Genomic DNA, 237,858 nt, shown 5'->3' on the forward strand with positions numbered 1-237,858 from the left:
TATGCGAATTATTGACTACATAACATTTATTAGCAAAACAGTTAGGTGGGCACTAAAAAGATAAAGCAGTTAAAAAACTCATAAAAAAATACAAATTTAAAAGTATTTCATCAAAATCTCAATAATTTGCCCAATATTTCCATACTTGGCATGATTTAGCAACGTTGCAAATCGGCCACATGTAACACAAAAATGGCAACAGCTTCTTCTTCGTAATAACCGTACAGTCGCAAGGCTCACACACCCGTACACCCTTGCCCCATAAATCAGCTACATTATGCACAGAGAGCAAAGGGGGAGTGTCCTCGGGGAAGGTCCCGTTTAGTGCTGGGTCGCATGCAGAGAACGCCACGCGCCCTTGCATCCTTCTGACCCTGACCGCCCGGGCCCGGGACAAAGGAAAAAGGGGAAAATCGAGAGCTGGCGGCGGGGCGATTCAACGGCAACCCGGCCTCGGACCTCGAACAAATAATAACAATAAACCCATAACTGCAATGCAAAAGGGGTTTAGCGCTTTTACGAAATTGTAACGCTCGACCTACTGGTCCAGGCATTGAATCCACTGCACACAATGCGCGCTAAGGTGCCCATCATTACACTGTGGCCCGGGTTGGGAAAGGTCAGTTTGCGCCGAAATTTGTGCGAATATCTGGCCGGTTTAGCGAAAAATTGTCCCACCTCCACCTCTCCCGGTCCGTTTTATCCCACAACACCTCGGGGCGGTTTGCGGACTTTCTCGTCCGGGAAGGATATGTCTCGCTCGGCAAGGATCAACACAGCAATTGTTGGCAGGTATTGAAATCGGGGCTGCGAGGCAAAAGGATTCGAGGATTTTACCTTCAAGAAGCAAAAAAAAAAAGGGGTTATGGGAAAGTGTCCGCTCGATAACACCCACGGATGGACGGAATTGATGCTTAGCTTGGCCGCGCGTTGTTCGTGTGATTCGTGAGGCATAAAGAAAAGGAATGAAAAATGCTTCGCTGGACCGAATAGAAACATGTACCTAATTAACGGCTCATTGTTGGGAGGCTGCTTGAAAAGGGAGCAAAAAATAAAAAGAAGTGGAAAACATATGTGGATGAAAGTGAATGAAGGTCCCTGGTTTCCTGTGGGAGTCGTGGGAGAAGTGGTTTCCGATAGTTTTGAAGGGGCGCGGGAAAAAAAAATCTTCCGGACACGATGAAGATTATTAATGTCCACGAGACAGAATGAGAAGCGTAGAAGGGAAATCTGCAAAACCTGGGAAAAGTGTTCTGGAAGGAGTAATTGCTTTTAAAAGAAAAGGAAAGAAATTGATTGCAAAGAAATTAAAGGGTTTTAATAGATAAAAAGGAACACTTTGGAGTCGAAACAGAAGACTCTGCTATAACTTTACTTCTAAACTCGACATTAAACGTACAAAGAACACTTACCCAACCAGTGTTGATGTCTCAATAAATAGCAACACCTCTAATTTCAATGCGAATTCAATGCAAAACGAATGGCTTGATTCTACGTCCTGCTAATCAGTGAATATACCACAAACAACCATACAAAGCAATCGCTCATTTTAGACGCTTTTAAATCCACAAAACGCTCTACAGAACGCTCTACAAACAAATAAACCCTCCACCCGTTGACTCGTGACGTTTCAACGTACGCACACAACGTGGAACATTTGCTTCTGCTATTACTGCCCCCGAGTAGAACTCACAAGTAGTAGGCCGTTGTTTTGCAAACGGTAACCAGTCCTGTTTACGTTGCACTTCTTCGCTATTTCTTCCTGGGCCGGGGGCTGAAGCGAGCTGCTTGGCCTGCTAAGATCGATTTAAGTGTCTATTTCCGGAAGGTTTTTGGTGATACACCGAGAGCAGGAGAAAGAACGGAAGGATGAAAAGCAGCAGCATTCCCCTCCTGAGCGGTAAAACGTTAAGACTTGTTGAGAGTGGAGAGTGGGTTTTTTTTGCTTCTTCTTTTGGTACACCGAAAGGTACATCGACAAGAAAAGAGCGCTCAAAAAAGCTTCAGCTTCAACAACCTGTAGCCCAATAGCCGAAGAAATCGTCCCATCTTGGTTAATCTCTTCCTCAAACAATTTGCGGACACGCCAGCATACGCCACCGAAAGCACATGCGTCCGGTGCGCACACTCTGCTGCGCAGCCGGGCGGGCCCGTAAAGCGCAAAAGAAAGGAAAATGGAGACACCTTTTGTGCAAGTGCTGCTGCTGCTGCTGCTGCTGCTGCTGCTTCTGCTGTTGCCTGCCTGCTTCGCACCGTGTCCGTAACCGGAAGCGGGGACACGTTTGGTCGCGTGAGCAGTTTGGCCCGCCAGATCGGGTTGATCCGTGTTTCGGGGCCATCTTCGCTTCATTCTGTTCCGTTGTGCGCCCACATTATCCTGCTCTTCAAAATCGCACACTTTGGAAATGGCTTTGTTGTGGACCGCGCGCCCGGTTTTGCCTGGTAATTGCCGTAAATCCTATTAGCTAAAGCGCTTCGCCTTTGTTTCCCCGTTTTGTCCATCCTCTCCGCTGCTTGCTTCCTGTACTGACTGATAAAAAAGCTACAGTGCTGCCTCTGCTGCGCCTTAGTACGATGGCGTGCTTCAACCACCACGGGACGAAATCGGATTTGCAGTGTTTCATTTTTATCCGGTGTGTTGTTTTGTGGCTTTCGGGACATGGCTTACCTCTGCTACTTGCTGCTCTAAAGCCGCCGAGCGTTTTTTTTTTGTTTCTGGCCTTGGGGCCTTTCATAATTTGTGAACAGTTTTATGAATGAACCGCACACCGTCGGTATCTCACGGTGACCATCTTGTTTCCGTTCTTTATCGCACGGATGAGCGTGCCCCGTACGGAAGTAGGGCTCTGGCTTCTGTGTCTTCTAGCCGGGCCTAGAACAAACCCCTCCGAACGGATCGTTCTGCTGGGTGGATTTGAGTCGCTAGCACTTTCCACGTTCCATTGCAAACGCACACAGCAAAGGATTCAGCGGGAGGATTAGACAACCAAAAATATGAATCCCTCGTCGTGTCGATTGTCTTTGATTGAGGTACACATTATTTGGCTGCATACCTTAAGGGGATTTGGCATTACTTTTTGTTTTTGCTTCATTATGTCCAAAGAGTTGGTTGAAAAATGGAAAAATTAAACACATGGTTAAATATTTTGAACGATGGATGTGTCATTAAATGACCGGAGAGGAAGAGGAGTGTTTGGGTACGCCATGGGCACCACCTTCACTACACCAGTTTTACGATCGTTCGAGGTTATTTATAACTTGGCATCGTGCACTCTTTTCCTTTTTTTTCTTGTTCGGCACAAGCACAGATTATGTGTGCCATATGGTTGATCGTGTGTACCTTTGTTGGAGATTTGTGATAGATCTTTTAGATAAATTTCAAAATTTAAATGCAAAAAATAGAGCAAATTGTGTTTTTGTTTCATTGTTGGTGAAAGTAAGCGGGCAATGCTTTCGTTACAGCTTATGTATACACATTGTATGCTGTTTATGTTCATCAGTAATGATAGAAGATACCGAAAACTGTTTAACCTTCTCTTTTAACTATTGAATCAATTTGACCGTTTGGCTAGAGAGTAATGATGGGAAAAAATGAAGTTTTCCTCGGAATCGATTTCGGCTAGCTCCGAAGTTTGCTGGAATCGATTCCGGTTAGTAGATCCGAAAACAGTTTCCGGAATCGGCCTCGGAATTGGTTCCGGAATCGGCTCCAGAATCGGAGTCAGAAATTGAATCAACCTCCAGAATTGAAATCAGTTCTGGAATCGGAATTGGCTCCAAAATCAGAATCAGCTTGGATATCGGAGCTGGTTTCGGCATCTCCATTAGAAGAGGCATTTTGATCCAATGATGCTACGTATTGATAGCCACAAAGAATCAAAATTTACTTGTAAACGATCCATACTCATGGAGATTCCCGGACTGATTTCGCTACTGAAACTTCTTATTTCAATTCAAGAATTGATTATCATTCCGGAGCTAATTCCAATTCTGGAATTAATTCTGAACCCGTTACCGGAGCAAATTGCGATTCCCAGGTGGATTCCGATTCCGGAGCCGATTCTGATTCCAGAACCTAAACCGATTCTGGAATCGATTCCGGATTCAACTACGGAATCGGCTCCGGAGTCAACTACGGAATCGGCTCCGGAGTCAACTCTGGAATCGGCTCCGCAGTCAACTCTGAAATCGGCTCCGGAGTCAACTCCGGAATCGGCTCCGGAGTCAACTCCGGAATCAGCTCCAGAATCGGCTCTGGAATCAGCTCCGGAATCGAGATCGATTCCAGCATCAAAATCAACGCCGGAATTGATTCCAAACTAGGAATCGAAATCGGGTAGGTCCGATTCCGAGCTCCCACCACTACTTGAGAGATATAAGTGATTAATCGAAGATTAAAAACATAGTGTTTGTGCATTGCATTTGTGCAAAGTAGATAATTTCTTTCAGCAGATATTCTCTATGGCAGCGGTCGGCAAAGTCCGGCCCGCGGGCCAAATGCGGCCCGCCACAACATTCAATCCGGCCCGCGAAAGGATATGATTGATTTTGAAAGATGGAAGGAAACTATTCGTACACAAATTACTGAAGATCCTGAATAATAACATTTCATACCATGTTACTGTTTCAACTGTTAAGTATGTTCGAACTCGAGGTCAATATCCCCGGCTGACTGTAGAAAACAAACTAGTAGAGATAATTTCTTTACATTTAAATCAATTGAAAGGTAATTATTTAAGCTTACTTGCACAAATAAATCTAAGACTTTAAGAGTTGCCTTTCGTCAGTTTTCCATGGTCGACGAAATGAATTTTGAATTGAATTTTTGCCATGGTCCACGAAGACATGCATAAATTAAGTTCTACCTTCGATGTTCGTCAATTCCTCTTTTCGCGACAAAATCGTTAGAGTATAGCTTTTGCATCACGTTGGTCCTGAAAAATCGATGGGACACATGGATCGGATGCTGAACCAGTTTGTGGACTAGGATGTCATATCGAAATACTGTCGAAATTCACCTGAAATGATGGCATTCGAGTTTTACCGTCATTGTTTGCCGTTGCGAAGCCAGCGGACGCGATTTCTGCTTCTCTATATATTTGTTCATGTTCCCCAGGTACCATTTCACTGTTTGCCCGGTTGCATTGATCTCCCGGCCAAGCTAACCCAGCAATGTATCCACTTGTCCCTCTGTCTTCATTTTTATTTTGAACTCAAAAATTCAAAAATGAACCAGAGCTTTCTTTCGATGCTTAGATTGTTGCCTAAGGGTGCCAAGATGTTGGCGACCAAAATGCCGAAACGGGCTTATACGACGTCCACAAACTTTGCCACGGAGTCCATTTTAGAGAGCACGAGCTTTTTTCCGCACGGAGTCCATCATGGTTAGAGCTCGAACAATTAACGTTTTGTTAGTGCAGGTGAAGTAAAACCCATGGATTGGATGGATGGACCCATGGATTTACTTGTCCATTTTTTTAATGCAACCGTTATATAATTTTAACATTGTTTTAAACGTCAACAAGACCCTCAAAATGAGGGAAGTCGCATAAGAAATTTTATATAGATAAGATACACTAAAGTATGGTTGCAATAAATTTATTTAAAGTTTTGCATACGATGGCAGAGCATTTGAATTTCGCATTTGCAATACATTCAATACAAAGTCTTAGATATAGTGATATAAGTCCATACATTTTTCTCGCAATAATATATTTTCTGCTATTCTTATTTCTTAATTTCACAAAAATCAGTTCGGAAACCAACCAGTTTTGTTTATTTAAGGGATATTATCGATCGTATTTGAAAGCAAGAACGAACATTTAAAACCCTCTGTTGTTTTAACGAGAATGACGATTCCATACTGTTGCTGTTTACGAGTACAACGATCATCAGAGTACTTTTTCTTAAGGAATCAGTTATCAATTCATCTGACATGACAATACTTGTCCATAAAGCTTTTTGATAATTACTGAATACACATTTCATTCGATAATTTTTCAGCCGTTAAGACTTTTGTACCGTCCCCAGAATATCGCCAATATTTTTTGCGGCGCGGGAGGATGGGGAAATGAATAAGCCTACTCCTGGCCAGCGGCTTTCGATCATTTACTAAGTTTGGCGCTTTGCCTAAAAAGTTTGCCGACCGCTGCTCTATGGCCTAAACTTAACAGATTTTGCAATGGAATACGTTGATTACCTAGTTTCATGAACTTCAAAAATTAATGCAATGTAAATAACGCATGACTAAGGTCTGGGTGTAGGATTATCTTAATGGTATTGACAAGTTTAAGCAGCTATTAACCGCCACAATCGTTGTCACGTTTGGTCCCGTTGTCATGTTTGGTCAACTCACACAACTTAACAACATCCCTGTCGTGTGTTCAAACCCCGTATGAGACCGTCCCCCATACCAAGGACGGACTATGGGCCTGCGTGGTACTGTAATAAGTCTCGATAGGCCTGCATGATCGCGTGACGGGATCGTGACGGCGCAAATAGAAGACATTTTCATGAAAATAAACAAAAAGTTCAAGGATTCCCATTTCATCACATTCTTCTGCTGCCATTTTCTAATAAACAAAGCCTGACTCTCTAACTGCAACCCTCATTTATGCATAACCCACTCATCGGAGTAACCGGCACACGAGCAGAAACAACACTCGAAGGACACACTGCACACACACACACACACACACACACACACACACACACTTTTCCTTTTACCGCTCAAGGACGAGGGCGTGTGTGCGAATAAAACTTGGTCCCCGTTTTTGCATTCCCCACCCAAAACCAACATCACCCGGTTGCAACCGAACCTAACTGTACATGTTGTCACCTTGCCTTTCCGTATTCCGGTACACTTCCCGAACGTACCTGCTGCCGTGGCCGGCAACACTCACAGCCAGCCAGCCTGCCAGCCAGCCAGTCAACCCTTTGTCAAACCCCCGTTTTGCCACTGGCCTTTCCGAAAAAAAAGGCTTGAATCGATTGAATCCATCCGCAGCATTGGCATCACCTTTGTCCGAACCGGGTTCTTGCATTTGTTTGCATTCGCTTGCCTGCACGCGCACACTTATACTACAACCGTAATAAAGATCCTTTTTATGTTGTTGTTTTTCTTCTGCTGCTGCTGCTGCTTTTGCACATTAATATGGCCCCCAGGCAGGAACGGGAACTGGGAGGGCTTGCTAGCCATTCGAAGCCAGTGGCCTGTTGCAAATTTGCCACTCCACTTTGCCGGTGGGCACGGTCGGCACTCGACAGAGCAAAACCCCTTTTTCAAACCCGCCCGAAGGGTTTAATCCCGATCGAATCCCGCAACAGTGGGATCGGTCCACGATCAAATATTTGACGAGAAATGACAGTTTCAGCTTTGGGCTTCCGTTCCGTTTCGTGTGCATTCATCATCATGTCGCGTCCATCCGGGTTGTACCGTAATCTTAGGTCCTTCTGGCGCGGTCCCTCACACAAAAACGCGTCCTCGGCCGGGGCAAATGGGCCATGGGAAAGTGAGATTAACCGTAATGCGAATCGGTGGCTGCAAAACTCCCGTTAGGTGTTCAATCAAACGGGCCTTGGGAAAGGGCCACCTTCTTCACAATGCAATAGAGCAAGCAAGCGGATTAATATCCATTAACTGTCACCCTTGCTCCCGATTTTTTTCTTCTCACTATTGCCAGAAGGTGTGTTTCTTCGTTCGTTCTAAACAATTTCTATTCTAAAGAGTGCCATCAACCACGGAACCTGGCTTTTGGGTGTGATGGCTTTGGGTTGGCTTTTAGCAACTCTTTTTTCTATTGTTGGGAACAAACGGATTGTGGGCGAATTTACGGCGATCAATCTCCGTAAGTACCGTTGATTGATCCTTCAATCTCACTCTTTACTGTAAGGGGCGGAAAGTCGCTAAGAATGAGGCATTTGATGATCTTTTTTGAGATTGTATTTTAGTGAACCAAACTGTTACAATTTAAGAACACATTATAAAGGAACAGCAACCTATTTCAGGGATAAATGAGTGGGTTAACCGTTCATTTTTTAATTTAAATTAAAAAAAAGCAGTTCAAATGGACCCTTCACTCTACAGTCCTTCCAAACAAACAAGTCCACAAACAAATCAAGATGTAATGAGTTTGCTCCAGCGCCAATAGCAGCTGATCACAGCCAGCCAGCCAGCCAGACAGGCCGGACTCGGAGCAAAAAGTAATTAATTACAGCACAACAATTCTTCAAACCTCCTCCTGCAGACAATGTTTAGCCCTTCTTTCCGCCATTGTGCTTGACCCAAAGGAAGAGCTCAAAGAAAAGGGGTTCCAACCGGACAGAGCGTGCGGAAGTGTTTGTTGGATGACAAATTGCTCGATCGTCGATCCATCCATCATTCGCAGAGCGAAGCGTCCACAGCCCGGAAGAAAGTGCAGGAAGAACGGGGCTTTCCCCCACTTTCTCGGAACTGTTGAGTGAAATTGCATCGGTTTGTTTATTGTTTTTGTAAGCTTTTTTTCTGCTGCCTTTGCCCTCACTCAGTTCTATCACTTTGCTGGCAATCCTTACTTGCGGACACACTGGTGTCTGAAGCTTCCTTTAAAGCCCTGTTTTCGTTGCCCCTGCTGTAGGGCGACTTAATATTGTCTGCTAAAGTAAAAGTAGCAAATGTGCCGTTTGAAAACATCTGCATGCGAAAGGAAAGCAATACAACATTGACGTTTTTGGGAGATATCTAGCAACGCCAACGTCGGAGCAAGAAACCATTTTTCATCTTGAATGGGCATTGGGTTGACCGTCGCTTGGCAGTCAGTAGAAAGGGTTTGGAAGTAAATCTCGGAGGGCAATGGCGAGCGCGCGTGCGCGCACGATGGGCGTTTGTTTATTTGATTGAGAAGAAGTTGCTGCAAACAGCAAATAGGGATCGGTTGGAAAGGAAAAAGGACCCGTCGTCGTGTGTGTTGCTCTATACCCGAAGGAGTGCACGATGATTGGAAGAAAAATAAACCATCCAGCCCACCACTTGAGGCGTGGAGAAGATTCGTCGGATCGCTTCATGATTTGGCTCGTGCTGACTGACGCGATTGAAGAAGCCACACACACACAAACGACGGCAAAGGAGGGCACACACAGGGTAAAAGGATACTTTTTCCCCTGTTGTTGCATGGGATATGTATCTGGCTGCTGGGTGATGATGATGATGATGATGATGATGATCATGGGACACGATCACGTGCCCGAATAATTTGGGTAGCAGAGAGCGAGTGAAGGCAGCAATGGAAGTTTATAAATAAACAGCCAAACATTCTAAAATGGAGAAACGAGACGAATGCATACGGTAGGCTGGCGTGGAAGGATTACAAATTTCCACGAAGGTGAAGTTATACACCAACGGCATTTGTTTTGCTCAATGCTAAGCGATGAATTCTGCACCAGATGTGACACATTGGAATCGTTTGCTGCGCTTCTGACCGTATTTAGCTTCGGGTTTGGAGATGCTAGTTCTTCTAGAAATACGAACGGGTAACGAGATAACATACAAATTGTGCCACATCTTGGTAACTATTGTTACCAAATGAGGAATTTACGCGTACAGGATCATGCTCGATCTCACTACAATCGTCAAGAAGTAATGCACCAAAGGTAAGACGCATATTGTGCTATTGGTTTATGATCTCTTCCGCACTTCTTGCTTATTCTCTGCCAACGTCACAATGCCAATGCCGGCGTTAATGGGCAACCATTGCGGGCCTTAAAATTGGCCACTCAACAATCGCAAAAACCCTACGCGCGGTAAGGTAAAACTGGACACCAAGAAGCTTTCTGCATGCAAATGATCAATTATCCGCTTTTGGATGCTCCCTTGCCCATGAGCTAAGACAAAGGTTGTGGTTAATCCGGTTAGATCTTTGCCCTGGTGGTGGTTGCTCAAGTGCCTTCAGGTGGAGTGCAGTTCTTTTACCTTTCAGCAGCGACGTGTTCCGAAGAAGGGCATTGGCGATTTTGCCTTCCCTAGGACAGCGTTGATCTTTCGTTGATCCTGTCGTCCGTCCTTGGTTGGTTGCTGGTGGTTGCATTTGTCAACCTAGTACCGAGCACAAAAACTGACGATCATACAGCCTGAATGCTCGGTATGTTCAGGTTCAGGGCAATAGAGATCAAGATCACAGATCTTTAACCACGGCTTACCGTTACGTTTTGTGTCTTACATAGCCGTTTGTACATGAATTGGAAGATTGAGTTGTCCATTTGCTGTGGTTTATCTTCCGGACCGGCCAACGAGTCTATTCATCGACGCCCGCAAAGCAACCGTGGGAATCAGGGAAGCGTGAATACTTCTTTGAACGGAACAGACGCTTCGTTTCCGAATTGGCAACAATAAAAAAAAACAACCACCAAACTCCGGAAGCATGTACCTGCACCTTACTTGCTACCCTTCGGTGACAATGCATCATGCGTCGAAGGAAGCTGAAAGACCGGTAGCCAGTGAGGCAATGGACACACATTTGCACTGGTTTGCTGGTGCTCGATCGATCAATCATAAGTCGTGTCGCTAACGTTCAACGGCTTCTGATAGTACTGGCCACACATTCCGGACGGAAGTCGCGTAACGAATTACCACCGCCCAACGTCCACTGACCACCCATGAATGGAGGATCACTTTCACCATGCCGCCGGTCGTTAAAGCAACACGCACAGTTCTTTGCAACACTTTCACCCGGTTGGCTAAAGACATCGCTTAAGAACGGGTTAGGTTGCAATTATGCCGCGCGGGACTGACACGATTTGTTGGAACATTAGACCGTTGCATCACACACTGGCCGGGTAGCTAATTAAGGGCGCACAGGTCCCTGTCCCTTTTTGACGATCCGGTTCGTGGTTTATGTAACATTTACGGCGCCCTGCCCTAATTTCCCTGAATTATTTAAATGGCTAACCTGGAACCCGTACGTCGCGCACGTCACGTACGCGCCCGACTTGCCAACACTGTGCAGTGGGATCCGGTTTTCATTGCCGGTTAGCGCTATGTTTCATACACCAATTGGAACACATTTCTATAAATCTTAAGCCTTTTTTGTCTTTGAAAGTGTTCGATGTTCGCAGTTGTAGCACGGTAAAGGTTTGGGGAAGAGGTATATCCAAACAGATGTCAAAACAGAACATAACACGTGTAATTCAATCTAACCTTAGCTCAAGTTAAAACAAAACATCATTAAGGTACAAAATCGATCGTATGCATCGTTTCTTCGTAAAGCGAGACCAATAACATCTCAAATCACAAAACGATACCGATCGCAAAAGACTTAAATGATTGTGAAGAAAGAAGATAAACTCTTGCTGCTTGCCTACTTGGAAGAGATTAACTCAACTCTACCCTGTTTCCTGCGAGAACACCCGCTGGCATGAAGATGCTTCTGCCCAATCGTAACCGTGTTCCAATTTTCTGCTCAGCGTCTGTATGACATTTGCCTAAGATGAGCTCGGCTAACAAAAAAACAAAAAAAAAAAAACAAAAAAAGGGTGTGCAAACAAGCACAATTCCCTAATCGCACTCGCTTCGTTAACGCCCTCTCGTACCTTTGCCGTTGGCCGGTGTACTGAATGTGCATTTGGTGGCTTTGTTTCGTAGAATAAATAAACGGGGTCCCCTTTTTTGCCACGAAACCGAAAGGAGTGAGAAAAAAGAAGAAGCTGCACACACACACACACATTGCACTTGCAAAACAAACAAACATCTTTTATCTTACTGTGGTTCTGAAGAATGGCACAATAAAAGCATCGTTTTTACGTTCATCCTTTCTTAGCTTTATCCTTTTTTATAGGAAGCAACCAGCCAAGAGTTTAATCGTAAGAACGGGTGCACACTGCAGAGCTCGGGTGATGCTAAGCCGCAAGAGTTGACCAAAATTTGCGCATCTGTGCTGGTTGCGATCCTCAGAATATCGATCCTATGGGGGATTTGTTGGTACAGAAGGTTCAGAGAGAAAACTTTGGTGTGTTTTTTTCTGGAAGCATCTCACGCTACTCCCTTTCTTTTGGTGGTTTGTAAAGAAAACAGTGCAAAAATCAATAAAGGATGCCTGCCAGTTGGTCATTGAGTTAAATGATATCTTTTAAACAGTGACAAACGTTAGGAAGGGCGTTGTGTATTGAAAGGTCTTGAAAAGATGTTCTAATTCCATCCGATAAAGATCTCTTTGCAAAAGGAATTAGCCGCTGAAGATGTATTATTAATACATTATAGCATATCTGCTAACCAGCAAAAGCGCAGCGTAGGCCAACATTTAACAGTTAAAAACAGTATATTAAAACCCAAAACAGGAACTTAGTGGCAACAACCATCGTTCTTGTCAACTATATAAACGGAACTACCTTGGTGAAAATAATAACTTTCAAACACACAACCCGTCAGACCAAACGTAAGAAACCCACAACTCACGATAAGCCATAAATAAAACCCCCACCGATCATGGCAAGTCAGAATCGTTCGGACTGTCAGGATAGGACAATTCGCTTCCCTTCCCTTCCTAAAAGTCTATTCATCATCTCAATTGAAGTGCTTGGAAAGCCCCCCTGGTCCAAGGTGTAGCCTCTTAGCTCAAACACTTTCAGTGAGTGAAGCCTCTTATAGGTTCCCATGATCGCCTGGACGATCAATTGCAGGGTTACACCAGTCCGCGCAACAAAATGTCAGCAAAAACCCCCTTTCTGCCGACCCCTTTCTCAAATGGTGTTCAAAGGCCACCAGGACCAGCGCGCATTCGATCACAGTACAACCTAACTCTTTGCTTCGTCTGGGGAAGTCTCCTTCTTCGAAGAATCATTCAGTGTCTTCTACTGCATCCTAAACCTCAAACTTGATACCGAAAACCTGTTATTAAACACAAAACCACAATGTGTTCGTGTATCGAATCTTGAAGCTCTGTTCGATTATGAATGGATCAAAAACTATGCAATATCCAGCGAATACAAGAATTACAGTGGAAAACAAGACAAGCTTTATTTAAGCAATCTTTTCCGAAAAAACGGTAAACACATCTTATGACAGACAAAACATATATTTCCAATGCAGTTGCTCTTGTTTCTTTAAGCGACCGTTTGTTTGATCTGTGCTGCTCTATCCACAAAATCCCTAACCCAAACACCAATTAAACCGTCTTTCTTGCTGCGCAGATTAGATTCTAATCTGCTCGTTATTGCTTTTGACATAACGTAACGCACCTTGCCTGCCAGAGCAAAGCATCGATGAGTGAGTGAGTGAGTGAGGAGGAGAACAAGTTCGCCTCTCAACAGTGCGCTTACAACGGTGTAGGCAAGAAGGCAACAAACAGAGCAAGAGCAACCTCAAAAACGTTGACCATTCAATTGACGGGATTTTGTCTGCCTTTTGTCTGTTTGTTGGCAACATTCCGTTTTGCTTCAAGAAGCCACAAAGTTACGCACGGGTAAAGGTAATAGAAAGGTGCACACAGCATTGCAAGGAAAGGAAAGATGCAAAGTAAACCCCTAACCCTAGCAAAAAATGGCATAATCCACCTTCTTTTCCCTGCCGCCGGTAGATGCAACACTTCGAGGTAGAACAACACTTCGGAACAGGACGATTGTTTGCGGGGACCATACAGTTTCAAGAAAGTGGTTGCTTTTCCAAGGAAATGTGCAAACACACACACACACACACACAGCTCCGTTTGCTTGACCATAGATCGCGGGATTTGTTTGACCCCGGGGTCCGAGTCCCTCCGGAATGAGAAGAAATCGGTAAGGAAAGCATTGCTCTTCCGAGGACAATCCCTGTCCAAATCCGAACACCCCTTTTTCCCTCGATCCCATTCGATGGCCATTCGGGGCCTATGGGGTTAGGCATAGAGCTGGGTAGGTAACTAGGAAAGAGTCATAAATGTTGCGGCAAATTGTTGTCTTCCAGTGCTCTGCGCAGCTTTTCGTAATGATTTGCTAATTTTTGCTCAAACAATTACCATTCTATTGACACACATACACACACACACACACCACCTCACCTTCCCCAGAGATCTTGCACGGTGATCTTCTGCGTAAGGTTATCCCCGTAGCGAAGGTAAGCATTTTCATGCAAATGATGTTCTGCTATTGCCCGGTTGAGGTTTGATGATGTCCGGGCAGCTGGTCGGACCGCTGGGGACGGTACCAGGAAGATTTCAAAGCGCTACTTTCTTTCTTGAACTGCGACCATTGCGACCGTGAGATGGCAACTTTCTTTCATTGGAATTTCCGTCGGTTTCTTTGGTGCGGAGGTGCGTTTGCTCCTTTACCGCACAATGCGCCTTAAAGCTTCTCTTACCTAAACGAAACGAAACAACTCATTGGAGAGTGTTTTAAAGACAATTTTCCTAAAAAAAAATTCTGCAAAAGAAAATCAAACGATCGTCACTGGCTGTACTGGTGTAGTAGTAATGCTATGCCGGATTCATCCCAGGTTTTATTTTACAGCATGGCAGGTAACCTCTTCTTTCCAACGACAGCTTCACGCGAGTAACTAGAGGTCGATCGCCTAACTCGCCTACCACAATCAAAAGCATACTGGCGCCGCGTGCAGCACAACTACTTCTGCTTGATCACGTGCGGCAGATCGTACTTGCCGCGGACGCACTTAATCTTCACGCCGGGCAAATCCTGACAGCGGCCCACGCGCACCAGCACGATGTTATGCTCCTGCAGATTGTGCCCAATGCCGGGTATGTACGCTACCAGCTCCTTGCCGGTCGACAGCCGCACCAGCACACACTTGCGGTTGGCGGAGTTGGGCTTCTTCGGCTTCTTGATCAGCGTCTTCAGCACAACGCCCTTCGCGAACGGTTTCCCGTCCAGTGGTTGGCGGGGCGGTCGCACCTTAAAGTGGGGCCCCGTTCGGTGCATCTGGTTAAGGGTGGCCATGGTGCTGCGCTGCAGAAACGAGGAGATCGCTGTAAGAGAAGAAAGGAAGAAAGGGTTCATTAAAGCATCATGATACGATCGATCCGATTGGTGGCACGGGTGTGTGTGTGCCAGAGGGAGTGCTATAAGAAGCGGAGGTCGCGCGCGTGCGTCGTCTATTTGTGTGCCTTTCGTTCCGGGACTTCGGCAAGGCTTTGTTGTTTGTAGAGCGCGCAGCTGCCTTCCGTTTCAATTTTCTATACGTTTCGATCTATGCCGAATGGGATGCTGCGTGATTAATATCCAACAGCCAATTGGTTCTATTGACAAATAAACTCTTTTGCTGAAGACGATTAAGATGACACCGCAAGTTTGATTTGGAAGATATATCGTTGAAATGAGCCTAACTATGATTATTTGCAATGTCTTAGATGAAGAATACAGCAAGATCTTCATTGCAAACAGACAGAAGATGATGATCCTCGTTGAGAGCTGTTTATAGTAGAGGATCACATGGAAAGGCAAGTTTAAGAAAGATTATATTACAGGGTTACTGTATACTGTAGAATATTTACAAGGTAGATACACATTTACAAGATCAAATTCACATCTCCCATAAATTATGTCCTAATAAACACATCGATCACCCCCGACCCAACCAAGATCGTACCGGCACGATTGTGTTGGCGGCTTGTCAACGGACTGGCTTGTCTTGTAATCACCATGTTCAACCCGTCTCCTCCGAACCGATCAGCTAAATTGCGATGGTAGCGACGAAGGATCGATAAAGGACGACGACAATAAGCGCAACACACCAACGCTCAATGTTTCCTTGCGAGACACCGCCGTTGCTGTGTCTTAACCATCGTCCCTTTTGTTCTTACGCTTTGTTGGCGTTTTTCTTCGTAGTAGTAGTAGTAGGGCTTGCAAACAAAGCAAAACGCTCCGAAGCAACAATGCACACCACACACACTCTTGACAGATCGATCGATTCGGCACCATTCTTCCCTGGCCCCTTATTACTGTTGGACCCATCGCATCGGACCGTTCTCCTCTAGGCCAGTGGTCCGGTTATAATTCGATTTCATTCGATGTGGTCACAAAAGAAAGGACTTGCATAAAAGCGAGAAGAACGGTGCTGCATTATAACCGCACGAGGTGACCAATTTTAGACCACCTCATCCTTTTGTCAAGCCACAATAATAGAGCCATTCTCTACGGGGAAACAAAAGGAATATTATGGATTTACTGTCTTTTGTTTACAATGGAAAGGGTAGGTGCAATATGCAAGAAGGTGTTTGTGATGCATCCACCTCCCATCGATCGATCAATCGAACGCACGAGCGATCAATATTGCAGTGGAAAGTGCGGAGGAGTGTGAGCGCCACTATCTGAGTGGACACGCCTGCAGTTTGCAGGTACTGGCCGCGAAAACGTAAGCATTATCTGAACGTCACTCAACCGGTGCCCTGGGATGGGATTGTGGAATGCGCACTTTGAAGGAGGTTATGCGCCCTAATCCACAGGACAAACCCTCCGGATCCGGATCGAGTCCGGGATGGACACAACAAACCGTCAGCTGGGCGCCGCAGGTAGTCGCGCAAAATCGTGACCCAAGCGAGAGATCGTGATTAAAATCGCTCAAGCCTTCGTCCTTTTTGCCAAATGGACAGAAGAAGAAAAAAAATTAGCAGCCTGACTCGATTGTCCACATTTAGTGTGGCCACGTTCGCCGAGATTCATCTGTCACGTTGAGACGAGAGATCGAGCTTTTGGTTCCTTTTTTTTTTCATCTCCGCTTTTTCATCCTCCAATCCACCTGGCACGTAGTGAAATCAGTAAACCATAACGGGAACTCGCTTGTCAATCGATGCGTGTCCATCGGTGTGTGCCAGCACATCAACGTCCGCAATCTAGAAGGGTTTAAATGCATTCAGCGTCCATCCGTTCCTTTGCAACACGCAGAAGCGCGCGTTCCTACGACGTCGGTCCCTTTTTTTCGCCATTTGTTGCCACTCTTTCGTGGCATTTTCGGTCGGCGAACGTCCTTAATCGTATCCAATACCAACATGCTAACCCTCCGCAACATCATCCTTTCGTGCCTTGACCACCGATTAGCTATCGGTCAGCATGAGCGCAGCGTCGTGACGCAGCTAAATCTTGCACAGGACACGCCGCTCATATTGAGCCATTGAGCCGTCCCGTTCTTCCTTACCCAACAAAGCTACCAAGGAAAGAAGCAGAAAAAGCAAACCATCAGAAATGGCCGGCTGATATATTCGTCCTGCACAGCCGTCGCACTGACTAATCCTTTGGCTGGGCAGAAAGTGCAACATAATGCTCGTTTCTGTTTTGCAGCCTCCAATCAAGAAGGGGCCCCGGTGCACCGTGTGGTCATTACGCTTCCGTGTACGACACAACGTATGTCCGTTGCGATGGCAGATGTTTAGTTCAACCCGTTGCCGGACGTTGACGAGGGATGCTGTTCGAGCAGCCAAACAAATTGCAGAATTGTCCGAAATCGAAGGTAATTGCTTTCAGAGTCACTTTAATTCAATTAAGTACTAAACTTAATTACAGAACTGACGCGTGAAAAATAGATGAAAATAAAGGATTTAACAGTATTCGGAAGACACATTTTGTAACCCAGTTTCACACCCTATCTTCATATCAAAATCCTTGCCGAACATGCAAATTTAAAGCGATAAAAAACACACAAAAGCTCCCAATGTGCTTTCGCAACACAAAACAGTTTTCCCTCGCAGCCACACCTGCTGGAGATGCGCAAATTCCCACCAGGCGTGGCGGCAACAAATGGTCAACCACAGCGATCGTTAAAATCCTTTCAATTTTCACACGTGCACAAGCAATCCCAACCGACGCGCGTTATGCACCATTGACCACTGTGGATTGTCAACTCCACAGGGTCAGCCCAATCAATCGAGACAGAAAGAGGACGAAAACGGCTTTCGTCCAGCTCCGGAGATTAGCCGGTGTGCGAACAATGCAATCCAATCTATATGTAAATGAGTTTTCCGACCGCCAAACATTCCTGCGTTTTCACAGCTTCCTTTTTTGTTGCTGCGTTTTCCAGTTCCAGTTGGATTGTCTTTGCGCGTTTGCTGCAAGCTTTTGCAAGAGATGGGGTAAAGCTTTTGACACATTGCATACAATCGGGTGCGGGTGATGGGTTGTTGTTTGCGATTGGTTACGGTGACGATCAAACGATCCTGTGCGAGTGTGTGTGTGTGTGTGCAGGTGTGCATAATTACACCGAGAAAGGGACATCCCGGGAGAAAGTGATTAAAGCAGAGCCGGGACGGGATAAAAACTGCTCCCAAAATTGACCTATTGATCTGAGTTTGCTCTTTTAGCATTAATTTTTTTCATTTTTGGTGTATATATACTGAACTAGCCGGTCTCATGGTACAGTCGTCAACTCGTACGACTTAACAACATGCCCGTCATGGGTTCAAGCCCCAAATAGACCGTGCCGCCATAAGTAGGACTGACTATCCTGCTATGGGGGGAAATCAATAAGTCACTGAAAGTCAACCCCACAAGTGTGTTGGCAGGCCTTGACCGGCATCGGTTGTTGAGCCAAAGAAGAAGAAGAAGAAGATATACTGAACTAAAAATGGCATTAAAAAACAAACAATCCCCATCGAATAATTCATTAAATACTCAAATCACGCAATCGCAATCGCAAGCACACTCCATTCCGTTTGTTGAATAATTCCAAAGATTAGATACTGCTGTGCAAGATCTCTCCAGTTCAAGTTCAATTTAATTAGCTTAAATACATAAGGATCCCCGGACAATGATAGTCCTTATCAGAATGTGTAGCAAGAATGGCGATAATCGTTGCTGGACAAGTTCAATACATTGCAGCAGCTTTTGTTTCCCGCGAAGACACCGCATGACGTTAGCAAAGGGCGATCTCACAGACACAAACACACACACACACACGCCTCTGTATGGTTTTCTCTGCCGCGAGCGTAGACTGGTGTTGTTTGTGAGAATGGGAGTCGCCCAAACTACACACTAAAATGGGGACAATCAGTTTCGGTTCGATATCTAAATGATGCATTCCAATTTTATGACTGCATGTAAACGGCGGGACGCTTGATTTGCTTATCTTGCCCGCGACATATAGGTTTTAAGTGCCGCACCTGTACGCGAAGCTCGCTCAGTCTCCGTTTCGACGGCTTACAGAATGGTTAAGTGGCATCTTACTGGGTACCGGCGGTGGATTAGTAGTCCGACCGGTTCCGTACTACTGCTAGTGTTATTAGCTCTCGTTGGTGATTACTCCTCTCGTGGTGTATTTGCAGCCAGCCCTCTACCCGACCAAGATGATGTGCTCTACCACGCCGCCAGTGTGTCCTCGATCGCCGCTACGCGGGACGTAGACAGCACTTACTTTCTGCCGAATACAACCGTCCCAACGCACTACTCAATTTCGCTGCGCACCGATATCCACAACGACGTGCGAACGTTTAGCGCAATCACGCGCATCTATCTGACCGTGCTGGCACCTACCGATCTGATCGTAATGCATGTGCAGGAGCTCAACATCGCAAGTGTGGCCCTGTATCGGATTGCTTCTACCGGGGGCAATGAAATCTGGATCGATTCACCGACGTACATGATCGATATCGTCCGGGAGCACGTTACGTTCCGCACTGCCGGCATGCTGCCGCTCGGCAATTACGCGCTAGAGGTCGCGTACACTGGATCGATGCGCAACTACCAGAGCGGTTACCTGGTGTCGCGCTATCGAAACGAGGCGAACGAATGGCGCTCGGTGGGAACGACCCACTTTCAGGCGACGCTTGCCCGCCGCGTCTTTCCGTGCTACGATGAGCCGGCCCTGAAGGCGACCTTCGACCTGAAGATCACCCACCACCGGGCGTACACGGCGATCGCAAACATGCCCCTAGCCAGCACGGACATCGATCCCAACAACAGGGAATATCTAGTCAGCCGGTTCGAACGTACCCCTCTGATGTCCACCTACCTGCTGGCGTTCGCGGTGACAGATTTTAAGACGCTGCGCAACGGCCAGCACGAGATAGTGGTGCGGAGCAATGCGCAGGACGATGCGATGTACGCGCTGACCGTCGGGTCGACGATTCTGGAGCGATTGGGGTCTTATCTAGAGTTGTCGTACTACGACTACATGCCCAAGATGACTTCGATCGCCGTGCCGGACCGTGGGACGGGCGCGATGGAGAACTGGGGCCTGGTGACGTACGGGTAAGTGGTGTCATAGTCAAGCGCGGGATTGGTTTTATTAGAACCGATGCTCATCGATAGCGACTGATATATTGCAGGGAACCGTCGCTGTTGTACAACCCGGCCGTAAATACCTATCGCAATCGTAAACGCGTTACGACCGTCATTGCGCACGAGTACGCGCACCAGTGGTTTGGCGATCTGGTTAGCCCCCGCTCGTGGGACTTCATCTGGCTGAGCGAGGGTTTTGCGACGCTGTACGAGTACCTTGCGACACGGCTGGCCGAACCGGGCGATGAGTACTGGGAGCTGTTCAGTGTGGAAGTCGTGCAGCGAGCGTTCCTTCAGGATGCGAACGAACAGATTCGTCCGATCAATTGGCAGGCGGCGACACAGGCGGAAGTGAGCAGTTTGTTCGATATTATTGCGTACCAGAAAGGTTTGCGTTGGGGAAGAGAATGGGATGCTTGCGATGCTTGGATTGCGATGCGAGTGATTAAAATACTTCTACTTCCAGCCGGCAGTGTGCTGAACATGTTCCGCAATGTGCTAGGGGAAAGCGAGTGGCGCCAGGGTTTGACCCAGTACCTGACCGACCGTGGCTATGATGCTGCAACGGAAGAGAACCTAGCGCTGCACCTGCAGCGTGCCGTCGAGGGGAAGGACATCCTACCGCCAACGGCGAACGTGCGCGATCTGCTTGCCTCCTGGACCGATGCGCCCGGCTTTCCCGTGCTGAACGTGTACCGGCTGTACCGGGACGGCATAATGATCCTCTCCCAGGAGCGCTTCCTCGAGCATAGCGTTCTGCCGACCGGCCACGTGTGGCACATCCCTTTCAACTATGCGTACGAATCGTCCGCAACGTTCTACGACCTCACCACCGCCGGCTGGCTATCGTCCCGGGCGGCCAAGCTGGAAACACCCGTACCGGACGATGAGTGGGTCGTGTTCAACAAACAGCAGACGGGCTACTATCGCGTCAACTACGATCGCCGCAACTGGGACCTGCTGGCGCAGGCACTGATGGCCAACCGTAACGCCATACACCGGGCCAACCGTGCGCAACTGATAGACGATGCGTTCAATCTGGCCCGTGCCGATCTGCTCGATATGGCGGTTGTGTTGCGGCTCATGCGCTATCTGCGCGCCGAGCGCGACTATGCGCCGTGGTACGCGGCGGACAAGGTGCTGACCTACCTGTACGACAAGGTGCGTGCCACCGAGCATGAGCACGCGTTTTTGGTGTACGTAGATGAGCTGATCGAGGAGGTTTATGCCACACTTTCGGTGGATACGGTCGGACAGGGTGAGTCGACGCTGTACAAGTACCTGCGGCAGTTGATCACCGGCTGGGCTTGTCGCATCGGTTACAAGGATTGTTTGGAGCGATCGCGAGCGGCACTCAGAAAGGAGTTGCTGCCCGGCCAGGGAGAGTCCTCCGTAGCCGTACATCCGGATGTGCGGGCCGTGGTGTACTGTTACGGTTTGCAGCAGGACAGTGCGGAGGAGTTCCAGCTCATCTTCCAGCGGCTGATGGCGTCGCGCAATCAGGCCGAACGGACTGATCTTATAGACGCGCTTGGCTGTGCTCGGAATGCGGACAGCATTACCTCACTCCTAGTGACGATCGTGTTCAGTGCCGCACCGGACACAACATTCGTCTACCTGTCGGAGGAACGGAATCGAGTGTTCCAAGCAATCTACTCCGGTGGAAGAGCACCGACGCTTGCGCTCATGAATGTGCTCAGTGATTCCGTCTCGGTGCAGCAACTTTTGGCGTATGTATTTGATCCGTTTGTACAACAAAAAAATGCATTATTAGGAATGTTTTAACTATACCTCATTCTCATTCCGCAGCATTGTTGGGGAAGGAACGATCGCCAATGCCGTCATGAACATTGCTCAGCGCACTAACGGAGCAGAGGAAATGGCCCGTCTCGAAATGATGCTCACGGCAATGAATGGAATCCTTCCGCCAGGTACACTCAATAATGCCAGGGATACGGCAGCTGCACGTCCGCAATGGTTCACTACAGCGGAGGGACTAATCGTGGGCGAGTTTTTGGAGCAATACAATCTTCCCTAGAATGTACGGTTAAGATTTGCTATCGCTCTGGCTGTCAATCTTTAATGTCATCAACTATCAGGCTGTGCCTTCTCCGATTGCCTATCACGTGAAGTCAATCAGCGTCTGACTGATAAGGTTAAATCATAATAAAAGAAGCTAGAGTGTGATTTGTTCATAAGCAAATAAGTTGGATGTACACACTGCCTTATCATTTACATATCCATTGAATCGATCGCGACCATTTTGAGGCCAATATTGAGTAACAGAGTATCAACTGAGACAACGCTATTGTGTAACCGATGATGTCTCGTCAATCATTCTTCCGATTAGCATATCTTCCACAAGGTATCAGTATGGTATAAAACGTGGTCAATCCTTCGTGGTGCACCTCAGTGTCTCGCTCCTGTTGAGATGGTGTTACATTTGAGAAAGAACATTGTGCTGCTCTTGCTGGTGGTGTCCAGCTCGACGCTTGCCGTCTTTGGACAGCGATCAGCTGCCCATCCGGAATGGAACAATCGTGAATTTGCACCAGCGCCGGATACTTCTAGCCCTCGGGATGAATTGATCGATCAGAGCTACCGTCTACCGACCGATACCGTCCCAACGCACTACACGATCCGTCTCCACACGGATCTGCACACCGGAAGCCGCGCATTCAGTGGTATCGTGGATATTGAATTCGACGTCATTGTGCCGACTGATGCGATCGTTGTGCATAACCGTGATCTGTTGATCGCATCGGCTGCTCTCTACGCCAAGGATCAAGATGGACTGCTGGTTGAGTTTGGATTCCCGCACCACGAGTTTGACCAACGCACCGAGCAGCTTACGTTCCACCCGGGTCAGGTGCTACCGATCGGCAGCTATGTGCTGACCGTTGAGTACAGTGGTTTGCTTCAAACGTCCTCCAATAGTGGCTTCTTCCTGAAGTCGTACGTCAACGATGACGGTGTGCGTCGGTACGTCGGTACCACGCAGTTCGAGTCGACCAACGCCCGCATGGCCTTCCCGTGTTATGACGAGCCACTGTTGAAGGCTGGCTTTACCCTGTGGATCACACACATTGCCGAATATAACGCCGTGTCGAACATGCCTGTCGAAGAGGTTGTACCGTCTGAGGAGCACGAAGGATACGTCACGACCAAGTTTGGACCAACGCCCAAGATGTCTTCTTATCTGCTTGCATTTGGTGTTTCCGATTTCGTTGCTCTTGAAGATGGCAACCAGCAGTTGTACGCCCGTCCGAATGCAATGGATGAGGCCGAGTTTGGATTGGAAGCGGGTGTCAAGATATTGGATGCGCTGAGCGAATACACTTATGTGAACTACTATGACTACATGCCGAAATTGTCCCAGATGGCTATTCCCGACCGTGGCGGTGGCGCGATGGAGAACTGGGGACTAGTCAAGTACGCTGAACCGGGACTGCTGTTCGACCCGGCACGTAATACGTACCGCACGCGCAAGGGAATCGCAGTGGTAGTTGCTCACGAGTTGGCGCATCAGTGGTTTGGTGATCTGGTTGGACCGCAGTGGTGGAGCTATATCTGGTTAAACGAAGGCTTTGCCAACCTGTACGGGTACATTGGAGCTGATCTAGCCTACCCATCGGAGCGCTACTGGGATCTGTACGCGGTAGAGAACGTCCAAAATGCATTCGGACCCGATGCGACAGACTCTACTAGGCCGATGACTCAAGATGCTACGACACCGTCCGCCATTTCGGGACTGTTTGATTCTATCGCTTACGACAAATGTGAGTAGTTTTCATACAATTACATTCTTATCGTACTCAAGGGGAACTCCTTCATCCTTTTCTGAATTTTACATTCCAGCTGGAAGCGTACTGAACATGTTCCGCATGGTACTTGGTGATGATAACTTCCGCGCTGGATTGAAGGTTTATTTGTTGAACCGCCAACTGGACGGTGCTGTTGCTGACGATCTCTACGCTGGTCTGCAGGCTGCCATCGACGATAAGGATGTGCTCCCGGACGGATACACCGTCAAGCAGTTGATGGATAGCTGGACCACGGAGCCCGGCTACCCGGTGCTGACTGTGCGCCGTAACTACAACGACGGATCAGTGATCCTTTCTCAGGAGCGGTTCTACACTGACAAACGTTCCCCGAACGCCAACGTCTGGTACATTCCGTACTCTTTCGCCAGTGCTTCCAACCCAGACTTTGAGGACCTTTCCGACTTCCAGTGGCTGTCGACCAAGGCCGAACGTATTGAAACCGGCGTCTCTGCCGACGAGTGGATCATTTTCAACAAACAGCAGACGGGATACTATCGCGTCAACTACGACGCACACAACTGGCTGATGATTGCGAACGCTCTGCGCGAGGATCCTTCTGCTATCCATCGTTTCAACCGGGCACAGCTGATCAACGACGCATTCAATCTTGCACGGGCTGGCCGTCACGACTTGGCCCTCACGTTGGACCTGCTGCGATATCTCTCCAACGAGCACGAATACGCCCCGTGGGCTGCGGCCAACGGTGTCCTGAACTACTTCTACAACAAGCTCCGTGGAACGGCCAACTATCACGACTTCATCGTGTACGTCGATGCTCTCATTGGCCCAGTCTTTGACAGCTTCGGTGACATCGCTACTGTGCCCGAGGACGAAACGCTACTCGACAAGTACCTCAAGCAACTCATCTCGACCTGGGCCTGCCGGGTTGGGTACACCGAGTGTCTTCGCCAAACGGCCGATGCTTTGCATACGGCCGTCGAAACAAACACTCCAGTCCATCCGGACGTGTCGTACGTGGTGTATTGCTATGGTCTCAAGGGTGCTACCGATAACGAGTACCGTTGGTTATTCGATCAGATGATCAACTCCAACAACGAAGCCGAGCGACAGCTGCTGATCGATGCGCTGGGCTGTGCTCAGGACCAATCTCAACTCATCTCGCTGCTTACCGTTGCCATTGGAAGCAATTCCGAGCTGAACAGCTTGCTGAACGGTGAGCGATCCCGCATCGTTTCCTCGATCTACTCGGCCGGTCGGTTTGGTGTGGAGGCGATGATTGAGGCCCTTTCTGATCCCTTGTTGGCTCAGGAGTTTGTTGGTCGCTTCGGACAGGGAACACTCAACAACGTCGTTTCGAATGTGGCCTCGCGTACCAACAACGACGGAGAGCTGGAACAGCTGGAGCAGTTCTTGGCCGCTCTGGGTGATTTGATCAGCCCCGAAACGGCTGCCGCTGCGGTACGTACCGTTAAGACAAACGCCGCTTGGTTCGACACGTACGAAGGAGTCCTCTCTACGACGTACTTTTCTGACTTTACCAACTAACTTGAACGACACGAATTGGAACAGAGTATGGGTGTTTTTTTAAAAATTGCAAATAAAAATATACATTGATTCCTTCATGTAAATGACATGGTGTACATGTGATTACATGCAGAAAATGTGAGTTCTACAACGTAAGATTACTACAATCTTTGCTGTATAGGTCCGAATGAACAAAGTAAAGTATTTAAAATATCTCGTTCATTTAATGCATTCTGATATCTAAAGACCTTTTTCTCCACTGTCCTTTCAAACCATTGAGCCAATCAAAGTACCTCAACTTTTGAAGCTGATTTGAGGTTGATTTAAAAATGGTAGCTTACCGTATTGCATTGAGCATTGCTATCGACTGATTTATGTCCCATTAATGATATGGTAGCTGTTCGTTTGCAGTAGTGACTACAGCGAAAGAACGAATCATCGAGATTACAAATGAGGAATATAATCATTTCGATTGACATCTACTATGTCAATAAAAGTTCCGCTTTCACATACCACAACATACCAACACATACCACAACATACTCCATTGGTTCACAATAAAAGATAACTACGGCACATATGATCTTCTTCTTTTTGACACAACAACCATTGTCGGTCAAGGCCTGCCTGCCAGCACCACAAGTGGGCCTGGCTTGGCTTTCAGTGACTTACTGATTACACCTAGCAGGATAGTTAGTCCTATGTATGGGGGGGCTCGGTCCTTTCGGGGCTTAAACATATGACGAGCATGTTGTTAAGTCGTGCGAGTTGATGAATGTACCACGAGACCGGCCCAACCCATGGAGCATGATAAGCTAATGAAGTTCCTCATAGACTTCTAACCTTATCTCATACTTCCAACGGAACCATCGAACATGTCGGGATGAAATTGAGCTCCGATTGAGACAACGCTATTGTGTAATTCAGTGGCTCTTGTATATTGTCAATCATTCATCCGATTAGCATATCTTGCAAAACATTTGATTGAACGATACGGTATAAAACATGAACAGTTCTTCAACGCACACCTCAGTGTCTCGCTCCTGTTGAGATGGTGTTACATTTGAGAAAGAACATTGTGCTGCTCTTGCTGGTGGTGTCCAGCTCGACGCTTGCCGTCTTTGGACAGCGATCAGCTGCCCATCCGGAATGGAACAATCGTGAATTTGCACCAGCGCCGGATACTTCTAGCCCTCGGGATGAATTGATCGATCAGAGCTACCGTCTACCGACCGATACCGTCCCAACGCACTACACGATCCGTCTCCACACGGATCTGCACACCGGAAGCCGCGCATTCAGTGGTATCGTGGATATTGAATTCGACGTCATTGTGCCGACTGATGCGATCGTTGTGCATAACCGTGATCTGCTGATCGCATCGGCTGCTCTCTACGCCAAGGATCAAGATGGACTGCTGGTTGAGTTTGGATTCCCGCACCACGAGTTTGACCAACGCACCGAGCAGCTTACGTTCCACCCGGGTCAGGTGCTACCGATCGGCAGCTATGTGCTGACCGTTGAGTACAGTGGTTTGCTTCAAACGTCCTCCAATAGTGGCTTCTTCCTGAAGTCGTACGTCAACGATGACGGTGTGCGTCGGTACGTCGGTACCACGCAGTTCGAGTCGACCAACGCCCGCATGGCCTTCCCGTGTTATGACGAGCCACTGCTGAAGGCTGGCTTTACCCTGTGGATCACACACATTGCCGAATATAACGCCGTGTCGAACATGCCTGTCGAAGAGGTTGTACCGTCGGAGGAGCACGAAGGATACGTCACGACCAAGTTTGGACCAACACCCAAGATGTCTTCTTATCTGCTCGCATTTGGTGTTTCCGATTTCGTGTCAATTGAGGATGGCACCCAGCAGGTGTACGCCCGCCCGAATGCAATTGATGAGGCCGAGTTTGGTTTGAAAGCGGGTGTCAAGATATTGGATGCGCTGAACGAATACACTGATGTGAATTATTATGACTATCTGCCCAAGCTGACACAGATGGCTATTCCCGACCGTGGCGGTGGCGCAATGGAAAACTGGGGACTAGTCAAGTACGGTGAAACGGCTCTGCTGTTCAACCCAAATCGAAACACCTACCGTGTGCGTAAATCGGTTGCGGTGGTCATTTCGCACGAGTATTCTCATCTATGGTTTGGTGACCTCGTCGGACCGCATTGGTGGAGCTATGTCTGGCTGAAAGAGGGCTTTGCTGAACTATTCGGATACATTGGATCGGACCTCGCCTATCCATCGGAGCGCTACTGGGATCTGTTCGCGATTGAAAATATACACAATGCCTTCGGACCCGATGCAACTGATTCCACTCGACCGATGACTCAAGATGCTACGACACCGTCCGGAATCGCGGGGCTATTTGATATCATTGCATACGACAAGTGTAAGATTTTTTGCAATGTACTTGGTTCTTATCTTGATCCACTTCATAACCTTATTATTTTTCTATTCCAGCTGGAAGCGTACTGAACATGTTCCGCATGGCACTTGGTGACGATAACTTCCGCGCTGGATTGAAGGTTTATTTGTTGAACCGCCAACTGGACGGTGCTGTTGCTGACGATCTCTACGCTGGTCTGCAGGCCGCCATCGACGATAAGGATGTGCTCCCGGACGGATACACCGTCAAGCAGTTGATGGATAGCTGGACCACGGAGCCCGGCTACCCAGTGCTGACTGTGCGTCGTAACTACAACGACGGATCAGTGATCCTTTCTCAGGAGCGGTTCTACGCTGACAAACGTTCCCCGAACGCCAACGTCTGGTACATTCCGTACTCTTTCGCCAGTGCTTCCAACCCAGACTTTGAGGACCTTTCCGACTTCCAGTGGCTGTCGACCAAGGCCGAACGTATTGAAACCGGCGTCTCTGCCGACGAGTGGATCATTTTCAACAAACAGCAGACGGGATACTATCGCGTCAACTACGACGCACACAACTGGCTGATGATTGCGAACGCATTGCGCGAGGATCCTTCCGCTATCCATCGTTTCAACCGGGCACAGCTGATCAACGACGCATTCAATCTTGCGCGGGCTGGCCGTCACGACTTGGCCCTCACGTTGGACCTGCTGCGATATCTCTCCAACGAGCACGAATACGCCCCGTGGGCTGCGGCCAACGGTGTCCTGAACTACTTCTACAACAAGCTCCGTGGAACGGCCAGCTATCACGACTTCATCGTGTACGTCGATGCTCTCATTGGCCCAGTCTTTGACAGCTTCGGTGACATCGCTACTGTGCCCGAGGACGAAACGCTACTCGACAAGTACCTCAAGCAACTCATCTCGACCTGGGCCTGCCGGGTTGGGTACACCGAGTGTCTTCGCCAAACGGCCGATGCTTTGCATACGGCCGTCGAAACAAACACTCCAGTCCATCCGGACGTGTCGTACGTGGTGTATTGCTATGGTCTCAAGGGTGCTACCGATGACGAGTACCGTTGGTTATTCGATCAGATGATCAACTCCAACAACGAAGCCGAGCGACAGCTGCTGATCGATGCGCTGGGCTGTGCTCAGGACCAATCTCAACTCATCTCGCTGCTTACCGTTGCCATTGGAAGCAATTCCGAGCTGAACAGCTTGCTGAACGGTGAGCGATCCCGCATCGTTTCCTCGATCTACTCGGCCGGTCGGTTTGGTGTGGAGGCGATGATTGAGGCCCTTTCTGATCCCTTGTTGGCTCAGGAGTTTGTTGGTCGCTTCGGACAGGGAACACTCAACAACGTCGTTTCGAATGTGGCCTCGCGTACCAACAACGACGGAGAGCTGGAACAGCTGGAGCAGTTCTTGGCCGCTCTGGGTGATTTGATCAGCCCCGAAACGGCTGCCGCTGCGGTACGTACCGTTAAGACAAACGCCGCTTGGTTCGACACGTACGAAGGAGTCCTCTCTACGACGTACTTTTCTGACTTTACCAACTAACTTGAACAACACTGACTAGGACAGAGTTTGATTTTGTGTAATGCAATAAAAATACAACTTGATTCAAAAATAGTACAATAGTACTTGTAGCGGCTAAAATCATGAGCTTTTTCAAGCCTAGATTTTTCCGAGGATGGAATCAATGGTTCGTTTGCCAAACATCTATTGATTGTCCTTCGATAGACACGGTAGCACAGAACAAACATTACACATGACAAGTGTTTCTGCTGCTCTTATCAGGAGCATTATACAACGATACAAAATTATGCGAACAATTCATTCATAATAGCACAGCAATCGATTAAAAGTCGCTTACTTATGAAACAAACAATACAAGCGCCACGACGGCCACCAGTGGGTCGAAGACGGTTTTCGTAATCACTTCTTATCTCGCTACTCAATAAAAGTAGCATCATTCGATAACAAGCGGCTTAAGACAATTGCTTTTCGTTTGTAACTGCCACAAGCATAGCCCAACACATTGTACCAAGCTACTGAAGCTTGTGCAATTAAAATTAAATAGCTATGCATTACATTTACCTTCAAACGGTAGGATGATAAATGGAAATTGTTTGCGTGACGTTTGCATGGACAACACGGGCAGCGTTCTGTTTATATGCCTATCTCTATCCGGAGATCGTCCATCATCCTGTATCTCTCTCGCGCGCTATCTTATCTTTACGATGCACCCGGTACAAGCAATACAATAGTCATACATCGATAGTACAACTGCGACGCGCTATCTACAACCCCAAAACAAGCATATATACTAGGCTACGATCGACCTCCGATTGTTCAGTTAGTGTTAATCCCGCCAAAGGGATTGATCGAATTGAAAAGTTTGCTTTAGTAGTGTCTAGCCCACCACCGGCCACGGCAAGGCAGCAGGATGGTGGCCCGAACCGTACTGATCACCGTGCTTTGCCTATTGGCCAGCCCTACCACATTCGCCACACGGCCTGCCTGGAAGTGGCTCAGTGAACCTTCCGATTTTACGCTTTCCTTCGAGCCAGAGCCGAGTGACCTGTCGGGTTCGCTACCGGTTCCCAGCCGTCGTCAGGCGGTCGATGAATCCTACCGTCTTCCAAACAATACCTCACCCATCCACTATCATCTCGCGCTTCGGACGGCAATCCACGAAAACAGTCGCCAGTTCAGTGGCACGGTTAAGATTTTGTTCGAAGTGCTCGAACCAACGACAGTGGTGACGCTACACAACCGCCGCCTTACGGTACAGCGAGCGTTTCTGCACGAAGAAGCGGCCGGTGGTGGGGCCGGTGCGCAGATCGAACAGGTGGCCCACAGTACCGCTCCCGACACGGAACATCTAACGCTTACCGTGTCGCAGCTGCTGCCGGCTGGATCGCGCTACTACCTTCGCGTCGAGTTTGAGGGTGCGCTACAGAACAACAACAATATGGGATTCTTCGCCTCGTCCTATCTGGACAACAACGGAAACAGGCGCTATCTGGCCTCGAGCAAGTTCGAGCCAACGCACGCCCGTTCCGCCTTTCCGTGCTACGACGAGCCGCTCCTGAAGGCAACGTTCGAGCTGGAGCTAACGCACTACAAAGAGTATAACGCGGTTGCCAACATGCCAAGGGCCGGTGCGCCCACACCCGATCCGGACAACGCGGACTACGTGACGAGCCGGTTCGAGGTTACGCCGCTAATGTCCACCTATCTGCTGGCGTTCGCCGTGAGCGACTTTACGATCCGTACCGCCGACCGGCAGACGGTTTACGCGCGCCCCAACGTGTTTGAGGAGACGGCCTATCCGCTCGAGGCGGGCAACCGGATACTGGACGCGCTGAGCGATTATATGGACATTTCGTACTACGACTATATGCCGAAGATGACGCAAATTGCCATCCCCGATCGTGGCACCGGTGCGATGGAAAACTGGGGTCTGGTCGCGTATGGGTAAGTGTTGTCCTGGGAAAAAGTAAATAGTGATAGTCATTTTACGATATGCTGTAAACAGGGTATGTGTGCTACTGATATACCTTCACATTCATGGGCAATGTTGCTTTTCCGCGTGGTTGATTCTCCAACTGGCAACTCATTGCGATTTGAAGGTGCGCCAGCAGGATACCGAACTGATATGTCCGCATGCTCTATATGTGCCAGGGGGGGGGGGGAGTTGGGGGACCAATGCTCCAGCGGCGCGTGCAATTGGTGCTTATCTGGTCGTTAACAATCGCATTATTGTTGTACAATCAGCCCATCATCCACTACAAGTGCTTCTCAATCGTTCGTTTCTCTGCTTCCATTTTGCCTTTCCAGTGAGCCCGTCCTGCTGTTCAACCCGGCCATAAACACGTATCGCAACAGGAAAAGCGTTACGACCATCATCGCCCACGAGTACGCGCACCAGTGGTTCGGCAATCTGGTCAGCCCGCACTGGTGGGAGTACATCTGGCTGAACGAAGGGTTCGCCACGCTGTACGAGTACTATGCCGCCCAGCTAGCGTACCCGGAGGGCGAGTACTGGGAGCTGTTCACGGTCGAGGTCATCCACAGCGCGTTCGGTGCGGATGCGAGCGAAACCGTCCGCCCGATGAACTGGAACGCGGCCACGCCGAGCGAAATTGCCGCCCTGTTCGATACGGTCGCGTACGACAAGTCGGGCAGCGTGCTGAACATGTTCCGTGCGGTGCTGGGCGACCCGGTCTGGCGCTACGGCCTGAAGACGTACATGTCCGCCCGCCAGCTCGATGGTGCGACGGCGGACCATCTGTACGGCGGTTTGCAGGAGGCGCTGGTTTCGCTGGCACCCACGCTGCTGCCGGCCACCGTCACCGTGCGCCAGCTGATGGACTCGTGGACGTCCGAGCCGGGCTTCCCGGTGTTGACAGTGTACCGCACGTACGGCGAGCAGCAGGAAGCGATCCTCTCCCAGGAGCGGTTCCTCTCGAGCAAGCGGCTCCCGAGCGGGCACGTGTACTACGTGCCGTACGATTTTACCGGCGGTCATGCGCCCGATTTCGAACCGACCCCGGCAGGGTACCGTTGGCTGGCCGCGAAGGCGGACAAGATCGCCACCGGCGTACCGAACGATCAGTGGATCATCTTCAACCGCCAGCAGAACGGTTACTATCGCGTTAACTACGATGCCCACAATTGGGAGCTGCTGATCGAAGCGCTACACAACGATCCGGCCCAGATCCACCACCGTAACCGGGCGCAGCTCGTGAACGATGCCTACAATTTGGCCCGCGCGGAGTGGCTTGATTTTGCCGTGCCGCTCCGGCTGATGAGCTATCTGCGCAGGGAAACGCAATACGCACCGTGGACAGCGGCGGGCAGTGCGCTTACCTATCTGTACAACAAGCTGCGCGGTACGGCACACTACCCCCACTTCCAGGTGTACGCCAATCATCTCCTGCTCGACATCTATCCTACGCTGGCGATCGATAGTGTTGCTGCGCAAGAGACGCTGCTGCAGCTCTATCTCAAGCAGTTCATCACCACCTGGGCCTGTCGCGTCGGGCACGGTGATTGTCTGGCGAAAACGAAGCAAGCGCTCGCCGCGGCCTACCAGGCCAGGACGCCGGTGCATCCCGACATTGCGACCGCCGTGTACTGTAACGGGCTGGTCGACGCCTCCGACGAAATCTTCGTCTGGGTGTACGAGCAGTTTAAGAGCTCGCGCAACCAAGCGCACCGCACCGTGCTGATCGATGCGCTGGCATGCTCGCGCCAGCCCGCCCAGCTCGAATCCTTCCTCACGACGGCACTCGGCAGTGGGGCCGAATTTGACGCGCTGCTCGCCACGGAGCGCACGCGTATCGTATCCGCCGTGTACGGTGCAAGCCGCGAAGGTGTCGATGCGGTGCTCGACTTCCTCATGGTACCGTCGCGGGTGACGGAGTTTGTGCAGCGGTTGGGCCAGTCGGCACTGAACAGTGCGGTGTCCAACATTGCCTCCCGGACGAACAATCAGCCGGAGCTGGACCGTTTGAATGCGCTGCTGGTCAGCCTGGGTTCGCAGATCCCTGAATCGGTCGCCACCAGTGCCCGCAGTACGGTGCAGAACAATTTCAACTGGTTCAACACTCTGGAGGGTTTGGTAGTGGTAGAGTTCTTGGAGCAGATGGCCACCACCCCCCAGGAGCAGTGAAGCACGGATTTTATTTAAAAACATGAACACTTTTTCCTAAGCAATAAAAAAGCCTCTTGCCAAAACCCATTTGTGCCTTTTTCTTTATCGCATATATATTCTCACCACACTTGTATTCACCACAAACGCACTAGCGCCATCTGTCATGCAATAGCGTAAGCTCATTCGTAATGTTTGCATCCTTTTGAGCGTTTGGATTCGTGGCTGAATTCCATCGATTACAAAGCTATCATTGGGGCCCTTCACAATTCTAGTCAGCTTTTTGTATGGAGATTGACAGTCGGAGGCGGAAATCATATAAACACTCCACACAAAACCACAAATAAAACTTGCCTGCAATTTCAGGCTATAGCCTAAAAGCTAGAATTAGATTGGAGTACCTGCTCGAAAAATTGCAAAACAAGTTGGTGTTTTCATTTATCCCAAAGTGGATTAAAGAGATCTGGTGATGGAATATAGAATCAAAGTGCATGTAGTCCGGTCTCGTAGTACAGTCGTCAACTCGTACAACATGCCCGTCATGGGTTCAAGCCCCAAATGGACCGTGCCGCCATACGTAGGACTGACTATCCTACTATGGGGGGATCAATAAGTCACTGAAAGCCAAACCCACAAGTGGTGCAGGCAGGCCTTGACCGGCAACGGTTGTTGAGCCAAAAGAAGAAGAAGAAGAAGAAGAAGTGCATGTAGTCCAGGTGGTCTCATAGCATGTTTTTTATAACCCAATTTGAGCATCTCTTTTTGACAGAACGGGTAAAAATCTCAAACAGGCTTTCTGGAGGCTTGGCGTATACACAAACACTCTTAAAATCTTTATCAAGAAGCAGAAGCGATAAAAATCAGCCATCTAAATTCATACACCTTGGGATAAGCTCACCTGTATATTATACCCCCTTAGATAGCTGCTCGAAAACTGCTATACAATGGAAACAGTTGACAGGCTTAATTTTCAGCTTACGAACTTAAAACGGAAAGGGCCCCACTATTGTTCATTTATTTCGATTTAAAAATAAACTCTAACCGCTGTTGGGGTCAGTAGCAATAAATAGGTTAAAAAAATGTTTAAATTCATCCAAAGGTAGCAAATGTAGTCCTTATTCCGAAGCAATTGTCGTAATTCCATGGTACAGAATAGTATCCCTGATCGGAACAGATGATTCTTTCTAGGTAAATTAGCAGAATCAGAAATTGACAGAATTATTTACATCGTTAATACACAATAAGTCAAAGTACCAAATAAAACCTTTTCTTTGCAGTTTTCATCCCCACTTTTCGGTGGGGGAGTGCATTTATTTGCTTGTGTTTTTCGACATTCTATTCTCAACATAAATCACGTTTTCATTTGACCACTTTTGTGCACTTACACAATACACACACACACGCACGACAAGCGGGCTTGCCTCGTTCACACATTTCATATGCACTCAAAATATCATTCACACATACTCACACATACATCTACACACACACACACTCACAGAATTATTATTCCTGCCTCATTCCACCTAATTTCTGGTCTAATTATCGTCTAGTGTTTAATAAAGAGTGTGAATAAAGTACTTGCCAAACAGGCAACGGAAAAGTTGCTCCGCTATTCGTCGGTGTTACGAGCATTAGGCAAACTCGGTAACGGTTTGCCGGATAGCGAAAAACGGAAGAACACACTCTCGCCGCGGATGACTAATGATTCGCCTGGTTTGCTCTTTTCCATTCCTCTGCGTAACTTATCACACAAACGCTAAAGAAAGGCCGCCCTTTGTTCTATCGATTGAAGTTTAAACTAAATCTAATCCAAAATAACAACGCGCACAAAGCATTATATGATCAGGTTTGTTTTTAGAGGCGGGTTTCAAGGGCTTAGGAGCGGTTTGTTTAGTACTCTGTGTAAGGCAAGCAAGCGCGATAGTTGTATGAGTAGTGGATTTTCCTGCGACGGAATTGTTTTAGAAGCAATGGGAGAGAGGGGGGCGGTCTTCAAGATATGAAAATTATATGCAAATTTTCATCTATCGATGTATTCAATTTCAGTTTCTTTATGGCTAGGTAAGAATAACTAAAACAAATCCTATTTAATTCTGTCGCGGCGTTTGAGAATTCCATATACAACGTTTTTAATTCCCATACGCTCTTAAACCTATACTCTGCGCGTCTTCCACTCCTTCTGATTCGTCTCGTGCCCAGATACAGGTTGTGAATTGTAGCATTTTTAGCGTAAATACTTTTGGCTTATGTTATATCTCTCCCATACACACTCCCACACTCGAGACGCACGTATAGAGCAAACTGTAATTAAATCACAAACGGTGTCGAGTGTTGCGCTTGTTATCGAAGCATCCAGATGGCTTATCAAATGTTGGACGTTTTCAAAGCAAACATCTTTTCTCTCTCTCTCTCTCTCTCTCTCTCTCTCTCTCTCTCTCTCTCTCTCTCTCTCTCTCTCCCTCTCTTTCTCTTTTGCTTTGGATTCCTTTCGCTCCTTAAACCAAAATTGTAAGTACTTCCCGATAGCCCGTGTGAGCGCCGAATTTCCCTACCGAAGGACCGAAGACAATCAGTGAACGTTGCGTGGCGGGAAGTCTGCGCGATTATGAGAAGGTGGACAAGCGCAAACGCCACCAAGAATGGACTGAGTCGCCTGGTAGTAACGCAGCTAGCAGGATGGGAACGGATTTCGCTGACCAAAACCCATTCCGAGATCAAACATTCGTATTAGTCGTTACAAAGCAACGGTACAAAGTATAACGTACATCATACACACACACAACAGAAAACAAAACACATACACACAAACGGGCGATGGATACGCAGCTGGCGGGCGGGGAGAAATGCTATCCATTTGCCAGTAGTTCTCACAAAACACATCTGCTCCCTAGCGGTGCCAGTGTATCGGGGGCATCTTGCAGACGCCCTCAATAGCTGGTGGTGCTAGTCGACTCCCCGCCCGCTAACTATTCGATACCATGAGCAAATATCATCACCAGTCCCGGCTCCACCATCACGTCCTCGTTCATGTGCGTGTTGTCGCACTGCAGGACCAGCACCGCCTGTTTGCCTAAAATGAAAAAAATGAATGCAACCAACGCACCCGTCAGTAACGCTGCCTTTGCGGTGGACACGACTGTCGATTCTCCAATAGACATTTACCCGGCACTCTCCGGCAGATGTAGTTTTCGTATATCCGTCGATTGTTTTGGCGTGTTTCGAGCGAGCTGAGACCGCGGGGCCACCGACGTTCGTGGCAGTTTTCCATCAGATCGTCCAGTATGTGCGGTGGGCAGCCGGACTCCGAAAGCGCCCGCTTAATCATGAGCTGCAGATGAAAAAACAAAACCAAACCGTTTAGAGCAAGAAGCAAATCTCGTATCGTACACGCGGCACTGCCCATTTACCTGCAGTGCATCGTCCGGGGTAGAGATCATGCCGCCCCAGCGCGTCACGCGGGCCCTTGCCAGCCCGTTGCACCATCGCATCACCTCGTCCCGCTCCATCTGATCCGCAATGGCACGCATGGCAGGGTTTGAGACGCGCATCGCTCGCATAAAGTCCTTCACCAGGTTCAGCTCCCGCTTCAGCTCGTTTATCACCAGATTTTGATCGTTGATTTCGTTCTTCAGCTCGCCCATCTTCTGCTGCTGGCTGTGCACGAGCGACCGCAGCTCCCGGAAGCAGTTGTGGTCCTTGTACTCGTCCTTCGGTATGACGAACCCGCAGCCCTTCTCGCACGGCAGCGGTCGCTTCGGATTGTGCTCGCACTCCTCGATGTGGGCCGCCAGCGTGTCCAGCTTGAGCACCAGCGTGCAGCCGTACATCGCGTTCTCGCACGTGATGTTTAGCCGGGAGAGCAAATTCCGCAGTATTCTTGGCACGGCGCGCAGGTTGTTGTTGGTGATGGGGTTGCGATCGACCGGGCAGGTCGGCTGCCGCGACAGCCATTCAGTGATGCAGCCGCGACAAAATGCATGCTCGCAGGCAACGGCCTGAAAGGGGAAAGAGAAACACATAATTAGTGTACAAGGACATTATTTTGAATTCAAAAATACCGGTGTGACCGCAGCGGACTGTTTAGGAATCGTAGCGCCGGGTAAATGCTCTCACAAAGATTTTCGCACAACAACTGTTTTATAATTCTTGTTGGAAAAATGACGGAACGACATTGTTTGACTATTAGATTAAGGGCTTATCGCTAACGATAAAAAACCAGTACGTTATGCTAGCCATAAAAAAACAACAGTAGTGGTAGGCTTCTGATGTACAGCTGTGCAGTTAATCACCACAAAATGCTATTGCTTCTTTCTTATCTCAATCAACAAGAAACTCTTATCAGCCCTACATAAAACGATAAATAAAATCTGACTTTAATTGTGACTGTTGCTCTAGTGTGATGCCATACACGTAAAGCGTACGGAAAAAGAATCAATTCAAAAGTAAATATTAAAGAGACGGAAAAACATAACAAACTAACTTACTTTCAATACCCTTTTGCTAGGCGGCGTATGCTTCTATTTTATGCCAAATTTCCCAACAAACGCGAAGCTAAAGGCAGCAGTGTTGGGTTTTACCCTAAAAAGCATCCGGCCTATGGGTATGGGTATGCCCGATGTTGATGATCAAACAATCGTGTAAGGCGGGCTTTGACCACAACACCACAGCAACCACCACACGCTAGGAAATTACCGAAAATTGCATTCACTTTCTCTTCCGCAAGCAACAACGAACCACCGCCGGTTTTGCGATCGAAGATGATGAATGCAATAGAAACACACACACAGCAGAGTAAAACTAAAAAAAAACCACAGCACATAATAATACATTGTGGCAGTGGGAACAACCATCACCATAGGAGAGCATTTCCTTGTAGTCGCTGATCCCCAATTCCGCACACACACACACGCGCGCGATAACGCGATCAGTTCGGGAACACTCACCTGCAGCGGTTCCTCCAGCACGCCGGAGCATATGGGACAGATCAGTTCTTCGTCGACATCACCCTGAAAGCGGGCCAGATCGTAACCCATCACGCTGGCTGCACACGATTGGTCGTCACTCACACACTCACACACACACGCGCGCAGAGACGAACCGGAAAGATGCGTTTGCTGTATGTGGCCACAGCCGTCAGAGGCTGACGTCTCTGGCCACACAAACGGAGCCCGCCCTCGTGCTTAAGCGGTTCCCCGGGTGGGGGAGGGCAAGTGGAAGAGGCCGGAAGCGAATCACTCTTGTTTGCAAATCACCTTCACTTGCTGCTGTTGTAATTGAGCACTGGGCACTTCACTCGTAACACCATAGCAGGACCGGTGTGGGGGGGGGGGGGGGTGGGGGGGAGAGCGGAAGACACGATCGTTGCAGCACTTCACTACGATCACACACACAGAGACAGATGATCACACAGACCGCACACCAATCCGAAGAAGGCTCACACTATCTGCACAACCGGAAGCAAGAGAAGCAAGGGTACAATAGGGGAAAAGGGCACTACCATAACCGAAGAGAAGCAAACGGTCATCAATTGCAACAAAACCACTTTGGACACATGATACGATTCATTTCTGTTCCTGGTGCACCAAGCTCAAGGGTCTGTTTTGCTTCGAATCTCTAAAAAGTGGTTGCAATTGATGATGTTTATTCACAGTTTTTTTTAATTTGTTTTTTTCTGTATCCCCGACCAGACCAGCATCAAACGAACGCACTGCATTGAATAGCAGCTCATCTCATCGATTGGAGATGAAAATTAACTGCCACCCCCATCCCCCATTGTTTCGCCAATTGCAAGACACGCTGCACTTCCGTTAGAAAGAAAGCAGGGGCAGCACTCGCGCAACCCGACCATGCCCGACCGACCGGACGCACGCACACTGATCGGCCAATGATCATCGGCAACAACAGCAGTGGGTTGTGATGATTTCGCGTTGTGCCAGCGGTTCCTCACCTTTACTCGCGACGGAAGAAGAGCACCCGTCCGAGAACAAGATCTCCCGCCGGGGCACCCTCTCTCTTTCTCTTTCTTTCTCTCTGTCTCTCTCTCTCTCTCTCTTTTCTTCTCCCGTAGCTCCAGTTTGATGTCGATCAAAGCTCCTCCCGGGAGGCTTGGTAAGATCTCTCTCGCTACGCCATGATGATGTGAAGCAGGACCTGAAGGTGGTCGTCGGTGCGGCGGTGGTTGTGGCTCCCGAAAGGGGGTTTTGCTGCTGCTGCCGCTCATGCTCGCAGTGTGTGTGTGTGTGTGTCTGTTGGGCTGTTCCGCTTCACTCCATTTTCGCACGTTCGCACCGCTGTGCACTGCCAGCTGGATTGGGCTGGGGAAGGGGGGAGTGGGCCTTCTTGCGGTCTTCCAGAGTTCATTTGCAATGCGTCCACCACCATCATCACCACCGCTTTCCTTTCCCTCTGGTCGGAAGGAGGTCGGATGAGGACGGGACGGGACCTTCGCGTGCAGCAAAACTCCGCCGAGAGAGCGGCGCGAGCAGCGTTGGTTGATTTATATGCTTTTCCTCTTTTATTCTGTCTTCCTTTTCGGCAGGTTTATACGGGCAAGAAGTAGCAGCAGCAGCAGCAGCAACTGTAAGAGATGGACAGACAGCGAGGGGAAATCTGCTGCCCCGGGAGCGTGATCCCGCTAGTGGCGATTGCACCCGATGGCGATGTTGCCCGACCGGATCAGATCCTCTCTCTCGCTCTCGCCATCTTCCTCATTCTCTGGCCGCATCTCTTCCTTGTTTCATCATACTCAAATCGATCCAAGCACACACACACACACACACGCATCCAGTGTGCTGCCAGCGACCAGAAGGGGGTCGGGGAGTTCCTCTCTTTCGACTTCATTTTTTGCCCGTTGGCAAATTTCTGCCCGGATGCCCCTTCGCGCGGCATCACCAGCTACTCACGTGTGCTCCTCCCTCCACCACTTCCACCTCACCCGAGGTTGATGCTTGCTGGGTACAACAGCATATTCGCCTCCTCCTTCGGTACGCAGAATAGGCGCGGGGAGTGGCGCGGCAACGGAGGAACGCAGGTTGGTTGATCAGCTCTTGCTCAGTGTTTCTTTGCCGTTTTTACCGGTTCGATTTCACGGCGTTTCAGAGTGCGATTCAGAGCACACACGCTCGCTTGCCACCTTTTCTTCACCGCCGCACCAGGCCGGCCGGCGCTACTTGCCAAACCCTTCCAGCAACTGTCGATATGATGAACTAGTGGGTCGCTCGGCATACGTACACATATGCCGTACGAGAGGTCGCACACGGTTTCCCGCTCGAGTCGGCGGCCGCAGCTCCGCCAGAGAAGAGTAAAAAGCATCGAAATGCATTAATGAGCAGCGCGGTCTCTTCTTTTCCCTTTCCATGACTGCTTCCCACATCCCTCGATCACTGTAGGAGTGTGTACGTGTGTATGTGTGTGTGTTTATGCATGCATCAATGTGTGCGTTTATGTGTCGTTCCCCATCGTCCCCAAAGTGGGGCGACAAGACGAAAAAAAAACCAGAGGGACGGCTCACTGCCCTGGCCCGTGTAGAGCAAAATGGGCTTTTTGTGTTGTTGTGTGCACGCGTTCGGGACGACTTCCAGTGCCAATCTTCCACAACCCGAGGAAAGGATCCCACACACACACACACACAGACGATGGCGGGGAGAGGCCAAGAAGAGCCAAGATCAAGTTTCCTATTCCTAGTGAGGCGGGGGAAGAGGGGGAAAGCGGCTAAAGAGAAAATGACTAAAGAGACGGCGAGATGCACAGGTGGAAGGAGAGAGGCATTTACGTCTTACGAATCGGTCAGATGGGAGTTTGCACAAATTTGCACACATTCGCACCCTGCCATCTTTCTCGCCCGACCCACGAGTTCGTTCAGGCGGGGTGAAGGGGAGCAGCCCCGCTCTATGAGGGGTAAAAGTTCTCGATTCAAACCAATTCACACAGGCCAGCAGCACACAGTGTATTCGGCGTTGTCGGCCGTTTCGATTGCATCCTTTTTTTGCCAGCACCACCACCACTACTACTACTACACCAAAACGCCGAGCTGGTTCGACACTTGTCACAGAGCGTGTCGCGCACTGTGTCCCGTCGCCGTCGACCAAAACGAACGTTGTTTTTTTTTATTGTTTCGTTCCAAAAGCGAAACGGTTACGAGTCCGGCGGCGACAGCGGATGCACATTCACTCACGTTCGTTCCCTTCGCCGCAGCAGACGGACCGACCCCGGCGGGAGCTGGAGGAGATAGGGTTGCGCCGTTCGGGCAGGGTTGGTTGGAAGGAAGGGGGTTGAAATTTAGCAACGGCACATTTACACGCGGTTTTGAGGGTTAAGGGGTTAACGAGACCCCACGCCGATGTTTCGGCATCGGCATTTTCTACTGTTTCAACGTTCCCACCGCCAGTTTCTTATCATTTTGGAAACGACTTTTTTTGTTGTTGTTGTCTCCACTGTTCTTCGCTTGTGCCCCGCTCCAGTGCACAACACATACGACGCGGGGAAAATGAGGGGGGAGGGGGTTGAACAAATTATAATTTAAAAAACAGTCCTTCCTGTTCTGATCTTTTACTACACCATCGTGCGCCAAAATGTCGTCGCATAAACGAAGCTTCGGCTGTCGACAGATGTGACCTGGTTTTTTATGCAACTTGCAGCAAACAGCAAAACGTACTACCCATGGCCATTAAACCCACCTAGAAAATATGCAAGGCGTATGGTCTCTGTGCCTCTAGCAAGCCGCGTTTATCAAGTCAACAAGTGGACAGCTCTTGTTTTGAGCGAGGGTTAGGATTTTCGTAGGGGAAAAAGAATTAAAAAAAATTATCAAGCGAATGAGGCGAAAAAAGCCCTTTTAACTGCCGACAATTGCTAGTGCAATGTATGCTTATTGAGCGAGAAAAGCTAATTGAAGCTAATATCCATCGGTGCAGCTGGTTTACTGCCATGCATCAATGGACAAAACATGTACACTGCTCGCACAACACAACAATGGTGCAAAAAAAAAGAAAAAGAAAAGTATCCTGAGATCTTGTCTATACCTCTAAATAAAAGCCATTTTCAAACTCTCAAGCGCCATTGCAAGTTACTTCCAAAATAAAAATTCTTCAATTATTAAAACAAAATAACGATATCAACGAGCAAGCGAATGGTGGAGTATAATATAAACTTTACCATGCTTGTTAAGTGGTTTCATTTGTTTTATATGTTCCACTGCCTTTCAAACCACACACACTTGCGTACATAATTCGCGCTCCATTGATCACGAAAGCAAGCAACCACAATTTAGTACAAAAGAAGGCAGTAAAAGAAACTAAAGGAGAGAGAGAGAGATAGCTAGAGAGAGATGAAAAAAAACTGGTAACATTCAGCTAACAGCCCGGCGTTCGCGATCTCAATCTGCAACCCGCAACAGTGACCACATCTATCTGTGCACCCGTGGCCTCCTCCTTTTCTCTCTCTTCTCTCTCTCTCTCTCTCTCTCTCTCTCTCTCTCTCTATCTTTCTCTCTCACTCCTTGGGCCATCACCATTTCCTTCGCACACGACCGTCCCACACAAATGTGCGCGCGCGCGTGTGTGGTGTTGGTAATAACTTCTTCAAAGTATACTCCACTAAAAGGGAGTGGACAGGGGGCCCCGCGACAAAACAAACCCCCAACAAACGAAAGAAAGCAACAACAACAAAAAACCTACCCCAAAAGCACGATCATCGTACTGGCTCGATTGCGAACAATTTGTGACGAGCAAACGCTCCCTCTACCTTTGCCTTTTCACACGCAACGCAGCATATCCACCCCAAGGGATGCTCAAAAGCACACAAAACGCAACCGTTCGCTCGCTGATCGTACAAGAGAGAGAAAGAAAGAGATAAAAAGAGAGAGAGTGGATCAAAGAGGACATTATTCCCTCTGCAATTCCTTCTGGTAGCGCGCAGCGGGCCGACGAACCTTTGCGTGTGCACCAGGGCAGGTTGCAGGCACGACGATCGAAACGATCAAACCGAATCAAACCATCAAAAGACGAACGTGCTTTGGCAAATAATAACCTTTCTCCATTTGATTGCACCCTTTCGGTACCGTTTCGGTTTAGTTCTGTTCTACGTTCCTAGGCCGAATTTCTCGCACGTCTCGCACAACAATGACAAAAGGGGATGTCGAAATGAACCAATCACTAAAAGTGTGATTTACATTATCAGCTAATGGCTGAGGTAGTTAAATGATCGAAAGTGGATGTAGCATCATGCCAACAGGATCACTCCATCACGTCACTTAGGTGATCTCTATTTCAAGATGCAAATACAAAAAACGCAAGATGCCAAAAAATGGCACAAGAAAAAGGAAACGCAACCGAACCATCAGCATCGCTATGCACCGCCCGCCAACCCGCTTGGGCACTTTCTCTCTTCCTTCCTACTGCTGCTACTCCTCCTGTGACTTCTCTGCGCAGAGGTCTTTCCGATATTCGATTCCCCCCGGGGGGGTGCGTGTGTGCGTTGGCCTCATTTCGCATTACATGCTGGTTTTGCAGTTCCTACCGATGAAGGACGGTTAAAGGGGGAGGTGGGAGATCAGCAGCGCGTCGTGATACCCTTTTGCAATTTGCAACATTTTGCCGGGCGACAGTTTGCGCAGCATCAGCGGTCGGAATAATGTATTCTGTTGCTTCGTCCATTGGCGTTCGCTGCCGGCGAGCCTAACGGGATCGGACATTGTGCAGCGAAAAGGAGGCGGAGGAGCTGTTATTTTGGATGACGGACTGCTTGCATCCTTTTAATTGTAACTGGCGCATATGTTTCTGTCCTTAAAAGGATTTGCGCTCTCGTGGGGGGAGGGCTTCTGTTTTCCTTTTCCTTCTTCGCTGTATACGACGATACGTGCCAGGGTATAGGATCGACGCTTGTTTCCCATCGAATATTGATCCCTAAAAAGCAATCATAATTAATACGGCCGAGAGGAGCACCGCGGTGAACGATACTAAATGATACTGAAGGGCCGGCAAGTACATATTGCGACAATTGTTGCAGGTTCAGTGTGGCCGTCAGGTTTCCTTTTTTCACCATTGGCATCGGTGGTGTGTTCGGTGGTTTGCACACTTGCACACCTGTTTGAATGCACAGTTTAGCTACAGCGCTCCCCTACCGTTGCACGCATACCCTCGGCGTCGACGATGTTTCGAACTTTCGGCACGTTTTCGTGCTTCTTTGCTTCGTGTATCGCAATTATCGGGTATTCCTTCTTTCGGGTTGTGGTGTGATGCGTTCAAATTCACGACGGGAAGACTGACTATGGCGTTGATCCACCTTAGACTATGCAGAGGCCACCTTCGTGCCGTACGACTGGGTGTGCTGTGTCATTGATATTTGATGCGTTTTCCCACCCCATCTCGTATGCTTGTGGGGGTAAGATAAGGTGCCGGTTCGATGAAGATTATGGTGACTCGCGTTGCCTTGGTGCCTGAAACCATCCTACCTTCACGCACGCACACGCGGGAGAGAGAGACACAAACACAGAGAGAGACAGAGAGTTAGACAGAAATGCACACCCGGATGGTGTTTAGAGGGAAAACAAAGCAACGTCGGTGACATTCACGAATGGGATCTGGTTGTGTGTATTCCCAATAAAAAGGGATTGTCAGCCCTAGACACATACACACACAAACACACGTACATGACCCGAGACACACTTTACGCAAGACGGCACGATACGGAGTTGCTTCATAAGCACATCTTCACAGGGTTGTACGGTGCCTTCAAGGAACATTCACAATAGAAAACAAACACATTTGTGGCTGCTTATTCGGAACTGTTCAAGTGGCAAGACACGCCGCACGGATTTACACTGCCCGCACACAACGCATACACTCTTCCTCCTTCTCGTGCTGTTGGTGTGTATAGCGGTGTGGTTGCAGAAACCGCAGGCACGCCACCCATCACCACAGTCGCATTTTTCAACCAGCACCATGGGCTATGCTTTTCCCAGAAACGGAAAACCTTGTGTGCAAACCTTGAACATCATCTAGGGCGCACACACTGCACAGCAACAACAACTCTTCTGCACACACACACGCGCCCCCGCTAGGGCTTAGGTGAGGATGCGTTGATGCAATTGCACGGTCACACAGTAGAGCAGAACCACGCTACATTCAAGTGCAGCCAAAGCACCATTTTACGTACACCACGCACACGGGAGATTCACACTCGTTACGTACAGTCGACCGTTTTGCGATAAACTTCCTTCTCCATGTATCTCACCACACAGCAGAAGGACGGCAAAAATATGAGCCTCTTCTTGTTTTGTGCTTTCGGGCAGACACTTTCTTTCCGTACTTCAAAACGGTTTCGATCGCGCCCAGGTGACAGCTGGTTCCACCATTTGACAACGAGCTATTAACAAGACGTTAATAAGGTCTATTTTGGAAACCGTTTGAACGTGTATGGTTGTTTTCGAAAGGTAAAATGAACAACTTTGCAGTAGTTGAACCAAAACAGATCAGAGTACTTCAATTTACCTTCCAATACATACAATATTTGAACGAAAATGTTTCCTTATTGCATTCGCTGTTTTGGGCTTGCCGTTTGTAGCGCCTGGGTATTTTACTGTTTTGTTGTTTTTTTTTACTTCACTGACATTCAGGAAACTGTCAGTTGCAGCGCGCACATTTCACGAACGCGTGGATGACATGTTTGCTTTCGGAAAAGAACTACAATCGTTTGCTACGGGCTTAGCTTTTGTTTTAAATGCGGATTATGCTTAATAGTTAAGCAAAATTAAATACATGAAGAAATACACCGACTTACTTAATGATCTTGCAACGCTAACAACTTCACTTCATATTGCGAAAGCAGCAAATAATCACTGCGGAAGATGGTATACCGTATCAACGTATCAATTTCCACTAGTATGAGAAGATGCTGTATCAGTAACGATGTATCGATTGAGATTCATGATCTACGAGGTCGATACCTTGTAACCTTTTCCACAATAATGATTACACCGGAATCAATTGTTTCACAAGGAAAAAGCATTGACATAATAATCACTCGCGTTCGCTATCATCAATAAAATCATCATGTCTGACATATTCGCAGCATCCGGCATCGAATACACACATGCGGAATGTAGATATAATAGCAAAGTGCCGGTAGGTCCATTGTTACACAATCTTCGATGCGCCACCAATGCTTATTCGCTATCACTTACCTTCGCCGGCGATAGACTTTGTCAGATTGAATGTTTGCCGCAGAAAATTCATTGTTCTGAAAGGATAACCAAACAAACCATTAGAATACCGTCCCACTCATGCTCCGGTAGGTCACAGTACCGTCCTAGATTAATGGTTTCAGTCAGCGAGGCGGATAAATTTCACCTGTTTTTCTCACATGCACCTACCGCAAACACACTCTTTTGTTTTGATAAATATGGCCAAGAAATCAACTCGCCAACCGGGGTAATAGACGCAGACAGCTCGATGTTCGAAATCGACAAAAAATAATTTCGAATCAAAAAGCCCGAAATGAGGAAGCGCTCTAGAAATGGAATTTGATTTCTACAGACCGGGGATAATTTTTGCTTTTTTGATGACCATGACCGTTTTCAAGCGATAATACTACAATATCGTCAACCGTACTACGTGGTTGTCGATGCGAATTGACAACTCAATTAACTTCATCAAAATGTTTTCCCGTTTTGCACAAAGCTATTGAAAAATTGTCATAAATCATAATCATGAACCATCATCATCATAAAAGTCTATAGAGACACAAAATTGTTTTATCGGAAGCTTAGTTTAACAAAATTTAAGAATACGTTGGTTTGATGTAGTAATACTTTCATACTTGCGATGCAGAAGATAATTATAAAATTAAGATGAAACTAATTGAAATCAATTGTACTCATAAATCAAATTATCATCAAAGAGTGAACGTAGATAAGAAAACATAAAAAATCATTAATGAATGGTAGAATGTTTCGCATTTTTTTTTGGGATTAGAATGATTAAAAAGCACAAAAGGATATTTGCACCTAGCGCTGAGATATGCTCTCACGCATGATCAATCGAACCAAGAACCGAATCCTTGTTTGAAGCGATAGGAGTAAATAGTGTATTACAAAAAAGGTTCAATTGCTACCTCTTTTGCGCAGACGATAGGATATCTTCGTCCTGACACGAACCTTTTACGAAGGGGATTGCGTTGTAGAGCTCGCGACACTCGCAGGATCCGCGGACGCCCTGCATGTCCCGCTCGTACGTGCGCAAGGATATGTGGCGGATAAAAGAGAAAACCCTATATGCGCACCGACGTACCGACGAGAAACTGCCAAGTGGAATCACGAACCCTCGAACTCGAAGGTGCAGCGCAACCCGGCAGGCCAGCTTCTGCTCAATTGTATTTCGGCAGTCCTCCGTGTGCGTGGTGTGCGTCGCTCGCTCGCTCTTGGCTCTTTTTTTCTATCGGTCAACCACTACCACCATCCCCATACTACGCCGCATCACACATCCGTGCGCGCATCCGTATTGATTGCGCAAATAGCGAGGTTTGTAAAACCGTGAGCAGCAAGAGTGAAAGAGAACGGAGTACAAGGTAAAGTGTACTCCCGCAATACACACGCCACACATACATACACGTAAATACACACACACACACACATACACACAGTGAGCGATTGTGTACGAATAGTTTGTAGCGTGTGTGCATAGCGCGGCAGTTTGCAGCAGCAGCATAGAATTGGTCATCTCGTTTGTGTAGGTTTAACGAAGGCATAATTCACCCGTACACCGCACGCGTGTGCAGCAACGGGGCTTTAAAGCGTTTGCGTTTGTTGGAGCAAAGTGACGTTTGTGATCTAATCGTGATCAGAAAAACGAATAATTTCTCGCTACAAAGTATCGCTTGACTTAGAGCATCAAAGCGCATAGGGGCAAATAGGCAGCACCAAGCAGTACCAACACACCATCAGCAGCAAAGTACGTGTAAGAGTGTGCGTTACGTGTGTGTGTGTGTATCGTGTGTGAAGTAATAGCTGATCGTAGTGTTGGTGCGCTTGGGAATAGTGCGTGCAGTTGACGCGTGTGTCGCGCGAGTATAGAAGAGCGAGAAGCACAGCGAATGTGTGTGAGCTCTCGCTCGTCGGAAGGAAGTGAATGTTCTAATCCCATTTGGCAAAGCGAATAGGCAAGATAGCAGAAGTGTGGCACAGAGCGAACGAGAGAGGCAGATAGCAAGCATCCGTTGCCGCGTTTGTGTGTTGGTTTTTCCTCCTCTCTGGCAGCAGCCATTTTTTTTACCACCCTACTACTCTACCCTACAGGGCAGCCAGAAGCAGCAGCAGCAGCAGCAGCAGCAGCAGACATCGAAACACGCTCGAAGGGGGGTGAGAAAAGTTGTGTTCTGTCAGCTTGAGCATTCTTCACTGCCATCACACACATTTGTTCCGTGCGTTCGGCGCTGGCAGTACCCCGTGTCCCGTGTGTTTGTGTCCCGGTCATCGGTCGGTGTCTGTCCGTCCTGCGTGTGTACAAAGTGCAAAAACCGCCCCAAAAACAGTGAAATAGTGTGTCACCGAACTGAAGCGGTGCGAATTAGTGGTGAAGTGTTTTCTCTTTTCCCGTGAGGGCCATCACCAAAGAACACGCGCGTGTCGTCTTCTAAACACCGTCGTCGTGTCGCTCTCTCTTTCACACATACACATACAGACACGACGTATCGTACAAACGCACAGCTCGGCTAGGCCAACAAACCTTCTAAGGAGGTGTGTAACGGGTTTTTTTAACGCTAATCTCGCTCTCTCTGGTCTGTTAGCCCACACCCAACACTCACACCCCCCTGGTTAGCTCCCGTGCGCTTGGCCGCGGGACCACTTGAAACAGCCTCAAAATTACGACCGTAAACATGACGAACAAGGTGCTGGCGGCGGTTCAGGACCTCCAGAAGCAGCAGCAGCAACAGCAGCAGCAACAACAGCAGCAGCAGCAGCAGCAACAGCAGCAACAGCAGCAGCAGCAGCAGAATGGCGCAAACGGTGGCGGTGGTGGTGGTGGTGGTGAAGCAGGCCAAACGGTGGCCGGCGGTGCGGCGGGCGGCGGTGGCCAAAGCTCGGACAACAACTCGCGCACCAACCTGATCGTGAACTATCTGCCACAGACAATGACGGAGGAAGAGATCCGGTCGCTGTTCTCGAGCGTCGGCGAGGTGGAAAGCGTGAAGCTGGTGCGCGACAAGAACGTCATCTACCCGGGGCAACCGAAGGGGCAGAGCCTCGGGTACGGCTTCGTCAACTACCACCGGCCGCAGGATGCCGAGCAGGCGGTGAACGTGCTGAACGGGCTGCGGTTACAGAACAAGGTGCTGAAGGTGTCGTTCGCCCGGCCCAGCTCGGAGGGCATCAAGGGTGCGAACCTGTACATCTCCGGCCTGCCGAAGACGATCACGCAGGAGGAGCTGGAGACGATCTTCCGGCCGTACGGCGAGATCATCACATCGCGCGTCCTCATCCAGGACGGCAACGACAAGCCGAAGGGCGTCGGCTTTATTCGGTTCGACCAGCGCAAGGAGGCGGAGCGGGCGATCCAGGCGCTGAACGGTACCACGCCGAAGGGGCTGACCGATCCGATCACGGTCAAGTTCTCGAACACGCCGGGCCAGAATGCGGCGGCCAAAGTGGTGCAGCCGGCCCTGCCCGCCTTCCTGAACCCGCAGCTGACTCGCCGGCTCGGCGCGATTCACCATCCGATCAACAAGGGGCTGGCCCGGTTTTCGCCCATGGGCGGGGAGGTGCTGGACATGATGCTGCCCGCCGCACCCGCCAACGGCTTGAACGTGGCCCCGTCCGGTGGCTGGAGCATATTCATCTACAATCTCGCACCGGAGACGGAGGAAAACACGCTGTGGCAGCTGTTCGGCCCGTTCGGTGCGGTGCAGAACGTGAAGGTCATCAAGGATGCGGCCACGAACCAGTGCAAGGGGTACGGGTTCGTGACGATGACCAACTACGAGGAGGCGATGCTGGCCATCCGGTCCCTCAACGGCTACACGCTCGGTCAGCGCGTCCTGCAAGTCAGCTTCAAGACCAACAAGTCAAAGTAAATTGATTCTCCTTTTTCTCTCTCTCTATTCGTTACATTTCAACAAACAAGCGAAAAATACTCCATTCTCCTTCCCCATGCACCTTTCCCGCTACGCCTCTTTGGTCCGAAAGGGCAATTTAATCCGTACGACACCCACAATTGTGCACTGAATAATTCAGCTGCTTGTTGCCGTCTGACGAAAGGCCGTGGTACGCCGAGCCTTTTTACCCACCTGCTCGCTCTTTCTAGCTCAAGTCTATGCCGCTCCACCGCTCCACTTATTTCCCGCTTTTGCTAACTCCTATTTGCACTTGCTCCTGAGCTGAACAGCAAAAAAAACTAGAACCTTTTATAGTGTCGCTTGCTTGGATCCATCCATAACTGTCAGATTGACATGATATTAAACTGGCCGTTCGGTGGCAGCAATGTTCGCCCAATTGCTCCTTTTTATTGGGAGAAAGCAAAAAAAAAAAGTTCAAAAGAGAGCATTACATTCGGTTCAATCTTATCGGGGCGATCGACACCAGGCGCTTCTGCTACTTACTGCTGGGCGTTTGATTCTGTCATCAATATTTCCCTGCATCTTTTACTACTCCACAGCTCCGCTTTACTGTCCCCGCTGCTTCTAGTCCTCTTCCACCCAATCGGACACAACCTCACACATACACAAAAACGCTTCTCGCTCGGCGTCCCATTCAATTTCATCTAATTTAGTGCAATTTCGCCCACCCTCCCTCGGGTGGCACAGCAGCACACCGTGCTCTTTGGCTCGCTCCGAGCGAGTGCTCTTGCTATTACCCCCGAGCCCCACCCCGCTGCTGCCCCATCGAGTGTGAATCCGTGTCATGTAAATATAATAAATCCAACGTTCCTTCCTTGCTTGCTCCACGATCAATTTCAGCGGCGGCCATATGGGTGAAAACTAAAACGGGGGACACAGCCGTTGAAGAAACGAACACCCAGAAGCCATATACTCTCTCACATCCCTCTTACCCTACAACAACAACAACTACTACTACTACGCACAGACACGGTACAGTACAAGAAGGTGTACAGGCAAAGGATGCTGCAGGGTGACCACAAAATGATGGAGAAGAATGCAGCGCAAAGGAAGGAGCTAAAGCGTGAGTTGTGCGAAACGCGGACGAGCGATGCCTCTATGTCTGAACACATTGGCACAAATGAGCGGTGACGGTTATACATTTCCTGCATAACGAGGGTTGTGGTATATTTCCCACTACTTCTTTTCCGTATATCCTCGCCGGAGATTTGTTGGCTGAAAATGCTGGGCCCTGTAGAACACTTTCTCTTCAGGCTCCTCCTAAACCCGACAGTCAATAGCGTAAAAGAAAGTACACAACAGCGTGTTGTTCGCTGTTGTCCTTTCAACTTACCAACTGATTTTTGCTATTAGTATCTGTTGTCTAACACATTTTTAGCCCAAATATCACTAATCTGTCTAAATCCAAGTAGAATTTATAGTTCCCAGTCTTCTCGATTCTTCTACATTTGTAACCCCTAACAATGTAATGCTCTCTTTTGTCTCTATATCGCGCTCTCCTTGTAGTTCGGGCAGAGTGTAATAGTACGTAACTGTTGAATGCAAATGACATTAACAGCACTTAATAACAGAGCGTGCTTATCAAACGTCCATTGAAGGAGTTCGCCAGTATTTTTCTAATCAAATTCACTTATCAACAACAATGCCATTTTCTTCTAACCCCACGCTAAATGATAAATTTTCTTTCTCTCTTCAATCCCCTCCCTTCCCCATTTAGTATGCAACATTAAAGGATGGCAAACTGTTGGGCGCAAAAAACAGGCAAAAAATCACTGAAACTGTAATAAAACAAACAATCTAAAACCACACACTATTAGCCGAACAGTAGAGAGCGATTGGTGAGTGCGCGGGTGACGAAGGTCTGGAGTGAAAACCCGTGAACCGCAGGTGTCCCAAGCAGCACCAGCACCAGCAGCAGCAGCAGCAGCAGGTAAACCCCATTAAACTAGCATTTCGTCGATATGTTCGAAGCTGTACGCTCGAAGAAGAGAAGGGAAAAATAGCAAACACTGATCAATCCCGCCACGCGTTTAAAAGCTTCAAACAGTACAGTCCTCACCCTCTAATCACAATGCAAAATGCAAGTCAGAGCACCGTTGCAAGTGTTTTGAATTGGCGGTTAAGAATCGGACCTACTTTCAACAGGATGGCAATTAACATCGGTGCATCTGTACAAGGAAAGCAACACCTACACACAAGTGCTGCAGCGAGAGAAAGAGAGAGAGAGAGAGAGGGTAGTGTGCAGGTAAACTTAAATCTAGTCAAAAGTCCAGCAATGGAAAGAAGCAACACGAATGCGTCAGGTGACCTAATATTGGAGACAATTTAGAAGGAATAATTATCCCCCGGCAGAAAGAGAGAGGGAGAGAGAGAGCAAGTGGCATGCAGAGATGAAACATGCAAGATATGTTTTTTGCCTATATTTTATAAACTCTAGGTTTTTTTTTTATATATAAAAATATTATTAGTATACTGTACACAGGAAAACATGTGCATTTTTCTAAACGTTTGCTACCAAAAAAAAAAAAAACAGATGGGTAAATGGTAATGATAAACGAAAAACATACACACCAGCCGACCACTCGAGGACAGCAGCATATACTACAAGGAGGTAGTACATCACAAATGAGCCGATTTATATTGATATCGTTGCAATAGTGGTGAAGGAATAATTTGAAGAAAAAAAAAACAATCCTTCACCGGCACATGCAATATATACATATATTATTACCTTTCGTTTATTTAGGAAAATGCTTTGAAAAACAAAGTGTGGATACACTGTTTGTTCGGCAGTGCAACCCCGTGAACTCGATTGTCGAAATAGTCTATTCAGTTTAGAGCTATGGCCCTGGTGGACGATAAAAGTATATATACATATATGTATATCGCTATAAACAGATTGCAGGGGAGGGAATGCTGGAATTAGGAGAATTTTATTTATTTGCTTAACTTATTTATTTGGGATAACTTGTAGGAAAAGCAAGAGGCGCATAGACAAATGCATCACGTGTGCGTGGAAAGGGTTTTAGAGGAATTAAAGGGCTTGTCACGACACAACATCCACTATTAGTTTGCTGCTGCGTAGGCGAAAGTACGATCACTGGCGATCGCGAACCCGCAGCAGGGGTTCACATGGAAATGGAAAGAGTAAATGTGCTGTGTGTCTGATTTTAATTCATCACCGGACGAAATCAAACAGTAAAACGAGCCTAAGAAAATGTCCCTCTGGCTAACAAAAAAAGAGGAACACTATGGCATACAAAACACGATTCAAATCACATAGCGGGATAAGTAGTGTACAACAGCAGCGTGTGCAGTATATACAGGGTTATCCAGGAGTTCTTATAGCTGTGGGACACTTTATTGACTCTTTCTTGCGTGAAATGAACTTAATGTAATGGGAATTGGACTCTATAGCACCCTTGTTGGTCAAATTCAATAGGAATTTCCTAGGAGCCTGTCCAAAAAGGGTGCTTGGAATCCAATTGGCAGCATATGAAGTTCACTTCACGTAAGAAAGATTCAAGGAAGCGTCCCACAACTATGAGAACCCCTGGAAAGCCATGTACTGATTACACCTAGTTCGTTTTCTTTGAACGGCATATTATGAATGCAGCACCACTGCTGAGCACATTTACACGCTGACAGACATGGGCATGGGCGCATATATTACACACTCTCTCTATGAAATTAGTATGAGCATATTGCATACCACAGCGTATGGACACCATCACACCACACATTTAAGCTGATCTCAAACAGACGCTAGTATAAAATGATGTCAGCGTAAACGGTAGAAACTAATGAAGGAGAGGGCTTGTAATGCATCGGCTAGAAAAAGGAGGCCGTTATTATATATGAAGCGCAGAACCCTTAAATCCGAAGTAGTGCGCACGAGGTGCGCTATGAGATGAAAGCAGACAAGCAAAAGCAAAAAAAAAAACAAAACAAACGAAAACTAAACAGAACGTACTTAAGTCAACAAACACGTACTAAAAAGCAAAGGATTCCGCTGGTGAAGCGCTGGTGGCAAAAACTTACTGTTCTTCCCCGTTAGGACAGAGAGAGAGAGAGAGAGCAATGGAAAAACTAGAATCACACATTTAACCGTGTTCGCCAATATGTTTGCGGTGAAAGCGGTGATCTTCTACTCCTCTCGATTTGTCCATCCATTCAATTTTTGATCTCAACCAGAACGCAAGAGTCTCGAGAATGTTTAAACAAACAAGTGGAAACGATAGAAACATTATACTTTTAGTGTTATGAAAACGGGAAATGGCACAAACAGCTTTCTTCCCCTTCCTGAAGCACATTACTCAAATCTAGTCGAATGCTGATGAAAGGGCAAGAATTTAGGCGAAAGAACAAAGATGAGCGTGTATGGATGAAAGCGATAAAGAAAGCGGGAGAGAGAGAGGGAAAGCATGAGGGACAATGGATCGTAAGCATTCTAGTGTAATCTACTTATATTGACCCCTTCGGACTGCTCGTGCTACTTTGAATGTTGAATCGCAGTGAGTAAAACCCACCACCACGTTTTGAAACATTATTTGAGATGCGACGACACATACAAAGTCTCGTCACGAGCAGGGAAAGTTGTGTATAAAATTCCACGTTTTACTTGATGATGGATAAAAAAGGCAAACTTAGTAAAACCACGTACACATACATACACACACACACACAACACGAACGCTGCAATGCAAAGGGAGATAATATCGATCTTAGTTGTGAAATGAGCCGATCTGGTCCCTTCCGACAGCATCTCTATGTTTAGTTTTACTTTTATTATCGCTCTCTTTCCCTCTCTTTTTGCGCTTCTTTGCACGCAAAACCAGACAAGCAATCAATCGACATTCGCGGCCAAACCACGTGGTCACAGAGTAGTTTACTTATACACGACTCAATCTTCTAATAACGTACCACTCCACTCTCTAGCAAGGAACTTGAAGCAGCTTGAAGCATTTTGGGCTGGGGGAAACTGCATCTTTTTTTGTCTCTGCAGCTGTGTTCTACTGGCTAAGCCTTGGGACAGGACACTCTGAACCTTGGGCCCACTTTTTTCTTCTTTTTTTTTCCTTTTAGTTCGATACCAAAAGTGGGAAAAAGCAGCAGCAGCTACAAACAAACAAACAAAACACTCACACATACCAGCCACAGTGTGTGTGTAACGCAGGCAACAAACCACAACAAAAATGGGTGTTGAACATGAATGAATATCGCACAGTAATTTTTAAGCAAAGTGTTGAAACAAACCGAATCCCTCCCTCCGCAGCGCATTTTGTGGGCGAAAGGCGGAAGGGAGAGGCAGTGAGGGAAAATGTTATATATGGTATATAATTATTATTCTACATGCATATTATATACATGCTCCTTTCTCTCCCCCGACACCCGTTTGGAGGGGAGGGAAGCAGTTGTTTGGGAGGGGCGGCAAACGTATAGTCAAAGTGTGTGTGCTTGCGTGAGAAGGAAGGAAACAGGAAAGCATGAAAACCATGAAGTGAAAATACTCTTTCTTAGTGAAAAAAAAAAACAACAACATCCAAACCGCAGAACAAGCAGCAAATGTAACGTAAAAAAAACATAGTTTTGACGATTATTAAATCAACAATGGTCCTGAAAAGGGTTAGGAAAAAATAATAGAGAGAAGGAAAAATCCTTGAAAATAATGGTATTATCCCCCCCCCCTACCCCTTTCTTCCCCCCTTCGTAGCATAGACGTACTAATTAGTATTGAGAGCAGATGGGAATCGGTGGCACGAGCACCATACATGGATGAGGATGTGTTTGCTGCTTCGGTTTTTTTGGAAAACCGGAAAGGGCTAACTAATGTAAGGGCAAACTGTGTTTAGATATAAATTATACACATAAACACATCCACACACACACACAAAAGCACCCACTGCAGGAGGGGGTATAGAGTTGACATTTGATACCCGAATTAATTAAGCATACATTACGAACAAAAGCAAATAAATCATGATTATATGTACAGTAAAAACACGCAAACGCAATGAGCCAAACACAACTCACATACAACCACACACATGCAAGGTCAGTTACGGCCAGAACCCCCAGGAGCGATATGCGGTGAAAATGGGTAGCTTGTTTACTCTCTAGCAGCACAATAGCCAAATGTCCTGTTTGAGTTCCTTTTTCCTCTTTGAGTTATCAAGCAAACGAGTGAGCGAGAGAGAGATAGAGAGAGAGAGAGAGAGAGAGAGAGAGAGAGAGAGAGAGAGAGAGAGAGAGAGAGAGAGAGAGAGAGAAAGGAAGACATTCTACCTTTGTTGTTTCTTTTGTTTTCGGAATGGGATTGAAAATATTACATTTTTTAAACAATTGTTTCCAATTGTTTCTATTTTTCGGTTGTCGTGCGTGCTTTATTACACATTTGCCACATTTGTGACAAAAAATTCACCACACAACAACGCCGATTGTTGTTTGCTCCAACAATACACCAACAATGGAAGTAGCGAACATCGAAATATGCTCCCGACTTCTTCCGCTATGCCCTATGGCCCTATTGTATGCATACAGTGCACGAGAGTTTGTCAGTTAAAGTTATGATTGACTGAAACCTTCAAACGATTCCATTCAAAGCTGTGATACGAAAACTCTTCTTTTTAAGCCACCTCCATCCTCCCCCAACCAAATTGTATCCTCCGCTCGTACAAACATGCGGATGTTTCCAGCTCACAGTGTTCCGTTTTCCCGTGGATGACTGGGGCAGACTCATCATCAATCCTGCCCACCGGTTCCACTCACAGACCAGTGTTTTGTTCTGGTGCAACGTTATTTTCATCATTTTTTGTTTGTTTATGATTTGCTTTATTTTGTTTAACTCTCTGGGGTAACTTTTTTCTCTCCCAAAATTATCCCTTTCATCTCACCTGGCTTATGCTTTTACACCTTTTTTATACTTTTGTCAAACCTTTGTTTTATGTTGCCCCATTCTCTCTCTAACACTTATAAGTGGTGGTGTTTCAAAAAAAAAAAAAAAAACTACAACAACAACATTGGTACTTTTGTTTAGCTTTTCGTTTGTTTTGTTTTTTTTTTTACTTTCTTATGAGTTCATTTTCTTTTATCTTTTGCGACCAAAACTACTAAAATGTGACATCATATTACTTTAGTGCATTGGGTTTGTAACGAGGAAGGAATGTTAAGATTTTATTAGACAGCCCAAAGAATGAATCGAACCACATGGTCAAAAAAGCACGGACAGACGCTACTACTACAAAGCAACTTGGAGAAACAGGAAAAAAAGAGTGGTGTAAACAAATGAACAAGTGAAGAAGAATAAGAAGCAAACACACAAGAAACGATTGCTCGAAACAGTAAATGACCAGTTACAGATACCAAAAACAGCAACAACAACCACAACAAAAAGCAGGAATCAGAAGAAAGAAAGAAAAAACTACAAAACGCATTATGCAAAGGAAGATAGACTGTCGTCCTAGGCAGGACCGTTGTGGCGCGCGATGTTCAATTCACATTCGATTTGTACACAACACTTACGATATGCTCGTAATATTACCCGTGCCCTCTCTTTAGTTAATGATTTTTAGTTTGTAAAACAAAACTATTTTGTTTATTTAGCGTGAAAATCAATGTCTAATCCTATTCGTGTGTATTAACGTTTTCATGAGTTTCGTTTGCAATTATGGTTAAGGGGATTTATCATCGAGTTTTATGATTTTATTTTTTCTTTACACATTACGATGCGTGTCAGTCTATCCTTTTTACAGATATATTATTTTTTTCCAACTATGATGGTACCCACTGTCTGTGCTATGGGGGTTTAAGATTTCTTAGTGCATAAATGGGGGAGTGATAGAAGAGGCCCACCAGCGTGTGTTGGCGACACAGGATGGAGCACTTATATAGCAAGTAATGATAGAGGAAGAAGAACGAGAGGTGTGTGCAATAGAATGTTCTTTAGTTTCCGTCATATACACTGCTACTATTACTACTACTAGTATACTACTACTACTATTACTACTGCAAACAACTACCTATTCTGCCGCTTTTAATCTTATCCAGCTAATTATTTATCGATACCATCTGTGTAGTATAAGGCATTAGTGTTTATTTTGCTCTCCTCATCGTTTCGAAGCCGAACACATTGCGCTTTCCATTGGGAACATTGTTCTGAGGATTGGCGCGACTGTGGAGAAGAAGAAATGTGCGTGCGTGTGTGTGCACGAGCGCGCGCGATAGAGTAACATTGATTGGTTTGATTTTTGTTTGTGTTTAATTTTCTTTTCTTTCTTTCTTTTCTCACTAATTACAAGATGCTAGAGAGTGTGTGAATATTTATAGTAAAAAATATTATTATTTTTATTGCAAAATAAATCGATATATTTTATCCGGCAGCCTGTTTGCGTGCGCTGGGTTTGCAAGATGTTTGCAAGAATTTCTTTTATTATTATTTATAGCCCTAAATACACAAAACACACACACACAAACACACTGAAGTGTCCAATCTGGGACGTGCAGTAGTAACAAGCAATAGTGAAAAATAGATCGAGAGCGAGAGCAGATGAGTGAGATTCGTGCAAGAAGAAGCAGCAAGAGGCATTACTAACTGATTCCTTACTAATAATATTTTGTAATTTTTGCAAGCAAAAGCCCAAGTATCACAACTGTGTACACAAGTGAGCTGCGGGGGGCAAACCGTCCCCCGCACCACACTTCCAGCACAATAGAAGTCACGAATTTAAAATGAGTGTGAACATGTTCAAAATAGCACTGGAAATACATGGGTCAGAAATATGCAGTGAAGGAAGTTTGCAACGAACCACACACCACCGTCGTATTTGGAGCGGTTCATACAGAAGAGAGAGGGAGAGAGATTTTGGTTTGGTTTTTGTACAATTTTCTTCTCAAAATCCGTTTCCGTTCCATTTTTTTCAACCCGATGTTCTTCTACTGTGTAAATAATTATAAATTATTATAAACCCAACAACCCAACAATCCAAATAGCTCGATGGCGGGGGAGGGGGGAGAATAATCAAACTCTAAGCTGGTAAAAAAGGCAAACATAGAACATACAACCCACACAGCCACAGCAAACAAGAAAAAAATACAGCAACACACAAGGGAAAAGAAATAATACACCTTCATATATATATCATAATAGAGCAGCAAAAAAAAAAACAGAAACAAAGAGAAAAATAGAGCGAATAGGTGTCGCGGAGGGGTCCCTGATAATCTGGCAAGAGAAGCAGCCGATTCAAGAAGAGGAAAAAAGGGGAGAAAAGCAAACAACAGAACAAAAATAAAAATCTTATTATTTAAGTACGTATTCGTTTTTGATTTCCTTTCTTATCATCAAACGTTTTCGGTTTGTTCTTGGTCCTGATTCGGTTTTCTCTCTTCGGTTTTTCGTCTGTTGTGGTATTTAAAATTTTTACACACACACACACACACACTCACTAAACATTACATACATATATTAGACACACACACACACACACACACACATAGCACACATTGTTTGTATTGGTAGTTTTTCAAACAACTAGTACAATGTACAAGCAAAGACATTCCTTTTACGATCATCAACACTCGATCATCGACATGAACGATCGCTCCACATTTGGTAGGACGAAATGAAGGATGAGGGCCAGGTGCTGTTGTCTATCGGTTAAAAATTAGGACACGCACAACCGTACAACCCAAACCAGTTACACTAACACAGATTCCAATCCAATAGATACGTGCAGGCAGCGACATTCAAAGGACATAAACGACACACCGACACTAAACAAGCAGAAGGTGTATACTAACAGACCAAAACGCCCTCTCTTCTAGTGTTTCTTGTTTTACCATTGTTGGCACCCAGTTTGGTTTTTGTTTTTGGTTTGATGAGTCGTACTTGAAACTAAACAGCACCGATCCGTGTGTGTGTGTGTGTGTGCGTGTCCGTCTTTCAATGTTTTGTGAACGTTTGGCATACACACACAGCTCCAAACTGCTCTGGGGCCAGCAACTCCAACCACTTGTGTGCACTGCAATGTGTGTTCGTGTGTGTTTGTGTGCGTGTGTGTGTGTGTGACAGAGAGTGTGAGTTTCCTTCTTATGTTTGGGCAACCATAACTGCAACAATTAACTGCGAGCAACCTTCCCACTTGGGCTCTCTTTCCTATCATCACACGCGCGCGAACATTTCACATGATTTTCCGTTCGATTGTTTCCATTGTTTCGCTCACATTCTCTGCGCTGCTAATATGCTTTGAGACTATTGTTTCACCTGTTTCACCCCATGGTTTTCTTTTTGCCTTCTTATCTCGAATCGTGTGTGTGTGTGTGTCCTCTATTGGGGTGCCATTTGGGTGCCTCTATTGAGTCCAAGCGTGTCTTATGTTTCTTCGGTTCACTCACAAACAAACACATACACACACGCTACCCGAACTACCCCCTGGTCCCTGGTCGGCTGGTTAGTCTGTCTTCAAATTGATCTGAACTGCCATCACCACCAAAAATGTAAATTTAACAAAAAAAAAAACCTATAAATTTCCATCTCCGTCCCCACTATGCCAACCAACAATCCGCGCCATGTTGTTTCCGGTACAGAGTTATTCGTTCGTTCGTACGTTCGTTCCTTCGATTTGCGCTCTCATTTCATTTGGTCTTTTGGGTTCCATTTGTTGTGTCTGTTTCGGTTGTATTTGTGGGTAAGTAAGTACTGTTATTCTTTCTCTTACTTTCAATTCCATTTTATTCTGCTTTTCAAAATATGTATGATATTCATGATTGTATGTGTTGTTTTTTTATGAAGCATATCAAATATATATATTGTTTTATTGATTGTATTTTGTAAAAGTATAAACAAAAAACACCACCTTCAAACCTAGCACCAACATAAAGTCTCTCTCTCACACACACACACACACACACACACACACACACACACACACACACACCCCCCTCCTCCCCCCCCCCCCCCCAGATACGACAGATAACAAGTGAATAGGGAAAAAGAGAAGATTATACTAGGACTAGAAAATGACACCACACAATGTGAAAACTCGCCATCATTCTCACATACATGCATACATAATCAACAAGGCACTAAAGCGAAACACTACCATGAAAAACAAGCAAACAAACAAACAAACTCACAATGTAATCAAGCAAGTAGTAAATTTCGTTTTTTCGAACAATAGAACAAGAGCAAACAACGCATTTTCACAACATCACTACTTTTCCACACAGAACACCATCCCTGCTTGTTTGGTATCGTACCAGAGCTAGTTTTAGTAAAATCTTTACTGTACTTTGTTTGTATTTTAAAAAACTGTATTGTTTAGTGCAAATTGTATGATTTTTTGTTTCGGTTTATCGCTACTTTGAAAGCAGAGAGCACTATTTTGTGGACCCATCCACTAATGTTTTGGTTTTTGTTCGTAGTTTATAATCGCTTGATTGTGTATCGTATTTGTTAGTACTTTCTATTATTGCTCAAAACATTATCCCGAGCATCATATTTTATCAAAACCTCAATCATTTGTTACCCATTTCCTTCTCTTCACTTACGACATGCCGAAAGTAACGCATGCCGCGCCCAAGTTCAATCCCTCGACAAAATCATTCCATCCATCCCAAAAGAGCAACATTTTGCATCTTGCAACTTGCCTTGGTCAATGTGTTTCAGTGCAGCTATGTGTTATTAGTTTCAATCAAGTAACGCCTCACCTAACTCTTTCTTCCTTTTTACACTCGGCGTGGGTATGCGTGAGAGGAGTATGTGTGCGTGTGAGAGTTGTTCGTTTGTTTTTCATGTTCACACTACTTAGTTTCACTGTCATTTACTTCTTCTGTCATTTCTGTTCACGTTTACTATTTACACCATTCTAATAGTCACAATTATTGTTACTCTTACTTACTGTATTGCTCTTTCAGTTACAATTATGGTCATACGTTGTTAGCTGTGTACTTATTGTTGTCATTATTGTTCCATATATCTCTATATTATGTTTCTCTACATCGACTGGAAGCCACAGTATAGCAGTACAGCCCTACATGCTTGCCGTTGCTGCTGCTCTCTATTATCTTCTTTTCAGTTCAGTTTTTTGCTGCGAAAGTTATTTGATTTTAGCAGTTTCTTTGTTTTTTTTTTTTGCAAGTGCAGTTTTATACCACTCCAAGTGTATCTCATTTTCAAAATCAGATAATTTGTTTGTTTGTTTGTTTGTTGTTGTTGTTGTTTTTTTCACTTTATTTTCAGCAGCCAGTTCTCAGCCGTTCAAGCGATTTTGTGAAAAGGAGTTGTTCAAAACAGACAGTACACGGCTTGTGTACATACCAAAGAAAATAGGATGTTGTGCAGTCAAAATGTGGAGGATTGTGGAGCATCATGTATGCATTTAAGCTAGCTGGGCATAGTTTGTACGCTAAATTATTGCAACTTCCAAAACACTTTTCCATTCGTTAGTTGTTCCAAATTTTGAAGTGAAAAAAGAAGTGTTCTTGTACCAGACTTGTTAAACAGTTTTGCCAGCATATTTAGTAAAGGAAAAAAGCGGTGCTATTGTTACAGATTTTCAAAGTTAGGAGGCAAAGTTGTGTACAAAATGTGTTACACCTTTATCTAAATCTCTTTGCCTGGTTGTAGACAATTGGTTGTGTTTTTTTTATGTTTGATTGTTTCTATAGTGATTGTTACACCTTCTATCGATCAACAGTGAGCCCTACTTTTGGTTTGCTGTAGTTTTCCTCATTGTCCAGTGGCTGTGAAAAAGTCGTCAGAAGAGTTAGTTTTCGTTTGTAACACATACGACAGTTTGTTTTGCAAGCGAACAATGCCAAACGATTGAAAAGCAGGCTGCTGCACCCTTTTTCGACGTCCATAAAAAGGCCAGCCAAATGTTTGAAAAACCAAAGACTGATTACCAATATATGATAGCCGCGTATCTAGATAGCTAAAAGCAACTGTAGCGGCACGAAAGTGCTGCCACGGGCACGTGAGAATCATTATACATAGAGACAAAAGGACGTAAACCATATCTCACCGATAGTACAAACGTACAACAGAAATGGGGGGAAAAAATCGTGTTTATCGTGAAGACGAGAGCAAAAACCGTAATGCCAAAACTCTGTATCATAGCAAGTAAAAAAAAGAAGTATGAAATATGAACGTTTTGTAGTCGTTTGTTTTATTGTGGTGCGACAAACAGCCAACAAGTAACGTTGAGTAGAAAGAAAATTCTAACATACACACTACCAAACTGAGCCATTATTTGTGGCAATGAGGAAAGAAATACTGTGTAAAAGCAGGGATTCGTTTAACCGGCGGCACCAGAAGCACCAGATTGTGGAAATGTGAAATAAATATCAATCAAACATCAACACCGCACGCAATCTTTACCGCTTCAAATTGACTTTTCCTCCTATAAATAGCTTTTCCGGCGTGGTTTCATACCCGGCCCGGCCCAACAAAGGCAACGCATAAGACGAGCAAAGCAGCAAAAGCAGCAACAACAAAAACGACGTCGTCCTCGCTCCTTTGGGTGTGGCTGGCTCTGGTCCTGATGCCTATCTACCACACACACACACACACACACACACACACACAAATACAAGGAAGCAGCTCTTGCACCCACACACATACTAGTTTTGTGTTTGTGTGTGTGTGTGAGTACTGCGAGAAGTAGCTAGAAAATCGAAATTTTCCAATTTCCCGGGCTTGGCAAAAGCAGCGCCAGCACCGAAAAGGACCTCGCGCGAGGACACACACTGCGCATGAACAACCCGGGCAAACGGGCCCTCCTTGTCGTGTTGCGCGTAGTAGTGTGTGTGTGTGTGTGCACACGGCTTGCCGGCAAACGTCGGCACTCCTTGGAGGGCGTGGGCGAATGGACGGGAGTCGGAAAATCGATATTCACGCGGCCGCCTTGCGACCGGTTTCTGCAAGGAGATTTTTGTGGAAAGCCCTGGCGATTCATTCCGCACAAAATGGCAGAATCCGAGGCATCATGATGATGCCGATGTCGAGATAAAACGCTGCACGAAGGGAAATGGGATGCTTATAGTCGCTTTCAGCGAACCATCCTAGCCATTGCAACTACCATTTGATAATTATTTATTTATTAATTTATTAATAAATAAAATTCAATTATTAATAATTATGGAAAATACTAAATTGCTATTGGATATTTCTTTAAATGACATTTCATTAAAGACAAGTAGTAGTGATAATACTACTCTGACAGAAATATGCCGTAAAACCTAAGTTCCCAGTAGCGGCGAGAAGCAACTATGCGAACAGAGGAAATATTGAATATAATTTACTGTTTTATACAATTTATCTGACGTTTTCCACAAAACGTGCAGCTTTGCACGTTATTGTGTGTAACCAATACACAGTACAGTTCCTCAGAGAAAGCAGCATCTGTACGATGCTATTGTGCGATGATTATTTGTTTTCTTTAAAGCCGTTTTTTTCTCCCCCAAAAATTAAAAGGATCATGAACAGCAACAGCAGCCAGGATGTGGCCTCTGGCCGCGTTCAGATAGGTCGCGCCCGAAAACGGGTTTCAATTCAGCGAACACGAACAAAACACTACTAAAAGCAATCGTGCCCCAGTGGGCAGCCTCTCAAACGAACCAGGATAATGCGAGCCTGGGCTAAAATTGAAGCATTAAAAAAAATGAACACAAAATCTAATTAGTAACAGGCGCATGCGCCCAACTGTGTGCTGTGTGCCTGCCCTGAACAGAAGCACGACACGGTGCCATTTAAAATAAAAAGCGGGATCGTACACGATCCCCGAGAGGTTTCATCCATTTATTTTAGTTTTTTTTTTTTGCTGCAACCACGCATCTGTTCCCGTCGATCGAAGGCACACACAGCCACACGCACAGCTCTACAAACACCGAGCGGCCTCTGGATCGCCGATCCGTGCGTGTGCACGTGTGGCACGGCAAAGAGAGAGAGAGAGCAAGGATATGGTTCTGTGCCCTGTGTTCTGGTAGCAGAGCCGCTTCCGAGGCGAGGGGGTTTGTGCGTTCAACGAACCCTTGAGCGCTTCCGCCAGGGACATCCGCCGGTCCCGAGCCGACGGGGAAACCTGTTCGCTTAGAACAGAGGGAAGAAAGAAAGTACGAGGGGGCTGAGGACGATAGGACAGACAGAAACACGCCGGGGGGAAGAATAAGGACATTGCGAGGGGCTGAACCGAACATGACGAGATGAAACAATAACCCTCTAACAGCGTAAGGACGAAACAACTTCCCCCGCTGGTGTGTCCAAGCGAGTCGAATGATGCAAGGAGGAAGATACTGAGGTTGTATGAATTTTGGAAGAATTTCTAGAAAAAAAGAGTTCAATTCCCCAGTTCATGGTAGATTGCAGAAAAAAGGCGGATAATCTGATTCTGACAAGGGATTAGATATCCCACACAAACAACCACACACAAAAAAAAAAGAAAATCTTTGTCCGAAACGTTCATTACAACATATCAGCAAATTAAGGTAGAAATGAGGACTAGGACCTTAGAGCAATATAATAATTCTAACTTACTTTTTAATTCATTTTCCTAATTAATTCTATTAAATTGAATATCTACCCTTCATGTGCAAAGTTTCAGGAGGATGTGTCCGAACTGAACCTTTACCATTCAAACCACATCAAAGCTCATTCTCAGCACCATCCAAGGGTTAATGAGCTACATTTAAAAGAACGAGCGAAGAACTCATCCATCCCGGGGCGGCGGCGAGGAAAAACGTATAGAATTAAAAGAACAAACTAAGGCATACGACAACAAAAAACAGCCCCGAAACGGGAAAGGGTTGCGTGCTGCTGGTTTCCTTCTGCTATTTCAACCCCGCGGGAAAACAAAAAACAATTTCCCAAAACTTGCTCCTGCTGCACCGGTAGCAGAAAATGGGACCTAAAACATTCACCAGACCCGGTGGTGCGGGGTTCCCTACTTCAATATGCCACCCGGGGAGGGAAAAGCGAGGAGTAGAAAAGAATGCTGCTATCGAGCAGCATTAATATATACATATGCACATATGCAAACGCGTGCACACTGGCAGTGGCTGGGAGATAGAGGGGGATGGAACATAAAAATATGCAAGTGAAAATTTCGTTTTTGTTTTACACATCCATTTCGATTCCGCCTGTAACTGTTATTACAGCTGACTCGCTGACGATGCCGCCGCGCTGTGGACTGGCCGAATTCCATTTGCATTTCCACTGGACCGTGTGCTGGGTAGTCATTAAAGCGGACCCTTGCTGTCCGTCTATCCTTATCGTGCCGCGACGACAACAAAAAGGAAGGGTGGAAATAGAGTGAAACCAAACCAACTAAATCGAAACGGGTAGGCCATTTAATTTTTGCTCTCCTCATAGAGGTCCTGCGAGACACACACACACACATGCACCATGTGCCTTTTAGACCTTATGGGGTCTGTTTTTTTTTTTTTTTTGGCACGGCACAGCATTGTGTGGTGCGCACAGATATAACACCTTTTTCTCCTCGTGCATATCATCATGCAAGAACAATATAATGCACCAACGGAACCGGCGGAACCGGGCCTTTCAGCAGAAGGCTTGAGCGGGATTGAGCACTCCAGCACGTACCGGGCTGTGCCGCTGGCAAAGAGCTAGAAATAGGAGCTATTGTTTTTTTTTTAAAGAGTGCCTCGTACGATGCACTTAAGATGGCATAAACAATGTAAACTGAAATGGAACTCAGAGCAGCTACTTTCTAGTGTGAAATTCGAGTGCTTCACAAATAGAGTAGTGTATGCTGCTGCTGCTGCTGCCTTCTCAGTTCAAGTAGACACCATCCTCCAGCGGCGTAGTCAAATGTGAGGGGGCTTTGCGTTTGTGTTTCCTCCCCATTCTAGGTCCTTAGAGCGTGGTTGTTCTGCGCTAGCACACACGACTTCATCACACATCTTCCTGCTGCAGGGGTGGACGAAGGCTTTGCAAATCACGTTCTGACGTTTTTTTTATAGTGTGCGTGTGCTAACTAGTGTGCTTCCTTTTTGCTTTTGATAAGGATAATGTTGTGCGCACGCGCAGCACTGACAAGGGAACGCAAACACACACACACACACACACACACACACACACACTGGTACTGGGGTGTGGGATACTCGTTCTTCAATGGTTCTTCCGTTTTCTTGTTCTTCTGAAGCGAAATGTACGCACCTAAGATCGAAAAAGGAGGTTCGCAAACTCAGCTCTGATCTGGTTGTATTCTCTTCGGCCTGGGAACATTCTAAGGGTTTTTTTTTTGGTTTGAAAGGCTTGGTTAGATCAATAAAATTATCATACCAATTTTGTTTCTTTTTTTTTAGTGTAATAGAAACTCGTCTCGTACAGTCAAACTCAAACCTTAACGAGATGGCGAAGAGTTTCCTGCTGATCAATCGAGTAAAGCAAAAGGGTTGGAGTAAAAGGATGTGGCCCGGTTCATCAGCTCCGGAAAACAGAGTGCACATTGCACACGCCCGGGGGAGAGATACTTGCTAGACAAAGAGAGGGAGTAAACCGTTTGGGCTAAGCGTGTTCCATTCACCCGGCAGGAAATAGGATACGGGTTTCCGTGCCACGCTCTGTGTGCGCTCTCTATTGTTGTGAGCGTTGCATGCTGATTGCATCGCTACGCCAGTTTGAATGCATATACCGGATGGACCGCAGGCACACCAGAGCGCGGGCACATGCCAGGATTGTGTGCACACACTAATCAACAGGATGCAAGTGACGAACCGTTTCGAAAGAGCGTGTGAAGGAAGCGCATCGCTCAATGGTTTTGCAGATATCGGTTACAAAGCGCACTCATGAGATAGTTATGCTTGATATGACTAGTAGCGCTGGGGGAAACGGTCTAACACAATTTTAAATTTTACGGTTCTGTATGGATAAACAGAAGTTATGAGTAGTAGTTCTAAGAAGGATCTTCTTTCCTTAAATGGTTGAACTACAATTTATTCGATTGGAGTTCGAAACAGTGGATATTCTCTGCCTTTCTCTGGTTCAGTTCATCGAACAGGTTGGAAGGACTTATTGTCTCCGTATCACGCTCTCTATTCTTAGAATCTGTGAACTGTCTGGATGGATTCAATAGCAACAGTGCACTGATGGTACATCTCCAAACACTGGTAGTTTAAGAAAAAAATAAACAAAATTAAGTTGAACAAAAAGAAAACAAATAAATCTCTTCCAAAATGGCTTCTGTCCCTATAATACAGGGTTTCTAAGTCACTTTCGAATGTGCACATCATTATTCACCGCCTGCAAGAAGCTCTTTCAACAGCTGCCAAATGGAGTATTTTCATCATAATAAACTTTCAGTTCTTACATATGATTTTCAACACACCACAAAGAACTGTCAAACTTCAAAATCCAGTCCAATGAATCCAAAATCCAATGAAAAATTACTGTAAGACATTACCAGCACCCGTTCCCTTTCCAGGAAGATGGGACCCAACGTCAAACATAAGTCTGTAAAGAGTGTTAATTACTCATCGCGTGCTGTATAAGTACACAGTTTTCAACCCAAAAAATGTAAAATATAATTAAAAATTCAACTCTGCTAATAACATCATGCTAACGTTTGCATAAAAAAAAATGGGCGAAAATGGCCGATTTTTCATGAATTTATCTTCACCCGCACTAACGCAACGTTAATTACACTTTCAACAATAGTATGCCACGAGTCAGCAGACCAAATTCGACACCTCGATCAGTCGAACTCTAACGGTGATGGCCAAAAAAGTGAAGCAACTTCGTTTAGAAGCGTGCGCGATCAAAGAACGAACACCCGCAGGGACTAAAACGAACACCGCGCGGCAGGTTGTGGACGTCGTATAAGTCTGCTCTGGCATCTACAACATACTGGCACTACTAGACAACAATCAGTGCATCGAATGAAAGCCCAGTTCCGAATGGCGGACGTCCCTGAGCGACAAGAACCTCCAAGGGATGCTGAAAATGGAATCCGATGGACAAGTCGCTACATAGCTGCGTTCACTTGCTCAGGAGATCGATGCAACCGGCCAAACAGTGAAATAGTACATGGGAAACATGAACAAACATATCAGGAAGCAGAAATCGCGTTCACTGGCTTCGCCGCGGCGAAAACTCAATGCGACGCATTAAAAGTGAATTTCTGAGGAATTTTCAAATGACACCCTAGTCCGCGATCAGGTTCAACATCCCCTTACTGTTGACTCTGGATAAATATGATGCAAAAGCTCTACTTCAATAATTTTGTTGCGAAAATTTAGAAGGAATTGATAACAGTCGAAGGAAGGCCTTAAAGCATGCCTACACCCATGTTTTTGTCCGAAAAGATTAAAGTTCCTGATAACGGACGAAAGGCCGCTTGCATGGTTGTGGAATTATTTTTTCAAGTAAGCTTAATACCTTTCAAAAGAGAGGTTAATTGAAAGAAATTATCTCGCTTAGTTTGGTTGTTCTACAACCAGCCGAGAGAAAAGTCTTTGTTTACGCAAACGTTAATTCTGCACACACCCTAAAACCTCTGCGCCCATTCTAATAGTAAACCAACAAAAACACATTTAAAGCGAATTGATTCACTGTGCTAAATGAGGATATTTCGTCCACAAAGTGCACGAAACCGGGGGCCCCGATCGGTAGGCCCCTGTCATCCTGCCGCGCCGCCTTGACATGTGCAGACGGAAAACTGTAAAACATTACATTGCGCCCGTTGCGGATAACAATCTCGTTTGAACAGCGTTTTATTTTTTATTTTTTTGTTCATTCGCTACTCCATTTTACTTGCACTCTGCGAGACCGAGACGTGAGTGTCCTTTTAATAGGCAGCCCAGAGGATAGGGTGGAGATTGTTTCCCGAGGGTGTGTGTGTATGGAATGGAGTGGAATGTGACGCGCGTGGCTACGTCCAACCACGCCGTCCTAATCAACATTTTAGCAGCAGTACACACGTACACACACACATACACCGATACACACAGTATGGCACAGGAGCAAAGGATCACCCTCGGGCACCCTCGCCGGCTGGCGGTTTGCAAGCGTGTGCAAGGGAAAACACACGTTTGCCTGTATGCGCGGCTGTATGACGGAGCACAATTGATTAAATGGCAAAATGTACAACCGAAGGGAGGGAAAGGGGAAAGCGAATGGACAGGGTACATGGTTGCAAAGCATGATTTTGATTTTTATATACACGAGCAAATGCAACGCGGAACGTTCCACGGGTGTAGGTGATATGTGTTTTTGTGTGTGTCTGTTTGAGCATATGTTAGGATCTTTTAGTCCATTTTTGGAAGTAACCGTTTAGCTCATATAACACCTAGTGTCAAATGCTATAAAAGAGGAAGTCATTGCACTGCTGGATGTAGCAAATTTCCCAAAATATGTTTAATTTCGAAACAAAATGGAACTTCAACGTCTGCTCTGTGTAGAAACAAACAAATTACATAAACTCCCTCTCAACGGTGCAATACATCTAACACACAGAATGTCTCCGAACGATGCAATTGCATTTTTAGAATACTTTTGGAAATTGCTGGAAATTGCAACCATCAAGCTGGGGGGAAGTACTGTGAAAGGACACCGTTGCCACGGTAACCAACAACTAAGCCAGCGCCGCCCAACAACTCGTGCAACGCGCACGCTTCCTTACAAGCGCTTTCCATTCGCACTGGAAATTGCGTGTTTGCATGCATGGCTCTTGTGGTGTTTCAAGTCGTGACGAACTAAGGGGGTAGCTGGTAGCTGGAAAGCTGGTAGGATACAGCACACCACGACACTACAGCAAACGGTGCCAAAGCATGCAACGGGGCCGCCAAAGCGTGTTAAAAATTTGGGAAAATGTCAAGCCTGCCACCACACTACGGGAACTACTTCAATTATTCGCCCTACGCCCAAAACAGTACAGCAGTAGGGGGGGGGGGGGGAGGGCGGTGGAATGGGTGGAATGAAATTTTTGAATTTTAAATTAACGAACTACAGCACAGAAAAAGCAACAACAAAAAAGGGAAAAGAAACCCATAAGTGCACCATCGCGTTGATTAGTTTGAGTAGTCGCTTTGAAATGAGGCTTGACGTGGCTTGACGGCGTATAAAGTTTCCCAATTTCAGTTTTCCATCAGCTAGCGTCAATCTCCTTGCTGCTGTTGTTGCTTGTCTTTGCTGAACAACGACACAACTCCGAAGGACACGGACACAGACACACACCCGACCCGGGGGCATATTTAGTTACGCACGTTACGCTGGCTGGCCATTTCATCATGCATTAGAGAGTTTCGCTCTTTCCCTCTAATCTCTGATGGTGCACCACTAAAACAAGCTGGGGTACGAGGGGTTAGCCCACCAACAATGTGGTTCATGCATGCAAAGGATACGCGCGCGCGTGTGCTGATCTGCGTGCGTTCTGTGTATCTCGTTAGAATAAAAAGGCCACTAATCATACTGGCGGCACAAGCCGGCTGGAGTGTGCTCTAGACTTTTTTGATGTCGAACACACAACCGCGCCACGGTTGACCACGAGCCACCACCAGGGGCCACTGGACAACTTCACATTCAGCGCGGGGACTCCCCGGAAGCACGCAAGAAAAGCTGCCTCGCATTATACACGATAAGCTTTGTTTGGGTGGAAAGCGGGAAATTTGCATGTACAATTTATGGCAGTGTCCGTTTTGCATGGAGGCAAAAGTAAAGTGGCCAAGACACAGCAGGGGTTAAAACACTCTAATTATTACCGTTTGCTTTGGACAATGGAAGAGAAATATTGTTAGCGGTCGTTGGTGGCATGGTACATTATATGCTATGTGTAATACGTAAAGGGAATTGGAAAATATTAGTTACATATATGTAAGAGGTACTGATCCTTTAAGGCTACATACAACATTCAGTACAAAACAGTCTCTTTTGAACAATAGTTTCACAAAAATTATAGAAATAAAAGTCAAAGATAACTAAAGAAAAATTGTCTTGAGTCTCGGGCCATATAACGGTCCAATTTGTCGACAGGTTTAACTTGTGGACAAAAAGATGTAGGGAATTAATATTATGAAATCTAATTCACACTTAAACACCTATTTTGAATCAAGCTACTCTTTCAATTACAAAAACAAAAACAAGATAAATATCCTAAAAAGAATAAAGTCGTTCTAACAACCTAAATTTTCACAAAACAAAGCTATCTCACACTACAAATCCTCTGCAGTGCTATCAATTTAGAGAGCCAATAATGTGGGTGCTAAAGTATATACATTTTTAGGAGCAATCACTAATCAATCGTATAACATTTAATAATTATTTAATCAGTCGTAAAAAAACAGCGACGAAAGAGTCCACTAGGACCAAAGTCATTATAAAGTATCAGCCAGCCAGCCAGCTAGCTGGAAATAGCAAGAAAATTAGAACATTATTATAATTTAATTAATCATTCGAAGAATATTGCAATACAAAATGACGGCAAAAGTAAATCAACCAACGCTGCAACTGTAGAATCGTCGTAGAAAAAAGCGTCTATAGTTTACCCTTTTTTCGCCGTGCTATCATATAGTGCAAGCAACAACCACAAAAAAAAAATTGCCATCGCACAGAGGACCTCGTTCTAGCTGTCGACACATCATTATTCGAAGTAAAAGCACGTTCATTTCCAATCGAACCCATCGCACCCGGCTTCACAGGCAGGAAGAATGCAAATAGGAATCCTATTTCTCGCCCCAAGAGTCAACGCGATGATACACAGCCGAAACGATGGCACTATTCAACCAAAAACCCCTGATTCGCACAAACAACGCGAATTCGTATCCGTACCGTAGGGTGAAAGGATGGCTTCCCGCGCTCTCCCTTTTCCTCACCTTTCCGCAGAAAGGTACGCGATTGAATGAATGGAATGGAAAAAATGAATTTTGATCCTGGCCATAAACCAGCGTATTAATGAGATACGTCCGCGCGCGCGATGGGTTTTAAAAAGACGAACCGGCGGCAATCGCAAACACAGCACGGGACGGAAGGCTACAAATAATGACGATAAGGTACGAAAGGAACGGAGGGCAACAGCAACGAAAACGTACATACCAAATCCAACCAAAACTACGCAACGAAAGCGAGAGGGTGCATAGCAAAACCATTACGCTTGCATAAGGAGATTAAGTTTTATGATTTTTTTTTGTCTGTTGCTGCTGCACCATTGCTTCATCCCCCGAACGACGAGCAGCAGGTATGGCAGGGATGCACAGGACGTAACAGACAGGCTTTGTGGATGTAAATCCGGGGCGCATCCAAGCAGGCAGAGCACACACACACACGGAGAGCATAGACTCGAGCGACATCGAATTGGCGTGGTTAATGTTCGATTCCGTAGCGTGTATCCTTTTTGTTGTTGCAGGGATCGTTCGCCGTCTAGCAACAACAATCGCACAGCAACAAACCCCTTCCAATCGCTCACCGATGCAGCAGTGGCGCACATGTGGTGGCGCTGCTGCACCCTCTGCTGTCTCTTGCATTATAACATTCGATGCGCCGATGACGACGAAAAGGACGAAATCGTTGCGTTGTGGGGTGCGGGATTGCGCGCAGCATCGACCGAGGGTGAGATTATGATCGGCGGTGCGTGTGCATAAAACAAACGCACACACACACACACACACACACACACACACACACACACACACACACTGTCGGCGCTGCCGCGCGATGAAATTGAGAATGATCCATAGCAGAGCGCACGGTGATGAGGATCGGGCACGTTTGTTGTTGACGGTCGTTGTGACGTAGAACCAAAAAAGGGCGAAATATTTCGTACCGGGAACGGGCCCGGGCACATGGCACCGGAAGAGGTCAATGCTCTCGCGGGCAGGAATGGTGAACCGCACCGTAAAAAGGACGAGGGTGACGATATGGCTGGCTCGGGCTTTTCGGGAGATAAAATGTGTGCAATAGCATCCTCTCGCTCGCAAAAGGGAAGGGACACAGCAGAGCCTACACGCACACAACGAACACGAACACGTACGTGCCGTGCGGGAAGGATATTTGTCGGCGAACGTCGGTCGCAGTTACCCTCGCCCTTTGTAGCTGTGTGGCAGACCCGGGATTTTCCTGCTGCGAACACATGCGCAAACACACACACACACAAATGCAGGCAAGTAAGTTAAAGGATGGGAGGGGGAAAACTCGTCACGATGAAACAAGTGCCAAGTGTGGTGAAGTTTGATCAATACTGCACACGTTCATCAATTTGTAAAGTTTTCCCATACTTTGCTATTGTTTAGTAAAGCAATACTTTCATGGTTGAGCAGAAAATGTAATAAAAAGACTATTGTGTTAAGCCACACCAGAGTCTGTTTTCACATCGCGCAAGTAATTCTCCTTTACGAATACTAGCGCCATCTATACGACAAAAATGCAACTACAATTAATCGTACTGTTATACAGGTCGCGCAATGTACAGGTCCTTCGAGCAGATAAAAAGTGTAATACAGTTACTATTTCATGTAAACTATTGTTAAATAATTAACTCTTCTCCAGCACCTATCGCCCCACAACCGATTAGCCCGTAGTTCGGATATTATAAACCAATTTTAAAATGCAGACTCACCGCCAGATTCTCCATCGCACGTTATCTTCGGCATAGCACCACAACAATCCAACTTTCTCCACCATGCAGGAACAAAAAAAGTACACTATCACGCGTGGTAAATAAATAATTCATTCTTCTACTCGTTCATTTTTCGAAATTGTTGCACCACCGTTGACGAGACTGTTTGTGATCGGATGAATTTGTTGTGTTTTTTGTTGCTGTTGTTTTCCCTTCTTTCAATGACTTCACTTCGGTCCCAGCATGTTCTCCGGTCGGACCCATTCGGCAAACTGTTGCTCGGTCAGGTAGCCCAGCTTGAGGGCGGACTGCTTCAGCGTGGTGCCTTCCTTGTGTGCCGTCTTGGCAATCTTGGCCGCCTTGTCGTAGCCGATGTGCGGATTCAGTGCCGTGACCAGCATCAGCGACTCGTTCATGATTTTGTCAATGTTGGCCCGGTTGGCCTCGATGCCCACCACACAGTTCTTCGTGAAGGTACGGGCGCTGTCCGCTAGAAAAGCCAGAAAGACAAGCAATGAATGAACACCCTTTCCCTCAATTTCCTTTGCCCGATGCCAGCCAGTTTACTTACAGAGCAGCCGGATCGATCGCAGCACGTTCGAGACGACCAGGGGCTTGAACACGTTCAGCTCAAAGTGGCCATTCGATCCACCCACCGTAACGGCCACATTGTTTCCCATCACCTGCGCGCACACCATGGTCATCGCTTCGCACTGCGTTGGATTCACCTTGCCCGGCATGATCGAGCTGCCCGGTTCGTTCTCCGGCAGGCTCAGCTCACCGAGTCCGCAGCGCGGTCCGGAACCGAGGAAGCGAATGTCATTCGCAATCTTCATGCAGCTGACGGCGATCGTGTTCAAACAGCCGGACACTTCCACCATCGCGTCGCGCGCCGCCAGCGCTTCGAATTTGTTCGGCGCCGACACGAACGGCAACCCCGTCAGCTCGCCGATCTTGGCCGCCACCTTCTCGGCGAACCCGACGCGCGTGTTCAGTCCCGTACCGACCGCGGTGCCACCGATGGCGAGCATGTACACGCGCGGCAGCACCGCCTCGATGCGATCCAGCGCGAAGGCCATCTGCTGCACGTACCCGCTGAACTCCTGGCCGAGCGTCAGCGGCACCGCGTCCTGCGTGTGCGTGCGGCCAATCTTAATAATGTCCTTGAACTCGTCCGACTTGGCCTTGAGCGCGTCGTGCAGCGTTTGGATGGCGGGGCGCAGATTGCCCGTCAGCTCGCGGGCCACCGACACGTGGATCGCCGTCGGGAAGGTGTCGTTCGACGACTGTGACTTGTTGACGTGATCGTTCGGGTGGACGGGCGTCTTCGAGCCGAGCTGGCCGCCGAGCAGCTCGATCGCCCGGTTGCTGATCACCTCGTTCACGTTCATGTTCGTCTGCGTGCCCGAGCCCGTCTGCCAGATCACGAGCGGGAAGTGGTCGTCGTACAGCTTGCCGGAGATCACGTCGTCCGCGGCCAGCGCGATCGCGTCGGCAATCTTCGGATCCAGCCCGTACTCCTTGTTCACCAGGGCGGCCGCCTTCTTCAGGATGCCCATGGCAGTGATGACGGGCTGGGGCATCCGTTCGGTCGGTCCACCGATCGGGAAGTTCATCGTGGAGCGTACGGTCTGAGCACCGTAGTATTTATCGTTCGGCACCTTCAGCTCGCCGAACGTGTCCGACTCCGTGCGGAAGCCTACATCTTTGCTTGCCTACCACACGGCAGAAGAAAAAGAAAAGAAACAAACGTAAGAAAAGCAATCAGAGTCAGTTGGGGATCTTATCAACGCGTACGGCAAACGTAAACGCCACTATTCCAACGCAACCATCCCTCGTTATCAACTTGCTCGATTTATGTTTTGCTGCTTATTTTACGCTCAGAAAATGAGAATTCGGATTTAGAATTCGCAGGGAATATTTGTTTCCCGCTCGCGGTTCATGGTGCTTGGCTTTGATCTAAAAGAAAACAATAATTTATTCGCCCAACACACACACATAGCAACAGCACTGATTTGCCTTCCATTCCTCGATGACGCTTCTTTGCCCTTCTATCAAATGGGCAAATCACAAAACATCGCTCCGTATCGAACGACGATCGTTGGGTGTATACATCTCCATGCTGCTTGGTAACACGCTTTTGCACCGATCCGCGGGGAGCTGATGTATGTTTTTGCATTTTGCATTTGCATATTTACCATCTTCTACCTGTGACGCGGTTGCCTTTTATCGCAGTCAAAACTTGTACAATTCACTTGCTAAATGTGCTGGCGTCGTCCGAGTGATCGTTTGCAATCAAAACAAGGGACAACTTTATACTCCGGTCGCTTGCTCTGTTGCTCCGTTGCCACGAGTAACTTCCAGAAAGCTACGCAGTACGCGACTCGATTGCGTCTTTCGTTGCGAGCACTTCTTTGCCGACTGAATGGTCCAGTGCCGTGTGGCTGAGAAGCTGGCAAGGCGACGCGTAGCGTTGATGCTGGACCGATCGCGATTTCAGAGCAATTGTATCCACGACAACGAGCGTGAAACGGGGGCTGGAGGAGATTGCCTTTGTAGTGGTGATTTTGGGTCGGCGTTTTCTTCTTCTGTTTTTTAAAGCGATTTTCGTACCATTTCAACTGTTGCTGCCATCGAACCGGTCTTTCGAGTGTTTGGAGTGTAAAGGGTCGCAAAGGGTCGCCAACCGGTGAAAGTGTGTATGTGCTTTTTGGTGTTTAACAGTTCAGCTAAGGAGCACGTTTGATGCGCTCAACACAACGGAATGCTTTACTATCGTATCGGTGCTATTCTGCACTTTATATTGGGCTTGAAGAGCTAAGAAAGTGAAAATAAGGCAACCGCAACCAAAAACCACTTCCACTAACGCTAACATGTGGAACATATAAATTAACCAATTAATAAAGCAATTACAGAGTTGTACCAACAGTGCCAGATCCTTCACTACGAAGCCATTCCGGATTCCACCGTCTAACCTCAAAACAAGATATCACCTTATCATATTCAACCTACTTAATTGCAACATGCCACCCACTAGACAACTAACCATTTTCTTCCTCTTGATCTCAGGTTCCTCCATTCGCGGTTAACCTTATGGATGTGATAATTTTTCGATCCCAATTACGTGCTAACACGATAAACCGAGCTTCCTCTGGCGCAGCTGACAAATGGACCTCAAATACAGTCGAAGCATTTCGCCGGGTCGGTGGGGGAAGAATGCACCGAACGGTGTAGAATAAGAAGCCAATAGAATGGATGTGAAAATTCTCACTTTCATCGCCGAACAAACTCGTTACACCTTTCGCGTACACATGTCCATTTTGTCGAGTTTTTTAACCGTTCATTTGCCAAATATCTCGCCAAGCGAAATGATAGATCCACAAAGTTATGTAATTTTCCCACGTTTACGTTTTCCTCCGTTCGCAAATGGATGCGGGGGGGCTTTTCAGCCCAAAACTTACCGCGCGCCCGGTACTAATGTGGCGGCTGGACTGGAGAGCGGCTAGCCTGGCGCAAACCTTCACGTGCGCTTGGCCACGGACAACGAGACGGGACACGAGGAACATCCTGCGGGTGTGAACGTCCTTTTCTCGGCAGCTATCCACAAAAATTACGGCACCGCAGTGTGATACGACTTTGTTTTCTTCTCCGAATGCGATCAGAGATCTGCATTTACGAGAAAATTGTACTCACACAAACACACAGGCAGGCAGAAGAAGAGGAAAAAAAATCATGGCCTGCTGTCACAACATTTCCCTGCCAGTGCTGCCAGTTGACCCGCCGCTACCGGCGCAATTGACAGCTGCAGGTAATTTTTGGCACCGCCGTACGAGCAGCAGCGTTTGTTTACATTTCAAAAAATGAGCCAAGACGAAACGGATCAACATCCCGGTGCTAATGGGCAAGATATTGCGGAAGAAGAACAGGATGCGCCAAACTCTATCGAGCAAGATGTACCAATGCAGACCGAGGAACCGGATGCGGATGCTGAGTGCAGTCCAGTGACGGAAGCACATTTCTTCAAAGACGCTGCCTGCATAGAGGTGGCCCGCTGCTCGTGGGATCGCCCGGTACGACAGAACTATCTGCAAGGCTGCCGCTGGTCGCCGGACGGCACGTGCGTCCTGACCGCGGTCAACAACGATGGAATGCACATCGTCGAACTGCCGACCGATCTGTACCGCAAGGAAAGTGTCCCCGAGGAGCGCCCCGTCGATCTGCTGACCTCGGTTGTGCACGTGAAGGAGGGCGGCCTCGTGTACGATTACGCCTGGTATCCGGGTATGAACAGTGGGCGGCCGGAAACGTGCTGCTGGATCGCGTCCCGCCAGCACGAACCCATACAGCTGTGGGACGCATTTACGGGCGGTCTGCGCTGTTCGTACAAGGGCTACGACCAGTTCGACGAGGTGGAGGCAGCCCTCAGCCTCGCCTTCGCACCGGCCGATGGGGCCACAATCTACGGTGGATACAAGAAATCGATCAAGTGCTTCGACATTAACGTACCGGGGCGGGAGACGGGCTCGTGGCGAACGAAATCCACCGCCTCCTGTATGGCGATCGCATCGTCCATGCCGGACACGATCCTGTTCGGCTCGTGGAACCGTAGCATCTCCGCGCTGGATGTGCGGTCCGGCGAATGTTTGCCGGTCGGGAACTATGCCCCCGAGAACAGCCACACGGCGGGTGTAACGTGGATAGGCTTTGCGCCCGACACGGAGGAGCGGTTCGTTACTGGCGCCCGCAAGGATCCGAAAGTGCTGTTCTGGGATGTGCGGAAGCTGACGCACCCGGTCCAAACGCTGGTCCGAACCTGCGGCACCAATCAGCGCATACACCTGGACTTTTCCCCTGGTGGACGGTGGCTGATCAGTGGCGATACTCGAGGCATTCTTCACGCGTGGAACCTGCACGAGACGGACGAAGCGGGCCGGCCGAAGGAGTTGCTGTTCCCGCTGCACTGGGACTGCCTGAACGGTGTTTCGTTTCATCCGCACGGACCCATCATGGCAACAACGAGTGGGCAGTACCATTTTCCACACTCCGCGGCGAACCTGGACGCTGAGGACGGTGAACCCAGCGCAAGTGAACCGGCGGCCAAGGAACCGACCAAGGTGGAAAACTCTCTCACACTGTGGTGGATCGGCAAGGGTGTGTTTTCGGAAGAATAAACGCAATGGAAATGTGCTCCCAATACACTGGATACGATGTTTAATTTTTCATCTGTTATTGTTTGCAGTCGTTTCGCTTTTGCACTGACTTCGTTCTCCCGTCCCTATACCCCTTCCCGCTCTCAACGGCTCTCTCATCGGTATCTATGAACCATTTTACGATTAAATATTTTTCTGATATTAATTCATATTTACAACAAATTGAAATAACAAATTGGGATTAATAAAGAAACACCCGAGCGCGAATACATATCTCTCGTCTGTGGGTTTCTGTGTCTGTGTGTGTGCCTTTCTGTCCACCTTCACGTTTCCTTTGCATCCTGTGGATCGGTCCCGCCAATGCGCAACGTTGGTGCGTAAAGCCTTGCCGCTGCGCACCAATCACCGATCACCAATGGTCCATGTTTCATGGCCTTCTGTTCTGTCACGCTTGCCGCAAATATGTAACGCACTCCAGTATGCCTCCATCTAGAGCTCGCGTGGCTCGTTTCTTGTGCGCAGTTACTGCGCAACTCTTTATACACGATACAACGCTGATTTTAAACTGTTTCCCTTTACCGGATGCGCGCTAACTCACTGTTCTGTCTTATTTGTCCTTTTGTTTTTGCAATGATTGTTCCCCAAATGATTCAATTGTCTATTACCTTCACAAACTGTTCGCCCCCTTTCACCCCGTTCGTTCTTACGCTACTAATGCCAGGGCACCGAGTGTTGACCACACCCGCGTCGATTGCTTTTGTTAGAAGGATTCTACAACATAACGGATCTACACTCTTTGTATGCAAACGTAATTGCACCGTATAACACGCACGCGCAGTAGATCGCCTTTTCTATCGAACATTGCTTATTAATGGTTACGGGGAGGTATGATTTAGATCCTACAATGAAAACAATTCTATGCAGCAATATTTCGACGTGCCCGTTGCATATCACGCCTTTGACACTGATGCCATTATACGATAGTTTGATCCGATAACAAAAATACAATCCGATAAAATGACTAAATACGTCCACCTCCCCCTAATCGAAAGTGCAGTGCGCTTCCGTGCGAGAATAATACGAGCTGCAGCAATCTCGAAACGGCTCGATGGCTCGCACAATACGGAAACATCGCCCGCCCCGTCGTGGGTTTTTTTTTCCTACACATTAGAAGAGGTAAACATGGATGTGTTGTTGGTTTCGGAAAGGATGGAGAAGGGTGTGAAAACGGTCTGAAAACGCTCAGCTATCGAACCTTTTTTTAATAACAGTGTGTAGCTTTACTCTATGATCTACTCTTTCTTTCCCCTAACCCTAGTGTGTGTGTACGATTAATACAGATAATCCTGCTAAATTTTGAAACGAATCTTCAACTAAAAATCAACAACTTCCGATTGTATTACTATGTACATTTTATACGTTTCTACTTGCTGGCTCCATTACAGTTCATTGCGTGCGATAAATATGATTTTCTCTCCTTTTCTTTTTTTTCTTTCCCTCCAAATGCCAATTACGATAACGAACGACGTTTTCAGTGAATCGTTCACCCTTTTTATACTGCGTTCGAAGTAAATTTAGGTTTGCTATTTATGTTAAGTAGATTTTAGTAGCGATACTGTGTTGCCTTTTAGTTAGATACATTTAATTACTGCTTTTAAACGTTTGTTTTTCTGCTACTGTTTGCTTATCCTTTGATATGATTTGATGCTTTTCTTTGCCGCTCATATATGTATCCTTTTATCCAGGAATTTTTGTGTCGATTTTAGTTCTTTCCGCCATTCCGGGTAATATATCGCCTGTATAACGCTCCTAAGTTTTAAAGGGTGATTGCTGTGTGTGTTTTTATGTTTTGTGTTTGTGTGTCTGTGTGCATAATGCATATTTAAATCACTTTTACCAGTTTCACCCGTCCGCGCGCTTCGGGTGCTCGATCGTTCAATCGGTAATGTACTACTTCAAACGTAATAATTGAGCTTAACAATCACGTGTCGATTTGCTTCTCCTCTTCGCATTGATGTTCAACAGCCACATGCGTGTGTGTTATGAGTGCATCTGAATGCTAATGTGCATCGTGACGTTCGTCTGCGCGTAAATACTGTTTTTGCATCCGGATATGCAGTTCTGCGCTGTTTGGCAGCATCAGGCAAGCGTTCTGCAAATGAGATCGTGACAGTTTTAGTACAAGACGTTAGGGAAAGAAAGCAGTACAGCCATAAACACTCACGCACCTACATCCGTCATCCCGCTGGAAGTTTGGATCGTTTCCCTCAGTGACCGGAGGGCGAATTTTACTGCCGATGAGGCGGTTGCTGTTGTGTGGCACCTTGCTGCTGCTGCTGCTGCTGCCGCAGTTCACTTTGATAGATTTTGGGCACATTCAGGAACGGTATCGGCTGCGGAAACTCGGTCACCTTGTGGAAGTAGAACGCATACTTCGCCTCCAGGTCGATCTCTGGCAGGGGCATCTTACTACTGGTCGCCGCCGCCGACGAACTGCTGCTGACCGACGTTAGCGATGTGTCCTTCCGGTGCAAACTGCCGCCACCACCACCAGCTGATGTGGAGGTGCTCGTGATAATGACGGTGCTGCTTTGACTATGATGACTCTGATTGTGACTGCTGCTGCTGGTGACGCTGCCGACAGTGGGTACCGCTGGTAAGCTGCCGCCGCTACCGGCCGAATTGCGGATCGACGAAATGCGTTGTGGTGGTACGGGCGCTTCACCCGAGTTCTGCAAGTGAACGGCAAAAAAAAAAAACACACAAAAACACACACGTACAATTGTTGTTAGATACAGTAGGTACTACGCACGAGACTGACTAGCACATTTAATTTAGATGTCGGTGCGAAATGTGGTCGACCATGGCCACACTCTTCACCATGCTTATCTTATCGCTTATCTACAAAAGGTAGGAGCGGGCCTTAAGCTTCACAACTGCATATACCATGCGCTATTCTGTTCACTTAAAATAATAAAAAAAAATCTAGACATGGAATTTCATGACCAATCATTTTCAGGGGAATTTACTTTAGGTGAAAGTTACAACATAGAGAGTTTTTCAGGGGTTCTCATAGCTGTGGGATACTTTTTTTACTCTTTCGTATGGGAAATGAACTTTACATGAAGGAATTGGACTCCATGAGTCCCTTTTAGACGGACTCATTGGATTTTGGAAACCTTTGGAAATTCCTATTAGATTTTTTTTCTACCAAAAAGAGTCCAATTCCATTCATATTGAGTTCATTTTGTGTAAGAAAGTGTCATGAAAATATCCCACAAGTATAAGAACCCCGGAAAAACTCTATAATAGAACATAATACAAAAATGAAAGGAAACGCATACAATTCCCTCGTGACAATTGGCAAAACATGACTTATTATAAATCACTGTATTGATGAAAAGGAAATAAAATGATCCACCAACACTCACCAGCGTCGATGCCGGGACTGGTGGAGGTGGTGCGGGGCTGGTCCGATGCGGTGGTAGCGGTGGGGCGGCAGTCGTTTTCAAGCTGCCACCTTTCGTCAGCGTGCTACCACCACCGAGCACGCTCAAGTTGCCGGTCGAAATGGAGTTGGCCGACGAGCCCGCAACCGACAGGTTCACGTTCGACACCTTCGCTCGCAGCTCGTCCGCCAGCGTAAGCGAGGACACGTTGTTGACCGAGCCGAAGGTGGTCGGTTCGGTTGCCGGTGAGCTGGTTCCGCCGGTGTTGTCCTGCGACGACGGTGCCAGACTGAGCGAGGGAGGCAGGTGCGTTAGGTTCGTATTGCTGACGCTCCGCACCGGCGGCGGTGGCGGTGGTTTCATCGTGGGAGGCTTTGGCGGTGGTGCGGATGGTCGACCTGCGGAAGAAATCGTAGTCGTTATATAGATAAAGCACACGATCTAATCGCCCTTGTACAGTGGTGGGACGGAAGGGCCACATACCCGTTACTTCCCGCACAGGTCGTACAATCGATTCCGACGATTGGAACATGGCCGCTGACGAGGGTGGTCCACGCATCGTACCGAAGTGATTGGCAGGGAACGCTGGTGCGGTTTGCGAAACCGGTGGCGACCTAAAACAAAACGAACCGTTCGATTAATGCAACGGGCAAAGCTTTACTTTTCGTTACGCGCATTACGTTTCACGATGAGCCCAGGGGTTCATCTTTTTTTATCTTATTTTATTGAAGCTAACCCGCAATCCAATGCAACAAATAGAACACGCTAAACCCACTCGTTTACTCACATCACCAAACAAAACAAAACAAAAAGTGGTAAATTTACTGCAACTACTGTACAGTAGGAGATAGGATTGTGCTATTACGTCTCTTCGCAATCGACTAATCAAATCAATCATAGCAAGGATCGGTGCCCTATCGGTGCCCCTACCTTGGACTTCGCATGCTCTGATGCCGACTCACGGTTGGTCGTGTCCCGCTGCCACCGTCTGTGGCCGTCCCACCCAGCTGCATGCCCGGGGGCTTCGGTGCTAGATTTGGTTTGCCATAATTGGGTACCGGTTTCGGTGCTACCGGAACTGCGCCCACCGTTGGCACGCTACCATTACCCATGGCGCTGCTGCTGTTAGCCGTCGTTGGGACCGTCGTCGTCGTGGTACCGCCAAACAGGGCAGATCGGTTCGGGATCGGAGCGCTGCCGCCGGTTGCATTGATGGTGGGACTAGTAGAGGCAGCGGCAGCAGCACTGCTGTGAATAGCGGACATTGGTCCGTTCGTGGCTGACGATGGTTTCGATCCGGCCAGTTTCAGGTGGTTGGGTGTTGCAGGTGCTTGGCTACTTACCAGAACGGTTGGCACGATGATGCACAACAGCCGTGTGGTGACCGATCCCCAAAAGCATTCAAAGGAACAGGAACGGGAGGGCATACGGTATATGAACACATTATGATACACGGGATATGCAATACAGCAGGATGATGATGGTGATGATTTTTTTGTTTGTAGTTGTCAGGAAACAACAGAAAATAATGAAAAGGGAATGAGATAGGGGGTAAAAAACGCAGGATATTAGCCAACAAAAATAAATACAAAAACGTTGCGGTGGCTTCAAAATTATGATACTTTACAGTAAAACTCTAAATCCGGGCTAGATCACTTTAAACACTCAACTGAAATCTATACAAAGCAGCACACACGCACACGAAAGCACAAGCTTCAGAAACCATTTAAGCTAAACAAGCAAATAAACTAAATAAAATCATATGCTTAAACATAGCAAATCAATACAGAACATCAGAGATTGTACAGCATTTTCCGCCAATTCGCCAAAAAAAAGAAAAGAAAATTTTAACATCGCACTATCGAGGAATTCTTCATCGGAAAATAGTATTACCATGTAGAGCACATGAACACTCAGCGCGCAGAGTCCACCAGAATCGCGTGGATGCGGTAAAAATAGCTCATGTAAACATAAACGCCGCCATTACTGTCTTACTTGCGTTACGGCGAACCGATCGGCTCGCCGGGAATAAAGAGTGCGAAGTTTCCAATGCGAATTAAAAATAAACTCACTTCTCGCTCCGAGAGATCTCCTCTCTCTGTCGTTGCCTATCGGCCGAGGAGGCGCAAATATGCGCACCTACATCACCTCAACCAAGAACGAACACCAACAACGAAATCACATACTATTTCAACTCATTCTGCGCGCGATAAAGGATGCGGAAATTGAAAATAAGGTACTTGGAAAATAAAAATCGCAAACACAACTGAAACACATGTGTGTGTGGAGAGTGTGGCACCGGGGAGCGGGATTTGGCGCCCGATTGAGTATCACCACCGTCACCGTCACGGAAATACGCACCTTTTCTGACTGGAGGAGGGCGGTGCCGGTGCGGTCTTTGACGCCGAATTGTCTCCGGATGGCTGGAAAGAGAAAAAAAGGTTATATCGTTGCATTACACTGCACGATGCAGTCCAGAGCCTGTTTGTTCTTACCCGTTGGATCGATGTTGGGGGTTGCGGTGGTGGTCCTCGGTTCAGTCGCAGGTTCGCTTCGTTCGGCACGGTTGGAGGAGGGTTCATGGCGGGGGGTACGCTACCACTACTGCTGCTGCTGCTGCTGCTGATGCTCCCCTGCTGTTTCTGTTTTTTGAGCGTTAACTTTTGCGCGAGCTCGTCGGAGAAGTCTAGCGGGGCGGCGGCGGAACCGCCACCATTCCCCAGCCGTCCATTGTTAATCGGCGACCCTTTCGAGGCGTCCGGGGAGGGCGTTTTGTTCTGCTGATACCCAGATGCTGCCGAAGGTGCGTTTCCTGCGGGAGGAGCGTAACACCAACGTGGGCGATATGCGTTAATCGTTGCGGTACGTGTGTTTCGGTGTAGAATATCAGCTTCCACCCAAAGCACAACAAAAGGAACGATGATCTTGAACTGTATTGCATCAACCCTTTCCACTGGAGAGCGCACTGGGAAAGCGCAAGGGAAGGCACACGGACGAGGAGCTTCAAACACAAACGTCACGCCGACCTTCACCAAATCCCCAAACCAGTCCACATAATCTCGCGGTCGGGCGACTCATATTACCACCACCACCACCACCACCACCGGAGCAGCAGATCTTTTTCCCTCAACTGCCACACAGATCCTGCATACGCCCGGGAGTTCCCAGCCCGCTTCTTTACCTGTGCCAGCTCCCGTTCTGCTGCCGACCGGTTTCAATTTCGGCATCGATGACAGCCCCTCGAACAGGCCGCCCAGCTTCGGCTGGCCGCCGCCGATTGTCGGCCCAGCTGCCACCGGTGCACCATCGTCGCCGGTTGGCCGGCCAGGTGCCCGATTGTTCGCCCGCGTCGCTCCTCCATCGGAAGTAACCTGAAAACAACAGCAAAACCAAGGTAAGCAACACTGTAACAGCGGGCAGGAAGAGGAGTAGCTATAGCAACAGCAGCAGGCATGGCTTACCTTGCCCTGAATGGCCGGTGCGCTCTTGTCGACCGTAACCGTCTTTTTGAGCTTCGCACCCTTCTGGATGGAAAGGAGCAGAGCGTTCCGCCCGTCTGCCGACGGTGCACCGCCACCGAGCTTCAGGGCCGGCGGGGGCGGCGGCCCTGGAGGTGGTGGCGGTCCAGGCGGCGGCGGCGGAGGCATTTTTCAGGAAGCTGGCAGGAGGAAAAAGAAAAAAAAGGAAATCGGAACGATTAGACAAAAACTGTAGATTGGGCTTTGCAAGGAAGCAAAGTAGGCGATGACTGTTAAACTATGTTGTGGTTTTAGATGATTATCTGCGACTTGTGAGGATTGTGAAACCTTTTCACTTCAGTCCTTTTCATCTAGCCGGAAAACACGTACAATTTTCTTTTTGGTGTGGTGGCCACGCGGTGAAAATTACTCATCGAAAGTTACGATCGAAAGCCGACAGCCTTTCAGTCATTCCGGTGCCGTGAGTTCATGGTAGCTCTTTTGCGTGCATGTATAGGTAAAAGTGTAGGGCACACACACACACAACCCGGGTACAGGAGATTAGATTGTGAGACGCTGCGCTTTATCAAATATCCTCCCCAACAAAGAAAAAGCAAGAGCAAGTTAGCGGAGCAATAAAGGCGACCGCAGCGGAACAAGAAAGGCGACGAGCACGTTTTGCGGGCCAATGCTGGGCCCCATTTTTAGTCAGTCCACGCGGCAAGAGCTTCAACGCGTATCGCGTGTGCAGCAATGCGGCGCGCGTTTGCGGAAAACTTCCTTCGTGCCGGAATTGCATAAGTGCGAAATATGGGCTGTACAGTTAAACTGTCGGTATGGGTACGCAAGACAGCAGCCAGGGCGCTCATAGAAGCTTGCCAAAAGATTATTGGGATCTGTCCAACCAAGTTACACACACACACACACTGTTCGGCCGATCGATCGACGGGGTCACGATCTTATTAAAGCGACGGCCAAAAACGTGACAGATCTGAAAAGAATCAGGCGGGTGGAGTATGAAGTAAAACACGGCACACGCACGCGTTCTTACTCCAAAAATTGGGATGCCTTCGCTCATTGGGTCCTATTTATTACCAGGAGAAGAGAGAAAAAAAACTCCTGCAGCCTACTTGGGAAAAATGATCGTTTCCGACAAAGAAGAATCGTTTCCGAATGCACACCACCACCAATCATACGAACATTACAACTGCAAATGCAAATCAAACGACCATCGTCCCCATTCTTCCAACGTTGGTTGCTAACGGCCACGTTTATATGGGCAGCAATTCTTTGCCTCTTTTTTACGACCCACCATTTTTTTGGACAGTTCATTTCCCTTTTCGACATTTGACAATCAAGCGAGATTCCAACAACGTATTGCCACAAAATGCTCCAATCCCATATTCGAATGAATGCGCCTACCGCACACCCCAACACATACTCCCGCCAGTTGTTGTTGTGTGATCGCTCATTCTATGCTACATCATCATCACCAGCAGAAGCAGCATCAGCCGCGCGCCGGGTCGTTTTGCTGGCTGCCTGTCGGTGTGTAATCGGAGGAATTCCGGATGTCGGCAATCGGCAAAATGCAAAATAAACATGTGACACACATTCGGCCCTTCGGGCGGCGCGACGAGCAACACGATTGGCCGCGATGATGACGAGGGACAGCGACAGCCTCCCCCCTAACCCGGCCTCCTCACCCGCACCCGGGTTCTGAGCAAAACAGGCCAAAGCATTATTCACCCGGCACTGGAACGGACCCGGACCCCGACGGCGTGACGGAAATGATTCAAATGCAGTTTTCGCCAATCGAGTGTAACGATACTACTAGTGGCAATGAGCAGAGTTCGTGTAATCTATTGCATGTGTACATACATACATACATATAGATTCTGGAATCGGGTGCACACCACACCAAGTATTGGGAAGCCATTTTTTTCCTCGAAACTTTGTGTAGACAATTAATCATAGTGTACAGCAATTATCCGCAGTACGCGATACTCGATATACGCGAATTCGCAGTACGCGATTCCTCTAAATTTGACAGCTCCATGTGTTTTTCGCAAATATTTTAATTTTTTGAAATATGTTATGCTCTTTTTGAATTTCTTTAATGTTCTTAATGCATTTTGGATTAAATTTGTGCAAAAGATACCTATTGTATAACAAAAAACTTTAATGCAAAACTCTGAGGCGATATATTTCAACCCTCGAACCGGTAGTGTAAACTATTTTTCCATAGGAATCCGCTATACGCGAAAACTCGAGATACGCTATTGCGCTCGGTCCCGTACGATAGCGTATATCGGATAATGACTGTATAATAAAATAAAAATAAGGCAGAACGTCGTACAAGCAGAAGTTGTTGTTCGGCCGTTTCTTTGATTTTGAAAAGAAACTGAAGGCATTTAGACAGTCAAAATGTTTTTTTTTAAAGCCGGCAATCAATAAAAAGGATTCAAATGCCCTCAAAATACAAATGTAAGTACTCAGGGAGCATTCTTAAGTGGTTCTAAACGTTTCTAGCTGCTTCTTCTTCTTCTTCTTCTTCTTCTTTTTTGGCACAACAACCGTTGTCGGTTAAGACCACTTTGGCACTTTGTAGCACTAGTGGGAGTAGTCGCTGCCACTTAATTTTGGCTCTAAGGCACATATTTTTGTCTGTAAGGCATCAATTTTTGTCTCTAACGCACCTATACCTTTGTCTGTAAGTCATCAATTTTTGACTCTTGTAGGAATCATGATAATTTTTAAGGTATTTGAGCAGATGTTTGCCAATTGTAATTTTAAATCATATAAACAATACAAAACCCGTGTAATGTGATTGTTGTTTTTTTTAAGAAAAAATAATCAATTTTTTTTAATTTCTTCAGCCATTGTTTACATCTGAAAACAATAAAAATTGCCATCATAATTGTTTATTTTAAATTCGCTTAATGAAATTATTCACTACTTTACTTAGTTTCAATAATTTCGGAACACGGAAAATTTTCTAAATACGGTGATTAGTATAAGGCGAAATAGGTGCCTTGGAGACAAAAAATAGGTGAGTTAGAGTCTAAATTTAGCGGCAACGACTGTATTGACAAGTGATGGGAAAAATGAAGTTTTTTTCGGAATCGATTCCGGCTAGCGCCGAAGTTTTCTGGAATCGATTCCGAACAGTAGGTCCAAAATCCAAAGTTTCCAAAATCGATTCTGGAATCGGAATCGGCTTCGAAGCATTGTCGGTTTCGGCGTCTCCATAAGCATAGGCATTTGGGTCCAACAATGATGATCCGCATGGTCCGTGAGGGTCCGTATTGATAGCCGCAAGGAATCAAAATTTACTTGCTAACGATCCATTCTCATGAAGATTCCCGGACTGACTTCGCTTCTGAAATTTCTTATTTCAATTCAAGAACTGTTTTTCATTCCGGACCCAATTCCATTTCTGCAGTCAATCTTCATTCTTTTCCTTCCGAACACGGAATCGGAATCGTGTAGGTCCGATACCGAGCGCTCCGATCATTTTTATTGACACCCCATAGCAAGATAGTCAGTCCTACGTATGAAAGCATGGTCCATTCAAGGTTTCAACTAATGACGGGCATGTTGTTAAGTCGTAAGTCGTCGTTTATTATTATTATTATTATTATTTATTTTATCTCTAACGGGCCGTATGGCCTAATTGAGATGTAACAGTTATAGTTAGTTTTTGATACATTTTAATATATAAGCTTCCACCAGAAGAATCATCTGCAGGCATCACAATTCCAAAGTAAATTAAAGGTTAGTCCTCAAAGAGTGGAGCAGCCTGGAGCAGTGGGAGAATGCATCCACACTACTTTAATAAAGATTCGATCATACTCGAAGTCGTGGAGATTCTCTAATAAATAACTTCACCTAAAAATACTATAAACACAGACATGTGTTTTTTCCACTCTTCCTTCTATCGCCTCTGTCTTGCTCAATTTACTGCCAGTTTATAACGCATTTTACAGTTGGGTTAGTACTGTACCAATAAAAGTGTTCACTCGCTGATAAACACCCAACAATTGGTTGATTGACACTTAGCGCCATCGAAAAGGCGGTACGATACAGGGGTAAAACGATGCCGTGGGGCCATCGGACCATCAATCCCATGTGAAGAAAGTGGTGCTTCCAAAACGGTGACCAAACGCGGTTTTCGCTTCTCGATCGATCGTGCGTACTTGACCCCACCCCACCCCCTAGTGGCGATCACATGGCGGGTGGCGCGCGTCATATCAAAGCCGATTGAAAAGAAATCGAAAAGCTCTCCCTCCCCGCCCCGCCCCGACGGTGGGGACACTTGCTGCAGCACCGTAAACGACCAGAATGTGTAAGGGAGCGAAAGAGATATATGCGCCGAGTGAAGGACAAGTTTCCCAATTGAGCAAACAACTATATCCTGTGAGTGCTGCGGGGAGGGGATGCGACGATCGCTTATCTTGGAGTACCAGGGCTACCAGGGGCCCCCGAGAGCACCTTGAGAGTGCGAGATAAGATTTCCAAACCCAGATAATACTTTCTCTGACCGTGCACACACCTTTTTAGAGCGGTCTTTTGGAGCCAATGACTTGGGCAAGGATTCATTCAATCAAACAAATAAATAATTGCGATCGACTTCAATCTCTGCTTAAATACAGCTTTGGTCACGGTTACATTCTGTACATTTACTATTTCTACTCGTAACAGTAGTAGAAGAAGCATCAGTAACATTATACGAACAGTTTCGAGCGAAAACTTCCTTATACCCGCGTGTGACTAGCGCAAAAACCGTTCCCATATCACACTCACAGGACCGTTTTGTTTATCTTATCAAATGTAGTGTAGAGCTAACAAATAGAAGCAACAGAAACGGCCAGACATTAATCGCGTACCAGCACCGTGTTATCGTCGCCAGTACCACACCGTTAAAGAAGAAGGGTAAAGCGAGCGTTGCCAAACCGTTGGCGATAATTACGTACAGTCTGCACTGTGTCTGTATGTGTAGGGGAAGCTAGGTAAAGACGGACACTACGGCCACAGATGGACACTTCGCATAAATACATTTATAAATGTATTTATTCAGAATAAAAGTAGCACCCAACACATTTGAGAACATTTTTGGCGTAATATCTGCAGAAGTGGTTAAACTCATGAACAAAACCGCTTTTCATCAATCGTACGCAAAACTTCGGAACTAGCCCGAATCGATTCCGACAAAAACTTCATTCTTCCCATCGCTAAATGTGACTACTACGGGTTTTCAGCACTGTAGCATTGTTCAGCATTGTTTACATTCTCGTCTGTTTTATTACATGAATTAGTTGTCGAGATTATTAAGCTAAAGCCTGGTGAAATATGAAAGCAACAAAAAAACAATCTTCTTTCATTTGCTGGTGGTTAAGAATCCCGACATCAAAGTGGAAAAGACGGACACTCTGTCGTAGGGAAAGATGAACACCAATATTTTCTTATTTTTTTTTTTTTACTTCTGATATCAATTGGCGATGAACAGATGGCATCAAATACCTTAAGTAAGGTTATTTACATGCAAACCAAAATCTTGCCATGACTTGGACCACTTGCCTTTGTGTTTAAACAACAACAACCAGAGGTTTTGATATGACATCCTTCAGTAATGGATAACAGGTCTTAGTGGAATTTCAAAGATCATAAAGTTACTCATCATAACTTAAAAGTAGTGAAAAAAAAGCCCTGAAGGGCATATTTAATAACAAATCCATCAAACTTGCTGGGTAATATTAAAATACAGTAAACCACTTCAATTTTCATCGTTTTCTACAGGTGTCCTTCTTACACTGCATAGGCATCCATCTTTGCCATATCAGGTGTCCGCCTTATCCGAACATTCCAAAACTGCTCTAAAAAGCTACTTTAATTGATGAGAAAAACATTGGTGAGTTTGATAGAATCATAAAAATTTCAACACATTTGCTAATCAATAATGAGTGTATAACATAAGTTCTGCACATTTCCATGGTTTTAGCATTGTTCCTTCATGTGTCCGACTTTACCCACCTTCCCCTATACGTTCCAAATGCAGTTAATCCTTATCGAGCTGGACGTTTTTTTTTGGGGAGGGGGGGGGGGGTTTGCTTAGGTTGCAAACGTGTAGGCAACAACAACAACAAAAATCCAAAATCCAACAACGATCCAATCCAACCCCATCCCCCATTGGCGCATCGATTGGCCTTTGCTGTAAAGGTGCGTGTAACAACCAGCGGCTGTGGCACAACAAAAAGCATCGGCACACACAAAAACACCTGTAGTATGGGCAAACCCTGAACAGTATCTAAAAAATGATTACTACCACAGGTTATGGGAGAATTCGAAGGGTGTATGCGGGAGGGAGGCACTTGGTGCAAGACCGTCAAGGGCGGGGGGAAGGGTTACGTGGTGCAACCTCGACCATATCTCTAATGCCCGGAGTAGCCGGTGGCGGGTGTGATGAGTAACATCAACTCATTAGTGTTGCAAATTTGAAATATTAACCGTACCTTACGCCCCACTCGACCTTAACTTCGCATAACTGGCAAGCTTTGGCACTGGAGTCACTAAAGAAACACACTGGACACTGTTGCATTGGATCGGTTTTTTGAGGGACAACAGTGCACACTCAATATAAGGATTCCAACAGTGGCGTACGCCATCATTTCCTGGGTTTATTTACGAATCAAAACATGTTACTACCATCCCAAAGAGACATTAAAATACGGACACCTTTTCTTTGCTAGAAGTTGGTTTACGACTTTTCCTCTGTCCATCGACTTACAATCACACTAAAACTACGCCCAAAGTTGTAATGTCGCCCTAATCCGACGAAACGTGGCGACAGTTAAGGTGAGCACGGGGCAGCACCACGCACGGTAACACACACACACACACACACACACACACACACACACACACACACACACACACACACACACACACACACACACACACACACACACACATGAGATATGTGCATGCAAAGGCGAGAAACAAAAACAATAAAATTATTACACCCCACACCAAACCCCTGGCTTCTTGTCCCCTGGCTTGGCCACCCCCCCCCCCCCCCCCAAATGTTCCTCCTTTGGTTGATCAATAATCGTTGCTGGTGGCTTTATCATTGCTCGGCGCGACGACTACTACTGAAATGGCGCGACACAGCACAGCATGCGCAACCGGAAGCGGTCGATTGCGTGGCGGGGTTGCTTAGTGATAATGGTTCCACCAGCACACCCCCATCCCTTCCAGGCGCATGAGTCAATGCGCATATGGGTGTGCCCTTCTCAGGGGGATACCAGCGGATCATTATTACCTTCCACCAACACATGTGTGAAAAGATGTCCTCATCCACGAGAGTGACTAATCGGCGTTGAATCCATTCACAGTGGCGACCTGTTTACTGGCAATGCCCAGAGGTTTTCAATAAAAAGAACATAAAAAATCGATACAAATACCATCACCATCGTGCGAAATCATGCGTTCTGACTTATACTCAAGGGGAATTGTTTTTTGGCGGGAAAGACACATGCTTATCAATAATGAAGTACCAATATATCTAACCATAGGATAGCGCTCTATTTTCCCTAATGTACAAAGCATGTAGCCAGCAGATGCAACTAGTCCAGATACGAATTCCGGATCGGCTGTTTAGCACACGAGCGCCATAAAGGATAGGAGAAAGCTCTTTTAAAACAAAACGAGCCCAATTTAGGAAGATTCAACCTCAGATCAAGACCGAAGGATCAATGGAATGGGGCGGAAATTTGCATTTCAAATTTCGCTACATGAGGCTGTGTTTTCGCTGCATAGCAGCCGCGTGACCGCTAATCCTATTCCAATGCTCCACTGCTTTGCAAGAGCCTGAGAGCGCAACCAACCTCCCCCCGTAGAGGATCGGGCAAACACAACAAAGCTTCCATTAGGTATCTCAATCTGTGATGTCTCTTTTGGTAAATCTGCTGTCTTAGGCGTTCCATCATCTGTTCGATCCTTTCCTCGTACTCTCTGTATGTAGCAACATTGTGTTGCTCGTAGATCGCAAACACCAGAGAAGGATCAAATCCAAATTCGCCCGCTGAATCTAAGCACACTGTGAGTTATAGAAAACAAGTGGCTTACTGCCTTCACTCTTTTAGTAGCAAATTTCGTACAACACCTAAGCCTACTTTGCGCTCTCCAGCATTCGTCATCATTTGCTTTATGCTGCGCATCCCGCATCCACCCGTGCGTACAGTGGGCAGCGTGCGCGCGTGGCCTTCGATCAATGTGGGCGCGACCACGACAACTACGCGCGACACCATCATCGTCGTCGTCGTTGTTGTCATCGTCGCCTCGCGATGGCAAACGCCTTGGAGGATGCGCGTACGCACACACACACACACGCACGCTAGGTGGGTGGGTGCCCGTGGGCGCCGGGCGCAGCGTCCGTAGGTAGGGGGCAGTGCCCGTTGCGGGGATGGGGGGTATTACTCACCGCCTGGTTTGGCCTTGCTCCTCGCTGGCACCGCAGGCACCACGCTGGTTGCCGCCGTCGTGCTGGTGGTTTCCGTCGCTCGCCGCAACACGAACCGTCCCGGTTCGGTTTGAACGGTCTCAACGAAGCGGCTGCGCGGCGCCGTCAGCTTTGCGGTGTCGGACAACAAATCGCTACTACCTCCTTCTGCTACCTGCCACCTGGCCGGGCCGTGCCAAATGACGCACAGAACAGAACGGTTGACGGGCGGGACCGAGTGAATCCTTTGCGCTAGCGCCTCTGGACTTGGTTCTCTTGGCACTACTACCACTACTGCTACTACTACAAACCACTGCACACTACAGCACACACTACGCTTAAGCTGCTTGGAAGACCGGACTGTACCGAAAACAACACTTTTCGGCGGATGCTGCGAGCGGTTGCATTCCTAGTTAAACGCACTATTTCCAACTCGGGGATGATGCAGAGAATCACAATTGTTTTTACGGATTTTCTGATCACTCTCGTTACCACACACACAGAGACACGTCGACCACTAACAAGCTCTCCCTTTTTGATAAGCTACTCTTCGGAGTTACTCTTGATCGCTTATCGCTCGTACTGCATATCAGCACTATAGATACCACACTTTTCTCTCTCTCACACACACACACACCGATCAGCCTTTTTTACTTCTTTTTGCACACATTATTGAACCTGTGAAAAATAAAAAAAACCACGGCAAATCTTACATAAATATCTGCAAACTTATACTGCTTTTCAAACTTCCACTACAGGACGAACTACCACACTACTGCTCGCCATGATGGATTGCTAATGGCAACAAACCCTTTCTCGGGCGAAACAATTGCCTACTACGTAACCTGATCCCGTTGGAATTATGAAGGTTCCGGACGAGCCCTAAAAAAAGCACCACAAAGCTGGAAAAATTGGAAAAGATTGGACTCGTCAAGCAAAGGGAGAGAGAGCGAGGGGTAAAGTGACTTTTTGCTTATCAGTTGCAAATCACGGTCCCCTACACCGGAGCGATACGTCCACCAAACACGATGGACCATTTGTGTGTGTGTGTGTGTGTGTATGGCTGTGGTCGCTCAATCGTCGTTATCAGCACACAGGGACAGGGCAGGGCAAATGTATCCCTCCCCAAGCAGCCCCATCACCCCATCAGTTCCCTTCACTGCGAACTTATTTTATAGCATCAGAAGTCCTTTTTAGCCTCGAGAACCATGCACAACACTTCTTGGAGATTCTGTTCATCCATCCAACAATATTTCGCTCAACGTGAAACAAAGAACCATTTGGCACGGCAAAGACGACGACCACGACGACGACGACGGGTGACTCATGATTCGGGTCCGTCGAAAGGCACACATCCGGAATTCCCTTTCGCGCGCGGGGAATGCTCAACAAACGGACTCGAAGCTCTTTAAGCCACAAACCCCCCACCCCCCCCCCACCCCTTCGGGCACCTTCTTATCGTAATGGAAACGGTTGTCTTCGGGCAGCAGGATGGACGAGTAGTGTTTTCTCTCTAGCTCGAAATTAACACGATTTGACAGCATATGCCGTGTGGTGTCGATATTTTTTTATCATTTGCTTGCTTGCTTGCTTGCTGTCCCCCCGTGTGTTGCTTCATATGATTTCTTTTCTCTTCTCGCCTCTCTTTCGCACCGTCTTCACTGCGCCCGCGAGACATGACGGATGACGTTTTCTACTCGGATGAAATCTGCTGCTGATGCTGCTACCATTGTTATTGTTGTCATTATTGTTACACTACTGAGACACACACACACACACCGACATATCGGCACACAATCAGTGGCACGGCTTCATATGGGAGAAATGACGTCGGATGGGACACTTTTTTCTCCTGCCTAAGCCTTCCAGGCATGATGTTTGCTTACGACCGCCGTGTGTGACCACACAAGTACGCATACTTGGATCACCACAGCACCTACAACACGCACACGCGAGAACACCGAGGCCATGATTTGTGGGTTGGCACTGAGTTTGGCCAGTCTATCCAAAGGCACGGAATGTTTTCATCTTTCGAGGTCACCAGACCAGCGGGGTTTGGTGCAGTGGGAGAGCGAAGAAAGGCAAGCAATCTCGATGCTTTTTAGTTGCACAAAGTGTACACTCGCGAAATTTGCAACCCTCTTACACCCCACTTCTCCTTCCCCCAACCCCTTCACACCAAATAAACGCACACACATACACACTTCGGTTGGGCCGTCGTTTCGCGCGCGCGTGTGTGTGTGTTTGTGTGTGCTCCAAATATTTCGCCTTTTTTGCACACATTCGTATGTTTTCTTTTTGCTCACATTTCTTCCTTTGCCTGCCTCTTTCGCACAACGTCACAGCGCGCTGCACAAAATCTCACACCCCACACGGTACAATGTTTCGGGAACACAGGAAGCCAGATACACACGCGCACGCACACACATACACACACACAACCACGAGATAGGCAGTGTGGTTTCTGTTTGGTTTTAGGTTTTACTGGCCTCACTCATCTCGCTCGGGCCATGGCATATTCAACACGCACCATAGTAGACACCACCTCCCCCTGGGGCCTGCCAGCCCCTGCCTGGGCCCCAAATTACGGTGCACGGACGGAACAGGTGCGCGCTCGAGACGAGTGGGGAGGAGAGATTTTCCGTCCGCCCGAACGACACGACACCCTTTCGAGACAGATTTGCCGTTTCCGCCTACCCTTTCACGGCAGCCACACACTTGCACGCGTGTCACCCTTTTTTCGGTACGCACAAACACAAGGGGATTCGCGAAATTATTTACCCCACGAAGCGATGCGTATGTTGACGGTGTTGACGACAGAAAGTTGCTGGGGCCAGCGCTTGTGCAGGCTGTGTGTGGAGATTTTTTACCCCCCGTGCCGTACAAGTTGGTGGTCGCATTCGTTGTATGATTGCTTCCCATGCGAGCTGGCCCATCTGCCTCTCTTTCGCTTGGTGCGCTTGGTGTCTCGCTCTAGCTTATTGTTTTTGGCATATCGCAACACACACACACATATACACATGCCCACACGAACATACCCATACATGTGCGCACGTACACGCAACAGCGAGACGTCTGGTTCGCACGCAAATGACAGCAACGGGTTTGACAGTTCATGTCGGATGGGGGTATAGTGCTGTGTTCAATACTCGCCGTTGCGTGCGTTGGTCGTCACGGCGGGAGGTGTGGAGTTTTTCTTTACGATATTCTATGCTGGAGAAGAGCTCTAAAAATAGAGCAGAACAACCTCCAAATGGTTGTTTCGGCTTTTCTGTGCCGGAATATTTGCTTTCAAATTTCCTTTATTTCATAATCGTGCAATTGGTTGAAAATATTTCTCATCATAAACAATCACAATTACGTGGACTAGTGCTCAAAAGATGGTAGAGTGTAGATATTAGTTCGGAATGTTTCTTAAAATCATATTTTTCCTAACACTTGCAATAAAATAACGTCACAACGCAATAAAAAAAATAGAACACACTGCAACGAAGCTGCTGTAAGTGATGATACATGCTTTGTTTTCGACAAGGGGAGAGAGATTCACTTCTCTCGGCTGGTTTTGTACGCGATTTCTAATGCAGTCGTGATGACATTCATATCGTTTTCGATCGTTTTTGCCCAGTTTTCCACGTCTCCTATTTCCTACAATTTCGGAAACCGATTCGGTATGATGAGAAACAACATCGAAAAGAGAATGGCATTGGATTGAGGGCGGATACCTTTAACGATCCGTTGAAATTTTCAATCAGCGCAAGCCACTGAGACGTCTGTTTGGCAAAGTTGGTGGCCCCGACGTGCAGCTGTTTGGCTTCCGCATCCAGCCGCTTCTGATTAAGGTACGCTTGGGCAACACTGAAAAAAAAAAACGTTGAGTGTAGTCGAGCAACCTCCTCGAACGGGTGGCATTGCATCCATTACCCAACATTCAGATGGTCGACTAGGTTTTGCGTAAGCTCATTCGCAGACATGATTGCTTCCTTTCGGCGGCGCTCTAGACGGGAAGAAACAAAGGAATGAAAGCCAAACACTGTTCACATCCTGCCACCATATGTCCCACCAATCCTACCTTGATCTTCCTTTTTGGCCGCCTGCTTGGCCTGATGATCTTTTATCATTGCCGACAGCATCGTTTCGTTTCAGACCTTTGTAAAACTAGAAACCTCACCAAATCTCTTGCCTTCCCGTGAGCAGGACGAGAGGAACGCTGAGCATTTGTTTGTTTACAAATCGGTTTTTTCGCCCGTACTACCAAACGTCAGCTGTCGTTTCGCCCGACCTTTATGTCATCGTTCGCGCGCGGCCGTTTCTTTCCAATTTTAAAAATAAAATCCCCCTCGTTTTCCTTGCTTTTTCATAAATAAACTTATTTTCTTATTCTGCGAAGTAGACATTGCTTATCATACTTTCATTCGGTGTTCATGTTGAGGGCATTGGTTTGTTGTCGTTCTGTTTGCTTGATTTTTTCTTCTTTTGTCACACAATTTAGACAACAACGGTCACGATTTCGACGGTTCTTTCCTACAAAAAGGTTAACTAAATGTTCCACTACAGTTCAACTATCCGCTCACGATTCTTGTTCCACCAGCCGCAGGCACACACTCACTTTAATTTACTAGTTTTTTAATGGATTCGCTGCGGATTCCCTACAACTGTCCTAAACTTAGCTGTATAAGAAAACTATCTGTACGCAAATTTTGTCTAGCTCGCTTTGCTTTTTGTTTTTGTCCTATATACCTTGCATATAGCGATCGGCGATCAATTGTAATTTTGTTCGATTTTCATCCATCACACTGCTTCCGTAATTTCCAATATCTGTGTGCATTATTATTATTATTATACTACTAACAGCAGCCTGATGCTTTGCGAAAGCGTATTCGATACACGCGGTGGCATACAATGAGCAAAGGGGGATGATGGTAATTCTTGTTATATTAATATCAAGTACGTTTGTTCCTGTTGTTTCACACGTGTCTGATCGGTTTTGTTCTTCCGGGCAACTGTTCATATTTAAATGGAATTTAAATCATATACTGTGCCAGATGCCTGCCCGTTCCTGGCTGGTAATTAACATACTAACTTTAAATCGCGTACTAAAATCAAATAAAATAGGATGGGGATGTACGGTAAATAACTGGCAATTGGTCTACAAAAGTAATAGTCTCAGTATCACACTCTCGCTCTCTCTCCCACACACACACAAACAACAAAAGCATCATTCGTACAATACGGTTGCACTCGTATGATACGCATCGTCTCGTATCACTCCCTCGCATACCTGCCATACACACGGTTTGAACTTTCAATCATACAAACGCAAAATAGGATCCATACGTTACAATTCTCTCACTAGCAGAAGGCGCCCATCGCCCGGTCTAGGGGACTACTTCACGTACGGATACTTGGGTAGCTCCACGATTTCGATCTTATCGTTCACCTTGAACGACGGAAACAGGCCCACCTGATTGGTGCGCAGGTTCTTGCCCTTCGAGTAGCCGTTCCAGTGGTTGCCGGCAACGCCGACCAGATCGCCCGGCCGTATCTGAATCTCGTCGTGATTTTTCGGCTCGTGCGGCAGCACCACCTCGCGGTTGTGCGAGTTCTGCCCGCCGTAGTAGTAGATGTCGTCCAGCGACCGGAACCGACCGGATGCGTCCGGGTACATGCTTTGCATGATTTCGTACGCCACCCGGCACACCTGCGAGCTGAACGTGCACACGAGATAATCGCTGAGCGACAGCAGATGTATATCCAGTATGATGCCATTCAGCGACGAATCGGTGTACCGCGTCGAAACGGCTGCCATCTTGGCCACGTTCGGATCGCCGATGACCTCGTATTGAGGGTATTTGGTTTTCGTTTCCTCAATCACCTACAGCGAAGGAAGGCGAGTCGTGATTAGTCGTGTTGGTTCCACGAAATAACAGTGGAGCTTACCTTCGGGTCGTCGCTTGCTACGAACACGCGCCGTTTGTCGACCTTTTCTGTCAGCTCCAGCTGGTCGTAGTAGTCGTCGACCGCCGTCATGTACTCCTCGATACCGTGGAAGGCCGCTTCCGTGCCTACTTTATCCGTCCGCCGTACGTGCACGCTGCAAAAGTGAAGCAACAAACGCAACAAAGAAATTAATGGCAATCCCAACACCACGCCGTCACGCGCATTTCTAATTACCCAACGATTGGTTTTTTGAACCCAAGCCGTTCGATGCCATTTTCCAGCATCTGTTGCGTCTCGCCGGTCGGCTTCAGCAGGTACTTGAGAAACTGGCCGATCCACCACACGATCGGATCGCCGTGCAGCTTCATCAGCCGCGGTGCCAGATCGGCCGGTATCGCCAGCGGCAGATAGGGTGGGCGCGGGTTCAGCGAATCAATGATCGGCAGCGTTAGCACCTGCGTGTTCGCCTGACCCGGCCAGCTCGCGTGAGACGCACCGTTCGAGTCCAGGCACGTGTCCGAGATGGGCTGAAACACCTCCTCCCAGCCCGCCTTGTGGTACCGCCAGCCCTTCGACTTCAGGATCAGCGTGCGCTCGGTCGCGTACGCCATAATGAAGCAGTACACGACGTGATGCAGCTGGCACCCGTACCCGCAGCCCTTGTTTAACCGACACAGCAGCTTTCTTGCCGTTGAGCAGTTTTCCGGGTTCTGGAGACGTGTCAGCCGCTTCTGCACCAGCTCGCTCAGGTCGGCCGCTTCCCGGTGGCGCCACGCTTCGTACCCGTCGGCCGCCCGCATTCGCTCGATATCGGTCAGCAGCGAGCGTTTGTGGTCGGCGGCGAGCGACAGGAATGCATTCAGCGGTTTCGCCAGTTCCGGCTCGGATCGTAGCGCCTGCTTCTGCACCTTCGTCACCTCGGACTGCAGGAAGTTCCACAGTTCCTGGGTGTTTGTTTCGACGCGCCGCCGCAGCCGTTCGTACTCGAGCGACGGTCCGTTACGGGGCCGGCCAACCGCAAACCATCCCGCGCTGCCGGCCGCGTCCTGCTCCAGCTTGCTGCCCAGCTCGTCGATAAAGTGCTGCTTCCGGTCGGCCGACGTGCCGGCATCGGCCAGATATTCGTCTACCAGCAGGCGCAGCTCTTGGTCGACCTGCTTGGAGCGTTCCAGCTGCTGGACGGCACGTTCGAGCCGCTTGAGCGAATCGTCCCCGCCGTCGGAGGAGCTGCTGGACGCGGCGGACGTGTTCAGCTTCGAGTAGAATATCAACACAAACAGCACCCACACGAACAGGAACGGGACGAGCACGCGGGCCCACGGATTCAGGCCCATCAGTTGCCGGACGATCATGGTTGCGCTGTGTTTGGGAGTGGAGGGAGTGTAGCTCGTTTCTGTTGCGAACTGGTTACGACGCGTTTCTATGTTTTACTTGCGATCGAGCACATTTGATCTTTGCTGCACTGCCTGCCTCGATTTGTCTCGGCCTGCGGCTCGACCTGAGAGCGCACGGCTGTGCTACAAGCGATAATCCACTTCTAATCAATCGATGGTGACGTGGAGCATTGGTGTTAGTTGTTCTATTCTTTTTCTCTCTCTCTCTCTCTCTCTCTCTCTCTCTCTTCGTCTATCGCCTATAGACCCCAACCACCGTGGTATTCAACCCACTTTTTCGAACCAGTGCCAGACTAGGTCTGCGAGTCGGAAAACCCAAATCTACCCGACAAACTTGTTTTCCGCACTGAATTGAGGGTGAGCAGCATAATTAGCTTCGAAGCAAAACACACACAATCGACGCGTTGCGGGTGAGCGACACTTTCAAATGGTTCTGCTGCTGCTAATCTCGTTCCCACCACATTCGCACCACTTATGCATACGCCTGCTCTTCTCCACAGTGCCCCTACCTTCCCTCTGTTTCACGGCACGATGAACACTGGGGCAGCTGCTCTCCCCCACAAAATAAACCGAACACCGACCGACACCGGATGCCGGAGATGCGCTTTAATTCATTGATGCCTGACCGGATCCTGATGCTGGAGCACACTTTTGTCACGCAAATAAATTGCCGTCCGACACCATTTGTTTTGCACACGGAAGGCTGGCAGGTGGTAGATAGGCCGCCCACTTCCCACGCACACCCACACCTGCACAGCGCTCAGCACTCGTTGGTGTTGTTTTGGTAAACCAGCAGCGGCGGTACAGCAGCCGTGCAGACCGCCTGTATACGAACAAAATCGATGATGCTTTGCTTTGTTCGCTTCCAATCAAGCAAATTGTTTGTTTGTGCGTAAACGGAGCAATCTTATGCTGCCCCAAAACCTTTCAGCAAAGTCTCCAGCGAAACACCCAGCAACACACACGCACAATTGTTCTCCAGGTTCGGATGCACGGACAGCGTTTGACGTACCGTAGCGAACCGCCACGCAGAGTGACCAGAAATACAAATTTATCTACCAATTTCTGATATGCTTACCAATTCAAAGATCAGCACCGTAAAGCCGCTGCCAGACACACCGAAAACCCACCGTAACGAAAAAAATAACGGATGAAATATAACGCATTGTAACGTTCCTTTTTTCGGTCGACCGATTTCAGTCCATCCGTCGGCGAGCGAAATCCTAATAAAATTGATGTTAGCATGCTTCTGCAAAGCCAAAAATCAATTTAACACAAATTAAACTTAAGTATCCCTGTCAGTGTTGTTAATTGTCGACATTTTTTTTTTGATATTCTCAGTAAGCGGGTGTACCCGCTCAGATAAATACAGATAAACCGGTATTTCTGGTCACTCTGCCGCCACGAGCGTGTTTACAGCGGCGGATCAAATGGTTTTGGATTTGGTAAACTGGCAGCGGTGGAGCCAACACTTGAGCACCACTGGCGCTATGCGTTACGCCAATCCGTTACGCCAAGGGCTACGCTGCAGGTTTGATGTTCTTTCGCAGTTTTTGTTGTTGATAATTTATCTATTCTGATAACTGTTCTATTATTTTAATACTGTTACCTCACTTCAAATTCAAAATGATGTAAATTCGTAAATCGTATGCTATCGATGAACTGCCCAAACTTTCTTTTAAAACGAGCAATAACTAGACAAAAAATAACATTCGTAATTGGCAATAAATAACAGATTTATTCGTCCCTCGTGGTTGTGGTTACCGACTTGCCTTCAGTCGAGATTCGTAGCACTTCCCATCAATACCCCCCCCCCCCTCCCCCAATCCCCTGGCTACCTCACTTGCCGCAGCAACCGCCGGACTTTTCCTTGCATCCACCGCTTGCGCAGGCACACTTGCAATCCGTCGCACAGGACTGGCCACTGCCACATCCGCTGGTGCATTTGCAATCTGTCGAACGAATATTTAGCACCAGTTAGCACATGACTCTCTGAACTGAAAAAGGGGAGGAGGAGTGAGGCTTATGCTTACCATTTCCACAGCACTTGCAGGGCATCTTTAGGTGCAGTTTTCTATCGGTGCTTCGCAGCGTACAGGAAAAAAAGAGGACCCTAAATACCTTGAGCACGTAGTAGTCGTGGTATACTTTCACCCGTTGCTCGTGACAACGCTTGCTTTAAACTAATCACACGGTTTGCAAAATCACTTTCTCGTCGTACCGGTGGTTGCTCTCTCGCTACTGCATACCGGTGTTCGCACGTGCATTCTTTTATATGGCGCGCCTGCTCCGACCAATCTCAATTGTAGCAATTGAGCGCCGTTTGAAAGCATGGTCGCGTGCACTTCCGTAAACCCCGACCGCGCTAGGCGCGAGAGTGTCGTGTGCAAACCATATGATGTGTTTGTGCGCGGTATCGACGAGATCGGTTTCCACTTTACCGGTGGTGTGTGCCCTATTTTTTTTTCTTATTTGCTGCATCATGCCATTTCAAACTATTTGACTCTCCCCCCCCCCCCCCCCCTCATCACCAAGCTGCTGATGCAATTCGTCGCAATAGTAATACGCGAAAAAGAAACCAAAACAAAACACGTGACGTAGGCATCTCGTGTTTTTCCGTTGTTGAACGTTTTGGTCGTCGAATCGAAAAGCCCTGATTATGCAGTTCTATGCTATACAGTCGGCTACAATTGTTTTTGCCGCATAGGTAGGCGTAGAAATTCAATCCCCACCACTACCGACATACGTATGTGTGTGTGGGGAGGCATGTTTCAATTCCGTCCCCGAACCCCTTCCCCCCCCCCCTGATGTCTAATCAAGCAGACAAACAAATAATAATCATCGGTCAACGACGCCAACAGCAGACACCACCTTTGCACGTCGCCGATGCTTTGCACACAACACCAACATTAGTATGACGCGTACCAGCTAGTGGGGCACGCAACGAGAGGCCCCTTTGTTCGGTTCGGCATGTAGCCCCACACTCTGAGGCTCGCATGTGTGTTGCACACGGAAACTAGCAGGAGCAGCAGCAGCGGTAGTAGCTGCGAGCTGCACAACCACCACCAATATAAGAGGGCCGGTGCAACGGTTCGAGTCAAGTCACTAATCAGTTCCTAGCCGAGCGACGACATCGTGCAATATTCCAAGCAATACTTTACGAGGTGTATTACAATACCAAACCAAACAAAACCAGCTGCAAGATGCCGTGCAAAACCTGCGTTGCCGGTAAGTAGTATCCGCCAATAGCGGATCTTTCAGTTGTGCTGTGACTGGGATTTTAACTAACCGAGGGAGCCTGTCTTTCATCACCACAGACTGTAAATGCACCAGCCCGAACTGTAGTGCCGGATGTGGCTGCGAGTCACGCTGCACCTGTCCGTGCAAAAATGGCGCTAAGGAAGGCTGCTGCAAGTAAATGCTAACCCACAGCACGAACCCCAGTACTAACCCAGCCGTTAAGCGCCGCCGGATTTCGGATCCTGGACAAAGTACGATCAAATTCAAACAGTATTAAGCCACGTAGCGGTTTTTTTCTTCTTCTTTTAAGTACACTTTTCATTCCCACCGATTCCCTGGTACGCCTGCAGCCCCGTGCAGCGCTTTTAAAACTATGTAAACATGTAAACATTGTAAAGTGAGATTCAAAATATACATCTCTACGGTATGTTGGGAGAGTATAACTAAACAAAATGCTCCAAAAAAATGCGTCACGCCTACTGAGATGGAAGCATCTCGTTCTGGGTTCACTGTTGTAGATAATGAGGTTTTAAGATCGCAGATGATCCTCCGAGCAGCGTTTGGAATTATTGGAAAAGTTTCATCGACCGAAATTGTCATTAGAGTTTGCCACGTGTTATGGTAAAGCTTTGTAATACGATTGGCCCCGACGATGTATCGATCAAGTGGGATCACTGCTTTGGCGGTAACGGTGGCTGTACTGGCATCGGTGGCAGCGGTGGCCACTGGATGTCGTTGAAGTTGTACGATGGGTACAGCGGTACGTACGGTTTGGTGCCTATGGCGTTGGTGTCCGTATCGTCGGTGATTACCACGGCCGCTGCATTCATCGCTTCCTCGTACGTTGGGGGAGCTGTAGAGAGGAGAGACAGAGAGAGAGAGAGATAAGACATCTTCTGAACATCTTCAACAACCGACGCTGTACGTGGACTTACGCAAATACTCCGGTGGAAGTGTCTGCTCACGCACCAAACCACTGGCGGAAGGTAGTGAGTTGCCGGGTGAGTTGCCGAAGCTGAAGCCAGCCTCCTGCCCACTACTCACACTCACAGCCGTCGCCTGCGGTACTGCAACCGTTACCGGCTGCTGGAACATCAGCGGAATCGTACCGATAATGAGCGGTATCTCCAGCACCGGATCCGAACCGCAGCCCTGCACCCGCACCGTCATATGCAACCGGTACGCCACCGAGATGAGATTCTGATCGCCGCAGGTCGGTATGACCGTGGGCACCACCAGCCGCTGCTCGTACTGCTTCTGTGCCTCGGGCGCCACCCCGTCCCCGATGTGCTTCACGATCGTGTGCGTCTCGCGGCGCGTCTTGCTCGACGGGTACTCCGCGTGGTACGTTATCTCCTGCAGCAGCTTCATGTTAACGCCCTCGATGATGCGCGACGACTGGTTGTGCAGATCGATCGTGAGCGGTATGGCCTGCCCGGGCACGTACCCCGTGAACGGTACGGTCACCTTCACGAACAGCGGTTTCGTACGCCAGAAGCCACAGCAGAACACGCGCGCATCTTCCATCCGGCTGGGCAGCCGGATCGAGGGCGCCTGCAGGTTCAGATCGCGCGGCTGCACCACGGTAAAGCCGACCTTGTGCGTTAGGTTAAACTTCCACGGCCGGTCCAACACGACCTGGGCCGTGTAGCGGCAGTGCCCGTACGTGCCCTCGAACGAGGTGGGCAGATGGGGCGGCAGCTCGCACGCAAACTCGTAGATGTGCTCCCCGGCCGGCAGTTCTGTGGGCGAGCCTGTGGGGGATGGGGAGAAACGAAAGAGAAGGATTTGTTAATACATATAGTTTTTTCCAATGGGAACTATGGGGTCGCGAAACGAGCAGACCAAAAACAGAGCTACGTTTTCGTACCATTCTGTTGCGCACCAACGAGCACCTTCATCGACGACAGGTGGTCCCGTTTGGCGGTGTAGTAGACCGTACGGCGTTGCCTGCCCTGGCCCCGCTTCTCTGACCACTGCACATTGCTGTAGCCGACTATTCGCAGTGTGATTTCTAGATGAGAGAGAGAGAGAGAGAGAAAAAGAGAGTGAAAGTGAGGAAAGAAAATAAACAAAAATCGGGGTCCACTACAACACTGTACTCTGATCGATCATGATCGTTCTCCAACCAATGTACAAGTTAGTGGTGGGAGCTCGGGATCAGACCTACCCGATTCCGCCTCCGAAATCAATTCCGAAGCTGATTCCGATGCAGGAATCAATTCTGATTCCGTATCCAATTCCGAAGCCAATTCCGGAGTCGATTTCTTAGTCGAAATCGGCTCCGGAATAGGAATAGACCTAGGAATCACAATTAGCTCCGGAAACGGAATCAGAATTGACATTCGAATTGGAATTAGCTCCGGAATGAAGAATCAGTTCTTGAATTTAAATAAGAAGTTTCAGAATCTCCCATGAGTATTGATCGTTTCGATTTCGGAATCGATTTCGATGAAAACTTGATTTTCCCATCACTAGTACAGATCGCGATATCAACATAACATCGCTTCCTTATGGTTGTGCTCTGTTTGTTTTTGCCGTGGACAAGAAGCTTTACAGAAGAAGAAACACATCACACACACACACTTCACCACACCATCGACCAAAAGCGAAATCTGACGTAGAAAAGTAGAAAGGCTACCGCGGACCCTGGGATCGCCCTTGGAAAGAGACGGACCCTCGCCTTCACCACCGCGTATCGTATCGTACCATTGAACTTCTTCGCCTCGGTCAGCTTGATCTGGACGTGGCCCGTCAGTTGCTGCCCGCTAAGGTACGCTCCCTGCGTGCTGTTGGTAAAGCGGATGTCACAGTGCACTTTCATGATGCCGCTGGCCTCTGGTTTGACGGGAGCAGTCTCCCTACTTCCTCCCTCTTCCCCTCTCTCACACGAAACCACAAAAGCACGCACGAAACTCTCACGAAACCCTGGGCAATGGCTAGCTGGCTGGCTACTACCACTACACTGCTCTCTATTATGATGTTCGCTCGTAACTGAACCGGCTCGGTGCGTTGATCGCGCCCTGAAGCTGCTCGGTATGTTTGTTTCAGTGGTGGCGCTTTTTTCTGTTAGGGGTGGTGGGAGCATGATGTCATACAGCCGAAGTGACCTTCTCACGAAGTATCACCACCAGCCGCGGGTTGGCGTTGTTTATACACGCTGATGTCGGGTGCTGTGTTGGTGAAGCCGAGGACCGGTGGCGTATTGGTGAAGCATAAACTGATTTCTCCCTTCGCGGGGCTATCACTGGGACCGTTAGACGGGGAGGGATGAGGAACGGGTGAGTTGCGTTTCATTGCAGGTTGTGGTCTCCCCCCCCCCCCCCCCCTGAAAGAACACACACATGCACACACACACACACACACATACACACGCGCAACATCAATTTGGGGCTAACGCTCTCTTCTCGCGATTAGCAAAACTGCCTTGAAGAATTCCGCTTCACGGAATGTTATAGCGTTCCCCCCCCTCCCCCCTCCAACAGTCCGACCGAGTCGGTTCATGTGGTTCTTTTTTTATTGCCGGGGTAACGATGATAGAGACAAAGCAAAACAGCACACCCTAATTCAGATCGGCTCGCATCGTTCAGTCTCAAGGCCAAGCTTCATCTTCGATGCATTATGTTTCGCGCATCACAGACTTATCATTATCAATCCGAACATTCGCCAATTCGGCATTAAATACCGCTGCTAAAGTTTGATGTTGAGATAAATTGTAAAGATCCTTTCAATGCACACACCAAACCCTTCTACAATGAGTCACCCATAAAGGTTCCTCGCACGGTTGGCAAGGCAAACCTTCATCCGGCCGCTTACGGCTTGTCAACACGCCTCTCCCAAAATCTGCACACGAAAGCTGATTGCTGTTGCAATGTCCGCGGTGGTGGCCTGCGACCTGCACTGATGCACACTGCCCGCCCAAACCCCAAAACACACAGCAGCACCTGATGATGGCGTGTGGCGAAAGGCGTGCAACCAACCATTACCTCGATCGATGTTGACGAAATGTGGGGCTTATCTTATCGAAACATCCATTAACAATTGAAAACAGGCCTCGTGGATGGGAAGCCGTCGCCCACCACCAGTCGCTAGTTAGATAAAGTGTTCCGTAGGGCTCATTCGGTTTCTGATAGGAGTTTCCCAGCGGGACGTTAGACGGGCACACGCTCGTTTCAGTGCGATTAGAATCGTGTAGGAGTGTGGTGTGCAGATACTTTGTGCAGTGCTTTTCAGGGGCACTGGATCCAGTCGTACATTGTCCAAAACCACAGCAATAGCTACAGCATGCCGGAAGCGTCCGAGTGTCAGATACGGTTTGATAATAACCCGTGCGGGGTCTATTTCCCCGGCCAGTCCCTGTCCGGGTACGTGGAGCTGCGCGTACTGGAAGCGTTCAAAGTAAAAGGTAAGGACGGTGGTACTACTGTCTGGAAGTAAAAAAAAAATATACCCAACATGAGTCACACACGCCGTGTACGCGCATTTGCAGGTGTCAGCCTGCAAATCAAAGGATTCGCCGAGGTGAAGTGGCCGGAGAGCAGCGGTACGGGCAAATCCCGCCGCACCGTGCACTACCACGGCCGGCAGGACTACATCAACACGGTCACGTACCTGCAGGGGTCACCGGAGGGCAACCCGTTCGATATTGCGCCCGGTACGCACACGTACCGATTCGGCTGCCTGCTGCCCCCCAATCTGCCCACCTCGTTCGAGGGCCAGCACGGGCATATACGGTACACGGTGCGGGTGGTGCTGCACCGCCCGTGGAAGGTGGATCCGACGTACAAGGTCGGCTTTACCGTGCTACGGCACGTGAATCTTAACGAGAATGCGCTCACGCTCGCGATGCCCTGCAAGCTGGAGCTGCAGAAGGTGTTCTGCTGCGGGCCGTGCGCCTCGGACCCGCTCCACATCTCGGCCCAGCTGCCGATCGGTGGGTACGTGCCCGGGCAAACGATTGCGGTGCGCATCGAGGCCACCAACCGGAGCAAGAAGCGGGTGAGCGAGTTCAGCACCAAGCTGCTGAAGAACGTGTGCTACATCAGCCAGACACCGTACAGCCGGGTGAAGCTCGAGCCGGAGGTGGTGGCGGAGGTGCGCTGTCCGGGGGTGGGGGCCGGCGAGCAGGGCACCTGGGATCAGTATCTGGCCATACCGGCCCTACCCTCGACCAGCAACCAGTGCCAGGTGCTGACGCTTGGGTATGAGGTCGAGGTGGAGGGCAAGATACCCGGCCCGAACATTAATCCGCGCGTCCGCATTCCGATAACGCTCGGCACGGTGCCGTTAGCGGCGCACGCCATCCCCAGGATGGAGATGAACTATCGGCTAGAAGCGCACCCCGTACCGGAGGCAACCGTGCCAGCCCCTGTCCCCGCCGTACAGGACCCATCGGCACCGCCAGTACCGTACGATCAGCTCAAACCCGTCACCCAAGTCACCGGAAGCGTACCCAACGATCAGCTACGTAAGGAGCGGCGCGCACGGTTGCGCATTTGGCAGAAACTGCCACCATGCCCCGCCGTTAGCAAACCGAAATTTAACGCAATCCGATTGTTTATCTATTTTTGGTTTCCGAAATAGCACCACCGACGTACGAGGAGGCGGTAGGATCCACGCCGGCCAACATACTGGAGGAAGGGGAAGAGAACACGGGCAGCAATAATTTCACACCACAGTACATGGTGTACCGTTTCGGCGAGTAAAAGCCCGGTGAAGCGGATGGAGCATGATTCAGCGTTGAAATACTTGAAACACTTACCAATCCACTAGGAAGCAGAACTCCACGCGGAATGAGTTCTTTTGCCGTTGCACAATTAGGATAAGTATCGTCTTTTTTTTCTCTTTTCCCTTAATAAACGTATTGCAATAAGTAAACACTGCTGTGATTGATTGAAAGGCAGCTCGACAACTGATTGGTGCAGCATTCCTTTGTAAGCAATAACACGCCCAGTGCCAAGTCTACTAAGTCTGCCCTAAACGAGGTAATGAGGATGGTGTGCCTACTTTTTTGCGCAAAAAATGTGAAACCCGAAACTGGCAACACTGCCACTACCTGTCAGGACCTAGCATGGCATCCCCGTTTCCGATTGGGCCAAAACTCCATCCGGAGCGATCCCGAACGCGGCGAGCGCGAGAGCAAATGCTCTCAATTTTTCACCCAAAAGAGCCAAACAAACATCGCATCCACCAGTGCTGCTGCTACTGCTGTTTGCGTCAAATGCACGAAACACGACCACGAACACAACACCACCCCGAGGCAGTCATAGCACGCGACGCCCCAAAAATCCAAAACATCCTTGTGCGATTTACGTGAAACGCAGCACACAGGACATACACACACACACACACACATCATCGGTATCGCATTTCCAAAAAACCCCACCCGGTTTTCCGGAGCCACCACCCCGGGTTTGGGCATCGGACGCATATTTGTGGCAAATAGAGATTTAGTGTGTGCGTGTGTTTGGAAAGAAAAGCGTAACCGCACACGATGGCGGCGTCCCAAGGACGAAGGTTCCGCGGTAGCGCCTCAGTTTTGTACAACCTGTTTCAAGTGTTTTAAGCTCGGAGTGTTCGGTGTTTGATAGTGGGTGCGTGAAAAGGCGCACCCGTTGCAAAAAAAAAACCGAAACCCATATCTCAGCAAGTGTCTAGAGGGCGGTTTTTTTGGATTTAGCAAAACGGTGAACAGTTCCTAGTTGTTTTTTTGTTTTACTAGCACGGACGATACAGCTACAGCACTGAGACGTCTCATCTAGCGGTGATGCAAGTGCCGCTGGAGTTGTGAAAGAATTCTAAGCTTCATCTTCATGCCGTGATAGGAATTCGAATTCGATGATTCAATGGTTTGCTAATCGATTCTATCGAAGGCTCCACCCGCCTACTTAGACCATACGAGTGTGACGCATCGAGGCTATGAAGCGCACCGTGTGACACGTGTGGTAAAAAAAAGAAAAAGAAATGCCCGACCCCGAGTGCCACATACGGTTCGATAACAACCCGTACGGCGTGTACCTGGCCGGGCAGACTCTCGCCGGCCAGGTGGAGCTCCGTTTGACAGAAATACTCAGTGTCATTGGTACGTTTTTGGGTGGTTTTACGGGGTATCGTTTCGCCTTGCTGGGCATGCTTGAAACTCCATTTGGATTTTTTTTGTAGGAATCTCTCTGCGGCTGGATGGGCTGACCGAAATCGAATGGTCGGAGGTCATCGAGTCGGGCACCGGCCATCAGCCAAGCGGCAGCCGCAAGACGACCCGCTACCACGGTCAGCAGACGCTGCTCAACTCCACCAGCTTCCTGTGCGGCTCGTCCGTCGGACCGGTGCGGGACCTTGCCATCGGAACGCATACGTATCATTTCTCCTGCGAGCTTCCTGCCCACCTGCCGACCTCGTTCGAGGGCTACCATGCACGGATCCGGTACACGGCGAAGGTGTCGGTGCACCGGACCAAGGCACGGGTCGACTCGATCGGGCAGGCCAGCTTCACCGTGCTGCGGCACCTGAACCTGAACGAGCACGGCGAGGTGCTGCTGCTGCCCGCCAAGAGCGAGCTGACGAAGGTGTTCTGCTGCGGGCCGTGCTCGTCCGAACCACTATACATATCGGCCCAGATAGCCCGCTGCGGCTACATCCCGGGCCAAACGATTGTGATGAAGATAGATGCGGTCAATCGAAGCCGCACGACCGTGACCGAGTTTCGCGTGAAGCTCGTGCAGAAGCTGTGCTACTCGAGCCAACAGCCGGCGGTGGAAACACGCACCGACGCACTGGTCGTGGCCGAGTCGCGCTGTTCCGGCGTTACCTCGGGTGAGGTGGTGAAGCATCAGCAAAATTTGCTTATCCCGGCCGTGCCACCGACCTACACGGACGGTGCGCCCATCTTCAGCGTCAACTACGAGCTGGAGGTGGAGGCACGGGTAACGGGGCCAAACATTAGTCCGCGGCTGGCGATGCCCATCACGATCGGGACGATAGCGCTGGAGCAGGCGGTGCCGAAGGAGAAGCTGAAGCCACTGACGAAACCACCGTGGGATCCGTTCAGTAAGTTTTGGCAGTAGGAAATCGAGTTCCGCAATTGGTGCCGGCATCATCATCCTAATCGTGATTTTTCCCTCCATCCCAGGTTCCCAGCACTACACGGACATCATCGGCACTCGGATACCGATCGGCAACGCCGTCCGCCGTTCGCAGGCAGGCCTGGAGGAACAACTGCCGAACGGTTCGAACAACGTGCGACTCCACTACATAGTGCACCGAAATGGTGGCGAACTTCCGCCATAAAAACTGAGGTTTGAGCAAACCGACACCAGACGACAACCGGCGGCGGCGAGCCGAGAAGAAAGGGAAAGAAGATTGTTGTTAAATTCAGGTTGCTTGCTATTTATACACTCAATTAGGTGTTAATTACGGGTTTTTTTTTTATGTTTGTCAATCGAGGAACGAAACAGAACGAAAAAGAGAGTACAAAGTCAAACGAAACGGCGCAAAAAGCAAAATCAAATGAAAAGAAAAACACGCACATGTCACTGGAGAATTTGCACCCACACTGCCTCTTGCCGCTTTTGGCATGCCTCAGCAAACGCTTACGAAATGATATACAAACAAAAAAACACACACAAATGCACGCACATAAATCGATCAGCACATCTCGTGCGAGGCACGGCGTGTGCCTTGGGTCGATTGCTTTAGGTTTTTAACAGATTAATATCAAACGCGCGCTAATGAATAGCCAAACTATTGCTTATTGTAATGTGGCGCGCACAGGAGCGCTTGCAACTCTCCCGGCAGAATTTCATTGCATCCACTATACCGCGCTCCAATGTATGTATGTATGTATGTATGCTGTTTGTACGCTTTTCCCTGGTGGCTATTATTGTACGTCTTTTTACTACTCGCCCAATTTTAAAACTACTACCGTAACGCTGGGAAGGCGAGCGTGTCTGTGGCGCTAACCTTACGTGCGCGCTTTGCTGTCGAAAACAAAAAAAAAACGAACTCAGAAGCGAATAACCTCCGCTAAACTACCTCAAGTGCCATTGAGATTTGTTGCAAATATACATAATATGCATATGTGAACAACATGCTGCTAGCTCTGGAAGAAACGGTGTTTGCTTAATTATGATCTTCTTGTAAAAAGAATACCGCGTACATCCGAATGTCTGATCAACTTCTCCATCTTTTAGATTGCACTAAAAGACTGTCTAAAACACTAAAAACAATACCAAACTATTGGACATCCTTTTCATATTGTGTAAGCCGTATTTTCTTTTCATAGATCGTTGGGTTCTGTGGGGGAAAACGGTCGGTACACGGATCGAACCACGACCAGACCGATCGGTTGTAAAAAAAAAGGCGGCAGGATTAATTATTCTGGACCATCGAATTGTTCCAATCAATTGGGAAACAAAGGAAGAAAATTATTTCCACGATTATTTTCCATGAAAATCAAATATAAAAAACGTACTAAAGGTAATAAAATTCATCGAATCGATGCATTATTGCCAAGGTTAGCAATTTAAAAACCACTCTATCTGGCAACATTGGACAGGTTGCTGTACCGTTCTCTTACTCACACAACCATACAAAGCAAAATATCTCACACATACGCACACCGGCACATTCGCCGCTCTTCTTGATTGCTCTCATGCGTGCGTTCAGTAAGCGAGAGAGACGGAGAGCGAGAGCAAATCCCCATGTCAATACACGAAGTCACGCAACCGGCGAGCGGTCGGACAGTTTCATCCGCGCTTGTTTGGTATTGCAGTCGGACGGCACCACTCGCCAAATTCGAAAACGGGTTCCGTGCACACAGTCTGTGCGTGTGTGTGTGTGCCTTCTGGCTGGGTCTTTTCTGAATTCCCCGGTGCCGAAACGACGGACCGAACGGGTCACACTGAAGTCATTCTTCCGTTTCTTTTGGCGTATCACCGCAGGGCTGGGCTGCTTTGATTCCCGCTTGGAAACGTGGCAAATACGGTGATTTTTGTGTGTGCAATTAAAGTGACGTCCACAAACCAAGTGTGTGTCCGTGTGTGCGTGTGTGAACATTGCGTAGGTGGTAAATATCTATTCCCTTAGGAAGGAAGCATAAAACGTAAGGACCACCACCGACCACCAACAACACAACGAAAGGATGGGGCTGAAGGATTGCACGATTGAGTTGGATAATCCGTACAACACGTACTATGCCGGCCAGACCGTGAATGGTCGAGTTACGTTTACGTTCGATTCGCCGAAAAAAATACGGGGTAAGTATGCTATGTACACCCTCCTCCACCCGGGGCTGTGATAACAACATATGGTAGTTTCTCGCAGTGGTATAGGTCGGCCGCACGGGGCGGGTTGTCTCCGAGAAAAGCCATCCAAGAGATGATAACCTCCCCGGTTTTCGGCTAAATATGCACGCGGGCATCTACAAATTGCGATGACATCATCTGTCAAAAAATGCTGTCGGCTACGATTAAGGACCACCGCAGTGCAACCAGCAATGGGTGAGGGCAACCCAAAGAAAAGGGACAGAAAGTTGGCTGGCGGACAAATCCATCAACATGCCCGACACACGCTGATGTTTCAATTGCGATTCCTCAGTGACAAACAGTTGGCAATGGGAAATCTAAGCAGGCAAGATTTTACATCACAGACACATGCACACCCTGGGTGACGATGGCTGCTTAATCATGCTCTTAACCCTGCAGTGCAGTGCACAACAGTACCGCCGTACACATCACACAAACACACTCACCCCCCCCCCCCCAATTACTTCAGCGCATTGGAATGCGTACGATCTTTGTGCGTTTGGTTGGGGCGCGATCGCTTATACTTAAACGTTCCGATTGGCCTTTGTTGAACCTAATCATGTGACTTCCAAAAATACTGTACCATGCTATGCTGGAGTAGTGTATGCTTTTTTGTGTATGAGTATCTCCTCTGCTGGGTAGAGTGATCTGGCGCACCCGAAACAGAACTAGCACAGCTCTAGTGCCCGCCACTGAGTATGTACATGTGTGTGGACAGAGCGCGTGTGTAAATGGGCCTCTTTTCTCCCTCCCCTCCCTCTATCAAACTGCTTGTGAAAAGAAGCTGCGGAAAAGCGTGAGCATGTTTATTTTTATATGCGGTTGTATGGGGCCGCTTCCATTGCCTGTCGGATTTTAACGCGTTTCACATGCTCGGCCGCGTGTGGGGTATACTTTCGAATCTTTGGCCGAACCAGAAAAAGGAAGCATAGAGTAGGTATTAAGTTCTGTTTTACAAAAAAAAGAAAAGGAGCAAATGAAGAGGCAAAAAATATTGAATGAAATTACTTTTACACTAACACCCTTTTTCCGCATAATTTTTCACTGCATAATTATTGGAGCGGTTCCGTTATTAATATTACACTTTTTACTGATTCTACCTGAAGTATGCTTACCTTGGGGTACTTCCGTATCGTGTGTTCCGTCAACATGTATTGACGACAGTACTACTGACACTTCCTGATGATGGTTCTATTTCAACTGCATTCCAAACCTTCTGAATGCGAATGGCCACACGGTCGTGGCGGAAGTAGCGTTTGAAATAAAATGAAAATTTCGTTTCCTTATCACATGTCGTTCCATATTGTTTACGAGCTGAATGAAACTGGCACAGTATGAAAACGATAGCAAAGCAATTCGACTAACAGCAACCGTGAAATTGTTTGCGCGCTCCAGAGCCTCCTGAGTTAATTGTTCTCCTCCTTTCCCCCAGCGAAACAAAACAAATACTCAAAGCTAATGTGACCATTTCGTTCGATTGCAGGCATTGTAATAAAGTTCGCCGGCGAAGCGGAAACCAAATGGAGCGAAACGGAGACGAAAACCGATCCGAACGGCAAGCAGTACGAATCGACGACGAACCTGACCGGGCAGGAGGAATACTTCCAGATACAGTACTACCTGCTCGGTGGTAAGAATGCGGCCGAATCGGAACTGCCGGCGGGAATGCACACCTACCCGTTTACCTGTGCCCTGCCGCCAACGCTACCGTCGTCGTTCGAGGGTGAATGGGGTTTCGTGCGCTACACCGTCAAGGTGACGCTCGATCGGCCGTGGAAGTTCGACCAGGACATCAAGATGGCATTCACCGTAATTTCGCCCGTCGATCTGAACTTGAATCCGCGCGTCAAAGACCCGTTCAAGCTGGAGCTGGAGAAAAAATTCTGCTGCTTCTGCTGCGCGTCCGGTCCGCTAAGTTTGATCGTGCACGTACCCGTGACCGGATTCGTTTCCGGCCAGTCCGTCCCGGTGACGATTGAGTGTGACAATGCGAGCAACGTGGGGGTGGAGAAGATCACGATCAATCTGCGCAAGCTGCTGGCCTTCCACGTGCACACGCCGCGGCGCGAAACGAAGCGCAAGAAGGAGCTGGTCACTACTATTTCGATGGGACCGGTCGAGGCAGGCAACAGCCAGACGTGGCAACAGTTTCTGCAGATACCGCCACTACCGCCATCGAATCTGGTCAACTGCGGAATCATTGATGTCGATTACGATATCAAAGTGGTTGCGGAAGCGACCGGCATGCATGCCAACCTGGACGGTAACATACCGATCGTGCTCGGTACGGTACCGCTCGAGTCGTTCCAGGCACCGCCACCCTACACCGATAATCCGCCGGTGTCGAGCGACATCATTGCGACCGAAACGGATCCATCCATGCTGCCGACGCAACCCGTCAGTCCGGCCAGTCCACCGAGCAATGGGGCGGGTGGTGCGCTCGGATGGAACGTGGGCGACAACAAAGCCTACCCGAACATACGTAAGTGTGGGAGAGGGTTTTGCAGAATCGAATCGAATCGAATCGAATCCAACGGTTAACCACGTACGGTATCTCTCATTGGTTTCAGCTCCACCAACGTTCGCCGAAACTTCGTACAAGGCGCCAACCATTTCGGGCAAAAATGACTCCGAGTTCACACGCATCGTTGGCGGGATTGAGTACGCGCCCCGGTATCCGACGTATGCGTTTACACCCTCAGCTCCACCACCACCACCCAATTATTGATAAACCGGGACAATCCAGTGCGGTCCATCATATGGTGCCTCGTTTCTTTTTGCACACCAATTTTCACCCTCGAATAGTTGACATCTTTTGCGTACTCATGAAGAGTACTCAGATGTTTATAATATAAATATTGATTCCGTTCTGAGTTTATATAAAGCACTTTCGATCACAAATATATTGATAAACCGATCGGGAGAGATATTTCCTGCGGGGAATGCACTTTTGTAACTATTTTCCACGTGCGCACAAAATATGCATGCGCTTCTCATTCGCACGCAATCATTTTACACTTCCTGCTGTCTCTTTCATATTATGCTTTACTTACACAAACACTCGCTTTTGGTCGATCGTTAACCATACAGTGTAAGCGTAGTTGTATTGCTACTGTTTTAAACATTAAGCTTGCTGCTTCCTTTTAATTAGCCTATACCGCGCAAGGCCAAAGGCCATTATAATGCAACATGTAGTGTAAGAAATATATAAAAAAGGACATTATAAACTAGTTGGGCAACGTTATAGCTCAGCACACATTAGAACAGTGCAAACTTATTGCACATACTTTTCGGTTTCTATAAACATATTTTGCAAAATGTAATCCTAGTTATTGTGGAAAACTACATCACATATAAGCCCATCTCCTTAGGACACATTCGTCACAATCGTTTTAAGTCAGTTCTAAAGGTTCTTAGTCATTTTGCAAAAGAAAAAAAAACTTTATCTATCTAACAATTACTTCAGTAAACCAGTAAACCAAGAAGAAGATGTAATGTTGAACGGGATTAAAGCGTGGCCGACATATACACAAACCTAGACGTATTAGAATGCAGTTGCCAAAACGAGAACGAGTTCCAGCTACTAAACAGCGAAACAATGAAATACGATACCGTTCACAGCAACAGTGCCTACAAGTTTTATATTAGCTGCGCGTGTGAGCACTCGGGAAGCTCAGGAACCATACAAACAACCTCAACTGAAAAGCATAGGACTGGTACGAAGTAACTACACATGTTTCGGTCTTTCCGAACAAACTGTCACAATCGAAAGACTGGTTGGATTCTGTCTACGCCGTGTGAATTATCCATCTTCCAAACATGTTTTAATGAATTGCCAGAAAGTGTAGGATGCGACAAAGTGGTGTTAAAAACATGGCATCTTTTAAAAGTGCGCCAAACATAATTAACAGGTGCTGGAAGAAGGCGCGACAGCTATTGATAGTGGCTTCTTGAAACGTTTAATGGGGTTGTCTATTTTGAAATTCAATCACAGCTTAAAACAATATTTATGAACGTTTCTGCAAACGAAACATTATTCGATCAAAATCACACTCAGTCGAAAGAAGGAAAAAAAACACTATATGTAACGAATTGTGTGATGTGTAATAAAATGAAATGACCTATAAAACATTCGTTCTCATAGTTTTCTCAATATTTTCTATACCTTATTTTCATTAGCACGTACGTCCCGAGGGCGGATTTTTTCTATCATATTTGCAAGGGTTTATTTACAAATGATGTACTATACAATCTTTCATTGCAGTTGAGAGTGTTGTGTGTGAATTTAAGGTAAACGCATCTCTTGCTTGTCGCTCCTATCTCTATTCTGTACTCGCCCTTTGACTTCGGAGGCACTCTAAATTGGTATGCATTTAGAGTTGCACTATTTTTCCTACATTACAATATGCTTTCTTACGGCGCTAGATTTGTTTTAGCTTTATTTATCTAAACTCTCCAAACCTATACCCGTTTCACGTGGCCTGTTTTTTATCGGGTTTTGATTGCCTGGAAAAGGGGCTGATTTTGTTTGTTTGCGCTGCAGACACACTAAACACTTACAATACGTTTCCAACTAGACACTGTTTTGGGGAGCACACTACACTGCAAACATGCATTGCACTTGGTGTTGTAATTTGAGCCAATTTATTCATATTGCATTGCAATACTTACAAACTTTCTGCCTGAATCCATACGTTTGCTTGCTTCTCTCTCTTTCCCTCGGCGTGTTGTGTATTCTACATCATGCAACATCAATTTCTCAACTCTAAACATCCATATTATGCGGGATTATTGATGGAATTGTTTGATCCGGGTATTTTATACAGCTTCATCTATTATCACTACAATACGTGCATTGGTTTGCTTTTTTATGAAATAGCTGATGGAAAAAACAGCGATCATGTTACAAACAGCAATACTTCTGAATACTGTTGATACTAGGACCAACGAACAAACTCTACATTTAAACCGAATTGTGCGCCTTTACGTGTTAAACTGAAACTGAAAGATGTATTTAGTATTTCAATAATAATGCATGTTGGAATTTGCTCCAAAAAAAAAAAAAACAAACTCAAACCACAAACAGGTGAGGTGGTTATTGCAATCTTTGCCAGGTTTGTATACACACACACTCACACTTTTGCCTACACATTAAACGATCTTCACGGCCGTTACTTGCACTAACATATGGGCTAAGAAAAACACACATTCCCTATCATATTTTTCGCTTTCGATATCTCGCAAGCATGGTTATGCTATTGCATGATGATTGCACTACCAATCATTGGTTGGTAAATTATTGAAATAAAAAAAAATGCAGCATAAAAATCAATGCTATTATTTCAGCTTCGATTCATGAAACCGACCGACAAAGCTGTCAACTTTAGGAAACTTAGGCCACTTTTGTAATTTTGGGAAGGTTTAAAAATGGTTAGATACTAAAAACCGGGGGTCGTATACCTGACACTCTAATCACCGATGACACACAACCTACCTAGCTTTAGTGTATCTAGCTAGCAATTTTGCCGTGTAAAAGGTTCGCTTTTTACGTCTTTCGATTTCCGTCACAGTGCTCAGGTGCATGCATGAACTAGTCCTAAAGTCCCATGGCCTATCGACGATAAATGTAATGCGTTCTTGTAGTATCTAGACTTTATCCCTTCTATTGTTAGCTTAATTCATAAACACAGTTAAATGTAGTAAATGACCATCCACAAGGGATGCTGGTTTGCATGAGGAGCACAGAGCGAGGACTTTTACAAAATAATACATAACTGAACGGACACAACAGCACGCGTAAACACACGCCTGTGTGTATGTGTACGTCCACAAATGCATGGTTGCTGTTGTTATTGTTGTTGTTGTTGTGCACATGTTAATCACTTAAACAGCAGAATTGTTAAAACTTAAAAATAGTCTTTGGTTTCATTTCGAAATGTTGATTTCTTCACCTTCACTACCCCGATGTGTGTGTGTGTTTGTTTGCTCCTATATTCCAGGGATAGAGTGTCAATAGCCCGTCACCAAGGAAAAGCTCGCGAAACCCTGTGCGGCAGGGTTTTACAGTGTCCTTGGATACCAAGAAGCTCTTGACGTTTGCAGGGGGAAAAGAAGAAAGAATACGAGCTTATCACTGTGCCTCTGATGACTGTTGCTGCTGCTGCTGCTGCTGTTGGGAGGCTGGTTGTTTCCGCTTGTCAACTAGCTTAATATCGTGTAGCTGCAGGTCGTTCTTTGAGATGGATGCAAACTTGATCATCGACTGGGTGGAAACCTGCGGCACGTGACTGAGATCAAGCCGCGTCAGGGCATCACACTTTGCCAGATGGTCAAGCGATAGCTCAGTGATCAGCTTGCAGCAGCTCAGGTCTAACTCGACCAGCGTTTTGATGGCCGCTGGCGACGTACCGATCTGTGCGATTGCCGCATCCGTAATGCGCTGGCACGAGCTCAGATCGAGATGCGTGAGGTTCGGCAGCCCTTGGGTGATGTAGCGCAGCGCCACATCCGAGATGTCCGCCCCGGCCACCTTTAGCATTTTCAGGTTGCGCAGCCTGGACTTCGAATCGGCCAGCCCGGGGCGCGAATCTTTCGGCGGGGAGAGAATCTCCCGGATGGCGAAATCGTTCAGCCCAGCAATAAAGCTCAGATCCAGCACCTGAAGCGGCGGGCACATACAGGTGTGCAGCCCCAGCACGGCCTGTATGTGTGTGCCCTGCAGGGAGAGATTCTTAAGACCGGGAATGCGCGATATTAGCCACGTAACCTGCCGCTTGCCCAGCCCTATCCAATCCATGATCAAATGTTCGGGCTGGCGGCGCACTATCGCCGACAGCAGGTTCGGCGACAGCTTGTACTCTGCGCAGTTCATCCGCTTCCAGAGCGATGGATCCACGGCTATGTTAGCCCACGTCTTGCACACCATCGTACAGGTCACGAGCGTTTCCGGGGGTAGGTAGCGAAACACAGCCAACAAACAGGGAGCGTCCAGCGCGTAGTTCCCGGACAAAGACATCGTCGGTGTGTGCGCCACCGAAGCCGGCCGGATCGGGTACAGCGGCTTCTTCATCGGTTTCGTCGACGTGCTGTGTATCTGATGCGCCAGCTGCATTCGCTGGGAGGACTTTTTCCTCGGCAGCGAACCACCGTGACTGTTCTTCGCTTCATTGCCATCCGGAGCACCTGTACCGGTTCCACCGCTATGGTGGTGTGTGTTTATGACACCGCCTTCATCACTCTTTCTTCGCTTCACCGCAACACCGTCCGCTCCCGCCGCACACGACGATGCCAGTTGCTCGCGCTGCATCTCACGACCATCTTTAATGACGCTGGTCGCATGGTGATTCGCCGAATAGCCATGATTCGGATGATGGTCCAATGGTTCGTCCTTTACCTCCACCTTCATCGAGCCGCCGCCCATCGCCGTGCCTGTACCCGGGGAGGAGTTCAGCGAATGGTGCATTTTCTTGCCCACCCCGGAAGCGTCATATTCCGACCCGCTGGACAGATCTTCGTCCTTAATCTTGGGTTTTCGCTCGAACAGGATGTTGCCACCTTTACTCCCTACAATTACCGCACTGCCAGACACCGCAAAATCGTACAGCATATCGTCCTGGAAGCGGGGTGCCCTCGGAGCGGAAACGTTCGCTCCCGCCATCATACCATCACCCGTACTGTTCATCGAACCTTCGCCACCACTTCCCGCCCCACCATGCCCACTACCACCTATCCGACCGAACTCGGCATTGTGGGCTGAGGATGCGTCGCTGCTGCACGACATGCGCCGTATGTCGGAAGATTTTTGTCGCGCTCGGAAGTGTCGAGGCTAAAATGAAAAAAAAAAAAAAGATTAACAAATATCCTTGCAATTCATTAGATCCTCATTGTGTCACGATCTGTCTTACCCGGTAGTCCGTATTTTTGCCTGACTTACAGCACGACGGACACTCCCAGCTGTTCGGCAGATCGTCATTCACGATGCCCTGCGCCTCCGGGGCAGCACGCTGCGCGCAGTCGGGGTGCGAAATCTCGTAACACACCGAGCACTCCATCAGCGCGGACGGGCCCTCCTGCATCTGGGCCTGCAGTTTCGCTTGCGCCGGCGCCATTATCGGCGCCTGGCGCCATCCGTCCAGATTGCAGTGAATGCACTGCGCCGTCACTGGCAGCATCGGCTGCAGACACTGGCGCATCATGCACGTTTGCTTCGCCCGCCCCGGCCCGCCAAACTTCACCATATCGAGGCAGAAACTACACTCCCCGCAATCGGACCGCTGACAGGCTTCGCAGTTTTTGCATCGTGTCCGGCGCCTGCGCGGTCCGTTACCACCCCCGTCCCGTTTCTCACCACCGTGCCCACTGTTGCCGGTGCCGTGCTTTTTGTACGGTCCGCGGCCCACCCCACTCGACGGTAGACGGTTGCCGCTGGTTGGCTGCGGCGACACAAAGTTCCGATCGTCACCGTTGCCCTGATGATGGTTGTTGTACCTTGCCGGCGGTCCCATCGTGGTACCCCCGTTGGAGCTACCGATCGGCGAACGCGAAGTGCCGTTTGCATCACCGTCGGCCGTCTCACCGGACAGCTCCTTACTACGCGGCACCGCATGACTGTGACGACTTTGGGAATGATTTTGCTGCTGATCCTGCTGCTGCTGCTGCTGCTGCTGCTGCTGCTGCTCTACAATGACCTGCCGAAGTGGCTGTTGTGCGTGTTGAGATTGTAAATGTGCTTCCGCTACACTTTCACTACCATTCCCCATTCGGTTGTCACCATTTTTGTTTCTCTCCTGCTGCTCCACCTCCTGCAACCGTTGCCGCTCATGGTCCGCATTTCTTCGACGGATTTCTGCCTCTTCAACGCCCTCCTCGTCTTCCTCCTCGTCCTCATCGCGGTCCCGTCGGTTATCGCGCGGTCCCTCGTTGTCAGTCGTACGGTTTCCTCCACCGTCGCCCGAATAATACTCATAGTGCTCCCGGATGTACGAATTGTTGCTGACGTTCAGGTCAGGATGCAGCACCGGCACACCGGTCACAGCCAGCTCCGGAATGTCCTTACAGTGCCGCTCGACCAGCGTCCGCACGTCCTTGATCAGTGCCACCGGGTCCTTGATTAGCTCTGGCACGTTTTTCTTCTGCGCGGGCAGATCGTACAGGTACATCACGATATCCTTCAGCCCGAACAGCTCGTAGTGCGTCAGATGCACGTGCGGCTTACCGACCAGCTCGTGCTCCCGGCCCGGTTCGCCCTCCAGATGCGAATGGCCGAGCAGCGTGTACACGTACTTCGCCAGCACGTACCAGAGCATCTCGGTGAAGAAGGGATAGCGAAACTTTTGCGGCACCTTCGTATTATCCTCGACCTGCGTAATCTTTAGCTGCTTCACGATACCGAACGAGTGCAGAAAATTCCCGCCGAACACGAGCGAATCCGTCGGCGTGTACACGGCGTGTATCCACCCGGTCGGTATGAAGAACGTGTTGCCGGCGGTCAGGTACACCCGGGCACACTTCTCCACCGTGTCGCCGAAGAACACGTCCGACTGCTTGCCGGACAGTACCCACTTCTCGTACAGCTGCAGGTTCTTGTCGGTGGGCGGTATCAGCCAGAAGACCTTGCTGCCGCGCAGTATGTGGTACCAGACGGACGTACCGCCAAAGTCGACGTGAAAGTCGGTGTAGCAGTTCTTCACCGACATCAGGCAGTACTTCTGCACTTTCGGGTACATCATGTCGTTCAGCAGGTTGGTCGACTCGACCTGCGATTCCTTCAGCTGCTTCGGCCACACCACATCCACCCAGTCGATCTGGCGCACGATCGCCGGACTCTGCACGTAGTTTTCCAGCTTGGTGTGGGAAAACTCGAGCGAAATCACGTTCAGCAGCTTCTTCTTCACCGGGTCCTCGTAGTACTTCTCCCACTCCTTCATCGTCATCTCGACGTTCTTCTGCGTGTTGACGTCCATCACGTCCAGCACGCGGCGCGACCCGACGCACATCCGGACGTCGCTGATGGAGAAATTGGCCGTCGGCACCTGCAGCCCGAGACCGGTTTTCTCCTTGAACAGTAGCGGAATGTTGAAGCCATTATGTTGCAAAAACCTGAAGGCAAAACGGGAGCATAAAAAAAATAATCATAAGAGTAATGTTCTATTGTAAGCATGCAAAAACATTTCACAACAAACAGTACAATCATTTAGCCAGCTACCAGGGAGGAACTTATCGAACAAAAATGCACTTAGTTTCACCACCGACATACTCCTACTGCAATCTCACCTTCTTAGGCGCACGGCGCAACTCGTTTCTAATTCGATTAATTTGCCTAAACAAGCGCGGTCGAACCGGCACAAGCCCCAGCCGGGATTTAAACAGGTCAACAATAAATAATAGGACACCGTTCTGTTGACCGCACATCATGAGCCAATCTGTGCATCTTCGTCGACCCACAGAGAGGAGTCTTGACCCGATTCAGATTTTTTCCAAAAGCACGAACCACACAACCTAAATGCATTATCGCGTGCAGCTATGGTTTCAAATTGGGCAGCATTATTTGGTGGTTTGTTTTCCTTGCAAAAACAAACAAAAAACTTGTCCACAAAAAAGGTGACGCCCGCCCGCAAATTCCACAACGAAACAAAAACAAAAAAGCGCAACCCAAAGTTGTCATAAAATTGAAAATGTATAGAGGTCATGTTTTTCTTGCCTCTTTCTCTCGCCTGCTCCATTCCGTTTCGTCCGAGGAACGGTTTGGAAAAGGATGAACGATTTTTTTTGCACCGTGCCCACAGTTACGCCTGACGGCACGCCGCTTTCTGGCAAAACACGTGCTGGCGGCGGTACACGGGCTGGAAGGAAGGAAGGATATAAGTGAGTGGAAGGTTTTTGACAAATCGTTCACACAGATTGCGGCCGGTTTGTTGGACATGCTGTGCTGACAAGCGCGCGCGAGAGAGAAGCATGTTAGTGCGCGGTACGTTATCGATTTTCATTAATTCAATTTTACTAACAATTTAATCACTAATAATTACATTCACGACCCGCGCAGAGTCCGCGCGGGGAGTTTAATTGATGCGAATAACTTAATCAAGCCATTGCTCTTTGGCGCAGAAGATGGTTTCTCGCAAACAGTACCGGCAAGAACGTCGGTGTTATTAGATTCGTATATTAATTCAGCTTTTTATTCAGCTCAACTTTTCTGTGAGGGCTTTTGGAACATTTTTCAAATTGGCGGCCATTTTCAAATGTATCATGTTCGTTTCAGTTCCTTCCTTCGCAAGCCAGCCTCGTGATTCAACACCGCAAGCTTCTCTTCGTAGATTAGGTAAGTTTGAAAACCCACTTATGGAACCACTTTCGCCCTCCAAGTAGACAGTTAGAGAAGGGCAACATATAAGCGTGGCAAAAAATAAGAAGAATAAGGATGAGAGAGCGACCATACAACACCATCTTCGTCCGACAGTTATCCCATTTTCGTGGAATTGCCATGAAACGAGAACGGCGAGCGTTCAGGAAAAACCTTGAAAGGAGGAAGTAACCGAATAGATGGGTAACCTTTCTAGAGAAAACCCGACACACGGGTACGGAGAAGAAATCATGGTTGGTTTCACATTAAGAAACAAGAAAAAATGCATACGTAAGCTTTGCACTGCATCTCTTGGCAAGAATTGATAAAGCTATCTAAGGAGAAATTAAAATAGGAAATCTGAAGTTGGGTGATTGCTGCAGCAGCACACACTTGTCAGTTACAATCACACCGAACCAAATTCGGGGCACGTTTCAGCTGCCTCGTGGTGGACAGTTCACGTGTATACCGGTGTACACTACTACTACTACAAAACGTCTTTAGCCTTCGAAAGACACCAACCATAACGTAATTTTCGCATACAACCGTACCACCACCACCACCACCACTTCAGCCGCAGCGAATGGAAACGCAAAGGCCATTAGACCGGAAAAAAAGATCAACCGGCTACCACCCCCGCACACCCTACTACTACTTACCCTACGGTTAGATTTTCGCCTTTCATCTCGCGCACCATGCCGGACTGGGCGAATCGTGGCGATTCCAGCTTTTCCGCCACGCTGAATCCCCGCGCTCCCTCGTAATCATCGTCGCCAAGCGTCCAGTCGTCCGAGTACAGCTTCTTCTGTTTGCGTTCGCGCTGTGGATAAAAAGGGACAAGAAAAAGGGAAAACAAAATCAATGCAAACTGTCTGCTGTCCACTAGATGGTTCGGGGCTTTTCCAACCACATTGTTGTTGTTCCTTCACTCTCTCCTAAAAAGTGTCGCCTGACAGTTTTGACGTATTAATAGTACCTTTTCCTGGGTACACGAGAGGGGGCACAACCAACGCCTACTGTAAGCGACATTAAAACGGATGCTTTTTTTAAGGGCAGAGAAAACTCAACAAGCTAAACAACACACGCGGCAAAGGGGAATGTAACTGTGATTACAAGCAAGCACATGGGTATTTGCTACTGCTGCCCTTCGATCATCTACGTCATGGCCTCCTCCGTTTTACTTCTTCTTCTCACATGGTCGGGGCGGTTTGTGTACCCCCCCCCCACCTCCCCTCACCCTCCTGCCGGGCAGACGGCGGACGAGCCAGTGGTGCAATTCGTGTCTTAATCCCGCCACAGTGCGCCGTTCGTGCGCCGGACGGGCAGGCAATTTTATGACCGTGAAAAGTGAAAGTCATTCCTCAGCTGTTTCTTGTTCAATTGACGGTCGGTGGCGTTTTTCATACTTGGCGCAAGAAAACTCCCCCGTCACTACTACAACACACGTGTTGCTGCGGCAGTGAAGACGAGTATCAAGTGCGAAACACCGTTTAAATCATTACCGTTTGATACATAAAATGGGCTTTCACTGGTAGTGTTTGTTAGCTTCTGATATCGTACTAACCAAAAATGGGCATTTCTATATTAAACAATCTTACAATCATTTTAGAGCCGATTCCGTGGTACAATGTATTGAAGTTATTAACAGATCTACATGTTTCGAAACAAAAACGCATCCAACACTACTCACTCCCAGAAGTGATTCGATCAATGCTTTCAAAAAAAAGGAATATCCAACATTAAAAAAATATATTTAAAAAAACTCCCAACAGGCACACAGATAAAGTACGTCTATAAAAGACGAGATCGTCGTGCGAGGATATATCGAAGGTTCCAAAATTGCGAACCTCCAAAAACCTGAACCTGAACAAACCGGTTTCGTAAGCCTGTTTTAGGGCATATGTTGGTTGGCGGCAACAGGCGTTGGCTTTAAATAAAACCTCTCGCGCGTAGCCAATGTTCTAGCGGCAGTGCACGACATTACGCGCCGCCTTTGGAAGCGCATCTGACTGCACATAATACTGTGTGTGGCACACCTACTACACTCTACCTGTTACTGAATAAAGCATTAAAAGGCAGTAACAAAAAGGGATGATGCTGCCCTTCCAGGCTGATGATGATTATGCTCACACACACGCACACAGGCAGAGACATTTGGTATTTTTAGATTTTTGCTGCATTTTCCCATTACACTGAAATCGATAAAACCCTTAGTAAAGAGATTTCCCCCCACGGTACCTACAACAAACATCGATCGGGATGATGTTGGGTTGGGTTGTATCTTTCTTGACCGTGCTGGAACTTGTTACACTGCGGGGAAATGGGCGCTGGTTTTACGCGTCGAAAAGTAAACAAAAGCGAATGGGGGGGGGGGTTCGGGGGAGGGGGGGGGGGGTTAGTAGCGCACACGGTGCAAAGGAAGCACATACCGGGAACCGGGGGCCCACTTGAGCCCTTCGGCGAAACACGAAAGCGATGGGCCTGTATATCTCGAGTTCGAGTTCTCGTGTATTGGTGCGATGTGCCGGGGGTTTGGATGTGTGTTGGTAAGTGTTTGCCAGCGTTCGTGTGATGTGATCGAGTTCTAGATACGGGGTGAAGCTAATCTTATCGCACGCGGATTTCACGGATACTGATTTAACAAAGTATTTACAAGGGGAAATTTAAAACGGTTCAAACATCACCGAATTCAACGTGATTCTTCTGATGAAAATGCATAAAAAAGCGTCACCTACCAGCGATAATGGCGCCCCAACCGATTTGCTCACCAAAGTGTCGACGAGTCGGCATTATTATCAATCGATAATTAAGATACGCTTTGCCGATATAGGGTTGTACGAAAAAGCTGTGGAGTGTCACCATGACATCCAATTTATTTTTGTCCAGCCTTTTGACGCTTTTTGTATTGCTCACAGACGGAGGGCACAGTAAAGTTGGTCGGGGAACAGCTTTGCAACCAGTTTACTTTTCCAACCGGCGGCTGAGAGAGAGTGTGATTTTCGTGAAACGTCATTTAACGCTGACATGTGACTCTTGCAGGTTTACCGATTTTTCCACAATAACATCACACAATAATAACAATAGCAGCTCTATGCTACACAGCACACGTATGCGTTTATCTGAGACATACAAGCAAAAGGTAAAATGAAAAACCTATCACCATTACGTGTTACGTGCAGATCAACATGCATAGTAAACATTACATAAGTTTTGCTAAATTTTCCTAAAGTCATAATTCATCGTAATATTTTAGCAAGAAATTAGTGTAACTTGTTCGTAACAGAACGTTAGAGCAGTTAAAGTGCTTTTAAGCAGTCTGCAAACAATCATGACCTATCTCCTACTATCTATCTAGTTCCTGTCAATTTCATTTGCACTCGGTAAAATTGCTTCCATTCTTTCCACCGTTCAAGGGTGTGTGTGTGTGTGTGTACCGAAAACAACGTATGAAATATTCATTTCCATCTCGAGAGAAGGAAAAAAGACTAGGACTAAAGGCGATTTCATTCTTTCCGTTTTCTGTTTCTATTACACATCCTCGTCATCATCCTTGTTGGGGTGCGCAGCCGAGGGAATGATCAATACCTGTTCCGGGAGGGGGGGGGGGGGCATGGGCTAGGAAATCATTCCATCTTAGCAGCCGGCCGGTCTCCCCTACTCGTCTGTGTGCCTGTGTGCGAACGAACGAGCAAACGGAGAAGCTCTAGAACAAGGGCAAAAAACAACCCGCAAACCGAACTGCCCAAAGGAAGCTGCTGCGTTCGAAGACACACCGTACCCGCTCTGGAGCCGGCGGGAGGGGGAAGGTACATTTCGTTAAATTCAAACCCATCGAAAGAATGCGCAGCGCCTCCCCAGACCGGCCATAGCAAACAAAAAAAAGCAGGCCAAAATGCTTCGCTCACCCACATTCGCACGCTCACGGCACAAAAGAGACAGAGTTTGTGTGTGTGAGAGAGAAAGAGAACGAGAGACAGGGGAGAATACACGCGTGCGCTGTCCGTTTCGCGTTTATTCGCGCGGGTTTTGACTCACGCGAAACGCACCTATTGGCATCCTTTTCATGCCGCTTGCCGAATTGCAAACATTGCCCCGAATGAAGGGCTGCTCCTGTCTTTATCCTTTTTTCTGTTTCCTTCACTCGTAGAACGGAATGCGCTACCCCGCAAGAGAGAGAGAGAGAGAGAGAGAGAGAGCAAGGGAGAGAGATATAATCTAAAACACTCCACGAAGAAGCAGGTTGAATGCCGCCGATCCAAACGAAACAAGAAGCGATAGTTGATCGGCGCGCATCCAGCAAATGGTATGAAATCATCCCCACAAACACACACACATACACAGACACGTGCGCGCTCTTGACCATATTTTTCGCGTCATCAGCAGGATATGTGTTTACAGGGACAGCGGGACGCTCCCAGGGGGAGTTTTGCGAGGATAGAATTTAGGGAATGACTAACCAAGCTGTTTCGAGCGCGTCATCATGCGCTTATTGTCGCTCCGTTTCATGTGAGCTTTTCGTTGTTGCAAACATTACAAACACACACACACAGCGCCACACTTAGCACACGCTTTTCTACGCTTTTGCCGTGTGCTTCTACTAGCGCAAAATAACACAATTCCGTTCGCAGCAAGTGTTTTTCCCTCCAATTCTTCGCCAAAAACTTACGCAGAGCATTGGTGTATCGCTCCATGCGGGTTTAGACGTTTGGAGGGCAGAATTCAAACGGAAAGTGGAACACTTTTTAAACAGTTGCGACCCACCGGAGCCACGCTGCATTAGTGCGCGGTTACTGATTCAGCAATATAGCCACTAAACCTCCTTTTACTTTTGCGTCTCCCGTCCACCTTTAGCTCGGCTGATCGCGAGAAGTCGATCAAGCAAGGTAAAAAGAGATCTTTCCTTCCCTGCTAGCCTCCCCGAGTAGAGTAAAGGACTGAAGTACTTGCCCTAACACATCACCACTCTGCCGGCGCGTGTCCCCCACCCTTGGAGAAGTTTTTACCAAAAAAGAACGAACCATGATGCGGTAGGTTTTCATGTTATCTCACGTTTTCACCTCATTCAAGACGCAGGAGAAGTCTCTCTTGCTGACGACTTTCCAAAGGCGCGTACTTAACACGCCAAACCAGTGGTCTGACATGAATGGAAGAGCAAGGGATAAAAATTTGCCTATCGTTCCCTTTCCCCGGACATCGTTCGACCCGGAAAGAGAGAGAGAAGAGAGAGAGAGAGAGAGAGAGAGAGAGAGAGAAGGAGAGAGAGAGGGGCAAGATGATGTTGTAGTTTGATTTCCTTCGTGTTCCTTCGGTACGATCCGAAAATAAACCACATGCCATGCCGGCGGCGGCAGCGGTGGCCCACCACCGTGTGGATTGCGTACGCGGAAAGGGTTTGCAATAGTAGATGACTGTCTAATCCGCCACCCTCCTGATGCGTATTAGACAGTCACTATGTCGATACAATTTAGCGATAACAAACATATTGCCACACACACACGTGTGACAAGAATGCCATGATGGGGAAAGATTATTTTCATTTTAGACTTTCATACTTTTTTGCCACATCCAAGCAAGCAAAGTCAAGCACACCACACAACACACGGCCAACTTTGGCGAGCGCAAGACAAACTAGAACGCTTGGCGGCAGCTATTTCTGGAACCTGTGATCGGAACAACTTTTCCGCCAGGTGTGTTCGGAGCAGCGCGTCTTGAGCGTGTGCCTGTGTATGTGCAAATGTCGCCGTATGCTGCATCGACCACATCCGGCGGGAAAGATGATGTCTTATCGTGTAATGTTGATCTGCGCCAAACGGAGCGCGTGTATTTTCCATTCCGCAGAGCGATTGCATCATTTAGCAGGATCGCGCCGCAGGAATTCAAAAAGGACTGGTCCTGGTTTTCTATCGGGTCGCTCCAGCACACCTTTTTGCACGCCAACGTCACTTCCGCCAGGGAAAAGGAGCTAAAACCTTACTTTGCTCATATTCACTGACTCAAGCTATTCATACATTTTTGCGTTTGCGATAACCCCGTTCTCTACCCAATTTGTATTGGTCGTGATGTGTGCGTTTTCCCTCCCCGCTAACTCACCAGTTGTCTGCGACTTTTCGATGGCGATATCGGCGGCACCTTATCGGATGACATCGTGCCGCACGTTTTTTACGTACGCTACACCGCTCAACCAAACGAAGCCAACGTGCTGATGTGTTGCCGTGGTTTGTTAATGATGGCAATGATGATAACGATGACGATGGTTGCTTATCTGAGCCCTTTTTTTTGTAACCCGTAGTTCTTGACGCTTCAGTACACGCCACGCTATCGCCGCTTTTCGGTTACACGATGCACACAGACACCCTTGCACTGAATTTGCCACACGGTAGTTAATTAATTTCACTTATTTTCCACCGACTAACGCTAGCCTGGTGCTGGACTGGACACTATTGCAGCAGCTGTGTAGGGGCAAAGGTGCCGAGCGCCATCCTGGCATATGTTGTTACTTTGCTGCTGACGTCACACATGCACACGCACACACAACCGCTGTGACGGTTCACAACAAAACACGAACACGGTGACATTTACGTTTCACGCACTTGCTCTTCACGCTCTTTTGTCTCTTTAACAACAACACAATGCACGTACACACACACACACACAAACATACACGCACACCTGCTGATTTTTCCCGTCCGTTTTCTTCCTCGTGCTCGCTTCTTCGCGTGCGTGTGCACTCTTTTTATCACTTTGCTCCAGTTACATGCCTCCGCCGCTCTTGTTTCACCCCACTTCCTTCAACCACTTTATGGCAACGCGGCACACTGTGATGACGGATGATGATTGTTTATGCTTTCTTTCTGCACACGGTGGGTCGCGCCGATACCGACTATAGCTTCACCGAGAACGACGCATCACACCACATACACACACACAAACACTCACGCACGGTAGAACCACCTAGAGATGCAAGGGAAAAGGGAAGAGAAAGAACCGAAAGGAATGAGGAAAATGCTGTGAATGCGTAAGCCCTGCGAAAGAGAAGACCACCGACAACAAGGAAAGAGACGTAGGCCGAGGAAAAAGGCAAACGCAGCACAGCCCCGAATATACGTGTAAACGTGCATTCCAATAAACTGCACCCTTGACACTTTCTGCTTTTTCTTCTTCTGCTCTCACTTCCCTCTCGCTGTGGTGGTGGTAAACGATACCAAACGGAGGAAAAAAATACACGACACACACACACACACACACACACACACACACACACACACACACACACACACACACACGCACACACATGCAGGCGTATGATTTTCTGAGCTATCGTTCTCTTTCGCTCGCCTTTCTTCCGCGTTGCTTCTTTTGCGTTGCTCCCCACCGTTGTTGCTTTTGCTCTTCACGCTTTGCTTCTCACTCTTGCTCGATTCACTTGTCACGGTTGCTGATGATGATGATGCGGTTGCGTTTCGGTATGGTGGGCCAGAGCCCTCCACTCCCCTCCCCCGCCCTCTAACACTATTTTCCGTGCCTGTTTTCTTCCCTAATTATGAGCTCCCCATTGACACATGGGGAAAAAGGTGGGGCAAAGGTAGTTCCTTCTAGGAGCGGGGACACACACACAAACACTCACACACGCACACACGCGTAATGAAAGATAACACGACACAGAAGCGGCGACAGCGATTAAAACGTAACAACAGATGAAAATCTATTCCATTTTCCGCCCAATCGTATCACATTAGCTCCACACACACACACACACACACACACACACACACACACACATACACACTCCCCGTTCAGCTTTCGACACAACTGTGGACAGCACACACAGGCTTGAGTGAGCTCTAGAAGGCTACAGACCAGTGTGCCTGCAAAGTGGTGCGCTGGCTGGCTGGCTAGCTGGCTGGCTGCTGGTGACCGGAAGCCCTAGCCCGACCGCAACCTAAACCCAATCACTCTGCGGCGAGGAGATATGTCGAAAGACAACCACCGCCACGAGTCTAAAACGCGCATTCACTTTCAACACGCTCCGTGCGGTGCGCGGTGCACTGTTGATTGCGTTTTGCTGCCCCGACAAGTGAGACCAGACCTACCACTGCGATGTATAAATGGCGGCCGATTCTGCTGCTGCTGCTGCTGCTGCTGAAAAACCGCACCACAGAACGCGTCCCAGATGAGCCGTCGCCTTCCTTAAACTGGCACGCACACGCCCGTACTGAACGGAACCGTTTCGACCGGGAAGACCTCGAGCTGCGCTGCGAGCGAGTTTCGATGCGTTCGGATACCGCGAAGATGACGTCATCGGGGACGGTGGTACGGTGGTGCGTGCGCATCACACGCGGTGGTCAAAAGTTTTGATACCGTGCTTTACCGAATCGGACAACCGCTTGCCTAAAGTAAGTGGATATTTACGTGTAAAATCGTACGTCCCTTTTTTAAACGTGCAAATGGACAAAATGCGTTCCATTTTCTAATCACAATATTAACGCAATCCAACGGCATCTAATAATGTATCCGCTCGCAAGCTGATGCACGCTCCCACTGTGCCGTTTGTTCGGGGTTTGTTTCGTCGTTTTCGGACTACCCGCGCCGCGCGTTTCCCTCCGTAGGATGAAAAGAAGCGCAGGCACGATTTGCGGGCGGTACGTGCAGGCGCAAGACAGAAAGAGAGATACACATTCACTTTTCTGCCACTTCTCGAAACCACACAACGCACAGCGCGCGACGCTGATGTTGATGAGGCTTGATGTTACGGCGGGTGGAGGAAGGCTACGGTGCGGTGCGACGAGAGCACACTATTCACAGCACAATCACCATCGCCGCTGCTGCCTCCTCTGCAACCACCACCACCACCACCACCAACTTCCCTACTGGCGCCGCTTCAACCTTCCATCATTCATGAACACGCCGCACTCATCGCTTGAATATTCTGCCGTCGTCGCCGTGGTCCCAGTTGGCCATTTGCAGGCTGATGCTGCTACACCACTTATTGCTGCTGCTGCTGCTGCTGTTTTTATTTTGTGTTGTGGCTGCCTTTTTCACTCACGCACTTTTTGCCACACACCGAACCATGGGTGTGTGTGTGTGTGTGTACGTGTGCCCGCGTGATAAATAATAAAACTAATTACGTTTTCCCTTTGTTTAACGACTACACACACACACACGCCTACCTACCCACCCGTACGGGGTCACATTTTCATCGAACCACCAGCTATTAATCGTAAACACGCTGCCTGAAACACCGCACAGAGCACAAAAAAGGTATGCACCCGAACGCCCGCAAGCCGGGGGAACAGAGCACTGAAAACGGGAAAAAATCTGCAGCTATGTCGTCGAAATTGCACCGACGCAGCGTACGGTTTCACGTGTGTCCGCCCGGATTCACCGAAATCGACTGAGAGCGAAAAAACGATCGCCTTCTCTTTTGCGGGTAATTTTTACCCCCATCGAACGACAAGCGATACTCTCGGCGAATATTTCTCTCTCGCTCTCGCTCTCTTACTGATTTGTCGCTCCCGGTTTGCGGTGTTTCGAAGTGTTTTTTCTTTCTTCCAAAAGCGGTGAATTTACGTTCGGTTCTGGCGGATAAATAAGTTATACAAAATTAGCAGTGAAACGCCAAACGAAGATAATTTCAAAAAATCAGTCACAAACATTCAAGAAGCATTTAAATTTATTCCTTACTGGCTTACGGACCCTATCGAAAGGACAACATTGTAAAAAGAAAATGAAGAAACAAGACACCGCTTATTTTCCTTACATTAGTTTTCCTTCGCGCAAATCACGTTAGAGCACGCCAAAAACTGTACAGCATGATTATTTAGGATTGTTACATGACAAAGAGAAGCTCGCCTTTGCATCCTTCTAAAAGCTACATTTCCACGTCCATCGTGGCCGGATCCGGCGCTGATCCCTGCGGCCAACCCGCGCCGCTCCCGTCCGGCTCAAAATCCAAATCCTCGTCGTAATCGGGCAGATCCGGCAGTGGTTCGTCACTGATGGCCATCGAGTCCGGCGCAGCTTCGCTGTTGTTGTTATTTTTCATCGCTTTCCGCTCCTCACGCTCCCGTTCCTCCAACTGTTGGGCAACCTTCGAGAGCACGGACTGCACGCGCTCCTGGGGCGGCTGCCAGATCATCAGCGCAGTGCACGGCTTTTCGATGCGCTGCAGCAACGCTTTGGGCAAGATTTCGCCCCGGCCGTCCAACCGGCGCACCTCCTCGCAGATTGCGATGCGCTGTGCTTTCTTTAACCGTTCCTCCAGCTCCTGCGGCGACATGCACACGTGGTACGCGTCCGCGTCGTCCGAAACGTTGCCCGCATCGCCCAGCAGCATGTCCTCTTCTCGGCTGGAGTGGGCACGAGGGTCAGCTGTCGATGCCTGCGTACGGATGTCGTGGGCGGTGTATTCGGTGGAAAGGTGCAGATTGTTGAAATGCGATGACATTACTTCCTCGGTGAGAAATTGCTTCGATGGACTGGTGGAGAATGGTAGTAGGGAAAAAAGCGTCACTCGGCTGCTCTGCACACTCTTCAGACGAACGTGCAATACTTACATTGGGATGACGTCGGGATCGGGCTTTCGTTTTCTGAGTTCCGGCAGGAAGGAGACCGGCGCGGGTCCAAATGATGGTGGGCTGCTACCGGATGGCATCTGGGGGATGGGCGAGGGTGGTCCCGTGATGGGGCTTGGTCGGATAACTGCATTGAATTCCATCACTTGCCCCGGTTTCATCCCGTACGACCAGGGCATTTCGGCAAAGTTGAACGGTGCACCCGTAGGCGACGGCATTATTTGTGATGGCAGTATGCTTGGATTTCTAAAATGTATTCAGTGGGTAAATAGAGAACCGAAAAATGCTGCACAAAACAGTCAACGGACGCTGTACTGATCGTACCTGATCTTGAGGGGAGAGATCCGCTTGGTTCCCTGGTAGAAACTAGAATGGGATGCCATCTCGGTGCGTCGCCGAGCGATAGTGTGTCCTTGTGTGTGTGCGTAGTTGTGGAAATCCAACCCCGTGGAAGGTGCTCGCACGTTCCAGAACTTTCCCGCAACTACCCGAACTAGTGTACGGCGCTTTTCTTTATTGCAAACATAAATAAACACAGTAAAATTCCACAAATTGTTCGGAGCACGCAAAAAAGTATGGATTTTTCTTTGCCTTTTTTGTTTTGCTGTTTTTTTTTTGACGTGCTGCAGCAATGGTAAATATTGTGAGACCAGTGTGGCCAGATTATTTTGGCAGATTTCGGTAGGAGCACCAACATTTTATCTTTTCATTTTATCAATCCAAAATAGTTTTCGGTAGGTTAAAACTAGAAACTCAGTTAAAAAGAAGTGTTCAGTGGACGGGTGGGGGGGGGGGTTCAGATGCGCAAAATCAAAGTTCCATCTCACGAGAATATGCATCCTTTATCTAGGATATTTATTAGGCTATGGATTAGATTTGGTTCAGCGGTCACACAAATGGAGGTCTTTCTGAAGTGTCGATCTGAAAATTGTACTAGGAATTCTAAGCCAAAGAAGGACTAAGATGCACATTTTCTTCTCAGTGGTGGCTTCACGCCACTGCAGTGCTCCATCGGATACGATTTTATCGTACGTGCAGTCATTAGATTTTTGCTCGATTATTTAGATTGTTTAGATTATTTGGCTGAGTTTAATAGTACAATGATTTTAAATAAAATTGAAGTTTTTCCTTCAAACCCCACATATATAAATCGGTATTTCTGGTCACTCTGCCCACAGGGCAAGGCGAGATTTCTGGTGACCACATTTCAAAAACCCTCGCTTAAAACGTCAAAAACCGTCGCAACTACTTAAAAAAAACTGTCGACGAGCCCTCCAAATCGGTGTGACTTTCCCTCGCTGGCGACGGTTTTTTTAAGTAGATGTGACGGTTTTTGCCGTTTCGAGCGAGGGCTTTTGAAGAGTGGCCGCCAGAATGCTAGCCTTGCCCTGTGGGAAGAGTGACCAGAGTGAAACGTCAAACGGCGTTTTAATTTCAAAACATTTTCATACAACAGTTCCGCGCTTTCCCATGGCAACTGACGTTTCGCCCAAAAGTACAACGGTCCTCGTAAAACGATGCCCAGTGCAATACAAGCTTTATTGCGTGTTTTCCTTTTAGTGTTATCCTTTTAATGTGTCGATCGGCTGCTGATTTAATGTGTAAAGTGAGATTTTAATTGCGCACAATGGCGGACTCCCCGCGTAGCATACTCGTCCGGCTGGAGCAGCTGAAACAATGGCAGGAGGAGCAACAGCGCGTCCTGCTGGAAAAGCATCTCGCCCAGCAGCAGCTACTGGAACGGGAGCAGCAGAAAATGTACGAAGTGTTGGGACTGCGGCAGCACACGCTCGATAATGCCGGTGATGGCGGTGATGGCGAGGAATCGTACGCGGAAGATGACAGTGAGCCGGAATACGAAGAGACAAATCTACAGGCGCAGCTAGCGACCGAGCGGTTACAGCAGCAAGCGGCGTCCGGCAGGGATGATACGACCGTTTTCGATTCGGAAAATGAGCAACCGACAGCCGAACAGGCGCAGGCTTTGCAAAAGACGAAAAACGTCCCGAAAAAGCGTTTCTTGAAGCGAGGCGAAGGATTGCGTGCCAGGTTTAAAGTAGATCCGGATAAGTTTAAGCTAGAAAATTTACCTAAATACAAATTTGCTAATCATAACAGAGAGAGAAGCAATCGCAAGAGTGAACCTCGGCAGCAGCAAAGTGATGGCGTTAGTTCGTTGGCTCCGAAAGCCTCTCGTGCGTCGGGCAGCAAACAGGGAAAGGTGGAAGTAAAACAACCACCGATCGAGAAAAAACTGCGCAACAAGAGTGACCAAGGCATCGTGCTGGACATTAACCGGGTGCAGGATAAAAAGCTCATTAGTACGCGACGCATGGGTGGATCACTTCCTGCGATCAATGCCGAGGCGACTAAGCAGGACGCGCACACGAACGAGGCCGATCAGCTGTTGGCTGACAGAGTGAAACGGTTTTCAGTTACAGATATGATCGAAAAAATGGTCGAAAAACCACCCGCAAAGCTGAATCTGCCGTGGAAGAAAAGGCTCCTCGATCCAGCGGTCCCACCGAAGGTGTCGAAAGAGCAGCGTGATCTGAACTTTTTTGAACTGCTCGAGAAGAAGGTAGTAGGTAAGAATTTTAGCCCCAACTCGAGTAGTATTCTCCGCTTTATAGCGGCAAACGAGTCAACCGCGAACGAAGAAACGCTTACAAATGACGAAAGTATGTACGAGTCGCCAGGAACCGGTACGGCACTGGTACGCCAGGAGGAAGCTGTTGTGAAGGATCGGCTTTCTCCGCCACCATCACGAGCAGACCTTAAGGAGGGTGACTCCGATGAAAGCGATGATGACCAGGCACACGTTCACTTTGCTGAGGATGGTTCAAAATGTAGCGCGGGAGAGGACACGGACGTTACCGAACACGAGACGTACCACCGCATGCAACGAATTACGTCTAGCAAAATGTCCACACCAAATGATAAAATGATTGCATGCTCTGAATCGCACGAACAAACAGGCCAGGCTAGCGAAAGTGACGAGGAGGAGGAGGAGGATGAGAAGTCGCGGGGGCGGACTAAAGAATGCGCTGAAGACGATGACGACGACGACGCAACGGTGGACAGTGCCAATGGGCAGTCGGAAACCGAGGATACAACGGTGGCGGGTGTAAACGTTGACGATACCCTTCGCAGCGAGATCCTTGCGAAGAGCGAACTGCTGAAGCAACGGCTGACCGAACTGGAACGGGAAATTGACAACTATCGACGCGAAAACGCGGAGCTTATACAGGCCAAGCAGGAGCACGAGCTGGAGCGGCTCAAGCTGCAGCAGGAACGGGAAGAGCTGGAAGAGCACATGAATGATGAGCGCATCAAGATGGAGGTCTACTTTCACGACGAGCGTATGAAGATCGAAACGGAACGCAAGCAAGCGCTGCGCGAAGCGCAGAAACCGAACAAAAAGGACCGGGAGGAAATACTGCGCCTGAATGAGGAGCTGGCCGAGATGCGCAAGCAGCAGAAGGAGCGTGAAGCAAAGCACAGTGCGTCGTTGGCGCGGTTTCGGGCGCAGCTCAAAACGGTAGAGAAAGAGTTGCAGGAAGTGCGGCTGGAGCTCGAGGTGGCGAAGAAGGACAACCGACGACTCGAGACGGAAAATACGCGCCTGAAGCGGCAAAACAACAGTCGGATGTTGGTGGAAATCAATCGCAACATTGCCAAGCTGGCAGCCGGCGGTACCGAGTCCGCCGCCGAACGGCAAGACTCCAAAGAAGTGAATGCAGCCGCTGTGCAGGATAAATCTAAAAGAGGCTTGCAACAGAACCGCCCTAAATCGCAACAAGTTGGTGAGTCAAAGATAAGCAAGGCGTCGGTGCAGGTTGCGAGGGCGAAGGTTATAAGTCATCCGCCGATGCGGGGGAAAGTTACAATGCGTACGAAAGCTGTCCAGATTCAGGAGCAGCAGGAAGGTTTGAGTTCCGCAACCGACGAAAATAATGGAAATAGGTTTTATGCACAACATGATTCTTCTGATGATGATTCCGATCGTCCTGTGAATGGGAATAAGAGCACCGAAGACGAGGGCGATGATGACGATGACGAGGACGATGACGAAGCGATTGGTGAAAATTCCAGCTCGGCGCAGGATAGTTCTGCAGTGCAGTCATCGTACTTCCCTAAGAATCCTGCCGTACGCAAAACGCTCTTTAACGCGGTAAACCTAAACGAAGATACGGCTGTACCACGGCAAGGTTTAGTGCGCAAAGAAAACCCGCTCACCCAGTGTGATCTACTCGACCGGACACCGGAAGCGGCGGAGATGATCAAGAGCATGAAGCGTGAAATAGTGAATGCGGACGGCAGCCGGGACATTTGGTATCCGAATGGCAATTTGAAGAAAATATCCGCGGACGGATTGATCATACGGATGCTGTACTTTAACAAGGACATCAAGGAAACGAATATGACCGAGGGTACCACCAAGTACTACTACTTCGAGACCAATACCTGGCACACGACCTATCTGGATGGGCTGGAAATACTAGAGTTTCCTGAGTAAGTAGCTCACAGTTCGAGTTCTGCATGGTGAAGGACCTTTTTTATTTTCCTACCCCCCTTTTTTAGTGGCCAAACAGAGCACCGTTTTAAAGACGGATCGACGGAGGTTCACTTTCCGAACGGATCTATACGCACAACGAACCCGAACAGTGCAGACATAGCCGAAGAGTGGAAGTATCCAGACGGTACGACGGTAATCATCCGCAAAAACGATGACAAAGAGATAAATCTACCGAACGGGCAGGTTGAGATCCACACCAAGGCCCACAAGAGGCGCATCTATCCAGATGGGACGGTTAAGTTCGTGTATCCCGACGGCAGCCAAGAGTCCCGGTACTCGAATGGACGCATTCGGTTAAAGGATAAAGATGGCCGTTTGATATCCGACACTGGTGGAGGACCCTAAGCATCAACGGGACACACGGGTGACGAGATTTAGACAAGAAAGTGCAAAACCTCCCGCTGGATGGTGGGTTAACGTATTTGATAGGACTAATTTATTCGTTCGTTTCCGGTGTGATTTGTTTTCTGTTTTTGTACAATAAATTACACCACTCTGCTCTGAATGCTGGCGAGATGAAGGCTGGCCACTCAGCAGGAACTGGGAAACACACACCGTTCAATCATTCTTACTGTCGCTTCTCAACCTTACCACTAGCGGAACGGCGTGTTAAATGTTGTGCACAATCCGACAAGGTTAGCGTGAAATTGACCGGTTTCATGTGCAGCTCGGTTCCGAACAGCTGACGCAGACAGTCCCGAGCAGCCTCCTCCACTGCGACCGTCTGGCTCTCTCCGTAGCCCGTGCCCAGTAGCTTGCGGTCGCTGTAAATGCCAACCTGGTGCGCTGCCAGCAGCGTGTTTCTTCCAACGTTGCCGATAAGACGCGGTTCCGGGTCGGCAAGGCCTCGCTCTTTGCAGTACTCCTGCAGCGTGCGAAGCGGATCGGCTATCTCCAGATACTCGTACAGGTCGCGCTGGTTCAGCTGACCGCACAGGAAGTCGCGCACGAACAGGAAGCAACGCTCGTCACCCGAAGAGCGTTGGAGTGCCGCAACTATGGCTTTCAGCGTCGATGCCAGCAGAGCGTCATCGATGGAGAACTCCGCCGCCATGATGATGTCCTTCGTTCCGAGATGGGCCGATACGTGGGCGAGTTGCGCTTCGCTGGTGAGTGCTTCTCTTACGGACGCGATAAATTGACGCGGTAAGCGTGGCAGCGCCGTCAACAGGAAAGCTTCTACGTATTCCGCAACCAACAGTTCGCCTTGCGCAATCAGCTCCCTGTTGTCGCTCACGCCTAGCACCGGTTGCTCAATGCCGACTGCTGCCTGTTTGCGCGTTTCCTGCTCGATGAACGATTGATGCGTAAAGGCTTGCTGTAGCACGTTTGCATCGAACGACTCTTGCAATCTTTTGCCAAAGGCAAAGATTTCTGCACTATAGTTCCAGTCGGAGTGGGACGATCGGGGCAGCGCAGCTTCCGGGCCCATCTTTTCCCGGCGCCGGCGAAGTTCGCGTAACGTTGGTGCCACCCACCGGTGCACATCCCGGTTCCGGTGGATGTCTAATCGTTGGGCCCCTCGAAGCAGCGAGCGTGTAACACTGAACAGCATCATTGTGGAGGAAAAAACACTGCCTTTAATTGCACAAAATCGTAAAACACAGTGTCCGCGTTGTCCCGGCGATCACCGAAACGCAATGTGTTGTTATTTGTTGTTTTTCTGCACTGTCAATGACAGTTGCATAAGCAGCGCGTTTGACAGTGCGGGCATGAACTGTGGTAATATTTTGACTTTACCACAGCTGAACGTCATTGTGGAATTAAACTTTGAATCGGTGCAGGCGGCGGAAACGAATCACGTTAAAGGGAAACGTTGAGCCAGCGAAGAAAATTTACCACTTTCTTGGTCGATAAATAGCATTTTGTCAGTTGCTGGTAAGTGTTTTAACATCGAAGGTATTAGAAAACATAGAAAATAGGAAATTTGCTGCGACGATATCTTTCGGGAATTGCTACAGACATCATAACAAGCAAGGATAGTTACTGCACCAACGGGTCGGAGTCGCTTATGCTTTCTCGCACCTACTCATCAGTCGGGACGACCCAAACTCGCTGCACCCGCTGGTCGGAATGAACCCACCTCGGCCCGACCCGACCCAGTCGGAGTCACTTATGCTTTCTTGCACCTACCGGAGTCGTTGCACTTGTACCTACTTGTACTTTTCGGGTCGCCCCGAACGACTCCGAGTCGCTTACGGATATCTCCGACCCGATAGGTTCCGGTCGACTCGCCCATCACTAATAGTTACCGTTTTATAGAAAAATATAGAAATGTAAATGTATTTCATGCCACATTAAAGAGGATTATGGGATTAATGGCCGTTGTTACAATCTCATGTGCAAAGATTGCAGCGATTGGCATATCATTTCAATATGGCATTGGCATATTTCTTTCACTATCAAACAATTCATGGGTTCAAGTCCCGAATAGACCGTGCCCCCATACGTAGAACTGACTATCCTGCTATGGTAATAATAAGTCACTGAAAGCCAAGCTCACTTCACTAGTGGGTACAGGCAGGCCTTGACCGACAGCGGTTGTTGTGCCAAAGAAGAAGAAGAAAGATCAAACAATTCAAAACGCATATGTCTCCAAAAAAAATTGTCTTTAAAATTTCTAAATGTATTGTATTGAGATGATATTTTGTCGCTTTGGATTAGCTTCTGTTTGCACTAACTTTGAACAAGTAATTCAAGCTTCAACCCCCCCGTAACAATCATGCACAATCCCCCTCCCTTCCCTCCGGTCGAAAGTAAAGCAGTTTGGCACTGGCAGCGGCACCAGAAGAGTTCCCTGATCCTTCAAAATCGATCCCCCCAGAGTCCCTTATACTAGCAAGAGGCCAGCACGCTGCCCACTACCGCCTTACTCCGCGACGGAGTTACTCTGCAGGTACTTCTGGAAGCAGCGATCCGACTCCAGCACCGGATCGGAATCGGCAATGATTTGTACAAGCTTCGGGTTGTCCAGCATCGTGATGTGGTTACCCTCGACGAACTTCAGGCTCACGTTGCCGTCGGTGTACCGGGACAGGTCGTAATCCTCCTCGATGTCCACCACCGACACCTCGGTCGGGCGCACCAGCAGAATGGGCGACTGGACCGGCCGCGGATGGTCGAGGTCGGTTTCGAGCGCGATCTTGATGCGGTTGAACAGTGCCTTCGGCATCATGCGCAGGTACGCCTCGGAGTAGAGGTTCTGATCCTTGGACAGCTCGAGCAGCTTGTCGATGCGCTCGTCGAACGTGGTGCAGGCGGCCAGCAGCGGCAGCACGTCCATGTTTTCCTCCGGGAAGATGGTGTTCACAATGCCGGAGGTCAGCACCACCTGTATGCTGTCGTCGGTGTAGTTCTCCGTCATCTGGTCGATGGCCAGCTTGCGCAGGAACTTGGGCGCCCCGTCGATCAGCAGTATCTGGCCGCGCATGCCCGTCTCCTCGAGGATGCGGGCCAGCTCGAGCGTCACGAACGCACCGAACGAGTACCCGACCAGGTAGAAGTGCTCCGTGCCCTTGAACACGTTCTCGATCAGCTCGGGCGCCAGGAAGCGGCCGATCTCCTCCACCGTCGTCATGTCGATCGTGTGCGTCAGCTGCGTGATGAACGTCGGCAGCGACAGCTGGGCTGCGATGTTGTGCCACGCGTTACCGGCCACCCCCTCGATGCCGGGCGTGAACAGCACGCACGCGTTGTACTTCTTCGAGTCGTTCTCCGACTGCAGGCGCAGTATCGTGTGCTGGCTGTTGAACTCGTCGCCCAGATTGCGGAGCAACATCGCCACGCCCGTGGGCGTTTTCTCGTTGGCCAGCTTCAGCTTGACATTCTCGTCCGCCGCGGCCGCCTTCGCCTCGGTCAGCTCCTGCAGCTTCATGAAGGTGAGCGAGCGCAGGTCCTGCGGCGTCAGGAACAGCTCGTATTCGCGCTCGAGCGTCTGCTTGATTTCGACCGCCATCAGCGAATCCATGCCCAGCTCGGACAGCGTCGTGTCCATCGAGATCGACTTGATGTCGCGGATGCTCATGATGTTCATCACGCTCTCGATGATGTTCTCCTTGCCGCTGGTGCGGACGCGCTTCTCCGCCACCACCATGCTGGCCACGATCGGTTCCGGCGTCGTTAGCAGCGGGTCCAGCTCCTGCAGGCACGAGCTGATGCGCTGCTGCAGCGTGCCGCCAATCTCCATGTCCAGCTTGTCCTCCTGCATGTCGGCCACGAGACCGACCTCTCCGACCGCACCCCACTGGACGGCCTTCGCCGGCAGCCCATCGGCCCAGCGCCGCTCGATGATGCGCTCCATCACCGAGTTCGCCATGCCGTAGTTGCTCTGGCCCGCATTTCCCCGTCCGCACGACACGCTGGAGAAGATGACAAAGTATTCCAGCTGCGGGCAGACGCGACGGCTCACCTCGTCCAGGTACTGCGTGGCGATGGCCTTCGGCGCCATACACTCCCGGAACCGGTCCACCGATTGGTTCTCGAAGATGCCATCCCGCAGCTGCACGGCCAGGTTAAAGATACCTCCAACGGGGCCGAGCTTGTTGGCGGTGCTGATCAACGCCTCGCAACCGGCCCGCGTGGCGATGTCATCCGTGCTGATCACCACCTTCACACCGTACGTCTCCCAAATCCTAGCGAGGGTAGAAAAAACGGGCTCATTATTGCGATCAGATCGCTGAGAACCCAACCCCGGTTCGCCCCAAAGATGCCACTCACTTGATGCGGTACAGCTGGTAGGGTTTGGAAAGACCTCGGCTTGAGCTGATCACCACTTTACGGCAGCCGCGCAGCACCAGCCAGTCGGCCAACTCCAGACCGAAACCGCCCAGCCCGCCGGCAATGATGTACGATCGATCCGGATTGCAGTAGACGCGCGGCAGGTAGCTGATCGGGACCGAGTCCTCATCGTTCGGTGATTCGCGCAGCTTTAGCAACACCTTTCCCACGTGCTTACCGCTGGCCAGGAAGCGGAACGCTTGCTCAATGTCACCGGCAGGGAACACGTTGGTCTTCAGCGGCACGATCACGCCACTCTTAATGTCCTTATCGAGCATGTTGCGCAGTACCTGGAGGAAGACAAAGAGACGATATGGTTGTGGAGCACATTCTCATCATCCAGCAGCTCTCCCAGCCTTACCATCTTCTCCTCCTGCGGTGCCGTGAACAGGAAGTCCACCAGTACGGCCGTAAACGAAAGCGCACGCAGGAATCGGTTCAGTCCGAGCTTGGAGTCGTTCGCCATATCGTACTTGCCGATCTCCAGGAACTTTCCGTACTTGCCCAGGCAGCGTACCGACGCCTGCAGCTTATCGTCCGCGAGCGAGTTCAGCACGTAATCCACACCCTGCCCATTGGTGCGTAGCATAATCATACGCTCGAAGGAGGTGTCGCGCGAGTTGCCAATGTTGTCCGCCTTCAGCTGCGGGAACGTCTGCAGCAGGAAGTCTTTCTTGGCCTCCGTGCCCACGGTTGTGTACACTTCCAGCCCGTACGCGAGACAGACGCGAATGGCGGCCAACCCAATGCCGCCGCTACCGGCATGGATCAGAATCGACTGGCCCTTCTGGATGTGCGCGTTGATGAACAGCGCACAGTACACGGTCACGTACACGACCGGCACGGTTGCAGCCTGCTCGAGCGACCACTTCTCCGGCACGGTCCACGTGAGCGTATCGTCGCACTCCACGTGTGTTGCCATCGCGCCGGTAGTCACCATGCCCATGATGCGGCGCCCAGTCTCGCCGATGCCGGAGTACTCGAAGCCCAGCTCGCACTGCTGCTCGACGCGGGACAGATTGGCAAAGTCGGACGACAGCTTACCGGTCGCGAACATGACGTCGCGGAAGTTGAGCGAGCTGTACACCACCTTCACCAGCTCGCCCTTCGGCCGGCCATGGTTGAACGGACCGCTGAGCCACGTCATCGAGGACAGATCGCCCTTGACCAGTGCGTTCGCGTAGCAGTGGTTGCGTCTCGGCTTGGACTCAATCTTCTGCACCAGTTGGAGATGTCGGAAGCTTCCCCAGCGTCCCTTACGGTACACGTTGATCGCCAGGCCGAGCTTCAGCTGGCCCTTGAACACGGGACTGTCCAGATCGAACGGTGGCGCAGCCGGATCGTCCACAAACACGCAGCTCACCATGCCACCGTCCGGCTCCCTGCGGATGCAGTTGATCAGGCCCACGATGCCCGAGTTGACGTCACCCTGGGCAACCGCAATCACCGGTCCGGCCTTGATCGCGTCCTTCAGCGTACCGATCCACTCGTACCGGTCGTCCAGCGGCGGAATGCGCACGATCGTCGGTACGGCCATAAACTTGCGCTTGATGCGCTGCAGCAGCACCAGCGTCTCGTGGTCGGGCACGGGGAGCACGGCCAGCAGCTGGAAGCCGGCCGGCGGCACAATACTATCCACCACGAGGTTGGCCGCCTCCCGGCTCAGCAGGTAGCCGCTCTCGTGCAGGCTGGCCACCGACTCCTCCACAAACTCCGGCCGGCCGAGACAGTTGGTCGACACGAGGAACAGCGAGTTGGTCTGCGTGGACAGCTTGCCGTCCTCGACGTGCACACCACCGAGCGACAGCTGCTGCCGGCTCAGGAACATCAGGTCCGCCGTTACCAGCGGCAGATCGGCCAGCGCATCGGCAAACAGCGGCGTGATCGGGACGCTCTCGCCAAAGTCCACCTCGACCACCTTCACCTTCGGCACGGGAATGTTTTCCAGCGCCAGCTGCACGCACACCCGGATGGCGTCGCCCTTCGACAGCGTCGGTGCGGGCAGATGGGACACAAACTGGTACGACTCCAGCACCGGAATGCCCGGCGGTTTGCGGCGTGCGACCGTGCTAGCCTGCAGGCCAACGATCTCGATACCGCCGCACCGGATCGTGTTGAGCACGCGCGAGTTCTTGAACTCAAACACCTGGCTGCCCTCCTCCATCGTGTTCGCGATCGCCAGATGCATGCGCGGATCGATGCGCATACGCTCGATGCAGGTGGGGATCATCAGGGTGCGCGTGTCCTTGCCGATGATGCAGCACTGCAGCAGGCAGTCCAGGAACGAGACCCAGTTCAGCTCCCAGTTGATCTTGCCGCACGCACTGTCCGAGCGGGCCTCCAGCACCGAACGGAACGCACCGCTGTAGTGGTAGCCGCGCAGGCGCAACTCCTTGTAGAAGTCGCGCGTCGCCAGCACGGGCATATCGTTCGCCGGCGGGTCGGGAATTTCCGACAGCGTAATGTTCTCCACGTGCCGCACGTACCCGGTGACGACGGCTGCCGTGCCTTCGGTAATTTCGAACCGACCGGTGCCGGGCTGAAGCATCACGGTAAACTCTATCTCCTGATCCTTCGTGATGGAGGTCGCGCGCAGGAACTTGACGTCCTCGAACTCTACCTCCAGATCGAAGTACATTGGGCCCTTTACCATTGCCAGCGTTTCCCAGGCCAGATGCAGGTAGGCCGTGGCGGGGAACAGGACACGCCCGTCAATCACGTGCCCGGCGATGTAGCTGTAATCTTCGTCGTTCAGCTTAATCTTCACCCGCCGTTCGCCGCTCTTGGTCGACTTTTGCATCTCGAACTTGGTCACGAACCAATCTTCCGAATGGTCCCACCGGATCAGGTGCGAAATCATCGGCGTGCCGCGAGACACCGGGAACGCAACCGGCGGATAGAGCCGGGCGACTGGAATGTCCAAACCGTTGATATACAGTCTGAAAGCGAGAAAACAGATATTACAAGCGGAACCCACAAGCGGAACCTAACAGCGCCCCGTTACTCACTTGCCGAGCGCGTTAAACATGTACTGCACATTGTCCTTGTTTCCGCGCTTGGTCAGCCCAATGTGGATGGCGTTGGGCATGGATTTCTTCAGGATCGCCTGCAGCAATCCGTGCGGCGCAATCTCGATCGTGAGCGCATTGTTCGGCAGCAGGGCGGACGTCTCCTCGAACAGCACCGGGCTGAGCAGATTGTTCGTGTGGTAGTGGGCGGACGAGTACTGGCTGTCCGGCTGGTCCCAGCGAATCTTGGGCACCGACGAGCTCAACCACTTGGGCGAGCGCTTCTGCGGCTCGGGAATGACTTCGTTCAGGCGGGCCAGCAGCCTCGGGCCCATCTCCGCGATGTACTTGCTGTGGTAGGGAATGTTCGAGCACGGCACCTCCTTCGCAAAGATGCCCTTCTCGGTGAGCTGCGCCACGAACGCTTCGACGTTCTCCTTCGGGCCCGAAATGGTGCACGAGTCTGGTCCGTTGTGGCAGGCCACCTCAATGCCGGGCGGTAGCATCGTGCGGATCTTGCGGAAGCCCAACCCAACCGCCGCCATCGAACCGAACACGGTCTTCGTCTCCAGACTGGCCATGCCGCGCGAGTACGCGGACAGGATCATCTGCTCAGCGGTGAAGCACCGGTCGGCGTACGCACACCCCAGCTCACCGACCGAATGGCCGATCACAAAGTCCGGCTCGAGGTCGAGCGAGCGCAGCACATCCACGATACCGATCTGTACCGCGGCAATGCCGACGAACGAGTGCAGAATGTTGTCGTACTTGCAGCTCTTCGACGTGAGGATCTCGATCAGGTTGAGGCCGCGCTTCTCCAGCACGCGGTGACAGTGCTCGATCGCCTGCCGGAACACGGGTATCTCCATCAGAGACGTGCCCATCTCGCTCCACTGCGAGCCCATACCGCTGAACACCCACACGAGCGGCCGCTTCAGACCGGTGTAGTGCTGCGTGTCCCGCCCCAGGCAGATCGCATTCTCCGTACCGTCCTTCGCGTACAGCCCATACCCACGGAACACATTGCCGGGAATGGATTCGCTCTGCACGTTGTGCAGCAGTGCGACGTACTCCGCGTCCAGATGGCGGTTGCTCATGTCCGTCAGCACCGCGTCAATGGCTTCCTCCGTACGGCCAGACCACGTGATCAGACGGGGCAAGTTGTCCGTTGGCAGCCCGTGGTTAACCTTCTCCTTCGTGTTGCCGTACAGCAGGGCGTGCGCATTGGCCCCGCCGAACCCGAACGAGTTGACGGCAATCAGCGGACCGTCCAGTGGCTCCGTCTCCGACACCACCTTCAGCCGGCCCTCCACCAGCGACGGAATGTCGCGACGAATCTCGCGGAAGTTAATGTTGGGCGGGATGAGCCGCGCCTCGAGCGCCAGGATGCACTTGATCAGCGAGCAGATGCCCGAGCTCGACTCCGAATGGCCAATGTTCGACTTGACCGAACCGACGGGCAGCGGCTTTTTGCGCCCGGCGCAGAAAATCTTGTCCAGCCCAGCGCACTCCTCCGGATCGCCGACCACCGTACCGGTGCTGTGCGCCTCCACATAGTCGACCGTGGCCGGATCGAGCTGAATCTCGCTGTAAAACTCGGTCAGCAGCTTGCGCTGCATCACGCCCGACGGGTAGGTGATGCCTTCCTCCTTAAACCCGTCGCAGTTTGTCTTCGAGTAGACGACGTTCGCGTACACGCGCTTCGCGTCCTTTGCCTTCTGCAGGTACATCACGCAGACCGCTTCCGAGCGCGTGTAGCCCGATGCGTCCTTATCGAACGGCCGGCAGTAACCGTCCGCCGCCAGCACGCCGAGCCGGGCGAACTGCAGCGTCACGTACGGATGCAGCAGCAGGTTGGAGCCGCCGACGATCGCGGCATCGCACTCGCCGTTGCGGATCGCGTTGAACGCACAGTCGAGCGCGTACATCGAGCTGCTGCACGCGGTATCGAGCAGAAAGGAGGGCCCGTTCAGTCCCATCGTGTACGAGATGCGGTTCGCCATCATCGCACGGGAGCACCCGGTAATGCCGAACCCGCCGGACGAGATCTTCTCGTAGAACCAGGTCTTTTCCGACTCGGCGAAGCACGCGCCGACGAACACGCCCGTGCGCGAGCCTCGCAGCGATTTCGGATTGACGCCCGCATCGATGGCCGCTTCGTACGCGTGCTCGACCAGAATACGACACTGCGGATCCATCGTGTGTGCCTGTGTGGATGGGATGCAAGGGGGAATGGAATCCACATAGAGAAGGTGTTAGGGTGGGTCCCGCTTTCGTTTTGGGCACCAAAAACCTACCTGCTTGAAGTGCACACCGAAGAACGTGGCGTCAAACTTCTCGAGATTGTTCACCTTGCCCATGCGGCGCGGAATCTCCACATTGCTGTGCCGCCAGCGCGTCTCCAGATCGTCCACCATGTCGATCTTGTTGAACAGATTGTACCCGTACTCCTTCACATTGTCCGAGTTGGGAAAGCGGCCGGCAATGCCGGAAATCACAATCTCATCCCCCGGGCAGGGTGGTTTCGCGCGGAACGCCAACGCATCCGTATCCTTCGATTCCATTTTCGGTGGCGGTGGTTGGTCGCAAATGTTCACCGGTCGCTTCTCACAATTAGATCGCAGCAGGCTGTGCTATGCTCGTTTAAATCTTCTTTGGTAACCGGAACGTTCGCTTAAAAATCGTCACGCTTTCAGTCTATTTGGTTCACTTTTATTGCACTCACTGCACACGGGCACTGCCGTTCTGCCACGCACCAAGCACACAGTCCACACACCTTAGTCCTTAGAAGGATTACACCCAAAATTGCACTACACCCCACAGGTAAGACGGAAACAGTCCAACACAAAATTAGGCTGCAGAGTATCAACGCGGAACAAACACCATCCAACCTGGCAGGCCACGGAGCTGCAAGTGAACGGCCGTCCCAGGGTTGGGCGATAGTTTTATAGGTCCTCCGTCCGCGCTCGGGGGGCACCTATCCAGAAATTGTTCGATAGGAGGCACCCGCGGCCAATTAAGCAGCGTACACAACAACAGCAGCAACCGCCGTGATCGCGGGAAAGGGTTTCGTGAACCGGCATTTGCAATTCCGCATTCGATTAAAGCGACTTCCACCATTTCATTAACCACGGTGACACCGCTAGCTAAGGAGCGGGAGCAGGGGCGGCGGGAAGGTTTCCTGGCCCATCCATCCAGAAGGAATTTGTCGTACTTTTAGAATGCGAGAGGGGGAGAGGTTGCATTTTATGTTGGTGCAAAACATGAACGATCGCGATCATACTACATAAACGTTTTGAATATGAATGATCTTTACTTGATCACATGTACACCGCGCTGCTTCTAATTATGCTCTCAGCAAAGTTGTTTTTTTTGCGTTTACCTTTACCCACACATGCAAGCGATTATTCGGATGGAGCTAAGAAATAGCTTACGAAAGTGGCAGTGGCCAATAAAAGTGCGATCGAAACGACCCGGCCGGTCCCTTTGCGCTTTGTGTGGCGGGAACGGTTGGGTTCCGATTTACATAAAACACGTGGTAATAATCAATCGCTCTGGTACAGGTCCCCGTAACTAAGGCGCTCGAATATCGGTAACAGTTTTACACCTTGTGTAACCCATTGACACTGACCTTTAAAAGCGGGCAGCATTGTGGCTGGTAGACGGTAACGGAGATAGTAGACTCGCCCGCTCGACGCCGGTAATGACGCGGGTCCCTTCACAAGCCGGACGCATTATACACACTGTCTATCGACTTGGCTTATCTTCGGTTTCCTAGCAACCTCTAGCCAGCATGATCATAAATGATGGCTCAGAACAGCGGATTCGCCCAACCAATCTTGTGCCGGAAGCATTAGCCATGCTCACCTTTTGCCGGTGATCTCGCACCAAACCTGGTAGGGTCGTGCCTGGGCCTAAACCGAAAACCAAACCTTTCAGTTCCCGCGTTTGACCCCCGAGCACATGCTCTGGGGGTCAGGCCTGTCCTCCGCAGGTCAACGTACGGTGGTGCGGGTTTGGAAAGTTTGTGTGTTTTAATTTGATTACGCGTACGCATACCCCTACCCGCGTCCATACTAATCTATTTTGCATGAACGAAGGTGTTTTTTTTTTTCTTCAGCAAAACCCCCAAAACGCCGCTCAATTGACGGCGCCACACGGTCGCGAGCGATTTGGAAAACAATTGCGCCACCAGTTGCGCAATACCAGCGCGCGCGAAGAAACTTTTGCGGTTGTGTGATAGATAGTAAAAAATCATACCGTAATGAGGTGTTTGTTTGCAAAATGCAGCTTGGATTTGTTTTATTCTATCTAAAAGAAAAATCATTCGTTTTGTTTTTTTCCTCCATCCCCCCGTCGGCTACGTCTTGGGCGGCAACGCGTGCTTGCGCTTGATGCTGGGCACGTGCCGCAGATGGAAGTTGGCAATGTAGTCCGTGTTGATGCGCTGCACGCTGATCGCGAACGGTTCGGTCGGGTGAAAGATAAACGCCACCAGCCGGCGCAGCCCCGGATGGGGCGTGATCTGATGGCCCATCCCGGCGTAGATGCGAAACTTGAGCAGGCCCGAGTCGCGCGCATAGAACCGGATCGGAAACTCGGCGCACGCTTTCGGCCGCTCCATCGCCGACACCCACTTGTCGTCGTAGCTGAACAGGCCGAGGTCGAGGTACGGTGAGCTGGTGTAGCTCTGCGCACTGATCGGCAGCTGGGCGAGGATGCGCTTCGTTGCCTCCACCTCGCTGCCGCCGCGCGCACCAATGATCGTCTGCTTGAAGCGCGTGTGCAGCAACCGGCTGTACAGGTTGTTGCTCGGCGAGCAGGCAAACGGTGTCCGGTGGTTGTGCGACGCGTTCCGAAAGCTGTCGCAAAAGTGTTCGTACAGCTCGAGCAGCTGCGTCGACTGGTTGCTGTACACGGCGACGATCTGCATGTCCCAGATGTGGTACACCACGAACATCGAGTACTGGCTGTTCGGTTCGTGCGCCTTGAGCGTGACCACGTCCTCGTGCGCGTACTTGATCAGCAGCAGATCGTCGTCGAGCAGCTGCATCTTCCACATGCGCAGATCCTTGTACTCGTCGAACCGGCGGTAAAACTTGCGCAGCGCCAGCCCATCCTCCCCGCTGTCGACCTGCGCCTTGGCCTGCCGGAACAGAAACACCAGTATGCGGTGCTTCAGGCTGTTTATCGCCGGCTCGCGGAAGGCGCGGGGCGGCGGCGCACTGCCCCGCTCGGTCAGGAACGCGCTCGTGTAGTACCGCTCGTCCTCGCCGCTGCAAAACCGCCCGATCGTACGCTCGGGAAAGAACGTCCCGTCGGCAATCGAGAAGATGTACATCGACTGGTGGTGTATCGACAGGATCGCGAGCGTACTGTTGTACAGGTAGACGCCCTGGTTGTGCGACAGGATGATCTTGTCCACGCGAAAGTCTCGCGCGTGCGAGATGCGCCCAAAGTGCAGATCGATGATGTAGAGCGTGTAGTCCTCGAGCGGGCAGCCGGCCGTCGGTTTGATGACCTCGTTGTTCGTGTACAGCTCGTAGAAGTGGGGCCGGTTTTCCTCCGGTATGAACGAAGCGGCACCCACGATCACGTACCGGCCGTCGTTCGTGAACAGGCTGCACTCCCGGTTCAGATGCTTCTCGTGGTTCTCCAGATTGACCACGTGCTTCAGCTTGAACAGCTGGTCGAAAATCTTGCCCCGGATGACGCTGCTATGCCCGGGCTCGTAATCCACCATCAGCTCGGTGTCGTCCCAGCTGCTGAGCAGCTCGCCGGCCGCCGCACAGCCCTGATACTCGTAAATCTCCAGCGCCGCCTGGTCGGAGGAAAACGCGATCAGATACTTCCCGTCCGGGCTGAACTTTCGCAGATAGCACGGTGGCCGCTCCACATTGACGACGGTTAGGTTCGGGTACACGTTCTGGTACAGCTCGCGGATCGCGTGCCGCGGGGTACGATGTCGCTGGCCCGTCTCCCTACTCCTCAGCCGATGCACTATGTTTTGTGACCGTAGCCGGCGAAAGCGAATACGCTCGGTGCAAAAAGCGTCCGGTACGTTGTTGTGTACGTTCGGTTCCATGTCGAAGGGGTTCATTGGAAGCGTTCCCACACGCGTGCCAATACGATCGAGTGTGGACGGTGACACGCATCCAGCACGCAACAAAGGCTACCTCATAGATTAATCACACTATGTGGAGGATTTATCTCAACTACGCGAGCGGTACGTTTCGGTGCTATCCGACGTTCTGTTCCTATTTGTTTAGCGAGCCCTTTTTTCTATTTTCCGCCCGTCCGCTAGCACGAAGTAAACAAACAAACAAACCTTCCACATGACAGCTTACGCGCGTTTGACAGCAAAGCAGGCCGGTTTCATTTGTCAACAAACGAAGTTTTTTGCGCGGCAAAGCAAAACGTTCGACTTTTCCACTGTTTTCCTGCATTTCCCCGTGATCGTTCGGGATCGTTTATCTTTTTTTTTGTATTCAATTTTTGTGTGTTACGTGTCGGCAGTCAAGTTCCGTTGCCGGTTTGATTGTGTATTTGTGATGGTTTTTAAAATTGTGCATCGAACACATCTGGCAAACAAATCGAATCCAACGCCATGGAAGCTTACCTAAAGAAGCACTACGCGCAGGAAATCACTGATCTGCTAAATAACTCCGATGACTTGCAGCACGTGTCCATACATGTGAAGTATGAAGCATCTCCACTCGACCATGTACTGCCGTAGAAATGGCCACATCGCTTAATCCTGACCCTTTCATTTCCAGCCTTACGCAGCTGCAGCGCGAACAGCCGCAACTGTTTGCACGCATCTTTGAAGACACGCAGGCAGAACTGGCCCGCTGGAACGAATGTTTGCTCCGTGCGCAAAAGTCGCTCATCGAAGGCAATCTCTTCCTCGATCCGGGCTTCCAAGTCAAGGAAAACTGCCACGTGCGCTTCGTCAATGTGCCGGTGTCGCCGGCCGAGCTGCGGAAGACGGCCTACCCGAACAACGACAGCGTGGGACAGTTTCTGCAGGTAAAGGGCAGCGTGATACGCATGTCCTCGAGCCGGTTTCTGGAGTACAGGCGCGAGTACGCCTGCACGCGCTGCAAGCAGAAGGTGGTGATCGAGGCGGAGTACTGCAAATCGTACGTGTTCGAACCGCCCGGACCGTGCCCGAATGCTCGCGAGGCCGGCTGCCGTGGCCAGCTGCAGCCAGTGTCGGCCCAACCGCAGCCGGACCTGTGCCGTGACTATCAGGAGATCCGCATCCAGGAGATTATGAGCGAACGGAACGTGCCGGCATCGCTGGTGGTGACGCTCGAGGATGATCTCGTGGACAGCTGCCAGCCGGGAGATTGCGTGACCGTGTGCGGTCCGATCGAGCACCGGTGGAAGCCGCCCGCCGTTGGCCGCCGGACCGAGGTGACGATAGCGATGCGGGCGAACAGTGTGGCGCGGGAGGAAAGCAAAGCGAGCTGGGCCAAAGATTTGCCCGAACACTTGCTGTGCGTTCCGGCCGAGTGGCAGGAGGTGCTGCGCGAGATCGGTGAGCTGGCCGCGCGGGATCTGCTGGTGCAATCGATCGCACCCGCCATCCGTGGCATGTATCCGGTAAAGCTGGCCATCGCACTAGCGTTGGCCTCCTGCACGGAAAGGGTGGGCGATGGGGAGCAACAGGCCACGGTACGCGGACACTCCCATCTGTTGCTGGTCGGCGATCCGGGGCTGGCCAAATCGCAGCTGCTCAAGTACGCGTCCGAAATTGCCAGCCGGGCCGTGTACACCACCGGCATGGGCTGCTCCTCGGCGGGCTTAACGGCGGCCGCGGTGAAGGACGAAGGCGAATGGCAGCTGGAGGCCGGTGCGCTCGTTCTGGCCGACGGTGGCATCTGCTGTATCGACGAGTTCAATCTGATGCGCGAAACGGATAAGGCATCGATTCACGAAGCGATGGAGCAGCAAACGATCAGCGTGGCAAAGGCGGGCATGGTTTGCAAGCTCAGCACGCGGTGTGTCGTGCTGGCCGCGACCAATCCTAAAAATCTTTACACCATGTCCGACGGGCTGGGCAAGTCGGCGGAAAACATCGGCATCGGCGGCCCGCTGCTGTCCCGCTTCGATATGGTGATGATCCTGAAGGACATCCGGGCCGCCGATTGGGATGCGGACATTGCAAACCATCTGCTCGCGCAGGCCCTGCTGGACGAGGAGCGGGAGTGTTTCGAGGGAGAGGGCAACCGAACGGATCGGGTCGCACACTGGGAGCTGGAGAAGCTTCAGCTGCACTTTGCTGCCATCAAGGACTTTCATCCGCGCGTATCACCCGAAGCGAACGTGATTCTCGGTGCGTACTATAAAGCGTGTCGGTCGGATCCGTACCGTGATCCTACGCGCACGACCGTTCGGCTGCTGGACAGTTTGTTCCGTTTGGCGCAGGCACACGCGCGGCTGCTGCTGCGCAATGAGGTTACACCGATCGATGCGATCACGATCATTCAACTGATGGAGGCCAGCTGGGGCTTTGGCAAAATCGGTATACCGACGTACGATCTGATTAAGGCACAGCTGCCCCTTGGGCCCGAGCAGGGTACCATCGATCGACTGCTGGATGTGCTAAATCTGCATGGTGTGGTGCAGGATACGGCCACAGTGCGGCCGATCGATCCGAACATACTGCGACGCTATCATCGTGAACTGATCGAAAAGCAAAAGAGGAAGCAGCAATTAGAGCAGCGGGAGCAGAGTACTGATACTGGACGGATAGTTTCGGATGGTGATGATCGAAGTCAGCAAACGGTTTCGTCTACGTTGACCACGGTTGATGATTTTCGGGAGCAGCAGTTGAAAACTGTACCGCAGGTACCGCCGACCAGTTCGAAGTACGCACTCAACCCCAAGGCAAACTTTAAAAAGCTCCGCAAACAGACGACGGCGAAAGCAACATCCGAATCAAACTCGGAAGATTCTACCTCACGAGGAGCTAGAAAACGCAAACGTGCAACGAATGAGGTTGAGGAGGATTTGACGCTGAAGGCTCCGTTAGACGATACAGCACTAGGGAACTTACTTGGTTCGTTGAGAAAAAGTTTCGGTGGCTCCGAAGCGCAAGATCCAGCAGCTTCTGCTACTGAAATGCCAAAGACACAAACGCAAAGTAAAGATCTTTCGTTTAGTGCTCTACTGGATACGAGTCAAATATTTGAGGACGATGATGATGACTTCGAGGAAGCAACTATGAAATCATCTTCCCGTCCCATTCAATCACTGATTGACAAAACGATTGTTATGGAAAGGAACGAACCAAAAGATCATACTCACGATCTTTCGAGCTTCGCCTTATCCAAGCCTGAAAGTAGCAATCAGCGTGTTTCTACGCACCAAACAGAGCGCACAACACCCAATGGAAATGCTTCGTTCAGTGCTCTTTTAGAGCAAGCAAACTCTAGCAGAACGTTAGACGAAACCATTGATTTCGATGATGAGGAGCTGTTCGTTGCGTCAGAGACAACTAAGAGAGTAGCAAATGATCGTGCACCGCTAGACGACACTGTGCCGAACACGATCAGCGCAACGAGCATTAGCAGTAGTAGCTTTGGGACCAGTCGCACACAAGAAGATCTCTCTAACGTCCACTCTTTGTATCAATTAAAACGACCAAGTCAGCGCCAGTTGTCCACAGCCAGCCAGCGAACGACCCATGTGACGCAGCTTACTGAGCAGGATACAGAGGATCTGCTTAACTTCGAAATCGAACCTTCCGGTGAGTTTGCACTGCTGAGCGAATCTGCTGATGTGTCCGATGCGCCTCCGACTCCTTGCGTGCCGGGAGTACGAACACAAGCGCGCCAAAAGCTTCAACAGTTTGAATTTCAACCTAAGCGTGAGGCACGACCGGTGGACGATGACAGTGCGTACGAATCGATGGTTCGTGATAGAACGGTTAGGCAGCAGGAGCGTGGCACCCAGGAGCAGTGTACTACCTCCCAGTACAGTGGGCTAGCCGATGAGGATGTGGAGCTTAATCTATCCGACATTGAACTGTAAAGTAACGATGGGCTGTGATATTTATTGATAAGGTTGTGTTGTGTTTCTATCCACTCCCAGGTTGTATTGATATCGTGTTCTTTTACAATACAATTTACAATTCTATTGCGTTTTTTTGTTTGTTTCATTATGCACTTCGTCTTTCCCTTTAAACACTCTTTTCACGGTTGTCCGGAGAGCAATCGAAGAAGATGTGAAACTAAATTTATTATAAAAAAAAGTTGTTTGAAAAGATAACATGTTGTAATGATAAGTTGATATCTGTAGCATTGAAGGGATTCTTTCTAGAAATCTCTCCCAAAAGTGAGATGAAAATCGTTTTGCAGGAAACGTTAAGAAAATGTGTACTGTAGATTAAAGTAAAAATCTTCATTGAGTGATAGGTCTTCTAAACTCTTTCAACACCACAGAATAAAGAGTAGCTAACCGCTATGCAAAAGTGTTTACCTTGCGCTAATCCATGGTGTGACATTCTCTTAAAAGATGTAAAGAAATCATCCTGTTGCAGTACACAAACCCGACATTCACATGCTCGTACTGCTAACTCTTGCATTCTATGCTGCAGTCCTTAAGTGTTTGTAACAGTTCATTGCGTCTTGTTTTTTTTTAATTAAATCTCTATATTCTTCAACTGACGATCCTCCGCAGAAGCAAAATTCTTAGGTGTACCAAAATAGGTTCAGCCATTCAACCACACCACTAAAATGAACACATAATTTATATCCTGCTTTCCTCAAACCCGTGTTTGTTTGCCCGCGTAAATTCATTTGATCAGTAAACGATTCTATATTACAAAACCTACAAGAGCTTGCTGCTGCCGCCGGGAAAATGTGGTGCAATTGAAGAGTGTGTGTATAATTCCTTCTGCCAAGGTTGTGTTTGCATTTAACGCCCGACTTGGACACGAATTAAAATGGATTGTATGCCCGAGAAGATCGCGGATCTGGCTTTGTATGCCTATGCCTAATTGCTCTGTATGTATATTGAAATATAAAGATGCATCTTTAATAATATGTTCGCCAACTGCTGCTATCGATGTGTTTCCCAAATCGATTGTGATAAAATATCAATTTCACGGACTTAAATGATACACAAACCATGTTGCAATTGATGCAAATTACGAGCAGCGTGTACGCTTTGAGGCCATTATGCGCAAACCCATGCAGATCCAGTATTTCGTTCAAACATGTTCTAGTTAGCTGTTCGAATTATCCTTTCCAGTTTGCATGTACTAATAACTTTCGGTTGGCGTGGGAAATTGTATGCCTGGTGTATTTTGCCGCCTATGAGAGCTGCTGTAGATAGAAACTCGAACAATGGAAAACTCGATATACTCGTGGATGCATTTTATGGTGTCTTTTCCATCCGTAATTAGCTACTAGTGTACTGTAAACCGAACTAATTGTATTGTATACTAAATTTCATACCCTATTGCGCCCTGGATCGAACAACCCGCAAAAGTAGTACCCAGTCCCCTCACGGTGCAATGGAATCGAAAGGAGCCATGATTGAGCTAGAGCTAGAAACACGATCGCGGGAGGTACAGACAGTTCGATCGTGTTGCCTATTTATTAAATGTGGGATATCATTTTGCTATTAGATGCTAAAACCGGAGGACTGATTGTGAATGATGCTACCGTTTCTTTTTCTTTTTTTCATTTTCACCTCGCTTGCCCGGATGTGGGGCGCTTCACCTTTGCTTGAGTATGATAGGAGGACTTTTGAACAATCTGTGCGCATGGTTGCAAGTTGCTGCTATGCATTTCAAGGTGGATCAATTCTACAATTCACAAGTATTTCATTGCATTTCCTTTCCGTTTGATAAATAGTGAATTATAAAAACCGACAGATGCATCGTTGAAAGGCAATACAATCTTTCTCCACTTTTATCACCCTGGCCCAAAAAAGTTTTCCGATTGCATTGTGATGAATAAAATAAAAAGCCTGCATTCCGTTAAGAAGCCATCTGCCCACCGCACGCTATACACTTCCTTGGCTAAAGGAACCTTCCCACCCTGCCTGCCCACCATTACCTTTGTTGCGCGGGAACGTGCTATTGTGATCACTCTGGCCTTCGTACCGACACGAGGTGCATGCAAGATCGGACACTACCATCAAGCTGTTCACGAAACGGTACAGCTGTTCTTTTCGCTCGTGTTTCCATTATCTCGTTCGATCTGGGCAATCAGCAGGGAAAATACATCGGTCACGGACTGTGTAAAATAGAGATGGAACCAGATATTATCAAACGCTACCAACGGGGACACCCCGACGGCGAAGGGTGTTACCTCATTTTGTTTAGCGGAAGTTTCTAGGAACTGTGCTTTCCACGAATCAGCCAGCTTGCGGCCTTCCTCGGTAGGCACGGCCCGCTCCTGATGTAGATCCGTCTTGTTGCCGACCAGCACCACCGGGACGCTGAAAGCAAATACAACGAAAATCATTATTTCGTTCGTTCGCTCATTCGTTCGATCGTTCGTGTACGCACTATGCCTTTCCCATCATGTCCAGCAGCTTGTCGTAGATGATTTTTATCACCTCGAACGATCGCTGGCTGGTGATCGAGTAGACCAACACGTAGCCGTGGAAATCCATGCTATACTGGGCGGGGAAAATGCTGTACTCGTCCTGTCCGGCCGTATCGACTAATCGGATCTCATAGTCCGTCTGGTGGATGCGGGTTTTTTTCGTGAACGCTACAAGCACACGTCAAAATAAAGCAAACATGTAGAAAGATACCACGGGTTACTGGTTGATTGGGAAGTCACTTACTATTTTCTATGGTAGGATCGTACGAGTCGACGAATTGGCCTTCGACAAACTGTATGCTGAGGGAAGATTTTCCTGTAAAAGATACAATTTAGCACATTAATGGTACAATCAAGTATTGCTAGGAGACAATCAATCAATAAAAGATTTTAATTTTGATGAAGAAAAAATAATCAAACCCCAAACACTCAAAGGTCGATGATTCACGTTTCTAAGGGGACCGAATGTAGGTAACTAGATCGGGTTTGCTAGTTTCGTTGCCGCCACCACTGATGACGCACTGCCCACTTTCGCTTGGCTGGCGACAGAAAACCGGCGCTACCAGCGTGAAGGCGCTACCTTCACTATTTAATTACAGCATTGTTTGCACGGTGCCAGAACATACGAACGCTCGCTAACTTCCGCAACAACAATCCTTAGTGGCTGAAGTGAGTCCGATGTGCGGGGGAGGAGGACATGACATGCTGCAGCCGCACACTATTTTATGTTTCTTTGTGTAATTTTATCTTTGGCGCTGTCTCTCTACAATAAAAAAAATCAGCACCATTCGCGTGTGCCTCACCTTGTGTGTGTGTGTGTGTGTTTGTTTGTGTGTGGGTGTGGATGCGGGGAAAATATGGTATTTAGCGAGAAGAGAAAATAAATACTACCTACCTACGGAACGGTACCCCATCATAGCCACATTTCGCTGCTTGTACGTCATATTTGCTGTTTTTCAGCTCGATTCACCTCGATGGCTCTAGAATTGGACGATACACTCCGTTCGCACACCCGCGCACTTGTTCGCACCCTACACGGGGACGATGATCGATATGTCGGGGGGAGGTTGATCTGTAACGCTTGGCAGAAGCGGCACACAAAACACTCTTTTCGCAAAAAGCGACGAATTCGCTTCCGTGTTTCGACCCGGCCCGCGGATGGTAGCAGTCAAAACTTGTTCCCAACAAACGACCTAAAAGATGCAACGCAATAATCGAAAACAGAAAGGCGCATCCAGATCCGTACGGTGGGGGAGGGGTACACGTATAGCTAGCACGGGATTACTAAGGCAATTCTTTTCCCACCGTGTCTCACCACGATGGAACCGTGTCCTGTAAGGCGCTGGGCAAACGTTACGATAATGCGAGGTGGAGGTGGAGATTGATACACGATCAGGTACGAAGCGATTTCCGCAGCCACAGGCTTCTTCACCTTCGATCTTGCTTGCACGGCAATCGCAATTAGCACGCGAGCGGAGGAAACTCCCAGCTGACTTGTTGGTTTTTGTCGATAAGCAGGCACGGCACGGGGATGTTGTACAGCGCTGGTACTTCACTCACAATTCGAAACACGACCAGCCGACCGATGACCGACGACGATGATGCTTCTGCGCGCGTGTTGTACTCTTTTTTTGCGCGGCGTTTCAAGGGAGCAGAATTTATTTGGTGATGAAGATGGCAGATTTATCAGTCAAAAGGCGAACAAATCCGCGACGTACGCCAGAGGTTTGTGTTGGAACAGAATCTACGGATGTACCTGTGTGAGTGAAGGGGCGCAGTGGGTGCGTGTTTTGATTCCAGTGCTGCCAACGCGGATCGTCCGTCATGAGCGCCGTGTCAAACGACTGTCAAATTCAAACGAACCGTTTTGTATTTCAAAATCGTATTGTTCTTTCTTTTTTTTTTCAAAATTTGGCTATTCTTTGTTAATTTGATTTAGACAGTTTGATAATTTAATTGCTTCCGTATAATGTTATACAATCGTTCAATAGATAATAGAAATTCGTATAGATTTATTTTCAGAATCCGAGCGCTGGCAACACTTCTTTTGGCAAACATGAAGAAATTCATATCGGCTAAATAATTACATTACCCGATCAGTAAATGAAATTAAATGAAATCCACAATAACAATGCGGTAAAACTTTTATTTTAATAAGAAAAAAAAAAACAAGAAAATGTCGTCACATTGGGCCAACGTCTAAATGGTCTGATAACCGACCATTGTCACCTGCCAACCGTCGTCGAAATTTTCTAGATCCGTCTGGTTTGACGTTAGTTGAACTCCCCCGTCTCGCATCCTCGTTGGCGCATGTGATTTCTATCTCCGGCCAAAAAAAAAAAAAAGAATCTCAAACTCGATCAGCCGACTGTCGTACTCGGTGCACGCCAGTTCCGAATCGCCCGCCCGCAGCTCAGTCTCGCACGAGTTCTACCCGCAACTGAAAGGTCCGCCGCTGCAAATCGTTCGATAAGATGTTTGCCCGTGCCGTGAAAACTGCCGCCTGCCAGGGTGCGAAAAACTTTTCCACCACCAGCCAGGTAAGCAAGAGTTGGCACAATGCGCGTTTCGGCGTTTTTCATCAACCGATCCACAACCGCGTAGAGTGCTGGAAAATCCTAAGGTCACCTTTCCGCGCCTTGACATAATCGCGACCTTTCCCGAAGGCGTCGCAGGGTGGGACGGGGTTCCGGGGGGTATTCGCGTGGATGTGTGGATGTGTGAGTGGATTGTGCGCGTGAGACAAAATGGGCAAAGAATTTGCCAACATGTTTTAAGCGGCGGGGAAGGCAAATGTGTGTTTACGTAATATCGCAAATGGGGGGGGATTTTTTTCGGGCTAATGAGAAGTTGTTTCCCTTCGCCCACTCGCCTAGGTATTAAACTTATACGCACTTTCCTACCCACCTTCCTGATAAGAGATAAGCGAGATGGATAGTGGTTTAATGTGTTTTTCATACTTTTTTTTTGCAACAGAACAATGTTAAGGTGGCCGTTTGCGGTGCGTCCGGTGGTATCGGACAGCCGCTGTCGCTGCTGCTGAAGAACAGCCCGCTGGTGACGGAACTGTCGCTGTACGACATCGTCCACACGCCCGGTGTGGCCGCCGACCTGTCGCACATCGAAACCCAGTCGAAGGTGACCGGCTACAATGGGCCGGAAAATCTGGAGAAGGCCCTGAAGGGTGCCGACATCGTCATCATTCCGGCCGGTGTGCCCCGCAAGCCCGGCATGACCCGTGACGATCTGTTCAACACGAACGCGTCGATCGTGCGCGACCTGGCGGCCGGCTGCGCCAAGGCCTGCCCGAAAGCGCTGATCGGTATCATCTCGAACCCGGTCAACTCGACCGTACCGATCGCTTGCGACACGCTGCAGAAGGCGGGCGTGCTGGACCCGCGCCGTGTCTTCGGTGTCTCCACGCTGGATATTGTGCGCGCGAACACGTTCGTCGGTGAGGCAGCCGGTGTCGACCCGCAGAAGATGAGCGTTCCCGTCATCGGTGGCCATTCCGGTGTCACTATCATCCCGGTGCTGTCCCAGACGAAGCCGGGCGTGAACTTCCCGCAGGACAAGATCACCGCCCTGACCGAGCGCATCCAGGAGGCCGGTACGGAGGTGGTGAAGGCGAAGGCCGGTGCCGGTTCGGCCACGCTGTCGATGGCTTATGCCGGTGCCCGTTTCGCACTCGCGCTGGCCCGTGCCATGAACGGCGAGCAGAACGTGATCGAATGTGCGTATGTTCGATCGGACGTGACGGAGTCGAAGTACTTCGCGACCCCGCTGCTGCTCGGCAAGAATGGCCTGGAGAAGAACCTGGGACTGCCGAAGCTGAACGCTTACGAGCAGGAGCTGCTCAAGAAGGCCATCCCGGAGCTGAAGAAGAACATCCAGAAGGGAGAGGAGTTTGTTAAGAAGAACTAAGCTTTGAATGATGGAAGCAGACATACCTATTTTTGTTTGAAGGCCACTCGGAGGTGAAGGATAGCTACGTAGATTGGTTCTTGTAGAGCATTTGTCTAGCCTTCAACGCAAATCCATCGCGAACCAAAGTGTTTTCTTATCGGTTTCCCGCCATCAAACTCGTAGCTACAAGCGCCATTCATTCAGCAGCGGAAAACAAACCACAATACCCTCACGAATAACATAACAATAAAACCTGCGGCCAGTGAACAACAAATGCATACCGCGCTTTGAGTCGTGTGTATTTGCAATCAGTCTAGCAAACAACAATCCGGCATCGTGTGTAGACTTCGGCGCGAGACGCACGGGAACGCGTCTAAGCGAAATAAAGCGTAATTTATTTGGTACAAAACTAGCACACTTAATCCAAATGTGATGCGTGTTTTTTGTTGTTCTAGTGCAGCGATCGGAAAGAAAAGGATGATCGTCGGCAGCGTGCGTCATTCATGGCCAGCACGCTGTGGTTCGTGTTTGAGTGGGATATTTGTATAGATGCCAACAGCTGTTTGCGGCCAGTAACTATCGCAACGGCCTTGCCCTAAGGTCATTGCTGGCAATAGTCTCGTATCTCTTGACTAGATCGTGCGACTCAAATATAACGAAGGATGATCGTTTAAATAGGAACTCTCTTGGCAAGAAAGGTAATGTTATCTTGAGTTATCTTTTAATTAATTACGCCTTAACTGTACTTAAAGTTTCTAATAATTGGCTGGATAAGTGTGGTTCTTATCTTAGTCGGAAAACACATGGCAAATGATATAAATAATCTTATTAAATAATAAATCGTAGCATTGAGTAAAAATAGTTCGATTTTTTTATTCGAGCAGCTTGTGTGCCTGCTGGGTGGCGCTGCGGCGGAGAAACTGTGTTTTGCTCGAAAAACTTCAAACAGTCTAAAATAAAAAAAAAACACGTCCAGCTGTCAAAAATTGCTCTCTCGCACACTGCTGCGCAGCGCTACGCTCACACAGTGCGGCTAGAAAGCATCGAGAAGGTTTGAAACAAAATAGTTTGGAATATCGAATTTACGGGCAAAAAGTCACTAGCTTGCATGGCCCAGCTGTAACCGATTTAACTGGCGTGCTTGGCAGTCACCACCTTTCACATCCATATTCCGGTGCAGTGCAAAGCGGCAGAGAAACAGCGTTTGCCAAGCCAGGGCTACGGGGTTCCTCTGCTCTGCGGGCGGAGAAAAATCGTCGCCAAGCCAAGACGAAGAAGTGGAAGACGCCGAGGAACAAGAAGCAGAACAAGTAGCGAGCAATCTCGTTTTCTTCATACACCATAAGCTCACCGTCGCCCGGAAAGTATGGCCACCAACAATTACTTCGGGTTTCCGCACGGAGCCACACAGTATGGGTAAGTCGAATCAGCGGTTGTTGTGCGGGTCTCACCGAGGTAGGGTAAATCGCTTAAATCGTTTACAATTTCGGAGTAGATTCGGTAACAAAAGATGACGCCCACCGATAGAAAGTGCGGGTAAGCAGGCAGCGGAGCCGGCATTTCCATGTTCCCAGAAAGGCACAGTAATCACATGCACATGCCGTGGGAGATCTCCCGGATGAGAGCAAACCTTTTTGCTGCTTCTATCGTGTGCATGCATGTGCGAGTGTGTGTGTGTGTGGGTTGGTTGAATCGCAGTATGCTTAGCTCTCTGTGCACGGTTCGATGCGGTGTGCTGCTTTAGCAGCAAGATTTTTCCAACCAACCAAACATGAGATAAATGTGCAAACAGGTGTAGTGGTGGTGGACGACGGCTGCGGACCGCGTGTATGTGGATGCGGGTCAGTAGAAAATAGAAATTTTGCGGTGTTAGCACGTCGGGCACAAACTCCGAGCATGTTGGTGGGGTGGTGGAGTTATCTGGGACCGTGGAAAATGTCGTGACGAAACATGTTTTTCCTAGTGCCCCAAACTTCACCGCCGTTTTCACTACACGGCGTGAGAGTTGAGTGTGTGTGTGTTTCTGCTCACGAGAAGGTATTTAAAGCGCTTTGTTGCATAATTAAAAACTGTCGGAAGTGTAATGGGGGACAAACGCGTTCGTACTGTTCTGGAACAGTGAAACCCTTCCAATGTGTCTAAGTGCAGTACAGTAAGGTGGTTGGTTGGTTAGTAGCGTGATCCCCCGGCCCTGACGTTGGCTGGTTGGTGATGGTCTCGCGCACATCGCTATAGAACGGTGTGTGGGGAAAGGGTGTAAGCGAGTGAATGGGGAACTGCAGCGGTGGTGGATTGCATCCAGCGCACACAAACACGCACACACGGAGGAGAATTCTCAAGTATCAGAGAACAAGAGCGTCGTTGTCGTCTGGCTGTGGAGCAACTATCGGCTGCGATTCCCCATTGTGCCCACAGAGTCTCCACAGGACGGGGACGAACTTCCGGTGTGAGATAGTCCAGTGTGTGCGCGTGTGAATGTGCGTGTGTGTGTGTGTGTGCGCAAAAATCGATGATAATCGCAAAGCCCTCGAAAGTAGTAGCAGCCCCTCCAAGCAGCGCAGGACGCGGTGGGTTGCTGGGCAATCGCTAAAAAAGGGGAAGAAACCAAACGAAAAGCGTGGACGAGAACAAGAGTTAATGGTACTCATTCCGAAACACACTTCCAACATGGGGTGGGGGAGTTGGATGCACTTTTTGTGCATTCCTGAAGAGAGCGACAAACTTTGCATGGCGTAGAATGGCGTTTTTTTCTTCCTTTCTCTCTCTCTCTCTCTCTCTCTCTCTCTCTCTCTCTCTCTCTCTCTCTCTCTCTCTCTCTCTCTCTCTCTCTCTCTATCTCTCTCTCTGTGTGTTTGTTGCCGATGTCAAGAAAGACACGGCTGCCGGATGCGCTGCTATGCTTTCTAAAGGGCAGATAGTTTCTGCTATCAAGTGCTGGGAACAACAGTGTCCTCTTTGGAATCGTCTTCGCCTTCTCGTCCGTGCTTTCGCCGCAGTGGGGTTCTTTGTCAGCGGAAAAAAGCGAACAACTTCGACACAAACAAGACGCTTCGGTTCCGCACTGAGTGATAGTAACGTTTGCAAACATGTTTTAATCCGCAGCACGACGGCACCTGGGACCGCGTATCCGACGACACAGACGGGATACGCAGTAGCACCAGCGCCGACACCGGCTGCACCTTCTTACGGAACGGCACGTCCAACCGGCTACGACCCGGCGTACCAGCCCGCCGCGACACCAGGAACATACGCAAGTAAGTCGAAAGAAAGAAGAAAAAAATGCCGAAGGTTATAAAATACCCAACGACGGTGTTCCGCTCACTGGGGCAATGTGGTAAATGTGTGTATACTGATTGAACCCCGTTTTATCGTAGCCACGGCAACGGCCGCAACATACGACTACGGGTACGGCCGTACGACGCAGACGTACGATACCTCGAAAACGTACTATCAGCAGGCGGCTGGGGCAACGGCCGGCTACTCGACCCCGACCGGATACGACGCGGGCGGCACTGCGCCAAAGGTCATCGCCGGGTTTCAGCCGGCGCAGGCGACTGCTTACGCACCGCAGCCCGCCCGGGGCTCGCTGCCGCCGGCGAAGGCAGGTCAGCAGTACCAGCAGACGACCCAACATCAGCCAGCGACTGCTCCTCAACCCCAGGCCTACGTGCCGACGCAGCCGACGGGCTACTCGCAGACCGTTACCACGGTCCACACGACACCAAAGTCGGCAGCCGTTGCCGGCACCGTGGTGCCGAATAATTCCGCCACCTATCCCGGCTACGACGCGGCACTGTACGGCGCGACCACGATGTACGTTACGCAGCAGCAGCAGCAGCCGCCGCCGAACACGAAAGCACCGGCGAACGTTCCCGGTGGTGGCGGTGCAATGCCGGGCGCTCCGGGCGGAGCGGCAGTCATTACGAGCGGCCCGGTACCGGCCGGTGGATCGTGGCCAAACTACAAAAGCGGCAAGGGTGGTATGCAGGGCCACGGTCACGGTCACGGCGGTGGTCCGTACAAGGCGCGCAAGCCGGCCCCGAAGCCAATGCTTATTCACTACTGCGATGTGTGCAAAATCAGCTGCGCTGGGCCGCAAACGTATCGCGAGCATCTGGAGGGCCAGAAGCATAAGAAGCGCGAGCTGCTGCTGAAACAGGCCGCCGAACCGGGCGGTACTGCCCCGGCCCGGCCGCCGAACAGTTTGCACTGCGAGCTGTGCGGTGTGACGTGCACGGGTAACGATGCGTATGCAGCGCACGTGCGTGGCGCCAAGCACCAGAAGGTGGTGAAGCTGCACACGAAGCTCGGAAAACCGATTCCGGCGTGCGATCCGACGCCAAACGCGGATGGAGAGAAGAAGGAGAGCGCTGCTGGTGAGTCGTCCGACGCGGCCGGTGGTGGTGGTGCCGCAGCTGGAGCCAACAACGCCGGTGGAGGCGGCGGTGTTGGTGGCGGTGCAGAGTCGTCGGAAGAATCCGTCCGACCGGTGGGAAGCGAATTTATCGAGGAAATCAAGGACGACGATGGCAAGCTGGTTAGCTTCAGCTGCAAGCTATGCGAGTGCAAGTTTAACGACCCGAACGCGAAGGAAATGCACATGAAGGGACGGCGCCACCGGTTGCAGTACAAGAAAAAGGTGCAGCCGGATCTGGTCGTCGACATAAAGCCGACGGTGAAGCAGAAGAAAATCGCGGAAGCCCGTGCCCACCGGCAGGCCATGCAGGAGGAGTTCTGGAACCGTCGCCGCATGGCAGACGCAGAGATGGAGGAAGAGCACGGTATGCGAACGTTTGGGCGGCATCCGTTCTTTGGCATGCTGCCCGGGCGCCGTCCGGAGTCATCCGACGATCGGCACGTGGTAGCGCGTCATGCTGAAATCTACCCGAAGGAGGAGGAACTGCAAACCATCCAGCGTATTGTTTCGCACACAGAGCGAGCCTTGAAGCTGGTGTCCGATGTAATGACTTCCGGGGGCGGCGGTACCACTGGATCTGTCCCCGCTGCCCAATCGGCCCCGGCAGCTACAGCCCCGGTCGCTGCAGGCGCACCGAGCGAGCAGAAAACTGAACCGACTAACGATCAATCCAAGGAGCAGGAAATTCAATCGCAGCAGCCATCGACGACCGCTGGCAATGGTAATGAGAAAGCGAATCAGATGATTTCCTTCCACAAGGAAACGGAGGGAACCACAATCCGTCTGCTGAAGGGTGTGATGCGCGTCGGTTTGCTCGCTAAGGGTAGGTCTCGTCCGAGAGCATTTGATCCGCTTTTGCCGTGTTCATTTAATCGATGGTTTATTCGTTTTTCGTTTCCTCTAGGCCTGCTGCTACACGGCGATAACTGTGTACAGCTCGTGGTGCTGTGTGCCGAGAAACCGACGACGTCGCTGTTGAAACGCGTTGCAACGGAGCTGCCAATACAGCTGAAGAAAATTGCCGAAGACCATCGTTACACGGTGACAATGGCGCCAGTCGAAGGCGCTGTGCTCGTTACCGATGGTACGATTACGGTGAAAATATCTCTCACGTCTCCGCTGCTACGTGAAGGTAAGTTCGTTAATAGCAGCCCCTATAATTGGAACCGTAAAAGCAGGCGTGTTGGTAACTATTTGTTGTTTTCATTCACATTCTTCCTTCATTCTCTCACTCATCGTAATTCTTTTTCGCTCTGAGCTATGAGTGGCTATTCCTATTGGCCGTGTCCTATTGGCTTTTGCGAAGGAGTTGGAATATCAATTCCCTTTTGAAAACACGGTGACAGATTCTTATCATGCCATAAGAATGACTAAAGGTGTTGGTTTTTTGTACTTTGGCACAAATCAGTGTCAGAGACAATAATGTTGCACACACGTAATAGGGCGACATCGGGATGGTTTGAATTTTGGACGAATATTGATGAAATAATCGATGAGACAGTGACTGATTCCTTAAGAAAAGGTTAAATTTTATATTTTTGTTACCTTTCGGTACACTCAATTGCTTGATAATCCTCTGATAGCTAATTTGAATTTGCACTCTTACAGGGGTTCTTACTTCAATTCAATAGGAATTTCAAATGCGCCGGTCCAAATAGGATGCTGTTCTCTTAAGAAAGAGTCAAGAAAGTGTCCCAACATTATGAGAACCCTTGAAACCCTCTGTACAAGCATTATGGTATAGCCTTGTAGCTTATAGATTGTATAAAATTCTGGAACCGATTAATATACGGGTTCTTTATTCCAATTGATACTGAATTTAAATTAGTACATTTCAATCCAACTCGCGTACTGTTAAATTTCATTTAACAAGACTCCATTCATTACCTACATTTCATTAGCTCCCGACGGTATTCAACAATTCATGCAAAAATAATATACTCGGCCGAAGTCAGAGCGATAATGTACAAATTCAACCAAGTGCAGGATGACACTGTAACTTCCTGCGTTTGGTGCAAGCCACTTTCCTTGTCTTTAAATATTTAGTTTTGGCCTTCGTCTATGCCTAAGGACAAAATGTGCATATAAATGTGTGTTGCAATTATTTTCGAAAGCTCATCCTTGATGATTCCAGTACAGATCACGCTCTGTTATTTAAAATCCTTCAAGCTGGGCTTAAAAAATAGTGCATTTTTGTTTGTGTTATTAGCATGTCCCTTTGTTCTCCTTATTGCCGTAAGATCTTAATATATTACTAGCAGAAATATAAGCGTTGCAGCCGAATTGATCAATGTGTCTCAGTAAGACTGGAAATGCGTGAAGCGAATGTTGCCACATTGTTTAATGTCTATTGGTTGCGCAACAAATTATGCCCCATAATGTGCGCGCTTAGTATTTGTTTGGCAAGGATGCTTCACTGTTTTATCCAATGTATTGGGACCCATCTATCTTTCTGGTAGTCTTTTTTTCTTGCAACAAATCCTTGATCTTCCTTAAGCTAAGCTATAGATTCGGAGGTCAAAAGTGAGCAAGAAATTCGCCTTTAAAAGCCTGCGTTAGTTTAGTAGTAGCAAACAATAATTTGGCCGATTGTGGCAGAATCAGACACGACATTATTGTAGCGAGTGGTTGATTGCCAAGGACGCTTCAGGCAGGTTTTTTTTTCGAATGGCTTTGATAAAGAAACTGTGATGTTCTTTGGTGATGTATTTTGGTGGGAATTCGTGTCCTGATGCACAATCATGTCGTTGTTGGTTCGCGTCATCTTCACCTGTGGTGCAACAGTACAGTCAGTGCCAAGATGTGAACAATGCCAGCTTACGGTGGTGTAGAGAAGAATCTAACAGCAAAATAAAGAAAAGTTGAAGAAGAAATAGCAAACCAAACGGCAATGATGCAAAAATACTACCCAAAACAGGATTTTTGACCATCGATCGAGTATTTAGTATACAAGAAAGGAAATGAGATGGTGAGCATCAATACTTGCAGTAGAAGAACTGTAGAATGGTAGCCTCTCTATTTCCTTTCTGTGCCCAGTGAATGCCCAGGTATTATTTCGACCCAAATCAAAGGATGCCCATTAGCGTTGCGGATGTGTACTACGGTGGGACGAGACGTGTCACCTAACCTCTCGAGGCAGCCAAACGTGTCAGAAAACTCCTACACAAACCGTTGCACAGAACAGATCATTCCTTTCAATAGTTTAAAAAAAAATAATCCTTTTTCAACCAGAACCGATAAATACCCAATTTTGGAGTGGCGAAAAAAAAAAAACAGTTTAAAAATAAAGTGTCGTGTTGTTCCTATTTTCAAAGTATCCCTACAAAAAAAAAACAGATACATACTGAGTGGAAAAAAAAATCAAGCAAAGTGGTAGAGAGGGGAGAGGAAGATGGGGGTCATAGACCCGGGAGGAAATAAGACTTTCGGGTCTTATTTCAGCATCTTGGGGGAAACATCAAATAAAAACACCAAAAAAAGAAGAAAAATAAGAGGTGAGCGTATCAATTTAAATTTCAGTGAAACAGTGAAGAATGAAGAGGTTTTTATGGTGGTGGAGAGTAAAACTCCCGGCAAAAGTGTGGCATGCTACAACCCATTCCTGTTCGCAAAGGCAACTGAAATGGCGATTGGATGTAGGCCATTACAAACGTCCATACTTAGAGACGGCAAAATACTGATGCGTGTTAAAAATGAAACCGAAGCCAAAAAACTAAAAAAAATTAATTTAAAACACGGTGATTGTGCTATCGAAGTGGATGTTTACGAACATAAAACTTTAAATCAAAGCAAGGGAATAATCAGAAGTGATGCGTGCAGGTTCTTGAGTGAAGAAGAGCTTCTAGAAGGTCTTCAACCCCAAAATGTATCAGAGGTATACATAATGAAGAGAAAAGGCCAAGATGGGGTTCTCAGAAACACAAGAACCGCCATCATAACTTTCAAATCTACAGTGCTTCCCAGGAATATAGAAATAGGTTACTTCACCGAAAAAGTAGAGTTATTTATTCCAAACCCAATGCGGTGCATGAAATGCATGCTTTTTGGGCATACAAAAAATAATTGCAATAGAGAAAAAATTTGCGCCAAATGTGGAGAAAACTTTCATGAGAATTGCACAAACCCCCTAAAATGCACTCAATGCGGTGAAAACCACTCAGCTTTAGACAAAGATTGTCCAGTATGGAAAGACGAGGTGGAGATAAAAAGAATACAAACAGAAAAAAGAATAACAATAAGAGAAGCAAGAAAAATTCGAAGGGAAACAGTACCAGCCATTCCTAGAATATACATAAGAGAAAATTTTTCATCAATAGTGAGAGGCAATCAAACGCCTATAACGAACGAAAAACGAAAAATAGACGAAACAAGTGAAGACGATAGAAACACGCCTAAATCAATCGAAAACACACTAACAAAAAATAACAGAACAACAAATAATAAGTACCTAGATAATAACACAGAACCCAAAAATAATACGAATTTAACAATAAGTACCAAAGATTCAGAAAACCACACAGAAATCGAAAACACAGAAACTCAAACGAATCCAAACGCAACAAATGAAAATGCCACCAATATCACTTATTTAAGTGATGCTGAAATGTATCTCAATGAAATAGACATTCAAGGAACAATCGAAATAGACTACAATGAAACATCACAGTAAAAATTACAAAAAATTTACTATTTTTACAAACTATTTTTATAGCTAATTACACAAACAGTCTTAATAATACCTAACCTTTTCCCTATAAACAAATAAAACATGGAACAATTAAATATACTACAAACTAACATACAAAGCATTCGGAAAAATAGGGACGAACTAACACACATACTACATGAACAAAAATACCACATAGCTTGCTTACAGGAAACATGGCTGAAAAATGAAAATAAAATAACAATTAAAGGTTTTAACATAATAAGAACAGACAGGGAAGATGGATATGGAGGAAGCTGCATTCTAGTTAAAAAAGGAATTAAATACAAACCAATTAAATTAATAGACGAAAGCGATGAAATTCAAATAACAACAATACTGATACACTCTGGAAATTTCATTATAATATCAAATATATAGCTCCAAATACCACCAAACAGACAATAAAAGACACTTTAGCAAAAATAACACATAACACACAAACTTACACAAACATAATAATAGCTGGCGATTTTAATGCACATCATACATACTGGGGAGATGATAGAATCGATCAGAAAGGAAACACAATAATAGAAGAAATAGACAATTCAAACCTCATCATCCTCAAAAATAACACCTACACTCACGTCCCAACAGATCACAACAAGAGACAGACATCCATTGATTTAACAATCATATCCAAAAAAATCTATAACATAATCAACAAAACTATACTAGAAAAACACATAGGGGCAAGTAACCACAAAATAATAAAAATAACAATTAAAAAACACTCAACAGAACCGATACAACATACTATAATAAACATGAATAAGGTAATTACAAACATTAAACATATGAAAGGGAAAGATATAATAAACATAAAACATTTCACAAAGAAAGTATACAAAATCATTCAAAATAGTAAACAAAAAATCAATTTTACACTAAAATCATGGTGGAATGACGAAATAAAAAAGGCCCTGCAAGACAAAAACATAGCAAGACAAACCTTCAACAGTACAAAACTTATCGAACATGCCATAGAATTCCGCAAAAGAGCAGCAATCTTCAAACTTAAAATAAAACAAGCAAAAGAAAAACAAACTGAGAAGAACATGGAAAAAATAAACAAAGATACAAGCAGTAAAGAACTATGGAATCTATTAGGAAATATTAGCAACATCAACACCACTAATAAAGAATCAAATCTAATTCACAATGAAGAGAACTATGCTAAGGAATTTATGAATTTAAATTTCACTAACAATAAAAAATCCAAATTTAGAACATTTTTCAGCACAAATCTACCGATAGATACAGAACTTCTAAATTCAGATATATGGGCAAACATACTCAAACAAAAAAAAAATACAACACCCGGCTTAGACAAAATTACATACCAAATGCTGAGAAACATAAACGACGAAACACTAACACAAATCATAACAGACGGAAACAAAATGTGGGAGAATGGCAAATTAAACAAAGAATTAAAACAAATAAGAATAATAGCAATTCCTAAACCAAAGAAAAATATAAATGATCCCAACAACTACAGACCTATAGCACTTATACCAACAATTACCAAAGTCCTAAATTCAGCAGTATTATTAAAATTAAATAAATATATTGAAACCAAAAATATACTCCCAGAAAAATCCTTTGGATTCAGAAACAAAAGAACCATAAACCAATGCATTAACTATTTCAACAACCAAATAAATCATAACCAAAGACTAAATAGAATAAGTGGAGCAATATTCATAGACTTGGAAAAAGCATACAATAATGTCTCAACAAAAATCCTTATAGAACAAATGATAAAATCAGATATCCCACCTCAAATCATAAAATGGACCTACTCCTTTCTTAGAAATAGAACCTTAATAATAGAGAGCAACAAAAAAACACACAAAATGCTAGTAACAGATGGACTACCACAAGGAGATGTTATGTCACCAACACTCTTTAATTTATATACCAAAGATATACATAAAGCTATAAACCAAACAAATAACAAAAACACTATAATACAGTACGCGGACGATTTCGTCATTCTCAGCAGTGGAGCAAACGAAAGAGAGCTTCAAAATAACCTACAAAACGCTCTAAATGCTTTTGCCATAGAAACAGAACAATTAAAATTTAACATAAACTCAAACAAGACCAAATTTATGATTTTCGGAAAATCACATCACACTATACAACTCAACATACACAATAATAGCATAGAACACACAAACACATATAAATATCTAGGAACAGTAATAGACCCAAAACTCAATTTCCACAAACACATCGAACAACTACGTAACAAGGCTACAAACAGACTAAATTTCTTGAAAATTATAAGCACGCAAAAAAATAACCTAAACCCCAAAAACAGCCTAAAAATATACCGAGCAACAATTAGAAACACTATGGAAACGGGAGCTTCATACACTCTCAATAGCAACAAAAACAAATACAAAACAATGAACACAACTATCAACCAGGCACTAAGGAAAGCTACAGGTTGCACCAAAACGACCCCCATAAATACTCTGCATGCCATTGCAGCAGAAATACCTTTCAACATCAGAAGTAGATTTATAGTACGTAAGGAAATAGCCAAAGATTTAGTCTACTCACCAATTATAAGACAACAACTACAAATACACCAAAGAACAAAATACAAAAAAAAGAAAAAAACAATACATGAAACAACGTACGAAAAAGACAATAAAATTCTTAAACATTTATACATTGCAAAGAGCAACGATATAACCACACACATAAAAATAAATACAAAAATTAAAGACACGATAGAAACAAAAACAAAAACAAACACTCAAATTTTGAAACAAATCACCATTGAAAACATGAACAATTATGATAATAACAGACCCACTATCTACACTGATGGAAGCATTGCTGGAAATAGAGTAGGCATAGGGATATATATAAAAAACAAACCACAACAATACTACTATAGCTATAGATTAAAAATTTCACCTCCATAACCACCGCAGAACTGATAGCAATCGAAAAGGCATTACTTTTAGCACAAGAAAATAATATAGACAACCCAATAATTTTCACAGACAGTTTAACATCATGTAACATTCTACAAAAGCAATAACAGAAAACAAAATAGAGGAAATTTGTTACAATATTATAAAAACAGCAACAAGTATCAGAGCAGATATAGTATGGATTCCATCGCATGTAGGCATTGATGGAAATGATAGAGCAGATGAACTGGCAAAAAAAGGCACCCTAACAAATTGGTTCTATAAGAACAAAATCAGATACACAGACGCTACCCAATATTTCAAAAAACAAATGGAAGAAGAAACAAAAAAGTGGTACACAGACCTGGGCAGGGATAAAGGGAAAAAGTTTATGCAATTCCAGAAAGTTTTCAAAACTGAACTATGGCACAAACAGGTTAACCTAAACGGAAACGAAATAAAAACAATTAACAAAATACTGGCAGGACATGATCTTTCCGAATACTGGCTTCATAAAATGAAAATAGTCGAAAATGGAACCTGTGAGAAATGTCAAGTCCCAGAAACAGGACGACACAAAATTTTTGAGTGTCAAAAATATAAAAGACATAAAGACATCTCTCTAGACACTTTACACGAAAAATGGATGGAAACAAGTGGAAATACCTGCAAAACAATTTTAGAGTTCATCAAAGAAAACAATATTACGTTATAGCACTTCATCACACACATTTTCAAATAAAAATAAAATTAAATAAAACTTTTTTACACATTCCCTATATATTTGCCTATATAACTCACAACAAAGAGACTGCACTCAACACTTCAGCAAAAAGGATAGCAATAGGACAAGTACTCACCATTTATTTATCTATCTATTATAATTATTACATCTATTGCATTTATTATATTTATTACATTTATTCTATTTATTCTTTCTATTCTATTTATTATATTTATTACATTGTCTGTATAACGAAACGTTATCTCATGTTTTTTTTCCTATTTATTCAATTATTTAAAACTATTTATTCAATTATTTATCTGTACCTTATTTATTTATTTATTTATTTAATTATTTAATTATTTATTCATTGGTTTCTGGTATTACATATATATATACATAAAACATCACCTAACTGAACACTCCAATTTCAAACATCACACCACAAAAATAACAAAAAAAAAAAACCCGACTTCACACGCATCAGGGCCTCCTAAGGTTTGGGTACTCCGTTTGTTCTGGCAAACACGAGAAATCCAAAGACATCCTTTTCTATCACTAGAGGATAGAAACAAGATGCCAAAAGGACCAACTGAAAGGGCCTTGTAACAAAACCAGCACACTCACAGAAAACCCTTTTCAAACTTCACAAAACAAGCCACCTCAAAAAAAAAAACCCTAACACAAGAACAAGAACCTGTACAAAAAAAAAAAATAATAATAATAATAATAAATAAAAAAAAAAAAAAAAACTCATCCTCTCTCAAGAAAAAAAAATACATATAAATACATATACATACAAACACCACAAAGAAAAAAAAAAAATTGAAACCTACTAAACCACAAGCAAACTTAAAGAATGGAACAACACTATCTTTTGAATACAAACTGAAAAGAACACACAAACTATCAAAAAGAAAAAAAAAAACGATAGGTGATTTCACGAAAACCAACACACTGTGCATCAATCAGAAAGATCTCAACCACAACATATAAACATCAAAGAAACAGCAATATAAACATCAAAGGAGAATGGATGATTTCCCCTCCAAAAACTGGTAGTTAAACCTCTGATTATACCTTCAAAAAACGGATCGTATAGGAGGCCTCAACCTACCAACTCTATTAAGAAGAAGAAGAAGAAGAAGCCAAACGTGTGTCTGCTATCTTTTGCTCTTCACGCTTGTCCGTGGGGAGCGGGTTGCATCGCAAGAAGCAATGCTGATGGATGCCATCCTTTCTGTTTCGTGCAAACGAAATTCTCGAAAACTAGCAGTGTAACAATAAATATCGTCGTCTTGATCTGAAATGTACCTACTAAATGCGATGATGTTGAAACGGAATGGTCAAACACCCTGTCTAAAATAATTCTTTTCTCTTTTCTTCATTTTATATGTTAAAACGAAACCGAAACTACTACTACTCCTACCTACTACTATTACTACTACTACTACTACTACTACCGCTACTGCTACTACTGCTCCGTGCGCATTGTTGTAATGCATAATGTAAACGAAAACAAAAAACGAATCGAATGCAAAAAACATCCAACATCCGCGCCCCCTCCGCCACCATCTACATCTGGTTTTTGCACTCGAACGTGTTTTGTCGTCGAACAAAAACAAAACAAAAACCAACAAAAACGAAAATAATCGAATCCCCAAACCACCCTGGGGGACAACACAAACAAACATAATAATGGGATAAAAATAACACAAACTTATCAACCAAAAAAAAAAATCAACGTACAAAACGAAAAAAAACGACAAACGCGCGGTATCGTTCCTGTGCCTTTTGGCATATTGCAATACTGGAATTGTCTGCATATGAAACATATGCATGTGCAAACCATATAAAAAAAAAACAACAACAAAATGTCTGAACAACCAAAAATAACAAAAATGAACATGAAGCTAATGCACCTTCAGCGGAGCAGGCTGCTCAGAATACCGAAGATCTGCTGCCACGCGAGCCCTGCCTGCAGGCGCTAGCCGCACTGCGTCATGCAAAATGGTTCCAGGTTTGTGTATTTTTTACTCCAAAATTTTCCTTATTTTTTTGTTTACTTAATATCTTTTCTTTACTATCAACGCATACTACCGTAATTACTACATCGATTTAGCCTTTGAATTTCCTCTTTGTTTTAAAATAAGTCACTCCAAACTGGGGTGGCAGCTGGTAGCCTCCACTCGACAGAAGTGCAGGGCAGCGCCACTCACCCGCCGATGTGTACGATTCTGTTTTGTTTTTTTTCTCTCTCTCTCTCTCTCTCTCTATCTATACAACGTAAAGAAAAGTATCCCGGTTTGGTGGCGAGTGGTTTTTGTTTTACTTAAAATTATAATGTAGCATTACGTAGTGCCCACCTCGAAGCTAAAAACGGTGGTGTAGCTGTGAAAGAGCGTAGGGGAGAGGAAGCGGTTTCGCCCAGTTAGATATTTTCCGCATTGAAGGATTTTACGTGTAAAGCAAGTTAACAGTTTTGCAAAGATTCAAGATGCTTAATGATATTAAAACGTGAACAGCAGCAGCCAAAACAACGGCATATTGCAGCGTCTGCCAAGGATAGAGATTCAAATCCAAGTAGTAGTAACGAAAGTGTATAAATATGTTCTTTTTTGTTTGTTTGTTTGGTAGGGTTGCAGTTACCTTGCTTTGATGGCATTCGGAAGAACTAAACTAAAACGAAACAAAACAAAATTAAAAAAAAAAAGATTTCTAAAGCACGAAAGATGCTGGATGATTGCATTTATGTTGTCCAAATTGATTATTATTAGCTCATGCCGAATGCCCTCAAGCGGTGTAACATCAAAATATAGGAACTAAATCGATTGCACAGTGTTAGTAGTCTTGTACTTCACGTTTCGCGTAGATGTGAATGTGTTTTTGAATGTTGTATTACGATGCTGTACGATAACCTTATCATGTCGTACAATCGGCTCTATTCGCTCTAACGGAAGCAGAGAGTACAATGAAATTGTTATAAGTATAAGTAAGTTTTAGTAGATATTATTGTTTATGATTTCTTCGGGGGAAATTCGCCAAGATATATTGTTAAAATGATTCGTTAAAAAGCTAAAAAAAACCCGAACCAGCGTCATTGAAGTGTGATGAAGACATGTTCCGAGAAACGTTGAGTAAGTTTTGCTTTCTTTTTCTTCCCCACTATCGCCGGAAATCAATTTGCTGCTGCTGCTGTCGTCTGGTACAGGCTAGAGCGACAGGGCTCCAATCCTGCGTAATGATAATGCGCATTATGCGCGATCTGTGCCAACGGATACCCATCTGGAGCCACATTAGTCAATGGGTAAGTTTAGGGTAGCTATATCAGTATTTGAGTGGATGATTAATATGCCTTACCCTGTTTCATTCGATCACCTTCGAGGCGATGGAGCTGTTGCTGGAAAAGATCATCTCGTCCGCGGGCGAAGTACTCACGCCGGGCGAATGCTTGCGCCGCGTCATGGAAGCGATCTCATCCGCTATTCTTATCAACGGTCCCGGGCTGCTGGATCCGTGCGAAAAGGAACCGGAAGATACGCTGGCCGGTCTGAGCAAGCAGCAGCGCGAGGACATTACCGTCTCGGCGCAGATGTTTCTGCGCTGCATCGCCTTCCGGCAGATCTACAAGGTGCTCGGCATCGAACCGCTACCGCCACCGAAGTTTGCCGGCAGCCGCAACTGGCGCTTCAACCGCAAACGTCGCCGCTCTGGTACGGAGGGCAACGACAGTGAAGGTAAGTTATTGGACGGAAGTTGGGAAGGGAACAAGCTCGATTGTCTATACTAACAACGTCGTGTGCCTTGTGTACTTGTGAATAGCTGATGGAAGCAAGATGTTAAAGAAGGACGAATCAGGTGCTTCTTCTGCTTCATCTGGAGCTGTATCGGCGACTGGAACCAACAATGCCACGGCGGGAAAAATGGAAACATCCCAGTAAGGAACCGGTCAAAAGAAGAAACGAATGAATTTCTTTTCCTGTGTAAACCTCATCTCGTTAGTATAGAGTGGGTATCAATTTTATGAAAAAAAAAAACCATCCTCATCCTACTGCTTTGTGCGAGTATTCAGTCTGTCTGTCCCGATTATGTTACACCGCTACTAGGGCTCGGTAGGCAAACGTGTGCAGGCTTAGTTTTTATATTCTATGTACCGCTAAGGTCGGTCCTTTCATTACGACTATTTTAAATATGTCTTATACTATCCGCACTTCCTGCTACCTTTTAACGTTCAACAATGGGCATCGATAAAATTGGGTAGTTGTAATGAGGGGAGAATGCAATGCCTGCCACTATTATAATCTAGCGCCTTCTCGGTGAACGGGAAGGACGTATGTTCAAGTTTGAACCGTACCGATAAAACAAACAACAACAACTACTAGGGTACTAGGTTGGAATGCAGAAATCTCCAGCTCAAAACTCACTAACACACACACACACATGAAACTATGAGAGCAACGTAAAAGTATTCCAAAACAAAATCATGAAGAAATCCATGTTAACTAACTAATTACATATTGGCGATGCAAAAAGGCGTGGATGATAGGTCAGGGAAGTGTAGTAATGTGGGGAGTGTGTGGGCAGATGTTGCGTAGTAATACAGCTAAACCAACTACTCAGGCACAGTCACGAGGCGCGATGCGAAGAATAGGTTGCTGGATTGTATGGTGAATTTTATTAGAAATATTAATGAATTATCCCGTGTTCGACGTGTTGTTAGTCAATAGGTTTAACAAGGTACTTTCCATCTAACCGTTCTGCTAGAAGAAAGAGCAAAAAGAAGGAGATGGATAGAAAACGTTTCGTGAACGAATATTTCAGTTCCTTTCAATCACTACGATTTTTCGTGAATTTTATCCTTGGATTTTGGATATGGTTTGCCAGCAATTGAATGCCGCAATTCAGTTTCATCAATTATTGTAAAGTGGTTGAGACGTTAAATACAGGAACTAGAGTCAGAAATCGTAGCAGGACAGTTAGTGTTTATTTATCTCGTTCATACTTCACACAGCAGTGTGTGTCATTCTTTCGAATATTAACGACGAGTTGGTGTCAGTTAACAAAAAAAAAACAAAAAACAAAATTGCATACCGGCATATTAGTTCCTCGTCCAATAGAGCGTACAAGTTAGAGTGTATAGAAACAAATTGAAACGTTAGATATGTTTCTAGTTTGAACGGATTGGTTGACGGAAGAGGTAGTTTAGTATTTCCCGTGGGGTTTCCCTCACCTTGACCGTTTCCGATGCTAATACGATAGAAAGGTTGTAGAAATTAAGAAAACACTCTAATCAATAGGAACTAACGTGTAGCTCAACACCCCACTGTTGCGCCAGAGGAAAAGGTGCGAGGATAACACCGGAATGTGGCTGTCGTCCTCGGCGTCCTGTTTAGCTAGGAAGGATAGGAGTGAGTTTATGATGCGCGATGATGGCACCTCTGCTTGCAGAAGGTAACATTAGTAGATGGGCAGTGCTCCCTTCACAACTCACAACGGACGGAGTACTTCAGCATAATCTAGGCTATGTATGGACTCCATAAATACAAGAATTTTATCGACTATATCATAAGGCAACTAATAGAGAAAGACACCACATACCAACCACAAGTGCGAGAGGCAACATAATACACACACACACACTTATACTCACACTCACACAGCAAAAGCAAACCAACAGGCAAGCTTAAGGAAAGGGATTTGGGACATTAGAGAGACTTAGTGTCACGTAATTAATAACCTTCAAGTCAAAATTTGAATTTTGAAATAAAATGCATCGATTACTTTATCTAGCGAGCCAATAGAAAGTGTCTCAAAAACAAATCTGATTCTGGTTGTAGTGTTTGGAAAAAAGATTCTTTAGTATGTGTATTTTGCAGACCCTAATTAATTTCAACTACTGCTACAGATTCGGGTATAAACTGTACTGTTGTACTGTTACTGCAGACCCACAGTAAACAATGATAGAAACCATCGGGTAAAATGTATCACGTTTTTGTTGTACCTTTTTATTTGAAACTATGAATACTGTGTTCCTTCACGCTTTGGACACACCTTTCCAGCTCATACAGCATCTCAAACGTTGTCTCATTCGTATCGTCGTGCCAGACAAAGAATTGATGCAACTTTTTGATTGCATCCAAAGCGTCCTCTTTTCGTACGGCAGTTTGATGACGTTCAACATCCATCTCGTTCAAAGTTGCCTTAGCTGCAGTGAACTTCGCAACCATACGCTGCTGCTGGGTTCGTTGTCGGTTTGTTTGCACTACGGGAGAAGTTGTTTTCCGTTTTACGCCCTTGCTCACAATCGCTTTCCCGACCGGCAGCTTGAGCTTCTCGCTATCCGTGGCACTATAATCCCCGCTCGCACCTTCCGTTTGATCTAGGTTCATAACCATCTCTACGATTTTATCGTCCGTAAGGATACCAGCGGCAGCAACATTCTCATCCACTCGCACGTAATCGCCAAAGTTTGGTAACGGTTTGTTCTGCGCAAGTAGGAGGAGCTGCCTATCCGCTTCATGGGGCCAGATCGCATCCGCTTTGTTGTCGTTCTGCTCGGAACTGTCGCACAGCCCATCCATCCAACAGTGCGGCTGCATAAAGCTGTTCACTATTGTGTCGCTGGTAATAGTGTCCCATGCTTGAGCCGCAACTTGAACAGCGTGCGCTATGCTAACGTTCGGTACGATCGCGTTTTTCCGGCACTCCAAGAGATGGGAGACTAATTCCGTGCGAAAGTTGCGCTTGAACGCGCGGATTAGTTTGCGATGCGGGTATTGCACTTCCCCGGACCGCGCCGAGTAAAATATTACTCTAACATTCGTCAAATTGCATAAAAAGGCGTGGGCCGGAGAGTGGTTGACGAGTAGTACGATTTGTCTATCAGTCTCTCGCATGGTTTGGTCCACTTTCTTCAACCACGCTTGAAATAATTCCCTTGTAATCCATGCGTTCCAGTTGCATTCATAGGTGGCAATGGTAGGCGGTGGTAGATCTGCAATGGAAGGAACAGCAATTACGAAACGGCACGACGAACATGAGATGGATTAACATTGCTTACCCTTTGCAATCGTAGCTCGGCTGCATTGGCCTATAGCGAGAATTGGAAGCTTATCCGTTCCAGTAACATTACCGCAAAGTAGCACTGTCACGCGATCTTTGCCGTGTTCTCCGTGGCGGCAATCCTTTCCTTGATAGTGGTCGATTTGTTCCGGCAGGCAGCTGTAGAACAATCCAGTTTCCACCAGGCTGTAAATTTCACTCGAATCACACTCGTCCAGCAGAGCAGTAAAGCGACTAGCCCAATCTGCGCCCAACCCGTCCGGCCCGGTCGGTAGCGTGCGATGGAATTCCTCATGCTGCGAACGGTTAAAGCTTATGCCGTGTCGCTTCTTAAACCCGTGCAGCCAACCATTGCTGGCGCAAAAGTCCTCGATGCCGAGCTTTATGGAGAACAGTTTTGCCTGCGCCTTTATCGTGGGCCCTTCCATGGGAAGACTCTGGTCGAACTGCTGATAGATCCACTCTAGCACGCACCGTTCGACGTGCGGGAATCCAGCGCCCCGGTTCCGTCGAAGATTGCCATTGCCCTGCAAGCACTGCTGTATGATCGAGTCCCTCTGGCGTATAATGCGGTAGAAGCTCGATAGCGGCAGCCCGTACTCGCGCATCAGCTCGATGCGCGATTTGCCTGCTTCATGGGCCGCTATTATTTCCAGCTTGTCGGCCTGCGAAAAGCATTTCTGTTTTTTCACCGACATGCTCCCGAACGCACCCGTGCGGGAAGCAGCAGCAGCAGCAGCAAGGAACAAACTGTTTGTTGTTAGTAAACAAACAGCTGAACATGCGAGTTGTCAAACGATGATGGTGTGAGTGTGTCCGACATATTTCACACCATCTCGTCTATTCTCCTTTTCTCTTTCTGTTTTTCCTATGAAATATCAGAATGATCAACGATTTTTGTAACAGTGAAATATTCTGCGATAATGCGTTTTAAAGTAAAACGGATATTTAAATGTAGTAATTTCGAATTACGCTCACAGGGACGGCCAATTCAAATAGGGAAGATAAGCGCCGTGAAGTATGCAAGCATGTCAAAGAAACGTCAAATAGTTTGCTTCCTCTCCTTGCTCTCTTTCTCTCTTGCTCATGCTCGCTCTCTCCCGGTAGTACAAAAGAGTGAAAAAACTTGTCATTGAAATACGAATCGATTTTCCACCCAGTTCCGTGTGAGGTTTTCCTCCGTAAGGAAAAGCGCCTCGTCGCTGAGAATACTTACTACAACAGTTTGCAAAATCGGTCCAACATGGTGCAAAACACTCAGTGCGTAATAACAAGCGTATGGTGTTTGCGTTCGTAATCATCCCGTGCGAGAAAATAAGCATCGAAAAAAGTGCCCATCACAAAGAGTGTTGTTTGGTGTGGTCCGACGGCACAAAAGGTGGTCAGCTGCAGCACAGCATGTAATAGAGCCGTACCCCCCTCGCGACCGAGTTTGCCTAGATGCCATCCGTAGTGGCGTAGTGCGCGAATCGATCGATTACGGGGATTCCTGTGTGTGTGGTGCGGCACGAAAAAAAGTGGGTTTTCCTCGACGCCAAGCACCAAGCGTGGAGCGGAGCTAGTTCCACTGACCTATACATTCCAAGGCACGCCAATTGCAAATAAACCATCACGATGGATGTGGCAACAATGCAGCGAGCTGCTGAGGGTCAGGAGTATTTGCACAACACCAACAACAACAACAATAATAATAACAACAACAGCAGCGGTTCGATGGCTTGTGGATTGGAGGGCAAAGCGAAACAGGCCGCCGAGGTGGTGCCCAATGATGCGCAGCGCGATTTCGTAACGCCCAAGATGAGCTCAAGTGTGGCCAGCATTCTGGACGACACGACGCCGAGTGATTCCGGTGTGCAGCTGCTGGACTCGGAATCGAGCGGGCTGAACGAATCAATGATTTCCAGCGCTGGCGGGTTCGAGTTCGATGGAGGACCGACCCCACCACCGCCACTACCGTCATCGGCTGCTTCGGCAGCTTCCGGAGCAGCGACTCCATTCGGAGAGGAAGGCAAAAATAACAATAACAATTACAACAGCTATCACGACCGCCCGGTCGCCGAGATGGAGGTGGAAGCGGCCGAAGAGGAAGAAGAGGATGACGTTGCGGTGGGCGGGCCGGCAGGAGGGGATTTGGACGAAGCGGGAGAGGCCAAGCTGGCGGCAGATCAGGAGATTGGCGAGGGGATTGAAATCGAACCGGGCATGAGCACGAGCCAGGTACCGGACGAACTCATCTCCAGCACCTGCTCGACGTTCGACAGCGAGAACATCGTGTATCGGCGCCGGATTAAGAAGACACCGATGAGCAAAACGCCCAAAAAGCGGGTCTCGTTCCACGAGGACATCCTCAAAAACACCAAGACGGACAATATACACATCGAGCACGGTTTCATCACGTACAAGACGGGCGGTGCGGGCAAGAAGAATGTGGCCAAGGGCCGCTACTCCTGGTGCTCGGAGGATGACACCGGTGGCGGCGGGTACGACTACGGCGACGAGGAAGCGCATGAGGGAAGGCAGTACGTGTACAGGAACGCCTGCTCGGATGTGCTCGACTACGGCAAGACGGACGTGTTCGAGAACGTGGAGGACGAGCGAAACTACGTCAAGTACGATAATTCGGGCGTGTTCGAGTACGGCCCCCCGGAGCGGACGACGAAGGTGTCGGATCTGATCGGAGGGGGGAAGGCACTGTACAAGTGTGGCTGTTCCGATTCCAACTCGAGCCTTGACTCGGGCGAAGGAGGCAATACGCAAACGACCAACTATCGGCAAGCAAAATCAAACAGCTGCGAGTGTATTGGCTCGAATGGTGGTGGTGGTGCGACCGGTCGACGCGGTAAGCACGGCGGCAATAACAATAACAACATTATCTCGGACAACTGCTACTACAGCGAGCCAAGCATCGAGCATCTGGACGAGTTCAACGGCAACGTGACGGGGGGCGGCGACGGTGGCGGCGCGGGCGAACAGTTTGTAAAGTCGGTGTGGAGCAAGGAGAAGAAACCGAAGAGCAGCTGCCTTAAGAAGACGAAGCGCAACAGCATCTTTACGAACGTGGTCGTGCCAGAGTACGATCTGAGCCGGAAGGTGAAGAAGTTCAACGTGCACCAGCGGCTGTCGGTGATCGACAACAGTCGGATGATTTTTGGCTCGCTGAAGGACATCTTCGGCATCGCGCTACCGGAGCGGGGCGTACCGGAAGGATCGGAAGATTTGTCATCGGTGCGCGAATGCATCCCGGAGGTGCACGATGACGCAACGCTCGAGGATGATTTCACGCTGGTACAGAAACCGAAATCATTCCTGTCGAAGAGCCTGGACGGTGGGTTTCACAGCCGGGCTGGTGGGCGGCCGAATGCTGGACAACAGAAAAAGTACGTCCACAACGTGGACGAACAATTGCGCCGAAAGAATGACGAGGATCTGTATGCGCCGAGTCGCAAGAACAGTGTGGAGGACGAATTGCCCCCAGCAGAAGTGGACACCGATGGGGGTAATTGCGGGGAGCGAGAGCAAACGGAGGAAGAGGTGACTTTCCCCACTCCGGATTCGGTTTCGCAAGCGGCACTGGGTGCGACGGGCGTAGGTGCTACCGCTGCGTATCGCAACAAGTTCATCATCAACGGCGAAAGCACCGTGTTCGAGCATACCGGCGTGTCGTACTGCTTCGAGGACGGACAGGACAAGACACCGCTGGAGGAGGAAAAGGAGCTGCCGGTCGGTGAAACCACGAGCGGTTCGTTCATTGGCAAGACGCAAATCAAAAAGAAGCTGTCCACCATATTTCAAAAGATGAACGTTATCAGCTCGCAAGCGTCCACGCCGAACCCAACGGCTCCACGCCCCGGTGGCGACGGCGATGCAGAGCGGGGAGGCGATGAAGCGGCGCAGCGTTTGAGAAGAGAATCGGGCAGCTCGGCACTGCCCTCGCCACCATCGCCGAAGCATTCGGAAAAGGTGCTAATGGAAAGCAGCACGATCTCTTCCTGCAGCAGCGAACATTCCGAACCGCAGTTGGGTGCAGTTGAACGGAAACAGTCCGGTAGTGGATCGCCTCGTGCCAGTGCGGCCAGTGGTTCCGCTTCCAAAGCGAACCGGCATCTGTCATCGCCGCTGAAGAACAGATCGCTCACCACCACACGCATGGAAGCGTCACGCCCGTCACGCATGAGCCCGGATCTGTTTAATCTCGGGGTGGTGCCTCCAGCGCGCAACCTGAGCCATATCATCGACCCACAGCTGGCAGTGGAGTTTGAGGATATACTCACGGTAACGACGACCACACACACCACCAACACCACCACCGAATCGTTGATCGAATCGGTAGACCAGCACCAGCAGGTGGACAAAAAACCATCGCTCATCGAGGACGATCTGGTGATTGTGGACTATCCTTCTTCGTCGGGTGCATCGAGCGCGGCCGCACTGACCCCGGTAACCCCCCAATCGGAGGAGTTATTTGCGCGGCAAACAAACCGTACACCGTACCACCAGCGACACCGTCACAACCCAATGACATCGTCGACGGCCAGTTCCGCTTCGACCGCGTCGAAAAGTTCGCTCATCAACCGGTTCTTGCGCAACGTGACGCAGAAAAAGATTCTCGAGGCGACGATCAAGCAGAATCCCTTCTTCCAGTCGAAGCTGAACGGGGAGCGCAAGCTGTTCGAGAACCTGTACCCGCGTGGACCGGCGCGGCCAATCAACCGGGAGCTGGTGGAGGATCTGAACGCGGAAATCGCAATGGAAATCGAGCTGTCCTCGTCGGCCTGTCAGCTCGATCGCATCCAGCTGAACGACACGTACGCTCAGTCGGGCGCGGAAAGTGCCAGCCCGTTTGCGCTCGGAGGCGTCAAGTTCGATGGTGGCGGGATCGGCGTCGGCGAGCTACCGGTGGAACTGTTTTCTGCCGGCCCGCGGCTCTCCATCTACCGCAACGACAGCGAGGTGCTGATGAAGGTGTTTAAGCTGTTCAATGGCTACAGCCGCGAGGGGTACATGACGCCGGTGCTGGTGTTTCTGACCGATCGCACACTGTACGTGACGGACCAGGTGCGGAACAAGCTGTGCAATAAGTTTGTGCTGCCGTACGCCGAGCTGGACGTTATACTGGTCGGGCCGTACGGTAACACGGTGCTGCTGAGCAACTCGGCCCGGGACATGCAGCAGGTGCTGCTGGCCGGTGGCCCGTACCCAGCGGAGGGGCTAGTGTCGAGCTTGGAGCTGTGCGCGCGGCGCGGTGGCTCCGTACTGCCGGCCGTCGGTCAGCTCACCCTGGACCATCTGGCACCGCTGCAGGCGTTCGTGCGCGATCACTCGAGCGTCAGCCGGGAAGATTCGTGGAAATATTACGCGGTCGTAAACGTGCCGGCCGGTACGTTGGGTAGCGAGGAGGCACCGCTCGGGCCACACATCAAGGGCCCGCTAATGCATCGGCGAATGTCTCACGCGGGCTTCGTGGACAATTGGTCGGCGGGATACTTTTTGCTGAAGTGAGTAGCAACGTACAGAAAAAAAAAGTTCCGGGATTGTAATTAATGACTTTGTTTTCAATGCTTATCTTGCTTTTGGCAGAGCTGGAGTGCTTTACCTGTTCGCAGATGCATCCCAGAAGCTGCCAACGTGGGCCGTCGCACTGGCCGAATGTCAGGGAGCACGCCGGTCGGTGAATTCGGGCCGGCCGTACTGCTTCGAGCTGCTGCTTCGCACCGGAGCGCTTCAGCTGGCCGCACCGGACGAGTATGTGGCGTCCGATTGGCTGCAGGCACTGGTGCAAGCGGCAAGCGGGGTGAGTGATACGCGGGCAGTCCAGGCACAGGTTTGAAGCACTTTTTGTTTTGTTTTTATTTATTTCTCATTGTCAAGTCATACTTGCGTAGCGTTAATCGTTGTACGTAACACTTGAAGTATTTATTGAAGAAGAATTTAGCATTTTATTCGCATTCGCTGGAAACAGACCTGCCTGAACTAGATTGTAACGATGTTATTTGTTATCCTCGCTCGTTCTTCTTAAGCTTTTTGAGATGCAGGAACGTCGCCGTACACTCGGGTGTACGCTGATCATGACGTCGAACCATCTCCTTACGCTGCGGGAAGACTTTAGCGCACCGTTGCGTCGCAACACCAGCTACAGCACGGTGGGCGAGATAAGCAACCCATCATCGACGTCGAACGCATCGATGCAGCTGCAGCTGTGTCTATCCTCTCCGTCGAAGGAAAATATCAATCCGAACGCCACCCTTCGGAAGATTAGCAACGTGTCGAGCAGCAATGGTGGGCTGGACAACTTCAGCGAGGTACGTCCTAGATACACACGAGAAAAGCGCAACTCTGCCTTATTAACGTTTCGCTTGTCTTGCAGATAAGTTCCATTCGGTCCAACTGCAGCACACCAACGCGCACGAACGTTGCTGGCCAGTTGATCAGCGCTGACCGCCGCTCGAATGCATCGAGCACCAGTACACCGACCAGAGGCAGCGCAATGCAGCAGCAACAGCAACAGCTGCTGAATACATCGCCGGCCAGAAGCCTTCCGCGATCCGGTGCCCTGGCCACTAGTGGACCGCCTTCGTTGGCCGACTTTTTTGCTGGCAGCACGGAAGAGAAAAGCTACACCAACATGAGCAGCTTCTATGGGAAGAATTCCGGTGTCGAGGTGCTGACGTGCGCTAGCATCGATGAAATGTCGGCCGTAAAGATACCGGCCATCTCTTCCAACTGGTGGTGCATTCTGGTAAGGCAGCTTGGGATTGTAAACAGATCGATAGAGAGGCTTGTTCTTTATTTGGTTTTTCTTGATACTAAACATTGATCGCTTGGGTATTTTTTTTATTGCAGGAATTTGAGTGCCAGGAAGTGCGGGAAAACTCGGACGATTTGGTAGTGTTCTTTTCGACCAGCGCAGAGCAGGAACGTTTTCTGTCCATGCTAGAATCGATCTGGCACACCAAGAAGGTAGGGTGACACACTAACTTCGCATTTCTTCCTTTGCGCAGCCACTCAATCGTGCCCTTCTGTCTCGTCCTTAGAGCGAAGCATTCCCGGCCTCGATCATTAGCAGCGACGATGCAGTGTACGATCATTGCTCCAAGCTGTTCCTAGAAATCAATCGTTCCTGGGAACCGCTGCTATCAGCTGCCCTAGGCTATCCGCAGTAAAATCGACAACGGGTTGTCAACATCACTCAACATCCGCATCACATCACTGTAACGTCAGGCGAGTAACGAAATGTTTGAAAGCGATACACATTGCTACTCCCTGGTAAGTAAGGCACTCCAAAGGCAGTGTGGTTGATATTTGAGCGCGCAAAAGTGCAATAATGGAAAAAGTATTACTAGCTGTATTCTTCAAACTGTTAGGCAATTTTGAATTGATCGTTTAGTTGTCTTGCTCTAGCTATAATGGCAAAAGAAGGGAGCGGCAGCTGGGCCCTGAATGTGGTTGGTTTATTATCTTAAATTTAACATTACCTTGAAAGGCAAATGTCCACGAAGACGTTAAGAAGAAGTAAGTTTCGTCATTTACGAAAGGTACCTAATTTCCTCTATCAATCGATTTGTTTAAAGTATAAAGAGTGTGAACGATATGTTCAACGAAGCATATGGTTTCCATTTGAATGTTGCGATTACATGCTTGAATAGTATTGTACACACAGAGAGAGAAGAAATTTGGAACTGGAAAGTAATTCCGTAAATTGTATGATGCGATTTAAATATCGTCGGACAAAATGTTACCAAAGATAGTGGCGTTAAAGCTGGCGTGCGATTGGCTTAAACACGAATCAAGCTAACCACAATGAAACACGGACAGCCATATAACAAAAAAAAAAAAAATATCAATGTGTCTTTCGGTGTAGAAAGGAAGTTCGACATTTGGCCATATCTATTCTATTCTATTCGATACTATGCTTTTCCTTGATATTATAGCCACCCTTTTCTCTCCATTAACATGCTCTTGACGGAGTGAGCATAGTCCTGCCTATGAATACAGCTTCGTGTCGCTTAATGCCTAGAGCTTTTAATGCTTATTGCAACTGCAACTGCAGTGGGGACAGTGGAAACATTACAAAAATATACTCAAAAATGTGATTGATTTCTCTCCTTCCCTAAAACAAGAGGTGCAGCTAAAGGGGAACACACGTAGTTGAAAATGTACGTGCTGGTACTAATATGTGGGTAATATTAGGGAAACCATCTTACTGAAACGTAACGTCGAGGTGATGACATGGTGCACAACCAAAACCAATTGGTCTCAAACATGAAATCTACGGTAGCAGAATGTGGTTAGAAGAAGCACACAACATAATGGTACAGGATTATCGTTGTAAGCTCAGCAAGAATGAGCTAATAATAATAAATGTTTGAATTTCAATGCCTTCACACTATCAAACCGCTTTGCTACAAAACATTGAAACAATAAAACATCCATCACAAATTCCAAAGCATAATTGTTACCGACAAATACGTATAACACATATTATAGGCTTCATTTTGTGGTTGTTCGGGCAATAGGCCTAGGAAAATGCAATCATATGTAAGATCATTAAGTCATTTGTTTTATTTTAAAAGAATAAATTGAACTGTTTATTTACTAGCTCTTTTCGGTTCGCTTTGTTGTATTAGGTTAAGTTAGTTATTATTTATCTACTTCTAGTCAAAGATAAAGGTTTACGATGCGCGTTCTGTTACAAACAATACGATATGTGATTTAAAAAATTGCCCTATATACATAGTTTTAACGTTAGGTTGAGATCGCTTATAATACGTTCTATGTGAAATGAATATTCCGCTTATATGTATTAAGAAAAAAAATACTGCGCTATATTTTGCTTATATGTATGCTCGAACCACGTGATTGGCGAACCTTTAGTGCGATACAGTTAATGCAATCAATCTCTCTTTACCAGTTCTGAATGTTTAGGATACTGTTACACGATAAGCAAGCTTCTGATATGTACTCACAAAGCATGAATTATACACAAACACACCCAGCCTATATTATTCTGTAACAAAACACAATATATAAGTGCATATATATACACACACATCTTGAAAAAAGAAAAAAGAAAATTTTGCTATTAATAGCCCCACAATGTTATGCCAGCCGTATATACATATATTCTTGTATGATCATTTTGAAACATAAATGAAACAAAAGGCAAATAATGAATGCGGGGCAGTGAGTAAACTAAACGTGTAGTAGCTGAAGAAATCATTTAGAAGGAGGTTTTCAATCGTCCGGGGGACGGGACCGAGGAGGTACTGACTGAAATAAGAAGAAAAACAAAACACGAGATAACTGAGTTGAAAGGGTTACGGAAGGATCGTGCGATGATCTTTTATTGATAGACAATGTTAATAATAGCATGGTCTAAAATTTATCCGTTAGTAAAATTGTACAACCTATTAAAACATGGAAAGCTAACTGACAAAACAATAATCAACTGCGCTCCATTACATCTCGAAGCAAGGTGAAGAAGAGCTCGTATCCAACCACCCGGCAGAAAGACATATATCGAATATACTCGTTACACTTGATTCCCCAACAACCCCAACAACATCAACCAAAACATCTCTGTGCTGGACAAACACACGGCTACATTAAATTCCAGTCAAGTGTACGAAAATAAAGACAACTGTGTAATCTCATTGGCAAAACGGAAGCGGCTTTATGGCTTGTGTAAGTGTGTGTCCGAAAGAAACGCCAGAAGCGATACTTTAACTGAAGAACTTCCTGGGAAAGGTGTAACCGTTTACGTTATCAACGGCAAAACAGCTGATCACGCTTTCAAAGCTCGCCAGGACACCGTGAAATGTTCCGTGAAATATTTCAACGCACCAAAATCGTCACCCGACTGGCAGCACTGGTCGCGCACGAACGGTGGTGCATCGAACCGTCATTTTGGATATAGAAACGCACTGTACGCGCGCGCCGCCGAAGAGAAGGTGGAGGGGAGAGAAACGGGTTTTGTTTTGTGTACATTGCGCTTGTGCGGGAGCAGGCGAAACATCGTGGTGCGAACGGCAAGCGAAGAAAGGAGCCAATGCTTGACAACTCGCCCAAGGCTATGGTGGGACGGCGGACCGGTTCCGGCGAGGAAAACTTGGTCAGCAGTACCAGAAAGCGTGATTGCCCAACACCAGCAGCAGAAGTGAGCGCCGCTTTTCTGTCCCGGGGGTGGTGACGGGCGCGAGCACACGCGTGTGTGGTGTTGCAGAAGCCAATTTGCTAATCTGTGCTGTGTGTGTCCACCTTTCTAGAACTGTGACTGCGCCACTGCGGGGCCCGGAATGCGTGTGCCGGACGGGGTGTTTGGTGGGGTGGTATCGTCGACGTGTTGCGAGAGAACTGCGTGAACACACAGCGTATCGTCCGATGTGCTGCGCAAACTAGGTGATGAATGACGAAGGCGGCGTGCGTACATGAGCGCTAGCGTGCAGTTTCTGTTCCCTGCCAAAAGTGGCCTACTGTAAACGTAGGCAAAAAAAAAACCCAGTGCTAATCGGTGGTCGATTTTGGGTGCAAAAAGTGTGTATGAAATTAAGTGCAATTTTAGCGGGAGTGAGAAGAGTGTTGATATCCAACAGCAACGGGCGCACGGAATGCACGGAAAGGTCGGATAAGGTCACGATTCCGTGTTGATAAGGCGTGCAGAGAATATAGTGTGGCAAAATTAACAAAAGACACTGCAACTTTCAAGACAAGGCGTGCAAGCAAAACGGTAAGAGTGAAACACACAAAACGGGGCACCGAGCTCGTTCCGGTGTGGTTGGTTGGGATTGATTGTTATTGCCGGAACAGGATTTCTCACTATATCAGCCGCGGCTGTTGTGTGCGTATGTGTCAACAGCCGCTTATCTAATTGGGTAAGGCGCGTCATCAACCCGTTTGCCACACCTCCGTGCGGGGCTCGTCGAGGCATCGTTGATAACGCGCCAGATAATCCATTATCCTTATCAAGGATTAGTGGGGCAAGCACCGGCCAGGCCGTACTACCCGTTCCCACAATCACTGCAATGTGCTTCACACGAATGTGGCGCTAAGTGGTTAGCACAGCACGTGGGTTAATTTCCGCTTAATTAGCTTATCCGAAGTTTAACATCACGCCTACTTTGTTTTATCTCGCAATACAGGGAGCAAAGCAATGGCACCGAATCCCAGCAGTGGTAGCGGTAGTGGCAGTAGGCCACCCAACCACCGCTCGAACGATGTTGTGGTGGAATCGATGACGATAAAGCTGTCGCCGGGGAAGCTGGCCGAGTTTCGAAACCTGCTTGCGCCCCAGTACCGCGAGCGCCGCGACATGACGAAGCGGTACAGGGTGACGGTACCCTTCCGGAAGGATCAACCGGTGACGCCGGAAAGGCTGAAGCAGCTCGTACTTGCCAGTGGCCGCATTCAGCTACTGCTCGATGAGGTACAAACGGGGCGAAGGGGGTTTGCAAATTGAATCAATCGCGTATCGCATTTAAACCATTGCTTTCCCAATTGCAGCAATCATCGAACGACAAAGCGAAGCGTGCCGAACTAGCCCGAACCATCGCCGAGCTGCTGGACGAGATTGGGCTGGCGGAAAATTTGCCCGTCATCCGCACGCTCGGCACGATGCTGAACGCCATTTTTGATCGCATCTACACCGGTGTGTACGTGAACGAGGTAAAGCTGGAGCAGCTGCGGTCGCGGTACGGCCGCCAGACGGTGCTGTACCTGCCGAGCCACCGCAGCTACGGTGACTTCATACTGATGTCGTACGTCCTGTTCTGCTACAACATTGCCATCCCGGGCATAGCGGCCGGGATGGACTTCTACTCGATGGCCGGCATGGGCAGTGCGCTGCGCAATACGGGCGCGTTCTACATGCGCCGCACGTACGGTAACGACCGCCAGTACTGGTACATCTTCCGCGAGTACATGCGCCAGCTAATAGTGGCGTACGACCGGGGGATCGAGTTCTTCGTCGAGGGTACGCGCAGCCGCAGCAACAAGGCGCTGTCGCCGAAGATTGGCCTTCTCTCGATGGCCCTGGAGCCACTGTTTATGGGCGAGGTGCCCGATCTGCTCGTGGTGCCGGTGAGCGTATCGTACGATCGGCCCGTCGAGGAGCAGCTGTTCGTGTACGAGCTGCTCGGTGTGCCCAAGCCGAAGGAAACGACCCGCGGGCTGCTGAAGGCGCTCAGCATTGTGCGCGAGAACTACGGCACCATCTATCTCGAGTTTGGCGATCCACTCTCGGCGAAGGACTACTTCGGCGAGGGGTTAAACCGAACGCGCCACACCGTTGCACCAACCTTTGCGCAAACGTTGGCCCGGGAGGAGCGCGATGCGATCCAGAATCTGGCCAACGATGTGGTACATCTGCAGCAGCACCGCATGGTGCTGACGGCGTTTCATCTGATTGCGATCCACTACAACTACCGGAAGTACCATGGGCAGACGGTAACGCTTGCCGAGCTGGTGACGGGCGTGACGCAGCTCGGGCGCATGCTCGAGGATCTCGGTGCCGTTACGGAGGTGGAGGGCTGCATGGACGTGCAGCAGCTCTGTCTCGGTGCGCTCGATGTGCACCGGAACGTGTTGCAGCTGACGGGCGACGGGGTGCTGGTGATTGCCCGCTCGTACCACGATTTCAGCCGCGTCGACAAGCGAAAGCTGAAGGGCTACAACCTGACGGACGGTGTGATGAAGCTGGCGGTGCCAATCTTCTCCCTCCAGCTGTACTGCAACCCCTGTCTGCACTGGTTGGCCGTACCGGCGATGGTGCTGCTGGCCGGGCGAGCACTGGCCTCGAGTGGCACCGCATTGCTGCTGCGCAGTGAACTGATGCGAGCGGTGCGAGAGCTGCGGACGTTGTACGGGCTCGAGTTTGTGCTGTACGCGCGCCGCGAGACGGTCGAGTTTGATGGCGCGCTGGAGCATCTGTACCGGCAAGGGCTGTTGCGGTCCAGTCCGGCCGGGCAGGACACGTTGGATTTTGCACCGCAGGGCGATCTGGCCAGCGTGTATCTGAGCGCGCTCGGCCCGTTCCTGTGCACCTATCTGCAATCGGTGGCGCTGCTGGTGGACCAGTTTCGGGGCAAGGCACTGTTCACCGAAAAGGAGTACCTGGCGGCGGTACAGCAGCACGTCGAGCAGCAGCTGCTGCGGCAGGAGCGCAACGTACACCCATACTGTCTGTCGCTCGACAGCATTAGCCTCGCGCTGCACTCACTAGTCTCGCTCGGTGCAGTGAGGAAATCGAAAAGGTAACACCATTTGCAACCCTTCTGCTTTGCAATCTACGCTCTAATTTCATATCTTTTAATTATCATTTTGTTTTTGTTCACAGTGATAATGTGTATCGCTACGATCTGGGTACGGACGGTATGATCGAGTCGATCCACGAACGACTAAAGCGCTACTGTGCGCTGCTTCCCTTCGAGTACCTCACATTCCAGAACGCCGTTACCGGGTGTAAATTGTAATGCTTCACCTTGGCCCACTTGTAAACGAACAACGCTTTTGGGGAGATATAAGAGATAGAGCAGCAGCAACACTGACAAAATGCTGGATCCCATGCTTGCTGCCTAGATTGGGACTCGCTGATAACAACTCATTAATGCAATTGTTGTAAATCTTTGTTTGTTTGTTTGTTTGTTTTTTTCATCGTACGCTAGGAACAATTAATTTATATTTACACTGGAACGGTCATCGGAAGGTAATTGTGTTTTAAGTGCAAAGTAAAAACAGTACAGCATTTAGTTAAGGGGAGATTAGTTTGTAGAGCAGCATTTATAATGGGCGTTAGGGAGCTGCGGATGAAGGTGAAATTGAAAGCTTCGACACACTGTAAGTCCTACAAATAAAAGACATTCTTCAATGCAGAAAGGGAGAAAGCTTAATTCAATTAGAGATGAGGTTGGGCGTTGGTTAACGATCGCCCTTGCCGGTGATATGGCGGGAAGCCTCCCGCTAGAATATTCCATGATTCGTACGACCTATGGAGCACGTTATGGTTTTCTGAGCAACTTTGAGCTTTGTCTTATAAGCGTTATCGGACCTAAATGTGGCATTTTCATCACGTGTTTCAGTGGTTTTATCAGTCTGGTTTTGAATATCGGCAGCATATCTGTACCGTTAAACAGCCCAGCTTTCACTGTCGTTACAGTGTTTCCTAAAAAAGGATCTGAATTGTTTACAGACTCCATCGATATTGTAAATTAGTTGTTGTGTTTGGCAAAGTTTCTATTAAAAAGTTTTTAAATTCCCATTCGATTGAAGGTGTAACGTATTTTTTGTTATCGTTCTGGCCGATGTAAGGCGTTTTCCCGCTGTCAAACGGTTGCTTGTGTGTGTGCGTGCGAGTAGCAGAGTGGGTTGTTTGTGTTGTGACAGTTGACAGGCTTTCTCTTTTCTACCCCCTTTCGGTACCGTTTGCACTATCGCAGCAGCCCGTCGTTGCAGTCGGGGTCAGTGCATCTGTGATTTTGCACCACATTGGCACAAACGGCAGACCAGCACCACCAGCAAACATTCCACATTTCCGTCAGCGTGTTTCCTCCCGCTGCGCGCGAGTAATGTAAACCCCTACTGTCGACGGTGCAGCGCAAAGGGGAGGAAATGTTGCTGGGGGGCCGCAGGAAAACGGAAACATGGGTGCACAGTTTTTCGGTGGGCAGTGAAACGCGCAAGTACAAGGGCTTCACCATCTATCGCATCACGTCCATTGTAGGTGGCACAGTTCTTTTTCCCGTGTATACTATCGGTTGCTGCACAGAAAACTTGTGCAACTTTGATTGATTTGTGGTGTATCTCGTTTTTGTTGGTTCTTCCGTTCTGTGCAGGTATTTCCACGGTCCCATCCAGAGGGTTTGACGCGCGTCACCTTATGGAAGCGGTTCAGCGAGGTGAAAAAGCTGCACAAGGAGCTCGTCCGGCGGCACCGTGAGCGTCACCTGCCTGGCACTGTGCCGACCCTGGCCGACCAGTCCTACTTCAAGCGGTTCGACCCGGCAGTCATCGAGGAGCGGAAACGGTACATCCTGCAGCTGCTGGAGTTTGCCGGCCAGGAACCGCTGCTATACCGTTCGCATGCTTTCCTGAACTTTTTCACCCGCGGTATAGCGGTGCCGGAAAAGGAGGTCGGCAACGACGAGCCGGCGGAAGAGCGTGGCGCGGGCAAGCGGCAAAACGGCACGGGCGGCGATGGAGGCGGCAATATAGAGACAATAAGGAAGCAGCTCGGGATCGGGCAGCAGGACGAGCTGAGCCTGATCGATCCGAGCCGCGACGACCGGGATGGGCAGGATGGATCGACTGGTACGGACGGTTCGTGTACGAGCGGAGACGAGGAGGTGAACGAAGCGGACGCAATCGATGGTCAGTCTGGAGCTCCCGCGCTCAGCAGGGAAGGCTCACTGATCGATTCAATGATATCCGAGACGGGCTCGATGGAAGCGGTCCGCGCGGAAACCATGGCAACGGAGGACTATCTCGTAGCCGCCGGGATGGTGTTCAGCAAGGCGGTCGAGGCGGAAGCGAACGGTGACTATGAGCAAGCGTTCGAACAGTACAAGGCAGGCATCGATCGGTTGCTGAGCGGCGCCAAGGACGACACGAACGAGACGCGTCGCAAAATAGCCAAGGAGAAGAGCTGCAAGTACGTCGCGAAGGCGGAGGAAATCTACGAACGATTTCTGGAGGAGCAGTCGCTGGGTTCGTGCCCAGCGGACGATCGGTTGATGGGGCCGCTCACGTACGACGATCCGAGCTCGCCGATCCAGCTGCTCGAGCGGCCACTGAACTATCTGTCCCGCTACAAGGTGGTGAAGGTGATCGGAACGGTCATGCAGGTGCAGGACGTGACGGACAAGAAGTTCTACATCATGAAGAGCATCCGCCGGCCAGTGGCCCCCGGTGGCGGTGGGCTACCGTTCCCGAGTGCGGCCGTCTTCCCGCCGGACGTGCCTTACATGGTGCCGCTCATTGCCTACTTCCAAGCGACGGACGGGGGCATCTTTCTGCTGCTGCGGCTCGTCTGTGCCGGCAAGCTGTGGGATTTCATCCGATCGTACCGGAAGCCGGAAAGCTACTGTCCTTCGCCGGTGGAAAACGATTGCACGGTGGAGAAATCGGACGGGGAGGGCGGTGGAAATGAAGTGGAGATTAAGCTGGGCAAAGGGAGCGAAACTGATGGTGCGCAGCGGCGGGCTGAACCCAATTGTTCCGGTTATGATTCCGGGTTCTTGGAGCTGGTAAACGAATACAGCAACGGAGGTGGTGGTGGCGGCGTTGAGGCCAGCGATGGTAACTCACCGAGCGCTGCTGACCAGAACGATGGCACGGATGAGGTAGCCGAGGAAGTGCTGCCGGACGAGGAGGAGGAAGAGAACGGGCCGGATGAAGAGCCGGAGCTCGTGATTCCCTCGTTCGATGCACTTTCGAAGGACATGGACGTTCGGGAGTTGCTCTCCTGCAGCCAGCGCCTACTGAAAGCCGTCACACAAACGTTGGAAGAATCGGACGAACATTCCAATTGCTCCGCCCAGACCTCGGCTGTTGCGGCCAGCAGCCTCGAAACGGCAGCGGCAGCCGCCCCTAGCGAAGGTGGGCAAGAAAGTAGAAAATCTCATTCTAGTCAATTAGGTTTAGCCAGAATGTCAAGTATTAGCGAGCCCGTGGACGAGCTGACGCCCGATCTTCTACCCGAGGGTAGCGTTCGTCGGTGGATCAGCGAGCTAGTGATTGCGGTCGATAGTTTACACTTTAATGGAATTGTTTGTGGGTAAGTAGTAGGCTGCATGGAGCCATTCTGGGAACATCGCATCGTTTTAACAGCATCTTCTTCCGTTCCTCCCACAGTGATCTCACAATGGATAATCTCTTGCTCGGCCCGGAAGGCCAGCTAATGCTGACGTACTTCCATCGGCGGGGTGAATCGTACTTCTGCCAGCCGGGCGGTGCCCATCCCGTTGCACCGAAGCAGTCGGCGATCAGGGCACTGTACGTGGCCCCGGAACGGCCACTCGAGCCCAGGTCGGACTTCTGGTCGATCGGCGTGATCATGTTCGAGATGCTGACCAAGCGCAAGTTCGTATCGTGCCATCCGTCCGGCGTGTTCTGCTACCACGAGGTCCAGTATCCCGAGGGCGTGGAGCTGTCGGTGGAGGCACGGGAGCTGCTGGAGGGTCTGCTGCAGCCGGACGTGGAACGGCGGTTGGACTTTAAGCAAATCATAGCGAGCGCGTTCTTTCGCACCGTCGACTGGAGTGAGGTGAAGCGACGCGGAGTCTCAGCGAACCATCCGTAACGGACGGGGAAATCCGAGGGAAGAGATAGGAGTCCAAGTCGCAGAACACATAGCGCTAACCAATCTACCGTAGAGTGTGTTTGTGTGTATGTTTATACGTAATGTGTGGAACAGCAGTAGAGCAAAGGGGGAGCAAACCGGCGTTTAGGATGCAACAGTGAACAATAAACAAAACAGTATGATTATGTATTCTCCAAACGGATACTCCCTTGCTGCGTTTTTCTAATGTTTCGCTCCGGCGGTGATCCGTCTGGAAGAAAGCTTATGTATTTTCATCCTTCAATCCGCCCTCTCCAAATACGCACATCACGCATTCCCAACAGCGTCACCATGAATGTACACCGCGCCAACATCCCACCGTCATCCCACGACTCACACAGTGTCACACCCCGCTCACGCCTCGACGACGTGCTCCTTCGCTTCCACCAGCGGTTCCGGCACCTTGAACTTGGGTTCGCTGCGCGGCGACGAGTACATGATCTCATCCTTCGGCTCAACCACGGACACGTTGTCGGGCAGGGGCTTCTTCGGGCCGATCTTGCCATTCGGATCCCACGGCAACATGATCTTGACCTTGATGCCCAGCACACCCTGGCGCAGCAGCACGTGCCGGGTGGCGGTGTCGACGTACTCGTTGCACGGATCACCGGAATGGATCATCAGTCCGTCGACGAACTTCATCGACTTGGCACGCTGACCGCGCAGCTTGCCCGACACCACCACCTCGCAGCCCTTGGCGCCCGACTCCATGATGAAGCGCAGCACACCGTAGCAGGCGCGGCGCACGGCCAGCCCACCGATCAGCTTGTAGCGCAGCGATTCCGCCTGAGCGATCGCGCACAGACCGCGGGTGGCAACCTTCTCGGCGTACAGCTCAACGCTGCCGGGTGCGAATCCGAAACTGTAAAATAATAGCAATCGCAACCATCGATTAGGGACAAACAATTCCCTGCCGTCGAAATGTAAACGAGATTGCGTTTGTGTACACTTACCGCTTGCGGACGACGGCGGTCAGCTCACGGATGCGGCGTCCCTTCTCACCCAGCACGTTCTGGGTGCGGGTGGCCATGATGATGATTTCTGTGCGGGTCGGCGTAACACGGACCTCCACACCGGAGTATCCATCCTCGGCCAGCTCACGAGTCAGGAACTCGTTGAGTTCGGCATGGAACATGCCATTGGCCACAAACTGTGGAAGAGATTGATGTGTGTGTGTAAAGGGGAACAAAGAGAGTTGAGTTAGCATCAGGGGATAGAGAATTGTTTACACAAGGATGTTCAACGGTGGCTCCTCCCAAGGATACTGCAATGTTGTAGGGCAACCATCATAGGCTGCCCGCAGCGTGAGAGGTTATGGCTAATCACAACAATAATTCCCCAACCGAACCGGACATCACATTGCAACAAATTTGTCGATCGATGCACACAATCATAAGGCCTGGGTGTTCTTCCGGTGCCGGGTTGCATTCCACTGAGTATTTACAACCGGAAGCATTCCCCCATCGTCACCACACTTCACGCACAGGCGGGCTTCGCTTTGGTCAGCAGAGACAGGTAGTCGTCCCGGGGAGGGGTAAACTTTGGTCCATCGTTTGCCGGGGTAAAATTGTTCCGATTAGCCATATTTTTACACCTCTCACTGCGCGAAGGCTTCGGCCATCGATTGGCACGTAAATTGTACGAAAGAAAACGTAATTACCCGGCGTTTTTTCGACACGGTGTTGTACATTTTGTCCGAACCACAACTTGTGTAAAACGTGGTAGAAGCAGAAAAGAAAGATGTCAGATCGGAGCTTTGGACATGTGGATGCGAGGGGATGGGAAGGGCACGGAAAGAAAGCTGGAGAAGGAGGCGAGATGACGGATGACGGACGTAGGTCGACCAAGGTCGACATACGGAACGCATCGAGGCGCCGAACGCATCCTGGTTGCGCATGCAGTTGTCAAAAAAGGCGGGAATGCGTTTTCGCTGGAATGTTTGTCTTTTTTTTTGCTAAAAATGTTTTTATCTTATGAAAATGGACTCAGAAAAAATGTGTATAAAAAAGATGAAGCAATTGAATTGCTTTAAAACTTATTTGAATGAAATTTTATGACCTACGGCAATTGTTTTGAAAATCATTTTTCATCAAAAAAGAACGTAATGGTCACTTATTTTGAAAGAAAAATATTGACAAAAAATTGTACGATCCACAATTGCAGGAATTTTTCTATAAAATCACAAAAACGATTGTGTAAAATGAATTTCCAAACGTTTTGCCGACAAGTATGCGTTTTTGGCCGCTTTGGTCGACTGTCAGGCAAACGTGTTGGCGTTGCACGGGCGAGCACAGCAGCGCCCCCGACACCGACGGTGGCCGTTTGTCAAACCGCTAACCTCAAAAGGTTCTTTTCTAGGAGTGTGTTTCACTTATTTACACGTGTTTCAGGATGGCCCCAAAGGAAACGAAGGCCGCCGCTCCGGCCAAGGCTGTTAAAAAGGTCCGAAAGGCACCGAAAAAGGTGCAGAAGGTCAGCAAGTACCCGGCCAGCCTGCTAACGGCCGGACTGTACCGTGCCGTGCGCTCCCGGATGGTCAAGACGCGTCTGCCCCTCTCCGCCAAGACGGTAGATCCGGCGAAGGTGAAGCCGAAGAAGCCCGTCACCATCGTGAAGAAGATTGGCGGTGCGAAGAACGGCGGCGAGCGTACGGTGCTGCTGCGCAAGAACAAGGCCAACCTGCCGACGAAGCGCTTCGCCCACAAGCGCCCGGCCAAGAGGTGCTTCCGCAACCACAAGCGCAACATCCGCAAGTCGCTGAAGCCCGGCAAGGTGCTGATCCTGCTCGCCGGCCGTCATAAGGGAAAGCGAGTGGTGCTGCTGAAGACCCTCAAGACCGGACTGCTCCTGGTGACCGGTCCGTTCCAGCTCAACTCCTGCCCGATGCGCCGTATCGCGCAGAACTACGTCATCGCTACCACGACGCGCGTAAACCTGCGGGGCGTGAAGGTGCCGGAGCACATCGACGATCGCTACTTCCGACGCGTGCACCCGAAGAAGGACTCGCGCACCGAGCGGGACATCTTCGCGCGCAAGGAGTTCAAGTACGTGCCGACGGAGCAGCGCAAGGCGGACCAGAAGACGGTCGACACCGCGGTGATGGCCGCCATCAAGGCCCACCCGGAGGGCAAGCTGATTCAGCGCTACCTGAAGTCGATGTTCTCGCTGCGCACCAACATGTTCCCGCACCGTATGAAGTTCTAAGTTGGTTGGAATTCGGGTGAGGAAGGAGGTGTGAGTGTGAGTGCGTACGTGCGCGTGTAAACAAAGTGCTACCACCACCCCCGGCCATTGTTTCGGGCTACACGTATCGAAGGAGCGCGCGGAATATTTACTTTATAACATCCCACGGCTGGATATTGGATCAGCGTTAAGGAAATAATAAAATTTAAAGATTTACTCTTTAAATCTAAACTCGTGTTCTCTAGTGTTTGTGTGTGCGTAGGTTTAAGGAGATGGAGGAGATGAAACTCCGAAATGTTTTCGTTTGTGCTGTTGAAGATGTTCCCTTTCGGCAGGTTTGCTAACATGATTTTCGGTTTTTATGTTCCGGTGGTTTGTATTTTCGCTTGAAATCTATTCGTTTGCAGCAGAAACGATGACTACTAGATGCGATGTAAGTAACGGTTCACTTCATTTTCTTCTCGTTGGGTTCGTAGATAGCTTTCAGTAGCGTAAAGTACGAGAACGAGGTGCTTAGTATCTGTTAGTGGATAAAAAAGTAGCAAAATCATTCAGTAACCTTTTTCGCTCTATACCCAAACAGGAAATAGCTCTCCCTACCTTCGAATAGCTTGCCAGGGAAACGATGGAGAATTTCAGCGCAGTCAGCTTCTGCACGGTGGTGGAGCGTAACATCACGAACAGCAGCGATCGCTGGTAAGAAACGGACGCCCCGATCCAGTTCCCCTCAAAAGCGCTGTAGGGAATTTGGGAGCTCTTTAAGAGAAAAAAGGTAAACAACTAACACATTTAACCATCGCTGTTGCAACCATTGCTGCATGGATCGTACCGCTACGATGAGCTTGTTACCATAGTAACACAGCAGAAAGACCTGTACCAGCGACGAGACGAGAAACAGCACAAACTTGAACAGATCGGCCGGCGTAATCCCAGCCGTCGCCTGAAACCCGACCAAACAGATGATGACGGAGCTGCTGAGAAAGTTGACCAGCAGCGAGGGGGAGAACATGTGCTCCAGCTCATTGCACAGCTCGATCACCGCCTGATGGATGCGCACACACCCGACCAGCTCCTGGTGGTCATCGGGCAGCGCGTGGCTCAACCGGTACGCCACGATGTCAAACTGCAGACAGAGCAGCAGCACGATCGCACAGAACATCAGATCGGTCGAGAGGTAGAACACGGCCGACACGAACCCGCCCCAGTTCTGGTGCAGAAACGTCACCTCGAAGTAGCCGGGCCGGTGCCAATCGTACCAGTACCACATAAAGTACGGCAGCTGCTTGTGCCACGTGCCGTCGCTAACGTATCCCACCACCATCGAGACCAGCGGCAGCAGGTTAAACATCCAGATCAGGATCATGTACAGGATCGAGAACGATTTCATCACGACCTGCGATTCACGGTTGTACTGGTACACACCGTACCGCTGCTGCAGCGCGACCGTGTTCGGGAAGAGCGCATCCAGCCGGTGCAGCATATCGGTCAGCTTCGTCTCGTTCAGCTTGATCGTCATGATTTTCACGAACGACAGCGCGGTAAAGCCCATGCACGGTGCCAGTGCGGTCAGCTGCAGAAAGTTGGTAAAGTTACCGGCCGCCTTCACGAAGTAGATATGCTCAATCACGAGACAGAAGCCGGTATTGATGCAGGACGACCAGAAGAGCAGATGCTTCAGGTACGCCCGAAGTGTTCGCTTCGGCTCACCGTACCGTGCCACACCGATCATGGCGAAGAAAATTTCCGGCACACGGATGAACGACTCGAAACGCACCAGCTCGACCGTTGGCGGCTCCATTTTTGTTGTTTTTTTTTGCACTTGCAGCAGCAGCAGCTCTCGCTTGAGCCTACGTTTAATGTGGATCCTCCGTCGTATTTAAATGGAATCAGGAAGGACGATTAAATATGCACTGATGACCGCGCGACCGGCGGACTGTTCCCGCCCATTGAATTTGAAACACAGCCGATCACAGCCGTTAAATTATACAGACAACAAAGGCAAAAGGCAACAAAAAATGGCACGTTCGTTGCACCGCTCGACCGCCAATTATTGATTGATTTGCCTGCTTAAACCAGCCCCTTTTCTGGTAGCATAAATCCACCACAACCCTCTCAGCCAAGGGGGTGAGCAAGTCAAGCACGGGGCACGGGGCCGCCCCACGTGACACTAATGAGGTTGAGCGTATATCCAGCGTGTAAGCTATTTTTAAACCACGCTGTTAGAAGGATACTTTCCTGCGTGGCTTATTTATGTTACACATAGGTGCTCGAATGTGCAAGGTTTGGGAAGCTGTTTGGTTCCGGTGTTATCGTGGCAGCAGTTCGATTTGCATCGTTTGATCTTACGGCGTATCGGGCTGGTACCCGGCTGAAGATTGTCTATTAATGAGATGCCCTCCTGAGACGCACTCCAAAACTCAACCAAACAGGACGAATCGAGGGTCTTGTGTTGTACACACACACACACACACACACATATACCTCCCCTGAGGAAGGAGGATAAGCACCACCCACAGCACAAAAGACCAGAAAGGGTGTCGAGTGGTTTTTAGACGTAAATTTCACAACCGAAAGAGATGGGAAGCGCATACAAAGTATGGCAAATGTGATACACTTTACATCCTTTAATGCGGTGCTAAAATACTAAAAAATAAAAGTACAGATGATCATCTTAACCTCATGCCTTTGGTCATGGGGGAGACAATGCTGGTTCGGTGAGGGGTAAGAGAAGAGCACTGCAGACTTTTCCGTACAACAATGGCAACACCAAGGGTCAACTTACCTTGGCTCTCTCTCTCTCTCTTTCTGCGGCTCCTCAATCTTCCACCCTTCCGCTTCCGAGCTTCAAAAAGGGATTCCCCTCCCCTCATCATTAGGTGGTTTATTTCGGCAATAGTGCTCTTTTGGTGCTTCCAGTGTGTATCCGCATCAAAGCTTAAGTGCCCATGGCCCGAGCAATACCCAATATGTAAGGATATTTCTATTTGTGTGTCTGCATGTTTTCCATTTGTTTGTTAGCTTGCCCAAACCCCGTCCCCCTCCCCAGCAGCTTGATCCCACACTGCCTCAGCACTGCAATAATCTGGCTAAATCTCTTTCGCTACTTACACGCCACCACCTTCAAGATCCACCCCATCGTTCCATCCTTTTGTTCGGTGCCACTAACGACCGCGGACCAAACACACACACACACACACACACACACACACACACACACACACACACACACACACACACACACACACACACACACTGGAGCAAAGGAGAGGTAACAAATTCTGTTACTCTGTGTCCTGCATCCTTTCCTGCATCGCCAAAAAGGGAAAAAGGATGACAAACTTAAAGGGACTAATGAGACCGACCGGGACAAACACATTACCACTACAAGCGGACGCACACACACACACACACACACACACATACACTCTCATGGAAGGTATACAATGGCCCGGAATCACTGCAGTCACTGGCAATGATGAGCTCCAAGCGCGCGCTGATGATGAGAGATCAAGGACACTCGAACGAACAAAGGAGGCGCAGAAGAAAACGGGCTGACTGCCTCGCTAGCAACGGCTAATGCGAGAAGAGAGAGCAAGAGAGATAGAGAGAGAGAGAGCGAGACGACAGAAGAAAAATTTGCGCATCCTTGGGGGGGGGGGTGGTGTCCATCGGTACGGTACGGTAGGATAAAAATGGACCCCCAGAACCCGATTGTGCTGCTGCTCCTGCCGCCCCGCCGTCACCGTCAGGGATGCTGAAATCTATTTAAGACCGCGCGGCCACCGGGAAATGGCTCAGTTCAACGTTCCATTTCGGCCGAGGATGATCGCGTTGCTATCCTCGTCATGCGCGTGTGTGATTGTGTAAATTGTGTGTGTGGAAAATTCAAATTTACATGCTAAGGATCCACAGCAGGCTTATCGGCTAAACCTACGCCACCAAGCTCGATCGATCAGGCCCAAAAAAACCTCTAATGATCAACGGTGATCGGTGGGCGTTCGGTCGGTGGTGGTATTGTGCCGGGCCTGCTTTGATCCGGTGTGACCAAACCGTTGCCCTGGACAGATAATGAACCTTTCGCAGTGTTGATGTTGCTGTTGGTGTGCTAGAGATTCATTTAAAAAAAAAAAAAATTGTGAAACCAAATTGTAACCACGTGTGCTTGTGTGTGTGTGCATTGCAAAACTTCCAGCAGCCAACGGATAGCAATAAGGATATCAGTTTGTTTCTCCCATCACAACGTTATTATTAGCAGGTGGGTGCTTGGGTAATTTTTGGAAACATTTAGTTAAAAAAAAAGACGACCGTTATGCTTTAATTACGCTAATTGTATTAATATCACTATTTTGATACATTCAAAATTAAGTGCAAGTTAATGGAAACAAACGATCTCGGGGAACGACTATATAATTATAATACAGTGGATACCGTCGCATAATGAGTTTACTCCATTCAGGAGACACACTCCATTATATGGAAAACTGGTTATGCGATAAGCTTCTTTTTTACTTTTAGTAAAATAATTGGCTCCCAAATAATGCTAAAACGACACATTACCGGTACAGTGGTACACATTAGTGTAGATAGCTCGGAATCGGACCTACCCGATTCCGATTCCATGTTTGAGATCAATTCCGGAGCCGATTCCGATGCTGGAATCGATTCCGATTCCGGAGCCGATTCCGGAGTTGACTCCGGAGCCGGTTCCCGAGTCGGCTCCGGAATCGATTCCGCGATCAGAATCGGTTCCGGAATCGTAATTTGTACCGATAGCGGAATCATGATTGACTCCAGAAATGGAATTAGAAAAAAATAAATTTTAGAAGCGAAATTAGTCCGGGAATCTCCATGAGAATGGATCTTTTACAAGTAATTATTGATTTTTCGCGGTTATCAATACGTAGCATGATTGGACCCAAATGCCTATTTTTATCGATTCATTCTAAAATCATTAGCGTTTGTGATACAAAAAATATGGATAAAAACGCGAATTTTGTTTTGCTTGTTATGCGAAATTTGAGAGTAGTTGTGAATCATTTAAACTTGCTATGGGACTTTAAACGAATCTATGGGAAGAACTCGTTACGAGAAGATCTAATGTACTTAAACCCATTTTGGCCAGGCAGGTTTACGGGATAGAAACGTCCGTTGCTACTGGACCGGAAGTGAGTCGAAACCCGTGTCCCTCACATACAGAACATACGGTACATCCTGCTACGGGTGAATAAGATAAGAGATTCAAAATAAACATTGGCTCCATTGGATTTATATTTTACAGTGCAATTATTAAAAAAATATTGGGCTTAAACATGCTTGCTCATTTCTCCCAAACTTTATTACTTTATTCTTTGGTTTATGCAACTTTAATCAGGTAATATGGTCTCGTGGTACATTCACAATACAATACAATACAATACGTAAGACTTAACAAACATGACTGTCATGGGTTTAAGCCCCGAATGCACCGTGCCCCCATACGTAGGACTTATTATATTGCTATGATAATAAAAATAAGTCAGTGAAAATCAAGCCCATTAGTGGTAAAAGGCAGTTAGTGTTGGGAGATTCAGGATTCAGAAGATTCGAAGATTCAATCCCTAGAAAGATTCGATCGTATCGGATCCCATTTGTAAGATTTGAATCCCTAAAAGATTCCTTTGCGATTGGGATTTGATTGCGATTCGATTGGGATTAGGATTCGTTTGCGATTCGATTGGGATAGGTATTGTGAATGGGATTGCGATTCTATTGAAAGTGGGATTCGTTTGGTATTCGATTGGGATTCTGATTGGGATTACGATTCGATGGAGATTCTGGTTGCGTTTGGGATTCTGATTGCGATTGCGATTGCGATTGGAATTGCAATTGAAATTACAGGTTGTTCCCGAGATACGCTATTAATGGGGGACGAGAGAAACCACGTATCTCTAATTTTGGAAGTCGAATGACGCAGTTTCAGTCAAAATATAGCAAATGTTCGTGTAATGTAGCATTGAATGAGAAGTTATAGTTAATAAATAAATAATTTTGATTTGATATTGAATAAAGGTCCACGTATCTCGGGGACCTGTACTAATTATGATGTAAGTACTGCAAAGTTAAATAATAGGAGTAAAACAGAAACCATCCAGAATTGGGATTCGAAGATTCGAATCCCTTCTGAGATTCATTTTTCCCATCACTAAAAGGCAGGCCTTGACCGCCAACGGTTTTTCTGCCAAAGAAGAAGAAAAAGAAGAATCAGGTAATATTTATATTTTTTGCAGGTCACAGAAGGAACATGACGTTTACTACCCATACAAGCTAATAAAAGCTAGTTTGGGTCAAATGAAGCAAAATATTGCTAGTAATAATACTTATTTTTTTTTTAATATTTTGCCAAAGCAGAAAGCTACACTAAGATCACTTGCTACCTTGGTACAGTTGTCAGCTCGAACGACTCAATAACATGCCCGTCATGTCATGTGGGTTCAAGCCTACAATGGACCGTCGTTCCCCGTTGCTCATCACGCACACTTCTCTCTGTTTAGAAAATAATTCATATTAATATTTAAATACTCTCTTCTTCTTCTTCTTCTTCTTCTTTGGCCGTTGTCGGTCAAGGCCTGCCTTTGTGTACCCACTAGGAGAAGTGAGCTTGACTTTTAGTGACTTATTGTGTTATCATAGCAGGATAGTCAGTCCTACGTATGGGGGCACGGTCTATTCGGGACTTCAACCCATGACGGGCATGTTGTTACGTCGTACGAGTTGACGACTGTGTACCACCAGACCGGCCCTTTTTAATACTTCCATTTATCTGCGAACTTCTTTTCCCTGCCAAAGTGCATCATGATGTTGTTACATACCCTAGCACATGTTAGGTCCTCCTGCCAAAAACTCCCATCACCTTCGACTGAACCATCCTGCTGCTGCTTTTGCTGTAGTTGTTGTCATCTCACCTCGACAGCATACTTTTTTTTCCTTCTCTCGTATCTCCGTTAAGAGGAAGCAGTGCACAAGAGAAAGAAAAAAAACGCTGCACTCTCCAAAATGCCCTTTTCATCATGTCCCGTAGTAGGAACAGTGGGTGCTGATTGTCAAGTAATTATAAAAATAGGAAACCCCGCCCCCACTCTCCCTCCCATTCCTCCCTACCCTTCCGGCAACGCTATTACCATCGCTGCCTACAAAAAAGTAGAAGAAGAAGGACGATTTAAAGATACTTATCGAGAGAGGCTTGAGCGTGTGGTTTTGATCGACGTTGCGCGCTAGGTGCGCTCTCCTCCAACGCCCAAGCACACTGAAGTCACGGTCACAGGAGCCATCCTGTGCCATCTAACCTTCTCCGCTCCCACACATACCCACCGCTCTGTGCATTCGCCGTGATTATCGTACCACTCAATCCATGGCCGATGGTCGGACGAGCGAACCCCAGGGGGGAAGAAGGCAAGAGCGCTAAACCGGGAACGCGAACCAGTGCGAAAAATCGCTGACAAGTACGGTTTTGTTCCGCTTCCGTTACACCATACAGTGCGGGGTGAAGAGCGGGGGGGGGGGGGGAGGCGGAAGGTTCCATGGCGCTTGTCAACAGCTTGTACCCTCGCATGGCATTATGCTCGTTTGCTCACGGTCTATTGTTCTTTTCACACGCAAGGGGAAGTGCATGGTGCCAGCGAACGGTCCAGCCATGCGGCCGAGGGGAGTCCTTGCCCTGCCTCCCTCATATTGGTATTATTCATGACAATCGGGAGGGTCCGGTCATGCTGTAACCGATAATACTTGGCGGTTGTCATAGGCATGGGGATGGAGAAGAAGACGCACACACACACACACACTCAAGTGGCATCTTCAGCGGGTTTGTCGTCTCGAAGCAAACGAGCGTACCAGCCGGGGCAGTGAGTAGTAGCAGAAGTGGTAGTAGTAGTAGTAGTAAACGGAAGCAGTGTGAGAACCGCACAGACAGGACGGGACACGGGACACGGGACCCACTACTAGTTATGACGTTAATCGCTCGTTCCCCATTCGCCTGCGCTGCTGGGCACGGCCTCCCCTAGGCAAGAATTGAGATAGGTAAAACGGTTCTACAGTACATACGGGACTCGGAGTTTTCCCGTAGCCCGAAGCATCCTCATTGCATGGGGCGAACCCCGCGGCTAGGCAACGGCAATTGTTTCCGTCCCGTCCCGTGAAACCCCCGAGTGCACGCGGGTTTGCAACCCGATGTTGATCTTCCGATGCGGCGCTATATGCAAAACCGATTACTCTCTGAGCATGATTGTGTTACGGCACACAGAGAGAGAGAGAGAGAGAGAGAGAGAGAGAGAGAGAGAGAGAGAGAGAGAGAGAGAGAGAGAGACAAAAGAAAGGGAAGAAGGAAAGGGGAACAAGGCATTATCTTGCACTGCAAACAAGATTTGATCATTGTTTGTTACATACACCGCAACCGGGGCAGCAAACTCTTAGGGAGGCCGGTGGAGCAGAACGTGTGCCTGGGACATGTCGGATAATACCCAACCCCCCCTGCTTTTTTGTTTGATTTCGTGCAGCTGCATTGTTTGTACTTTTTCTCTCTTTCTCACACACTGTCTCCGTTCCTGTATCGCTTCTTCCACAGACAAGTGACATGCTGGTGCAGTATGCGATAAGTGGACTGCTACTGATGGTGGCACAATGCGTTCGGGAAATCAATGGCGAATATCAGTAAGTCAGCGCACACCATCAATCCGCTTTCTGTGTGCCACTGGCCTATGAAGAGAGGAGAAAACAATTATTACATTATTTGTTTGTTTGTTTGTTCTTTTCTTCATTACCTCTCCACTAACCTCAAACGACTAGAACCAGCCTCACGTTCAACGATATCCTGCCGGAGGACCCGAAGCTGTACGACAAGATGCGCCCGCCGAAGAAGGACGGCCAGCCGACGATCGTGTTCTTCCACGTGACCGTCATGGGGCTGGATTCGATCGATGAAAACTCGATGACGTACGCGGCGGACATCTTTTTCGCCCAGACGTGGAAGGACCACCGGTTGCGGCTGCCGGAAAACATGACGTCCGAGTACCGGCTGCTCGAGGTGGACTGGCTGAAGAACATGTGGCGGCCGGACTCGTTCTTCAAGAATGCCAAATCCGTCACCTTCCAGACGATGACCATCCCGAACCACTACATGTGGCTGTACAAGGACAAAACGATCCTGTACATGGTGAAGCTGACGCTGAAGCTGTCCTGCGCGATGAACTTCCTGATCTACCCGCACGACACGCAGGAGTGCAAGCTGCAGATGGAAAGCCGTAAGTTGTTGTCCTGTGTTTGACTGTGACTGTGTATGTGTTTGTGTGCGTTCGTTTGTAGTACTTACTGGCTTGAGGTCCGCATGGCTTGCTTTGTTTGTTTGCTTTCAGTTTCCCACACGACCGACGATTTGGTGTTCCAGTGGGATTTGGAGGTGCCGCTGGTGGTGGATGCGCACATCGAGCTGCCCCAGCTGGCGCTGGTCAAGAACTATACGGCCGACTGCACCCAGGTGTACTCGACCGGGAACTTCACCTGTCTGGAGGTGGTGTTTGTGTTGAAGCGACGCCTCGGCTACTATCTGTTCCACACCTACATTCCGACCTGTCTGATCGTCATCATGTCGGTGAGTGTTGTTGTTGTTGTTTGGTGCACCATTCCGACGCATAGAATTTATCAATCTTTCTGTCTTCATCCCCCGCTTTACAGTGGGTTTCGTTCTGGATCAAACCGGAGGCGGCCCCGGCCCGGGTTACGCTCGGCGTCACGTCCCTGCTAACGCTCAGCACGCAGCACGCCAAATCGCAGGCCTCGCTGCCGCCCGTCTCCTACCTGAAGGCGGTCGACGCGTTCATGTCCGTCTGTACCGTGTTCGTGTTTATGGCGCTGATGGAGTACTGTCTGGTGAACATTGTGCTGGGCGATTCGGATCCACCGTCGCCGCCGAAACCGCACCCGCCCAAGATGGACAAGTTTTTTGACTTTACCGCGAAAAACGGCAAGCGCAACAGCAAATCGCACGAGCATCCGCACGACATACCGATCACCACGTTCCAGCGGCAGGAAAGCACGCTGCTCCTGTCGCCCGTACCGCACATCCAGACGATACCGCCACCGCCGTGCAAACCGGCCTCGGCCATACCGAAGCTGACGCCCGCCCAGATGCGGCTCAAGCGGGCGATCAACATCGATCGGTTTTCGCGCGTCTTTTTCCCCTTTCTCTTCACGCTGCTGAACGTTACGTACTGGATCATGTTTTACGAGTATATTTAAGTACGGGGTTTTGGCAGGTGTTTGCAAGGGGAGCGGGACGTTACTGGGGAGGTGGGTGCTAAATGATAGATATCCCGCATGCCCTGCTTACTTATTGATATGTTTATTCGTAGCGAGAGAAATGATGCATGACGGATTGCTAACGAGAAATGGTTATATTACACTAGATAAAGACAAAAACACTTAGCTTAGATTGTAGAAGCGCACAACGCGCACACCAGCGGAAAAAAAGAAAAGGAGAAGGAGAAACTTGTAAATTATAAAATACACCGTACGCCTCCATGCAAAAGGATTTCAAATAGTCAAACAGAAGCGGTAGAGTGGTTGCATAAAGATAAGAAAGTAGCATCGATAGGAATGTAGGGACGATGGGGCGAAACCAAACCACTCCAAACACCACTCTGGTGTTGGGTCACGCTCCCCGTTTGAGCTTATGGGAGACCAGGTGTTGCCCGACCTCTCCGCCGCACCGACCAGCCGCGAAGGTAGCTGGTGCCTGGGTCCGCCGTGGAGACGAGCAGCAATTCGAACTAAGCCCCGCTTCACTAACACCGCCAGGAACTCCGCCTTCGAGATCCCTTTGGCAAAAGTTCGCGCCTCACAGCGACTGCCTTCCAGCTAGTTTCCCCAGGCTTTCGGGGGGCTATGCAGATGGAAGGGGAACCTTTACCGCAGAAACTCTCAAGAGGAGAAGCTCAAGGAGTAGAGAGTGAGCGAGCAGAGATCGGATTCGACTTCGCCTTTCTGCCTACTGGTGTCCGCCGAGGATTACCACTGGAGGGGTCCAATAGCGGATCAATAAGCTTTCGAAGATTATATCGTTTCGGGAGTGAAATAATATATTGCGTTTCGTTTCTCTTGCTTAGCTCCTTTTGTTTATTTTCAGTTAGGAAAGGGATGATTTTACAGCGTGTTTTTCTAGCGATGGATAACATCCTTTTCTAGGAAAAATATTCTTCCTTAGGTGAGGCGAAAAATATATTAGGATCGAACGCGATCCTCTACTACCGCGCCCTGGACACCTATCTCTAACGCTAAATTATGTTTCTAATTCTGTGTAGTGCATACTAGGTTTTTATTAGGAAATTCCTGGCCTTAGTCGAAAAATGTCCTGATGAGGACGAAGGGAAAATATTTATTCGAGGATCGAACGCGATCCTTTTTAATAGTGTACCGCATTCCTGCCGCATGCACTACCTAGTACGCTCGGATACTAGGCGCTTAGAACCATAGAGGATGCTCTATTCTAATTTACTTATCTGCCTATCGTACGCGCTACTACCACCATCACATACACAGCGCGTTCGCTCGCTTGTGCTCGCATCTGATAAGCCTGAGCGACATCCTTCCCCTCGTAATACAACCCGTTGGTTGGATTACCTGTACCTTGGTGAATGGCTTTCAATTCTATTGATTACACCTGTTTGATTTAGCAACGCTAGTTGTTCCATTATTAAACCCTTTTCTTTTCCTGCTATGTAAGTTTAATATGTGTTCCTTCGCAGTGACATCCAGCGACGCTACCTTTACCGCTGGACGTTTGATTATACCGCTGGCGGTCTGCACTGCTACCGATCGTACTTGGTCGTCTGCAGCTCGATGCACTTCAACTATCCGCCCTTTTAGCCATTTTCCCGGAGGCGCGTTGTCGTCTGATAGTACCACGATGTCATCCACCGTCAAGGGTACCACTTTGCTCGTCCATTTGTCTCTCTTAAGAAGCGTTGGTAAATACTCCTTTTTCCATTTGTCCCAGAAGATTTTAGAGTGGTGTTGGACTAATTTGTATTGCTGACGTTCGATGCTAGAGGTAGTCAGCGCCATAGGTGGAATTGCAGTACCACTCCTACCTATCAAAAAATGAAAAGGGGTTAAGATCTCCTCTTCGTCTCTAGTGGTGGGTATGTGTGTTAATGGCCGTGAATTCAAAATGAATTCAATCTGAAGTAACGTAGCCATTAACGTTTCTGGTGAGGGTTTCCTCAGCCTGTATTCTTCCATCATCTGTCGAAGTCCCTTCTTTATAGTCTGGATCTGCCGTTCCCAGATTCCGCCAAAGTGTGGAGCCGATGGCGGGTTGAAATGCCACTCAATTTTGAACTGCAACGCTGCTTCCTTGCCCATCCAGGCATCTATATCCATCAGTAGTTGACGTAGTTCTCGTTCTGCTCCGACGAAATTCGTCCCGTTGTCGCTGTAAAGGTGGCTGACTTTTCCTCGTCGGTGCTGAAAGTTCTTTAGACAGACTAGGAAGCTGTCTGTATCCAGCTTCTTTGCCAGCTCAAGGTGTACAGCTCGCGTTGACATGCACATGAATAGTACACCCCAACGCTTCTCCGTCGAACGTTTTACAGCTACTTCTAACGGTCCAAAGTAGTCTACGCCGGTGTGCAGGAATGGTGGGTTGTATGGCGTAGCGCGATATTCTGGAAGCGGGGCCATCATCGGAGAAACTGGTTTCGCAGAGTGCAGGATGCACCACTGGCAGCATCGTTTTACGTTGTTTAGGACTGCTCTCACATTGATTATCCAGAACTCTTGTCGTAATTCGCCGATCACAACATTGTCCGCCTGATGTAATGTCCTCTCATGATAATCACGAACAACAAGTTTGGTGATTCGATGTTTCTGAGGCAAGATGATTGGAGTTCTTGCTGATGACGGCATGGCCTGGATTTTCTCCAATCTGCTTCTGGAACGGATGACACCTCTTTCATCCATAAAAGGAACTAACTTGTTTAGCGCACTTTCCCTTTTCACATTTTGACCATTTCCTAAAGCCTTGATCTCTTCAGGAAAGCCATGTGATTGCGCCATTTTATAAAGATATGATCGTGCTGCTTCTGCATCCGACATCTTGATCGTCGGATCAAATGACCTTTTGTTGATTATGTACTGGACAAATTTTCGAAGAAATATCGTGTGGCGAACCAGTCTTGTCCAGCTAGAATAGTTTTCTACGGATATTAATTCGCCTGATTCTGACATGGTCAATACCATCTCTTCTTGGGTCTCATACTCTCGCTTTGACGTAGGCCAATCAAACTCTGGTTTCAATAAGAACTCGGGTCCATACTTCCACAGATTCTCGTTGTTCGTGATTTTGGTTGCCGCGTCTGCAGGATTTTCCTTACTTGGCACCCAACGCCACTGGTCCATTGTCGTTGTTTCTAGAATTTCACTCACACGATGGGTTACAAATTGTTGGTACTTCCGTTTTCTATTTTTGATCCACCCGAGGACAGTTTGGGAATCACTCCAAAATACGGACCGGTTAATCTCAATGCGAAGTTCCGCTATCACTGTCTTCGCTAGTCGAGTTCCTAGTAGCGCTGCCTGTAGCTCAAGACGAGGAATTGACAGCTGTTTAATGGGTGCCACTCGCGCCTTTGCCGCAAGTAGATGATTTGTGAAGATGTTGCCATCATAGCTTCTTGCGTAAACGCACGCGGCGAAGGCGTCTTTAGATGCATCGACGAACGTATGGATCTCCGTAAACAAGGCTGCTGCTGGTCTGATGCACCGTGGTACGACGAAGTCACCGATGTTGTTTAACTGCTTCAACCAACTACGCCAGGCGTCAGCTAGGTCTGACGGTATTTGCTGGTCCCAATCTTTTACTGCGATGTGTATTCCACGTAACTGTATTCGTCCTTGAATGGTGATATGGCTTATCAAGCCTGCTGGGTCGTAGACGCTCATTACCAAACTTACTGCTTCTCTCTTTGTTGGGTTTCGTTGTGAACGCAGCAAATCGTTTCGTACATGCAGTTTGTTGAGGTTGTAGCCGAAAACGTCTGACTTGGTGTTCCAATACACCCCGAGAATCTTTTCATAGGGTCCGTTCTTTTCCTCAAACGAAACAATGGTTTCACCGACCTGCCTTCTGTCTGCTGGAATTGACTGTAGAAGCGTATCCGAATTACTTATGAAGTTGCGGATATAAAACCCGGCATGTTCGTGAACATTGATCACTTGATTGGTTGTTTCTTGGGCAATAGCGTCAGAGGTAAAACTATCGATGTAGTCATCCACGTAGTGCTGGCTCACGATGGCGTCGTATGCCAAGGGGTGGGACGCCTTGTGACGAGAAGCGTTTTCGTTTTTTACGGCCTGAGCACACGCTGGAGAACAGGTAGCGCCAAACGTCATTACTTGCATAACAAATATTTCTGGTGTTTTCTGCTCGTTGCATTCTCGCCATAGTATGCTTTGTGCGTATTGGTCCTCCGAACGCACCTTCACCTGGTGAAACATCTCTTTGATGTCACCAGCAACTGCCGTGTTGCCTTCCCGAAATCTCAATAATACTCCGAAGAGTGATGTCGTTGCATCGGGTCCTGCCAACAGTTGCGAATTAAGAGATATTCCCTGCACTTTCGATGCTGCGTCGAAGACTATGCGAGGTTTTGGTTCTTGTTTGTTCGAGTTTGTCACAATAAAGTGTGGCAAATAGTACACTCGGGTAGGTGGTTTCAATAGTTCTGCTGCCGTTAGCTTTCGCAAATAACCCTTTGAGATATACTCCTTGAATGTGCGCAACGCCCATTCCTTTAGTTTGGGTTGTTTTTGCAGTTGCCCTTCTAGGCTCTGTAATCTGCCTAGAGCGTTCCTATAGCTGTCGGGGAATTGAACTTCATTCGTTCTCCATAAAAGCCCAATCTCGTACCTTCCGTTCTCGTACTTCATCGTTTGTTTGATGATATTGCAAGCTCTTTCATGTTCTTCGCTGCATACTTGTTTAGCTTCAAGCTTTACCCCAAAATCTTCCGTAGAGAAGTAGTTTTTTAACATTGTGTTCATGCTTTCTTCTTCTTGCATGATCATTACTCTTTCTGGATCGTCACTGAGTACGTTTTCTTTTCCGAATACTAACCAGCCAAGTTTAGTCTTTATCCCGATGGGCTGGTTGTCTAACCCTGTTTTCCGATCAAGCGGAAGGATTAGTTGGCTGTGGTTAAGGCCGATTAGCAAGGTTGGTCTCACATCTGCAAAGCTCTTCAGTGGAATGCTTGAAAGATGAGGATATTCTTTTTTAAGTCTTTCTGCATTAATGGTCTGCATAGGAAGGTTCAAGTTCATGAGCGTTCTTGCATCATCTATGAAGTGTTCTACGTTGTTGCTTCCAGTTACGTTGAACTTTACTCTACGACTCTTCGAATCACAATTTTCTATATTGCCAGTCCACTTCAGTTTAAGGGGATCGCAATCTCCCTTTAGATCCAGTTTTTTGGCTATATTTTCCTCTAAAAGTGTTAATGAGGAACCTGGGTCAAGGAATGCGTATGTACTGACGGCTAAAGTCCCGTTTCGTAGGGTAACTGGCACTATCTGATAATATATTTTTTGTTTCGCCCTTGAAACTTCGTCATGTTGCAGATGATGATATGATGTTTGGGCGTTGCTTTCACTATATGTGATAGGATGGTGCTCCCTTACAACTTCGTGGTGTTGATTTACCGATTGTGCTCTATTTTCGTTATGCATTAAGGGGTGGTGCGGTCCCGTACACCCGTTCACACCACAGCCCTTCCAGATTCTGCAATCAGTAAGCTTATGGTTCGTGAAGCGTAAACAGCCGTGACACAGACCAGCCCTTACTATTGTCTTCCATCTTTCGCTGATCGTCTTCGCTTTGAACGTCTCACACTGTGGTAACGAATGGTCGTTCGCGCATTCCACACAGCGCAGCTTTGACTTGTTATTTCGTTTTGGGATTGCTTGAGGTTGCTTGCGTTCCAACTCACCTTCGTGGATGCAAACATGATCTCGTCCCGCTGGTTTTATTACGCGTCGAATCTTTCGAGCAGCGATTTTTAGCCATTCATTCACTTCATTGATCGTGGCATCTCTTTCCGACTCTGCCACGTCGAACCACTGAAGCTGGTACGACATCGGCAGTTTTGCCACAATGTCATCGATGAGTCTTGCATCGTTCAAATAGTGAGTGCAATTCAGAGCCGTTATGTTGGTTACCAAATTGTCTATGGCGTCTGAAAGTTCTGGTATTTTGGACGTATTATCAATACGCACCTTCAGCACGTCTTTAACCAGATCGCGATACACCAATTCTGGCCTGCCAAAGGACTCTTCTAATCTATCGATGATTGCTGGAACGTTCTGCGGATCAAGCATCAAAGGTTTCACGCTTTTCTCCGCTTCCCCTCGTAGGGAGCGCTGAATTCTGTGCAAATTCTCTAGCTGCGAGAAATTTCCATGTTTTGATGTATCCAGCAGCGTTTTTTTAAACAGCGGCCAATCCTTAGGCTTCCCATCAAAACTGGGTAGTGAGAGAATGCTCTCCCTCTTTATGAGCACCTCAAGCGCCTTTTCACCATGGTTGGGCTCAATCGCTGCATTCTTTAGAGCTTTTACGAGCTCCTGTATAAGCGACCGATCGTTGTTGCCAGCCATGGCCGGTTCTTCCATTTTCGAAGTGCTCGGACGTAGAACGCACTTGATACACAAAAAAGGTTCATCCGGCGTTGGGGGTACGCTAAGCTTCGCGCACTCCAGGTGGAACCACCGGTCACAGTCGTCACACTGGACCATATGTTCCTTTTCTTCGTCCGGGTCGTGGCATAATCTACATGCCCCTTTCTTGTTGTCCACGAAAAATTCCTTCCTCGTGGTCGTTTTTATGGGCGCCGTCGTGGTCGCCCTTTTAGATACCGTCGTGGCCGTCTGGCTGGTATCTTGCTTCGTAGCCATTTCACCTGCTTCGTTGCGGGGTTGCCGAGTACCGCTGATGTCGTCTGCCGGAATTCTCGATGAAATGCGATGGTCTGGCAGCGCCGTCCGTTGTAACACTGTCTGTGTTCAGGATACGATCATCCACCAGCTCCCATTCCTCCACCGGTCCGATCACGCTATCGGGTCTCGTACGAACCTCCTTGATTCGCGGTACGTATCCGCACGCCTAGAGTCGTCTTAAGCGTTTGGGAACTAACGGATGCTAGTTCCTCTCTGGAGCCACCAATGTTGCCCGACCTCTCCGCCGCACCGACCAGCCGCGAAGGTAGCTGGTGCCTGGGTCCGCCGTGGAGACGAGCAGCAATTCGAACTAAGCCCCGCTTCACTAACACCGCCAGGAACTCCGCCTTCGAGATCCCTTTGGCAAAAGTTCGCGCCTCACAGCGACTGCCTTCCAGCTAGTTTCCCCAGGCTTTCGGGGGGCTATGCAGATGGAAGGGGAACCTTTACCGCAGAAACTCTCAAGAGGAGAAGCTCAAGGAGTAGAGAGTGAGCGAGCAGAGATCGGATTCGACTTCGCCTTTCTGCCTACTGGTGTCCGCCGAGGATTACCACTGGAGGGGTCCAATAGCGGATCAATAAGCTTTCGAAGATTATATCGTTTCGGGAGTGAAATAATATATTGCGTTTCGTTTCTCTTGCTTAGCTCCTTTTGTTTATTTTCAGTTAGGAAAGGGATGATTTTACAGCGTGTTTTTCTAGCGATGGATAACATCCTTTTCTAGGAAAAATATTCTTCCTTAGGTGAGGCGAAAAATATATTAGGATCGAACGCGATCCTCTACTACCGCGCCCTGGACACCTATCTCTAACGCTAAATTATGTTTCTAATTCTGTGTAGTGCATACTAGGTTTTTATTAGGAAATTCCTGGCCTTAGTCGAAAAATGTCCTGATGAGGACGAAGGGAAAATATTTATTCGAGGATCGAACGCGATCCTTTTTAATAGTGTACCGCATTCCTGCCGCATGCACTACCTAGTACGCTCGGATACTAGGCGCTTAGAACCATAGAGGATGCTCTATTCTAATTTACTTATCTGCCTATCGTACGCGCTACTACCACCATCACATACACAGCGCGTTCGCTCGCTTGTGCTCGCATCTGATAAGCCTGAGCGACACCAGGCGACTCCTTCAATCCAAAGTCACCGCGCGGGATAACTGGACATAAGATGACAAATATTAAGCCTACAGATAAGACGCTCTAGTGTGTTTCATTAGTATATTAGTGCCGTGCAATTGTTACACTTTAAGCAGCTCCAATTGTCCAATGACGCCATTAATAATGTATTGTTACGAATAGAATCTGAAGTTACACACACACACCAACACTCACACCTAGTTTGTATTAATTTGTGTTTTTTTCCTCTTTCCGATAGGTAACTAGTGTCACTGTATTGCATTGTTTACAGTATAGCGGTTACAGCCGAGGCGTTGTACAAAGGGTGCAAAATTAGGCAAAAAATAAAGATATGAAACGCAAGCTAAGAATAGTACTTACCGGCAGTTAAATTTTAAGAGTAGTAAAAACCCATCTGACGCTACTATCTTAATATGTTTCTCAATAAAGTAAGAAGAAAAAAAATACACACACACACGCACGCACACACTCAATTTGGCCTGTTTAAAGATAGCTATGTTTTTTTGTGCAATTTGCCGCACAAATGATTGTTTTCTGTTTAAATTTCATTTCAGTAAAAAACGGTTATTTTTTGGAAAATTCCAGAGCATATGAAACCCAGGCAGCAAACAACACCCAAGCGACAGCGGATACAACCCAGTGGACAAGCTTGTTAGGAGGGACAAACGAGCTGTTGTAGGATTCAATGGAAGCGAACACAACTCGTAGCGCTTTGCAGCGTGAAGGGCATACAGGCAGAACTCACTGGTTGAGGTTGAACTTCGATTCCCTGCCAACTATTGAATATGTGCTTTTTAGTTGGCACGTTTTTGTATACAAAATTTTTCTGAAGTTTTTCTCGGCAGGCCATGAGATTTTTGTTATTTTTTCAAAACCCGGTTTTCCATAAAAACGCATGCATTTTAATTGAACTGTCAGCCAACTATCGAGCGTTGAACTAAAAAGTATGCCAACTAAAAAGCGTTCAACGATTGAATTCTGACTGTACATTTTCGATATAATGAGCAAAATGCTATGCAATTCGTGATAAATATTTTTGTTTACTTTGTTTTCTCAATATTCATATATTTTTTTCCAGTTCCTTCACAGAAAAATGTAATTTTCACCCTTACTCATTCGCTTCGATACACAGTCAAATAATGTCCTACCGTAAAGCGTGAAGTCGATGACATGCAATGATATTCGATGAGAACTCCATACATAAACAATCTGTTCCTTTTTGGATATTTTCACGCCATGTGCGAGCTTCTTCTTCTTCGCGTGGAAAAAATGGCCTTTCATCGAATGTCACCATGCACAATGACAGTTGAATACATACATGTGAGCGTGACCGCAAGGCCAGACGAGATGAAATGTACAGCGAAATAAACTATGTGACAAGCGAAATATTTGACAGGTAAAGCTAAAGGGTTGGGGGAGATACAACATCCGCTTTCGAAAATCACTTAAAAAGAGTATCTTCTTCGATGTATATTTCACATCGTCTGGCCTTGCGGTGATATGCTTCAGCGATATTGATTCTAACTACTTTTTTACGCTTTACTGCATATATTTTGCATCACAATGCTGTACAAACATAAACGAAGTAATAAAAGATGAATCGTATGTGTATTTAACAATGAATCGTATATTGCTAGGGTTTGCAGATAGAAATTTTAATGTGATTTAAAATTCCCTCAATACGGTTTCGATGTCAAGGTCTTAATAAGAAACTGTTAAGCTCAAACCATACATGTTACCATGTTACCTGGGTGTGTCGTCGCCAAATGACAGGAAACATCTAGAAGGCAAAAACACACACACATCTGTCAAACAGAGAAGCAACTAAAAAACAAGAGGTGCAGTGAAAAAGCGCTCATTGCAAGCGGCTAGCGGTTAAATTGGAAGAATTGTGCCGGAAATACGCGATACATCTCAGACACGATAGTAAATTTCCAGTAAGCTTTACCGTTTCGACGTAGGGTAAGAGCACACAGCGGCATAAAGATGGTTGATTACAGCAAATGGAAAGATATTGAGGTAGGCTTCAAGTGACTGACGTTCGGGAGACCGAAATGCAGCACGCATTTATCAACCAAACCACCTTGTTGGGGAGTGTTATTTTTTTGGCTGTGGTCCTTTGGAGACATCTAACAACTGCCAATCCATTCTGCTAAACAGATCTCGGATGATGAGGACGACACGCATCCCAACATTGACACACCGTCGCTCTTCCGCTGGCGGCATCAGGCCCGCGTCGAGCGGATGCAGGAGCAGGAGAAAAAGAAGGAAACGGTAGAGAAGAAGAAGCAAACGACGGCGGAAAAGCTGAAGGAGGCGAAGGATAAGCTGCAGCGACAGGAGGGCAATCTAGACGAGCTGAAGAAAATCATCGACGAGCTGGAGAAGGAGCAGGAGCGCGTGCGGCAGGAGGAGGAAGAGCTGCGCAAGAAGGAAAAGTCGCAACCGTGGAACGTGGACACGATCAGCAAGCCGGGCTTCGCCAAGACGGTCATCAACAAGAGTGCAATCAATCGCCGGGAGGAGGAGCTGACCGAGGAGCAGAAGGAGATGAATCTGCGCGATTTTATCAAAAAGTACGAGAAGCAGATGAAGGAGTTCGGCATGCTGCGGAAGTACGACGATTCGAAGAAGTACCTGCAGGACAAGCACCACCTCGTGTGCGAGGACATGCCCAACTATCTGGTCATCTGGTGCATCGAGCTGGAGATGCAGGAGAAGCACGAGCTGATGGCGCACGTGGCCCACCAGTGCATCTGCATGCAGTACATCCTGGACATTGCGAAGCAGCTCGAGGTGGACCCGCGGGCCTGCGTCGCGTCCTTCTTCCAGCGCATCCAGGAGGCGGAGAACGAGTACAAGAACCAGTTCCTCAGCGAGATCGAAGCGTTCAAGGAGCGCATCCGCAAGCGGGCCCAGGAGAAGCTGCAGAAGCTGATCGAGGAGCAGGAGGAGGAGGAGCGCAAGGCCCGGCTCGGTCCGGGCGGGCTGGATCCGGTCGAGGTGTTCGAATCGCTGCCCGAGGAGCTGCAGAAGTGCTTCGAGACGCGCGATATCGGCATGCTGCAGGAAGCGATGGCCAAACTACCTCCGGAAGAAGCCCGCGTACATCTGCAGCGCTGCATCGATTCGGGCTTGTGGGTGCCGGATGCAAAGAGTGCCGCTGCGGCGACATCCGGCAGTGGGGTCGCAGCTGAGGGTGGAGATGATGCAGAGGAGCCGGTGTACGTGGAGGCAAAGCCCAAGAGTGAAGATGCGCAAGCGGAAGGTGATAGTAAGGAGAAGGAGGTGACGAAGTAGGCGCTGTGAGTCATTATCTGCGGTAAGAACGCTCGGTCACAGCGCGCCATGTAGCATATACGTTTACAGACAAAACATCCTTTCCCAACGCTTCTCTGCAAAGTTCACGGCAGCAGCAGCGGTACGCAAGGCCAACTACGCAAGTGCGGGCAGGTTTAGACAGGGCTGGAGAACAGGTGCGGTGTAGAGTTTGCGAAAAATCAGTTACAATGTAGAATGTGTTCAATGCTGCAAACCTCATAGAATGGCCTGGCTTGGCATGTATTCGACACACATACAGAGAAAGACTCATTGCGTAGAAATAATGTATTTTATCCATCCGTCGTCATCCATACTCCAGAACTACCTAGTTGAAGATATTTTTTTTTTCGTAAGAAAACATGCTTTTTCGTCTACAAAATTTGAAGCGACGTTTAGTTTAACATTACGGAAAGAAACTCATTTCGCGTGTCCAATCTAACCATTCTGTCTTATTTCTTAGAATAGCGTAGTTTTGTATTGAAATAATTGCATACAATATATAGAGAATGTCATAACAATTCCGTTTTTTCATTGCCACTTTTCTCCATGAACAAGAGTTGTTAAAAGGTGTTCCATTATTCGGGTGGACATTTTTACAACTTAATCAGGTTTTTATATTCCCGTTTACTACGGGCGATGTTTCTTCCCAAAAAATGCACCCACGAAATCCATTTTATGTGCATTTCATCTTTGAAGATAAACTTTAAAAGCGGAATAAATCAAAACACCTCTCAGACGCACGAAGACACGCATTAATAATCCATCTTAAACGCTGCTACCCACAAATGCCTGCAGGGGATCGCCTGTTTTCGTTGGATCGTTGCTCACTAATCACAAAACAGTACGGAAAGCTGTTGCTACCGCCGATGCCCTTGAAGGACTAATATAGGGGATCAATTTTATGCACTACGTTCGATAAAAGGTTTAATATCTATGCAGATTAGGCTTCATTGGAACCTGTGCCGGGGTTGCGAAGATTGGCTAGAGTGACGAATGGATGAAGCCACCCGTCTCAAGACAATGGATCAATAAAATGCGTCCTTCTTTTGTAGGGCATCTAGGGCAAACCCCTAGCAAAGGAGGCCTTACACGGAGAAGGTGCCTGTGATGTGTTGTTGACACTGAATAATTAAATAATTCCATCCATACCCATGCACAGCTAAAGCGGGCACAGGCACCATCGATTATCCATTAACCTTCAAGACTGGAAATGCACATTGGGCTGGCGACCAACGCCCCAAAACGGTAAGTGATCGCAGAGTGTGCGAACTCCCCAAAACACATTCCCTTGCAAGACGTCATCCCTGTCGGGGGTAAGCTGGAATTGGACTAGACACTGTTGCCGCAGCATGAGTCTCTACTTCAACGCGGACACGATGCGCATCGAGAGTTCGGTGCACGAGCCAAAGCGCAACCGGAACGTGTTTCTCGACGTAAAACCCATTGCGGATGACGCGAACGCGAACGTGAACGTACCACCACGGCAGGCCGCCAGGCGGAACGCGACCGTGTTTAACAATCGCGTTGGCTTTCCACCGCTGACACCGAAGGAGGCGTTTGTGGATGCGGTCCCTTCGGATCAAACGGTGAGTACACGGGTACATCAACGGGGTGACCAATCACATGAGGAACACTGCTTGACACTCTAATTGAGGTTTATGCTTCCCCGGGGTTAGTGTATGGTGTTTGAAAGCTCCAAACCGATCTACCTGGTGCTGCGTGCCATCGGTGTGCTGCCGTACACTCGGCTCCCGTCGGGCGGAACCGCCTTTATCCTTGCCTCCCCGTCGATGACGTACTGCGTGCTGTTTTTCCTGCTGCTCACCGTGTACATTGCCTTCATCCTGCTCAATCGCATCGAGATCGTGCGCACGCTCGAGGGCCGCTTCGAGGAGTCCGTCATTGCGTACCTGTTCATCGTGAACATTCTGCCGATCCTGATCATACCGCTGATGTGGTACGAATCGCGCAAGGTCGTGTCGGTCGTGAATGGGTGGGTCGATTTCGAAACTGTCTACCGGAAAACGTCGGGCCGGGCGCTGGAGTTGCGCCTGCGCACCAAGGCGCAGGTCATAGCGATCCTGCTGCCGATCCTGTGCTCCCTCTCGGTTGCCATTACGCACGTGACGATGGTGGACTTCAAGCTGCTGCAGGTCATCCCGTACTGTGTGCTCGACACGATCACCTACATGATGGGCGGGTACTGGTATATGGCCTGTGAGACGCTCAGCATTACCGCGAAAATACTGGCGGAAGACTTTCAGCGCGCGCTGCGACACGTCGGTCCGGCGGCGAAGGTGTCCGAGTATCGGTCGCTATGGTTACGGCTGAGCAAGCTGGCACGGGATACGGGCTTTTCCACCTGCTACACGTTCACGTTCATCTGTCTGTATCTGTTCTTCATCATAACGCTTTCGATCTATGGGCTGATGTCGCAAATTTCGGACGGCTTCGGCGTGAAGGACATCGGGCTGGCGGTGACCGCATTCTGCAGCGTGGGGCTGCTGTTCTACATCTGCGACGAGGCGCACTACGCGTCGTTCAATGTGCGCACCAACTTCCAGAAGAAGCTGCTGATGGTGGAGCTGAGCTGGATGAACACGGACGCGCAGACGGAGATTAATATGTTTTTGCGTGCGACCGAGATGAATCCTTCCAGCATCAATCTTGGCGGGTTTTTCGACGTTAATCGCACGCTGTTTAAGTCGGTAAGTCACGCGTCTGGTGTGGATGAGTGGGGTTTAGTGTCGATAGATGATGTGGGATTTTACAACACCATATTTCTAGCTGCTTGCCACGATGGTTACGTATCTGGTGGTGTTGCTCCAGTTCCAGATCAGTATTCCCGATGAGCCCAGCGCCATGCTGATGCACAGTAATTCGTCCCATTCTTAAGTTGTATGGTGCACGATCGCAAAACGAAGCGTCTGGTAGGTAAGGTGATCAGGACATCCGTAAAAATGCTTAATAAAATCGTATCGTTACACTATCTTTGACACCTTTATTCTTTAAGGTTTCGACGGTAATCTTGTCTCGATTATCTCCCGCGAATATTAATAGCACTACTTTGCGTCATTGTATAGATATTTGTCTTGCTGTCTAATTCTACACTGTTATTTACCACCCCCCCCACCCCCCCTTCGCGTAATGGCACACTGTCACTGTGACCCATTATTGTACATCGAAAATGGTAATCCCCAGTGTATCCCTCCTGTCTACGGTCTAGCGAACACTCAGAATCGCCACTCATGAGGTGGTCTCCGACATGTATGGCGCGGTGTACATAAAGCATGGCCAGCTGAATGCACATTAACCGCATTATACTTTTACGATCATCCAGACCGCAGTAGCCAGAGAAAAAGCGGGCCTTACACATGCCATCATCACCTGGCTCACTCGGGTACGGTGGCCCGAAAATGGGAAAGGTGGCTAATTGAAGTCGGCAACCGATGATGGGTTGCAATTGCACTGGGGGAAATGCAAACCGCACCCAACTGCTGTTTATATTTTTGATTGAACCAATTGGTAATATGCAAATACTTTGGGTTTTGGCCGATCCTAAGGGTAGTGTAAAGATCTCCAGATCGAGTGTTGACTTTGAATGGCCAGTGTTGAGAGTCATATCGCAATAAAAAGCTATTGCAACGAAGCCACTCGGTGGTATGGTGATAGATGCATCGACTCTTACAAGTCCGGATATTGATCGTTTCTTATGTGGATCGTACTCGCATATACATACTCGTATTAGGTATGAGCTGGAAAAGCGAGAGCTCGGATGCCAATTAGAAGCATTACGGGTTTGCTGAACTTTTATAAATTCAAGTAATCAGCATAAATAAGCCTATTAGGTTACTCTACTCCTCTACACAATTATCACTTGTTGTGACAGTCCGCATAGAAATTGGTTCATGAAACACACCACCATACAGGAGGAGGAGGATTTGCTGACGGTGGAGCTTTTTCTGTGTTCACCTTCGAATGTGTTATTTGTGAATAGATTTGTAAACAGCTGCCAACGATAACCATTCCGCGTTATGCCCTTTTCACCAACTACACTCCCTCATCTTTACAGGAAGATATGTTGTTTTGACTTGCGTCTGTGGCAGCTGAAGTTCCCATCACACGATTGGACTGTTTGGGCTAAGAATTTGCATACCTCCTGCACGCTAAATATGCGCGCGACGCCTGAGCTAGGAGCCCGACGTATGGTGTAGCGAAGAGGTAGTTGTGCTGGTTGTGTGCAATTTTTAATATGAAAATTACACTAAAATAGCTGCACCGCTTCAATGGTTCGAACAACAACATTGCGCTCTGGCGTAATTCATAGTAGCAACCAGCCTCCTCCTCCCACCTTCATAGGTAACTACATAGTAACGCGAGGCTCCGCTCATAAGTAGGCTATGGGATGGCGGTGGTATGAACGACTGACGGACGAAAAACTTCACACAAGCGGCAAGGAATAGGGCGCCGCGGTGCCGTGGGCAACCGTTTTGTACAAATTTATGTGAATTATCGGCAACTCGGTGACGATGTACTGGCAGCATGGCTAATTTTTTTTTCCTTTTTAACTGGCAAACTTCGGCCAATCGTTAGACTTCATTGACAAACGACCTCAGCAAACCATCCACGTAGTGTGCATACACAGCTGATGATCGATCGGTCACGATCAACATTACGGTTTCGGGGTCTGACGCCACTAAGCGCGCGAGGTGGCCGCTATGTGTGACTAAAAATAATCATCAGGTAGACAGCGGTAGTGGGAAGAACTCACTTGAAGCGGGCGAGCGGTTTTTTTTTTGAGGGATTTACGTGTTGATGTTTTGCTGTTATTTGCTGGTACGCAAGGGAGGCTCGTCTGCTTTTGATCAACCTGTAAGGGGCATACCCAGATGCAGGGAAAAAGCATAACAGCAATTTATCGTAAGATAAATTTACAATGCTTTACGGTTGGGCTTTGTCCGAGGGGAACTATTTTTATCCGCGTTGCTTCACGTTATCCTGAAGAGTTTGGGCATGCAATAGCTCCGGTATGGCGCCACTCCAGCGCCGTAGTTATTTTGGGAAAAGAAGCATAGGTGTTGATGCCAGTGCCTTTTTGCCCAATTGTTGTGCAGGAGGACTAATTTCCAGTGGAATGTAGTTGCGCAAAACATTCGATTTTGCTTGGGGCAGGTTAGGTTTTGGCCATTCTCAGGCACGTTCATGAGATCGATGAGTTTGCATGCCGTGTGCGTTATGTCTCTAGTGGATCTCCTTTCCAAAACATATTGTCCCCCCCCCCGTGAAGAGCTGAAGGTCAGCGCAGCGGTATTGCATGTAATTAAAAGCAGTTGTTTAGTTTGGAATTCCTTTATTCAGATCCTACGTTGTGTTTCTTAATTCTTCCTCTGTTTCCCTATCTGGACATGTGCCCAAAACTCCTTCTGTCAAAACAAAACCTGTCATCCTAACGTCATAAACGTCTGTCATGTCCCAATTCACAAAACCAAACGTCTCATAGCAAACAGCAGTTTAATAAAAATGATAATGTACCGCACCACTGAGAAGTCAATCAAAAATGCTCTTACCCCCCCCCCCCCTAATTCGCCCGAAAAGGATCGTCACGGCGCGTTTTGATGGCTTTTGGTTTATGATGAGCAGACGCTGCTAAGGACATTAGTGCAAAAGTAAGCTTAATTATTGTCGTATGACGTCGAAGGCCTTCGCTCGAAGAACCGTGCCGGTGTATGATCGTTATCGGGCTGACGATGAGGGAGGAGCTGGCGCCTAGGCGAGGGCATTGGGCATAGGGACCATCATCTATCAGCAGGCCGTGTTGTCCCTGTGCTGCATCATGCATTCGGGTGGCTAACATATTGCACGATCGATCGATGAAACAGCTGTTCCCCTCATGCTCCAAGAAGGGCAAACCATTTTTGTACATTGAGTGGACGAACATGTTGCCCTCCGGGGGAGAGAGAGAGAGAGCGGGTGGTGTATATGCAGCGCGCCCGAGCCCACCAGCCATGGTAGCTGACCCTTCGTTGGGTTTGGGGGGCTATAAATAACTCGCCAATCGGATAAATCACCATTCTGACCAAGTGTTTTGTGGCCATTAGCCAGCAGAGACAAGCAATAACAAGAAGAAGCAGGAGAAGAAGTAAACAGAAGGACCTTCTAGGCCCACTGGGGATTCCGCGACTTGCGAATTATAAATTTTAATGTCAAGCTTTTAAACGCACCAAACGCATACAACGAGACCTCGAGCTTTTTGGCCCTTTTTTGGACCCACCTAAGGCGACCAGGTAGAGCAATACTGTGTTCTCTGACCGGGCGGCACAGTGGCCAGATGGTGCTGTCTGTCTGAAACGTGTCTGTGGTCAAGCACGATGCCATCTTATCATCGCCCGTGGACGATGGGTCCCCTTCGTGCGATTGAGCGGCAGCGGTTCTATTCGTGTAACAGCGTGTCCACCAAAGCCCACCCGGAATGGGTGTAGCTGATGGGGAAAAATCAACGATTGGAGGATGAATTGGGAGGTGCAAAAAAGAAAAAAGGTGCCCCCGAGTGTCAATTGCTGCATTTAGGAACTGCTCGAAAATGCATCGATCCATCCGATCATGATGGTTGAGATGTGGAGTGCAGAGGAGTTGTTTGTGGTGCGGCTTAGAGCGAGAGGGAAAAGAGAGAAGCAATAATAAAAAAAAATCAGTTGGATATATTGCTCTCACACATTATATGCACAGATTTAATTCATTCATTCGCCATATACGCCAACTGGAACAGGCCGTGTTTGTAGTGCTGAAGGTCGCGCCGCGCTCGCCCGCCATCGTAGTGTCGAATGGCTACGGCGCGGCCGGACGGGCGGACACATCGTTACATCGTCGCCGTTGCCACCGCCCCACTGGGGAGCCTCTTTACGAGTCGATGAGTTTGCCCTGGCCATCGTCGGCCTGCCCCGCGAGTTGTGACCATCTGTCTCGGAAGGCTCGAGATTTTGTTCAGGAGAGGAGAACCCTTTTTTCTCAGACACTGATCGAGATGAGTGATCTTCGCACGCACTTCCTCATTGATTCGTCGCGAACGACGAGCTCTTGAGCGGAAAGAGCGCTGTTCTGTTTAATTGTATTTCCCGAAAGATGGGAACAAAGATGTCAAAGCTTATGGCATCGTTTTGTTTACCATTTTATCATACAATAAGCTCGGTTACGATCAGCTGCTCTATAAGCTACGGCCAAAGTGTTTTGTAGAACAAATAGAGTAAACGATCTTGCCCCACAGTAGGCCGCCCGAAAGCGGCTCAACGGGCGGGCGTGTACATAATAAGTAGGCGATAGGGAGCTCGCTATTAATTAGAAAAAAAATGTCCATCATTAAATGCAGCTTCCCAGCTGGGGGATCGCGGGGAGCTGGATTGGTTGGAGCGAGGCAGTTTAATTGTATGCATTTGCAACAAATTGCAATCGGTATGCCAGCACTGTGCGTAGTTTTGTTTTAAACGTTGCGATTAACGTTACACACGGGGGTTGATGTTTGGCCGCAGGTAACGTTGCAGCAACGGCATCAATCTTATTACTCCCGTTGTAGTTTACGATGCAGTTTATGTCGTTTATCTTTGTTTGGTAAGGGAAGTTGGTGAAGATGAATATTGCATTTTCGTAAAAGCACGAAACAGATGGATTTTGTGTGGTCTGGATCGTGTAAGTGTGTTTAATGTTGAAATTAACTAAAAACAATGTTATCTTACTTTACTAAACAGCTAAGGTTGAGAACCTGATATCGAATCATCTTCAATCTGCTATACCTTTACTAACCTTAGCTGTGTCATTGGACTTACACACCCCAAAAAACGCCTTCCCTTATCTTCGCCTAACTGTTCAAAGGTTGTAGTAACAAGCTGCGTGTGCAGTATGCTTAGAAGATCCTGCGTCAGTGTGTATCATGCTATCATACCAATATCGGGAAGCACGAGATGCCACCATAAACGTGGTGTAGTGCGCACCGACTACAGCGCAAACCCCTCCAAATCGCAACCCTTCAACGACGGCGTCATGTACCAAAACAAACGCAAACGAGCGATAATCGGTTCATTCAATATCGTGCCGATTGGGCTGTCTCGCAGTACCTTCACATGTGATTTTTCCCTCTTCCTAAGTCTTTGTTTTTTAGCTTTCCCTGCCCTGCACTCTCGGTTGCGCTTTGATTTCTGCAAAGATTCACGTTCTACTGATAGACACGGTGGAAACGTTTCGATGACGCCACAGTTTGCTTTTTAGGGCTCGGTCAGCTTGGCAGCAGGCAGGGAGGTTTTGGCAATCGTCCGATAACACTCAACCGGCAGCGGGATATAGTTTGACGTCATACTGGCGCATGTCGAAACGCGCTACCCTAAGTCCAAGCGCAGCGATATTGTGGATCTGCACTGGCAAAGGTGGTAGTCTAACAGACAGTTGGTTGGTACCGGGCACACTGGGCCCCATTCTGGGTCAGGGTATCAACATCTCGTGTGGGCTGTGCGAGTGTATGTATTTTGTTAATTGAACCCTAAAAAAACACGGAAAAGGGGTATCTTCCAGTGAGTAATCGAAGGGCGTCGGGAATTGTTTAGATCGTCCGACTTCGATGTCGTCTTTGCCGAGGGGAGTTGAGTTGATACATTTTCGATAACCCGTGGGGGTAGT

At 48.3% G+C, this 237,858-nt stretch overlaps 36 protein-coding genes across 78 annotated transcripts; 20 read left to right on the forward strand and 16 right to left on the reverse strand.

The window, feature by feature from the left end:
* Window positions 1-14,396: 14,396 nt before the first annotated feature.
* On the reverse strand, window positions 14,397-75,265 carry LOC121589178 (40S ribosomal protein S12, mitochondrial). 2 transcript variants are annotated; one of them, XM_041907878.1, is made up of 3 exons: window positions 75,186-75,265; window positions 46,700-46,755; window positions 14,397-14,924 (listed from the first exon to the last, which is right to left on the reverse strand). In XM_041907878.1, exons 1-3 carry the CDS (start codon window positions 75,248-75,250, stop codon window positions 14,563-14,565), a joined length of 483 nt encoding a protein of 160 aa, XP_041763812.1. In that variant the 5' UTR covers window positions 75,251-75,265; the 3' UTR covers window positions 14,397-14,562. The 2 variants fall into 2 exon arrangements, with proteins under 2 accessions (XP_041763812.1, XP_041763813.1); XM_041907879.1 differs by lacking the exon at window positions 75,186-75,265 and adding an exon at window positions 46,821-46,939.
* Window positions 19,048-22,379, forward strand: LOC121589168 (aminopeptidase N-like). The gene is made up of 4 exons (XM_041907851.1): window positions 19,048-20,133; window positions 20,211-20,551; window positions 20,630-21,893; window positions 21,973-22,379. Exons 1-4 carry the CDS (start codon window positions 19,091-19,093, stop codon window positions 22,199-22,201), a joined length of 2,877 nt encoding a protein of 958 aa, XP_041763785.1. The 5' UTR covers window positions 19,048-19,090; the 3' UTR covers window positions 22,202-22,379.
* On the forward strand, window positions 22,557-25,610 carry LOC121589170 (aminopeptidase N-like). Its single transcript, XM_041907853.1, has 2 exons — window positions 22,557-23,942; window positions 24,022-25,610. The coding sequence occupies exons 1-2, from the start codon at window positions 22,595-22,597 to the stop codon at window positions 25,491-25,493; spliced, it is 2,820 nt and encodes a 939-aa protein (XP_041763787.1). The 5' UTR covers window positions 22,557-22,594; the 3' UTR covers window positions 25,494-25,610.
* Window positions 26,498-29,476, forward strand: LOC121589171 (aminopeptidase N-like). Its single transcript, XM_041907854.1, has 2 exons — window positions 26,498-27,871; window positions 27,943-29,476. Exons 1-2 carry the CDS (start codon window positions 26,524-26,526, stop codon window positions 29,412-29,414), a joined length of 2,820 nt encoding a protein of 939 aa, XP_041763788.1. The 5' UTR covers window positions 26,498-26,523; the 3' UTR covers window positions 29,415-29,476.
* On the forward strand, window positions 30,193-33,606 carry LOC121589169 (aminopeptidase N-like). Its single transcript, XM_041907852.1, has 2 exons — window positions 30,193-31,337; window positions 31,701-33,606. The coding sequence occupies exons 1-2, from the start codon at window positions 30,304-30,306 to the stop codon at window positions 33,535-33,537; spliced, it is 2,871 nt and encodes a 956-aa protein (XP_041763786.1). The 5' UTR covers window positions 30,193-30,303; the 3' UTR covers window positions 33,538-33,606.
* Window positions 35,405-45,833, reverse strand: LOC121589177 (E3 ubiquitin-protein ligase NRDP1). 7 transcript variants are annotated; one of them, XM_041907871.1, is made up of 5 exons: window positions 45,708-45,833; window positions 38,463-38,962; window positions 36,927-37,514; window positions 36,682-36,847; window positions 35,405-36,589 (listed from the first exon to the last, which is right to left on the reverse strand). In XM_041907871.1, exons 2-5 carry the CDS (start codon window positions 38,550-38,552, stop codon window positions 36,486-36,488), a joined length of 948 nt encoding a protein of 315 aa, XP_041763805.1. In that variant the 5' UTR covers window positions 38,553-38,962; window positions 45,708-45,833; the 3' UTR covers window positions 35,405-36,485. The 7 variants fall into 7 exon arrangements, with proteins under 7 accessions (XP_041763805.1, XP_041763810.1, XP_041763809.1 ...); XM_041907876.1 differs by having other exon boundaries at window positions 38,463-39,012; XM_041907875.1 differs by having other exon boundaries at window positions 38,463-38,958; window positions 45,673-45,833.
* LOC121589176 (protein elav) lies at window positions 47,867-53,334 on the forward strand. Of its 10 annotated transcripts, none has more exons than XR_006004272.1 (4): window positions 47,867-48,081; window positions 48,809-50,579; window positions 51,466-51,688; window positions 52,343-53,334. XR_006004272.1 is itself a non-coding variant. In XM_041907868.1 (3 exons), the coding sequence occupies exons 2-3, from the start codon at window positions 49,390-49,392 to the stop codon at window positions 52,353-52,355; spliced, it is 1,203 nt and encodes a 400-aa protein (XP_041763802.1). In that variant the 5' UTR covers window positions 47,867-48,081; window positions 48,809-49,389; the 3' UTR covers window positions 52,356-53,334. The 10 variants fall into 10 exon arrangements, 2 of the variants coding, with proteins under 2 accessions (XP_041763802.1, XP_041763803.1); XR_006004276.1 differs by having other exon boundaries at window positions 49,300-50,579; XR_006004273.1 differs by having other exon boundaries at window positions 47,867-48,034.
* Window positions 75,266-75,278: 13 nt separating the features above from the next.
* On the reverse strand, window positions 75,279-78,876 carry LOC121589174 (fumarate hydratase, mitochondrial-like). Of its 3 annotated transcripts, none has more exons than XM_041907863.1 (3): window positions 78,647-78,876; window positions 75,757-76,900; window positions 75,279-75,675 (listed from the first exon to the last, which is right to left on the reverse strand). In XM_041907863.1, exons 1-3 carry the CDS (start codon window positions 78,749-78,751, stop codon window positions 75,413-75,415), a joined length of 1,512 nt encoding a protein of 503 aa, XP_041763797.1. In that variant the 5' UTR covers window positions 78,752-78,876; the 3' UTR covers window positions 75,279-75,412. The 3 variants fall into 3 exon arrangements, with proteins under 3 accessions (XP_041763797.1, XP_041763798.1, XP_041763799.1); XM_041907864.1 differs by lacking the exon at window positions 78,647-78,876 and adding an exon at window positions 77,799-77,941; XM_041907865.1 differs by lacking the exon at window positions 78,647-78,876 and adding an exon at window positions 77,384-77,626.
* Window positions 78,877-78,929: 53 nt separating this feature from the next.
* Window positions 78,930-80,598, forward strand: LOC121589175 (telomerase Cajal body protein 1 homolog). The gene has a single exon (XM_041907867.1). The coding sequence runs from the start codon at window positions 79,046-79,048 to the stop codon at window positions 80,354-80,356; it is 1,311 nt and encodes a 436-aa protein (XP_041763801.1). The 5' UTR covers window positions 78,930-79,045; the 3' UTR covers window positions 80,357-80,598.
* Window positions 80,599-80,639: 41 nt separating this feature from the next.
* Window positions 80,640-98,674, reverse strand: LOC121589172 (WAS/WASL-interacting protein family member 2). Of its 6 annotated transcripts, XM_041907858.1 has the most exons (12): window positions 98,521-98,674; window positions 96,585-96,641; window positions 95,722-96,417; window positions 87,246-87,442; window positions 86,966-87,155; window positions 86,280-86,596; window positions 86,146-86,207; window positions 84,715-85,119; window positions 84,268-84,398; window positions 83,767-84,182; window positions 82,564-83,067; window positions 80,640-82,487 (listed from the first exon to the last, which is right to left on the reverse strand). In XM_041907858.1, exons 4-11 carry the CDS (start codon window positions 87,429-87,431, stop codon window positions 82,624-82,626), a joined length of 2,151 nt encoding a protein of 716 aa, XP_041763792.1. In that variant the 5' UTR covers window positions 87,432-87,442; window positions 95,722-96,417; window positions 96,585-96,641; window positions 98,521-98,674; the 3' UTR covers window positions 80,640-82,487; window positions 82,564-82,623. The 6 variants fall into 6 exon arrangements, with proteins under 6 accessions (XP_041763792.1, XP_041763790.1, XP_041763794.1 ...); XM_041907856.1 differs by lacking the exon at window positions 96,585-96,641; XM_041907860.1 differs by lacking the exon at window positions 96,585-96,641 and having other exon boundaries at window positions 82,568-83,067; window positions 98,437-98,674.
* Window positions 98,675-99,023: 349 nt separating this feature from the next.
* Window positions 99,024-99,960, reverse strand: LOC121589179 (biogenesis of lysosome-related organelles complex 1 subunit 1). Its single transcript, XM_041907880.1, has 4 exons — window positions 99,809-99,960; window positions 99,661-99,733; window positions 99,462-99,594; window positions 99,024-99,384 (listed from the first exon to the last, which is right to left on the reverse strand). The coding sequence occupies exons 1-4, from the start codon at window positions 99,867-99,869 to the stop codon at window positions 99,283-99,285; spliced, it is 369 nt and encodes a 122-aa protein (XP_041763814.1). The 5' UTR covers window positions 99,870-99,960; the 3' UTR covers window positions 99,024-99,282.
* A 328-nt stretch (window positions 99,961-100,288) lies between these two features.
* Window positions 100,289-104,264, reverse strand: LOC121589173 (alpha-(1,6)-fucosyltransferase). Its single transcript, XM_041907862.1, has 3 exons — window positions 101,911-104,264; window positions 101,677-101,830; window positions 100,289-101,611 (listed from the first exon to the last, which is right to left on the reverse strand). Exons 1-3 carry the CDS (start codon window positions 103,026-103,028, stop codon window positions 101,123-101,125), a joined length of 1,761 nt encoding a protein of 586 aa, XP_041763796.1. The 5' UTR covers window positions 103,029-104,264; the 3' UTR covers window positions 100,289-101,122.
* Window positions 104,265-106,490: 2,226 nt separating this feature from the next.
* Window positions 106,491-118,050, reverse strand: LOC121589873 (arrestin domain-containing protein 17-like). 5 transcript variants are annotated; one of them, XM_041909088.1, is made up of 4 exons: window positions 117,727-118,050; window positions 108,181-108,324; window positions 107,246-108,064; window positions 106,491-107,163 (listed from the first exon to the last, which is right to left on the reverse strand). In XM_041909088.1, exons 2-4 carry the CDS (start codon window positions 108,209-108,211, stop codon window positions 106,982-106,984), a joined length of 1,032 nt encoding a protein of 343 aa, XP_041765022.1. In that variant the 5' UTR covers window positions 108,212-108,324; window positions 117,727-118,050; the 3' UTR covers window positions 106,491-106,981. The 5 variants fall into 5 exon arrangements, with proteins under 5 accessions (XP_041765022.1, XP_041765025.1, XP_041765023.1 ...); XM_041909091.1 differs by lacking the exon at window positions 117,727-118,050 and adding an exon at window positions 112,072-112,160; XM_041909089.1 differs by lacking the exon at window positions 117,727-118,050 and adding an exon at window positions 110,127-110,420.
* Window positions 110,475-112,187, forward strand: LOC121589875 (arrestin domain-containing protein 3-like). Its single transcript, XM_041909094.1, has 3 exons — window positions 110,475-110,715; window positions 110,800-111,777; window positions 111,894-112,187. The coding sequence occupies exons 1-3, from the start codon at window positions 110,595-110,597 to the stop codon at window positions 112,013-112,015; spliced, it is 1,221 nt and encodes a 406-aa protein (XP_041765028.1). The 5' UTR covers window positions 110,475-110,594; the 3' UTR covers window positions 112,016-112,187.
* Window positions 112,305-115,406, forward strand: LOC121589876 (arrestin domain-containing protein 3-like). Its single transcript, XM_041909095.1, has 3 exons — window positions 112,305-113,391; window positions 113,472-114,356; window positions 114,439-115,406. Exons 1-3 carry the CDS (start codon window positions 113,274-113,276, stop codon window positions 114,594-114,596), a joined length of 1,161 nt encoding a protein of 386 aa, XP_041765029.1. The 5' UTR covers window positions 112,305-113,273; the 3' UTR covers window positions 114,597-115,406.
* On the forward strand, window positions 116,032-120,740 carry LOC121589874 (arrestin domain-containing protein 3-like). The gene is made up of 3 exons (XM_041909093.1): window positions 116,032-116,563; window positions 118,095-119,093; window positions 119,182-120,740. The coding sequence occupies exons 1-3, from the start codon at window positions 116,449-116,451 to the stop codon at window positions 119,337-119,339; spliced, it is 1,272 nt and encodes a 423-aa protein (XP_041765027.1). The 5' UTR covers window positions 116,032-116,448; the 3' UTR covers window positions 119,340-120,740.
* Window positions 120,741-120,998: 258 nt separating this feature from the next.
* LOC121589871 (jmjC domain-containing histone demethylation protein 1) lies at window positions 120,999-137,326 on the reverse strand. Of its 6 annotated transcripts, none has more exons than XM_041909084.1 (5): window positions 137,125-137,326; window positions 134,040-134,900; window positions 128,609-128,769; window positions 124,516-126,709; window positions 120,999-124,436 (listed from the first exon to the last, which is right to left on the reverse strand). In XM_041909084.1, the coding sequence occupies exons 2-5, from the start codon at window positions 134,091-134,093 to the stop codon at window positions 122,742-122,744; spliced, it is 4,104 nt and encodes a 1,367-aa protein (XP_041765018.1). In that variant the 5' UTR covers window positions 134,094-134,900; window positions 137,125-137,326; the 3' UTR covers window positions 120,999-122,741. The 6 variants fall into 6 exon arrangements, with proteins under 6 accessions (XP_041765018.1, XP_041765015.1, XP_041765017.1 ...); XM_041909081.1 differs by having other exon boundaries at window positions 137,121-137,326; XM_041909083.1 differs by having other exon boundaries at window positions 137,117-137,326.
* Window positions 137,327-137,601: 275 nt separating this feature from the next.
* Window positions 137,602-139,149, reverse strand: LOC121589877. Its single transcript, XM_041909096.1, has 3 exons — window positions 138,845-139,149; window positions 138,503-138,766; window positions 137,602-138,424 (listed from the first exon to the last, which is right to left on the reverse strand). Exons 1-3 carry the CDS (start codon window positions 138,901-138,903, stop codon window positions 137,818-137,820), a joined length of 930 nt encoding a protein of 309 aa, XP_041765030.1. The 5' UTR covers window positions 138,904-139,149; the 3' UTR covers window positions 137,602-137,817.
* A 777-nt stretch (window positions 139,150-139,926) lies between these two features.
* LOC121589243 (centromere protein J) lies at window positions 139,927-143,508 on the forward strand. 2 transcript variants are annotated; one of them, XM_041908000.1, is made up of 3 exons: window positions 139,927-140,569; window positions 140,639-143,035; window positions 143,105-143,508. In XM_041908000.1, the coding sequence occupies exons 1-3, from the start codon at window positions 140,148-140,150 to the stop codon at window positions 143,442-143,444; spliced, it is 3,159 nt and encodes a 1,052-aa protein (XP_041763934.1). In that variant the 5' UTR covers window positions 139,927-140,147; the 3' UTR covers window positions 143,445-143,508. The 2 variants fall into 2 exon arrangements, with proteins under 2 accessions (XP_041763934.1, XP_041763933.1); XM_041907999.1 differs by having other exon boundaries at window positions 139,927-143,035.
* Window positions 143,509-143,518: 10 nt separating this feature from the next.
* On the reverse strand, window positions 143,519-144,762 carry LOC121589244 (39S ribosomal protein L44, mitochondrial). Its single transcript, XM_041908001.1, has one exon. It carries the CDS (start codon window positions 144,655-144,657, stop codon window positions 143,668-143,670), a length of 990 nt encoding a protein of 329 aa, XP_041763935.1. The 5' UTR covers window positions 144,658-144,762; the 3' UTR covers window positions 143,519-143,667.
* A 942-nt stretch (window positions 144,763-145,704) lies between these two features.
* LOC121588791 (fatty acid synthase) lies at window positions 145,705-153,810 on the reverse strand. Its single transcript, XM_041907146.1, has 5 exons — window positions 153,181-153,810; window positions 150,884-153,090; window positions 148,237-150,814; window positions 147,816-148,165; window positions 145,705-147,730 (listed from the first exon to the last, which is right to left on the reverse strand). The coding sequence occupies exons 1-5, from the start codon at window positions 153,445-153,447 to the stop codon at window positions 145,969-145,971; spliced, it is 7,164 nt and encodes a 2,387-aa protein (XP_041763080.1). The 5' UTR covers window positions 153,448-153,810; the 3' UTR covers window positions 145,705-145,968.
* Window positions 153,811-155,160: 1,350 nt separating this feature from the next.
* On the reverse strand, window positions 155,161-157,202 carry LOC121588794 (DET1 homolog). Its single transcript, XM_041907154.1, has one exon. The coding sequence runs from the start codon at window positions 156,981-156,983 to the stop codon at window positions 155,244-155,246; it is 1,740 nt and encodes a 579-aa protein (XP_041763088.1). The 5' UTR covers window positions 156,984-157,202; the 3' UTR covers window positions 155,161-155,243.
* A 55-nt stretch (window positions 157,203-157,257) lies between these two features.
* LOC121588792 (DNA helicase MCM9-like) lies at window positions 157,258-161,191 on the forward strand. Its single transcript, XM_041907148.1, has 2 exons — window positions 157,258-157,582; window positions 157,660-161,191. Exons 1-2 carry the CDS (start codon window positions 157,491-157,493, stop codon window positions 160,922-160,924), a joined length of 3,357 nt encoding a protein of 1,118 aa, XP_041763082.1. The 5' UTR covers window positions 157,258-157,490; the 3' UTR covers window positions 160,925-161,191.
* Window positions 161,192-162,747: 1,556 nt separating this feature from the next.
* On the reverse strand, window positions 162,748-165,228 carry LOC121588797 (GTP-binding protein Rheb homolog). The gene is made up of 5 exons (XM_041907158.1): window positions 164,348-165,228; window positions 163,697-163,768; window positions 163,413-163,620; window positions 163,213-163,342; window positions 162,748-163,137 (listed from the first exon to the last, which is right to left on the reverse strand). The coding sequence occupies exons 1-5, from the start codon at window positions 164,394-164,396 to the stop codon at window positions 163,048-163,050; spliced, it is 549 nt and encodes a 182-aa protein (XP_041763092.1). The 5' UTR covers window positions 164,397-165,228; the 3' UTR covers window positions 162,748-163,047.
* A 507-nt stretch (window positions 165,229-165,735) lies between these two features.
* On the forward strand, window positions 165,736-167,780 carry LOC121588796 (malate dehydrogenase, mitochondrial). The gene is made up of 2 exons (XM_041907157.1): window positions 165,736-165,992; window positions 166,429-167,780. Exons 1-2 carry the CDS (start codon window positions 165,927-165,929, stop codon window positions 167,374-167,376), a joined length of 1,014 nt encoding a protein of 337 aa, XP_041763091.1. The 5' UTR covers window positions 165,736-165,926; the 3' UTR covers window positions 167,377-167,780.
* A 104-nt stretch (window positions 167,781-167,884) lies between these two features.
* Window positions 167,885-185,203, forward strand: LOC121588793 (zinc finger RNA-binding protein 2). 5 transcript variants are annotated; one of them, XM_041907151.1, is made up of 9 exons: window positions 167,885-168,056; window positions 168,243-168,774; window positions 170,461-170,612; window positions 170,733-172,598; window positions 172,680-172,907; window positions 182,057-182,163; window positions 183,355-183,450; window positions 183,529-183,880; window positions 183,966-185,203. In XM_041907151.1, the coding sequence occupies exons 2-9, from the start codon at window positions 168,725-168,727 to the stop codon at window positions 184,082-184,084; spliced, it is 2,970 nt and encodes a 989-aa protein (XP_041763085.1). In that variant the 5' UTR covers window positions 167,885-168,056; window positions 168,243-168,724; the 3' UTR covers window positions 184,085-185,203. The 5 variants fall into 5 exon arrangements, with proteins under 5 accessions (XP_041763085.1, XP_041763083.1, XP_041763087.1 ...); XM_041907149.1 differs by lacking the exons at window positions 167,885-168,056; window positions 168,243-168,774 and adding an exon at window positions 169,069-169,199; XM_041907152.1 differs by lacking the exons at window positions 167,885-168,056; window positions 168,243-168,774 and adding an exon at window positions 169,070-169,134.
* Window positions 185,204-186,008: 805 nt separating this feature from the next.
* On the reverse strand, window positions 186,009-188,084 carry LOC121588795 (tigger transposable element-derived protein 4-like). Its single transcript, XM_041907155.1, has 2 exons — window positions 187,204-188,084; window positions 186,009-187,137 (listed from the first exon to the last, which is right to left on the reverse strand). Exons 1-2 carry the CDS (start codon window positions 187,901-187,903, stop codon window positions 186,149-186,151), a joined length of 1,689 nt encoding a protein of 562 aa, XP_041763089.1. The 5' UTR covers window positions 187,904-188,084; the 3' UTR covers window positions 186,009-186,148.
* Window positions 188,085-188,328: 244 nt separating this feature from the next.
* Window positions 188,329-196,855, forward strand: LOC121588798. 2 transcript variants are annotated; one of them, XM_041907159.1, is made up of 6 exons: window positions 188,329-192,700; window positions 192,783-193,026; window positions 193,223-193,504; window positions 193,570-193,941; window positions 194,046-194,162; window positions 194,237-196,855. In XM_041907159.1, the coding sequence occupies exons 1-6, from the start codon at window positions 188,820-188,822 to the stop codon at window positions 194,363-194,365; spliced, it is 5,025 nt and encodes a 1,674-aa protein (XP_041763093.1). In that variant the 5' UTR covers window positions 188,329-188,819; the 3' UTR covers window positions 194,366-196,855. The 2 variants fall into 2 exon arrangements, with proteins under 2 accessions (XP_041763093.1, XP_041763094.1); XM_041907160.1 differs by having other exon boundaries at window positions 192,783-192,996.
* An 84-nt stretch (window positions 196,856-196,939) lies between these two features.
* LOC121588800 (dihydroxyacetone phosphate acyltransferase) lies at window positions 196,940-201,427 on the forward strand. Of its 2 annotated transcripts, none has more exons than XM_041907162.1 (4): window positions 196,940-197,928; window positions 198,341-198,624; window positions 198,702-200,449; window positions 200,533-201,426. In XM_041907162.1, exons 2-4 carry the CDS (start codon window positions 198,352-198,354, stop codon window positions 200,666-200,668), a joined length of 2,157 nt encoding a protein of 718 aa, XP_041763096.1. In that variant the 5' UTR covers window positions 196,940-197,928; window positions 198,341-198,351; the 3' UTR covers window positions 200,669-201,426. The 2 variants fall into 2 exon arrangements, with proteins under 2 accessions (XP_041763096.1, XP_041763097.1); XM_041907163.1 differs by lacking the exon at window positions 196,940-197,928 and adding an exon at window positions 197,954-198,266 and having other exon boundaries at window positions 200,533-201,427.
* Window positions 201,428-201,563: 136 nt separating this feature from the next.
* Window positions 201,564-204,787, forward strand: LOC121588799 (ribosomal protein S6 kinase delta-1). Its single transcript, XM_041907161.1, has 3 exons — window positions 201,564-201,911; window positions 202,028-203,967; window positions 204,045-204,787. Exons 1-3 carry the CDS (start codon window positions 201,804-201,806, stop codon window positions 204,490-204,492), a joined length of 2,496 nt encoding a protein of 831 aa, XP_041763095.1. The 5' UTR covers window positions 201,564-201,803; the 3' UTR covers window positions 204,493-204,787.
* LOC121588804 (40S ribosomal protein S3) lies at window positions 204,675-206,306 on the reverse strand. The gene is made up of 3 exons (XM_041907169.1): window positions 206,192-206,306; window positions 205,485-205,681; window positions 204,675-205,393 (listed from the first exon to the last, which is right to left on the reverse strand). Exons 1-3 carry the CDS (start codon window positions 206,219-206,221, stop codon window positions 204,886-204,888), a joined length of 735 nt encoding a protein of 244 aa, XP_041763103.1. The 5' UTR covers window positions 206,222-206,306; the 3' UTR covers window positions 204,675-204,885.
* Window positions 206,307-206,856: 550 nt separating this feature from the next.
* Window positions 206,857-207,939, forward strand: LOC121588805 (60S ribosomal protein L6). The gene has a single exon (XM_041907170.1). The coding sequence runs from the start codon at window positions 206,923-206,925 to the stop codon at window positions 207,733-207,735; it is 813 nt and encodes a 270-aa protein (XP_041763104.1). The 5' UTR covers window positions 206,857-206,922; the 3' UTR covers window positions 207,736-207,939.
* LOC121588806 (odorant receptor 85c-like) lies at window positions 207,788-209,630 on the reverse strand. The gene is made up of 3 exons (XM_041907171.1): window positions 208,544-209,630; window positions 208,315-208,470; window positions 207,788-208,234 (listed from the first exon to the last, which is right to left on the reverse strand). The coding sequence occupies exons 1-3, from the start codon at window positions 209,510-209,512 to the stop codon at window positions 208,160-208,162; spliced, it is 1,200 nt and encodes a 399-aa protein (XP_041763105.1). The 5' UTR covers window positions 209,513-209,630; the 3' UTR covers window positions 207,788-208,159.
* Window positions 209,631-211,419: 1,789 nt separating this feature from the next.
* On the forward strand, window positions 211,420-226,967 carry LOC121588802 (glycine receptor subunit alpha-3-like). 4 transcript variants are annotated; one of them, XR_006004218.1, is made up of 6 exons: window positions 211,420-211,969; window positions 216,311-216,396; window positions 216,532-216,986; window positions 217,098-217,333; window positions 217,417-218,031; window positions 226,462-226,967. XR_006004218.1 is itself a non-coding variant. In XM_041907166.1 (5 exons), the coding sequence occupies exons 2-5, from the start codon at window positions 216,320-216,322 to the stop codon at window positions 217,978-217,980; spliced, it is 1,332 nt and encodes a 443-aa protein (XP_041763100.1). In that variant the 5' UTR covers window positions 211,420-211,969; window positions 216,311-216,319; the 3' UTR covers window positions 217,981-226,444. The 4 variants fall into 4 exon arrangements, 1 of the variants encoding a protein (XP_041763100.1); XR_006004216.1 differs by lacking the exon at window positions 226,462-226,967 and adding an exon at window positions 225,861-226,441 and having other exon boundaries at window positions 217,417-218,425; XM_041907166.1 differs by lacking the exon at window positions 226,462-226,967 and having other exon boundaries at window positions 217,417-226,444.
* Window positions 226,968-227,658: 691 nt separating this feature from the next.
* LOC121588803 (hsp90 co-chaperone Cdc37) lies at window positions 227,659-229,571 on the forward strand. Its single transcript, XM_041907167.1, has 2 exons — window positions 227,659-227,895; window positions 228,037-229,571. Exons 1-2 carry the CDS (start codon window positions 227,863-227,865, stop codon window positions 229,174-229,176), a joined length of 1,173 nt encoding a protein of 390 aa, XP_041763101.1. The 5' UTR covers window positions 227,659-227,862; the 3' UTR covers window positions 229,177-229,571.
* A 914-nt stretch (window positions 229,572-230,485) lies between these two features.
* Window positions 230,486-232,186, forward strand: LOC121588801 (gustatory and odorant receptor 24). The gene is made up of 3 exons (XM_041907164.1): window positions 230,486-230,783; window positions 230,874-231,905; window positions 231,985-232,186. Exons 1-3 carry the CDS (start codon window positions 230,547-230,549, stop codon window positions 232,090-232,092), a joined length of 1,377 nt encoding a protein of 458 aa, XP_041763098.1. The 5' UTR covers window positions 230,486-230,546; the 3' UTR covers window positions 232,093-232,186.
* Window positions 232,187-237,858: the final 5,672 nt, after the last annotated feature.

Source organism: Anopheles merus, chromosome 2R (assembly GCF_017562075.2).
Source record: "Anopheles merus strain MAF chromosome 2R, AmerM5.1, whole genome shotgun sequence".
Classification (NCBI taxonomy): domain Eukaryota; kingdom Metazoa; phylum Arthropoda; class Insecta; order Diptera; family Culicidae; genus Anopheles; species Anopheles merus.

Bases quoted from the DNA above. Each gene is read 5' to 3' on its own strand.
- LOC121589168 (XM_041907851.1), top strand. From the start codon at position 19,091: ATGGTTAAGTGGCATCTTACTGGGTACCGGCGGTGGATTAGTAGTCCG. The intron at 20,134-20,210 runs GTAAGTGGTGTC...GATATATTGCAG, and splicing joins TGGGGCCTGGTGACGTACGG to GGAACCGTCGCTGTTGTACA. The intron at 21,894-21,972 runs GTATGTATTTGA...CTCATTCCGCAG, and splicing joins TCGGTGCAGCAACTTTTGGC to CATTGTTGGGGAAGGAACGA.
- LOC121589170 (XM_041907853.1), top strand. From the start codon at position 22,595: ATGGTGTTACATTTGAGAAAGAACATTGTGCTGCTCTTGCTGGTGGTG. The intron at 23,943-24,021 runs GTGAGTAGTTTT...TTTACATTCCAG, and splicing joins TTCTATCGCTTACGACAAAT to CTGGAAGCGTACTGAACATG.
- LOC121589171 (XM_041907854.1), top strand. From the start codon at position 26,524: ATGGTGTTACATTTGAGAAAGAACATTGTGCTGCTCTTGCTGGTGGTG. The intron at 27,872-27,942 runs GTAAGATTTTTT...TTTCTATTCCAG, and splicing joins TATCATTGCATACGACAAGT to CTGGAAGCGTACTGAACATG.
- LOC121589169 (XM_041907852.1), top strand. From the start codon at position 30,304: ATGGTGGCCCGAACCGTACTGATCACCGTGCTTTGCCTATTGGCCAGC. The intron at 31,338-31,700 runs GTAAGTGTTGTC...TTGCCTTTCCAG, and splicing joins TGGGGTCTGGTCGCGTATGG to TGAGCCCGTCCTGCTGTTCA.
- LOC121589177 (XM_041907871.1), bottom strand. From the start codon at position 38,552: ATGGGTTACGATCTGGCCCGCTTTCAGGGTGATGTCGACGAAGAACTG. The intron at 37,515-38,462 runs GTGAGTGTTCCC...TTCCCCTTTCAG, and splicing joins TGCTGGAGGAACCGCTGCAG to GCCGTTGCCTGCGAGCATGC. The intron at 36,848-36,926 runs GTAAATGGGCAG...TTTCATCTGCAG, and splicing joins CCCCGGACGATGCACTGCAG to CTCATGATTAAGCGGGCGCT.
- LOC121589176 (XM_041907868.1), top strand. From the start codon at position 49,390: ATGACGAACAAGGTGCTGGCGGCGGTTCAGGACCTCCAGAAGCAGCAG.
- LOC121589178 (XM_041907878.1), bottom strand. From the start codon at position 75,250: ATGGTGGAGAAAGTTGGATTGTTGTGGTGCTATGCCGAAGATAACGTG. The intron at 46,756-75,185 runs GTGAGTCTGCAT...TTATCCTTTCAG, and splicing joins GTGCGATGGAGAATCTGGCG to AACAATGAATTTTCTGCGGC. The intron at 14,925-46,699 runs GTAAGTGATAGC...CTTCTCTTACAG, and splicing joins AAAGTCTATCGCCGGCGAAG to CGATCTCCTCGTTTCTGCAG.
- LOC121589174 (XM_041907863.1), bottom strand. From the start codon at position 78,751: ATGTTCCTCGTGTCCCGTCTCGTTGTCCGTGGCCAAGCGCACGTGAAG. The intron at 76,901-78,646 runs GTAAGTTTTGGG...GCCGTGTGGTAG, and splicing joins ACATTAGTACCGGGCGCGCG to GCAAGCAAAGATGTAGGCTT. The intron at 75,676-75,756 runs GTAAGTAAACTG...TGGCTTTTCTAG, and splicing joins GCGATCGATCCGGCTGCTCT to CGGACAGCGCCCGTACCTTC.
- LOC121589175 (XM_041907867.1), top strand. From the start codon at position 79,046: ATGAGCCAAGACGAAACGGATCAACATCCCGGTGCTAATGGGCAAGAT.
- LOC121589172 (XM_041907856.1), bottom strand. From the start codon at position 87,431: ATGCCTCCGCCGCCGCCGCCTGGACCGCCACCACCTCCAGGGCCGCCG. The intron at 84,399-84,714 runs GTAGGGGCACCG...GTTTTGTTTTAG, and splicing joins CAGAGCATGCGAAGTCCAAG to GTCGCCACCGGTTTCGCAAA. The intron at 84,183-84,267 runs GTATGTGGCCCT...TTTCTTCCGCAG, and splicing joins ACCTGTGCGGGAAGTAACGG to GTCGACCATCCGCACCACCG.
- LOC121589179 (XM_041907880.1), bottom strand. From the start codon at position 99,869: ATGCTGTCGGCAATGATAAAAGATCATCAGGCCAAGCAGGCGGCCAAA. The intron at 99,734-99,808 runs GTAGGATTGGTG...CTTCCCGTCTAG, and splicing joins GGCCAAAAAGGAAGATCAAG to AGCGCCGCCGAAAGGAAGCA. The intron at 99,385-99,461 runs GTATCCGCCCTC...CCGAAATTGTAG, and splicing joins ATTTCAACGGATCGTTAAAG to GAAATAGGAGACGTGGAAAA.
- LOC121589173 (XM_041907862.1), bottom strand. From the start codon at position 103,028: ATGATCGTCCGGCAACTGATGGGCCTGAATCCGTGGGCCCGCGTGCTC. The intron at 101,831-101,910 runs GTAATTAGAAAT...TCACTTTTGCAG, and splicing joins TTCAAAAAACCAATCGTTGG to CGTGCACGTACGGCGGACGG. The intron at 101,612-101,676 runs GTAAGCTCCACT...CCTTCGCTGTAG, and splicing joins TAGCAAGCGACGACCCGAAG to GTGATTGAGGAAACGAAAAC.
- LOC121589873 (XM_041909087.1), bottom strand. From the start codon at position 109,398: ATGCTCCCACCACCCCTAACAGAAAAAAGCGCCACCACTGAAACAAAC. The intron at 108,325-109,019 runs GTACGATACGAT...TCTCTCATCTAG, and splicing joins CGAGGCGAAGAAGTTCAATG to AAATCACACTGCGAATAGTC. The intron at 108,065-108,180 runs GTACGAAAACGT...CATCCCCCACAG, and splicing joins CGTTGGTGCGCAACAGAATG to GCTCGCCCACAGAACTGCCG.
- LOC121589875 (XM_041909094.1), top strand. From the start codon at position 110,595: ATGCCGGAAGCGTCCGAGTGTCAGATACGGTTTGATAATAACCCGTGC. The intron at 110,716-110,799 runs GTAAGGACGGTG...GCGCATTTGCAG, and splicing joins GGAAGCGTTCAAAGTAAAAG to GTGTCAGCCTGCAAATCAAA. The intron at 111,778-111,893 runs GTAAGGAGCGGC...TTTCCGAAATAG, and splicing joins CGTACCCAACGATCAGCTAC to CACCACCGACGTACGAGGAG.
- LOC121589876 (XM_041909095.1), top strand. From the start codon at position 113,274: ATGCCCGACCCCGAGTGCCACATACGGTTCGATAACAACCCGTACGGC. The intron at 113,392-113,471 runs GTACGTTTTTGG...TTTTTTTTGTAG, and splicing joins AGAAATACTCAGTGTCATTG to GAATCTCTCTGCGGCTGGAT. The intron at 114,357-114,438 runs GTAAGTTTTGGC...CCTCCATCCCAG, and splicing joins ACCACCGTGGGATCCGTTCA to GTTCCCAGCACTACACGGAC.
- LOC121589874 (XM_041909093.1), top strand. From the start codon at position 116,449: ATGGGGCTGAAGGATTGCACGATTGAGTTGGATAATCCGTACAACACG. The intron at 116,564-118,094 runs GTAAGTATGCTA...GTTCGATTGCAG, and splicing joins TTCGCCGAAAAAAATACGGG to GCATTGTAATAAAGTTCGCC. The intron at 119,094-119,181 runs GTAAGTGTGGGA...CATTGGTTTCAG, and splicing joins CAAAGCCTACCCGAACATAC to CTCCACCAACGTTCGCCGAA.
- LOC121589871 (XM_041909084.1), bottom strand. From the start codon at position 134,093: ATGTCATCCGATAAGGTGCCGCCGATATCGCCATCGAAAAGTCGCAGA. The intron at 126,710-128,608 runs GTAAGTAGTAGT...TTTTGCCTTCAG, and splicing joins GGCGAAAATCTAACCGTAGG to GTTTTTGCAACATAATGGCT. The intron at 124,437-124,515 runs GTAAGACAGATC...TTTTCATTTTAG, and splicing joins GCAAAAATACGGACTACCGG to CCTCGACACTTCCGAGCGCG.
- LOC121589877 (XM_041909096.1), bottom strand. From the start codon at position 138,903: ATGGCATCCCATTCTAGTTTCTACCAGGGAACCAAGCGGATCTCTCCC. The intron at 138,767-138,844 runs GTACGATCAGTA...AATACATTTTAG, and splicing joins ATCTCTCCCCTCAAGATCAG to AAATCCAAGCATACTGCCAT. The intron at 138,425-138,502 runs GTAAGTATTGCA...ATTCTCCACCAG, and splicing joins GATCCCGACGTCATCCCAAT to TCCATCGAAGCAATTTCTCA.
- LOC121589243 (XM_041907999.1), top strand. From the start codon at position 140,148: ATGGCGGACTCCCCGCGTAGCATACTCGTCCGGCTGGAGCAGCTGAAA. The intron at 143,036-143,104 runs GTAAGTAGCTCA...CCCCTTTTTTAG, and splicing joins GAAATACTAGAGTTTCCTGA to TGGCCAAACAGAGCACCGTT.
- LOC121589244 (XM_041908001.1), bottom strand. From the start codon at position 144,657: ATGATGCTGTTCAGTGTTACACGCTCGCTGCTTCGAGGGGCCCAACGA.
- LOC121588791 (XM_041907146.1), bottom strand. From the start codon at position 153,447: ATGGAATCGAAGGATACGGATGCGTTGGCGTTCCGCGCGAAACCACCC. The intron at 148,166-148,236 runs GTAAGGCTGGGA...GTCTTCCTCCAG, and splicing joins CACCGCAGGAGGAGAAGATG to GTACTGCGCAACATGCTCGA. The intron at 147,731-147,815 runs GTGAGTGGCATC...TACCCTCGCTAG, and splicing joins TACCAGCTGTACCGCATCAA to GATTTGGGAGACGTACGGTG.
- LOC121588794 (XM_041907154.1), bottom strand. From the start codon at position 156,983: ATGAACCCCTTCGACATGGAACCGAACGTACACAACAACGTACCGGAC.
- LOC121588792 (XM_041907148.1), top strand. From the start codon at position 157,491: ATGGAAGCTTACCTAAAGAAGCACTACGCGCAGGAAATCACTGATCTG. The intron at 157,583-157,659 runs GTATGAAGCATC...TTTCATTTCCAG, and splicing joins CACGTGTCCATACATGTGAA to CCTTACGCAGCTGCAGCGCG.
- LOC121588797 (XM_041907158.1), bottom strand. From the start codon at position 164,396: ATGACGTACAAGCAGCGAAATGTGGCTATGATGGGGTACCGTTCCGTA. The intron at 163,769-164,347 runs GTAGGTAGTATT...TATCTTTTACAG, and splicing joins GATGGGGTACCGTTCCGTAG to GAAAATCTTCCCTCAGCATA. The intron at 163,621-163,696 runs GTAAGTGACTTC...GTGTGCTTGTAG, and splicing joins CGATCCTACCATAGAAAATA to CGTTCACGAAAAAAACCCGC.
- LOC121588796 (XM_041907157.1), top strand. From the start codon at position 165,927: ATGTTTGCCCGTGCCGTGAAAACTGCCGCCTGCCAGGGTGCGAAAAAC. The intron at 165,993-166,428 runs GTAAGCAAGAGT...TTTTTGCAACAG, and splicing joins ACTTTTCCACCACCAGCCAG to AACAATGTTAAGGTGGCCGT.
- LOC121588793 (XM_041907149.1), top strand. From the start codon at position 169,084: ATGCGGTGTGCTGCTTTAGCAGCAAGATTTTTCCAACCAACCAAACAT. The intron at 172,599-172,679 runs GTAGGTCTCGTC...CGTTTCCTCTAG, and splicing joins CGTCGGTTTGCTCGCTAAGG to GCCTGCTGCTACACGGCGAT. The intron at 183,881-183,965 runs GTAAGTTATTGG...ACTTGTGAATAG, and splicing joins GGAGGGCAACGACAGTGAAG to CTGATGGAAGCAAGATGTTA.
- LOC121588795 (XM_041907155.1), bottom strand. From the start codon at position 187,903: ATGTCGGTGAAAAAACAGAAATGCTTTTCGCAGGCCGACAAGCTGGAA. The intron at 187,138-187,203 runs GTAAGCAATGTT...CTTCCATTGCAG, and splicing joins CCGAGCTACGATTGCAAAGG to ATCTACCACCGCCTACCATT.
- LOC121588798 (XM_041907159.1), top strand. From the start codon at position 188,820: ATGGATGTGGCAACAATGCAGCGAGCTGCTGAGGGTCAGGAGTATTTG. The intron at 193,505-193,569 runs GTACGTCCTAGA...CTTGTCTTGCAG, and splicing joins GGCTGGACAACTTCAGCGAG to ATAAGTTCCATTCGGTCCAA. The intron at 193,942-194,045 runs GTAAGGCAGCTT...TTTTTATTGCAG, and splicing joins CCAACTGGTGGTGCATTCTG to GAATTTGAGTGCCAGGAAGT.
- LOC121588800 (XM_041907162.1), top strand. From the start codon at position 198,352: ATGGCACCGAATCCCAGCAGTGGTAGCGGTAGTGGCAGTAGGCCACCC. The intron at 198,625-198,701 runs GTACAAACGGGG...TCCCAATTGCAG, and splicing joins TTCAGCTACTGCTCGATGAG to CAATCATCGAACGACAAAGC. The intron at 200,450-200,532 runs GTAACACCATTT...TTTTGTTCACAG, and splicing joins GCAGTGAGGAAATCGAAAAG to TGATAATGTGTATCGCTACG.
- LOC121588799 (XM_041907161.1), top strand. From the start codon at position 201,804: ATGTTGCTGGGGGGCCGCAGGAAAACGGAAACATGGGTGCACAGTTTT. The intron at 201,912-202,027 runs GTAGGTGGCACA...CGTTCTGTGCAG, and splicing joins TCTATCGCATCACGTCCATT to GTATTTCCACGGTCCCATCC. The intron at 203,968-204,044 runs GTAAGTAGTAGG...TTCCTCCCACAG, and splicing joins TTTAATGGAATTGTTTGTGG to TGATCTCACAATGGATAATC.
- LOC121588804 (XM_041907169.1), bottom strand. From the start codon at position 206,221: ATGTACAACACCGTGTCGAAAAAACGCCGG. The intron at 205,682-206,191 runs GTAATTACGTTT...TCTCTTCCACAG, and splicing joins CCGTGTCGAAAAAACGCCGG to TTTGTGGCCAATGGCATGTT. The intron at 205,394-205,484 runs GTAAGTGTACAC...ATTATTTTACAG, and splicing joins ACCGCCGTCGTCCGCAAGCG to TTTCGGATTCGCACCCGGCA.
- LOC121588805 (XM_041907170.1), top strand. From the start codon at position 206,923: ATGGCCCCAAAGGAAACGAAGGCCGCCGCTCCGGCCAAGGCTGTTAAA.
- LOC121588806 (XM_041907171.1), bottom strand. From the start codon at position 209,512: ATGGAGCCGCCAACGGTCGAGCTGGTGCGTTTCGAGTCGTTCATCCGT. The intron at 208,471-208,543 runs GTACGATCCATG...TTTCTCTTAAAG, and splicing joins GTAACAAGCTCATCGTAGCG to AGCTCCCAAATTCCCTACAG. The intron at 208,235-208,314 runs GTAGGGAGAGCT...ATCCACTAACAG, and splicing joins CCCTGGCAAGCTATTCGAAG to ATACTAAGCACCTCGTTCTC.
- LOC121588802 (XM_041907166.1), top strand. From the start codon at position 216,320: ATGCTGGTGCAGTATGCGATAAGTGGACTGCTACTGATGGTGGCACAA. The intron at 216,397-216,531 runs GTAAGTCAGCGC...TCAAACGACTAG, and splicing joins GAAATCAATGGCGAATATCA to AACCAGCCTCACGTTCAACG. The intron at 216,987-217,097 runs GTAAGTTGTTGT...GTTTGCTTTCAG, and splicing joins CAAGCTGCAGATGGAAAGCC to TTTCCCACACGACCGACGAT.
- LOC121588803 (XM_041907167.1), top strand. From the start codon at position 227,863: ATGGTTGATTACAGCAAATGGAAAGATATTGAG. The intron at 227,896-228,036 runs GTAGGCTTCAAG...TCTGCTAAACAG, and splicing joins GCAAATGGAAAGATATTGAG to ATCTCGGATGATGAGGACGA.
- LOC121588801 (XM_041907164.1), top strand. From the start codon at position 230,547: ATGAGTCTCTACTTCAACGCGGACACGATGCGCATCGAGAGTTCGGTG. The intron at 230,784-230,873 runs GTGAGTACACGG...CCCCGGGGTTAG, and splicing joins CGGTCCCTTCGGATCAAACG to TGTATGGTGTTTGAAAGCTC. The intron at 231,906-231,984 runs GTAAGTCACGCG...CCATATTTCTAG, and splicing joins ATCGCACGCTGTTTAAGTCG to CTGCTTGCCACGATGGTTAC.